Source organism: Rattus norvegicus, chromosome 19 (assembly GCF_036323735.1).
Source record: "Rattus norvegicus strain BN/NHsdMcwi chromosome 19, GRCr8, whole genome shotgun sequence".
Lineage (NCBI taxonomy): Eukaryota > Metazoa > Chordata > Mammalia > Rodentia > Muridae > Rattus > Rattus norvegicus.
In genome coordinates, this window is record NC_086037.1 from 9,171,407 (window position 1) to 9,455,351 (window position 283,945).

General features: G+C 46.4%; 6 protein-coding genes, 3 long non-coding RNA genes, 2 other non-coding genes and 1 pseudogene across 37 annotated transcripts in view; 8 read left to right on the forward strand and 4 right to left on the reverse strand.

Annotated features, from left to right (window-relative positions):
- Positions 1 to 3,515, reverse strand: part of LOC120098551 (uncharacterized) — a 6,519-nt gene extending 3,004 nt beyond the window's left edge. Inside the window, exons 1-2 of the long non-coding RNA XR_005496865.2 lie at positions 2,841 to 3,515; positions 1,281 to 1,407 (exon numbers count right to left, since the gene is read on the reverse strand). This is a non-coding gene — a long non-coding RNA (uncharacterized LOC120098551). The remainder of the gene's footprint in view (positions 1 to 1,280; positions 1,408 to 2,840) is intronic.
- A 5,506-nt stretch (positions 3,516 to 9,021) lies between these two features.
- Got2 (glutamic-oxaloacetic transaminase 2) lies at positions 9,022 to 34,707 on the forward strand. The gene is made up of 10 exons (NM_013177.2): positions 9,022 to 9,228; positions 19,655 to 19,811; positions 21,513 to 21,641; positions 22,763 to 22,822; positions 27,183 to 27,344; positions 27,524 to 27,628; positions 28,332 to 28,482; positions 29,722 to 29,887; positions 32,751 to 32,901; positions 33,639 to 34,707. Exons 1-10 carry the CDS (start codon positions 9,140 to 9,142, stop codon positions 33,759 to 33,761), a joined length of 1,293 nt encoding a protein of 430 aa, NP_037309.1. The 5' UTR covers positions 9,022 to 9,139; the 3' UTR covers positions 33,762 to 34,707.
- Positions 34,708 to 43,929: 9,222 nt separating this feature from the next.
- Slc38a7 (solute carrier family 38, member 7) lies at positions 43,930 to 60,186 on the forward strand. Of its 4 annotated transcripts, XM_006255067.4 has the most exons (12): positions 43,930 to 43,985; positions 44,546 to 44,650; positions 48,451 to 48,838; positions 50,696 to 50,894; positions 51,097 to 51,241; positions 52,052 to 52,150; positions 54,107 to 54,164; positions 54,385 to 54,499; positions 55,580 to 55,727; positions 56,179 to 56,378; positions 57,518 to 57,572; positions 58,512 to 60,186. In XM_006255067.4, the coding sequence occupies exons 3-12, from the start codon at positions 48,569 to 48,571 to the stop codon at positions 58,612 to 58,614; spliced, it is 1,392 nt and encodes a 463-aa protein (XP_006255129.1). In that variant the 5' UTR covers positions 43,930 to 43,985; positions 44,546 to 44,650; positions 48,451 to 48,568; the 3' UTR covers positions 58,615 to 60,186. The 4 variants fall into 4 exon arrangements, with proteins under 4 accessions (XP_006255129.1, NP_001003705.1, XP_063133911.1 ...); NM_001003705.2 differs by lacking the exon at positions 44,546 to 44,650 and having other exon boundaries at positions 43,972 to 43,985; positions 58,512 to 58,919; XM_063277841.1 differs by lacking the exons at positions 43,930 to 43,985; positions 44,546 to 44,650; positions 48,451 to 48,838 and adding an exon at positions 50,268 to 50,519.
- Positions 60,187 to 61,679: 1,493 nt separating this feature from the next.
- LOC102548468 (uncharacterized) lies at positions 61,680 to 67,599 on the forward strand. The gene is made up of 3 exons (XR_361616.3): positions 61,680 to 62,442; positions 65,708 to 65,849; positions 67,255 to 67,599. It is a non-coding gene; the product is annotated as an uncharacterized LOC102548468 (long non-coding RNA).
- A 22,284-nt stretch (positions 67,600 to 89,883) lies between these two features.
- Cnot1 (CCR4-NOT transcription complex, subunit 1) lies at positions 89,884 to 181,230 on the forward strand. Of its 11 annotated transcripts, XM_063277843.1 has the most exons (50): positions 90,463 to 91,206; positions 93,500 to 93,620; positions 105,556 to 105,830; positions 120,557 to 120,664; positions 121,192 to 121,290; positions 122,111 to 122,179; positions 122,269 to 122,323; positions 123,210 to 123,413; positions 124,400 to 124,568; positions 125,287 to 125,413; positions 125,570 to 125,680; positions 130,456 to 130,626; positions 130,989 to 131,116; positions 132,348 to 132,588; positions 134,159 to 134,278; positions 134,941 to 135,063; positions 135,495 to 135,646; positions 137,832 to 137,982; positions 139,027 to 139,228; positions 140,321 to 140,467; positions 142,109 to 142,233; positions 142,478 to 142,764; positions 143,615 to 143,693; positions 146,243 to 146,473; positions 146,924 to 147,064; positions 148,223 to 148,402; positions 149,624 to 149,740; positions 156,507 to 156,617; positions 156,906 to 156,983; positions 157,157 to 157,334; positions 158,516 to 158,646; positions 160,057 to 160,353; positions 161,376 to 161,516; positions 161,611 to 161,715; positions 162,585 to 162,704; positions 165,806 to 165,997; positions 166,421 to 166,563; positions 167,399 to 167,507; positions 167,599 to 167,768; positions 168,420 to 168,672; positions 171,168 to 171,416; positions 172,473 to 172,636; positions 172,979 to 173,096; positions 174,134 to 174,235; positions 175,384 to 175,557; positions 176,774 to 176,923; positions 177,786 to 177,966; positions 179,718 to 179,850; positions 180,590 to 180,724; positions 180,875 to 181,217. In XM_063277843.1, the coding sequence occupies exons 3-50, from the start codon at positions 105,729 to 105,731 to the stop codon at positions 180,951 to 180,953; spliced, it is 7,152 nt and encodes a 2,383-aa protein (XP_063133913.1). In that variant the 5' UTR covers positions 90,463 to 91,206; positions 93,500 to 93,620; positions 105,556 to 105,728; the 3' UTR covers positions 180,954 to 181,217. The 11 variants fall into 11 exon arrangements, with proteins under 11 accessions (XP_038953472.1, XP_063133917.1, XP_038953477.1 ...); XM_039097544.2 differs by lacking the exons at positions 90,463 to 91,206; positions 93,500 to 93,620 and adding an exon at positions 89,884 to 90,020; XM_063277847.1 differs by lacking the exons at positions 90,463 to 91,206; positions 93,500 to 93,620 and adding an exon at positions 89,884 to 90,020 and having other exon boundaries at positions 140,321 to 140,452.
- LOC120098682 (small nucleolar RNA SNORA50) lies at positions 138,246 to 138,366 on the forward strand. Its single transcript, XR_005497106.1, has one exon. It is a non-coding gene; the product is annotated as a small nucleolar RNA SNORA50 (small nucleolar RNA).
- On the forward strand, positions 149,121 to 149,255 carry Snora46 (small nucleolar RNA, H/ACA box 46). The gene has a single exon (XR_005497104.1). It is a non-coding gene; the product is annotated as a small nucleolar RNA SNORA46 (small nucleolar RNA).
- Positions 177,605 to 185,109, reverse strand: Setd6 (SET domain containing 6, protein lysine methyltransferase). Of its 4 annotated transcripts, none has more exons than XM_006255070.5 (8): positions 184,746 to 185,082; positions 184,527 to 184,668; positions 184,217 to 184,411; positions 183,973 to 184,093; positions 183,576 to 183,647; positions 183,030 to 183,210; positions 182,800 to 182,942; positions 177,605 to 178,697 (listed from the first exon to the last, which is right to left on the reverse strand). In XM_006255070.5, the coding sequence occupies exons 1-8, from the start codon at positions 185,080 to 185,082 to the stop codon at positions 178,557 to 178,559; spliced, it is 1,332 nt and encodes a 443-aa protein (XP_006255132.1). In that variant the 3' UTR covers positions 177,605 to 178,556. The 4 variants fall into 4 exon arrangements, with proteins under 4 accessions (XP_006255132.1, XP_038953478.1, XP_038953480.1 ...); XM_039097550.2 differs by lacking the exon at positions 177,605 to 178,697 and adding an exon at positions 182,108 to 182,650; NM_001106167.1 differs by lacking the exons at positions 177,605 to 178,697; positions 183,576 to 183,647 and adding an exon at positions 182,114 to 182,650 and having other exon boundaries at positions 184,746 to 185,109.
- Positions 185,110 to 186,063: 954 nt separating this feature from the next.
- On the reverse strand, positions 186,064 to 222,059 carry Ndrg4 (NDRG family member 4). 9 transcript variants are annotated; one of them, XM_006255123.5, is made up of 17 exons: positions 221,925 to 222,059; positions 203,124 to 203,218; positions 200,356 to 200,400; positions 193,914 to 194,019; positions 193,585 to 193,705; positions 193,440 to 193,502; positions 193,231 to 193,291; positions 191,739 to 191,825; positions 191,600 to 191,656; positions 191,352 to 191,455; positions 191,191 to 191,247; positions 191,058 to 191,109; positions 190,208 to 190,255; positions 190,022 to 190,057; positions 189,837 to 189,888; positions 188,567 to 188,605; positions 186,064 to 187,819 (listed from the first exon to the last, which is right to left on the reverse strand). In XM_006255123.5, exons 2-17 carry the CDS (start codon positions 203,193 to 203,195, stop codon positions 187,665 to 187,667), a joined length of 1,155 nt encoding a protein of 384 aa, XP_006255185.1. In that variant the 5' UTR covers positions 203,196 to 203,218; positions 221,925 to 222,059; the 3' UTR covers positions 186,064 to 187,664. The 9 variants fall into 9 exon arrangements, with proteins under 9 accessions (XP_006255185.1, XP_063134340.1, NP_001258020.1 ...); XM_063278270.1 differs by lacking the exon at positions 221,925 to 222,059 and adding an exon at positions 221,422 to 221,890 and having other exon boundaries at positions 186,064 to 187,841; NM_001271091.1 differs by lacking the exon at positions 221,925 to 222,059 and adding an exon at positions 221,422 to 221,566.
- Positions 197,273 to 203,364, forward strand: LOC120098501 (uncharacterized). Of its 2 annotated transcripts, none has more exons than XR_010060555.1 (3): positions 197,273 to 199,072; positions 200,553 to 202,116; positions 203,086 to 203,364. It is a non-coding gene; the product is annotated as an uncharacterized LOC120098501 (long non-coding RNA). The 2 variants fall into 2 exon arrangements; XR_005496751.2 differs by having other exon boundaries at positions 200,553 to 200,653.
- A 1,899-nt stretch (positions 222,060 to 223,958) lies between the features above and the next one.
- On the forward strand, positions 223,959 to 240,565 carry Gemin8-ps10 (gem (nuclear organelle) associated protein 8, pseudogene 10; annotated as a pseudogene).
- Positions 240,566 to 254,733: 14,168 nt separating this feature from the next.
- Positions 254,734 to 263,786, reverse strand: Gins3 (GINS complex subunit 3). 2 transcript variants are annotated; one of them, XM_063277977.1, is made up of 4 exons: positions 263,750 to 263,786; positions 263,046 to 263,558; positions 259,197 to 259,430; positions 254,734 to 256,584 (listed from the first exon to the last, which is right to left on the reverse strand). In XM_063277977.1, the coding sequence occupies exons 2-4, from the start codon at positions 263,229 to 263,231 to the stop codon at positions 256,354 to 256,356; spliced, it is 651 nt and encodes a 216-aa protein (XP_063134047.1). In that variant the 5' UTR covers positions 263,232 to 263,558; positions 263,750 to 263,786; the 3' UTR covers positions 254,734 to 256,353. The 2 variants fall into 2 exon arrangements, with proteins under 2 accessions (XP_063134047.1, NP_001100878.1); NM_001107408.1 differs by lacking the exon at positions 263,750 to 263,786 and having other exon boundaries at positions 254,737 to 256,584; positions 263,046 to 263,273.
- Positions 263,787 to 283,945: the final 20,159 nt, after the last annotated feature.

Below are 283,945 nucleotides of genomic sequence, written 5' to 3' on the forward strand. Positions count from 1 at the left end.
AGCCAGCAGGATGTTACAACCGGGTGGCCTCTGCACACATGCATAGGACAGAATCACCCTGCCCATCATCTCACAAGACCCTGCCTCCTCCTACCTTTCCTCTGTGAAAACCTGGAAGAGATTCTCTCTCTCTCTCTCTCTCTCTCTCTCTCTCTCTCTCTCTCTCACCTTATTCTTAGAACTGAAATGAGCTTAGAAAGAAAAAAAAAGACCTCCTCCTTAAAAAATGTCATCTGGGCAGGTAGAAATCAAGGAGATTTCTTGGAAGAAACCTCTCAAGGAAGAGGTCTTGTCGGGTGGTGGTTTGAATAGGTTTGGCTCCCACAGACTCGTGTGTTTGAATGCTTGGCCCACAGGGAGTGACACTATTAGGAGGCACGTCCTTGCTGGATTAGGTATGGCCTTGTTGGAGGGGCCAGGCTTTGAGTCCTCACATATATGCTCAACTCTGACCAGAGACAGTCTCTCCTGGTTGCCTTCAAAGATGGAGAACTCTTGGCTCCTTCTCCAACACCATGGCTGCCTTCATCCTGCCATGATGATAATGGACTGGTCCATGAACCAGTCAGCCAGCCCCAGTTAAATGCTGTCCCTTATAAGAGTTGCCTTGGTCATGTTGTCTCTTCACAGTCCTGAAACCCAAACTAAGATATGGCAGCTAGTGGGATAAGTGGCTCTCGTCTGTGTATCAGGGTCGTAGGGGCCTCCCGCTACTCTTGCAGGGGGCTGCCTCAAGGACTTCTTTCTAAAAGGACAGAGTCTCCCTTTGGGTCAGTTTCATATATGAATTTTGTGTAACACTCACAGTCCCTCAATCTGAGATTCCTTCTGATGAGATGAAGAGTTTCCCATGATAGAGAAAGTTTGGAAATGCCAAGGCCAGAGGTAAACATTCCCCAGGCCTTGAGGCAACACGAGGGATCCCCCAAAGTCCTAGATGCAACCCTGCCCATAAATTTCAGAGAAACCAGTGAGCACCCTAAGGACTTTTAACAGGTTGTTGTGTTACCAGAATTTTTTCAAGGAGAGAAAAAGATAGAGGGTTATGGCCAATGGCAAAGCAGGCTGTCAGAGTCCGGGCAGAAGGCTGGGGCCTTCTACTAATGCCAGGAAGTGGCCTAGGCTGGAAGGTGTCAGTTGCCCCTTCACCGTGCACAGTCCATCACAACGGTGTAAACCAAGAGTAAGAGAGAGAAAGAAGAAACAGATTGCTAGCCCTTGTCACTGGGAGGCAAGAATGCGGCAGGGGGTGGAAGTTCTCTGGAGGAGGAATCACTCACCTTCGTCTTGAGCATCCTGGTGGTCTCTGTGAGCCATGTTGTGACACAGATGCCCACAATCATGACCAGTGGCTCCTGAGAGGGGAAGTGAGGCAGAAGAGCCGAAAGTGGAAGAGACCTCAGGCAGCTGTGAACACACACAAGAACAGACTCGAGGAAGACAGCTCGTTTAATGGGGGCTACTTAGAGCTTTAGGGGCTTGGTAGAGAAGGGACTTTGGGATAAGTGTACATCATTGGCTGGGACTAGGGTGTTAAAATGGCTCATTTACATAAAGAGGAATTCCAGGAGTTGCTGGACACAACCTTACGAGAATGTTTAACCTAGCTGCTGGGGTTCGTGATATTTTCTGGGGGACAAAGATAGGGGCACAGGGTGTGTGGCAGAACATACAGGCCCAGGGTATCAGGGGAAGCAATCCTACTCCTGCCAATCTTAGGATGAGATCTCCAAGGTTTGGACACACTTTGAGCCCACTCTCACTCCATGCTGGCTCCCCCAGGCCTCACAGCTTTCCAGCCCCACAAAGTTCTGGCTAGATCAATAAAACAACAGAAAGAGATAGACAGGATTTAAAATGAAAATGAATAAGTCAAAGTATTGATATTCGCAGATGATATCATAGTATACATAAGTGACTCCAAAAATTCTTCCAGGGAACTCCAACAGCTGATAAACACCTTCAATGACGTGGCTGAATATAAGATTAGCTGGGGGGAAAAAAGCAGTAGTCCTCTTATATACAAATGACAAAGAGACTGAGTAAGAAATCAGAGAAACAGCATCCTTTACAATAGACACAAATAATATAAAGTATCTTGGATGACTCTAGCCAAGCAAGCAAAAGACCTATATGATTAAAAAAAAAAAGGTAAATCTTTAAAGAAAATTGAAGGGGCTGGAGAGATGGCTCAGTGGTTAAGAGCACAGACTGTTCTTCCAGAGGTCCTGAGTTCAAGTCCCAGCAACCACATGGTGGCTCATAACCATGTGTAATAAGATCTGGTGTGTCTGAAGACAGCTATAGTATATAATAAATAAATAAATCTTTAAAAAAAAGAACATCCAGAGGTATCATCTTCCCTGATTTCAAGCAATCATAATAAAAACCTCATTGTATTGTCATAAAAAGACAGGTGGATCGATGAAATTAAATCAAAGACCCAGATATAAATCCACATACCTACTGATTTCTGATTTTTGATAAAGAAGCCAAAAATATACAGGGGGTGGGGAAAGCATCTTTAACAAATGGATGATGGTCTAACTGGATGTCAGTACATACAAGAATGCAAATAGACCCATGTCTATCACCCTGCACAAAACTCAAGTTGAAGTGGATCAAAGAGCTCGACATAAAACCAGAAACATCGAATCTGATAGAAGAGACAGTGGCGAATAGCCTTGAACGCGTTGGCACGTTGACAACTTTCTCAACAGAGCACCAGAGTAAAAACAGTTTTGTTTTTACTGCTTCCAGTTGGCTACGTTTTTAAAAAGAGATAACCTGAAACCCGGAAGAATAGATTCCAATTCTGATGTGCCGATGCATAAACTCACCTGTCTCAAATCAAGTCACTTTCCAAATCAAACTGTATCTTTCCATGTAGAAAATGAAGCAAATGAGCTACGCCATCGCTGTGTCCTCAGCCAGCTGAAGAACAACATTGAGCTTCCTTTGAATTAAATGAAGGGCGGCCGAGTTTGAGTGCAGCAGCCCTGCGTTGTGCCATGGGCACCTGTCTCTGGTAAGCAATAGCAGGAGGCACGATCAGATCAAGAACTTCTGCAATGGTTTTGCTGTTATCCCTGGGGACGGAACCCAGAGCCTCGTGCATGTACCCTCCCATACAACACTATCAAATTATGAGTTCATCAATGGATTCATCCACACGTGAGGTCAGAGCCCTTGCGATCCAAAGACTTCCCACAAGCCTCATCCCTGATCACTGCTGCGTGTAGACCAGGCCTTCAACACAAGTGTAAAAGTATGGAGTTTTTCTATGCCTGCCCTTGCTCTAAAATAATGACCAAAAAAAAGCTTCGAGTAAATAAGCTGAGCGAGTTCTGGCCTATTCTAGCCTGAAGATGCTGGTCTGCCTAATTCCCAACCGCATGGCCCTTTCCCTGCCATCTTGGTCTCGCAGTGCCACTTCCTTCTTCACTCCTGTCTTGCTCCTCTCCTCGGCCCCTCTTTTTCCACCTCAGACCCCTCCCATCCTCCGAGCGTGGAAGTCCCGCCTTATCCTCTCCTGCGCAGCCGCAGACTGTTCGGTTCTTTAACCAATCAGGAGGCGCGAGAACAATGCTTTCTATAATACTGAGTCACGCCGAGGTCCGGACTGCAAACAGAGGCTCTGGGTATAGAAGTCAGTATGAATGCATTCAGGCCATTAAAATTATTCTACCCACTTCTTTCCACTGAAACACTGGGCTTGCCCTGGCAGTCCTCCAGAAAGATGCGGCAGGACACACTGCTTTTCTCCCTGTAGATATGGATCTGAAGAGCACTCAACAATTCGAGTCTGCAGAACACATCCAACTCAAGTTCCCCGATCTCCTCGCAACCTGAGGACTAGCTGACCTGAAGAACTGATCCCATACCCTGGACTGGAGTACAAGTGCCTAGCCGGTCCCCAGCTAGAACCCCAGGCTTGGGGCTGCGACAGAGGCTTCTTGAGGATGGCTATGTATTATACTTGGGGTCCAGTAGTCACCTCACAAACCACCGATCTCAGTCAAGCAGGGGTATTTATTGAGCATAAACCCCAGAACTGACCAATCAGGGCCGTGGTTCAGACTCAGAAGCTGAACCGTGATATTGAGTTAAGATCCCGCAGGGTTTTTAAGCCTAAAATCCACAAACATCTGTGCCACATTATTTCACCATGTCTTTCTTGTACATTTATCTTTTTCCCATTGGCTGCAATATTCAACTGTGGCAAGACACTGTCTAGCTCATGTCTTAACTTGTTAACCAGCATGGGGCTTGTCGTGTGACATTCCTGTCTTACCTTGCCAGCCAGGATGTCAGTTCCCAGGAAGGTCATGGGATTTTAAACTGTACTCACCCTCCTACTCAAAATGGAAGTCTTATTTCAAATAGTTTCTTATATCGGTGTAGGTCCATCCTAGGGGCATAAAAAGTTATACACAGGTACAGGAAGTGCCGCTGGGTGGTTGGTTCGGGTCCAAGCTTATTGTAGAGAGCTATACAAAGCAGTTCTACTGACTTCCACCATGATTGGTTTCCAAGACATAGAACAACACAGAATACGTAATCAACTTGGCCATGAGAAAGTTTCCTAGTAACAGCAGAAACAACATAAGAGACAGTTTCCTAATAATATTAGTAATAGCACAAAACGGCAGGCTAGACAGGACATTCTACCTAGGCCTTAACAATACTGAATCGGTTAATCCACCCTTCATTTATGTTTCATTTTAGCTTTACTACCATTGTGTGTGTGTGTGCGCGCGCACAAATGTGTGCACTCATGTGCCAGGCTTTCAAGGCAAACATCTTTACCCACTGAGCCGTCTCATTAGACCTCTTGGTTGTCTTAAACAATTGAATTCCTTTATTTTTGGTGCGAGGAACTGATCTCCAGTTCTCATGCATGACAGGCTAGGCCTCGACCACTGAACTACATCCCCAACCCCTTTTGTTGTTTTTAGGCCGTTTCGATGTTTTAGGTGATTTTAGGTTGTTTTGCTGTTTTATTTTGTTCTGAGTCCAGACTGACCTGAACTCATCCCAATCCTCCTGCCTCAGCCTCCTGAGTGTTAGGATTACAGGCATGAGCCATCTCACCAGGCTTTTCCAGCTGTGCTTTTGCCTCTGCTGCAAACCAGAGTCTGCCCCCACACGTCTTTATTTCCCTTCTTGTCTTCAGGTACAAGTGGAAAGTGTGGAGTTTGGAGCAGTTTCCTCTCCCTGGGCACAGCTGGGCCTCTATAAGTGGTTGGCAAGTGGTCTTGTTATGGTTCCATCATTGTGAAGAGACACCATGAGCACGGCAACCCTTATAAAGGAAAACATTTAATTGGGGTGGCTTCCATGGCGGGAAGCATGGCAGCATGCGGACAGGGCTGGATGGCTGAGAGTTCTATACTTGAATCAGCAGGCAGCAGGAAGAGAGACACTGGTCCTTGCAGGGGGCTAGCCCTGAACTTTTGGAGTTCAGAAGTGAGGTGGAACACAGAGTTGAACTAAAGTCAAATGGCTGAAGATCTCCAGCCTTGTAAATCTAAACTGCACTGGGGACTAGAAGCTGATGGTGTCTGAAAACTTAACACTCTTATTCTGTGGCTGAAAACTACTGGCTTCTTTTTGCTTCAACTCTGTGTTTGAATAAATGCTGGGGAAACGTAACTCTTTGTTGCTGTTCTGTGCTTAAATAAATGCAAAAAACTTAATTCTTTTATTACTATTTTGTGCTTTAATGAACAATGAGAACTTTACACACACACACACAACCACACAAACACACACACACACACACACACACACACACACACTAGGTGAAGCAGAAAACAGCTTCACTGCTAGCAGTCTTTTTATAGCTTTTTAGACAAAAAAAAAATTCTCTATGTAAGAAGTACCTCCGGGTTGGGGATTTAGCTCAGTGGTAGAGCACTTGCCTAGCAAGCATAAGGCTCTGGGTTCGGTCCTCAGCTCCGAAAAAAAGAAAAAAAAAAAAAAAGAAATACTTCACAAATAAAATGTTACAGAAAGGTGTCCATAACAAGTTCAAAGCGGTTTCCCTGTAAATTCAAAGCAAGAGAGAAGGAAGGAAGATGGAGGAAAAGTAATACAGTCCAGATTCCTCGTGGCTTTAAATAGTCACAGAGCTCTCGGGTGGGTGCAGAGTTGGGAGCTCAGAGAGGATTAACAGTTCACCGCTGCACATGATCAGTGTCTTTTTGAGTCATTATCAAAGAGGCTTCGTCTGGCATCAGATGGGAACATTTGCAGAGACCCACAGCCAGGTATTATGTGGAGGGTCTAAATTGGAGGTCTCCATCAATCCCTCCTCTCCGAGGTCAGAAAATCCTGTGAAAGAAAAGGTGGAATGATTGTAAAAGCCAGAGATTGGGGGACACCAAGGCCTACTGAACCAACTAAGGAAGTTCATATGAACTCACAGGAACTGAAGCCCAAGCCAAGGCCTACGTGGGCCTGTACCAGATTGTCTGCCTATGTTATACCTGTCAGTGTGGCATATTTATGGAACTCCTGTGGGTCTCTGGCTCTTGTGTCTGCTCTTGGGGCTCTGTTCCTCCCGTTGAGTTGCCTTGTCCACCTTTAATATGGTCTTTGCTTCCTCTTAGATTTCAGTGTTCGTTATTATCTCTTAGAAGCCTGTTCTTTTATAAGGAAACTAAAAGCAAGTGGTTTCTGAGTGAAGGGGAGATAGGGAGAAATGGGAGGAACAGAGGGAGGAAAAACTATGACCAGGGTATATTATATGAGAAAAGAATCTACGTTCAATTTAAAAAATATATAATAAATTCAAAGCAACAGATTTTACAGGGTCTTGCCATAGTGCACACCTGTGGTTTCATCCTTGGGTCAGAATCCTTCACCTTGATCACAGATTTGTCCCAAATCTATATCTCTTTTTAGTGTATGAAAGCACATTTTTTTAAAGATTTATTTTATGTATATAAATACACTGAGCTGTCTTCAGACACACCAGAAGAGGGCATCAGATCTCATTACAGATGGTTGTGAGTCACCATGTGGTTGCTGGGAATTGAACTCAGGACCTCTGGAAGAGCAGTCAGTGCTCTCGACCGCTGAGCCATCTCTCCAGCCTATTTTTATTTTTATTTTATGTGCACTAGCAGTTGCCTGCATGTCTGTCTGTGTGAGGGTGTTGTATCCCAGAAACTGGAGTTACAAACAATTGTAAGCTGCCATGTGGTTGCTGGGAATTGAACCCAGGTCCTCTGGAAGAGCAGCCAGTGCTCTTAATCATTGAGTCCTCTCTCCAGACCCATTTTATTATGCAGCCTTAGTACTTATGAGTGGGCACGTTCTATTTTTGATTCTAACTTTATTACATCTTTCTAGCAAAACAACCAAAACCATCTTACAACTTCCAACTTTCTTCCTCAATTTACTTTAATAAGAATTCTATGAAATCATTAATTCATCTAAACAGCATTAACTCATGAAAGTTCATCTTTCTGTTGATCTGCAGGAAATCTGCTCAATAGAGCGGAGCAATGCCCAGGAATCCTTAGGCTATGTAACGGTGACAGGAAAGGAAAATCAGCTGCAAGAAGCAATCCTGGTGGCCGGCTTACAGGTTCTGAGGTTCAGCCCATTATCATCATGGTGGGAGCATGGCAGCATCAAGGCAGGCATGGTGCTGGAGGAGCTGAGAGTTCTCCATCTTGTTCTGAAGGCAGACAGGAAAAGACTGTTCTCCAGGCAGTAAGGAGGAGGGTCTCAAAGGTTACCACAGTGACACTCTTCCTCCAACAAAGCCGCACCTCCTAAAAGTGCCTCTCCCTGGGCCAAGCATATGCAAAACATCACACACACTACAATAGTGAAGAAATCCAAAGTCACTGCCTATAGGAATACAGCCCAAGGTCAGTGAGACACCATCTGACTGAAATGGTAAGTTAGGGGAGGCCAGAATGTTACTTCATGTAACAGCCTGGCAGAAATGTAGACATCCTAAAGAGACACTGCTTCTCTCCATTTGACTGTTGAAACATTGGCACCCAAAGAAATGGGAATTTCTCCAGGAGAGATTCTACACAGATCTAGCAACTGGTCAAATCGCCTTACACGAGTCAATGGTGGTCAGGACCTAGACAGTGGTGGTCAATAGCAGGCAGGACCACACGTTGACTGGGAATGTTTACATTGGAACCGCTCATCAGAACCGGGAAGATACACCGGATGTTTCTGTCCAACTTCCCAGTGTGGCCACATTGTAAATCTTTTTTCCGCGTTCCACTATTGATTTTACTTTGAGGATTAGTGGCTGGGCCTGGTTTGGAGCACATACAGTGGCCCCCAGATGCGATAACAGTGTCATACAACTAGAGCGACCGAGCGTAAATTAGATTGGTAGGTGGTTTGACCCTATACAGATTTCTGAGAAGTGTGCCTGGGAAATAGCCCATATTGAGAGTGGACTTGGTCAACTTGTGGGCCTGTCTCAAATTCATTCACCTACCCTTTAAAATGTTATTCATTTCTCCCCAACATAACTATGAAGATTTGACAAGCAAAAGTTTGTCGTTGGCCATGGGTTACTTTGTATTTTCTCACCAGGCCCTGGTTTTTTAGGCATAATCTGCTAATCTCAGTTAATCCCCAAAACTGCCCCACAAAATGTCCCTGCTGTCCTCTAACCGCGACATGGAAGCAATCTGGACCTTGAGAGACATGCATTTAGGGAAACTCAAGCTGGTGGGTTGAAAGGAAAGCCACATTGTGTCTTAAAGGCTGTGGAGCATTGGGAAAAAAATACTTCCTCGGGCTCAGGCTGTCTTCCCACCTTTCAGACTGGCACCCTAGCAGCTGCCTCTGGCATCCTGGATGGTTAACTGGAAGCACCGCGGACTGCGCATCCGCGCTCACAAGCTTCACAGGTTTCGTAGGCGTTGATTAGAAGTGTCCTTGCGAGTTTCCATGATCTCCGTGGAGGTGTCGTCGTTCTACCCCCGACCGCAAGGGGCCGCTGCGACATGGCTCGTTCCGGCGTGGGGCCGCTCTAGCCACGCCCAGGGAAGTCACTGTCTTCACCTTTTAGGAGCCCGCGCCTCGGTTTCAGCGGACGCTTCCCCTGATCTCCGTTCTACCACCATCCACTGCCGTCTTACCACCCACCATGGCCCTCCTGCACTCCGGTCGCGTCCTCTCCGGGATGGCTGCTGCCTTTCACCCAGGCCTTGCAGCCGCAGCCTCTGCCAGAGCCAGGTGAGCGGAGGGATACGGAGATGCAGCGGGACCGCGGGCCTGCCCCTGCCCAGCCGAACTGTGGACCCTGGGAAACCTGCACCCTACCCCGCGATCGGACACGCGCGCGCACCCTCACCCTCCCGTGTCCCCAAGGGTTGCCTGTCCCGGGTCTGAGAGTCCAGTGTCTGCGCCTCACGGTGACCCCAGGACCCCTCATCCCTTTCCTGCATCGCTGGACAGAGAGCCAGCGCAGTTCCGGGGGATGGAAATTGTGACTCTCGACTGCACCCGGACCCCCAATAATAGCGGGTGATGGGGGTCCAAGATGCGGACTCAGCACAGTGGGGTGCGGGGCGAGGGGTGAGCACGTGGGCGGTGGCGCTGGGCCATCCTCTCGCCGATTGGCTACGGTGCCGGAGCTGCCTGTCGCTGATTGGCTGTAGTGCTGGGGGGCGCGAGTGCCCTTGACCAGCTGCCCTGCGGGGCGGCGGGTCCACCTGTCCCGGTCCAGAGGGCTAAATCTGGCGGTGCTGTGTAGAAGCCGACCGCGGCAACGTACGTGGCCGAGGGAAATGTGACCACATGGAGGGAGGTTCTCGCGGCTCCCAGATCCGGCTTGCATCCGTGACCTTGGCGTGGTGCATCCTTCCCTCAGTGTCACCACACTAGTGCCTGATGATACCCCTCCCCTGGCGGATCAGTCTGGCCTTTGGATGGGAAAGGGTTGAAGTGTAATGCGCTTTCTTTGTTTTAAACCCTTGGGAGATTCGGCTGACTGGAAGCCATCGATCTTTCTTTGCATCTCAGTCAGCTCTTTCGTCCCTTAAATATTTCGTAACCCAGTGTCTCCGAGCCAGGCACTGGACCAGTTGCTGCTGGTGATGCAGCTGTGAGCAAGACAAGAGGACTGACTGGCTTTTTTTTTTTTTAATTTTAAAAAAAGACAAATGAGTCATCTTAAACAGAGGTGTACTGAGAAGAAAGTTCCAGGCCTATACGGGAACTAGTAACTCCTAATTCTTCTTCCGTGAGCCCCAGGAGAGCAGATTTGAGACAGTCTCCTGGAGTACTGCAGACACCTCCCCAGAGCACACGCTAACAGGAGCGAAGCCTACTTAACTTGTTATGGTTGCCTTCTTTTCTTTGAATGTGTTCAAGCAGTCTTCAGGCTAATAGAACAGTCTGTCCTTCCCAGAGTCCGCTTTTGGCTCCGTGCCAATGGGTGCCCTTTTAAGCCTGCCCACCTGAAGTGGAGAATGGGGGTTGGGGGGAGTTATGTATGCTGCAGTTTGGAGAATGAAAAAAAGGGCTACTTCTATGAGCAGAAGAAAAATCAGTTTTCCCGTTATTTTAACCCCGAACTATCCCTTGTTTTTAACGTATATACCTGAGAGACGTGACCTTTACTTAAACTACTTGGTGAGAGGGTGTGACTGCTTAGTGATTTCAGTCTGAGAGCCTGACTCTCGTCCCTTTTCTGTCATTTCCCTGTCAGATTTGAAGGGAGAGCAGAGACCTTGGCAACTTTGTCCTGAGTTGTATCTAAACACTTGCTTCAGTGCCAGGGTTACTATGTAGTCCTGACTAGCCTGAAACTTATACTATGTACACCAGGCCTGCCTGGGACCTGCTGTAGTCATCTTACGTGTACCTTCCTGGTGTTACTACAACCAGCTTCCTTTTCCCTTCCCCCACCCGGGATAGAACCCAGGGCCACGGTGCATACCAGGAAAGCACTGTGCCAGAGATATATGTCTGGCCCATGAAGTGCCTTTCACTTTGTATATTTTTATTTTAAGCCCGCGTTGTTTTTTTTGTTGTTGTTGTTGTTTGGTTGGTTGGTTGGTTGGTTGGTTGGGTTTTTTTTTGGTTGGTTGGTTGGTTTTTTTTTTTTTTTTTTTTGAACAAATGCAGCGTTTTAAATGTTTTTTTTTTTCATTTTTTAGATCAAAATCTACAAATCGTGCTGCAAAATATGTATCAAAAACAAAATGTTGGGGGGGGATTAGACAGGGGAATTGCCTTTGAGTTCAGGGCCGTTCTCCTGAGCCAACCTGTGCTAGAGTAGAGACTGTAAATAAGTAAGAAACGTTCCAGAAGCTGCTTCAGCCTCTGGGAAACACAAAGCGTTTGAAAGGCTTATCTCAATACTTTGTACCTGGCAGCTTTTGGTTGAGTGGTCACCGTTTGTTGCTCAATGTTTGTGGCCCTGCACCTCTGTCCAAAGGGCAGTGGTAGGAATAATTTTGTAGGCCACAGGTTATCAGTTTACCCCCTGGGAGCACTCTGGTTTTCATCTAATGCCATTTCTTCACAGATAGCAGAGCTCTCCCATGTCTGTAATCTTTAAGCTTTAAGGCTGTCCTTGACAGCCAAAGTATTCATTTCACTCTACGCTTCATGACAGTGATGTCGATAGGCAGGTGGCTGCATGGCTTCTGTCTGAACTGGGGGTGAGAAACCACCAAAGCCTATTTGAGTTGTTTCAAAGTCCGCGTTTCTCCCTCACAGCCTACAGTAACCCCTAAAAAGAGGAAAGGGAAGACTTTTTTTTTTTGGTTTTGATTAGTTTGGTTTTGGTTTCAGTTTTGTTTTTGAGGCCAGGGTTTCTCTGTGTAACAGAGCACTGGTTGTCCCGGAACTCGCTTTGTAGACTAGTCTGGCCTCAGAGATCCGCCTGTCTCTGCCTCCTGTGTAACTGGGATTGAAAGTGGGCTCCACCACTACCTAGCTAGGGAATCATTTTTTATTCCTTGCCTAGGGCTAAGAATGGGAAAAGATGAGGTCTCTTTTACTGAGAATGTAAAGTAATAACAGTAATTTTAAAGCCAGAAAAATAGGCGTTTGCCCATACGTTCCTGTGGCCATATGCTGTCTGATGGCACTACTTACTGGTCTCGCAGGGCTCTACACCAGTGGCTGAATGGTGACAAGTGAAACTGTAGTAATTAATGACTTAGAAACTAATGCAAGTTAACATCAGAAACTCTGTGCCTGGCCCCTCTGAGCATGTTTTCATTCTTAATACTGACCCTCTGAGGTAGACAACAGTTACGCCACATTTAACAGATGAGGATTCCTGAGATTGGGAGTCACCTCTCCTGCCTCTACTCACGAGGTTCATACGTGGGTAAGCTACTTAATTAAATCCCTGCACTTTGCCCAGGGCAGGCTGGTAGAAGACAGATGCCATTGAAAGAAGTAAAATCCTGAGAAATCCCAAGTCAGAAATAAAACCTGCTCTTAAAGAACAGAATCAACAGCCCACCAAGCATGGGTTCTGTTGGGAGCCCCAAGAGATGGGGCGGAGCCTGCCACCAGCATTACTCGTGAGAGTGAGGCTGGCTGGGGAGCACTAGCTGGCTGCCCTTTCCACAGGGCATGGCTGGCTAGGAAAACCTAGTGAGTAATTCACGGTGCCCCGCTGAAGCATTTGGCAGAGACTACATGGGTGAAAGAACTTGAACATTTCACCTACGTCGCTCGGAGCCTGATTTCTATACCTTCCGGGTTCTACTGCAGCAGCACAAAGCTTCCACACCCTCCACCTTTACTCTTAACCCTGTGTCTCACGCATTTTTTCTGCCTACCCCTCTCATCCTTAGCATTCAGCTCACAGGGCCCCTTTTCCCTGAAGACCCCCTAACTTTTTCTCCTTCGAGCACTTCGAGTGTCTTTTGGGGGGGGAGGTTCGCCAAAAACATACTCAGTTCCCTATCCCAAAGTCATCGCTGTGACTCACAGCCGGGCTGCACTGCTAATTGTCTCCCTACTGGTCACCCCACAGCTAGTCTCACAGGAAGTGGTTAATATTCTACTCTATAAAGCACATCAGCATGGCAAGTTTATAATCATCGCCTCAGGACACCTTAAAGCGGCTGTTCTTGAACTTTTTGCTGATTCTTGATGGGTTTCACATCACGCACCCCAATCCCACTCATCACCCTGTCTCTTCATATCTATCCTCTGCCCCTGCAACCTCCCCCACCACAAAAAAAAAAAAAAAAAGTATGGAAGCTCTAGTGTATCAATCAGTGTGACTCCCACAGTGCACCCTTATGCTCACGAATCTTGCAAATGTTCATTGCAATGAGTCATTAGTCTGTTTCGAGACCTCTGGCTTCTGTTACACTGTCAATACCGGATCCTTACTGGAACTCCTCTTGTATATCCCGGGGTGGGGGGGTTGCCCTATGTCTTAGAGAACCTGCAGGAACAGGCCTTTCACACACTCCAGCAGTGAGCAGGCCAATCAAAGCCCTGGATCTGGGCCTGGGTGGTAGCTTGAGTCGGTCAGCCCAGCAGCTGGGCACCACAAGGGTGAACTTCCCAGCACTGACCCTTGGCTAGCTCAACCACTACCACTGCCTGCAAGGGAAGATGCCTAACAGTAGCAAAATTACAGTTATGAAGTAGCAGTGAAATAATCTTATGGTTGGGGGTCACCATGACATGAAGAATCATATTAAAGGATCGCCAGCCCGTAGATCCCCCCACGCCCCCCACTCACACCCACACACAACAACTTTGTTTATGTAATATGTAATATGAAACTATAAAAAGCTTCTTGCTTGTTTCTCCTAAGAAAAGCAGTAAAATTATCTTTTCCTCAGAGGCGTAGTCAAGCATGAAGTGAAAGCCCGCGGTTTGATACGTTCGTGTACCCATTCTGCCAAGAGGGTGCATTAATTACAAGGGAAGCTAATCTTTTCCAGGAAATTCCAAACGCTGTTTTAAACGGAAGCCTGAGAATTCTTCTTGCCTATATTTCATATCTAGTTTCAGGAAGGCCACATAATAAGGAGCCGGCAGGTGAAATTTGATCATGTGACAAATAAGTTCATGACTACCTGGGAAACATGGGTTACCTGTTCGTCAAAAAAGACAGTAAAATATTAACATTAAATGTGCAATGTAGTTGTCTTAGCTTTGGGGACTAGGGAAATGGTTCAGCAGTTAAGAGCACTTGTTGCTCTCGTAAAGAACTCTGGTTTGGTTTCCAGCCCCGAAATGGAGTTCACACCCACCTATAACTCTGGTTCCAGAGGATCTGCTAGTTCCTTCTGACCTCTGCTAGCACCAGGCACGCACACGGTGCACATACATGCAGGCAAACACCTATACACAAAGCTAAGTCAGAAAATAATTCCTAGCCAGAAAATCTGGGTGAGGGGTTACCATTTAAAATCAGGGCCAAAACGGAGTTAGCATTAAGTTTAGGGAAATCTAGGAGAGCAACACAATACTGTCTGAGCTGACTGGGAAAGGTAAAAATGGTGTTTTATACGGTAGCAAGTAAAGCAGTCACTACACCAGGGAAACTAGGCCACCCAGATTGAACAAACTTCCAGACACGTTATAAATCAGAATTATAAGCCATACTTGCTTTCCATCCCGGACCTAAGCGAGTGTTAGGAAGGCCGCACCTGAGAACACACGGTCGACACTGACGAATGCACTCACCGTAGGAGACCTGGACACTTGCCATGAGGGAGACAGGAACTGCAGTACATAAGTAGATGCTGAGTTCTGCAAAGCTGTCTGCCAGGGCATATGAGGGTCCTGTACATAGCTCTCTGCTTGTTCTGAAGAGGCAATGAGGGCTCACCCCTCTAGTTGCCCAGGCTCCCATTACGACTCTCAAAAGGAGGGCAGGAGAGAGGAAGATTGGAACAGGATGTGCCGTCTGAATCTGTCCTCACACTCCCTTTCATACATCTGATACTGTCATAGGCCGAGGTTTCAGGCAGACACCACCACACCTGGAAGGTCAAAACTATTTCCATAGCATTGTAAGGTGTTATTTATGGTCACGCAAGCGGTTTTCTACAATTCCCGTTTTCAGGTGAGTAATAGCTAACAGATTTCTCAGGTTTACTTCCCAACACAGTAAATATTAATAGCTAAACCCCACACAAGTGGAAGCTTTGTAAGGAGCTGCGACCAGGCACTCAACTAGCCTACACCACCCACTGTGAGCTCTGAAACTGTGTTAATAGCCAGACACAGTAATCCCAGCGCTCAGGGGATCTGTGGGCAAGTGGCTTAACAGTTCCAGGCCAACCTTGGGCTACATAGAGGGAAGAAAGAGCACGTAGCCCTCGTGCCCAGTGGGCTTCTCCAGCCAGAGGCTGAAGCCACATCTGCACCTATGATCCCCAGTGCTCTAACAAATGCACCTCAGTAACTCCTGGTGCTGGTGGGAGTGAGAAATATGACCTGTTCAATTCTTCTAAGTCTAAACAAAATAAAATCCAGGGCTGGAGACATGGCTCGGTGGTTAAGAGCACTGTCTGCTCTTCCAGAGGTCCTGAGTTCAATTCCCAGCAACCACATGGTGGCTCACAACCATCTGTGATGGAATCCGGTGCCCTCTTCTGGTGCGTCTGAATTGACAGTGTATTCACGTACATAAATAAGTCTTTCAAAAAGAATAAAATCCAGACTGGGATTATGGCTCAACAGTAGAACCCTTCACTAGCAAATAATTAAAAAATGAAATATATTAATGAGAATAGGAACAAATAATTGTTCTTGAAATTAAAGCTTTTCCAAATAATTCATCCCATTTAATATAAATTTGACTTGTGCTAATTTGCAATATTGTTTTTCTTTAAATTTGAGAATTGCATACACGGATACCCTGAAATTGCATCACTTCTGACCTTCCCTCCCCCCACTCCCACTTCTTCCCATGACTTCACCACAGTTTTCCTTAAATGAACTTAGAAGCATTTTAGGAACTGGAGTTCCTGTAACTAAGTAAAAGTAATTTAGTTTTTACTCAGAACATCTGTCCCTTTCACCTGGGTTAAGTACTCCCCTAATACATGTTTTTCCTGCACATACACTGGTGCCGGGGAAGAATTGATTGCTGTAAGTACTGAGAACTATAGCAGAAGCCTGTTGTTTGAGGATTTTGTAATCCAGCCCGTCAGTTCTGTACAGAGGTAGAAAACATGTCAGTTAGGCACTTAGTCTTTCCACATTATTGACACACAGCGAGGGTGGGTTTTGTTATTTCAGCTGCAGAAATCCTAGCGTAAGCTCCAGTAGACAGAAGCACCTGAACTAGATTTAAAACCAAAGAGCTGGGCGTGTGGCTCAACTGGTAGAGTCACGCTTGTCTGCATGCATAAAGCCCTGGGTTTGAACCCCAGCCACGACACAAGCTAGACTAGTGTCGCACTTGTTCATTTGTTTTCTCTAGCTGTGTGTGTGTGTGTGTGTGTGTGTGTGTGTGTGTGTGTGTGTGTGTGTAGGGGGCAGGGAGAGACTTGTCAGCTCTTAATAGACTTCTGCCATTCTATAGAACTCTACAACATTCAGCATGAAAACATAAACTGTCATTGGTTGCTGCTGCTATCTTGTTGGCCACGGGCGAACTAAAAACAAAAACAAAAAAAAGAATATCAAGGAAAGCTAAGCATGGCTGTTGAACATTCTATTGCACCTTGGGATTTACCAAGAGCCGAGGCAAGACGACTACTCTGGCAGTACAGTCACCTGGCCCAGGTGACTTCAGTGGGTCAAGTCCTGGCTGTGCAGGCAGGCAGCACTGAGTCCAGATCACTAGCACCCCTAGACAGTGTCTAACTTTGGGGTGTTGCAGGATATTTGATCATACCATGAACCCCAAGATTGCGTTGTTTACTGTAAAATCCTGCTTCTAGTTGTGTTGTGGCTTGGCCTTAGCACGCACCTTTAATTCCAAACAATGAAGATAAAATTAGTTCGTAGAAGAAAGCAGCCATGTTTGAAAGTGATGTCTAGTTGAGTGTGGCAAGGCGACGAATCAGAGGAAGATTTGACACAGCAGAGCAGAGAGAAAAGGGAGAGTTTTTCAGAGACAGGTTGAAGACAGAACAAACTAGACAGGGGAAGACAGAATGAGACAGAGAAGGAGAAGGAGCCAAAATATCAGAACAGATCGCCAGAGTTAGTTTGAGGCTAAGCATAGCAAAAAGTCTGAGAGGGCAGTTTGAATCATTCGGCTTGGAGAGGAGTTCTCGCCAGAACAGCTGAGTTAAGCAGCCTGCCAGAGTTCAGAAAGAGCTACAAAAGGTGACTTTATTCAGCAGTAAGTCTTGGGGGCTAGCTTCCACGACTAGGCCTAGGTTTATATGGAGGGAGTAAGCCTCTGAGATCACATCAGGCAAAAAGTTACTTTTATGAGGTGAGTGCTTCTGCCTGTGGAACCTGGAGTTCAGTGGCCAGGCCGTCTAGCCAATGGCAAGCTCTAGTTCTAGCAAGAAACCCTGACTCCAAAATAAGGTGAAATTGGACTGAAGAGATAGTCCAGGGTTAAAAGGGCTTTCTGCACAGTCATTGGTAGTTCTGATCCCGACACCGGCCGTCTTGCACACACCTGTAAGCATAGTTCTCAGGAGGGTGGAGGCCTGTTAGAGCTTGCCAACTTCGAGCTTAATGAAGAAAACATAAGGCATTTCTGGGTCACGGATATCCAAAGCACAGTTAAGAAGGATGCTGATTTAGGGAAGTGATAGGAACTGGTGCTCCTGTAGGGTTCTTGATACAGGCAGTTGGCTGGTTTGTAATACCAGGCATCACTATGACAATTTTGGAATTTAGGTTTCTTTTTTTTTTTTTTTAAGTATATAAAAAGGGGTTGGGGATTTAGCTCAGTGGTAGAGCACTTGCCTAGCAAGCGCAAGGCCCTGGGTTCGGTCCCCAGCTCCGGAAAAAAAAGAAAAAAGGGAAAAAAAAGTATATAAAAACGTTTTCATTTTAATCCCAGGTGTGGCACATGGGGCTGCTTCAGGACTGTCCACAGTAGCTATGATTTGCCTCGTGCTCTGGTAGAGGCATGGTTTTGTCAGCCGCAGATACTTTCTGCCGTTGTGTGATGTTTGGAATTCTGGAGACTTCTCAGAGGGTATATAAAGGCTAGGGCTCCAAGAGGTAGGTCGTTGGTTGCTATTGGTTAAGGTTTGCTAAGCAGTCATGCAAAAAGAAGAAACAAGAAACTAGATATCCTGACCACGAAGAACAAACTTGCCCCTACGGAACGAGACACCCCCAAATCAGCAAGAAGTAGTCCAACAAGATAACTCGCCCCTTTCCAACCCTTGACTTTATTCAGCGATCTCTTTCCTTTCCTCTCTATCCTTTTTTTTTTTTTTTTCTTATCTAGTGTTAGGGGGTGGAAGGGTAGAAGGAAAAGGGGTGGAGAAAAGTGGAAGACAAAAAGCCCTACACAAAGTAACAGTCACCAACCACAAGGCATGAATTTCCTCTCAGAGAAACAACTGCACGGCTGGGGATCGTTGCAAGATACACAGTATCAGTCTTGCATGCTTGGAGCCATCTTGCCCTGGCTGGTCATTGTTGTGGTTTGTCCGTTTTAAGGCTGAGTAGGACTACTGGTGGCTCCTCCCCCTTGGCTGCTTGCAGAGCATTTTCCAGAGGATACAATGAAAGCTTCACAGGAGACGGCTTCCAGATCAGTTTCGCCAAGTCTTTCGGCTGGCATGTGTTATTTCAGCTGGGGCGCCTTACCTTTTATAGTTCCGGGGAGAACGGCAATGGTCACATGAGTTTGGGAGTCTCTGAGGCTCCCCTGATCAAAGGAACGTTTCCTGTGCCTGGCATTCTGTTAGATGGTCTAATGCACTTGGTGAACATGGTCATCCAAGTGGCATAGCATCATACAGTGTGTAAATGAAATGAAAAATGTTTCTCTGTGGCTTTTCAAACATTTTAGAGTTATTTACCACACACACACCCCTTATTAGCCCCCCTCTCCCTTTCTGCTTCCCAGTTAAATCCCCACCCTCATTTTTCCCATTTCCCACACTTTATAGCACCTGTGTCCTGTGCCCCTCCCTCTCATACCTTTGTCTCCTTGGTTCCTTTTATCTTCCTGATTTCTGTGATGACTCCAGGTTATATACTTGTATCTAAAGATTCTGAGGTAGGGAGAGAACATCTGACTCTGGGTCCAAGTTACCCCATTCATAACTTACTGGTTCTGTTCACTTACCTGAAAGTTTAATTTTTACTTTTCTTTATAGCTGGATAAAAAGTCACCACGTATATGAGTCACATCCATTAATAGCTGGAAAAAAAATGTTGGGTTTTTTTTGTTTTTTTTTTTTTTTTTTTTTTCGGAGCTGGGGATCGAACCCAGGGCCTTGCGCTTCCTAGGCAAGCGCTCAACCACTGAGCTAAATCCCCAACCCAAAAAAAAAAAAATGTTTTAATCCTGTGGTCGCACCCTATCCTACCCAAAATCACCTGGGTGCTGTCTTTCTGCATCTTGTCATATCTGTGTAGAAGATGCTGATCTCCAGTCTTCTGAAGGCTTTCATGCTATTGGATAGCTGGTGCCTGTTCTGCAGCACACATGCGCCAAAATGGCAGAGACATACCTGGCTGTAGGAATCTAGCTCATGTGGCTGAGGTAAAATATTTCTCATTTCAGCTCCTGGTGGACCCATGTTGAAATGGGACCTCCAGATCCCATCCTGGGAGTGACCGAAGCCTTCAAGAGAGATACCAACAGCAAGAAGATGAACCTGGGAGTTGGTGCCTACCGGGACGATAACGGAAAGCCTTACGTGCTCCCCAGTGTTCGGAAGGTGAGCTTGGCACTTGTCTCCTGCTGGCGTAGGGTGTGGAATCTGAAGGGAGCCAAAAGGAGTGCTGGACTTGGAGACCCCCAGGTCCTGGCACCGGCTTTGTGAATCCCCTGGGTTTTTCTAGACCATGATCTTCCTTAGCTGTGAAAGTGGATCAGAGCTACAAGGCCTGCTAGATTGTAAGTCAGGCATGGTCCCTAATCCTGAGAAGACACAAGAGGCTCTCTTAATGAGAGGAATGGCCAGCTGTGGGTGCAGCTACACTTATTTCCATTCCTCTCATCATGATTTCTGTGGCGAAATCCACAGACCCAGAGAGGCATGCCCTGTCCACCCTTCCTCAACTACAGGATAGCGTCTTTCATTCTCAGTTTTTGTTACATTTTCAAAAGTTATTGGAGGCTGGAGATATTGATGTGATAGTGTTTTCTGGCCTGCAAAAGGCCTGTGTTTGATGCCCAACATCACAAGAATTCTAAAAATGTATTCAGTGATTGATAAGCTATTATAGGCTGAGCCACAACCCTTACTGCCCATTGATAAGTCGTTGCTGCAGGCTGGACCACAGCCCTTACTGCCTACTCACTGATAAGCTATTGTTGTAGGCTGGACCACAACCAAGCATTATTGTCCATTATCTCCATAATTCACCACAACCCTGTAAGTTGGGAAGGGTGACAATCTTCCCCATTGTCACAGTGAAAGTTCCCGGACTGGCACGTACCCTGACATTCATTTCTTTTATACATTCAATTGGATTTTGTCATCTCACATGTACCTCACACATTGTTCATAAGTTCCGTTCTTACGCACTGCAAGAGAGCCCTCTTATGTTGAATGGTAAACAAGAAAGACTTACCTTTCCATATAAGAACCTTTAGCCAGGACGATGGCACATATGCCAGTAATTGTGCTGGACATGGTGGCACATTATCTTTAATCCCAGTTCTCAGGGGGCAAAGGAAGTCCAAGGTCTGCCTATTCCACTTAGCAGGTTCTAGGACAGCCTAGGCTACATAGAAAAACCCTGTCTCAAAACAAGTAAAAAAGAGAAATCTCAGCACTTGGGAGGCTGAAACAAGATGTTGGCGGGTCCAAGTCAGCCTGGATGTCTTAGCTACTTTTCAGGTGCTGTGGTAAAACAGAGCGACCAAGCAAGTCTTAGAGTGTTTAATTGAGCTACGACTTCAGAGTCCGTGACGGCAGAGTGACTCCATGGTGGAGAACACCGGAGAGCTCACATCTCCATCTGCAAGTAAGAGGCAGAGAGGCACACACACCTCCTCCAACAAGGCCACACCTCCTAACCCTTCCCGAACAGTTCCACCATGGCTATTTAAACAAATGAGCCTGTGGGACATTCTCATCCAAACCACCTGACTAGATCATATAAGGAAACCTTACCTCAAAATAAATAGAATTTATTTCACAGAAATGATATTAAAATATAAAGCAGCAAAAAGTATTTCCGTTCTGTAAAACAAAATGTCAAATATTCCACTTATCCTTCTGAAACAGTAACTTCATATGGCTTGCCAAGTACCCCGTCTCAGCTGAGCAGGAAGACCATGAGGGCCCTGGAGTTCATAGCCAGCCTAAATACCAGCGTTGCTTCTGACATTTACTTCCTAAACCATTTATTATCATCTTAGTAGGACAAAGTCAGAAGAAAAAAACTAAGACTTATGTTTTCTTGTCTAGGCAGAGGCCCAGATTGCTGGGAAAAATTTGGACAAAGAATACCTACCCATCGGGGGACTGGCTGATTTTTGTAAGGCTTCTGCAGAACTGGCCCTGGGCGAGAACAGCGAAGTGTTGAAAAGCGGCCGGGTAAGCCAGGAGGGCTCAAGCTTGGTACCTGCTGTGTTTACATACGTGGTGATTTATGTGTGTGTAATGGCCGAGGTGGCCATGCTTACTAATTCCTGTCTGTAGACAGAAAGTCTAACTGTATTGGTTATCATGAACACTTGACAGAATCTGACTGAAAACTTTGGCCGAGCTTGCTGTTGGTGATGAGTTTCACCTTTTTTACGTCGCGTGTGCGTTAGAAATGCCTCTCTGGGCCTTGTTTTAGGCCTATAATTAGTCCCACAGTCATGTGTTCAGCTTGGACAGGAGAAGCAGCCACGAGTAGACCGTGAGGGCGGGGCTGGGATGACTGTCCTCTGCTGCTCTGTCACAGGACATGGGCAGAGAGGCCATGAGCCTAAAATACAGACACGCGCACTGACTGTGGTTTACTTTCTTTTGTAAGAAAAAGGGGAAATGTGACTTAATGGATATACTTTCAAATGTATTTCTCTGCCTAAGAGAGACATAAGATGTGTATTAATAGCTCACTGGTGGAATACTAGCCTCCCACGTGTAAAAGCCCTAGGTTCAGTCCTCCGCACCACACAGAATAAAAGCAAAGTATACTAACATTGTCCTAATATATGTGTTGACTAGCTGTTTAAACATGGTATTTCTAAAATAACGTTTGGATACAGTGACTATTTTAGTGTTTTTATATTTCTGTGTGTAGAAATCACTCCTTTATCGTATTGAGAAAGAATTTTTATATCCTAAAATTTTGTCTTACACAGACCGCATGCACACCATGTGTAGACCTCATGCCCCTATACACATGGCATACACAGTACAAATAACGGAACAGGGGCAGGAAAGATGGCTCAGTGGTTTAGAGTACTTGTTGCTCTTCTAAAGAGCCTGGGTTTGATTCCCAGCACCCAGAAGGCAGCTCACGACCATCTGTAACTCCAGATTCCAGGTTCCAAAGGACCTGATGCCTCCTGACTTTCCAGGGCAAAGGGCATGAGAATGATGTACGAACAAACATGCAGACAAGATACTCACAAGTAACTATAACTACACACATAATCAACTATCTGAAAGAATGACCTTCTGAAGTGTAAGGGTAGCGAGACTGACTCTGTGTCTCCCTGCAGTTTGTAACTGTGCAGACCATTTCCGGGACTGGAGCCTTGAGGGTCGGAGCCAGCTTTCTGGTGAGTGGAACTCCTTCAAGAATTTCAGTAGAGGGCTGGAGAGATGGCTCAGCGGTTAAAAGCACTGACTGCTCTTCCAGAGGTCCTGAGTTCAAATCCCAGCAACCACACGGTGGCTCGGAATCATCTGTAATGAGATCTGATGCCCTCTTCTGGTGTGTCTGAAGACAGTGTACTTACATAAAACAAATAAATCATAAAAAAAAAACATTCAGTAGACGGTTAATAGGACTTCCTAGCCTGAGTGTGGCTACTCAGCCAGCACCAGGCTTCCTCGTTCCACGGAACTGGCAAGTTTCCTGTCTTCTGGTGAAGAAGGTGCCATGGGGAAATTATAAGGAGTAAAGTAATAATAAAGTCAGTGTGTTGAGCATATAGTAAGATTTGGGGGTGGGTGGGTGGGTTGGTTCTTGGTTTGGGGGTTTTTGTTTTGTTGTTTCAGAACAGAGTCTTACAGTCTATCCCTGCCTGTCCTGGAACTCAACTCTGTAGACCAGGCTGGCCTCAATCTCAGAGACCCACCCGCCCCTGCCCCCCAGCTGCTGGACTTAAAGGTGTGGGCCACTATTCACAGCATGCAGAATTAGCAGGGAGCATGTATTTTAACTTACTCAATTCACGTCTTAGTCAGGGTTTCTGTTGCTACATCAAAAACACTGTGATCAAAAACTAAGTTGGGGGCTGGAGAGATGGCTCAGCGGTTAAGAGCACTGGCTGCTCTTCCAGAGGTCCTGAGTTCAATTCTCAGCAACCACATGGTGGCTCACAACCATCTGTGATCCCTCTTCTGGTGTGTCTGAAGACAGCTAGTATACTCACATACATAAAATAAATAAATCTTTTATTAAGAAAAACAAACAAACCAAGGGAGGAAAGGATTTGGCTTACACTCCCTCCACATCACTATTCATCGATGAAGGATCCTGGAGACAGGAGTTGGTGCAGAGGCCATGGAGGCATCCTGCTTACAGACTTGTTTCCTTGGCTTGCTCAGCCCACTTTCTTATAGAACCCGGGATCACCAGCCCAGGGACGTCTCCACCCACAATGGGCTGGGCTTTCCCCCATCACTAATTAAGAAAATGCCTTTCAGTGAGATCTTATGGAGGCATCTTCTCAGTTGAGATTCTCTTTCAGATAACGCTAGTTTGTCAGGTTCACATAAGATTAGCCAGCACAGCTAACCCCTTGTCAACTTGATACACCTGTCACCTTTAAGCCACAACTTTCTTTTCATATTCAACGCCAGGATCTCACGATGAAGACATAAGTTACTTTAAAAATCCCACAGGCTTAACAAATTCAGACACATTAAAATTTCAGTCTCTTTAAAAATATCCAATCCCCTCTATAATCCAAAATCTCTTTTAAAAACAGCTTTTCAGCTGTGGGCTCCTGTGAAAATCAAAATTAAAGACCTTCAAGAAGGAAGAACCAGGGGCTGGGGATTTAGCTCAGTGGTAGAGCGCTTACCTAGGAAGCGCAAGGCCCTGGGTTCGATCCCCAGCTCCGAAAAAAAGAACCAAAAAAAAAAAAAAAAAAAAAAAAAAAGGAAGGAAGAACCGGAGTTGGAGAGGTGGCTCAGTGGTTAAGAGCACTGACTGCTCTTCCAGAGGTCCTGAGTTCAAATCCCAGCAACCACATGGTGGCTCACAACCATCTGTAATGAGATCTGATGCCCTCTTCTGGTGTGTCTGAAGACAGCTATAGTGTACTTATATACAATAAATAAATAAATCTTAAAAAAAAAAAAAGAGGGAAGGACCAAGGTACAGTCATAATCTGAACCAAGAAAAGCCAAACTCCAACAGTATAAAGAACTCAATAGGGCTGGAGAGATGGCTCAGCCATTAAAGGCTAGGCTCACAACCAAAAATATAAAGAACTCAATGTCCAGTTATCTGGGATTTACTCATAGTCTGTGCTCCTCCAAGGGCTTGTGTCACTCCAGCTCTGCTCTCTGCAGCACACACAGCTGGTCTTCGAGGCTCTGGCACTCACTGCTGCTGCTGTTCTTGGTGGCCATTCCATGGCACTGACATCTCCAAAATGCTGGGGTTCTTTCCTGCAACTGGGCTGCACTCTCACCAGTAGCCTGTCTTACTTAGGGTTTCACTCTCTGAACAGACACCATGACCAAGGCAACTCTGACGAGAACAAAGTTCAAAGTCTCTGAGATTCATCCAATCACTTAACTGTAATTCCCAAAGCAAAACAGGAAAGCAGCTGGGCAAACTCCAAACTCTGCATCTCCATGGCTGCCGTCAAAGCAGACTTCAGATCTCCAACTCCTTTTTCATTCTTGTTGTAACAAACTTCTGTCTCCCTGTCAACAGCTTTCCTCAGTAGATAGACCACTGTTCTGGCATCTTGAACATCTTGGAGTCTCCAAGACAACTTCATTGTTACAGCTTCTTGTTCCAATGTCTGGGATCCACACATGATCTTATGGGCTCCCACAAAGGACTAGCCTCACTTCTTCAGCTCTGCCCTCTGTACCATTCTCGGCTCAGGTTGATCTACTCCACTGCTGCTGCTGTTCTTGGAGATCATCCTATGGATCATCCTATGGCATCTCCAATACGCTGGGCTCTTCTGCTGCAGCTAGGCTTCATCCATAACCTCTCACAGGCTCTCTTCACGCTGCCAAGCCTCTATTCCTTTGCACGACCCCTTCAGTCCTGGGCTGTCAACTGCAACTGAGGCTGCACCTTCACCGGTGACCTTCCACGGCCTCTCACAGTGCCCAGCCTCAGGTGCTCTCCATGCCTTCAAAACCAGTACCACCTGGGTGACGCTCACACATTACCAAGTACAGCTACTGCACGAGGTACAACTTTGGCTGCCTCTGGAACACAGCTCCTTTGTCCTCTCAGAAAACACTTCCCAGAAGATTTTACCCCAGTGATGTTGATCTTTTCTTAATCGCCACTAATTTTTTGGCTCCAACTGACCGGCATCAGTTGTCCCAATAACGCTTTTTATTTGGACTCAAAAGCCAGAGCCACTTGGCCGAAGCTGCTGAGTTCTGCTGTTTGCTGGGGCTGGAACATGGCCCCCTCGTTCTATTACATTATCACCAGCTTCCTCTTTTCCAATTCCTTCACTGCTTAAACTAGGCTGTCCTGGATCTTGCTGTGTAGATTGACCTTGAACTCAGAGATCTGCAAGCCTCTCCTAGGGTTAAAAGTGTGTACCAGCATGCAAAATCTAAATTTAGCTGGGTAAGATCTTGACCCTTAATTTGTTATCTCCTTGAACACAAGATTTAGCTCCATTTCAATTCCTGGTGCCCCTTTAGTACTCGAACCATATGTTTTCTTTTTCCTTTCTTAGACCTGTTTAAAATGTTCTTCGAGACTTAACCAGAATGCAAATCTCTGCTGGGCGTTTCTGAGACTTCCTTTGTCAGTGCAATTAATCTGAGTCTCTTTACCTTAGCCTCAGACAGACTCTTCAGATAAGGGGGAAAGGTAGCCACATTCTTCATCAAAATACCACCAAAGCAGTCTCCAGGCCATATATTGAAATTCTCCACTGAAACCTCTTGGGCCAGGTCCGCACAATTCAAATTACTCCCAGCAACAAAGTCTTCCACATTCCTACTAGGATAGTCCATTAAGCCCCATTTAAAGCATTCCGCTGCTCTCCAAACCCAAAGTCCCGAAATCCACATTCTTCCGAACAAAAGTATGGTCAGGCCTATCACAGCAATACCCCAGCCCCTGGTACCAACTTCAGTCTCAATGTTTTATTGCTGTGAACAGACACCATGACCAAGGCAACTCTCATAAAAACAACATTTAATTGGGGCCGGCTCACAGGTTCAGAGGTTCAGTCCATTATCATCATGGTGGGAGCATGGGGGCATCCAGGCAGGCCTGGCACAGGAGGAGCTGAGAGTTCTACATCTTCCTCTGAAGCAGCCTTCATTCTAGCAGAAGACTGGCTTCCAGGCAGCTAGGATGAGGGTCTTAAAGCCCACACCCACAGTGATATGCCCATTCCAACAAGGCCACACAGACTCCAACAGGATCACACTTCCAGTAGTGCCACTCCCTAGGCCAAGCATATGCAAACCATCATAACCCACAAGATCCCACATTAAAGCATAATAAACAACATAAATAACTTTAAGTGCGTGTAAGGTGACATAAGACTAGCTAGCAGATTCCCCTGTAAGGAACTTTCAGTTGGCGGGGCCTGCACAGGTGTTTTACCTCATAGCCAGAATAACTCTCTGAGTCTGGCTTCCACCCAGGCCATCTTGCTACAGCCCATAGGGAAAAACATCTCGGGAAAACATTAGCATTTTGTTCTCTTTCTTCATTTCCTCACTCCCTTTTATTCCGTCTTCTAGCAAAGATTTTTTAAGTTCAGCCGAGATGTCTTTCTGCCCAAACCATCCTGGGGAAACCACACGCCCATCTTCAGGGATGCCGGCATGCAGCTGCAAGGTTATCGATACTATGACCCCAAGACTTGCGGCTTTGACTTCTCTGGAGCCTTAGAAGACATATCAGTAAGTGTGGCTTCCCAGGCCAGACGTTCGGTGTCTCCCAGCTGGTTTCATTATCTGACTTAGAGGAGGCCGGTTAGCTCCTAGATTCTTGTTCTCACTTCTCAGTTAACAGCGACCTGTAGGGTGTCGGCTGTTTCCTTTGAAGCTTCACAGCAAAAATCTCCATTGTTTCTCCTTAGAAAATCCCAGAGCAGAGTGTTCTCCTTCTGCACGCCTGCGCTCACAACCCCACGGGCGTGGACCCGCGTCCAGAGCAGTGGAAGGAAATGGCGGCGGTGGTGAAGGTGAGGAGGATTAAATCAGTCACTGCTTGCTTAACCCTAAACCTGCCCCCCAACCCCACACATGGATAACTGCCAGGAAGGGTTCTGAAATCGACAATATGGGAATAGTTTGAAAATCGTTTTCATCCTTCAGCCTGGATGTAGTGAATTCTGATAAAAATGTCGAGAACGTGTCTTTGGCCCAGCAGCGGTTGTAGCCTAGGAGGCCAGCTGGTGGCTCCTGTTTGTTCTCGTCAGTGGCTACATGGTAGTCCTGTGAGGCCCATCTCTGTGCCCCCTCCTTTGCTCGGCCCTTCGCCCAGCATTGCCTTTGCTTTGAGAGGAGCTGGCTGTGACCAAAGACACTAATTCCCAGAGAGAATTCCTCTGCCCCCATTCTTACTGCTTCTGTCAAAACCCTCAGCTTCAAACAGAGTAAGACCCAGAAGCAGCCAACAGGGAGAGCTCCATAAGGTCATCTCGTGAGCCCCAGGATCAGAAAGACTGATGCTAGTCCTGCCCAAAAGTCATATCCCGCACCACCGCGGGCCTGAGGAGCCATGGCCGTAAAGTACGGTGATAAATTAACTCTGGCATCAGCCACGTGTGGAGAAGCTGCTGATGTGTTCGGGGAAGTCAGCACGCCTGGTGCTGACAGCACATACAGTAGCCCGGCATCTGCAGGTGGCCTGCCTCAAACGCTGGTCTTCTTGTTCCTTCCCAGAAAAAGAATCTCTTCGCATTCTTTGACATGGCCTACCAAGGCTTTGCCAGCGGCGATGGTGATAAGGACGCCTGGGCCGTGCGGCACTTCATCGAGCAGGGCATCAATGTCTGCCTCTGCCAATCCTATGCCAAGAACATGGGCCTGTACGGTAAGCCAGAGGGCCCAAAGTAAGGCGTGTTCTCAAACGAGAGCTTGGGGAGAATGCCACAAAGCAGAGAATCTGCAGGGACAATTCACATGCTTGTGTGCGCACATTTGCAGGTCGCCAACGCACAGTATTCCTAAGATGGGGAGAGTACTGTAGATTTTCTCAGGCATATATATCTTCAACATCCTGAAATTCCTGTAGTGAAAAAAAAAAAGAAAGAAAGAGAAAAATTAGTTATATCCGCATGCAAAGTAAGTGATACAGGAGCCAAGGAGTTAAATACAGTAAGAAGCCATCCTGGGCCAGCAATAAGGCTCAGTAGGTACAGTGCTCACCACCAAGTCTGATGACTGAAGTTCACCCCACATGGTTGAAGGAGAGATTGTCCTCTGACCTTCACATACACACAGGGGTGCACCACAGCAGCCCCAGAAAAAAATAATTAATAAATAAATAGAAAAGGTAATGCCAAGCACAGTGGCACACACCTTTAATCCCAGCACTCTGGAGTCACATGCAGGGGAATGTCCGTGAACCAGCCTGGTTTACACAGTGAGTGCCAGGCCAGCCAGGGCCACACGACGACACCCTGAAATTATCAAAGAACTAATAAAAGAAAATTTTAAGTTGAACTATATTATCAGTCCAGAAAATTACAATTAAAAGTCACATACAAAGAAATCATAAAAATAAATAAAATTTTGAAAAGGGGCAGAGCCGTGTTTGTAATAGTGTGTGCCTTTAATCCCAGCACTTGGTAGGCAGAAGCAGGAGGATCTCTGAGTTCCGAGACAGCCTGGTCTACAGAGTGAGTTCCAGGACAGCCAGGGCTACACAGAGAAACCAGCTTTGTGGGGGGAAATTATTTTTAAAAGCCCCCGAATGCTTTCTGTTGTGGCTCAATTCAAATTCACCATTCTGACTGGTCAAACACTGTTTATTTCTTATATATTTGGTTGTGAGCCTAGCCTTTAACGGCTGTGCCATCTCTCCAGCCCACAGTTTATTTCTAATAAGGAACTGTTCGTCAGGTATGGTAGCTCACACCTGTGATGCAGTCTCTGGAGGCTGAGACAGGAGAACCACCTACCTCCATGCCAGTCTAGGCCACAGAGCGTTGATACTCTGTCTCAAAACAAACGGCTGTTGTGGTTCCTCTGACAGAAACAGATACCATGTAGCGAATGCCACCACCCTTCGTTTCAGCCTGCTAGAAGATCGTATCCTCTGCCTTTTCAGGTGAGCGTGTGGGAGCCTTCACTGTGGTCTGCAAAGATGCAGAAGAAGCCAAAAGGGTGGAGTCACAGCTGAAGATCCTGATCCGCCCCTTGTATTCCAACCCGCCTCTCAATGGAGCCCGGATCGCCGCAACCATCCTGACTTCTCCAGACTTGCGGAAGCAATGGTAATGATTGCTAGCTGTTCCGTGCCGCCTATAGTTCCATATGTGGAAGAAGGGGATGGAAGAGAAGGGTGTGTGCATCTTGTTGGCACAAATAGGTTTAGGTATCCCCCACCTTAAAAGAATGGCAGGTTCTTTTATTCTGTCATCTCTGCATTTAGTAAATAAAACCTGCCTTCCCTGGAATTCAAGCTCAGTTGAAGTACCTGGCACAGGGAACTCCCTCCAAACGATATTTCTGTATCGTGATGCTGGAGGTGAGACCCAGGGTCGCATGCAGGTAGGCCAGCACGCATTGTGCTATATCCCCAGCCCCTGTACTTTTCCTCGCTGACTAGCACTGAATCGACATTTCTGCATACTTACATTTTTTATTATCTATACTCAATCTCAATACCTATTTTCTCATATTAATCTGTTTTTTAATACCTTTTTGAAGCTTTATTTATTTTGGACTAGAGAGATGGCTCAGCAGTTAGGAGCACTTTCTGCCCTTGCAGAGGACCTAGGTTCGATTCCCAGCACCCATGCAGTGGTTCAAAACCATAACTCAAGCGCTTGCCTAGCAAGCACAAGGCCCTGGGTTCGGTCCCCAGCTCCGAAAAAAAAAAGAATAGAAAAACAAAACAAAACAAAACAAAACAAAAACCATAACTCAGCCCCAGGAAGACCAACCTTGGCTACAAAGTGAGTTTGAGGCTTCCTGGACTACATGCAAAGCTGACCAAAAACAACACCAAGTAGTGTTCAGGGCATCAGAGGAGACGGCCTGTCAGGACGCACTTGATGGACTTTTGTGAGAAGTCAGAACTTGATTCTCTGGAGGGTGGCAGGGTTTTGCTAAGTGAGTGATGCATGTGAGATACACAGGTCACATGCTCAGTCCCTATAGGACCCAGCTCTTCAGACTGAATTAAGTTGGGTGGCTCTCGTCACCAGAAGGTAAAATCCTGATCTCACTCGGGCCAGGAGCCACCCTGCCCTGACCAGGATTAATGATGTCGCTGAGGTGACGCCAGCTGCTGGCCACTGTGTCTCTGCTTGCTTGCTTGTTTTCCTTCTTTTGAGATAACGTTTCACACTGTAACCCAAGCTGTTCTCAAAATGCAGAAATCTACCTGCCTTTGCTTCTTAAGTGCTGGGTGTAGCTGGTCTTTGCTACTTTGTGGGTTCTTTTTCCCACCCTCTATCCTCTCAGCCTCCCTCCCCTTTCACCTCCTATCACTGGATAGGAGAGAAAGAAGGATAGAGATAGAGAGAGAGATCCCTGAGTCTTAATTCCTTTCTTGTCTCTTCTTTGAGCGTGACTACTAACAGCCCTGCAACCAACCCCTCTGAGTGACCGATAACCACCCGCTCTGCCGATTGGGGCGCTAGGATTTATATACCCTCTGGAAAGTTCCCAGAATCCCAAATGTCACACAATCTCAGAAACTATCTGCAGCTGGCAGAACCACGCCTCTGCTAGAGGCAAATAAGTCATAGTCGGCCGCTGTGGTCAGTCCGAAGCAGCCACACATCCCCCACATTCAGGTTAAAATGAAAACATATTCTAATATTTCCGTGTTCTTTAAAGAAACCAAAATTTCAGAATTCTCACTACACTGGGATTACAGGTGTTTATTTACCACCATTCCCAGCTCTCCGGCTCAAATAAAAACATTATTTGGGGCTGGAGAGATGGATCAGTGGTTAGAGCACTGGCTGCTCTTCCAGAGGCCCTGAGCTCAATTCCCAGCAACCACATGGTGGCTCACAACCATCTGTAATGGGATCTGATGCCCTCTTCTAGTGTGTCTAAAGACAGTGACATACATAAAATAAATAAATCTTTTTTTTTAATTATTTAGTCTCTCCTTGGCAGCCGTCACCTCCGATATAGCCGTGCATGATGTTGTCATAGAGAGATTATAGATGAAAGTGAGCATACATCCCCAAGAGATAAATTTTCGGTGTCGTCAGAGTGGTCCGGTTGGTAAAAGGTCAACAAGCAAACCCCTGCAGGGCCGTGGGAATGGATTGTAGCTGGTGGTTCTGAGAACAGGGAAGACTGTTGGGAAGCAAGCAAGTTAAACTGTCCCCTCCAGTCCCCTCTCGTCTGTGACCGTCCTGCAGCCCAGCACTGCTCCGCTGGCGCTGCCTTGTGCCACCGTGGCTTCTACACGTTTGGCTTTTGACATCTGTTGCAACCATTTTCGGGCTGTGACCACATCTCCAACCTCAGCACCTGCTGTACGGCGGAGGCCGTTGTCTCCATCATGAAGGCAGGGATGTTTATTTCACCACGTTTAAAATCGTGTCATGTTTTACTGTTTAACCAACAAATTAGTGTTCCCATTTTCTTTTTTTTTTTTTTTTTTTTCTTTCTATTTTTTGGAGCTGGGGACCGAACCCAGGGCCTTGCGCTTCCTAGGCAAGCGCTCTACCACTGAGCTAAATCCCCAGCCCCTTGTGTTCCCATTTTCAAATGATACGTCCCTGTGTACTCCAGTACGAGTTAACGATGATAGTTAAACTCTCTGGGGCTGGAGAGGTGGCTCAGGTATTGAGAGCCTTGGCTGCTCTGCCAGAGGACCTGGGTTCAAACCCCAACCTCTCCATGGTGGCTCACAACCATCTATAACTCTAGGTCTAAGAAATGCAACGCTCTCCTCTGGCCTCCAAGAACACCAAGCACCGACTTACCCCCGCCAATCAAAGCACTTAAAGCTTAAAAACATCTTTCTCTTCCTCGACCAGCACTGACTATGTTGAGACTCGAGGACTAAGGCATTCAGGAGAAGAGCTCAAGTGGAAGAGTGCGGGCCTCTCACTTAGGTGTGGGGCTTGGCCAGGGCATGACATCCCCCCTCTGCCTTCCTACCAGGTTGCAGGAGGTGAAAGGCATGGCTGACCGCATCATCAGCATGAGGACCCAGTTGGTCTCCAACCTGAAGAAAGAGGGCTCGTCCCACAACTGGCAGCACATCACCGACCAGATCGGCATGTTCTGCTTCACCGGCCTAAAGCCTGAGCAGGTGAGCGCTCCCCGTTCTCCACAGCCGCCCCGCCCTTTGCAAACCAGGATTTGTCCTCGGTCACCTACTAACTCAAGTGTCCTTAATTTAGAGCCCTCTTAGGTAAAGGGGGCATGAGGTAGTTCTGGGTGGTGATGGTTGGTTTTGTGGTGGGGCTGTGTTGAGAGGTAAGGTTTTAACATTGCCTCATCCTGGACTTGGGACTGCCTGGTTTCTAGCTCTGCCCTACCCCACCCCCATCTTTTTTTTTTTTTTTTTTTTTTTTTTGGAGCTGGGGACCGAACCCAGGGCCTTGCGCTTGCTAGGCAAGTGCTCTACCACTGAGCTAAATCCCCAACCCCAACTTTAAAGCTTTTATGTGTTTGTCTGGTTGTTTGTTTTTGGTTTGGTTTTGTTTTTGAGACAGGGTCTCACAGTGTAACTCTGGCTATCCTAGAATTCACAATGTGGACCAAGATGGCCTCCAACTCAGAGATCCACCTGCCTCTGCCTCCCGAGTACTGGGGTTAAAGGCATGTGCCACTATGCCTGGCTCCTACTTTTTTAACATATTTTTCTGTCCCGTGTGGTCAGAGAGTCCGTTTCAGGATCAGTTTTCTCCGTCTACCATATAAGTTCTGGGAATAAACCCAGGTCATCGGGCATGGTAGCAAGCACCTTAGCCTGCTGAGCCATCTCGCAGCCCCATCATCCTGCTTTAAAATCGCTTTGGTTGCCTAGCTCTTTTCCTTCTGCAGGTGGAGCGGCTGACCAAGGAGTTCTCAGTCTACATGACAAAGGATGGTCGAATCTCTGTGGCCGGGGTCACCTCTGGCAATGTGGGCTACCTGGCCCACGCCATTCACCAGGTCACCAAGTAATCACCAGGTGCAAGGAAACAGAGATCACTTTCCCTTCAGCCTTTGCTCTCATGAGAGTCACGTGCAGGGTGAGGGAGGGTGGATGGTGTTGAGTAGATCCTGTTTTCAACCACGGTGCATAACTCCTGTCGATTGAACGCGTTCCTCGGAAAAGAGGTAGGGCAGAGGCTCCCACGGCTGATATCTGGAACTTCGTCGGCTCTAAACCAAACTCTCCCTCATCCTTTTGTCTCCAGCTTTTCTGAAAGTTTACACATGCAAAAAAATCACAGCACCAAAAACCTGTCAGCATGGCATAGGCACAGGTCAGAAGCTTTACCTGAAGCCTCAGGTGGTGTCAGGGGTTCCCCTGTGGACCCCGGTAGAGCCTCTCATATTAGAGGCTGTAAGAGAAGAATAACTAGTTCTGTCATTAACAGTTGTCGAGTGTGTCCTCGTGGTGTGGAGCAACTGTGTCAGCAGACCACATTATGGAAATTATGCTTTACAAAAACCAACAGGGACAGTAGAAGATGTAATGTCTTGTCATGGCTGTTCTGTAGCCTGGAGTTTCATCCCATTCTACTGCTCGGTTGACCATCAACCTCATCCTTAGGAGTGATCTAAGAATAAAGAATGTAGTTTTTCTGTTCATGCCATAACCTTCTGTCTCAGCAAAGAGCCGGGGAGAGTGGGACCCTGCCCTTGATTTCAGAGTCCTCTTCAGTGATTGATTGGCTCCTACGGGGGTGGGGCCTCTGCCCAGCTGGACGTCCTCATTCATCCTGACTGCAGCCTGTCTTCACATGAGTCAGACATGCAGGGTAGGATCGGAAGGAGCTATTCTGGGGTTTGTATGCTACCAGCCCGGCTCAGACTCAGCCCTTGGGAAAGATAACCACCATCTGCTCTAACCGTGTAGACGTACCTGGTTTTCTCTGTTACAATAAAATTACTACAGACCCAGCCACTGTCTGCTTTTCCACTTAATGGGAGGAAGGGGTAAGAGTGGACATATATTCCAAAAATCCGAAGTCACGTTCAGCTGACTGTAAACCAAATAATGTATCAGCTTTCTAGTCCCAACCAGAAGTGCATCTTGCTCTTCATGCTGACTTTCAGCGAGTCTGGTCCAAAAGTGTGGTTCCTCAGAAGTCAGGAGATCTCCTAAGGAATCTTGCAGAAGGATTGAAGAGGGACAGAGGTGACTCCAGCTGTCTAAAGGAGTTGAGGTCATAGTTAAATAAATGGTGACATGAACTAGATCTAGGACAATCATGGGTTAACAGCCCCCGTCCTCAGTGAGGAAGATTAATATGGGAAGGGTCGGCACTATGGCATCAATACACTAGGCTGTAGCCATAAGTTTTAATATCTTAACTTGGAAGAGGTGAACAATGACTTCAGGGCTTTATCCCAAACCGTGAGGTTATCTCCATTGCCCACTCCTGTCTTTTACATTGTTATTGCTCTGAGATTCCCAGCACACTGCTCGGTGACCTCCATGTACATTTGTGCGTTCATTGGGGGGAGGAGGTATATATGGCACCCTTGTGAAGGTCTGAGGACAGTGTTGAATGTCAGTTCTGAAAGGCCTTCCACACCTTTGAGACAAGGTGTCTCACTGGTCTGGAATTTAACCATATAGGTCAACCTGGCCAACAAGTTTCCCCCGATCTTCCCACACAGGAGCACTCTGCTATGCCCAGCTTTTTACATCAGTTCTGGGGATCTGAACTCAGCTTCTGCTTGCAAGACGGTTCTGTGTTCTTAGTCCTGAGGGAAGGGTGGAGGGTGAGGCATCACAAAACAAAACAAAAAAAGGTAACAAAGTTCACAGGGGAACACAAAAGACAACACATAGGCCAAGAAATCCTAAAGAGGGGGAAGAAAAACCTGCCAGCTGAATCAATACCTGATCTCAAAGTGCTACAAAGCCATAGTAACAAAGCCAGCACCATACCAACACAAAGACAGACTAGTCGAACAAAACAGAAGACCAATAAATCCACACAGTTGTAGATCCACGCAACTGTAGACAGCTAGTGTTCTGGATTGGGGGGGGGGGTGATGTTTTGAGGTTTTAGCGGGGCAGTTTGAGCAGGGTCTCTCTGTGTAGCCCTGGCTATCCTGGAATTTACTATGTAGATCAGGCTGGTTTTGAACCCAGAGATCCTTAAGCAGTGAGCCACCACCTCCTAGGAGTTTTTTTTTGTTGTTGTTGTTTTGTTTTTTTAAACAAAGATATCAAAAACTGGGCCTGGCAAGGTGGCTCAGTAGGTGGTAAAGGTGCCTGCCACCAGGCTCTATGACTTAAATTCAATCCCCAGGACCCACATGATAGAAGCAGAGAACTGACTCATGTAAGTTATCCTCCGTTCTCTGTGTATGTGTAGTGGCACGTGTGCAGTCAACACACACACACACACACACACACACACACACACACACACACACACACACCCTGGGAAAAGACATTCACTAAACGATGCTGACAAAAACTAGATAGCCACCTGTAGAAGATTGAGATTGGGGCATGGAGAGATGACACAAGGGTTTAGAGTGCTTGGTTGATATTACCCAGAGCCCAGTTTGGGTTCCCAATACCCACACGGCGGCTCACAGTCATCTGTAGCTCCAGTTCCAGGGGATACGATATACTGATCTCCAAGGGCGCCATGCACACGCCTAGTTAACCTACATACAACACATACATAAAACAAATATGAAAAATTGACATCTATTCCACTGCACAAAAATCCGTTCATAAGCTTGGCATGGTGGCACAGCCTCAATCCCAGCGCTCAGGAGGCAGGGACTATTTGTGAGTTCAAGGCCAGCCTGGTCTACATAGGAAGGTGTAGGCCAGCCAGGGCTATATAGTGATACCCCCATCTCTCTCACACACATACATACACACCCTCAATTCATAATAAAACACAGACATTATTTTAAAACCTTTAACTGCCCAAAAAAGCATAGACTTTAATCTGTATTGTAATTTATTATGAGGATGGGATCCTGCAGGAAGTGGAGAATCCTGCTGTGATGTCAGGGCCCTCATTGGAAGAGATGGGAGTCAGCTTGCTTCCTCCCTGTGCTCCCTACATAGGACCAGAATGAAGCAGACAGGAGCCCACCGCAGAAGCTTCTCGAATGGCGCCCAATCCCAGGTTTTCCCAGCTCCGAGAGCAGCAAGCCCTCTTAACCTGTGAACCCTCTCCAGAGCCAGGCTCCAGATCTGAGATAAACCTTTCCAGGACAAAACCAAATCAACTTAGCAACGCCTCCATCGTTTAACACGCCCAGCTCACAGCACTCAGTTACAGCAGCCTGAATGGAGACGGTAGAATTTTAAGATTTATTTATTTTATACATATGAGTACACTAGCTGTCTTCAGACACGCCAGAAGAGGGCGTCAGATCTCATTTACAGATGCTCTGGAAGAGCAGACAGCACTCTTAACTGCTGAGCCATCTCTCCAGCCCCGATTTTTTTTTTAAAGACAGGATTTCACTGTGTAGCTCTGGCTGACCTGTAGACCAGGCTGGCATCAAATTCACAGAGTTCTGCGCTTCCCCTGCATCACCAAGCCCAACTTAACACCATTTAAAGGGAAAAGAAATAGAGAACGAGGGTCTGGGGGACGGCTCCATGGGTAAGAGCACTCACCGCGCATGCGTGGAGACCTGAGTTTGAATCCTCAGAACCCACGAGTAGAGACAGGCAGATCCTTGGAACTCGTTGAACAGCCAGTCTACTCAAAACGACTGGCTTCAGGTTTGGTGACAGGCCCCATCTTGAGATAATAAGGCCGAAAACAAGGGAGGAAGACACCCAGTGTCCTCTGGCCTCCACATTCCTGCCCACTGGCGCATCTACCCACATACATGTGCACACAGGCATCTACCACACACAACGCAGATATACATAAAGAAAGGGGACGAGGGGCTGGAGAGATGGCTCAGTGGTTAAGAACACCCGACTGTTCTTCCAGAGGTCATGAGTTCAATTCCCAGCAACCACATGGTGGCTCACAACCATCTGTAAAGAGATCCGATGCCCTCTTCTGGTGTATCTGAAGACAGCTACAGTGTACTTATATATAATAAATAAAATAAATCTTTAAAAAAAAAAAAAAGAAAGGGGACGAATTAGAGGTTCTGGGAGATGTCTGGTGGAAGGCCAGTGTACTGGCTGGTTTCGTGTGTCAACTTGACACAAGCTGGAGTTATCACAGAAAAGGAGCTTCCGTTGAGAAAATGCCTCCATGAGACCCAGCTGTAAGGCATTTTCTCAATTAATGATCAAGGTGGGAGGACCCGTTGTGGGTGGTGCCGTCCCTGGGCTGTTAGTCTTGGGTTCTATAAGAAAGCAAGCTGAGCAAGCCAGGGGAAGCAAGCCAGTAAGTAACATCCCTCCATGGCCTCTGCATCAGCTCCTGCTTCCTGCCCTGTGTGAGTTCCAGTCCTGACTTCCTTTGGTGATGAACAGCCATGTGGAAGTGTGAGCTTAATAAACCCTTTCCTCCCCAACTTGCTTCTTGGTCATGATGTTTGTGCAAGAATAGAGTCCCTGGGGCTGGGGATTTAGCTCAGTGGTAGAGCGCTTGCCTAGCAAGCGCAAGGCCCTGGGTTCGGTCCCCAGCTCCTAAAAAAAAAAAAAAAAAGAAAAAGAAAAAGAAAGAAAAAAAGACAGCCAGTGTGAGAATTGAAGGACTGCTCCAGCCAGGAAGCAGGTAGGAGGCTAAGAACATATCTGTCCCTCTGTTCCTCTATATTCAATGCCTTTCTTCCCACCCGTTTCCCTGGCCCTCATCTCCACTGGTCACAGATATTTCTCTCCTAACTTTACACACACACACACACACACACACACGCACTCATTGCTTTATCCCAGCTCCAAACTCTAGCAGGCAGGCACTCCCTGGAAGCCCACAGGCCACTCTGGCCAGGGAAGCAGGTAGGCTAACCGCAGATCTTCACTCTCCCTCCACTTTCCCAGTGTTATGGGGAGCCCACCGGAGATGCTCACTCAGATACAGTTTAGAGACAATTGAAAGTCTATCCAGCTGACTGGAACTACAATTAGGTATTCGGGATCCAAAAGTAGTGTGGAACATTTACAGCAGGGACTTTTAAAGGTAAAAACCTGGGGGAGGGGGAAGATGGCTCAGGGATTACGAGCACTAACTGCTCACAGAGGTCCTGAGTTCAAATCCCAGCAACATGGTGGCTCACAACCATCTGTAATGGGATCTGATGCCCTCCCTCTTCTGGCTTGTCTGAAGAAAGCAACAGTGTACTCATATACAATAAATAAATAAATAAGTCTTTAAAAGAGAAAGAAAAAAAAGTAAAAACCACATCCTCGTATCTCATTTAGCAGCTGCGGGGAGAGGCTTTGTGAAAGCAAGCAGTTTAACAGAAGCTAAGCGGACAGCTGGCAGGGAGGCTTGCCCAGACAGGCAGAAAGAAGATCGACTGAGCTGTGACATACTGACTTCAGGTTCCTAGAATGGAGTTGGGTAAATTTTCATGGGGTTCTCCAAGGAGATCGAATTCTAGTTAAACCTAAAATGGCCTCAGCAAGAATACAAGATAGAGGAACCGCTGCCCTGTCTCACTCTATCACACCAATCCCGACTCATCCCCAGCTCTGGAGACCATCTCCGTACATCCCACACACCCTGCTCCAATTTCCAGAGGACTAAGCAGATCCTGATTTCCTCCATTTCCCCCACTCCTGTGGACCCGCGCAGCTCCAACTCGTTCCAGACGCTAAGCGCCAACTCCCGATACCCAGAAACACATTTTACCTGGAACCCTCAGTAGCCACACCTGTAGGATCTCAGAAGAGTTTCCTGCAAGGCAGCATGCAGTCTCCATATTGTCCTAAAACCCAGAGAGGCCAACAGAGACCGAGAAACAAAACATCCAACCGAGAAAGACAAGGCCAGAATTTCAATCTTCCCAAGCAAGGATGTCTAGACGCTAGCATAAAAATACAATAACAGCCAGGATAAATTCTCTCTACTAGAGCTGGGACCCTTCCACAGCAGGCCCTGAGAACCACGACAGAGCACAAGCCAAACAAAAGCCGGGCTGGGGGCTGGAGAGATGGCTCAGTGGTTAAGAGCACTGACTGCTCTTCCAGAGGTCTCGAGTTCAAATCCCAATAACCACATGGTGGCTCACAGCCATCTGTAATGAGACCTGATGCCCTCTTCTAGTGTGTCTGAAGACAGCTACAGTGTACTTATATATAATGAATAAATAAATCTTTTTTTTAAGTCTGTGATAACAAAACCAAACAGGGTAGAAAATGGGGTGGGGGTAAAAAAACAATTCAAAACCTGAAAGCTGAAATAGAAGCAAAAAAGGAAATCCAAACTGAGGGAAATCCAGAAATGAAAAAGTTAGGAGCATGAACGGGATCCTCAGAGACAAGTCTCACCAACAAGGGAATACAAGAGATGAAAGAGAGAATCTCGGGCATTGAAGACAGGCTAGAACAAACGGATTACTTCTGCAAAAGAACATGTTAAAAAAAAAACTGACACAAAAGCATCAGCAGACCTGGGACACTATGAAGAGATGAGATGCATGAATAATATGAATGCAGGAAGAAATGGAACCCAGATGTGGGGAGCTGTAACAGGGGGGATAGAGTGGGAAAGAGAGGAAGGAGGGGATGAGGGAGGGGATAAGGGAGGGGATGTGGGAGCACAGCTAAAATTAAGGGCCATGTGAAACTTAGAACAGTAGAAGCTTCCTAAAATACATTCATATATGAAGGTGCTCTAAATGAAGTCACCAAAGCCTGGGGAGACAGAGACCCCAACTGGCCATTTCTTGTCACCAAATGAAGTTTCCAGAACTGGAATTGTTGGCCAAATGGGTCCAGTAGGAACCCCCCTCCCCAAACAACCAGGCTGCTGCCAAGACCACAGGTTGTTCTCCACACACTCAGCAAGGTCCCATTGCCGAAGACAACACCCACGCAAATCTCGAACCTGGAGAAGTCGAGCTGGTGCCTACATGGAGCCCTCGCCCTTCCTGCCCTTGGTACAGGAAATTACTCCGTGCTACCAGAGAAGAAATGTAAACACCGACCCACCCCTGAATCTCTTGATCTACAATGGCGTCCTGCCTACCAGATCTGCTAGGGCGGTGGTGGCACAAAGCTTGTGGGATTAGCCAGCCAATGTCTTACTTGACTGAAGGCCCACTTGATGAGATGAAGCCCATATCTGACACAGCTTGGGTGACCAAGAACCTGAGACCAGATAATCTAGGGACCTAGGGTAAAACCAAATACTACTGTTCTAAAAAAAGGGGGTGGGGCAGTAATATTGACATTCTCTGTACTCGTAGGTCAGTGCCTTGCTCAGCCATCATCACAGAAGCTCCCTCCTACAGCAAACAGGAACAGATACAGAGACCCAACACCAGATATCATGCAGAGTGGGAGACCCTGTGTGGGATGTCTCCATCAAATGCCTCCCCTTGAGTCTTAGGGAACCCCAAGGAAGAGCTGGAAAGAGTGTAACAGGTTGGAGGACACCAAGAAAACAAGGCCCTTTAAATCAATCTGATCAAAGCTCGTATGAATTCACAAAGACTGGTGCGTGTGCAGGGCCTGCACCAGGTCTTTTGCACACAGACATATTATAGCTTCTGGTTTAATGTTTTTATGGGATTCCTGAGTGTGTGAACGAGTGGGTCTCTGATTCTTGTGCCTTTTCTTTTCTTTTTTTTTTTAAAGATTTATTTATTTTGTGTATATGAGAACACTGTCTTCAGACACACCAGAAGAGGGCGTCAGATCCCATTACAGATGGTTGTGAGCCACCATGTGGTTGCTGGGATTTGAACTCAGGACCTCTGGAAGAGCGGACAGTGTTCTTAACCACTGAGCCATCTCTCCAGCCCCTCTTGTGCCCTTTCCTGGATTCTTTCCTGTTTGTTTTTGTTTGTTTTGACCAATTCATATGTAGTTTTTGTTTTTATCTAATTTTGTTTTATTTTCTTATTTTTAAAAAGGATAGAGACCTATGGTGATGGAAATGCTTGGTCTCTTTTATGTGATATGGATATGCAGCCTTACTCCTGTGATCAACATTTCTGTTTGTTTTTATTCATGTATGAGGGGGAGAGAGAGAGAGAGAGAGAGAGAGAGAGAGAGAGAGAGAGAGAGAAAGACAGAGACAGAGACAGAGACAGAGAGACAGAGAGACCTTGGAGCCCAGAAGAGGGTGTTAGATCCCCTGGAGCTAGAGATGCAGGTGTTGTGAGCACTGGGAACTGAACTCAGGTCCAATCTCATGTGAGGTAAAATCTTATAGAACAAATACAACCAAGCAAAGTGGGAGATTTAAAGAATATTAGCAGGGGGCTGGAGAGATGGCTCAGCAGTTAGGAGCACTGACTGCTCTTCCAAATTTTCTGAGTTCAATTCCTAGCAACCACATGGTGGCTCACAATCATCTGTAATGGGATCTGACGCCCTCTTCTGGTGTGTCTGAAGACAGCTACAGTGTACTCATATACATGAATAAATAAATCTTTTTTATTTTTTTTTTAAAGAAGAATGTTGGAGGGGTTGGGGATTTAGCTCAGTGGTAGAGCACTTGCCTAGCAAGCGCAAGGCCCTGGGTTCGGTCTCCAGCTCTGAAAAAAAAAAAGAAGAAGAAGAATGTTGGGCTGGAGAGAGAGTGTACTCACATACATGAAATAAATAAATAAATCTCTAAAAAAAAGTGAGTATCAGCAGAGGCTCAGGGGTTAAGAGCACTGGTTGGTCTTCCACAGGGGCCAGATTCAATTCCCAGCACCAACACAGCAGTTGACAACTGTCTGTAACTCCAGTTTCAGGGGATATGATGCATCAGCGGGGCATCTGATGCATCACAGACAGACAGACGGACCGACGGACGGACTGACGGACAAACGCACGCACAGACATACACACCCATATACATTAAAATAAGTAAATTTAAAAATAATAATGAAGGTTATCAACAGATTGTGTCAACGTCAACCTTCTGGCTGTACGACGCTGTACAAAAGCTCTGTGGCTATGCCCGCTGAAGCAAACCGGCACACAGATCTCTCCATATCATTTCTTACGTCTGCACTTGGCTGTGCTGATCTCAGCAACATCACCTCCCTTTTCATCTTGAGCCAGGATTGGGGGGGGGGGGCGGGGGAGGGCGGTGTTGCACTGTTCCCTGAGACAGGATTTTATTGTGGCACCCAGGAACCCAGGCTAGCTTCAAACTCACAACTCTCCTGCCTCCGCCTCTCGAATGCCGGGTTTACAGGCATGCGTCACGTACCCAAATTAGCATTTTCCGTATTTTTAAAATGAGACTTAGGCCCATTGAGAGGCTCAACGAGTAAAAGCACTTGTTACCAACCCTGAAGACCTGAATGCTATACCCAGGACCCACAGGATGTAAAGAGAGAAACAACTCGTGAGAGCTGCCCTGTTGGCTCCACATGAATGCTGTGACGACACAGACACACCAAAATACAATGAAACATTAATTAAACATTAATTAAACCAGCTGCGACTGTAACCGAAAGGTATAGCCCTTGCCTAGAGCCCAGATTCAAGCTCTAGACCCACAGAGAAAGAAGCAGAAAAGGATTTCCTTTGTAAGTGGCATACAGCCAAGTACAGAAGTCAAAGCTCTAGGCATTCACACCTCCATTCAGTAAGAAAGCTCTAGGCATTCACACCTTCATTCAGTAGGTCGAGAGCCTGAACCGCCTCAAACCCTTCTGAAATCTAGCCTTAAGGTTGTAGCCAGGGATTAACGCATGCTTACACTGGCTCTGGCTCTTGTTCAATGGTCCCTCACACTCCTCAGTCAAAGAAACTCTGGAGTCACTTGCTGCGGCAATGACTGCAGGAACAAACATAATGAGGCCAAATAGCTTTGGCCCATGGCTCCCGAGTACTAAGATGCCAAACCTCTTAACGCTCTTTCCAGGAGGAAGGAACAATGTTTAGTTTGGCCAAGGGACCGATTCTAAAAATAACCGGATAAATGGGTTGGCAGAGAACCAAGCTGGCTCAGAACTGGTGCTGGGTTGAGAAGCTGGTATGGTCCGAGAGAGTGACACTGGCTTAAAAAAACTACAATTCCCAGAGTGTCCTGCGGTCCGTGCTAGCTGGACGTCATGTGATTCAAACTCACGTGTTTCTAGAGTCGGCTCTGGAGCGACGCCTACAAGGTTTGTGAAAGGAGGTATGGGAGGTGTAAGGTGGGGTTGTAGGGTTCCTGGGTCCTCGGAGTCCCCTCTCACTGCTGAGACTAGATTCCTGCAAGGCTCCGCCAGCGACTTTCCCTGTTGCTCTCTGGTGCACGGTCCCGCCACGCCTTAGCCTTGGGCGGCTCTCCATTCAGTCCTAGGCCAGGATCGAGTCAGGTCCGGAGTTACACACGCAACCCACCGATTTTACGCCAGGCTTGGGACTCACCCCAACCCATCCTGGCTAGGTACTCGCTGTCCCACCTCCTAATGCAATCCAAATCTCGTGTTTCAGTGCTGGTCCCAGGCTGGACTGGGAAGCCTGTGAAGTCTGTTCCATCTCCGACCATTGTGCTTACAGCTCTGTCCCCGCCAACTGCTCACTGTGACCTTAATGTAATCCCTTTCCTTCATGGGCCTTTTACCTATCTGACTTGGCACTCTACTCCTTATCATTGGTTATTCAGAACTATTCAGTGTAAATCTCCCCCACCTCGGTAGCCAGCCGCAAAAGGCCAAACTCTTCCCTCTACTAACTGCAGATTTTAGGTAAAGCCTTGAGAAGAACTTGAGACCAAAAAGGGAGGTGAGGAGACTCTGAGCCCATACCTTTGGGCAGAGGAAACAGCCCTCTTCTAGATTAGCAGGTAAGTTGGGAGCAGTGGGACTGAATAATTGGGATAGGGGAAAAACTCTTAGACCAGTAAGAGTGGTCCAGGGGGTGGGCTTACTCGACCTGAGTTTTTGTGTGATTGCAAGAGAGGCTGGGCAGATGGCCCAGGGCTGGGTAAGGGTGCCAAAGAGAAACCTGCTTCCTAGACAGACTTAGGGTCACATGACTTTGAGGTCTGTTTCTGTGGTGTGAGCAATGTGGACTGTATGGCCTTAGACCTCTCTGGAGCTATGCCTGGACTAGGGGAGTCCTCAGACTGCCTCCGCTACTCACCACTGAGATTTTGCTGAGTTGCTGACTGGGAAGGGAGATTGCCCCATAAGAGGAAGAAGTCTGTGGCTAGACTGGTGTTTCTGATTCTGGTCCCAGCAGAGGACCACAGCCCTGGGACGGTGTCCCTTAGTTACTGGATGGCAGCTGTTCCAGAGCGCCTGCACCTTTTGATTCCTTCCTGGGTAGATGTCCCCAGCTTTGTCCCTCATCAGAAGGCACACCTGGGAAGCATCCCTGGGGGCCTCGATGACCTTTCTAGACCTCCTCCTTTGCAATGGGCTGACCTTATCAAGAGGGATGGACAGTAGCTGTGGCCTTTGTGGGGAGAAAAATGGGATTTAAACAAAAAAAAGGGGGGGGGGTTGGGGATTTAGCTCAGTGGTAGAGCGCTTGCCTAGGAAGCGCAAGGCCCGGGGTTCGGTCCCCAGCTCCGAAAAAAAGAACCAAAAAAAAAAAAAAGATTTATTTATTTTATGTATGTGAGTACACTGTTGCTGTCTTCAGACACACCAAAGGAGGCCATCGGGTCCCATTACAGATGGTTGTGGTTGCTGGGACTTGAACTCTGGACCTGTGGAAGAGCAGACAGTGCTTTTAACCACTGAGCCATCTCTCCAACCTGGGAAATTATTTTTTAATTAATTAATTAATTAATTAATTTATGCGTACACTATTGCCATCTTCAGACACACCAGAAGAGGGCACCAGATCCCCATTACAGATGGTTGTGAGCCACCATGTGGTTGCTGGGGTTTGAACTCAGGACCTCCGTTAGAGCAGTCAGTGCTCTTAACCACTGAGCCATCTCTCCAGGGCCTCCCCCACCCCACCCCACCCTTTTTTTTTTAACTACAGAGAATGAGGATGTGAATGAATGAACTTCCCATAGTTCCTACCTGGAGAGGTCAGAGAACAACCTGACCATTCTTTCTCTCCACTGTATGGGTCCCAGGGATCGAACTCAAGTCATCAATCTTGATTGCAAGCACTTTTACCCATTCAGCCATCTTACCAGCCCCAAAGTGGAGCTTGTTAGGGATCATCTCCCAAGCCTCATTTGTGGTAAACACGGACTGTACCGTGTGCCCACCCTGGTAATGCTTATTAATATAACATACTCTTCGTGAGAATTTATAACATGAAAAGGCTTAGACGGGGACTAAAGTGACTTACCCAGGGTCATGCAGGTAGGAAGAGGACAGGTTAGGCTAGCTTTTGTCCTCTGAGTCTCAGAGCACAGCCCCTCCCAACTCAGGGGTGTGTGTGTGTGTGTGTGTGTGTGTGTGTGTGTGTTTGTGTGTGTGTGTATGTATGTATGTATGTGTATGCGCATGTGCACACGCATGGCACATGTGTGTTAGTTGTTTTTTGAGACAGGATTATACTGTATTGCCCAGGACTAACTATTTGGTTCAAGCTGACCTTGAGCTCACTACAGTCCTCCTGCCTCAGCCTCTGAAGTACTGAGATTACAGGCATGAGCCTCCTTAGATCGTGTGGGCTTAGGTGTGGCTCTTTAAGAAACATTATTTCTCTTAGAGGTTCTGCATTGCAGTGAGAACGCTAAGGGTCGTTTTTCAGAGCTGGGCTCTTCAAAACAATTCAGGACTTAAAAAAAAGTGAACCTCCTGGCTGAAAGGCCAAAGGGAAGCCTGAAGTTAGGTTGTGTGTTCCCCAAGAGTGAGAACAGTCAGGTGAGAAGCCTGCTCTCCCAGTACAGAGGCCTGGGAAGGAGGCAGAGGCAAACAGGTGAATGCTCTGGGCCGTATAAGAATGTTCTAAGAATTTTGTTGTCTGGTCTCTGTTCATTCATTCATTCATACACTGATTCAGTGTGTCTGTCTGTCAGTCTGTGTGTGTATCGTCAGAGGAAACTTGTGAGAATTGTTTCTCTCCTTCCACCATGCGGGTCCCAGGAGTCAAGCCTTGTCATCAGGCTTGGTGACAGACACCTTCGCCTGCGTTTTGAATCCCAGCCACTGGTGATGCTGCCTGACCAAGGATGGCGTATGCAATGCCTGGGCTTCTGTACCTCTGGTTATAGCCGCCGTCCTGTCTATTCAGTTGTGGCTCATAGTAACAAACACCACATGTCTGGCCTCAGAGCCTTCTAGTCTAGCTTTGGGAAAGCAAGTCTAGAACCAGCACAGGGCTAGCACCAAACAAATGATGTAGGAAGTGGCACTGAGCAGTGTCAAGCCCTGTAATAGCTCTCAAAAGGACTCAGTGAGCAGCCAAGGAAATGGGGACAAGCTGGGACTTAGGACTGGGAATATTCCGAACACACAGTTAAGAATTAATTTCCTGGCCCAGCGTGATAGTTCAGTGGGTATAATGTATAGGCTGCTGGGCTGATGACATAAGGCCGTCCCCTAGACCCATGTCGTGAAGGAAGAACTGAGTCCCAAAAGTTATCTTCTGACTCCCACACAAGTGCAGGTGCAGACGTGAAACAAATAAATGTAATTTTAAAAATTAGTCTCACAGGGGCTGGCAAGATGGCTCACAGCAATTGAGAGCACCGACTGCTCTTCCAGAGGTCCTGAGTTCAAATCCCAGCAACCACATGGTGGCTCACAACCATCTGCAATGAGATCTGATGCCCTCTTCTGGTGTGTCTGAAGACAGCTACAGTGTATTTATGTGTAATAAATAAATAAGTCTCACACTGGGTTTGGTGGCACACTCCTTTAATCTTAGAATTCAGGCAGAGGCAGAAGGGTCACTGTGAGTTCAAGGACAGCCAGGATTGCAGGGAGACCCTGTCTTTTAAAAAATAAAATTTTCCTGAGGATTGATAGGACAGGGATCGCCATGTAGGAGAAAGGGAGTTAACCTGAATTTTGAAAGGCTTTAAAAGCCCCGCAGTTTTGATGTCTGGGTCGCAGGGAAGCATGCTGGGATGAAATGCAATGAAACATCCGGAGGTCTTGGTAGCAGCCCCAGTGCGGACAACCTGGGAAGCCTGGCGGGGCTAGATCCAGACTGTGTTGGTGCTCTTGCACCATCCTGCCTCTGCGCTTTGATTTCTCTGGGCCTTCTGATCCCAAGACTGTGGGATCAGACAATCTAAGACGTGCCTGTGTCACACCTCCCTTTGGGCCTCTCCAGGTGCTGGGATTTTAGTACTGCTCTCTTCTGCGTCTTTACTCTCTTTGCAGTGTTTGGCGTTGGTAGCCAAGTGCCCTATCGCTGAGTCATCTCCCCATCATCTCAGACTCTCTTATGTTTGGGTCTTATTAACCTCTCTGGCCTATAAGAATGAAACAAGTCAGATGCGCAGCTGACATGTTTCTCCGTCTGCCACCCACACCGTGACCTCAGGGCAGTCGTCTGCACAGAGCAGCGCTGCATCTTAGCCATGTGGTGCCTTGCCGTTCACTTGGTGAGGGCCCGGCACTGATGTCCTAGCCATGTGATCCTGGGAACGTTGTTTCACATTTTTGTGCCCCAGAGTCACTGTTTCGGGATAAACATAATCTCTGCCTTTGTCTTACCTAGGTTGACCAGCATTCCCTGAGATTAGAACCCCTGAAGGGGCAGGCATCCTCCCAGCAAGCCCAGAAATGTGGTCCTGAGGCAGAGCCCATAGCTTTCGGAAGGAAAGTAGTCTTGGGCCATGGCCCAGGTCAGCATCAACAGTGACTACAGCGAGTGGGGCTCCAGCACTGATGCTGGGGAGCGGGCCCGTTTGCTACAAAGTCCCTGTGTGGATGTGGTGCCCAAGAGAGAGGGGGAAGCGTCCCCTGGAGATCCAGACAGCGGCACCACTTCGACGCTTGGAGCAGTCTTCATCGTTGTCAATGCCTGCCTCGGCGCGGGTCTGCTCAACTTCCCAGCAGCCTTCAGCACTGCTGGGGGCGTGGCAGCCGGCATCGCCCTGCAGATGGTGAGTGCGCTGGCAGCGGAGGGCTCTTTGATTTGGAGGGGAGGCTTTGAATCAAGAGGTGAGCCATCGGGGACATAGGGTATCGTTCTTCCCTCCCTTATGAGTGATAGACATTACCAGTCTGTTGCAGAACTTTCTGTGTACAGACATTACCAGTCTATTGCAGAACTCTCTGTGTACAGACATTACCAGTCTATTGCAGAACTTGCTGTGTGGCCAAGGATGAACTTTAACTTCAGATCTTCCTGCTTCCCCATCCCGGGTGCTGGGATCACAAATAAGGCCACCACACTCAGTTTTATGCAGTACTGAAGGTCAAACCCAGGGCTTCATGCATGCTTGCACACTAGGCAAGCACTCTAAGCCACATCCCCAGCCCCTGCATATTTAAGTTTTTAGGTGTTCTATTGATTTTTGTGGTTATGTTTAAATAACCACTTTTAGAATTATTGAAGTATTTATTGATGAAATAAAAAGAATGTTTGTATTGGCTTCAAATACAATGGAAAGATAATAAAATGAGGGGGGAGAAAATCTCAGAACTTAAGAGATTGAGGCAGAAAAACCGTCATGAGTTCAAGGCCAGCATGTACCATATTCTATCATCCAGCCTGGGCTACCAAGTGAGACTTTATCTCAGTAGACAGCAACAAGATAAAATAAGAAAACAAAAAAAAAAAAAAAAAGGAAAGAAAGCAAAGAAAATCATAAATTATTTTTGAAACCGAGTTTGAATCTGTTTGGGGTCCACCCTGTTTGTTTGCATTCTTTTATAAATTTATTTTTTTTAAGATTTTATTTTATTGTATGAGTACACTGTAGCTGCCTTCAGACACACCAGAAGAGGGCATCAGATCTCATTACAGATGGTTGTGAGCCACCATGTGGTTGCTGGGATTTGAACTCAGGACCTCAGGAAGAGCAGTCGGTGCTCTTAACCACTGAGCCATCTCTCCAGCCCCCGTTTGCATTCTTTTAAAAGATCTATTTAGGGGCTGGGGATTTAGCTCAGTGGTAGAGCGCTTACCTAGGAAGCGCAAGGCCCTGGGTTCGGTCCCCAGCTCCGAAAAAAAGAATCAAAAAAAAAAAATCTATTTAATGTATGAGTACGCTGTGGCCGTCATCAGATACACAGAAGAGAGCGTCGGATCCCACTACAGATGGTTGTGAGCCACCATGTGGTTGCTGGGATTTGAACTCAGGACCTCTGGAAGAGCAGTCAGTGCTCTTAACCACTGAGCCATCTCTCCAGCCCCTTAATTGCATGTTTAAAAAAAATTTTTTTAAAGATTTATTATATATAAGTACACTGTACACACCAGAAGAGGGCATCAGATCCCATTACAGATGGTTGTGAGCCACCATGTGGTTGCTGGGATTTGAACTCAGGACCTCTGGAAGAGCAGTCAGTGCTCTTAACCACTGAGCCATCTCTCCAGCCCATGTTTAAAATTTTTAATGAAATTCATTTTCTTTACTTTGTTTTTTAAAATTGTTTTACATGTGAGCGTTTTGCCTGCAAGCACGTTTGTGCGCCACATGCATGCAGTACCAGTGAAGGCCAGAAGAGGGCACCACATTCCCCCTGCGGAACTGGAGTTAGCGATGTCTGTTGAGCCCCTGCATGGATGCTGGGAATTGACCCCAGGTCCTCTGAAAGAGCAGCCGGTACCTCTAACCAGTGAGCCATTTCTCTAGCACCTGAAACTCATTTTTAAAGAAAATTACAACTTGGCCACATCGAGTAATCTGTTAAAATTGTCCTGCGAGACCCAATTGTAAACGTGCTTTGGACATTGGAGCCAGTAAGGAGCTCACCGTGCCTTCCCCACACCCTCTCCCCTGTTCTGCCTGCAGGGCATGCTGGTTTTCATCATTAGTGGGCTGGTCATTCTGGCCTACTGCTCCCAAGCCAGCAATGAGAGGACCTACCAGGAGGTGGTATGGGCTGTGTGTGGCAAGCTGACCGGTGTGCTGTGTGAGATAGCCATTGCAGTCTACACCTTCGGGACCTGCATCGCCTTCCTCATCATTATTGGGGACCAGCAGGACAAGAGTGAGCCGCTCCCCGACCCCCAGTGCCCACCTCCTCTTTTTCCCCTTGGCCTGAGGGTCCTGAGGTAAAGGGGGAAGAGTGGTACAAATTAGATCTGCCCTCTCTGCAAGTCCTGCTTCTTAGAGAGGAGTCTTAGGACCTGTTGATGCGAGAGGCCACACCCCGAATGGCCTGGCTTGACATTCCTTCCTTCCCTATGCAGTTATAGCTGTCATGGCGAAGGAGCCTGATGGGGCCAGCGGCAGCCCCTGGTACACAGACCGCAAGTTCACCATCAGCCTCACTGCCTTCCTCTTCATCCTGCCCCTGTCCATCCCCAAGGAGATCGGCTTCCAGAAATATGCCAGGTTCGGAGGTCCCAACCCAGCCTGGGCCAGACAGAGGCTCTGATCAAAGGCAACTGGAGAGCCATTTCTGGTGGGGAACCCGTCTCCTCCATGGCATCTTGCTTAGGGAGCCAGAATAGGCAAGCCAGGGCAGACCAGAGCTGGCAGGAACCTAGAACTAGGACTTTCCTTTTCCTTTTATATCAAGGAAGAAAGTGGCCCTTTGCATCACTGAAAGGTTTTGACCTAAGTGTCCTTGTCAGAGAAGGCTTTGGTGATGGCTGGCAGTGTAACGGCAGATGCTGGCCTGGGCGTTGGTTTTCCTAGAAGCTGGGAGCTGGTGATCTTGATATTGCAAGCTTGGTGGGGTCTTCCCTGGAGCTCAGAGAGGGAGAGAAGACTGACTTCTTAGCCCTGTATCTGAAAATCCCTGAGGGTTGGGCTGTTTCCCACGACCATCTTGCAGGGTTTCCTTGATGTCAGTACCCCACTCTGCACTCTCCCACCTTGCCCTAGAGTCTTCAGTTCTCAGAGGCCAGGCCCATGGGATGGCCAGCTGTGAGCCCTTGCCACATCTGGCTGCTCAGACTGAGCTTGTGGCTGTGCTTTGGAGCCCAGTTCCTGGATGTGCTCTTTTGAGTCAGTGCTTGTGCCCGTGGCTGACGTGCTGACAAGCTCCCTCCTTCCCATGGCAGATCCCCCAAAGCTTATTTCTCCTGAGCTTTTTGGGTGGTTTGGTGGCTAGAGCGAGGGTGGACACTTCTGAGGATGGAGTTGGGCAAGGCAGGGCTGACGCTGGGGACTAGGAACTCAGTGTCTACTTCTTGGCAGCTCCCTGAGTGTCGTGGGCACCTGGTATGTCACCGCCATTGTAATTATCAAATACATCTGGCCAGATAAGGAGATGCGCCCGGGGGACATCTTGACCAGGTAGGTGAGGGTCCCTGGGAAGTACATGGGGTAGAAGCTGCTAATGGTCTGGCATCTAAATATCCCGAGACTCATTAGTTCATTCATACTAACTCACTAGGAAGGTGATGAGAGGGCCCCTTCTGGTTTGGGGTAGGGGGTTGTTTGTTTGTTTTTACATGGATGGAAGAATGACCGTCTGGGGCAGAGGGAATCTTTACCACCACCGTCCAGCAGATGCTACAGTGTTATGCACAGCCCCACGTTGAGGAGACTATCAGGGAAAATTTGCACGTTTTCTCAGTTACTCTTCCCAGATTTATCAGACTGGGTACCCTGTAGCCCGAGGTAGGCTTAAACTCACTGTGTAGCCTGTCCTAGAGCTCCTGATCCCCCTCCTGCCTCCACCTCCCAAGTATAGATACACACCACCATGCCTAGCTTTCCGGTTCATTGATCCGTTCACCCACCCATCCATCCACCCACCCACCCACCCACCCATCTACCCACCCATCCACCCATCTACCCACCCATCCATCCACTCACCAACCTATCCATCCACCCACCCACCCATCTACCCACCCATCCATCCATCTACCCACCCATCCATCCATCTACCCACCCATCCATCCACTCACCAACCTATCCATCCACCCACCCACCCACCCATCTACCCACCCATCCACCCATCTACCCACCCATCCATCCATCCACCTACCTATCTACCCACCCATCTACCCACCCATCCACCCATCTACCCACCCATCCATCCACTCACCAACCTATCCACCCACCCATCCATCCACCCATCTACCCACCCATCCACCCATCTACCCACCCATCCATCCACTCACCAACCTATCCACCCACCCATTTACCCACCCATCTACCCACCCATCCACCCATCTACCCACCCATCCACCCATCTACCCACCCATCCATCCATCCACCTACCTATCCACCCACCCATCCACCCACCCACCCATCTACCCACCCATCCATCCACTTACCAACCTATCCACCCACCCACCCATCTACCCATCCATCCACCCATCCATCCACCCATCCACCCACCCACCCATCCATCCATCTATCCACCCATCCATCCACCAACTCACCCATCCATCCACCCATCCACCCACCCATCCATCCATCTATCCACCCATCCATCCACCAACTCACCCATCCATCCATCTACCCATCCACCCACCCACCCATCCATCCACCCATCCACCAACTCACCCATCCATCCATCATCCATCCATCATCCATCCATCCATCAATCCACCCACCCACCCATCCATCTATCATCCATCCATCCATCCATCTACCCACCCATCCATCCACCCATCCATCCATCCATCCATCTACCCACCCATCCATCCACCCATCCATCCTTCCATCCTTCCACCCACCCACCCATCCACCCACCCACCCATCCACCCACCCATCCACCCACCCATCCATCCATCCATCATCCATCCATCCATCAATCATCCACCCACCCATCCATCCATCATCCATCCATCCATCTACCCACCCATCCATCCACCCATCCATCCATCCATCCTTCCACCCACCCACCCATCCACCCACCCATCCATCCATCCATCTACCCACCCATCCATCCACCCATCCATCCATCCTTCCACCCACCCACCCATCCACCCACCCATCCATCCATCCATCATCCATCCATCCATCCATCCATCAATCATCCACCCACCCATCCATCCACCTATCTTAAAGAAACAACTGAGAAGTAAAGTTCAGGGGCCAGGAAGTCTGGACTCTGGTCCTAGGATGGCTTCTCAGAGCCTGTCTCCGGAGTTTTAAGACAGATGTGTCCTCTGCCCGTGTATGTTTAGAGTGCAGAGTGCTAGTTGTTGGAGGTTGGTGGATGAATGAAGAGTGAGGGCGGTGGGGACGGTTGGTGGCTCTGTGGGATTCACAGGTTCACGTTATGTTTGCCCACAGACCAGCTTCCTGGATGGCTGTGTTCAACGCCATGCCCACCATCTGCTTTGGATTTCAGGTGCCAGCACCAGGGTCCCTTCTGTCCCATTAGCTCAGACACACGCACACACCCCCAGCACTGGGAATGGACCCAGATTATAGATATGATGGTTGGATTCCCGGGGAGATGAACCAAGGCTTGCCCCTTAGCCCTGGGACCTTTGCCCCCAAGGTGCCTCCCTTTGAGACTTGGGGATGAGGCCACTTCCCCACCATGACCATACCCTTCACCTGGACAGTGCCACGTGAGCAGCGTACCGGTCTTCAACAGCATGCGGCAGCCCCAAGTAAAGACCTGGGGCGGAGTGGTGACGGCTGCCATGGTCATAGCTCTGGCTGTCTACATGGGCACAGGTGAGTGCTCCCCTCCAGAGGCCAGGCTTGGGATGGTTTCCGGTCCAGCTTTCCTAGGGAAACTCTGCACTCTTAACTCAGCAAACACTTCTGTAGGCATTGACGTGAATTGAGCTGCCCAGGATGTTCAGAGGTGTTCCCATTGTGGGGTTGCTACAGGGACACATGGAACTGGCCCCAGCCCTGGTGGGATGACAGTCTTGGAGAAACAGTCATGCATAAATAATAATGAAATAATGCAGGAGTAGATGCCATCATGGCGCTGAAACCAGGAAGTAGGGAACAGGACTGAACGGAGGCGCTGGCATTCCCAGAAGACTCCTCTCTGAGTGCGTGGTACCTGGAGAGGCCCACAAGGGAAAAGACAGACTCTAAAGAGCTGGGTGGTGGGGAGCATTCCAGAGAGAAACTGTAAGTGCAGGCCTTCTGGGCAGACATGGGAGGGAGGTCTGTGCGGCTGGGGTGTAAGAAGCCGGTGCCTGGGAAGCTGGCATCCAAGGGGAAGAGGGTGGGTGCTGCCCGGAGCCTGGGAGGATGCATCTCTCGGGTGGGAAATGACTAGGCAAAGAAATCTCTGGCTGCTGCCTGGGTTTAGACAAGAGGTCAGAGGTGAACTGAGAGTTACCACCCCCCTGTGATAAGGGACGAGGACAGGAGCAGCCCGGGCTAGTGCAGTTTCAGCCTCTGAAGCAACGGCAAGAAGCACAAGAGGCAAAGTCCCTTCTGCCATGGGTCCCATCGTGTTCTGACTGGGACAATTTAGAGAGAGGTGGACGGGGACTACAATAGGGAGGTCAGCAAGTGTCCGGGGTGGGGTCGACTGTGCGTGGGTAAGTCTACACGCTCTGAGGAGGGGACATCTGAACTGAGACCTGACCGACGTGCAGAAAAGTGTGGGGGCTGGTGGGCCCACCATCAAAGGACATCTGAGAAGGCAGGCTTCCTTTCTGAGGCCCCGGCCTCACTCCCCAAGCTGCTGCAGCATTCTCTCTTGAGTGATGTTGCTCCTAGCAAGATTAGATGGTCTACCCCTTACTCTCCCATGGTTGTCCTCACCCCGCCCCTGGTCCTCATCCACAGGCATCTGCGGCTTCCTGACTTTTGGAGCTGCCGTGGATCCTGACGTGCTCCGGTCCTACCCCTCAGAGGACGTGGCTGTGGCTGTTGCCCGAGCCTTCATCATCCTGAGCGTCCTCACCTCCTATCCCATCCTACACTTCTGTGGGCGGTGAGCCCCTTCCCCACCCTGTCCAGAGCCCCCCGGGAGCTAGCACGATACATGGTCTTATGTGGAACCTATTTTGTGGCAAGGAAAACTGAAGCCCACAGAAAAGAATGTGTCCAGGATGCCCTCTCCCATACTCATTGCCAGACCTGTTGGTTCCAGCACATTCTGTAAGCCCTTGTAAGGATCTCCAGGCCAGATCCTTTTCTGAGCTTTTATATGAACCCAGACGGCCTTTTGGATACTCCACACTATTCCTTTTATAAGGGGAATAATGACATCCGTATTCACATGACGAGGCCAAGCCTTTCATAAACTTACCTGCAGCCCGTAGCAACCAAGGGCACTGCTGGTCACAGATGAGGACCCAGGCTCAGGGACCCCACACTGCCCACTCAGCATCTCGTCCCCGTGCACTGCCCAAAGCACCCTGAGCCCCTCCTCATGTGAGCAGGGCTGTGGTGGAAGGCCTGTGGCTGCGATACAAGGGGACGCCCGTGGAGGAGGACGTGGGCCGAGAGCGCCGGCGCCGGGTCCTGCAGACGCTGGTGTGGTTCCTACTCACCCTGCTACTAGCACTCTTTATCCCTGACATTGGCAAGGTCATCTCGGTCATCGGAGGCCTGGCAGCCTGCTTCATCTTCATTTTCCCAGGTACACACCCAGGCGCCCCCATCGCTACCACACAGCAGGAGCTACCTCACCTCAGCCAGGGGCTCAACCGGCTGACAGGATAAGCAGTAGTCTCTGTTGCTCACTGACAAGGCTCAGCTCCGTGCTGCCATCCCAGCTCTGGCTCCTAGAGAGAAGGTGTGATCTCTGATTTACTGAGGCGATGAGAGGCCAGGGCAGTGGTCCTCACCCCAGGAGTTGAACAACCCTTTCACAGGGTTAAATATCCTGCATATCAAATAAGTCACATTGTGACTTACAACAGTAGCAAAGTTACAGTTATGAAGGGACGAGAATGATTCTGTAATTGGCTAATTGGTAATACAAGGAACTGCATTAAAGGGTCACAGCATTAGGAAGGTTGAGAAGCACTAAGCTGAGAGTTCAAACCAGCAGATAAGAAGCTCGATGGCCCATTTGAAGCCCTGTAGGCCCAGGTCCAGGGTCTCTGTTTGAACCCTTCATTCAAATGTGTGCACTCTTGTTTTTTTGTTTGTTTGTTTTTTTTTTCCCGGGAGCTGGGGACCGAACCCAGGGCCTTGCGCTTGCTAGCCAAGTGCTCTACCGCTGAGCTAAATCCCCAACCCCAAATGTGTGCACTCTTGACTCAAGTTCTGACTAGCTTATTCCAGTCCAGAGGGAAGGAAGCCTGGCCGTGGCACCTTAAGGTTGGAGTCATGAGACCTAAGCTGACATAGGATCAGCTGCAGACCCCCTGAAACCCGCCTTGTGTGTGTGCCTATGAGTTCTGCTGGATCCAGTTTGTTTCTGTCCAGGAGCTTCCTCAAAGCCCATCCCACTGGACATGGAGCAAGGGAGCCATACCTGCTCTGAAGTAGGCCAGATGGTGTGAGGCACTACTGGGTCCCTACTCAGTGTTACTTTAGCTCTGAGTCCTGAATATAGCCTTAGGGGTACTTCTTAGCTACTGTGCTGGCCCATCAAGAGAGAGCAGAGGGCAGGCGGCCAGCTGGGCGAGGATTGAGGCAGAGGACAAGGATATCAGACTCATTAGAAACAGGCCTTTCTCCATCACCAACGCTGCCTCTTGGCTGGGAAGGCTGGGCCTCGGGAGGGAATCCCTGAGTCCCCCAAACTCAGGATTGCATCTTTCCTTCTAGGGCTGTGCCTCATCCAAGCCAAACTCTCAGAAATGGAAGAGGTCAAACCGGCCAGGTAAAGCAGGGCCGGCCCAGCGCCTTTCAAGGGGGCGAAGAGGGGCCTTCAAATAGAGAGCCGAACACTTGAACTTTCGGGGATTCTGGGGATTGACACATGCTGCTGTTGTCTCCACACTCAGAGGCTAAGGGGAGGTTGTTAGGGGTTCAGAGTCCCTGGTGCTGTGAAACAGCTTAAAAGTCAAAGTTTTCAACTCGTGCTTTGGGGGCACAGCCGGTCCCAGAGGCAGGGGTGGGAGGAGTGTGGACATGTGTCATAGGTTAGGGACCAGCGGCAGTGGCTCTCGGCCTTCCTTCTCCATCATTTCTTCTCAGTCAGTCCAGGACCTCAGCCCCTGAAGTAGTTCAGGCCCTGTTAGGGTGAGGCTCCCCTCCTCTGTTAAACCCCTCTGGAAACACTCTTATAGGCACATCCTAGGCAACTCCAAATTCAGTCAAACTGACAATGGCAGTAAGCCATTACATTACATAGTGAGAACCAGGCTAGCCAGAGAGCTACATAGTAAGAAACACACACACACACACACACACACACACACACACACACACACACACACACGAGATCCCCTAGAAGGGCACTATGTAGCCTTAACCACCAAGCCATCTCTCCAGCCCCTGCACTGTTTCTCTTTGAGGGAAACACCTCATTCCCTGCTTTTTCCCCCCCGAGTATCTTCCCACTGGGAGACTTGCATTCTACTGCCGTGGTCCCTTTCAGCATTAGCCCCTCTAGGAACCCCTCTAGGCCTCGGTCTCCTTGATGGTGAAGTAGGGTCACATCCCTTTATGTGGGAAATTCCTAGGGAAGCCCGAAGTGCCTTGCCCGCAGACGTGAGGTGACTGACTGTATTGGCTGTTACATATATGAGTCTGAAGAAATGTGAAAAAAAAAAAAAAACCAAACGACTGAAACATTCTCTTGTCCTCTGCCCTACAGCTGGTGGGCACTGGTCAGTTATGGAGTCCTTCTGGTCACCCTGGGAGCCTTCATCTTTGGCCAGACCACAGCCAATGCCGTCTTTGTGGACCTCTTAGCCTGAACACTGCTTCCCCAAACATGTGACCAGATGCAGCTCTCAGAGCTGTGGAGCTGCCCAAGTCCCACGTACTGTTCTGGCTAGTGAGATGACATGGGGACACCTTCCCCATGGACAGTCATAAGACAATCAGCCGCAAATCTGTGGACAGATCCTGCCCAGCTGCCTTGTTTCCTGATGGCGGTCCATAGCACAGGACTGTCCCCTTCACCCAGCTCTCAACTTCAAGCCTTTGGGACTTGGGAATGGAGAGAGTCAGTGGGTCTCAGAAGAGAGAGCCTATTCTGACTTCCCTCTGGAAAAAAAAAGAACAGAAAGCATATATGCACAGGGCTGGCCTCCACACAGAGTGTGTCAGGACTGTGCTCAGTACCTCGGGGCTTAGTGCCTGCCCATGTCTCTCAGAAGCCACTGGCAGCGTCTCCTGGGACCTGGCAACTTCCAAAGGAGATGCCAACATCATAGAAATGTCCCCTGAGTCTCTGGTAGCCTCCCAAGTCTTTAGGGTCCCTACCCTAACTTTGTCCAGTCCTAACGGTCCATGTTGTACTGGTATGCTTCTACTGTGTTCCCAGACATCACCGAGTCTAATGTTTACAAACGGTGCCAGCCTGGCTCTGAGGCTGGGGGCTGCCATGCCGTGGTGCTGTGAGCACTCCTCCGTTAGCTTTTGGCATGGGCAGACGGTCTGTTGTCTTTCAGATTCCAGATAGGCCCGTCTTTTCAGAAGTTCAGGGTAGGACCTTTTAGACCATCCTTCCAGGCTGGGCTTGCCAAGGTCCAGGCAAGGTTCCAGCTCCTCCACGCCTTGTCTTCTCTCTCTTCCCGCTAAACCCAGCCCCAGGACCCAGTTAGACTGGGGACCCTGGATGTCCTCCTTAACTCTCCATCTCCCCCAGTCCCACACTCCCATCCCTCTCCCCCAGCCCTACCTCTTCATGCATGGGTCTTGTTATTTGACGGGAGAGGGTGTGGCACCAGACCCTGTCACACCGGCTTGCCTGGCTCCACACATCTGTCAGGTTTGGCCTCTGTGCCTGGGAGTCCCGCTGAGTCACACCCACCTCAGGTGAGGCCAGCTTAGATACTTCTCTATTTTGACTGCCTTAGCCTCGAACCTACCCCTGCTCACTTTTGTAAGTCCCAGGTCCAGAATTGGTCTTTCTAAATCTATTCTGTGTAAAACACATCCTAGGAGCAAAAGGGACCCTTCCCAGAAGACGACCCCACCCCCATCCCCAACTCAGGTCAGTCCTGTGGAGGCAGGAGGCTCAGTGTCCAGTCCTGCTGGATTATTCCTTTCCCATCCATCCCCAGTACCCATTCTTTCTGGTCCCACTATACTGTTTTCCCCCAGCCTCCAAAGCTGCCTTTCATGGTGGCCAATCATAAAGCTAGACGTGGCACAGAGACTGGCTAGCTGGGACAGTTGGCTAGAACCCAGCTTCTGCTTGACCTCAGGACCCCCTTCCTCCCTCTCCTTTGCCCTCTGTTTCCAGTTTCTTGCTGGTTCTTTTCTACTCAAGCACACTTGGAGAAGTAAGGATGGTTAATAAAGGGGCTTACACTGCTGAACTGTCTCCTTTATCTTGTGTTTGGGACAGAGTCTAGGCCGTAAATGTGTAGGTGACACTTGACTGTCCATAACCAGGAATGGACACCAGCAGACTTTTGCCAAAGCTAGATCTTCAGGAGGCTCTGGACAACCCCTTTCAGGTCCCTCCACTGAATCTTTACACACTGACTGGAGAGAGTCTCTTCCAGGTGTTGCTTCTGTCCTAACTCAAGCTCTCCCTCTGTCCCCTGCACCTTTCCATCCTCAGCCACCCCCTCTGATGCTGATCCATGGCCATCAAAGTCCTCAGCATCCACTGGGTCTATAAGAGGCAGGCCAGACCCTGCTTAGCGGATACAGAGTCAGGCACCTCATTCAACATGCCAAGAAAAGGACAGGCAGACACTAGCTTTGTCCCACGGTAGCCGGGCAGACAGGCCGACAGTCATACAAATCTAGTTATAAGTCCCAAGAAGGGAAAATGGAATCATTGTGTCACTGGAACAAAAGAGCCAAGATCATCAACTTAAAGAGAGAAAGACAGTTTATCTTGGCTCACAGTTTTGGAGGACTTGGTTCGTGACCACTTGACCTTGCTGCTTTGGAAGAGGGATGGCAAAATAGGTCATGGCAGGCACATGAGGCTAAGAAGAAAATAAAGACAGGGAAGATGGTGGCACACTTGTAAGCCTAGCACCCAGGTGCTGAGGGCAGGGAAGTCTCCAATCTTAGTACATAGAGTAACTGCGTGAGAAACAGAAAAGGTCCAGAGTTCTGATAAGCCTTTCAAGGTGATCCTGTGACCAAACTTGCCTCCACTTAAAGAGGCAACCCAGAATGGAGCAGAAATGTTTAACCAAAGGGTCTTTGAGGGTAGGGATACATTTTGGCTTCAAATTACAGCAGAAGCTGTAGGATTCTGCCTAAGGAGTCCAGGAGGGCTTCCTGAAGAAGGTGGTCTGGCCCCTGGCCCTTGATAGAAATTAGCTAAATAGAGAGGTGGGGAGAACTTTCCAAGCAACGGGCACTGTATGCATGGAGGTTCTAAAGTAGGAGAACTACAGCGTAAAGAACTAAGAAATGGGCTGGGAGAGATGGCTCAGAGGTTAAGAGCACTGGCTGTTTTTCCAGAGGTCGAGTTCAATTCCCAGCAACCATATGGTGGCTCACAACCTGGTACCCTCTCCGGCCTGTAGGCACACAGGCAGACAGAATTCTATGCATAATAAGTGTATAAATAAATAAAAACTAAAAAAGGCTCGGTGTAGGTGAGCCTTGCCTGGGTGTGGGAGAGCAGCCACGGGGAAGCTAGAACACTGTGGATGTGTCTGTGGCTCTCCTTTAGGATTAGTCTAGAAGCCATTCTTCACGCGTCTCCCTTCGCTGCTCCAAAAACACTCAAGTGAGGGAGGAAACTCAGTCTCCAAGAGGAAGCACTTGAAATGGGCTAGTGAGGCAGAACTGCGTTGGGCCGTCACTCCCTCTTACCCGGGGAGCCATGTTCTTTTTTTTTTTTTTTTTTTTTTTTTTTTTTTTTTTTTGGTTCTTTTTTTTTTTTCCGGAGTTGGGGACCGAACCCAGGGCCTTGCGCTTCCTAGGCAAGCGCTCTACCACTGAGCTAAATCCCCAACCCGCGGGAGCCATGTTCTAAAGAATTAATTTTCTCCCCGTTAACAGAGGGCAGAATGGTAACTCTCATGCCTGCTTGCCCAACTCAACCACCCATGCCTCATAGGAGAATCGCTCCCGTCTTAATCAGTGTCTTCCCGCGAGACCGTAAGCTCCATGGCATCAGGGCAGTGTCTTCTCACGGATCGGGCATCAGCCTGGTGCCTGACCCCACGGGAGACAGGTGCCCAGCCTCCTTCGCGTTCTCACATTTTGCTAAAGCTTTGTTGCATCAACTGCATTTGTGTGCACAGCTCTGAAGGAGCCAGGGCTCGGCAAGAGAAGTTAAATAGTTAGCTGGGGTTACACAGGGCACGTCAGTGGAGCCAGACAGCATTCTTATCATGTATAAGTCAACAAGGAACCAGGGTGCACTCTCAGCCAGCTCCATGACCTCTGACCCCACAGAGCAAGCCGGGAACTCACAGACCCCATTCAGGCTCGGCATATCCGACCTCAGAACCTTCTTATCGTCTCCCAGCCAATCCACATCAAGGGGTCCGGTTCCTGCTGGACTAGGGGCCTGGGCAAGGTCTTCACCTCCCCAGCCTTGTTTATCTAAAAGGAACAGAGTCACTGACCTCATTTGCATAACTCTCTGGACAAAGGTGAGTCACCAGGACAATACTTGAGGGCTGGAGGTGTCCTGCATCCAAACAGAGCCCTTGTGAGTGGGAGGGACGGGAGACAACGGGGGTGGGGTGGGGGGCTGGGACTGACGAGAAACAGAATAGGAGTGGGGGTGGGGGATGGGACGGGGACGACCACGGGATGGGACAGATAAAAGGAAATGAGAAGGGTTTGGGGATTTAGCTCAGTGGTAGAACGCTTGCCTAGCAAGCGCAAGGCCCTGGGTTCGGTCCCCAGCTCCGAGAAAAAAAAAAAAGGAAATGAGAAAAAGTAGGCGACCTTTCTGTTTTGTCTCAGGAAGATACACGCTGGGTATCCATCCCCACCGCATGTTGGACTTAAGACTGTCCCTTGCACTCAAATATGCAAACAAGTCTTAAGTAAAAAGCCACCTGGGCTCAAGGCTATTTCCGATTCAGCTTGTCTGAAGGGAGGCGGGGCTTGAGGCAATGCTTCTGCTCTTAATTACACTGAGCAGCAGAAGGCCTGGTGGGGTTCAACAGTTTCCTGGGCCTCGGACAGAACAGACGTGGGTCGATTCCCAAAGATGCCTTTTTCCCAGGCATCTCAGGGACTCAGGGAATTGATTCACTTCTCTGAGCCTCCTTTTGCTGAGCTATGGCGGGGTTTGGGGACATTTAGGTAAAGACATTTGAAAAATGAGACACTAATTAATGTAGAATGCCTGGCAGACACTGTGTTCCTTCCGCATGAAGTGGGAAACTGCAGTTTCTCTTTCGGAAGATAGAGGTCGCCCTTGCGTAATTTCTGCTTATGGACTTGGCGTTCTCAGGAAGACTCCAGGTCTAAGTCAGTAGTCTGTGGTGATTTGTATGTTGTGTGGTACATCTGAGTGATGCCCTTATACTAGGGCAGGGCCACCTCAAAACCACAGATCCAGTCTGATGTGGAAATCAGACTAATCATACAATCCCAGAGACTAATTGTGGATGTGGTAACGCAGTTTCTCAATTTCAGAAGGACACAGGTACTCACTGACTTTGTATGTCTCAAGCGCCTCTGGGATCCTGTGATCGGGTGGGAACCGGACTCCAGCTGCGAACGGGCTTTTGTGGCTCGGTTTTGAACTTCTGAGACAGTCTTATGCTGCAGCCCAGGCTGACCCTGACATGGAGGTCCTGCTGGGCCAGTCTCAATCCTAGAGTGTTGGGATTGCAGGGGGACCACACCACACCTGGCTTAGAGTACAATTTGTGTCACTTTCCTCACTGCCTTGCCCCGCTCTCTCCACACTCCCACTAAGTCAGGTTCTCAAGAACCCCTATCTCAGGCCCTTCCTCTACTGAGTCCACCCAGCCCTAAATTCCTTCGTTCTTTTATTTTTCCTTTTCAAAAAATGTATTCTTCTTTTGGGTATTACATCCCAACTTCAGTTCTCCTCTCTCCCCCCCCCCCTAGTCTCCTCTTCCCCCTTTTCCCCAAAATTCACCCCCACCTTTGGAATTCACCCCCATTCCTTTTTGTTCCACACACGATCCAAGAAATCATGTGGCTTTTGAGGTTTGCAAAGGGTGGGAATAGGTAAGGAGCCCAAATCAGGATGGGAATGTGGAATTCTACCCCTGGACTTCTCTCTCCCTCCTTCGTTGTTTTGGAAAGGCCAGGTTTATAAACCCAGACAAGATTGGGAAGACAAACAACTCTAACCTTCGGAAATCATAAGCTCTCAAATTAAATACTTTTTTTAAAATAAGTTGTCCTGGCCATGGTGACTCCGTACAGAAGTAGAAAAGTAAGACACACATTGAAAGAAGCGTCATGGTGACCTAGGTGACTCATTGTGACACTGGCGGGCAGGATGACATTGTTGACAAAGGCAAACAAGACGTCCTCAGCTCGAAGATGAATTTATTTCTGGGTCAACGGAAGATTTTGGCTTTGATCAGATGGCTCAGGAGCAGCAGTCCTCAACCACAGGAAAACATATTTCCGACAGTCCTGGGGACCAAGCCACCGCTCAGTAGCAAACAACAGCTATGAAGTAGCAATGAAGATAAGTTTATGGTTGAGAGATTCCTAAGACCATCGGAAATATGTGTTTTCTGATGGTATTGACCCTCAGGTTGAGAACTGCTGGCTCAGTGGGTAAATCTACCATACAAACCTGGTGATCTGAGTCTAATCCCTGGAACCTGTGCAAAGGCAGAGGAAGAAAATAACTCCACAAGGTTATCCTTGCATGCACACGTCACCCTCCCTCCCTCCCTCAATACACACACACACACACACACACACACACACACACACACAGAGAGAGAGAGAGAGAGAGAGAGAGAGAGAGAGAGAGAGGGAGGGAGGGAGAGGGAGAGAGATTTTAAAAGTCAAATTGTTGGGGCTAGAGAGATGACTCAGTGGTTAAGAGCACTGACTGCTCTTCCAGAGGTCCTGAGTTCAAATCCCAGCAACCACATGGTGGCTCACAACCATCTGTAATGGGATCGGATGCCTTCTTCTGGTGTGTCTGAAGACAGCGACAATGTACTCCATGAAATAAATAAATAAATCTTAAAAACAAAAGTCAAATTGTGAGGTTGGAGACCAAGTCTCTTATGTGAGTGTTAGAAGCCTTTTCTAACGTCACAGAGACTTGGTCAGGAATTTCTTTCCCATCTTCTCATTTGTTCTTAGAGAGGTGCTTCTTAAATTTTTTTTTTTTTGTATTTTTAGTTTTATTTGATAGCGTTCCGGTTTAATTCACCATCCTTTCTGACATATATCAATATAAATTTGAGGTCCCTCTTCTTTTCTTTTCTTTTTTTTTCTTCATTTTTTTTTCTTTTTTCTTTTTTTCGGAGCTGGGGACTGAACCCAGGGCCTTGTGGTTGCTAGGCAAGCGCTCTACCACTGAGCTAAATCCCCAACCCCCCCTTTTCTGAAAATACACTAAAATCACTCATGCTTGCCTGTAACTTTGTAAAATGCTGATGAGAGAACATTTGCAAACGCACACCACTATTTTTTTTTTTTTTTTTTTTTTTTGGTTCTTTTTTTCAGAGCTGGGGACCGAACCCAGGGCCTTGCACTTCCTAGGCAAGCGCTCTACCACTGAGCTAAATCCCCAACCCCACGCACACCACTATTTAAGCACACTTTTTTTTTTTTTTTTAAGGAAGTGGCTCAAAGAAGAACAAAGGTCGAGAAACTAGACAAACCTGAGTAAGGTTAAAGGTGTTTACCAATCTGCTGCTCCTGCCTGTTAGTGTTTATTTGTCTTTCACACAGGTGTCACCATATAGTCCAGGATGGCTTGCTGGAGTTCCAGGCCCATTGTCACATCCGGCTTCTCCTCTTAAATACCCGAATCCCCTCGGTGTGTCCGGGTTTGAACTCTTGCAGTGTTAAAGAGAAGGCTGCCTGGACGGAGGTATTATCACAATAAGAGACTAGAATAGAGAGGTATAAGGCAAGCAAACAACACACTGGGTGCTGGCCATGCACACACTCTGGTTAGACCGAGCTCCTCAGGCTTGCTGGGCTCAGAGGCTGACCTGGACCTTGTAGGTCATTATTGGGTTTTCTTCTGTTCCATAGTTGCGTGTTTCACTCTTCCATTATTACAACAAGGTCAGAGATTTAGTTTGTCTAAAAATGCTTAGCCACACCTCAAATTGTCTGACTCAAATGTTTCTATCCTTCTGAATATATGCCTGGTTTCCACCTACAGCTATTTTTAAAGATATCCAGTATTAAGCTGAAAAGAGAGGTGGGGTCTGGGACTGAGGACGGCCAGCACCTTTGGGGACAGCACTGATGAGTGAGTCACTCAGTGGTGCTGGTTAGGACCAGTTAGTGAGTCTCCTCCAGGAAGGCCTTGCAGCATCTAAGGCGCTCCTGGCACACCACCTCGAAGTCAGAGTCGTTGCCCTGCGAGGACATGAAAAGAAAAACTAGCAATGGTTTATGATGGACAGTATCCTCATAAGACCCAAACCTGTCATGTAATACAACTGAATGCATCCTGCCCATCTTAACGGAGGCTCCAAACCTGAAATGTACTTACGTAATAGGAAACCTCAGCTGTGTCTGTGGACCATAGCTCCCAAGTAGCTCAAGGTTAGCTTTGCAGTTTTTTGTTTTTTGTTTTTTTTTTTTTTTTTTTTGGTTCTTTTTTTCGGAGCTGGGGACCGAACCCAGGGCCTTGTGCTTCCTAGGTAAGCGCTCTACCACTGAGCTAAATCCCCAGCCCCAGCTTTGCAGTTTTTAACTTGACTACTTTTTCTATTCAAATCTCTCAGACTGCTTTCATCCAGACACAGTATAGAACCTATGTGGCAAAGTCTTCTCTTGTAATCTGTCTTGCCTTATGGGCTGTGCTAACGCCATGATTCTTAGGCAGCTGACAGCTCTTGGGTCTGGGGGCCGGCCCACGTTCCAGTCGTTCCAGTCGGAAACAGCGCTGCTGTCTGTCGATGGCCCGATTATCTGCAATGGGTGACGGGCAAATGTTACCGAGACACGCGAACAGCACTGACTTGGACCCAACTTCTGCCATGTTTCGGTCTAGATAATTTTTTTAATACAGGGACTTCATTCTTTTTGGAACTGGAACCCGCTGGCCCTAAAGGGCTGAAGAACTGGAAGTTATGGGTGGAGGAAGTCTGGACACAGACAGACAAGTGGTCTCTTTTTTCCCCTTTGAGATAAGGGTGCTGGGAAATCCCAATACATGTACAGGCTGTATGAAGAAGGCTTCAGTCAAGCTAACCACTGCCATCTCCTCACACAGGCACCACCTCTTGTTTAGTTTGCTCTCCTCGTTTCTTTTGCAGGGATTGAGACCCAGGCAGAACACCTGAGGTGCATATTTAACATACCAAAAGTCTACCTGGCTTCCAGGTTCTCCCAGAAAACCTCAGTCCCTTCCTGCTATGGAGCACCAAGGATGGCATACCCCACCCTCTGCCCCGAACTTTCCAGCTGGGCTTCCCCTCCCCCACAAGCTCATCCCTACATAATCCAGACATTTTGGACCCTCCCACCCCACCCTTCTGCATTTTCTCTTTCCTAGTGTACATTCATATTCTTTCTCTCCCCCCTCTTCTCTGTCTCCCTCCCCTAGGTGACTTCTCTGGCTTTGGTCTTGTTCCCAATAAACCGGCCTTTATATACTTTAATCTGCCTTGAATTGGCTCACTTTACCCGTGGAGAATAACTTATCGCCTTTACCATTTCTTCTCACTCCTGGTGAAACCATTCCTGAGGCAGCCCAGCCTTCTTAGGGTGAAAGGCAACTGCAGATCACTTACCAGGACCCAGCAGTCACTGGCTGCCAGGCCTCCAGACCTGCGGTTCAAATTCTGATCTCAGTCAGCTCACTACTGACGTTGGTCTCCCCATATGAGTGTCCTCTTATGTCCCTAATAATCATTCCAGGGGGAGAGGGAGCCCTGGGACACATGCCCACCCCTCTGAAATAATAGAGGTTTGGCAGGGACCAAATGTCCAGAAAAAGCAGAGCCCAAGCTGCCTCTCCTAACTTTACCCCTCCACAACTCCCCAGCCTTCCCCTGCTTGAACTGCGTGCCTGGGGAAAAGACTCAAGGCAAAGACCACAGGGGGGTCTATGGTAGGACCCTCTGGGAGTTTGGCTCGCAGGCCTTCATGGCTAGAAGCAGGTCTCATCAAAGGGACTCTGCACTCACTGAGGATCACACAAATAATGAATTCCTATTGCTCAACTCTACCACTCAGCAGGGGGAAAGGCACTTCACTCTGACTCCTGCCAGACTCTCCTGTCCTGAGAGCTCTCTCTGCACAACTAGGGGCTGAGATTCCTTCTAAAGAAGGAAAGGGGGGTTGGGGATTTAGCTCAGTGGTAGAGTGCTTGCCTAGGAAGCGCAAGGCCCTGGGTTCGGTCCCCAGCTCCGAAAAAAAGAACCAAAAAAAAAAAAAAAAAAAAAAAAAAGAAGGGAAGGGAGGGGATGGAGAGATGACTCAGTGTGTAAGAGGACTTGCTGTTGGTCATACAGGCTTGGTTCCTAGCACCTACGTGGTGGCTCACAAGCATCTGTAACTCCAGTTCCAGGGGACCTGATGCCCTCTACTGGCTTCCCTAGGCATCAGGCACACATGTGGTGTGCTGACATATGTGCAGGCAAAACACCCATACACATAGAATAAAATGTAATATATAGAGAGAGGTGAGAAGGGAGGGGACTGAGAATAAGCACACGCGCACACACACACACACACACACACACACACACAGAGAGAGAGAGAGAGAGAGACAGAGACAGAGAGAGACAGAGAGAGACAGAGAGACAGAGAGACAGAGAGAGATAGACAGACAGCAGACAGACACAGAAAGACGAGAGAGGGGGTTGGGGATAGCAAGCGCAAGGCCCTGGGTTCAGTCCTCAGCTCAAAAAAAAGAAAGAAAGAAAGAAAGAAAGAAAGAAAGAAAGAAAGAAAGAAGGAAAGAAAGAAAGAGAAAGACAGAGAGAGAGAGAGAGAGAGAGAGAGAGAGAGAGAGCACACAAACCAGATTCCCCAAATCAAATTCCTATAGTGTCCTGAGATGACCCCTAGGAACTGGGTCAGTGCCATACAGAGCAGGCAGGTGAGACTTCTCAGGGAGTGGAATGGTGTTTTCATGAAGGGAGGCTACAGGCAAGCAGTTCCACAGCTCTACTGCCTCGGGACTTTCATAAAAGGACCTCCAGTCTTTGCAGCAAATCTTCCTCCAATTTGGCCGCTAGAACCAAAGTTCTTTGTGGACAGAGCCCTAGCTCCCAGCTCCCAGCGTGACTCCAGCATTACACTGACCTCCATGACCCTGAGAGTATTCTTCCTCATCAGTGAGGCAAGATGGTGCGAGTCTGGTTCCTTCTGAAAATACACAAAAACCTCCTGTCCCTCCCAAGACCCAGTTTTCAGAAATTTCTTCTTGAGCGTGCTCTCTCTCTCTCTCTCTCTCTCTCTCTCTCTCTCTCAGATTAGCTGCCTTTTGAAGTCTATCTTTTAGAGATTGACTGCCCACTGAAGAAGTCAGCTAGGAAAACCTCCCTTCCTGAACACTCCCTAGTCCCAAGTTACAGGACAAGGTTGCACCTGGAAGGGTGTCAGCCAGAAATGCTGACCAAAACAAAAACCAGACTCAAGCCCTGTTAATCATCATGGATACTTTTGATGTCTGTGTCTCCTTTAGAGCCACTGGGCTGCAAGTCTTGCCGGCCTACACCAAGTAGATAAGCTGCACACATCCCACATTCCAGAAGCAGCTGCTTTTCAAGACACTAGACAGCTGAGGTGCCCGTGGGACCTGACAGACTTCCCTCGGAGAATTGTAAGAAAGATATAATTAGGGAACTGGGAAAGGCAGCCATTGAAAAGCAAGAGCCTATGGTCTTCTGACGCTCTAACATGCTACAAAAGCAGTTACCGCGTCCTTTGGCCTCTGCAGTCAGTGACTCCATCGGAACTTGTGTTGTCCCCCAGTTCTGACAGATTCTATTGTCCTTGGTGTCCTCTCCCAGTTCTTTGATGCAGGACTTGTAAGTAGAAGTCCTTCTGCACTTGCATTTTGAAAAGAACAACTGAGAAGAAAGAAGTAGGGAGGGGTGGATAAAGACATTGAAAGTAAGAAGGCATTGCCTAGGTCTTCAGGAGCCCGAGGCAGAAGGGCCTCCAGAGTCCAAGTGTTTGAGGTCAGCCTGGCCTAAGAGTGAGACCTGAGTGAAGAAAAAACAAAACAACCCCCCACCAAAAGGCAATTAAAAAGCAGAGAAGGGGGCTGGAGAGACGGCTCAGTGGTTAAGAGCACTGACTGCTCTTCTAGATGTCCTGAGTTCAAATCCCAGCAACCACATGGTGGCTCACAACCATCTGTAATGAGATCTGATGCCCTCTTCTGGTGTGTCTGAAGACAGCTGCAGTGTACTCATATATAATAAATAAATCTTTAAAAACAAAAAGCAGGGAAGAGTGACACATACCATTCCTCCCAGCACATTGGAGGCCAAGGCAAGAGGATCATGAGTTCAAAACCAGCCTGGTCTTTATAGCATGACCTTGTCTAAGCCAAAAAAAAAAAAAAAAGGAAAGAAAGGAAGGAAGGAAGAAAGAAAGAAAAGAAAATCCAAGTCAGGTATGGTGACACACGCCCTTAATTTCAGCACTAAGGACTGTCTCTATGAGGCAGGCACATCTCTGTGAGTTTGAGGCCAGCCCGGGCAGTCTACATAGTGAGTTCAAAGATAGCCAGGGCAACATAGTAAGACCCTGTCTCTAAAACAAAACAACAACAACAACTAAAAATAAAGACAGATACAAACAAAAATAACCAAGCGCCCCCCCCCCCAAAAAAAACAACAGAATTATTATTTAGAAATCTAGAAGCCTGGCTTGAAAACTGTGGATATCTGTAGCTGGTTCTCATTCCTTTTGGACGTCACTATCAAGAGTTGCATGGACTCTGACTCTTCAGGTCACTGCAGCTCCAACTCCAACCCAGAAGCATTCCCCAGGCTCTGTGCCCTGTCTGGTCCCTGAGATCCTCTGTCCAGAGGTCAGACCAAGAAAGGAAATGGGACTGACCAGAAGCATAGCCCAAGGCTGTGAGACAGAGAGGCCTCTCAGCCACACCAGGAACTTCGGTAGTCATGGCTTCCCAACATCTCACACTCTTTCCTGGCTTCTCAGGGCTAACAGAGGCCCAAAGATAAGCTGCTCTGACTTTTTGTGCCAAGCCCCTGGGGCACGGATGTTCAGCAGGAGATAATCTTCTGGCTGTTCTGTTGATGGTTAATGCTAGGTTCTGGACCTCATATAACCGTAATCAAGTGACTGGTCTGCTTAACTGAATATCCAACTAATGTGAATTAATCTCCTAACCTGTCCTGAGACTGTGGGGAACAGGTTCTTCCTTTTCTACTCTCACAACAGGCTGACACCAGATGTGTGGGAGTTTCATCACCCATACTGATTTCAAGCAATCCGATTCAGTTCTGACCTTTAGTAACATCCAGTACCAGAGGGTGAGGCTCCAACCCATCAGACTGGCCCTCCACTTCCAGGCCCATGTTGTCTATCTGCACTTTTGAATGGACCAGCTGTTAACTAGAGCTCCCTTAGTTAATTTGCTACAGTATTGCTAAGATAACTGCAACATTTTACTTACATCCACTGGTTACTTTATTTAAAACTTTTTTTTAAAGATTTATCTACTCATTATATATAAGTGCATTGTAACTGTCTCAGACACACTAGATGAGGGCATCAGATCTCTTTATAGATGGCTGTGAGCTACCATGTGGTTGCTGGGAATTGAACTCAGGACCTCTGGAAGAGCAGTCAGTGCTCTTAACCGCTGAGTCATCTCTCCAGCCCTATTTAAAACTTTTAAATTGACTCTTTGTGAGTTTCATATCATGCACCCCAGTACTGCTCCTATCCCTGTCCCCTCAACCTTGTAACCCTCCCCCACCCCATAAAACACACATACACAAACAATAACCAAAGCATAGAAAACATCTATCTCATCGTGGAAGCTGTAGTGTGTCACAGTGTGTCCCACAGTATATCCCTCTGTCCACACATCTTCACTTGCAAATAGTCATTGCAAGGAGTCATTGGTCTGGTTCAAGATCTCTGGCTTCTGTGACACCATCAATCTTGGATCCTCATCAGGACTGCTGTTGCCCGGTGTCATAGAGATCCTGCAACTTTGGAACAGCGGAACTGGCCCTTTTATGTGTCTAAAACCCTTTGCAGATTACATAGATTCTTGGGTCAATTCAGAGCCCTGGATCTGGGCTGAGGCTGGCTCTCCCTTATCTACACCACCAAAGCAGGCTCTCTAGCACTGCTCAGAGAAGGCCACCCAGTACAGCCATCAGCAGGAGGCTGGGTCAGTTCTCATGCCCTCCTGGCTCATCCAAACCCACTCCTCCAGCGCTAGTTCAACTGTGCTGCCCAGTTAAGGTGTGGGACCCACTCTCCCAAGTGCTGCAGCCTGTGAGGGGCTGGCTTAACAGTGCCTTCACCATCAGGGCCAGCTCCACTGTGTAGCCTAGGACAGATGTAGGACTCAGAATAGATGTAGGACCTGTCATAGTGGGGGCGGGGCTAGCTTTCCTGCTCTCCCCCCCAAAGGGCCAGCTCTCCCAGCTAGAGCAGGCTGTGAGGGAGGAGGGGGAGGTAGCCGGAGGGTCTCCAGTAGCTCTCACACTCCTGGTATGGCTCACCTATGCCCCTCCACCAAGGCCAGCTCTACTGTGCTGCCCAGGTGCAAAGCCGCTCTCTCTCTGCTCTCTCCAGAGCTTCAGCCAGCCAGGGGTAGGGCCAGCTCACCCATTCTCATGACCTAGGTCCAGCTCCCTGGACTGTCTCACATGGCAAGGGATGGAGGGGATCCCCTCCTCCCCAGGACACACCCTGGCAGAGGAGTGTTGTGTGGACATGAACATTAGTATTTTAAATAAATCACAAGAGCATTAACCCAAGAGCAGAGACCACCTAAGCACTAGGCTTTTGTGACCGCATAGGTCTTCTGCCCATGAAGTGGAGTCAACAGTGCTGGTAAGTTATTTTGTCAACTTCATACACGCTAGGGTCATGAACGAGGAAGCCTCCACTGAGAAAACGTCTCCATAATGTTGGCCTATAGGCTGGATGTGGTAGCACATGCCTTTAATCCCAGCACTTCAGGAGAAGCCGGCAGGTCTTCGTGAGTTCAAGGCCAACCTAGTCTAACATAGGGAGATCCAAGACAGCCACAGCCTAGGATACATTTAAAAATTTTTTGGCCTGTAATCAAGCCTGTAGGGGTATTTTCTTGATTAGTGATGGATGTGGGAAGGCCCAGCCCACTGTGAGTGGTGCCACTGTTGGGCAGAAAGGTTTAGGATTTATTAAAAAACCCAGGCTGAGCTCCATAGGATCAAGCCAATAAGCAGCGCCCCTCCTTGGTTTCTGCTTCTGTTCCTGCATCTTGGTTCCTGCCCTGTTTGCTTCCCTCAGTGATAGACTGTGGTGAGGACTTTCTCACAGTATCTTGATGCTGTGGTATCTCATGGGTCTCTATTCCTGCACATAACATCACGACCAAGAAGCAAGTTGGGGAGGAAAGGGTTTATTCAGCTTACACTTCCACATTGCTGTTCATCACCAAAGGAAGTCAGTGCAGAAACTCACACAGGACAGGAACTCAGAGGCAGGAGCTGATGCAAAGGCCCCAGAGACATGCTTACTGGCTTGCTTCCCCTGGCTTGCTTAGCTTGCTTTCTTATAGAACCCAAGACCACCAGTCCAGGGTGGTACCCTGCCTAATGGCACAATGGGCCCTCCCCACTTGATCATTAATTGAGAAAATGCCTTACAGCTGGATCTTGTGGAGGCATTTCCTCAACGGAGACTCCTTTCTCTGTGATAACTCCAGCTTGTGTCAAGTTCACACAAAACCAGCCATAGCATGGTGCTCTATGGCCGAATGGAAGGGCTGGCTGATGCCCGTGGAAGGGATTTAGATAGGACTTTCCGGGTGTAAGCGTTGTTGGGTGGGACAGCAAGGACTGATGCCATCGGATTTATTGCCTTGATAACCCAAGCCATAGTTACGGTGAGGGTCTGAAGAGTTCTGCTTACCCTAGTGCTATAAGTTGAGCTAGGATCAAGGCAGACTGAGACTTCCAGAAACAGCTGGATGCAGATTTCAGTACTGGGACTGAGTTAATGTCATTCTAGGTAGATATCAGCTCCTCACATCCCAGTGATTTTTTTTTTCTGATCACTTTCCTTATGGACCTATTAGAACTAAGAGAAATAAACCCAACCGAACTGTTTTTTCTCCTATCAGTGTCAATGCAAAAACAAAACAAAACAAAACTAAACTAAACAAAATAAAATAAAACCACATCTGAGGCCGGAAAGAGAACTTGACAGTTAGCTATGAGCACTTATTATTTTTCTAGAAGATTCTAATTCAGTTCCCAGCTGATTCTGCAGCTCACGAACACCTATAACTTCAGCAACAAAGAGTCAAACACTCACCTTTTGGACTGGACTCTGGGACACCTGCATTCGCATTCACAAGCACAAGTGTTTGGCGAGTGCACACACACACACACAACATCTCTCACCTTCGAGGGAAAAAGAAATCCTTTATTCTGGATCCAAATATGAATGCTGACGTCTAAGAAATGGATTCAGGTTATCTCAAACACCATGATCCAAGGTAACAGTTTCGTGAAAACTATACATTAAGGGACCTTCCAAATGCATCGGTGGGAGCATCAGGTAGAGAGATTCCAACAAACCCGGGGAGCCTCTGCTGTAGGCCTCAGATGTTATCTTTGAACTGGTGGGATGTAGAGGTCTGTTTTTCCACTCCAGGGGAACCTAACAATAGTCACGAGGACATCAGGTCACATCAGAGGCTGGAGATAAATGGCTACAGAAGGTCAACATTGCCCAAGGCAACCTTGGCTCCCAGCATTCAAGATCTCCACTGTTGGCCTCACAAAGTGTTTAGCAAGTGTATACCTTCCTTTCCCCCACCCCAACTAAACTCCAGGGAACCTTCAGTTCCCTGGTTGGACAAGCAACCCATTTTGTGCCTTGAGAGGTCAAATATCAGCCTGGGGTGGTGGCCCACTACTTTTATCAGGAGGGGTAGGCAGAGGCAGGTGGATTTTCTGAGCTCAAGGCCAGACTGGTCAACACAGAGAAACTCTGTCTTGAAAAACAAAACACACACACACACACACACACACACACACACACACACACACACACACACACATATATATGTACCAGAGTTCCAGGCAGTTGTGAGTCATCTGATATGGGTGCTGGGAGCAGAACTCAGGTCCTCTGGAAGAACACTCAGTCTCCTTGTAAGCTCCGAGCCATCCTTCTAGTCTCTACTTTATTATTGTGTGCATCTGATGTGTGTGTGTGGGGGTGCACATGCCACAGCATGCATGTGGCCATCAGAGGACAGCTTCTGTCCTTTACAGAGGTTCCAGGGTTCAAATCCAGGCCACGAGGCTTGGACAACAAGCACCTTTTTTTTTTTTTTTTTTTTTCCGGAGTCAGCTCGAAGCACTCCACTCCGTATCCCTTGATTAGTATTTATGATGTCCCATAGTACAGTTCTCTGGCATTTACAACATTGGACAACAGTCATGTTTTGTCAATGAACATTAGATGTGTAATATTACAAAGAGACGCCTATTGGAGTTCATTTCCCTTTTAATTATAAAATAAGGAATAGGGCAGGTGAGGACCTCGAGGGGCGAGTGCTTGCCACCAAGCCTGATGATGCCGAGTTTGATCCCAGGACCTGAGGTGAAGAGGAGAACCAACCACGTCAAGTTGTCTTCTGACCTCCACATGTGCACAGCAGCACACACCGCTTCCCCACCTCCCCTCACACACAGGCTAACTAGGGGGAGAAGACCTAACAAAGACGTAATGAGTGTTTAAAGCAGTTTCCATCTCCGCAAAACCTAGAGATGCTCAGTTTCTCACAGGTCTGACATTTTATTCTACCCTCACTTATATCTGACACATGAAAGACAGTTTTGTTAAGGGGAAACACTATAGTATAGTAACATTTCTTTTTTTTTTTTTTTTTTTTCCGGAGCTGGGGACCGAACCCAGGGCCTTGCGCTTGCTAGGCAAGCGCTCTATCACTGAGCTAAATCCCCAACCCGTAACATTTCTTTTATAATATAACTTTGCATTTATCTCCCCAACCTAAAATCTTGTATAATATTATAAGGATAAAAAAGATCAAATTATTATCTACAGATGAGTCATATTAATTTAGACATTAAAAAAAAACAATGTTTCTTAAAATTAGAAGTGGCTGCTCCTGCGGTGATAGCTATAGAAACAAATTATTCGGAAGAAAGGTACAACAAACGGTTAAAAAATCATCTCAACGGGGCTGGGGATTTAGCTCAGTAGTAGAGTGCTTGCCTAGGAAGTGCAAGACCCTGGGTTCAGTCCCCAGCTCCGAAAAAAAAGAACCAAAAAAAAAAAATCATCTCAAGTCCTCTAAACATAAACTAGGGCCCTTCTTAGTGTCAGACATGAACATGGCACACAGACATACATGCAGGCAACATGTCCATATACATCTCATACACACACACTTTTATTTTTATTATTTTTTAAATCATTCTTTTCTTAAAGATTTATTTATTTTATTTATATGAGTACAATGTAGCTCTCTTCAGACACACCAGAAGAGGGCATCTGATCCCATTACAGATGGTTGTGAGCTACCATGTGGTTGCTGAGAACTGAACTCAGGACCTCTGGAAGAGCAGTCAGTGCTCTAACCACTGAGACATCTCTCCAGTCGTTTATTTATATTATTTATATAATTTTATTTTATTTACTTGATATAAATTTTGAAGTGACTGACACATGGACATTTGCTTTACTCTGTTTCTTTTTCTTTTTTTTTTTTTTTGGTTCTTTTTTTTCCGGAGCTGGGAACCGAACCCAGGGCCTTGCGCTTCCTAGGCAAGCGCTCTACCACTGAGCTAAATCCCCAACCCCTTTATTCTGTTTCTTAAAAGTGATAAAATGATTATTCTCACAAATAAGTCGTAGAAACACATTAACCTATTTGAGAAAAACAATACCATTCACTACAAAACTTAACTGTAAGGATCAAGCAGTGGTTACTGATCAAACCAATCTACTTTGATAGTTTTAAAGTATGTAAGTGCTAATTTTTAAGTGGAGGTGACAAACCTCAACTCAGTTTTCCTGGCAGTGTTTGGGATCTACACAAACTTGCTGCAGTGCAGACATCAACAATCAATCCAGAGGCATCGTCTCCCAAACTTTTACGAACAAATCCTAACTTTTTAAACACCTGAAACCACACAGAACTTAGGGCCATCTAGTCTTCTATTTGAGACAAGAACAAACTTCCCTCTCCCAGTCTAACATAATTTCCTGGTGTTGAGGTAAATCTGCATTCACGTGATACAGTCTGTCAAACTTTCCACTAACATCTTCACCCATTTAAATTGTTTCACATACATGTACTTGGATATTTTTAAAGACCAATGATGCATTTATGGGGATAAAAGGCTTACGCTAGGACCATGATACTTCCCATTCCATAAAGTTAAGTTCTCGTCCATAGTGTGCATGTGTTCCACAAGCAACATGGAATCATTCCAGAATCTACACACATACACAAATTGCACGTGTTTACAAGTTAAACCCCATTTAAGGAAACCCGCAGTCGCCTTCTCTTTGGAGGGGAAGCTTCAGAACAACATCAAGTAGAACAAAAACACCGTGTGTGTGTGTGTGTGTGTGTGTGTGTGTGTGTGTGAGAGAGAGAGAGAGAGAGAGAGAGAGAGAGAGAGAGAGAGAGAGAGATATGGCTTTTTACTGCTCAACTTCATTTCTGGATCTTTCCCACAAAACCAAAACCTAGACCCAAACCAACCAACCAGCTAAAAGCTACTACGTACACGGCTGCCTCCTTCATGGTTGCCGTTAGCAATGCTTCCAAATCTTGAATGTAAAAGAAGCAAAGTGGAGTGGATGAAGAGACTCTGTTGTGTTTGATGAATGAAGAAGCAGCCTAAGAGTGTGATCTATTCCTCACACTGTAAGGAAGCCTGCACAGGAAAAAAAGAAATGTGTGTGTGTGTGGGGGGGGGGGGGTGTTGGTCTTTCTTTCATAGTCTCTCCCAATCCAAGGGCATAGGTCTACACTTTCAAACTCTGAACGGGGAATGACTTGACCGCTCCTGGATGGATCCTGACCTGTGCTTGTACTAATGAAAAGCTCTCAGGGAGAACTTTCCCTCGGGATGGAGACCCTCCAACTCCAAAGACCAGACCGAGACACCACAGGATGTAATCAGCAAGAGGATTTGGTTTATTGTCGGGATACACAGGCACAGGCACCTGCGGGCGCTTCAGTCACTCGGGGGACTGGCGCGCCCCACGGAACCAAGGATGGGCTTTTATAGGATTTTGGGGAGCAGAAGCAAGCATACAGAAGCAGATGCATGGTTACAGGGATATAATTGGTGGATTTTAATATGGCAAGGGTTTAGCCCGGGGGCAAGTTTCCTAGCTACCTTCCAGAAACATAACGGCTGACTCGGCCCCCCAAGGGTTCAGCCCGGGGGCAAGTTTCTTAGTTACCTTCGTTGAAACATAACGGCTGACTCGGCCCCCCAAGAGTTTAGCCCGGGGGCAAGTTTCTTAGCTACCTTCTTGGAACATAACGGCTGACTCGGGCCCCCCACCAGGGTGTGGGACCTCTCCCGGGGCTTTTCTCATTGTCAGGTGCTCAACGGCAGTCCTCCTGTTGCCAGGCCTTCAACCAAACACATCTTGTTTGGCAGCCGCTGTGTACTCAGTGTTCTAACCTTTCTCTGAACCAGTCATCTTAAATATAGCCTTGCAAAATGGCGTTACTGCTGCTAAGCTGGGGTCTTTCACTAAATAAACATTTTTTTTAACCATGGGTTCTTATAAGAACATAAGCACATAAACAAAACATAAAACACCACGAATGTTGTTGACTGATTTTTTTTTCCTTGTGCAATCTAGCTGAGAAGAATTGACCCAAATCTCTGGTTGTTCCTAAGAAGGTGTCGATGGAGTTGAAGTTCCTTTACGGCAGCTGGAAGTCTGAGTGTGCTGTAGAGCTTTGTGTGTGTGCACACTCACGAGGAGCACATGTTCAAGTGGAAGGCAGGGACCACTGGTAGGCATGCTCTCTCACTCTCAAGGATATTATTTCAGACAGCCTTCCCACTGAACCCAGGCTCCACCCATCAGTCAGACTGGCCGGCTGGAAAACTCCAGGCATTCTTGGGGACATTCCTGTCTCCTCTCCGCCCCCTCAACACTGAAGTGACAGATGCAGAGCTGTGCCTCTCCTTGATGTGAGTATGGAGGATCCAAATTTAGGTCTTCATACTTGTGCAGCCGACACGTCACCTCCCCAAGCCCTCGTGGGGCTTTTAGTTGTATCTTAGCAATTTTTAATATCAATAGAAATATAGTAATACAATTGGTTGGAGCCAGTTTTAGTAGTTACACACACACACACACACACACACACACACACACACACACACTTTTTTTTCTTTTTTTCGGAGCTGGGGACCGAACCCAGGGCCTTGCACTTGAAGTGCTCTACCACTGAGCTAAATCCCCACCCCCCCCCCTTTTTTTTTGTAGGAGGAGAAGGGGAAGTAGAGGCACTAATTAATCTCGGCGATAGATATACATTACCTGGGGCCTCAGGAAGGGAAACACAGGGGAGGTGTAGCCTCCCCCACTCTAGGCACCTCCCACTGTGCTTCTTCAGTCAAAGAAAGACCTTGGTCCAACAGGGAGGGTACCAGCTTTGCTTCATATCAGAAGGAACATTTACTCTGCCAGGAGAGATAGGATGTCCCCAACTCCTCCATGTATCTTGGCGCTCCTCTTTCCTATCCCAAAACTGTCCCTATCTGAACACTAGTGACCAGGAATCTGTCTGGAAGTTCACTGACTTGACTTTGATCTCATCACAAAAGGGATTCCAGGGCTAAGGGTGCAGCTCAGTCGGTAGAGTGAGCCCTGGGAAAGCCCTTGGCTCTGCAACCAGTATAGCGTAAACCAAGTGTGGGTGTGTCACCAAATCCCTGTGTGCCTACACTGGAGGTTGACACAGTAGGATCAAAGACTCAAGGTCATCCTCAGCTACAGATTCTCACCCAAGCGCATGCGCGCCTGGCCTGTTTTCCAGCCACATGTCCCATGACCTGACATCTTGGTCATGTCCAGGCTTCCTTCTTCACCCGTGTCCTCAAGGGTGACCCTCTCCTGGCTCCTCTCCACCTAGGACCCCCTCATTGGGATCAGAAGTCCTGCTTTAACTCTCCTCCCCAGCTATTGGCTGATCGCTCTTTGTTAGCCAATCAGGGGTGATGGAGAACAATTCTTACACAGCGTTGAGACGGGAGGTGCGGTAATAATGATAGCACTAACATCAGGACTGTAATCAGATCTCCGCGCACAGTGATCAGCATCTGAATACACAGTGCACAAAACCACCCAGTCTCAGAAAACAAATAGACAAAGGTAGAATACGGAGACCTAGGTCTCAAAACAAAATCATGAAATCACAGGTCTTGGCTCTCCTGCCTGGCCTCAGTGTCCGCAGGCTTCCCTTTTCACTGCACTTAGATTTCTTTAAATCCTCATCAGAGAGAAATCTCATCAAACAACAAAAGCCCTGATCATCTACTTTCCAGCCTTCTCGCCTCTTTTGACACACCCAGCACCTAGTTTTCCTTCGTTGGTTACAGTATTATTTACTGGGTTTTGTTTATTTCAGCCCCCAAATTGACCACAAGAGACATGAATGCAGCCTTTAGGAGCTCAGTCTCTAAGGTCTAGCAGCACCTCAGGGGCACTCTGTGCCTCCGGGCTGAGTGGCGGGATCCTCGTTCCTGCATGGCTGGCACCCAGTAGTTCACTACCTCGAGAGGAGGTTAGTGAAGTGTAGTAAGATACAGTGAGATGAATACTACTGTCCCCATTCACAGATGGCGGAATGAAGCTCAGAGAGTGGGGTCCTAGTGAGAATGAATGAAGGTAGAACATGAAGTTTAGAGTTCTGATGCAGAGCCTAGGTTCTAGAGCCCAAGGACCCTTGCCCTGATCACCCTGAAAACAAGCTAGGAGTATGTGTGGTTTATTTTTGTGGTGGTGGGAGGGTATGGAGCCTGGGGCCTCGCACACAATAGGTGAGCACTCTACCATTGAGCTAGACTCCCAGCTATCTGCTATCCCAGCTAACCCACCTAGCGGGGGGCTTTCTATGCCAGGGCACTGTAAGGGACCGGGGATAGGATGACCTGAGCCTGAAGATCAAGACAGTGGGGTGCCTAGGGTAATGGTCATATGAAACAGGCTATATTTTTCTCCTGGTTCCATCCAAAATGGGTATCTCTTGGGATGACTGACAGAGGAAAGCATTAGAACGGCTGTATTGCCTCTGGTCTCCCAACCTGCTTTATGTGTTGCTTTCCCCGGGGGTGCAGTGTAGATCATGTGGAACTCAGAATAGCTCCAGAATGAAAGGGTTTAGAGATGTCCAGTGTGGCCGGTTCTCTCTTACAGAAGGGAATGTTGAGCAAAGGGGAGTCTCTCGGATTTCATGAGGAAGAGACCACATACGAAGAGTAACCTATATTTTCCTTGATATGGTCTCATCCCTGGAGTTCTTGAACACAGCATAAATGGTTCTGACAAAGGATGGGGGGGACAGGCTGTCTGCATACCCGAATTCCCTCTGCCTGGGAACTGAATGTGTGAGTCAAAGATCTGAGTAGCCTCCGATAGAGCTACGACAGCCAGGTTGCATCCTTGGGTTTCTTTTTTTTTTTTTTTAAGATTTATTCATTTATTATATACAAGTACACTGTAGCTGTCTTCAGACACACCAGAAGAGGGCACCGGATCTCTTTACAGATGGTTGTGAGCCACCATGAGGTTGCTGGGAATTGAACTCGGGACCTCTGGAAGAGTAGAGTCTTAACCACTGAGCCATCTCTCCAGCCCCATCCTTGGGTTTCTATAGGAACTCTCCATATGCTCAAATGGAGAGGAGATGGAGGGACACTCATGGAAGAGACTAGGGCACAGACACCAGGTACTGAGGTGCAAAATACACCAGGAAGCTTGCTCCTGGTGAGAGTCCCTGTAACGGAACAGTGCCTAAACATAGTAGACACTCAGATGTTTGTTAGATCAAAAAAAAAAAAAAAAAAAAAAAAGGGAAGCAAGTCCTCTGGTGCAGAGCTGTAATCACTTACTCCAGGAGCTAAGGCGAGACAGTCCAAGTCTGAAAGCTGCCTGGGCAAACTTGATGCATCCTCTACCTCAAGAGAAAATGTGTGGTGGGGGAGTGGAGCAGGTGCAAGTGGCTTAGCTTGCAAAAGTTCTTGCCAAGCAAGCAAGGCAACGTGAGTTTAACCCTTGGAACCCACAAAAAAACCTGAGTGAAGTGGCTCCCATTTCTGATGTAAGAAAACGAAGATAGGAGAATCACCTGGAAACTCCAAGGCCAGATAGGCTGCGGCATGCAGGGTAGCAGAAATGGGAGTTCCTCCCTCAACAAAGTGTAAAGAGAGAGAGATCCAACTATAGAAAGTTGTCCCCAGACCTTGACATGCATGTATGCAAACCAGATAAAAATGTAAAATAACTTACAAAGAGGAACCAGGTGGGTGGCACAGGTTACACAGGGAGAGCTTGTTTCAAGCAAAGAGTTTAAGAAGAGAGACCGCCCCCCCCAAAAAAGAAAAAGAAAAAGAAAAAAAAGAAGAGAATGATCCATGCTCCGATGCAGAGAAGATGGAGGTGAGGGTTCAGATCCAGGGTGAGCATTGAGCAGTTGTGACCCTGAGTGTGGGACAGGCTCGGCCAAGGAGCCACTTTTGGCTGATTTGAAGGCAGGATTGAAAAAGTGACCCCAGGGCTACCAGTTTCCCAGAGTGGACTGGACAATACAGAGGCTGCTGCAGCATAACCTCTGGGCTTTTGTTTGCAGTTAGATGCTGACCTGGCTTGCAATTTCTTGGAGGAGACAGGTATTTCGATTCCCTATACCCGCAGAGAAGGGGGAAGGTAAGTTCTAGGGAAGTTTTGCTGGGGAGCGAGGCTGAGGGTGTGTTGTTCTAGTTTCCTTTCTGTGTTTGCGATAAAATGCTGGGACCGAAAAGCAACTTAGGAAAGGATGTATCTAGCCCATACTTCAGGTCAGAGTCATAATTGAGGGCAGTCAGGGCAAGAACCCAAGCAGGAACCTGAAGACAGGGCTGTTTGCTATTTCATCTGGCGTTACCTTTATCCAAGGTACTCACAGCCTACGAATTACAGCAGGCGCCTCAGGGAAGCTGCTTGGTAGCTGGCTCCCAAGCCCATGCTTAGGTTTTCTCAAACAGGCCAGAACCACATGCCCCAGGAATGGTGCCACACAGTGACATGGGCCCTCCATTGACAATGAAGCAACCCCCCCCCCCCCACACACACACACAGACGTGTCTACAGGCCAATCTGATGTGGGCAATCCATCAACTGAGACTCCCTTCTCAGGTGACTCTCAACTGTCAGTTGACAGTTAATGCTAACAGGGTGGGATGCCACAGTCTTTCATTCTTACAGAGGTTATCAGCTGGGATTTGGGATGCTAGAAGTGGATAATCTCCCCAAAGCATTCCACACCAGGAAAGAAATGTCAAGAGGAGGAGCACCTCTGAGATGATCAAAGAACCAGGAGGAATGCATTGTTTCTCCAGCTATCCAAGGCTGAGCTCCTCCCAGCACCTACAGATGGGTGAGGGGAACTCCCTGGACCTCATGCCAATCCCAGTCAACAGATAAGCTCTCTCCAAAAGTTAAGAGCGTTTAAACACACGTGGGTCTCTCTGGAGTTACTCTTGCTATCTTCCCCTTTCCTACACTCACTTAGCTCTGTCTGTTGGCCCCTCATACCACAGAAACAGCTTTCTCCCAGGTCATTGTGATAGCCAGAGGCCTTGTCCATTTCCCCCTTGCTTGACTGCTCACAAAGACCGCAACCCTCCAAATGCTCAGCTTTCAGATGTCCCTGCCCTGAGGTTTGGCTGCTCCTCTCCTAGCTGTAGCCTAGAGTTCAGGGGCAGCCTTTTCTGGTTCTGGTTCAGCTCTTTGCCACCTCCCCCAAGGCAGCAGCTCCCTTAGCCGTTGGTAATGCTGTCCCCTGTTTCCAAAGTCCCTTGGAGTTTCAGGTTAATGGGGAGTACTGGACATCTTTATTTGGAGGAATCATTCGTAAATTCCACAGTCAAGTAGAACTTACTATTTCTATTAGTCAGGGTTCTCCAGAGGAATGAACTGTTGGAATGGATATATACGTATATGCACATATATATTCATACACATACACATTCGCTAGGCTAGATTGGTGAAGACGTAGGCTCTAATGCCAGTGAAGGACTGGACTTGTCAGCAGGGGTGAGAGAAAGCGGGCAGAGAGAGCGAGCTTCCATCTTCCCTGTCCTTTATACAGCTGCCAGCAGGTGTGGCCCCGATTAAGGGCAGATCTCCCCACCTCAAGCCATATAGGTTAAAAGTGGCTCTTCCCACTTTAAAGGACATAATTTAAAAAATCCCTCACAGGTGTGTGCAATCCCTAATTCCAGACATAGTTAACACTGACATCCAAGAATAGCCACCACACCACTCAGTCTGCCCCCAGACTCATTCATTGGTAGAAAGGCAGCAGGAAGATCCTTCCCCTCGGTGGGGCATGCTGGCGTGTGCTGCGATCTTAGCGCTTGAGAGGCTGAGGCAGGAAGAAGACTGCTCATTCAAGGCCAGCCTGGGCTACACAGAGAGTCCTAGGCTAGAGGGCACTGCACAGAAAGGCCTGAACCTCTTGTCTCTCTCGTCCCTCAATGGCTGTCCATCCACTGCTGAATTCTGATGATTTTTCTCCCCCCATTCCGTGTCTCCAGCTTGCTCTGTCTCTACCCCACGGCGCCTCTGGTGGGGTACCAATGCTTTTTCCACATCACAGCCGAGTCTGAGAATTTGGATATAAAGTCTACCAGAAAAAGTACAGAATAGTGGTTTCTTCCTCCATATGTATATACATTTGGACCCAGGGTCTTACTACATAGCCCAGGTTAAGTCTAGCTTCCAACTCTTCCATCCTCCTGCCTCAGTGCTGGGATCATAGGTGTATATCACCAAGACAGCTTCAGAGCAATCTTTTCAAATGTCCTTCATCCCCGCCCCGCCCCCGCCCCGCCCCCGCCACCATTTGCATGTGCGTGTTGAGAGTTACACTCAAGCTTCACATAGACAAATGGAGTGGGGGATACCACCTGGGTTCATGCCCCGCCCCTCACTTGTTCAGTTACAGGCCATGGACCATTGCACATTACAGTCTGTCCCGCATAGATTACCAGGTCAGCGCTGCTTCCAAACCATGACTTGGGGCTAGGGTTGCAGCCCAGCGGAAACAGGCTTCTGTAAATCTGAAACAAAACTAAAGCAAGCCACACAAAACGTGTGCTTCAATTCTTTGCCATTGATCAAGTATTGGGTTTTGGACAAGAGGTTAACTTCTTTACCTTTCAGTTTATTGCTGGATGTGGTGGCATTGCCTGTAACTAAAGCATTTGGGAGGAAGAGAAAGGAGTATCGGGACTTCATGGCCAGCCTCAGTTACAGAGTATGGCCGCCCTGGACTACATTCGACTGTATTAACTCATATACATTAACTTAATTGATCAATCGATCAATCAATCAAGCAATAAAATCTTTGGGCTGGAGAGATGGCTCAACGGTTAAGAGCACTGACTACTCTTCCAGAGGTCCTGAGTTCAAATCCCAGCAACCACATGGTGGCTCACAACCATCTGTAATGAGATCTGATGCCCTCTTCTGGTGTGTCTGAAAAACAGCTACAGTGCACTTATATATATAATAAATAAATAAATCTTAAAAAACAAAAATCAAACAAAAAACAAGATCCAGGGCTGTGGTGGAACTCAGTGCTACAGATCTTGGCTAGCATTATACCTTCTATCTTTGTGCCTAGATTCCCGGCACTTGGGAAGCCGAAGCAGAAATGAGAATTTGAGTTCCACCTGGGCGACACGGCCGAGCAATGCATGGAGGCAAACACAACAAAAAGGTGGGCTAGGGCACTTGACTGGCCCATGAGGCTGAGCTGAATCCCCTCTGGGGAGGGGAAGTAACTCACCCAGTGTAACTCAGGAAGTTAGTGGTGTAGTCCAGGTAGGAAGTGGGTTTCTGCATGTTTCGGAGGGCTAAACAACAACCAACACAACATTGCAGTTACTCCTTTGAGAACATTATACATATATTTAATGTATTTTTATCATATTAATCCCCACCTACTAGGCCCCTGCTCGGCTTTGTTGTCCTGTGTGTGTTGTCGCTGTCATTGTCTTAGCCCCCATCCCCACCCCCACCACACACAAACCTTGGAGACAGGGTCTCTGCCTAAATTCCAGTGCTGAGCTCAGGGCATGAGGTCATGAGCCACTACGCCTGCTATTTTGTTTGTTTGTTTGTTTGTTGGCTTGCTGGAGTCCAGTTTGATCTCTGCGTGCTCACAGATGGGGGCAGACACTGGAGTCTGGGAACCTGTGGCGCCCTACACTCCAGCAGCCACCGACGGGTGTAAGCTCGAGAGCCGCCTCCTCTTCTCTCAGTGGGATTTCTGCCGTGTGTCTCTTGGACATCCTTTGGCCTAGGGAAGTCACAGCTTTGGATAGGAAGAAGTTCCAAAGGAGTCAAAACTGCTGAAAACTGAAGTCACTCAGTTATCTGGAAAATGAAGGGGGAGGAGGCGAGGGGCTGAAAATACCATCGTTGAGAAGTAAGGCCATTGGTTTCTGCTCTGCTCTCTTCAAAGTATCTTTCTCCACCTCCCCACATATATTCTTTTAAGCAGTCTGCACAGATCTCAGGACTTCTTTGTCATTTAGCTGTGTTTTGTTCTCCGGTCTTCCAAGACCATAAAACAACACAAGTTTGCTGATTTTTCTCTTCAGTTTTTAAAATAGTTCTTACCATGGTAAAATTGCCATATTAAAAGTTATTTCTTACATCTAAATCCTCCATTCCAAAATTACTATTTAAATTTTTTTTAATTTGGGGCTGGAGAGATGGCTCAGCAGTTAAGCGAGCACTGACTGCTTTTCCATAGTTCCTGAGTTCAATTCCCAGCAACCACATGATGGCTCACAACAATCTGTAAAGGGATCGTCCGATGCACCTGTTCTGGTGTGTCTGAAGAGAGCTATCTTTAAAAATTGTAATTTTTTTTTTTACTTTTAACATAAAGTTTTTCTGTTTTATTTTACTTTATCACCAGGATATTTTGTGAAAGTGGGGTAGGGAGGGTGGGAAGAAGGCTGAGAATTGGCCAGGTGAGTTTGCCTGCTGGTTAGGATGTCCTGCTCGTAAGAGTATTTGAAAGCAAACATTCATAATTGCTGAGTTAGAAGGTGACCCCTGGTAGATCCTTTATGTAGGTCTTCTCAGCGTTCCTAGAAAAGACAAGAACCACCCAGCCTAAACACATAGTCAAAGGACTTTGACCTCCAGGGTATTGTGAAAATCGTGGTTCAGTTTGTATGGCTGTCAAATTTTAGCAGTGATGTTGGTATAGCCTCAGAGGAGAGATGGGCAGTGGGCTTAAGAATCTCCTCTAGGAGGCCCTGTTTGCTTCTGAAAACTGTCAGCTTGGCAACGACAGGCTGAAGCAGGGAAAAGCAAGTCAGCTTTATTTCAGCTTACCTTCAATTTGGGGGAAATTGAAGCTTGAAACTAAAACTAGTTGTAGAATTACAGAATTGATCTTAGGTAGTTGACTTGTATTCCCCTCTCCTCCAGAACAGTCCCTTAGTATTAAATTCAGGACGGCTTGGAACAGGCTCTGGAGTGCCGGAACAACAGACTGTGTTCAGCTTTCTCTCCAACTACAACAACAACACAACAAACAGCAAATAACAAACAAAAGAAAACAAAACCTACAAAACAAAACAACCCCAAAATTCCTAAATTGCACAAATAAAACATTGATAAAAGGGCTGGAGAGATGTCTCAGTGGTTAAGAGCACTGACTGCTCTTCCGGAGGTCCTGAGTTCAATTTCCAGCAACCACATGGTGGCTCACAACCATCTGTAATGGGATCTGATGCCCTCTTGTGGTGTGTCTGAGTACAGTGTAATCATATACATGAAATAAAAACATCGATAAGAAGTTCAAGATGGGGGTTGGGGATTTAGCTCAGTGGTAGAGCGCTTGCCTAGGAAGCGCAAGGCCCTGGGTTCGGTCCCCAGCTCCGAAAAAAAAGAACCAAAAAAAAAAAAAAAAAAGTTCAAGATGGGGCTGGAGAGGAGCAGTTTTGCTGCTTTTGTGGAGGAGCAGGGGTGCATTTCCAGCACTCACAAGGCAGCTTACGACTTTACAGCTGTGACTCTCATCTCAGTCCCAGGGGATCCAATGCCTGGCTGGATACCCGGCACACACCCGAATGGTGAACACAGATGTAGGCAAAAACTCAGACGCTTTTTTGCTTTTTTTTTTTTTTTTAAATCTAGGGGCTAGAAAGATGACTCAGAGATTACAAGTGCTGGGTGCTTTTCCAGAGGATCCACATGGTGGCTCACGACCACCTCGCCTATAACTCCACTTTCAGAGGAACGGACGGACACCTTCTTCTGACCTCTGAGGACACTGTACTCACGTTGTGCATAGATTTACATGCAAGCAAACACCCGTACACATAAAATAAAGTCTTTACCACATCTCTTTAAAGTTTAAATAGACATGGTGTGAGAGGTTTCGACTATTATCATCTCAGTAGTTTGGAAGATTTCAATGAGTTTTATAGTGTGTTTCAGGCCAACCTGGACTATCGTTAGGTTAACTGAATGAGACCTTGTTTCAAAACTCAAACAAACAAAAATCCTGCAACACAGGACACAGCGGATAACATAGTCTTTTATCCAAGAAGCAAATGGCATTGGCATCCTTGAGAATGTGGAAGAGCAGGAGAATTTCAGTTTCTATATCTCTGCAAAGCTTTCCTGCTTCAAAAGACAGAAATGGAAAACAAACTTTAAAAGAGCTAGGGCTAGGTGGGCCTCTGGGAGACTACATTCTCCAGTATGCATTGCTCCCCCAGGGCGCAGACAGTGATGGAAGATACCACGTTACTTTTGCGACAGGAATAGGCGGGGCGTGCGACTACTTAACCCAGGATGCAAAGAATCTCAACTTTGCCCCACGTCTGACGCTTTCTGATGGCTGGTGTTCCTTGCTAAGGAGATGTGAGGAGTGGACAATGCTTCCTCTAGGAACTGCACGGCCTCTCGGACCGTGACATTTCGAAAGGAAAGTAGGCGAGGGCTGCATCGCCCTGTCTCTAAGTTAGAGTAGTTTGTGCGCAGGGTGGCAATGCATTACGGGCTCCCTTCCGTATTTTTTGTTTCTCGGAGGCAATGACCAGCCAGTCTTAATGGGTCGAACACCTCGAAGGCAGATGGATGTCTTCGAGTCCCAAATCGAAGTTCCCAACGTCTACCCATTGGCTCGCACCCGGATGCGCAGGCGCCGGGACTCGGACCCGGTCCCTTAGGGCTGATGAGCGGCAATTGGCTTGAGCCCGCAAAATAGGAGTCTGGATTGGTAGTTGCTAGCAGGAGCCCTGGTTTCTTCCTCGACTTCTGCGAGTGATTAGTGTGTGATTGGTTTAAATCCGCGGGTATCCGTCAGCGATTGGACGGCAGTTGCGGACAGCGTGCGGCCATTGGCTGGCGCTAGGGCCATCCCTCCACCAGCGGGCAGCGAATGGTGAAATGGGAACTGGGAGGGGAAAGGCCGCGACGTGAGCGCGCGACCTCGGGCGCCATTTTGTCGAGAAACAAGCGGAGTTAACCGAAGAGGGGGGTCGAGGAGAGCCGGAGTCGAGGACCCAGGAGTTTCCTGTGTCCAGCGCTGCCGGAGCCGCCTGAGGTGAGGCGGGCTGGGGTTGGGGGTGGCGGAGGCTGGGAGTGTCAAGCTTGGGACGCGGGTCCGGGTGGGAGCGGTACCGGGGGTGGACCAGGGATCACTGGAAGCCTTTCCCAGAGCGTCGGGACTCAGGGGCAGCCGAGACGGAGACGTGGAGCCTGGCGGGAGGGGACGGACTCGGCCGGCTCGCGGCAGCTTTGCTCTCTGGAGAGGGGAGCCCGGAGCGCAGGTCCCTGGGTTCGAAGCGCCTGGCGCGGGTGAGCCCCGGAGCGGCTCGGCCTGGGGCCTGGAGGCTTCGAGGATGGCGGCGGAGGTGGCAGTTCGGATCCTAGGGCCTCGGCTCGCGGCGCGCGCAGTCTGCACCCTCTTCTGAGCGCACGAGCTCCTCAACTGCCCCTTTTCTCCCGGGCTCCCGGATGGGGGGCGATGGGCACGGGCGCCCGCGGCCTAGGTCCTCGGCGGGCGGGGGACGGGTTTGGAGTTGCAGCCGACTCGTAGCGCTTTCCGGGGACTCACTCCCCTCTTTCGCCCCCAGCACGTTGTCAAGTCCCCCGCTTTCTGGTGGTTGGCGGTGGGAGGGGCGGGCGGGAGCGAGCACTTCCGTGTTACTTCTCGCCACAGGTTTTTTGTTTCACTCGCGCGCCCCGGCGCTCGCACTTTCTAACAAGTCGGTTCCCCACTTTAGTCACATAGGTCCCTGTGTCTGTGTGGTCGTTAGTGTTGTTTCTGCCTGTCATCCCCACAGGCAACTCCGTGAAGATGCCCACCAGTGAGCTCTATACTTCTAGATCTTGAAGTTGGTGCAGGTCTTGGAGAGGTTTAAAGCCATGCCACCAGGTCTGGGAGTTCACCCACCTGTGCTCACAGATACTACTTTTAGGAGGAGTGTACTTTGTAGGTTTTTCAAAGTGTTGTATGTAAAAATCAAACTTTATGGGAGGTAAACGTCCCCCTGAAGTCATCTCGACAAATATTACACTCCCTCCTTCCGTGGACATTTAATCCAGGCAGGCCTTGTATCAGCGAGCTTTAGCCCCAGATGTCCAGTGTCTTTGGGGCCTACTTTTCTTTCTCTCTATTAAAAACCGAGTAACAGTACCTGAGTTTCCCTACCAGTTTTGTTGCAGTTCGATCCCTTGTGATTACAGTGGAGATTAAAAAAAAAAAAAATCAGCCAGCCAGTAAATGAGTAAGTGTACCCCTTATTAGAGAAAATGCCAGCGTTTCCCTCATGACCTCCCTCTTTGGAAAAGGAGTAGGGATACATGTGTGAAAATGGTGAGGGTATGAATGGGATCTGTTTTCAGGGATGTGTGAGGACATTACAGACTGTTGTCCCATTACAGGAAACTGGGCTTCCAGGAGCAAGCAGTGCCTTTGCCTGAGTAGTAGTATGCTAGTCAGTCAGGGAGTATTGCTATTAATGGTTCATTTTGCAGGCAGAGGGAGGGGCTGACTTGGAAATTTGGTTCTTTTTCGACTGGTCCTGGCGGTTAGTGGAAGTCTAGAAGAGAGGCATAAAAACCCTGACCTTTAACTGGGTGTGGTGACACTGACTGCTTTTAATCCCAGCAGTACAGAATGGGGCATGAAGCTCTTTGTCATTTGTTTAAGGCCTAGGCCACATACTAAAACCTTGTCTCAAAAAACAGAGGCAGGGTGAGGGGGATCCTAATACCTGAAAGTATTTTTTTAACCCAAGATTAAAATTTGTTGAATCTGTCTGTGTCTGTCTGTCTGTCTGTCTGTCTCTCTCTCTCTCTCTCTCACACACACACACACACACACACAAAGTGACTTTGTGCCACAGCCCAATTTTGAGAATGGATTTCAGGTCCTCATGCTTGGTGGCAAATGCTTTTACCTTCTGAGCCATCTCGAGACCCTTACAATTATAGTCTTAAAAGTTGGCTTTTTTTGCTTTTTATTTTATTTTATTTTTGTGTGTGCGTGTTTGTGTGTGCGTGTTTGTGCGTGCGTGTTTGTGCGTGCGTGTTTGTTCATATCTATGTGCATGATGTGCATGCTTGGTACCTGAAGAATTCAGAAGAGGGCATTGAATCCCTTGGAACTGGGGTTATGGGTGGTTTGGAACCACTCTGTGGGTCTTGGTAACTTGGGGCAGCAAAGGGCTCTCTTGACTGCTGAGCCATCTCTCTCTGCAGCACTTTGAGACAAGGTATTGCTCTTGTAGTTGAGGGTAGCCTCGAACTCAGAGTCCTGCTGTTTGAGTTTACTGGGTGACAGTGTTACAGCATGGTTGGATTACATGTTGGGTAGAGTCATCACCACATAATCGTGTTCTGTCTCTAAAACACATTTGTCGTGTGAGTGGATTCATGTTGGTATGGTGAGTACACGTCACAGTACTCATATCAAGGTTAGAGGACAACTTTCAAGAGCAGTTTCTCTTCGACTGTTTGGGTCCCAAGCATACAATACCGGTTGTCAGGCTTTGTGGCAAGTGCCTCTACCCACTGGTGTAACTGCACTTGTCCCCATTTGATGCTTCTTAGAATTAACAAAAACAATATCTGCTTTTTTGAAATGGCGTGTTTGCTGACACTCTGTATGCGTTGTTGGGGCTTGAACACAAGACTTTAACGCTAGGCAAATGTTCTACCCCTGAGTTAGATGTTCTGCCCTTTGTCCTTCACCCTCATCCCCAAGGACTCATTATGAAACGTAGGCTAATCTTGGACTTGTCATCCTACTTCCCAAATGCTGAAGTTACAGGTGTGTGCCATCACTTCTGTTTGGGGTTTATGTCTCTTATGTGCTTGTTTTATTTATTTAGAGACAGAATTTCTCTGTATCCTTGGCTGTCCTGGAACTAAACTCAGTTTGTAGACCAGGCAGGCCTCAAACTCAGAGATCCTCCTGCTTCTTCCTCCCAAGCCCTGGGGTTAAAGGTGTTTGCCACTATCTGGCATGTTTTGATATATTTTTAATAAAAGGTATATGTGTATGTAAGTATGCCTTCTTGTCTTAACCACTAAGCCTCAAGAACAAAAGTTTTCACTTATAAAGGATTAGCTGAAATGATGGGCTTGGTGAGTTCAGCACTGAGGCTTAGGCAGGAAGGTCAGGATGCCAAGGCCAGCTTCAGCTCTGTGAGTACACTGTCGCTGTCTTCAGACACACCAGAAGAGGCCATCAGATCTCATTACAGATGGTTGTGAGCCACCATATAGTTGCTGGGATTTGAACTCAGGACATCTACTAGAAGAGTAGTCAGTGCTCTTAGCCTGGCTGAAACACTTAAATGACACTGAATAAGCGTTCCTGTTTCAAAGTGAAATCCCAATGAGGTTTTTGTTTTGTGGTTCTAGGTGTGGTATCTTGGGATCTGGCATATACTAGGGAATCTTCTGTTGTTAAACTATAGTCCTAGCTCCCAGTGAATATTAAGTTTAATTAAGATTCCACATATAGGAAGTGCAATGCTTTTCTGTTGGTTCATAGTTTTATTATATTTGCAGGTTTGGAAGCCAGAAGACAACTTGGTAAGAGTCAGTTCTCACCTGGCCGGTCCTGAGAATTGAACTCAAGTTAACAGGCTTTTCCCATCGAGGGACCTCATTGTTTTGTTTTTATATTGAGGTGGGGGTCTCACTATGTATTGCACTAGCAGTAGACCATACTGGCCTTGATCTCACAGTGACCCAGCTCTCAGGTGTTGAGGTTAAGGGTGCTAGCCACCAGACTGGGCTGACTCATGTTTCTGAAGCATGTTTCAAAGGCCAGAATGATCTTCACTGTGCTTGGTTTTTTATGTTAATATTTATGTATTTGTAAGAATATAGCAAAGGAGATAAAAGTCATTCATTGAAAAGTGTTTCTTGAGAAGGTAGTAATTAATCTGAGATGCTGTTATGATTTCTTGAAGCAGCCTCTGGAAGGGTAGTTTCAAGTGGTGTAGGTGGTTTAAGAAGTTCATTTCCAGGGCTTGGAGATGGTTCACTGGGTAAAGTTGGGAGGAGAGAACTAACTCCACAAAGTAGTCCATTGATCTTCACGTTTGCTCTAGCATGGGTTCTACACATATACGACAATTAAATTTCAAGCCAAGGCAGGAGAAGTCATAGTAAGATTCTATCTTGGAAAACCAGATTTCCATAGTAAGATGAGACTCTCTTACTATAGGATCTCCATACTAAGATCCTATTTTTGAAAATCAAAAAACATTTTGGTCTTGTATTGTGGAAAACTCAACTTCTAGAATGTGGCTTACTTTTGTTATACTTGTTAAAATGCAATTCCTGAACATAGAATTAATGAGATAATAAACCGCAGGGGAAACTTGATTTGATGGTGTGGCTGTAATCCACCAACGACGCTGAGACAGCAATATCTTGAGTTGTACACCAACTTAGTGTGCAGAATGAGAGCCTGTCTCAAACGTGTGTGTGTGTGCGTGTTTGGTGATCACCTAATTACATGAGATGTTGAGTGATAGATTTGTACTTTGAAGAACACAACGTAGATTATGTGTAAATGCAGGCACAAATGGCCTTGGCTTTAGTGAGGCTGACAGAGGACAACCTCAGGTGTTAGTCTTCACTTTCCTCTTTAACAGTCTTTGTTTTTCTACTGCATATGCTGGCCAGTTGGCCCACAAGTTCTGGGATTCTCTCTTCTTCACCAGGATTATGACGGGCACATAGTTCCTGGCTTTTCTGTGAGTTCTGGAGATCTGAATTCGAATTTAAGTTCTCATGCGTAGGTAGGAGGCACTTTTAATCAGCTGACCATGTAAATTTTCTTTGTGGAAATAGCCCCACCTTGTATAGCTTGACTAATTTGGATTTTGTGATGTGAACAGGCTGACTTCAGAGTTGGAATGCTTTTCCCACATGCTGGGATTATAGACGTGTACCACAACACCGTCTTCCTTTTTGTTTTTAAGATTATATATGAAGTCTGTGTATGTATGTGCATGACCAGAAGAGAAGAGTGGATTGCCTGGAGCTAGAGTTATAGGTGACTGCTAGATGTGGGCGTTGGGAACCGTGTTTTGAGTCCTGTTAGAGCAGCCCGCACACACTCTTACCCATAACTGCTGAAGACGACTACAGTCTCAGCTTTCCTTCTCCCACCTTGTCTTTGTTTGAGATGGTCTTGCTGTGGTTTAGTCTTTCCTGGCCCAGAACTGGAACCTTGATGCATAGGGGTGCAACTCTGCTCTACCATGTTTCTCTCCGTCTTTGGGGTGAGGGGAATGAAGACTTAACTTGTACCCCTGGCTGACTTGGGATTCATTATGTTCGCTTGCCTTTTTTGATTAAAGGTATGTTCCACTGTGCCTAGTTTGCAAGGCCCTGGGTTCGGTCCCCAGCTCCAAAAAAAAAAAAAAAAAAAAAAGAACCAAGAAATCTTGATGGTGGAAGAGGCTGCAAGAGGTTTCTTTAAAAACCTTGGGTTTGTTTTTAAATTGTGTATGTTTTGGGGAGTTAACCATAGTCCTTTCAGAATTTACAGAATTACTCTTTTTTTTTTTTTTTTTAATTACTTTTTTCCTCCTGCAATGGGGTTTCTCTGCCTTGGCTGAAACTTAACTTGTAGACCGGGCTGGCCTCGAACTCAGATATCCTCTTGCCTCTCTTTCAGTTCTGGGATTAAAGGTGTGTGCGTCATGCTGTGCACCTGTATACAGTTGCTTCTTAATGCTAGAAACCTTGGTGATCTTGAATAGGTTGAAATGCATTGTCTTGTTCAGAGGTCTACACTCACCCACAGTGACGTCTGAATGGTCTTTAACAACAACAACAAAAAGCAAACAATGTAGTTTGGGTTGTTTTTTTAAATTTGTTAATGGGTGTTTTGCCTGCGTGCATGTCTGTTCATGTGTGTCTGGTGCTATTAAAGACCAGAAGGGGACATCATATGCCCAAAACTGGAATCAGTTGTGAAGCCACCACATGGGTGCTGTGAATAAAACCCAGGCTTATTAGTCATTGCTCTTACCCACCACCCCTTATCTACATGTCCTGAGGCAAGCAGACAGGTGCAAGGTCATGTTCTTTTTTTTTTTTTTTTTTTTTTTCGGAGCTGGGGACCGAACCCAGGGCCTTGCGCTTGCTAGGCAAGCGCTCTACCACTGAGCCAAATCCCCAACCCGGCAAGGACGTGTTCTTGTGGCACTTCCTGAGCTGTGTCTTTAGATGTAGTTGAGATAATTCTGGTGGGTGGTGGTGGTTCTCTGCATTTTTATTCATGTTGGTCACCACACTCAACAGGCTTGTTACTCAGATGGAGACTTAGCAGTGTGAGGGCATCTTGAAGGGTAGATCAGTATTTTTACTGAATTGTATTTTCTCCCAGGAAGGTCCTCTTGTTTTGAAAGTACATGGGCTGCTTTTGATAAGCACTTGTTCTGAACATCTGCCATCTTCTCAACAACAGCCTGAGAAGTGTGGCACCCCAAGTCCAGGTTTCCTTTCCAGAGGTGCGGTGGGAGAGAGGGAGGGAGGGAGACTGAGATTGAGACTCACTGTCTGTCTTTGTACATGAGAGGGTGCTTGAAAGGTAATGTAGGTCAGGAAGAACTGTGGGTGTCAGTGTTTTCCTCTAACTTTGAGCCGGCTGTCTTTGTTCGCTGTTACACTGTGCTAGGCTAGTTTGTCTAGGAGCTTCAGGTGTCTTTGTTCGCTGTTACACTGTGCTAGGCTAGTTTGTCTAGGAGCTTCAGGGCTTTCCCACCTCTGCTACCTTCTTGTAGGGCACTGGGATTCCAGACATTACAGGTGGTTGTAACATGGAAACCAAATTTGGATCCTCAGAGAAGCAAATGCTTTCAACCATTGAGCCATTGTCCCAGCCTTCCTAAAAAATATTTCTGACACTGGGCATTTCTAAGTCTAAGAATAGAATTTTTTAACATTCAAAATGTTTTATTATTTTTATTGGGGTTTTTGCGAGCTCCAGTGTCCTTGTGGAGATCATGCTTTGTGGCAAGTCATCTTACAGGCTCAAGAACACATTATTAAAGTTAGTATGCACGTGTCGTGGCATACATAGTGGAAGTCAGAGGACTGCTTACAAGAGACTTCTCTCATTGCACTGCCAAAGCGCTTACTTCTGAGGCATCCTGTCTGACAAGAACACTTAAATTTTGAAGCTGAGTATGGTACATGGTTGTAACCCATCTACCTGAGAGAGAGGCTGAGGTGTACTTGGCTTACATGCTGGAGATGAGCCTGGGATATGCGAGTTGAAGGCCAGTGCTACATCTACTGTCTCATAAGGCCAACGTTGGGATTCATATCGTTTATACTTTTTCACATTTGTGTAATTGTGCTTTTTAGCTGGGCTAGCAGAGGTATGGCTGCAGTGCACACATTCATCATTCTGCCTGTGGTATTTGAGAATTCACCCCCCTTTTTCAAGAAGATACACATCATAGTTACTTAAAAGTATTGAATATTAAAGTTACCTGTAGTTGTGTATCATTGTGGATCTGTGCATGTGAGTGCTGGTACCTGTGGAGCCAGAGGAGTTTTATTCCGGTGGATCTAGACTTTAGAAGGCCTATGTGGGTGCTGAGAATAGAACTCTGATCCTCTAGAAAAGCAGTGTGGGCTTCTGACTTCTGAGCCATCTCTTCAGTACAAGTGAAGTTTTAGTTTCTCTCTGGAAATCAAAGTAATTGGCATTAACTTGTTTAAATATACTAATAGTTTTGAAATATTTGTATGTAGCCTTTTTGAGTCCTTACCTGTCTTTGGTTTTAGTGACTAATTTCTACCCTCCAAAACACACACACACACACACACACACACACACACACACACACACACACACACACTTTTTTTTTCTTTCAGAGCAAGGGTCTTACTCTCTATCCCTGTATGGCTTGTATGTGGTTTCACAGAATGGGCTGGGTTCTAGCTCACAGAACTCCCATCCTCCACATCTGCCTTTGGAGTGCTGGGGTTAAAGGTGTGTGCCACCACATCTGGCCAAGATGCTTACATATTATAAACTGATCTTCTGCTTTCTGTGTCCTGGCTCTAAACCTAAGCCTCCCTCCATCCCCACCCCTGAGCCTTCTAGTAACCTGGATTGCAGATACGCCTCATAACATTTTAACCTCAGTAATTTCCCTTAAGTTTTTTTTATAAAGTTTTTTAATTGATTATATTTTATGAGTGTGAATGTTTTATGTGTGCCATATCATGCCTGGTACGCATTAGAGGTAAGGATGGTTGTAAACCACCATGTGGGTGCTGAGAATTATTAGATCCAGGTCCTCTGCAAGAGCAGCAAGTGGTTTTTAACCTCCTGGTCCCTCCATCCTCTTTGCCTCATGGTTTCTTTAAGATTACTGCTGGGACTCTGTCTGTAGTTACGTACCTTTTGATTTGTTTTTTGCCTTTTTTTTTTTTTTTTTTTTCTTTTTTTTCGGAGCTGGGGACCGAACCCAGGGCCTTGCACTTGCTAGGCAAGCGCTCTACCACTGAGCTAAATTCCCAACCCCTTGCCTTTTTTTTAAAAAAAAAAAGATTTGTTTATTTATTTTTATGTATGTGAGTACACTGTTGCTGGCTTCAGACACACCAGAAAGAGGGTATTGGATCCCATTACAGATGGTTGTGAGCCACCATGTGGTTGCTGGGAATTGAACTCAGAACCTCTGGAAGAACAGTCAGTGCTCTTAAACGCTGAGCCATCTCTCCAGCCCTGTGATTTGCTTTTTGAGATAGGGTCTCACTATGTAGTCCAGGCTGTTTAGAACTGTGTAGATCAAAATAGCCTTGAATTCAGATCCTCCTGCCTCTTTCCAGAGAGCTGGGATTAAAGGTATGTGCGGTAACACTTGGCCCTTGTGGCAAGTTACCAATACCTTATTGATACATGAACGTGTAATTAAAGGCATCTCCTGAATGGGCTTCAGAGACAAACATTTTCAGACTTTGACTACATTGTTTTCTTTCTTTTTTTAGATGTATTTACTTTGTATGAATGTTTTACCTGCAAGTATGTATCTTTTCCGTGAGTACCAGGTGCCCTTAGCTGAGAATGTTGGATCCTCTGAAACTGAAGTTTATGGGTGGTCCTGAGCCACCACCATTTGAGTGTTGGGAATGTTTCCCTTTTTTAAAAAACCCTCATCTTTCATTGGGGCATGGTGATGCACACATGTAATTTTGTTGCCTTCCAGTATGAAGTGGGAAGAAAAATTGCCTGTCAATCTAAGCTACTAGTGATGTGTATCTTGATACACAGAAAGAGAGAGACCATACCAGGTTGTGTTTTACCAACCTAGAAGTTGAATATATTTACTGGGTACAGGAAGGAGGTCCGCAAATCCTCCAGAGTTAGTATTTCAGGTGTGTGCCTGTGCCCGCCCAGCTTGTGTTTAGTTAGCGTGTTTTTTTTTTTTTTTTGGTTCTTTTTTTCGGAGCTGGGGACCGAACCCAGGGCCTTGCACTTCCTAGGCAAGCGCTCTACCACTGAGCTAAATCCCCAACCCCAGTTAGCGTGTTTCTGATTTAACCTCTTTTATGCCTTTCTTAGCCATTTGTTTTATACTCTTTAGTTTGTGGTTTATCTAGCTTTTTGCAAATGTGTACTTTGTGTATAGAAAGAGTGGTATATACTTCAAATGCTTAGGCAAAATGCAAACTAATATATGGATTGCGTGCATGTATATTGCCCAGACTGTGACTGCATCAGTCACCTCCTCATGGGTACTCTTTGTGTAGATTTATTTTATGAGTGCTTGGTACAACTGTGGGCCAGAAGAAGGCATTAGATCCCTTTATAGATAGCAGTGAGCCACCATGTGGGTGCTGGGAATTGAACTCAGGACCTCTGGAAGAGCAGTCAGTGCTCTTAACTGCTAAGCCATCTCTCCAGCCCATGGGTTTTCTTTTGCTGACCAGTATTGCAGTTGACAATATTTTGTGTGTTACTGGAAACTTTGAAATGGAAGTATGTAGATTATTAGAAAGATTGCCTTTCTAAGAGGATTTTAAGTGAAAGTCTCTGTGTGATCACTGTTAATCAAGACCATATTTTTCTTTAGTTGTGCTTGGTAGCTGTTTTCATTTACCATTAAAAAAAAAAGCACAACAAAACAACAAAAGTGGGATCCTGCTATTCAGAGTTTTGCAGCTTTCCCAGGACAACATGGATGGCTTACGTTAAATTATACCTGACGTTCAAGAGACTCTTCTTTTGAATGGTGTTCTCTAGTGAAAATATGAATGTCCTTTCCTAAGCTTTTCTTTCTACAGGATACAAAGTGGGTGTTTCAGAAAGCTATATTAAGTTGTTATTTTGCTTGTTGGACAGAGTTCTGTGGACTGTGATAACCTTTATGCCAGTGGAATTTTCAGTTATTCCTGCTGTTTTGGAGGATTCCTCAAAATGTCTTTGTCCCCTGAGATTGCTATTTTGCTTTTTATTATCTTTTTTTTAAGGATTAGGGGAGGGAAGTTGCTAGGAACCAAACCCAGAGCCTTTTGTGGGCTAGACCAGCCCTCTGTCACTAAGCAATATCTCCAGTCCATTGAATAGTATTATTTTTCATTTACTTCAAAATATTAACTGTTCAGGTAATAGTTGGCTTGTGTTATATTGCTGTGACATATTAGTGCTGTTTCTTGTCATGGGTGTGTTTATTTTGAGACAGTCTTTTGTAGCCTCTGTACCCTTAAATTCTGTGCTTAAAGTTATTCAACGGTCTTAATGATGGGGCCATTTAATATCCTTCCTCATGTTGTGCTGACCCCTAACCATAGAGTTGTTTTTGTTGCTACTTCATAACTATAATTCTGGTACTGTTATTAATAGTAATGTAAATATTTTTGGAGATAGGGATTTACCAAAGGGGACACAATCCACACAAGTTGAGAACCACCGCTTTAGAATATTGATATTACAGAAGTGTGCCATCACGGTTAGTGGTCAGTGCCCCACCATTTGCCCTGTACAGCACCATCAAGTTAAGAAGGGAAGGACAATGGTATGGCCATGGGATGGTTTAATGGTTGAGGCTTAGTGTGGTTGTTTCCAATAGGTAGTTATTTTCAGTGTAACTGTCCTAGTGGCACACTCAACAAATCCTGTGAGCTTTAGAAGGATGCATAAGTGTGTTTCTAAGGGAGAGGGGGAGACTTGTTAAAATAGTAACTTTTTTGAGTTTTTGTTTTTTAAGTGTGCATTTTGTATGTGTGTGTTTATGTGCAGATGCCGGGGGGGGGGGGGAGAGTTGTCAGCTACCTGGTGTGGATGCTGGTCCTTGAAGGAAGGTCCTCCTGAAGAGCTATGCATGTCCTTCTTTGTTTGTTTTGTTTTTTTCAAGACCGGGTTTCTCAGTGCTCTTATTTTTATTTTAGGTCGGGTGTGTTGGTGTTTTTGCCAGCATGTATGTCTGTGTGAGGGTGTCAGATCCTACCGCTATGTGGGTGTTAGGAGTTGAACCCTGGTCCTCTGGAAGAGCAACCAGCACCTACTGCTGATCTCTCCAGCCTTGCTCTATATGCTCTTAGTTGCTACTAGGTCATCTCTCTAGCCTCCTTTGAGTGTTCTCTTTCAAGGTTTTGGTTTCGCTTAATTTTTAAATGTTGGTTTGTGCCGTGGCCTGTTTGTGGGAGCCAGGGCAACCCTCAGGAGCTGGTTTCTTCCATCCTCTTGCAGGGAGTGAATTCAGATTGTCAAGTATTTCACCAGCCCAGCAGCCCAGCCAAGAGATGGCTCAGTGATTAAGAGTTTACAACCCCCCTGTAACTCTAGTTTCAGGGAATCTGACACCGTTTGGCCTCCAAGGGTATTATTGCAGACCTGTGGTGCCCAGACTTACAAGCAGACAAAACACCCATGCAAAAAAAAAAAAAAAAAAAGTTAAAAAAATTATGCGGTGGTGTGATAGCACGCACTTTTAGTCCCAGCCCTTGGAAGACAGAGGCAGGCAGATTTCTGAGTTTGAGGGCAGAAGGGTCTACAGAATGAATTCTAGGACAGCCAGGGCTACAGAGAAGACCTGTCTCAAAAACTTACTAATTAAATAGATTCTAAAAAGTTAAAAATTGCAACAAAGCAAAAAAAGAAAAAAAAAGCCAAAGCCAAAACAACCAAAAAGCCCTCAAAAACTATGCAATTGCCCTACCCCAAACAAACAGAAGAGCTGAAGAAAATGTTTAGCAGGAAGCGTGTTAGCAGTGTTTCTGTAGCCTGTGTTACTTTGTATTACAGTATTTAGTACAGATACAGTATAACAAAATATTGTGATCTAAATTATGGATGCATTTATGGGACTAGAGCTGAACTGGAAGTTAGTGTATGCTATAGAAGCTGGTAAATTAAAATTTACATTAAAATTCATGGGCCAGTGAGATGACTTAGCATCTAAAGGTAATTACTGCCAAGTGTGATATGATTTTGCTCCTGAGATCCACCTAAGACCCATGTTAAAGACAAAGCTGGGGGCTGGGGATTTAGCTCAGTGGTAGAGCGCTTACCTAGGAAGCGCAAGGCCCAAGGCCCTGGGTTCGGTCCCCAGCTCCGAAAAAAAGAACCTCCCCCCCCCCAAAAAAAAAAGACAAAGCTGACTCCCACCAGCTGGACTTGAACTCACAGATTCACTTGACTGTGTCTCTGAGTTCTGAGATTAAAGGTGTGTGCCCCATACCTGGCACAGGGTGACTGAGTCCTTCATGTCCATGGTTTTTCAGGTTTTTAGGGCTTAGAGGATGACTTGGTAGGTAAAGTGCTGCCGTGCAGCCATGATGGCCTGAGTGTGGTTCTCCAACTTGGCATTCTGCAGCCCCACGAGGGCTTGCTGGCCCAGAAGTTTAGCATAATTCGAGCTGTAGGTTCAGTTGAAAGAGCCTAGTGCCCTCCAAAGGGGAAAATAGATAATCCTGACTTCACCTCTGACTTGTACACATCCACACCGTACATTTCTCTCTGCCTTATTGGTGTTAGACTACAGAGAAGAACAGAAGATAGGGCCCGAGAAATAGGTACAAGGTATATCTGAGTGATTCAGGTGAACAAAGATGGTAGGAGGATAGTAGTGAGCAAAGGGAGTTTAAGATCTTGTTATGAATAATTTGAGAGATAATAGTATCAGTTGAAATTGGGAAGACTGCAAACACAGAAATAAAACACTGAGAGGGAGGATCAGGGCTTTTTGATTTTAAACATATTGTGTGTTAGCTATTGGAATTATGTAATAGCTGGACACCATTTTTGGGGCTTGAGCTGGAGGAAGAATTGGAGAATTAATGCTGTAGATAGATTTTAAAATCATAAACTGAAGTAGATTACAAAAAAATTGAGTAACAGAGAAGAAAAGGCTGAGGTCTCTTAATGTGAAAACAAAGGCTAGTAAAGGACCCCAGAGAGAAATTCTTGGAATCAACAGAATAAAGTAAGGTTAATTTGGAGGGAGGGGAGTGGTCAGTTTTGTCGTAGGTGACATAGATTCCATTTCTTGGATCACACCAGGATCTGTGTAGGCAATGGGAGATAGTGGGAGTTGTGACTGGTAATGTTTTATGTTGGGTTCAATTCCAAGCACCCACCTGCTTTGGTTTCTCAAACTGTAGACCAGGCAAAGCGCTCCCAGAGATATGCCTACTTCACACCTACCTGGTCCTCATCTTTAAAAAGGTGTGTGAGGGGGGTGCTGGGGAGGGGATGTCCAAGCTCCTGCTCATGTCTGTCCCTGTAGAGGCTAGAAGAGGGCAGCAGTGGCCAATTCTGAAGTTGGAGTTACAGGTAGTTGTGACCAGCCCAATTGTGGGGATACTAGGAGCGAAACACTAGTCCGCTGGTAAGCAGCAACTACCCTTGGCTCCTGAGCCGTCTTTGCAGCCCCTTCATTCATTTAAATAGCTGTCTTATTTGGCTGTAGTTAGTGTGTGCATTAAGTCCTGCAGGTTCAACCTTGGGCCTTGTGTTACACAAGGCAAGCATTCCTCCACTAAGGTGCTTTTAAAAAATTTTTTTTTCTGATGAAAATTACTAACTTATAAAAAAATTTAAGGGGGAAAATGCATCTGACAAAATAGCCTTTTTTGCATTTTTTGAGACAAGGTTTCATGTAAGCCACATTTGCCTTGAACTGGTTATGCAGCCAAGGATAATCCGGATTTTCCTGCCTTGGGATTTATGGCTTATGGATCCCACTTAGTAGGAAATGAATGCACTGTAGTTCTGCCTGTGTGTGTATCTGTGAGGCTGTAAGATCTTGGAGATAAGATGGTTGTCAGCAGCCACGTGGGCACTGGGAACCAAACCCAGTCCTCTGGAAGGACAGTCAGTGCCTTTAACCTGAGCTATCCCTCCAGCCCCAGGAATATAGTCTTAATCAATTTCAAGGTTCAAGATTAGTAGGATGATAAATGTTCCATTACTGTTAAGACATTTAAAGACAAAGAGATGGCCCAGTGGTTAAGAGCTCATGTTGCTCTTGGAGAGGACTGGAGTTTGGTCTCCAGTCTGCATGAGGCTACTTTAATAGTAAATTAACTCCAGCTAAAGGGGTTCTAGGACCTCTTCTGGCCTCCACAGAAACAGATACAGACTTTCAGATATATATGAAATAAATCTGTCAAAAACAACAAAATCTTTAATTTATGCCTGAGGTGTGAATTTGCAGTGAAAAAGGTTTGTGTTTTGGTTTGGTTTTGTTAGCAACTTCTTAGGGTGCTGGCTGGGGATAAACTAGTGAACAATCTGCCATTTTAGCTTTATTACAGTTTGGGGTTTTCCTTTCCAAAACAAATTTTTTTTTAATTAATTTAAGAATAACTTTGTTTTTTGAGACGGGGATTCTTTGTATCCCTGGCTGCCCTGGAACTCACTGTGTAGCTCAAGCTGGCCTCAAACTCTGCCTTCCATGTGCTGTGATTAAAGGCATGAGCCACCTTTACTTAGAAGCAGGCATGCCTGGCTCTATAAAAATTTTTTTTTCCCTTTTGGAAACAGAGTCTCACTTTGTAGCTTTTGCTGGCCTAGCAGATATATAGATAAGGCCGGCCTTGAATCCTGAGATCCTCCTGCTGCCCTGGGCTCTGAGGGTCTAAATTATTCTTAGGAGCACTTTCAACTTTAGCTTCTGGAGTTCACTTTCCAGCTAGCCATTTAAATCCCTACAAGATGTATCCTGAAGTACAACTTTAAGATTCTGCTGTAGTGTGGGAGTCAGGTGGGCCAGTGGAGTCTTAGGAACCAGTGTATCCTGTGGGAGGGGCACTAAGGTGAGGTAAGTCTTCACACACCTAACTTCACACCTGCTCTCAACCTAAGGCTGAGTGAGAAGCAGTCTCAGACACAATCCTAACTCGTGTGCTCCTCCTGTTGGTTCTGAAGTTATTAAATGAAATTGATAAAATAGAGATCTCAGAAGGTGCAGATTGTCTTATTAAATTTAAAGTCTTGGACACTACTGTCTTTCAATTTAGAGCATGGCATTTTACCCTTCCTGGTTGAGACAGTGTCCTTAGTAACATTTTAAATGAGAGGAACAAAAGTTATCTAACCCTCCCTCACAACTGAATTCTGGAATTTTGTTTTTAAACAGGTGCCATGTTTCAGAACAGAGTAAGACACTTGGTAAAGAAGAACTGAAGACATTTATAGATACCAGAGATAGCCTGATTACAAAGAAAGCATTAACCTGCCTCTGAGGTGACTAAAGGGGAATAATGGTGATTTTGCGCCGGGCTCGGCCGCCTGCTTCCGCCCCAACCAGCAATGAATCTTGACTCGCTCTCGCTGGCCTTGTCTCAAATCAGCTACCTGGTGGACAATTTAACCAAGAAAAACTACCGAGCCAGCCAGCAGGAAATACAGCATGTAAGTACTCTATTGAGAATATATCAGCATCGAAGCAAACAAATAACCAATTGGTAATAAGCTTGCAATTTACGTTACGGGTGATAACGCCTGCTGCTTTGTGTTGGTTTGCTTTAGAACATAGGGACCTGATACAGTCTGGGTATATTCACAGGTTCCTATTCTGTGGAACAAATGCGAAGCCAGGCAGAGTCACACGTGCACTTAATCCTAGTACTTGGAAGGCGAGGCAGGTGAATCTGTGCTTTGATGCCAGTCAGTCTGCATAGAGTTCTTGACTAGCCGCCATGGCTCCATAAGGAAACTTTATCTGAGAAACAGACATTAATGCCAAAAACCAAGGAAAAACACATGATCTGACTGGGTTCGGTCTAGTTCTACTTTTTTCTCCTCTTGCGTATTAAGAGGGAATGGCTCAGTGGATAAAGTGGTTGCTGTGTTTAGTGTGAAGATGAACATTAGGATCCCTTACGCCCACAAGAAAGCTGGGAAACTCTGGCACCTGCCTGTTATCTCAGTTCTCTGGAGGCAGAGACAAGCTTCCAGGACAATGTGATCAGCTAGACTAGCCATAATTGGTGAATTCTGGGTTCAACCACAGACTGTCAATCAGTAAAGTATGGTGGAGGAAGACATCTGATTTCCACTTTGGGCCCCTATAGGCTCTCTCACATTCATGCAGCTGCTTCCTTGTGCTAACAAATCCACACGAAACTGCACCGGCGGAAGTAGGAGGTACTCAGTGGTGGGTGGTTGTTTAGTACGGGTTCAGTGACAGTTGTCTGTGACTGTCCTCCTCCTGGGTGTGAAGCTCTCATTCCCAAGTGATGATGCTGAGCTAACGCTGAGCTCCACTTACCAGGAGTTGCGTCCTTGTAGAAGAACCTGTTGGGGTTCCCACTGGAGCTGGAGAGATGGCTTTGCAGAGAGGAGCGCCTGCTGCTCTCAGAGAACTGGAGTTTGGTTCTAGCCACACACACTGGGTGACTTACTACTTCCATAACTTCAGTTCCAGGATAGCTGATGTCCTGTTTTGTTCACACACACAAACGAAAAGATTCAGTCTTTATGTACATAAAGTAACCGAGTGTGATTTGCTCCCACTTGGAGAATGAAACAGAATTGCTAAAGATGGAAGCTAAAGATGGACTGTTAGGAGTTGGAGGCCAGCTGGGCGGCCTGTAACCTTGTTTCAAAAAATACCTAATTCTCTGCTTTCTGCAAAAGATACTGTAGTTGATTCATAGATCAGGAACATAAGTCGAATATGTATCTGTCTCAACCAAATCTAAGAAAGTATTTTTTTATAAAGATTTATTCATTTATTATGTACAGTACACTGTAGCTGTCTTCAGACACCCCAAAAGAGGGCATCGGATCGCATTACAGACGGTCGTGAGCCACCATGTGGTTGCTGGGAATTGAACTCAGGACCTCTGGAAGAGCAGTCAGTGCTCTTAACCTCTGAGCCCTCTCTCCAGCCCCTAAGAAAGTATTTATGCAGCAGTATTTGATTTTGATTCTTTTATTTTGTGGTATGGTTGCAGCAATTGTGGTAGGTTTTTTTAAATTTTTAAATAATATGTGTGTTATTTGGCCTGCCTATCCATTTCTACTAACAGGCAATGGGTATTAAGTTTTTTCCCCTAAGTATCTTTTCAAAGTCAGTATGTTTGGATAAATAGGAGATGAAAATGTGTATGTTAACCTTTTTAAATAGAATGATTTTTTTTTTTTAATGGTTCAACTTGGCTATCTCTGGAACACAGATTCTTTGTGCTCTCAGAAAACACTTGCCAGATTTCAACCTAGTGATCCTTGTCTCTTCTCAGTCACTGCTAATTTCTTAGCTCCAGCTGACCAGCATCAACTGTCCCAGCAGTCCCTTCTATTCTTGATTCTAATGCCAGAGCCAAATGGCTGAAACTGCCAAGTTCTGCTGCTTGCTGGGACTGAAACATGGTCCCCCTTGTTCTGTTATATTATCACTTTCTATTTTCCAACTTCTTCACTTTTTTTTTTTTTTAAAGATTTATTCATTTATTATATATAAGTACACTGTAGCTGTCTTCAGATACACCAGAAGAGAGAATCGGATCTCTTTACAGATGGTTGTGAGCCACCATGTGGTTGCTGGGAATTGAGCTCATGACCTCTGGAAGAGCAGTCAGGTGCTCTTAACCGCTGAGCCATCTCTCCAGCCCGACTTCTTCACTTCTTAAATGGGGCTCTGCTGGAATTTTTGTCTCCTGAATGCTGGGATTAACGGTGTGGTCAGTCTACCAAGCCTGTTTTTCTTCACCTAGAACTTGCTTTGTTCTAGGCTGGCCTTGAACTTAAAGATCTGCTTGTTGCTTCCTGGGATTAGAGGGTTGTACTACTATGCATAGATCTAAATGTAGCTGGGTGGAATCTTGCCTCAAGTTCATTACTCCCTTAATTTAATATCCTTAAACACAGCTCCATTTCACTTCCTGGTTCCCCTTTAATACTCTGACCATATATTTTATATTTTTTCTTTCTTGGCTTGCTATGCTTGTTTAAAATGCTCTTCATGAGACTTAACCATAAAACAAAGTTGTTTCTTGAGACAGTGCAATTTGAATTTCTTGATTTTAGCCTCAGGCATACCCTTCAGACCAGGGCAAAAAGTAGCCACATTCTTGATGAAAACAGTCTCTAGGCCACATACTGAAATTCTCCACTGAAACCTCCTGGGCCAGGTGACACATCACTCTCAATAACAAGGTCTTCCATATGTTTAACTAGGATAGCCCATTAAGCCCCATTTAAAGCATTCCACTGCTTTCTAAAACCAAAGTCTCAAAGTCCACATTCTTCCAAAGAAATGCATGGTCAGGCCTATCACAGCAATACCCCAGTCCTTGGTACAAACTTCTGTCTTAGGGGTTAAGTGCTGTGAACAGAAACCACGACCAAGGCAACTCCTATAAGGACAACATTTAATTGTGGCTGGCTTACAGTTTCAGTTTATTATCAAGGCAGGAACATGGTGGCATGCAGGCAGGCATGACTCAGGAGAGGCTGAGTTCTACATCCTCACCTCTTAATAGTGCCACTCCCTGGGCACATCTACGAACCATCAAACTCTAGGCATCCAAACTCAGGTTCTCATGGTTTGAGTGATCTTCTCTAACCAATTAAGATAGGTTCTTACCCCAGGCTGGTCTTAAGCTTGTCATCCTTCTGCCACAGCTTCCTAAGTGCTGGAGTTATGAGTGTCCCATCATACTTGATGTGTTTAATAAGATGTGGTAATATTGTGCAACAGCAGGTCCTTGCAGTAGACCTAATACAGAGGTTTTTGGTGGGATGAGAAAGGGACCTGGAAAAGGAGTAGAAGCAGAGAAAGGCTGGGGATAGAGAAAAACAAAAGAGAGGAGAGAGGAAGGGAGAAAAGGGAAGAGGCTGGCCAGGAACACCTGGGGCATGGGCGGAGGGAGCGATAAATAAGGATCCGTCTTAAATGCTTGGCTCTGGGATCATACCCATTGTTGGGTAACTATTGGGCAGGGCCTAGAAGAATTGCTAACATTCCTCCATATTTTGTTTTTAAAAAATGAAGAACTAGAGAGAGGTGATGATGAGGAGAAGTGGTGTCGCTGTGTTCTTTAACTACTTCCTGCTGACTTTAGACTGAAGGTTGTCTGGAGCGCCTGTGGGTTGCTTCTCTGACTGCTCTGGATGTAGATATTGAGTAAATGCCTGAACTTGGCAAGATGCTGAAACACATATACATATTAGAGTAAAAAATAAAAGTTCAGTAGGTTCAGAAGAAACCTCGTAGGTGTGCATTTGAAACCCTTAGGCCCATGGTCTTGGTGGTTTGTGGTGGGAGTTCCAAAACCAGGGAACGCGGGAGGAGTCCCACGTGGGAATGGGCAGCAGGTGGGGACATGCTATTGATTGGCATGGAGTCCACCTGCTCCAGCAGGGGTAGATCTGCAGGTTTCCTGAGGCTTACAGGAATTTTAAGTTTATAAAAGAGATAAATTTGTTAACAGCATGAACTGAACATTCTTTTTTTTTTTTTTTTTTTCTATTTTTTCGGAGCTGGGGACCGAACCCAGGGCCTTGCGCTTGGTAGGCAAGCGCTCTGCCACTGAGCTAAATCCCCAACCCCTGAACTGAACATTCTTAAAGGTGAGCTCAGGGAAGACAAAATCCTTTCGTGGTTATAAGGAGCATATGGGTTGTAAGAGAGTTTTTCCCTCTACCCAGAGGACTGAATTAAATAAATTTAGCATAATGAGAAACATCTTTGGAACTATATTTAAAAGATAATCAGAGGAAACTAGAATCTTGAACTTGTGGCTGTGATGGTTGATAATATAGATTTGCAGGAGAAACATCTTAAGTCTGTAGTTAAAAGAAAACTAAGGGAAAGTTGAATTTGTGGCTATGATAGGTGATCATATTTAGCATGAGAAACAATTTAAGTCTATAGTTGGATGACTTGTGATTATGAAAATGGATCACAGAGTGGAATGCTTCGTCAGCATTAGGCTGATGATCTATCAGAACTCCATTGATCAGTGTTAGAACTCTGAACTGTTGAGTTCCTTATATAATAATAGGCTAGTGGGAAGAAAGTCAAAAGGGTTTTTGTACCTTAAATTATTTTTCTATCACCATCCATGTGTTTTGTTTTCTAATCTTCATATCTTAGAATTACTAGCCTCCAAACTCCTTCCTAGACCCTCACATATCTTCTTTATACTGAGCTTTTATATCCTCACACCTTGTATAAAGTTTACATTTTTTCCCTATCCAATTTATCATGAGACACAGGTGGTTGATCATTAGGGAGCAGTCACGAAAACTTGAGTTTTTAACTATTGGAGTAGCAAAAGCTTACACCTGAAGCCTTCGTAGCTTTTATCATGAAGCCTGTGAGCAAGGCAAACCTGGTTGTCTGAATTAACTAACGGACCACCTATTGAACTAATACATACAGTAGAGGGTTACGCTGGGGTACGGAGCCAGTTGCCTGTTCTCTAGCTGGTCAAGCTATAGTTAGCTTAGCTTGCAATGTAATCAGAGACCTAAGAAGGTTAAATTATAATCTAGATGTTATAAATTGGCTAACATGACTGTAGTCCACTACGTAAACAGTTCTCCCAAGTTCCTTGGTCTCCATTACAGCTGGGGGAAAGGTTGTCTGTCCATCAGGCCCAGATGAGGACGCTATTTTCTGTGGAGGTGGAACATGGGAGAGATGACCTTACCTTATCTTCAGGTGTCATCTGCCTACAGTTTAGGCCAAGCCCTGGCACCAGGCATGGCATTGAGGCAGTGTTGCCCAGTGGCTGGCACACCACAATCCAAGTAGAGCACTTTCTTGCTGTGCCCTTATCTTTTCCTTGGGGTGGATTACTGTTAGCATTTGGGAGTCTCCATCATGGCAAACTTAAACAGTGCCACCATATTCAGCAGATCTGATAGGATTGAGAGGTAGTGTCTGTTGAATTAGATAATCTGAGTCTGATTTTAGTTATCTACTCTAGCTATAAAACACAAGGCTAAAACTTAATATTGTAATTAAGTTTTTGCATTGGTTTTTAGCATGGCTTTAGATAGACACCTGAACACATTAAAGGATGGTGTCTGTAAGTTTACTGACCATTAGCTTGCATTTAACTATAGTAGCTTTCATGAGATTAGAACTGTTATACTGGTTTTTGAGACTAAAGCCTGTTAGATTTGAGCCTTAAAAATCACGGTTTTCGGGGTTGGGGATTTAGCTCAGCGGTAGAGTGCTTACCTAGCAAGCACAAGGTCCTGGGTTCGATCCCCAGCTCCGAAAAAAAGAAAAGAAAAAAAAAAATCATGGTTTTGAGTTGAAGTTCTTTTATCAAAACAATTTAAGTCTATAAACACAGTCCAAAAAGAGATTGTGAGCCTTTGATCCTTATATGGTGTGTCATTTAGAAATTTGTAATAACATTAGCAAAAACAAGGCTAAATGTATCTTTAAGGCAGTGACTTTTAACTTTTTAAGTGTAACCCTTTAAAGTAATATTAAAATAAACCATCTTTCAAAAACTGAAAACAGAGTAACATAAGTTTACTGAGACAGGATGGGAACGGTATAAATCTTACCCCAATTCAAAAGTCTTTGGAGACCTGCTCCTTTTTTTTTTTTTTTTGTCTGCTCAGGTTACATGTTGCTGCTCTTAAACAAGATGGCGGTGAAGCCAAGACTTTCCACAACAAAGATGGCTAGCAGTCATGTGATTGCCCTTAATCAAGATGATGCTGAAGCTATAGCTCTGCCTTTTCTAGCCCATAGCAAAGATGGCCACAAGTCATGTGTTGTTCCATGGAGCAGCGTTCATTTCCACAAGCACATGTAGTAGCAGTGCATTAGACACACACTTTAGCTGGCAGGTGTGGCAGGTTGGGGCATGCACTGCACTTGAGTATCCTGCCCCTACTGCTGCGGCTGCCAGAGGTTCCCTTCTGAGGCACAGGTACCTGCAGTTCTCAGTCTGCCTGGGATCTCAGTTCTCTTTGCTGACTCAAACTGTTTAATTAAAACTGGGGATGGAGGGATGAGGGGAGCACACAAGCTCGAAAGCATGCACACAGGTGCACAGGATGGAAAGAAATTTGAGATAAAATACTTTTAGGAAGTAGAAATTAAGAGAAGGGCAAGAGTGAGTTAAGACAGAAATAAAATCTGGCGAGTGTTCCTACAGCTGCAGGAGCGGAAAGCAAGTGATGAGACACAGAGATGTGACCAGACACCTGTGGTACAAATCCTTCTTTCAGGCTGTCAGAGAGCAAATGGAGGACTAGGACAGGAAGAGCCCAGTTACCATTCTAGCTTTAGCCTAATAGATTCCATTTTGTACCCAGACCTTTTAGGTCTAGTTTGCCCCTAGTTTGAACTTACTGGAAAAACTATAGCTTGTTCCAGGAAGTACTCTTAGTACACTTAGTCACCCCCTAGCAGTAGCCATTCTACTCTAGCAACAACCAATCAGTATCAAGCAGGATCTGTATCTTTACTTTTTTAAAAACCTATTTTTAATGATGGTTTTTAAATGCTTTAACCTCCCTTTTAGTTCACTATTCACCAGAGGTAGTAGAAAAAAAGAGTATAGAGGAAGTGGACTGACCTGTTTAGAAATGCTTCTTTAGAACAATTCCCATCTATGTTGTCTGGCGACAGTTCAGTTTACAGAAGTTACCAGTGACACTTTGATCCACTCACACACACTCGCAGAAATTCAGTAGTCTAGTTCAGTAGTGTGGGTCTGGCAACTGCGGTGACATACTGTAGTAGCAACAGCCAGGCCTCAGCCTCCACAGGAGTCAACAGGAGGGACCAACAGGAGCATGCAGAGCAGCTCTGGGCTGTGCCTTTCTTAGGGAAATGAAGATCAACACAGACAAAGACCAACAAGCATTACATAGCCAGCTCTATAAGTAAATCTAGCTTACTCTGACCCATCAAGTCCTAATTATGCCCCTCAGAACACTACATGTCTTCCCATGGGTCTTGCCGCCTCCACTTGTCTTGTCTCAGCGGACATCACCCAGCCACCGAGTCCCAGGAAGGGACAAGAAGCTACAATGCACCATCAGAAATTTTTTTGGTATGTTTTTTCTCTATGGAGTCCCAACAAATGGAGCTCAACTATATAGTGTAAGGCCGACCAGTACATGTGTGTTCTTAGTGAAGAACCCTTCATCATGTGGCCTTCTACTCGCTTGCTTTCACCTCTGTCTGCTTCAGGGGAATGTTCCTTCATGAGTCTTCCTTAGCCTTTTACCTGTGTCCATTTCAAGAAAACATTCCTTCACGTGTTTGCCCAAGTAAAACACCATCCAACACAACTTTTTCCCCCCCAAAGAACCCTTAAGTTTCTACTTCAGTATCCAACATTCCAAATAAAATTATTTAAGCTGACCCCCCATTGTAGCCACTTGAAGTCATTACTAGCCAATAGAATTGAGCCAGGCACATAACCTTTAAATATCAACCAGTCATGTAGTCGCCAAGTTGGAAAGCCCTTCACCATGATAAAAAGGCACGGCCGTACCAGCTCCAGGCCTTCCACACCCATCCACTGTGCTGGAGAGGTCTGCAGGTCTGAGCTCGAGCTTAAAGACCTTGCTTTTTGCATAGGATCTCATGATCTGGGCATAGCAGGGAGGATGCCTGGTTTATACCTGGTGCCAGTTCTTTTGAGACAGAGAGAAAGAAATGGGTCTGGTGCAAGAGAACACCCAGAGGGAGCACAAACTCACCAATTGGTTGTTTGGTGTGTGGAGAAGTGCAACAGCCAGTCAGTCTAGAAGGAGAGAAATCCTGTCGTAGGCAGGCAGATAGGGTTCCAAGATCTCAACTCCCAGTGCATGCAGGTATGAGTGCCTGGAGAGCCTGTCAGTTGTGGCACGGATGTGTTTCATAAAACACAGTAGTACAATGCAGTGGGAGGGAGCACCTCACTGGGCCCTGCTAAGGTGTTCTCTTGAGCAGTCAGCCATGCGACAGACCTAATAATAAAGAAGGTTTGTTGCTGGGATGGGAAGAAGATCTGGAAAAGGGGTAGAGGCAGAGAAACACGGGATAGAGAAGAACAGAAAGAGAGCGGAAAGGGGAAAAGGGAGGCTCTCTGGGAACACATGGGAGGGAGGGGGTAAAGAGTAGCCTTATATGCCTGAATACTGGCTTGTATCTGCAGGCAGAGACACACGCCGGTGCTAGGTGATGGTTGGATAGAGCCTAGAGGAATTGCTAACACTTGGCAGTTTACAAAAAAATCATTAAATAATGTGAGCATGTAGGCCTGCACATGCCATCACAGATGCCAGGCCGGGGCAACTTGCAAGAGTCAGTTCTTTTTGATCTTGTAGATTCTGGGGGTTGGACTCAGGGTCTTAGGCTTCATAGCATTCATCCTTACCCCCCTGAGCCATCAATTTTTTGGGGGATGGCAGTTCAGGACAGGGTTTCTCTGTATAACCCTGATTGACTTGGAACTTACTCTGTAGACCGGATTGGCCTGCCCCTGCCTCACAAGTGCTAGGATTAAAGGTGCCACCACTGCTTGGCTACCACACCATCTTGCCACTTTAACTTTTAAAGATTTTTACTTGAATAAGTATTTTTCTTGGTTGTATTTTGGTACTATGAGCATGCCTGAAGACTTTGGAAGCTAGAAGAGGTCATAGGAACCCTTGGAATTTGATGACTGTGGGACCTGGGCATTGAACCTGCATCCAGTGCTCTTTGCTGTTGAGCTGTCTGTCCAGCCCCACTTGGTTTTTTTGAGATAAGTCTGACTGTATTCTCAAATTGGTTATGCGTGTGCACTCACTTGCATGGTCCTCTTCCTGCTTAGCTCGTTTGCCTGGGCCTGTGACATGGGTTGAGGTTGTAGTCCCTGGAGTCTGGAAAGTAGGCTATAACCTACATGTCAATTGTGCAGGTTAGGGTGGAATGAAAACAAGAGGGGATGCGACTACTGTGGTAGACAGTTTTGCTGAGGAACTGTAGTTCACTCCCAGTTAAACCTAGGTCAACACTGTATGGTCATTTCTAAGTCATATACCAAAGGTACCACAGTGGGCTCAAAGGACCCTGCTGGTAAAGGCTGCCACAAGAGGGTATCTATTTAGGTACTGAATTTCTGCAGCTGAGGCAAATCCTGGAGAAGCTGATTGTTGACTACAGGAATTCTTTAAAGGTGAGAGGCTAGTGACACTAGCAGTGCCCTACATGATCTGGTTGTACTGTAATTGGTTTATTCATTTTTTTTCTTATGAGTCCTTATCAGATATTCTTGAGGTCTAAGAATATCTGTCTTATGCCTGACATGGTCAAATCTGTGATGAAAGAAGAAATAAGTTATTTTAAGATTTTTTTTTTTATGTATATGTTTGTCTGCTTGAGTAACGTGAGCTGATGAGACGTGAAGAGGGTTATCATATGTGTGCGCTGGAAACTGAACCCATGTTCTCTGCAGAATCAGAAGCACTAGAGACTACCGATCATTTCCCTGGTCATCTACGTTACATGGTTCTGTTTCATGTTTTGTCTAGATAAAGTTTTTCTGTATGTTCTAAGATGGCCTTGAACTGGCATTACTTGCATGTGTTACCATGTCTGGGTTTATTTGATGGCTAACACTTCACAGTGTGCACAGTTATTAAGATACATAAATTTTGTGTCTTCATTAGTACCCTTGTATGTGACTTCTTCTTCTTTTTTTTTTTTTTTTTTTTTTTCCCTTTTTTTTTCGGAGCTGGGGACCGAACCCAGGGCCTTGCGCTTGCTAGGCAAGCGCTCTACCACTGAGCTAAATCCCCAACCCCGTATGTGACTTCTTTTAACACCTAAAGATTAGGAATTTAGACCTGGAATGGTAGCAAAGCTCTCTTTCTTGGCACCTTGCTGATTCCTTTGGTGAAGAACGTTAAGTAAAGCGTCTTGCAAATCCAGAGACACACCATTTTATCAAACTGATTCAGGCGAGGATGTTTTTCCTCTGTAGTTTTACCTACTGACAAGTGCAAAGGGGGGGTTTACTGAATCTATTAGATGCATGGACTAATCATGTCAACTAGTTGGTAGTTCACCATCTTACAGGTGAGAAAAGAAGTTTGCCTGATAGGTGTGATTTCTGTGACATTCTTCAAAGGTTAACATTGTAATCCTTTTAAAATTGTTTGGGGGCCTGGCATAACACTTTTAGTAGTTAAGAGCACTTGATACTTGGAAAGGACCTGGGGTTGGGTTCCTGATACCACATAGTGCTTCACAACCATCTGTAGTCCCATCACATTCCAGAGGATCTCACATCCTCTCTGATCTGTCAGCATGCATGCGGTGCATATATGTTCATCCAGGGAAATCACTCATAAAATAATTAACTCTAAAAAAACATTGGGGGTGGGGCATGTGATGGCTTGGTGGGTAAAGGGGCTTGGAAAAAACGAGCAATCCCTAGAAGGAGAGAACCAACTCCAAAGCCATCTTCTGACCTCCACATGTGTTCTTCTGCATGCCCGCCCACCCCCAATGACGTGGGCACGACATAAAACAATAATATCTTTTTTAGAATTGGGACTAAGGGTATAGCTCAGTGACAAGTTCTTTTTAGCTAGCATAGTTTGAGGCCCTGTATTTCATCTCCCTTTACAAGTATAAGTAACACCCCCCCCCCCCTTTTCTCAGTACTCAGGATTTTAAGTCTGCAGCCTGCTGTTTGCTAGACAAGCAAAGCACACTGCCGTTGAGTTGTAGTCTCAGTAAGCGTTTATGGTTTTCGCTTTTCTTTCTCTGGGCTTCAGCTTCATAGGTGCTAGGATTCATGATAGGTGTTTCCATCGAACCTGACTGGTTTCATCTTTTATTCTTCCTCAAGCTACAGCCCAGTTTTATTTCCACTTATTGCAAAGAATGGCTTAAGGTCAAATAAGAGGTGTCAGATGACAGGTTGAAGGTCATGGAGATTGTAGAGGTAGAGGACTAGACTAGGGCTGGGGAAGATAAGGGAAGGTGATGTTGATGGACAGGACTGTCTTCCACTGTCCCCTGGGCTCCCAGGTGCCCCAGGACAGAGAAGGGTGAGGCTGACTTCAGGATTTCAGCTTGAAGACAGCTAGTCTGCTAATTTCTGACTAGCCTCAATAAACCCAGGTTCTGCCACCAATGATACAAACCCGCCTACTAGTCCATTTTTTCTTCATGGCCTTTACAGTGAGGCATTTCTCACTTCACATGGCTGTTCTGAGACTCAGTCTGCAGCAGTCTTTACACTTACTATAGAACAGTGGTTCTCAACCTTCCTAAAGCCATGACTCTTTAATACAGTTCTTGTTGTGATGACCCCCAACCATAAAATTTTTTGTTGCTATTGTATAGCTGTAATTTTGCTACTGTTTTGAATCATTGTAAATATCTTATGTGACCTCAAAGGGTCATGGTGACCCACACAGGTTGAGAACCTTTGCACATTTGCCCTATTTTTTTAATGCAGATTTGACATGTAAGTTCACCTGTTTGTAGTAATGTAAACTTAACCGTTCCAGTATATTCTCGTCCTTGCTCTCAGTCTCTCTCTTATAATTTTTTGTTTGAGACAGTTTCTCTGTATAGTCTTGGCTGTCTTGGATATATTCTGTAGACCAGGCTGGCCTGAAATCCAGAGATCTGCTTGCTTCTGCTTCCTGAGTGCTGGGATTCATTGTGTATGCCAACAAGACTGACTTGTTTTAAATTTTATAATAAAAAACTTTTTTTGTCTTGTGTTTTTAGACAACACCTCATCACATAATCTTGGCTGGCCTGGAACAAACTACCTTTCTGCCTTGTCTTCCAAGTATTGGGATATAAGTCCTGGAACACATTTATTTTTTCTAACTTATTTCTTCCTTTCTTCCCTCCCCCTTGTCTCTCCCTTCCCTCTTTCCATATTTCCCCTTTCATGGTATGGATTGAACACAGGGCACAGCTAATTTTTTTTTTTTAAATTAGAATAGTGCATATCTTTAGGCTGCTCTTGAATTAATGGTCTCAAGGAATCTTCTTTAGCCTCTTAAATATCTGGGAATACGGGGCTGGAGAGATGGCTCAGTGGTTAAGGACTGTTCTTCCAGAGGTCCAGAGTTCAGTTCCCAGCAACCACATGGTGGCTCACAACCATCTGTAATGAGATCTGATGCCTGCTTCTGGTGTGTCTGAAGACAGCTACAGTGTACTCATATACATAAAATAAACAAATCTTTAAAAAATATCTGGGGGGTTGGGGATTTAGCTCAGTGGTAGAGCGCTTGCCTAGCAACCGCAAGGCCCTGGGTTCGGTCCCCAGCTCCCCCCCAAAAAAAATCTGGGAATACAGAAATATAGTACTGTACTTGTCTGCTGTTTTAAACGTGGAAAAAATTAAATTGTATTTATTCAGCCAGCATAGTGGCTTATGCTTTTAATCAACCACTGAAGTGGCACATGCCTTTAATCCTGGCATTGGGGAAGTGGCAGAGGTAGGCTGATCTCTTGAGTTCCAGGACTGTCAGAGATAGTGAGACACTGTCTCAAAAAACTGTAAGTTCGAATTAATCATACCATTTCACATTAATTCTCTATAGGAGCAAGTTAGGTTGTATGTGTCACAGAGTGACTATGGTAGTCAGAGGACACCTTGTAGGAGTTGGTTTTCTCTTTGTACCCACCCAGTGGACCCAGGCATTGAACTTGCATTGTCAGGGTTGGTGACAAGCATCTTACCTGCTGAGCTATCTTGCCAACCCAAAATAACGATATTTATTCATTATTCCATTTCACATTCATATTTCTCCTGTTTGCAAAACATTGGTGATGAGGGGTTTGGGTTAGTGCTTCCAGGTAGATTGTAGGAGTTTGTGATTGCTAGACAAGTTTGCTGCCATTGTGTCATTCCTAGCCGCCTTGTCTGCTTGTGCACGTGTTTTGAGATGGGAGTGGAACTCTCAAGACATTTGCCCACCTTTGCTTCATTTTTACCAGTTGTTTTTCTTGTTGTTTTGTAATTATTGTTGCTAGTTATTCTTCAGCAGTATGAATGCCCGTATCAGTGCTGGTGGAGTAAGTGCTCTTTGCACAGTCTGAGTAAGGAGGATGCTCTGGTGGAGTAAGTGCTCTTTGCACAGTCTGAGTAAGGAGGATGCTCTGGTGGTGTGGGTTGCACTTTGTGTTTGTATAACCCCGGCACTGAAGGGCTGCAGACAGGTGGATGCTGCAGACCTCATTGCAGTCGGCAGTCTGTAGAGGGTACCTGATGATGTCTGTCTCCCTCACAGACGACATGCACTGGTGTGCACACATTCTACATATGTGCGTATTTACACATACACAAAGAGAAGAGAGCCAGCACAGTGGCTCAGTCAGTGAACTGCTGCCAAACCCGATAACCTGAATTGGGTCTCCAGAATCTTACATGGTAGAGAGAGAGAATCAACTGTCTTGACTCTGGAGACATTGATCTGATTCCCAAAGTCTATGCTATAATTCTATCCTACGCATGCATGCTGTGGTTCACCCACACTCACTCAGTCCCTCCCAAAAGAAAAAAAAAGTACAAGTAAATGCATGCGTGTGTGTTTTTAAAAGTTCCTAAAGCCCACCTGTACTAAATTCATCTTAAGTGGCTCCTTGAGCTATTTTGCTGCCTGAGGTTCCCTGTGTGTGTGTGACCCCCCCCCCCCCAACCCCATTTTAAAGCAGGGTCTATTTGGCCCTGTAAAATTTTATTAAATCAGCTGTTACTTATTTTTGGTATAAATGTTAACCATCACACCAAGTTATATTATTGGTAGGTTTGTGTTCTTTTAGCCAGTTCAGAAAGAATACATTTAAGTAATTGTTGTATATAGGTATTTGTACTTAAGTGATTCCTATAATTCTGTTTTTGAGAACAGGGTCTTTTATCCTTTAGGCTGTCTCAAACTTGATCTGTAGCTTAAGGGTGGCCTTGAAATCATGACCATTTTTTGAATCCCAAGAGCTAGGATTAGAGGCTTGTGCCGCTATGCTCAGTACTTTGAATAATTCCCCAGAGGCTGATTTTCCTAGAACTATATTTAATTTTGCCATGGATAATGAGATCAGAGTATCGTGCGCACTAGCCAAGTTCCACCGTATCACCATCTATGTCCCCGGTGCTTACTTTTGTCTGAAACCCTCCTTTAAACTTAACATTTTTGTGTTTCAGATTGTAAATCGGCACGGTCCTGAGGCAGACAGGCATTTATTACGCTGCCTATTTTCACATGTGGATTTCAGTGGCGATGGTAAAAGCAGTGGCAAAGATTTCCATCAGGTACGCAGAGATTATGGGATTTATAAGAATCATCCTCATTTACTGTGTAAATTTGCATAATATATGAACACGAGGGAGAATAACATCTAGAACATAACCTTACATGTGTAGCTGAGACAGCACTGGGGATTCATCTGTCCTTTTCTTCTGCTTGGCTATATGCTGGTGACAGTCTAATGTAGGATTAGGGAGCTGCTGCTGGGTCTGCCTGGTGAAGGAAGCAGGAATGAGGGGATGGCCTGCTTGAAAAGCAGATTGGATATCTCATGTTCTGCATTAAATCTCTGGCTTGAGTTTTCAGTCTTGTCAGGGTTAATTATGTTGTTTTATGACTTAGTAGTGAACTGTGATGTGGACATTTGCTGCTGTTAAGTTTTATATATCCAAATGGGATTTCAAAGAGCTCGTTTTGATAGTAAAACTTGATAGCATCTAATATTCATAAGTTCTACTTTTGTTCATGTGAGGTGATGCTTAATGCTAATAGAAGTTTTTTTTTTTAATTTATTTATTTATTTTTTTTGAAGACACAGTTTCTGATTCAGGAGTGTGCCTCGCTGATTACAAAGCCAAATTTTATCTCGACATTGTCATATGCCATTGATAATCCTTTGCACTACCAGAAGGTCAGTATACTTTTATCTTTAGTAAGATTGTGATATATCTATTTCTCCCTGTCATTTTTGAGGGAAGGTCTTTCTGTTTAATCTAGGCTATTCTTTCTTCTCATTAGTCTCAGTGCTGGGCTGGTGTAGACATGTAACACCGTACTCAATTTGAGTGTGCCCTATGATACTAGGTTGTTTAAAAGGACTCTGAACTTTGGATTTGAGGTTTTTAATTTTTATTTTGTCCTCCCCCCCCCCCCCCCCCCCCCCAAGAGCTGAGGACCGAACCCAGGGCCTTGCGCTTGCTAGGCTAGCGCTCTACCACTGAGCTAAATCCCCAACCCCTTTTCTTTTCTTTTTTAAAGACCTGGTCTCTGTGCAGCCCTGGTGGTTCTGGAGCTCACAGTATAGACCAGACTGCTTTAGACTCAAGAGAATTACCTGTGTCTCAGGAGTGGTGGGGTTAAAGTGTGTACTACCACATCTGCACCTTTTTTTCTTCTTTTTGAAAAAAACAAAACAAAACATGTCCTATCTTAAAATTTGAAGGATTAACTTTCTTTTGTACCTTTCCGAGAGAATCAGGGCAGTTGCTTGTTGGTAAATGGGAACTTACTAAAACCAGATTGGGTCAAGTATTAAGTTTGTCAGTCTACAGTTGTAGATGATAGTGTATTGCTTGCAGTGACCCAGAGTCATGCTGTGTGTATATTGTCCCATTAGTACATTATTATAGTGCACATTAGTTCATCACTATTTGATGAACTAAAACTTTATAAAACATTTGCATCCTTAACAAATAAAAGTTAAATCTTTTTGTAAAATTGTTTTGTTTCAGAGTTTAAAACCTGCACCCCACTTATTTGCCCAGCTGAGTAAAGTTCTCAAGTTAAGTAAAGTACAAGAGGTAAGTGTTTTGAGAAAGTGTCTTAAGCAAAAACTATATAGTTAAAGTAAACACCTGACTCTTGTTAATGTAACTCCTTCTTGTTTCAGGTAATTTTTGGTCTTGCCCTTTTGAATTCTTCTAGCCCAGATCTCAGGGGATTTGGTAAGTTATTTTATCCAAAGTTTAAGATCCTTTCTTCCTTCCCTTTTTTTGGGGGGGCGGGGTTGTGTTAGGGATCAAATCTAGGGCCTTGGACAAGCTGTACAAGACTCACCTCTGAGCTACATCCCTGGGTGGGTCCTTAGCTAGTTTTGTTATTGTTATTATTTATGCACATTTGAGTGTTTTGCTTCTGTGTGTGTGCATCACTTGTATACTTGGAACCTGAGGAGGCCATAAAAGTGTGTCAGGCCCTCTGGAACTGGTTATGAAATGCCACATGCATGCTGGGAACAGAACCTGGGTCCTCTGCAAGAGTAACAAGTGCTCTTAACAGCTGAAATATCTCTCCAGCCCTTGTTTTTGTTTTTAAGACAAAGTCTTGTTTATGTAGCCTAGGCAGTCTCAAATTCACTAGCCTCCTAAGTGCTGAAATTATAGTCATGTGCTGCTGTGCCTGACCCAGCCCTTGTGCTGCTGCTCCTCCTTTTTGTAAAATAAAGTCTGGGTGTCTCTCTGTTTTTTTTTTTTTTTTTTTTAATGTATCCCAGGGATATCCTATAGCTCCTGTGTAGACCAGGCTGGCCTCAAGACTGCCTCACAAGTGTTGAGGTTAAAGGCATGTCCTACCATAACTGGCTCCAACTGTGTTTTAACATGTAATTGTGTTTTGTTATGCTCACATTGCTGTACAACTGATTTCAGAACCCTTTCATCTTGTAAGCTTTCTCTTTGTTCATCAGTCACTGTCTGGTTGCTCTCAGCTAGAGTTCTGTGAACGTATTGGAGAGGCAAAATGCATGTTGGTGCATACAAAAGGCGATTATTTGGACATTTGATATTTTACTTACTATGGTGTAAAAAATAACTTGGTTTATTTTACTTTTAGCTGCCCAGTTTATTAAGCAGAAGCTTCCAGATCTTCTGCGTTCTTACATTGACGCAGACGTCAGTGGAAATCAAGAAGGTGGCTTCCAAGATATAGCAATAGAGGTCCTGCACCTCCTGCTCTCCCACCTCCTCTTTGGGCAGAAGGGGGCCTTTGGAGTCGGGCAGGAGCAGATAGACGCCTTTCTCAAGACGCTGCGCAGAGGTAAGGGTGAGCATCAGCTGCCGTTAAAGAGTACAGGGTCGCATGTAAGTAGAGATAAAGATCTCCTATTTCTTTGTTTTGGTCTTATAATGACTAATTTTTTTTTCTTTTTCTTTTCTTTTCTTTTTTTTTTTTTTTTTTTTGGAGCTGGGGACCGAACCCAGAGCCTTGCGCTCGCTAGGCAAGCGCTAGTCTACCGCTGAGCTAAATCCCCAACCCCGACTAATTTTTAATATAAAAGTACTAGTAGAACTTTGTTAAAGAATAAGTATAAGTAACTTTATTCCATCGTGATGTTTTTGTGTATAAGTTCACTCAGTGAACTGTTGTATAAGAGTGGGCAAAATTTTCTGCTGCCTTTCCTCCCCTTTAGGATGACCACATTACAGTAACAGGCTATTTTTAATTAGAAAGATCAATAAATCCCCGACCTCCAATCCTTCCAGAAGATAACTCTGACCGTGGTTTACTTCCTGTTGTTGGTGCAGTTTAAGCTGCATAAACCTCAGACACAGGCTTTAGACTTATAACAGACTCTGCTCCTCATAATGGGAATCATCTTCTTGTGAAAGTTTAATATATGGTAATGAATTGATAACCAGCCACTGGAATCTGCACAGTAAGCAGTTCCTCTGAGATACCCAGAGTTTCAATTCTAGGATTGGCTTGAGGTCATAATGTGGAGTAGATTGGGAAAATTTAATAAAGTGTTTTTAAGGCATGGTCTTTTTATGTAGTCCTTGAACTCACAAAGATCTGCCTCCTGAGTGTATTTCCACACCCAGCCCTAAGCTGCTTGGTTTTGAAAATAAACATGCAGAATTGGGCTTGAAGGGATTTTAGAGGAATAGCAGGAGAGATGTCCAGTTTGTGTTGCTAGGCATTGAGCCCAGGGCTTTGGGCACCACACAGATTCTTATGTTATTTGAGCCTCTAGACTTTTTTTTTTTTTTTTTTTAATTGCTTAATACTCTTTCTTTCTTCAGATTTTCCCCAAGAGCGTTGTCCTGTGGTGCTTGCACCACTCCTATACCCTGAAAAACGGGACATTCTAATGGACAGGATTCTGCCTGACTCTGGAGGGGTAGCTAAGACCATGATGGAGAGCTCTCTGGCTGATTTCATGCAAGAAGTGGGCTATGGCTTTTGTGCAAGGTTGGTAGGAAGACATGTCAGAATTGTGGTTTATCTTAATCCTGGTTATTGGAAACAAGCACACAATTGTTTAATTATCGTGTGCTCAGAACTTTAATCTTCCACACTCGTCTAATGCTGATATCAGCTGTACTCTTGAACTTGTGGCTTCTTATCCTTACCAGTTTTTAAAATTTAGGAACCATGTTCTTTGTTTAGTCACCAGGATAGCCATATTTTACTGTTATGCATCCACGTTACTGTTTTAAACTTCTAGAAGCAACATGAAAAGGACAGGCACATTTTCAAGGGTTTTCAAGTATTGAGTAAAGATTGACCTTTATATGTGCTATTCACTATTTTGGAGTTGGTAAGAGAACTCAGCTGAGAAAGGTGTTGTGTTTAGTCTCTGGAACTTATCTGATGGGAGGAGAAAATAGATTTCAGCCAAAGTCTCAGATGTCTGCACAAATGATACGCATTCTTGTGTGTACACTCCACAGCGAGCGGGCACACATACGCTGTAATTTTAAAAATGAAGTTAATTCATTCTAAAAAATTGAAGTTACTATTTTAAGCTAATGATTCATGTTTCTAGTTGCATAAAATAACATAAAACGTTAATAAATTTCCCTATGTTAAGGGCTTCATACCACTCATTTATTAGTAGCCCTTGTTAGTCGTGCGTGGTGTATGAGGTGGTAGATAGCATACTGCTAAAGTTGTATTGTTGTTTCAGTATTGAAGAATGTCGCAATATAATCATGCAGTTTGGTGTTCGGGAGGTGACAGCTGCCCAGGTTGCCAGGGTCTTGGGAATGATGGCTCGGACTCACTCAGGATTAACAGATGGTATTCCATTACAGGTTTGTTGAATTCAGCTGTTATACCAAAAGACTTATTATCCTGCCCTCTTTATTTTATTTTATTTTATTTTGTTTATTAAAGTGCAATACGATTGATCTAAAGAGATAAAAACATTTATTAGTTGGATTTACCTAATTAGAGTTTCACTTTTACAGAGCATCTCTGCTCCCGGCAGTGGGATCTGGAGTGATGGGAAAGATAAAAGCGAGGGGGCACAGGCACACACGTGGAATGTAGAGGTTTTGATCGATGTTCTTAAAGAACTGGTGAGTACGTTCGCTCAGGGCTTTAGATTCATATCAGCATTATGTACCTCAAGGTGTATTTTTGTTTGTTCTCTAAGTTCTATGACAGCTAAATAAGAGCAAGTGTTCTGTAATATTTCAGCTTTCCAGCAACAAAAGCATTTACAATGATTATACATTAAGCAGTGCATAATCACATTTAAGCCCTCCTTTTGTAAGAGTATCTCACTGAATTTAGAGTAATTGCTTTAGTTAGGTAGGTTTTCTGGCCAGTGACCTCCATAGGTCTACCTCTTGTGTTGTCCCCACCCCACCCATCCGTTGATGACAGATATGTGGCCATGCCTTTAGACTCGGGTTTTTTTTTGTTTTGTTTTGTTTTTGAGACTGGCATAAGTAAGCTATTTGTGTAGACTCTACTTTTACAGTTCTGAATTAAATTATTGTTTAAATCTATTCTTCAGACAGGTTCTGAGATAGGCTAACTCATTACAAGTAATCATTAAAGAATTATTGAGAAGACAGGCACGGATTCTTTTTATAAATGCAACAAAAATTTTTTTGATATACATTAATTGATCATATTCTATTTCTGATTATTCATAAGCTAATTGGCTTTCCATGCAAAGGAAACAGATAAAAATGTGGACGTGCTTACATAAAACATAAAGGACAAATTAGATACCATGAGTATGAGGGTCCATGACATTTATGTAGCTGAAGAACACTGGATTCGGATGTAACATCTTACTGATAAACTAACAAAGAACAAAATATGAGAACTACAAATTCTAGTTTGGAGCGGCGATAAATGCCTGTATGGCAGAGGCAGGAATAGTGTACAAGCAGAGACCAGCCTGATCTTCCTACATCATTCATGTAAGATTGTCTTGAGACAAACTGAGCAGATAGTCATACGTTTGTTAGTTGACATTGTGTTGGGAATTTGGCTCAGTGGTAGAGTGCTTACTTAGCGTGCCGAAACCTGTGTGCAGTCTCACTCAGCAGGAAAGACGAGCCTAAACCTTCTAGTCTGAAGCTGGGTAGAACAGTGTAGAGCGGGATGCCCCTGAGCTCCTTGATTTTACCTCCTGAGCGCTGGGACAAGAGACAGGCATCCCCAAGCCTAGCAGATCCGAATAGACTTGGTGTGTTAGTAGGAATCGAGTCTAAGACTTCATACATGTTATTCTTGCCAGGTGTCAAGGTATCTGGCCTATTTCTCATTTTTAGTTTTCCATGTTTGTAACTTTGAAGACCTAGTTACAGAGAATCATGGTTTCCTCATAATTCGCTATTTAACAGAATTAGTGGTTTTTACTCCAGTTACTTAATTTTTCATAGCATTAGGAATCAAAAGCCAATGCCTTGGGTTTTATGTGTTGATAGGCGTGTGTGTGTGTGTGTGTGTGTGTGTGTGTGTGTCTGTGTGTCTGTGTGTCTGTGTGTCTGTGTTTGTAAATGCAGACTTGCAAATGACAGTCATAAGACAACCTTATGTTAGTCATTCTGCATAGTCTGAGTACTGCCTTCTCCAATCTGGGCAGCTTAGACTTTGAAGGATTCTTTCTTTCTCTCTCTTTTTTTTGGGAGGGGGGGGCGGGCAGAGCTGAGGACCGAACCCAGGGCCTTGCACTTCCTAGGCAAGTGCCCTACCACTGAGCTAAATCCCCAACCTGAGGGATTCTTTTAAGAGTTGTGTTTCCCGTTTTGCTGAAGGAGCACTGGGATTACAGGAGTAATTATATTGTAAAATCATTGGTTTTGGGGATTCAGATGCAGGTTGCTAACACAATGCAAGCACCTTAACCTGTTGAACCATTTCCCTATCCTTTCATCCTGTTTTTTTTTTTTTTTTTTTTGGTTCTTTTTTTTCAGAGTTGGGGACTGAACCCAGGGCCTTGCGCTTCCTAGGCAAGCGCTCTACCACTGAGCTAAATCCCCAACCTCATCCTGTTTTTTGACACAAGGTTTCTTGTTCTGCCTAGAGCTTATCACTTTGACTAGGGTTCCTGGCCAATGAGCTCTAGGCACTGTTTGCTCAGCACTGAGGTTATAGACATGTGGGGTTTTGTTTTGAGAGAGGGCTTACCTGCCTCCCAGTGCTGAGATTAAAGGTGCCCATCATCCTGCCCAGTTTTGCTGCTTTAAGTTTGGGTTTTGGGGATAGGAACTCAAGGACTTAGCCTTTGAACTGAGATATCTCCTTAGTCTAGTTGCTCTCAACCTCCTTAATATTTTGTCCCATTAACACAGTTCCTCGTGTCATGGTGACCCTTCCCAACCCCTCACCCCATAAAATTATTTTTGTTGTTATTACTGTAGTTTTGCTGCTGTTAAAATTGTAATGTAAGTATTTCTGTTTCCAGTGGTCTTCGGCAACCCCTGTGAGAAGGTTATTCCACCCCCAGAAGGTGGTCACCCAGTTTGAGAACTGCTACTGTAGTCCCTTATGGCCTTTTCTTTTTCTTTAATGTATTTTTTGTTAATTTTGTTTCCTGCTTTGTTTTTTGATATAGTATCTGATATGGCTTAGGTATTTTGTCCTTGCTTCTTTATGTTTACTTTTGAAAACTTTTATTTTGGTGGAGTTTTAAGTTGCCCATGATGGCTTGGAACTTGAAGTCCTCCTACCTATGCCTCTGTCACATTTCCTAGTAGTACTTCTCTGTTTAACACGGAGTGACATTCTGAAAATTGTTTATGAATACACTGTAGCTGTCTTCAGACACACCAGAAGAGGGATGGTTGTGAGCCACCATGTGGTTGCTGGGAATTGAACTCAGGACCTCTGGAAGAGCAGTCAGTGTTCTTAACCACTGAGCCATCTCTCCAGCCCTGAAAATTGTTTTTGTTTTGTTTTTTTTTTTTTCCTTTCTTTTTTTCGGAGCTGGGGGACCGAACCCAGGGCCTTGCGCTTGCTAGGCAAGCACTCTACCACTGAGCTAAATCCCCAACCCCCTGAAAACTGTTTTATTAGGTAAGTTTGTCACCTCAGTCAGAATAGTGTGCACTAACAAATATAAGTCTAGGAGGAATGAGTCCTTGTCTTCTTGCTCCACCTAATCCATATAGTTTATTACCATACTGTAGATACCGTAACACAATGGCATGTAGTTGTCTACCTAAACATAGTAAAATTACAGTGTGAAGACATAAGTATGCCTGTGGATATAGGTTAGCAGTAGAGCACTTGTCTAAGTGAGGCAGGGCCCTTTGTCGGATCCCTAGCATTGTAAATAGTGGAACAGCACTCAAGGGACTGGGAATTGGAGGTGAAGGCTCAGGTTATAAGTATACTTCATTGTTAGACTTCTGTTTTTTTCTTCATATTTTCTATATTTATTAAATGATGAGAATCTCATATGTAGCTCTGGCTGTCCTTTGGTTTTTTTCTTTTTTTTTTCTTTTTTTTTTTTTTTTCTGGCGCTGGAGACCGAACCCAGGGCCTTGCACTTGCTGGGCAAGCGCTCTACCACTGAGCTAAATCCCCAACCCCAGCTCTGGCTGTCCTTAACTTCCTGTAAAGACCAGGCTGCCCTGAACTTAGAGATGCCTCACTTCACCTCTGGCATGTTGGTTATACAGATGAGCACCACTGTGCCTGGCCTGAAAGACTTCCAAAGGGCACACATGTAAGCTATTCTGTTTGGAAAATGAGCTGGAGAGGGAGGGCTTAGAGATTTAGAGCACTTGCTACTCTTTGAGAAGACCTGCATTTGTTTCCCAGCACTCCCATGATATCTCATAACTGTCTGTAAGAGTATCAGGTACCCACTTCTGACCTTGATGGGAACTACATGTACATGGTGCAATACATCGTGCAAGGAAAATACACAGGAAATAAAAGTACATCTTAAGAAAATCTATTTAATAGAAAATTATTTTTTAATAGGACTGGTGGTAGAGTAAATGCCTGGCATGAATGAGGCCCTGGGTTAAAACTTCAGCTCCACTAATATGAATACATTTTAATGTATTAAAACTTCACGGGGTTGGGGATTTAGCTCAGTGGTAGAGCACTTGCTACAAGCGCAAGGCCCCGAGTTTGGTCCCCAGCTCCGAAAAAAAGAAAAGTGAAAAAAAAAAAGTCACACTATGAACTCTCAATCTTTTCCTGTAAGTCTACTAAGTGTTGAAATTATAATTGTGCTGTCCTGCCCATCTAATTTTTTATATCTTGCTTGTCTGTATTCATGCAGACTTGTAGACTTGTTATACTAAATGTATAACACATGCATAGTGCAGTGGTGCATAGCATCAGAAATACTGAGAAATCGACAACCTTCCCGGGACCTTGCCTGGCACCTTACTGTTTCCATTGTGTTCCAGTTTGGAAGCAGATAACCCATCAGTATGTTATGCAGACTAAAGCCTGTTCTCTGAAGTACACGCATCCAGACTCTATAAGGAACAGTTGGTAGTGTTGAACACCTTTAAGCCCAGCACTTGGGGGGGAGGGAACAGACAATCAGGCTAATTTCTGAGTTCAAGACCAGCCTGATCAAATAGTGAGTTCTAGACCGGGGCTTAATATTTATTTATTTATTTATTTATTTAAATTTTTAATTTATTTATTTTTATTATTATTTGTTTTTATGTAATATGAGATCCAGTCTGGGAAAAAGCCAAAACAAAATGAAAAACCTTAAAAAGAAGATTGTTAAAATCCGTTAAACATCTTTGATACTGGTGGTTATTTTAAATAGAATACTCAGTATTATTTTCACTTGGCCAAAGCACCAATATTTGACTGTATTTGTTCTTTTAACTTTGAAATGTGTTCATTTTTTTAGAACCCGAGTTTGAATTTCAAGGAAGTAACTTATGAACTGGACCATCCTGGATTTCAAATTCGTGATAGCAAAGGGCTTCACAATGTGGTGTATGGCATTCAGAGGGGTCTGGGCATGGAAGTGTTCCCAGTGGACTTTATATATAGGCCCTGGAAACATGCGGAAGGCCAGGTAAGAATGATCCTTAGCTGTAGAATGAGGAGATAATAATCCTCAGGCAGTTTACCCATTGATAGCAAAGGTCAAGGAAGTGTTGCTTGCCTTCTGGTTTATATTTGTATTTTCACAGTTTCAGAATTGATGAGAGTTCTGTAAGGTGTAGCAGTCAAACTCTAATTGATGTTCATCTCCCAAGACCGTCTCCTGGTCATTTTCCGTCTCTTGAGTTACCTGCTGTTCAAAGGGCAGATGTTCCCTGCTCCCTCCCACCTCGTTTTTGAAGAGCCATTATCTAACAACCCCAAGATTAGGCTCGTGGTTTTCAGCATGCCTGGTTCTCTGTGGCACTTAAGGACTTTGTCTTCTTTTTCCAGCTCTCCTTCATCCAGCATTCCCTGATAAACCCAGAAGTCTTCTGCTTTGCCGACTACCCCTGTCACACTGTTGCCACTGATATTTTGAAAGCACCACCAGAGGATGACAATCGAGAAATTGCCACATGGTAAACTTTCCAAAAGCTCATATTGAGCAAGGCACAGAAAATTAACTTATTTTTAAGATTTATTATATATGCAGTCGGTGTTCTGCCCCCATGTCTGCCTGCACACCAGAAGAGGGCACCAGGTCTCAGTACAGATGACTGTGAGCCACCATGTGGGTGCTGGGATTAAACTCAGAGTCTCTGAAGAGCAGCCAGAGGTTCAGTGGTCCTAGCCTCTGAGTCATCTCTCCAGCTTGGAAATTTTATTGCTAATGAAGTGACTTAGTAAAGTTTTTTTTAAATAAAGGATGTTGAATAAAAGTTCTTTTTTAGTTACATTGTTGCTAGTTCAGTTTTTGTCTTTATGAGTCTGATATTTAGGTATTTTCCTCATTTTAATCTAGTTGACTCAAAAGGCATTTTTTGGTTGGCATTTCAGGGACAGAATGCAGACATAAGCCACACACACTTTTTTTTTTCTTTTTCTTTTCTTTTTTTCGGAGCTGGGGACCGAACCCAGGGCCTTGCGCTTGCTAGGCAAGTGCTCTACCACTGAGCTAAATCCCCAACCCCGCCACACACTCTTTAGTGTAAGTTCTTTCAGGTCATTTTTTGCCATTGCTGCATCATTTGTCGGCTAGCACAGTCCATGTTAAGGCCTGATCATTTCCCTCGTGGACTGAATGTAGAGTTAGGTTTTTAGATATGATTTAAACCAACCAGACTCTAATTAGTTTGTGCTGTGGACTTGACCGTTACACCATACTAAAACCTTTGCATTACTATCTAAGTGTTAAGGCTGTAACTTTGGTAGAAATCTTACTATATAAATTGTGTGTTATTTATGTGTCTATTTAGGACTTTTAACTATTATGAAATATCATTGTTTTTTCACACCAGTCCTAAACGTCTTGGTAATGAAGATCCATGATTATGCAAATCACTTACTGGTTGTTTATTTGATTTCTTTTAAAATTAATCTATAGGCATAGCATCATGGCCCCTTCCCAACACATACATGCATTTATGAAACCAAGGACTTTACACATTTTATAAGCAGGTGTTTTCCTGCCTGTCTAGAACCCCTGAAGCATGCAGTTTTTAAAATCCACAGCAACCACTTAAGAGTATTCCCTAATACCAGTGCATGGTAGAAATGTGATGTATGTCGTTTTATTCTGTAGTTGATGTCACTTTTAAAAAGTAGAGTTAGTATCTCAAGTGATCAAGCCTTTCTCTTCATTCTTGTTAGGAAAAGCTTGGATTTGATTGAATCTCTGCTGAGGCTTGCAGAGGTTGGGCAGTATGAGCAAGTGAAACAACTCTTCAGCTTCCCTATCAAACACTGTCCAGACATGTTGGTATTGGCCTTACTTCAAATCAACACCTCCTGGCACACCCTACGCCATGAACTCATTTCTACTTTGATGCCAATTTTCCTTGGAAACCATCCTAACTCTGCCATTATTTTGCACTATGCATGGCATGGGCAGGTAAGACAAGTCATGAGTTCTTCATTTCAGTAGTGACGTGCTGTGAAATCTCAGACTGTCAGCTTAGAGGGTGGTGCAGTAGTCACAGAGTGCTTGCTGCTCTTGCAGAGGACCTGAATTCAGTTCCCAGAATCCACACAGCAGCCAACAACTGTCTATAACACAAGTTCTAGGGCAGCCAGCATCCTCTTCTGATCTCCAGTGGTATCAGGCGTACACATTATGCACAATACATCTGATAGTCACATAAGATAAATTTAAAAGCAAAACATCTCAGTGTTATCACCAGACAGGCTTTTATTTGTTTTTTTTTCTATTTTCCGGAGCTGGGGACTGAACCCAGGGCCTTGCGCTTGCTAGGCAAGCGCTCTACCACTGAGCTAAATCCCCAACCCCAAACAGGCTTTTCATCTTTTAGGATCTTCCTGTTATTTCTATAAAAGTCCCAAGGGGCGAGGATGCAGATATTAAAACTCGCTCCCTGGTGTGACAGCACTCTGATGTCCATGAAGAGGTCACATATTTACTGTGACCACACAGGGACATAGGGTCCTGCTGTTACCTTCAGCAGTAATTGAGAGTCACTTGTATCGCAGACTGGACTGAAATTCCTATGTAGAAAGACTTTGAATTGCTCAATTTCGGATCCCCAGATTGTGGCACAGGTCTTTGAGTGTGTTAAGAAAGCAAGCACTCTGATAGGTTAGCTCTAACCCCCAGCCCAGAGATAACTTCAAATGCCATTTTTTTCATCTTTCCTAATTACATAAATAACGACAAGTAACAGATTAAAAATAAAAAAATGTGTTTTTATCACTTTGTTTCTGAGACCTTTTCTCTAGGTTTTGTTGTGGTTGTGATATCTGTGTGCTTACACACTGTATGAGCATTCAGAGGGTCAGGCTCTTCTTAACCTGGAGCCAGCCTGGCAGCCAGCAAGCCCAGTGAGCTTCCTGCTTCCACTAATGTTGCAGGGACTTAGCCTCATGTTTTCAAAGCAAGCACTTTTACTTGTTGAATGGTTTCTCTATCCCTACACCCCTAATTTTATAGACTAAACTTAACAAGTAAATGTCTCCTTTGCCCTCACACTCCATAAAGGGGGAAAAACAGGAAAGAAAAACAAGCGTCTCTGCCCATCCTGGGACTCTGGAGTTAGAGTGTGCCACTGTGCCAAGTGCACCTGCCTTAACTCCCCCTTTGTCTCATGTTTAAGTCTTTTCAGTCAGGGTCTCATGATGCTGAAAATAGAAGCACTGGGCTCAGTAGTTATGAGCGCACGTCTCACATGCCGAAATGACAGGCACACAGCAGTCCACTTGGCTTCTTAGGGCTTGCTTCTGTGTTTGAAAATGAATAAGCAGACTTCCACACGCATAGAAAGAAAACATGGTTTTTAAGTGGTTGACCAGGTTTGGCAGGGTGTGAAGAGCGTCACCGGGTCACTCGGCACCTGAGCCTGGCTGAGTCTTTGTGCTGATACATTTGTCTTTCATGAGTAGAACGTGGGAAGTTACCTGGGCATTTGTAGTAATGCCTTCCAGATGTTTAACCTTCCCTCTTTTCCTAGGGACAGTCTCCATCAATTCGCCAACTTATAATGCATGCAATGGCAGAATGGTACATGAGAGGGGAGCAGTATGACCAGGCCAAATTGTCTCGAATACTTGATGTGGCCCAGGACTTGAAGGTGACTTCAGAGGAACAGCGCTTTACTAAACTGTTAAGAATATTTACATGTAACTAGCTCATTTGAATTAAGATTTAGAAGCTTAAACATTGAACAGTAACGAGATTAATTTCAGATCGGTACATCTGTCTCAAGGGCTGATTTGTTTGCTTGTTTTGGAGGTATTAATTAGAATTGAACATCAGGGACTTAGACATGGTAGGGAAACATTCCACCCCTGAGCTGTACAACCAGCCTTTGGTCATGAGTAAACTATAAGGTAGGATTTTGTAGAAAGTAGGTTAATTTCAACTCTGTTGCAAACTCGTTAGAATATCCTGATAGTTAATCTAGAATATTTATCACTGTTGATCCTATGTTATAAAGTTGTGTTTAGGTACATGAAGCTTGGATGCAGATGCTGAAATTGGGGGAGGTTATTATTTGTGCCCTCGCTTTGTTCTTCATAGTAATCGAAAAAGAGCCAAGTAGTTAACTTACGAAGGTAGGCATGAGATGACCTTTTAAATGGGTCTTTAATTTTAAATAGAGTATTCCCTTAAGAAAAACTGTGTGACCAAGCAAGTAGTAGATATTTTATTTAGTAGACATGTCTGTTAAAGAAGGAAAGTAGAAAGTAGTACAGAGAAACGGCTATTACTTGACTTGGCGTTTCACCTCAGGCCCTGTCGATGCTGCTGAACGGCACTCCATTTGCCTTTGTTATTGACCTTGCTGCACTCGCTTCTCGGCGTGAATACCTCAAACTTGACAAGTGGCTAACAGATAAGATAAGAGAGCATGGGGTAAGCAGTGTCCAAGAAATGCTCGTTTTTCAAAATTTTTTAAAAAGATGTTTTGGGGTGACTGGAGAGATGGCTCAGTGGTTAAGAGCACTGACTGCTCTTCCTCAGGTCCTGAGTTCAATTCCCAGCAACCACATGGTGGCTCACAATCATCTTTAATGAGATCTGATGCCCTCTTCTGGTGTGTCTGAAGACAACTACAGTGTACTTATATATAATGAATAAATCTTTAAAAAAGAATGCTATGGGATTGAACTCATGACCTGTTAGGCAATTGCTTTAACCTCTGAGCCATATCCCTGTCCCAAGAGGTACCCTTTTAAGATGACATCTAAAATGTTGTTTATTGTAGATGGTAGTTAATTGTATTTAGTTCTTCAACTAAAAGTCAAGATAAATGTAAAATACACTGAAGAATTTTCTTTTTTTAGGAGCCTTTTATACAAGCATGTATGACTTTTTTAAAAAGAAGGTGCCCTTCTATTTTGGGTGGACTTGCCCCAGAGAAAGATCAGCCCAAAAGTGCTCAACTTCCTGCTGAAACACTAGCGACAATGTTGGCCTGTCTACAGGCTTGTGCAGGGTAAGGAGAATGTGCTTGGGAATACTTTGAGATGACTGTATTGGACCAGGCTTGGTGTGGTTCTTAACAATCACCGAGACACTCAGGAGATAGGGACTGGTGCTCATTGTGAGTTTTGAGGCCAGTTTGGTCTTGATTGAATTCATGACCTGCCAGGGCTATGTGGAAAGACACTCTTAATCAAGACAATCAATTCAAAAAGTATGTCTAACCGTAATTTATTTGGAGAAAGTGAGGTTTGGGAAAATGATATTGTGGAACGAAGGGCAGGTGAATCTCTTTGAGTTCCTGACCACCTAGGGAGAATAGTGGGACCTAGTCTTGAAAGTAAGAAAAAATCTGTTGGTTTTTAGTTCTAAGATACTACAATGTTAACAGTGTGTTACAACAATGAAATGAATGAAAATGTTGTCTTTTTTTGATTTCTTAAAAATGCCATGTTGTGTGGGTTTATTCATGTTCTTAATTCTTCCATGAAATACTTAGGACTTCTTACTGCTCTACCATATTGTCTTAATTAAACATCCCTTTAGTAAACACTTATGTTGAAGCTAATTAGGTGCCTTCCAACTCTTCCAAATTCCTTGAATTTTTATGTGATTTTCAAAGTCAGTTGGTACGTCCCTGCAGAATTGCAAAGCTGCTCTGGAAGTCACAGTTGATGCTTTTCATCTGTAGCTCATAATAGGGCCTTGAAGAACTATTTTGAAACAAATGATTGAGATATGACTAGGAGTGATATATGAGATAAAGGTTTGTAGAAAATAGGTTAAGAGGTAAATTGCTGTCCTGATAAAATTAGGGCCTCCAGTCCATGAATCTGGGGTGTCTTTGTATTTTAGTTCTTGGACTTTTTTTTTTTTTTTTTATGATTTATTTATTTTATGTACAGCATTCTGCCTGCATATGTGACTGCAGGCCAGAAGAGGGCATCAGATCCCATTACAGATGGTTGTGAGCCACCATGCGGTTGCTTAGGAAGAGCAGTCAGTGCTCTAACCGCTGAGCCATCTCCAGTTCCTTCTTACTCTTTTTTTCTTAAATGGTAGGAACGAAGCATTCTTGTTCTGTTCCTGATTTTGGGGAAAGTGTTAAGTGATTTATTTACATGTATTGATACCTGTGGGGGTTTCATAGGTTTCCTTGTTCAGGATGAATTCCCTCTGCCTTTTACGCTGGCTGGCTTGCCTGCCTGCCTGCCTGCCCTCCCGCCCGCCCACCCGCCCTCCCTCCCTCCCTCCCTCCTTCCTTCCTTCCTTCCCTCCCTCCCTCCCTCCTTCCTTCCCTCCTTCCTTCCCTCCCTCCCTCCCTCCTTCCTTCCTTCCTTCCTTCCTTCCTTCCCTCCCTCCCTCCCTCCTTCCTTCCCTCCCTCCCTCCCTCCCTCCCTCCCTCCCTCCTTCCTTCCTTCGGCATTTACATAAAGTCTCAGCTGTATTGCACTGACTGACTTCTAACTACTAAAGTATTCTTTTTGCCTTAACTTCCTGAGTCTTAGGATTACAGTTCTAGTTAGTCTGTCGTTATTATGAAAGCATTTTCTCAAAGATCTTTTGATACTGTTTGATAAGATTGTCAGATTATTTTTTTTAATTCTTGTAGTTTGTGATCTCTTATGTTAGTAAGATTGTAGAGGTTAGATTTTTGTATCTTAAATTTCACATGGTAGTTGTGTGTGTGTGTGTGTGTTTGTGTGTGTGTGTGTGTACACACAGTGTGCTATAGAATTACATTTGCTTGTATTTTATTGAGGGATTTTATTGTTTATTCCTGTTTTGTAGTTTTTGTTAAATTTGTCTACTTACATTGTTGATGTTACAGAATTCCTAAGTTTTGAGTGTACTGGTTCATTACTGTTACCATTTTAGCTGTGTCAGCTGGTCTAGTCTTAAACACCTGGATTTAAGCAGTATATTGGCTTAAGACTCCTGCCTGCTAGAGATGTTGCTCCCATTCTCTAGTAAACATCTTTATTCAGTAGCTGAAATGTCTTTGTCAAGTACAGTTATTGCCAGAAGTTTTAAGATAACCTAGTGTTCAGAAAATCCTGTTGGTAAGTGGCAGGTGCAAGGGGGTGACAGACAGTTGTAGCCGTGTGCTTCAGAGCATGGTAATTGGTGATCGGATTGGTGTCTTTAGGCATTCTGGGAAATAGCAAGCGTATATCTCATTTTTCTTCTCCCTGTAGGAGTGTTTCTCAGGAGTTATCCGAGACTATCCTCACCATGGTAGCCAATTGCAGTAATGTAATGAATAAGGCCAGACAGCCACCACCTGGAGTTATGCCCAAAGGCCGCCCTCCTAGTGCTAGCAGCTTAGATGCCATTTCTCCTGTTCAGGTAACAGATTCTTCTTTTTTTGGTTGATACATTCAGAATAGACCAAACACCTGCATCTTTAGTAGCAGCTTGAGTTTTATTTCAGTTACCTGCATGTGTAACATATTTTAAAGGAGATCCTTCTTCCATAGGCAGTGAAACTGAGAATAGACTTTAATAACCAAGTAGAATATGACTGAGAGGAAAGATAAAAACAAAACACTTATTTAGGTAAATGAAGAGGGTTTTTTTTTTTTTAATTAGAGTTACACTCTTGAGAAAATGAGCGCTGCCTTTGAATCTGATGTCTTACTTGTAGCTCAAGGGCCAGGCAACAGTGCTAGAGGAAAGAACTGGGCTCTTCAGCGCTCAGCTGAGCTGCTCTTTTACAAACAAGGTCCATTTAAGTCACTCCCCGACATCGTCCACCCATTCTCTTTGGGAGCAACATATTCCACTTTGGTTTAAGATGCACTGAATGGCAGATTGGGGTTTAAGGAAGGAAAAGCACTTAGATTCTTGAGTGTCTACTTTATAAGACATTTGCTTGTCATTTCCCATACTCATAAAGGTGTGCAGTAGTCTCGTACATAGCTACAGCACTTAGAGTACAGTTGGTAGGGTTTTCCTTAATCTCTGCAAATACCATATTTTGTTGTTGTTCCCTTTTGAACTCTGAAAATTATAAAATTTGATGATGTGTCTTAAATGAAAGATTCTTTTAATGTGTTTTAAGTAAAATAAGAGGCTGAATTTCATTTGATTTATAATGTAATATTTGCCCAATGTTACTACTAAAAGTTTAGTAATCAAACAACAGTGAGGGCATTTATCTTGTTAGTTTTGTAGTCTTCCTATGACTCTGGTTCTTTATGGGGGACTTAGCTCTTTAACCTACTCTGTATCTAGTATGAAAAATGGACAAGCAGACTTGGTATTGTTATCATTGTTATGATTGTGTGGGTGTTAAAGTGTTTAGAATACAGAGGTATTACTGTGACTTACTATACTCCTGCTACATTTCCTTTTCCTCAAAACATGCAATACGTGTTTGTTTTTCTTCAGATTGACCCTCTTGCTGGAATGGCATCTCTTAGTATAGGTGGTTCAGCTGCCCCTCACACCCAGAGCATGCAGGGTTTTCCTCCAAATTTGGGTTCTGCGTTCAGTACACCTCAGTCACCAGCAAAAGCATTTCCACCACTTTCAACCCCAAATCAAACAACGGCATTCAGTGGTATTGGGGGACTTTCATCACAGCTTCCAGGTGAGGGGAATTGGGTAAGGTTGGAATTATTTGTAAATTTTATTGTGCCGTAGTTAGTGTATGATAAAGAATTTGGAATGATTTATAAAAGAAAGGAAATTAGGGAAAATGTGAAAGGTACACACACGCACACACACATACACACACACACACACACACACACACACACACACACACACACCCTCCCTTCCCCTCTAACCCAAGTTGGGGAGAAGGGAAATATACGGTTTAATTTTGTTCCTTTTAATGGCAATAAATGATTGGGGTTTTATGGTAATAAAGTTAGCCGAGTTAGTATGAGGATTCACGTTCACCAAATGATATATGCGTAGCATGTAGGCCATATACTTGTTTGTTGCATTTTGTGTTATTTCTTTTGATGCATTTAATACTGGGCCAGTCACATGCTAATTGTATGAATTCAGCCTTCAGAAAAGACTGCATATCAAATTCAAGCTTTTGTTTTACATGACTTATATGATACATAGAAAATACTGTTGTATCTTTAAAACCTTTTGAATTCCTTCTCAATATTGTTGATTTGTAATTTTACAGTGAAATGAAGATTATATTTTTTTCTCTTTCTACATACTTCTTTTGTAGAGGCTCTAGGTTAGCACACTAAAAGCCAAGAGTAAGGCCTCAGGATGAAGCGACTTAGTTACTGTTGCATGTGGTTCTAGACCTGATGAGTACTTCACTCAAACCGAATCCAGGGGTCTATCTCAGCCTTCTTAGCACAGATGTCACTTTAGGCTTTTGGTTTTCACTGTTGGTGTTTGTTGGATTTGGGGTTAGAGTTGTGACTGGTGATGATTATGAAGTGATTGCATGAGGTACCTTACTAGTGTGGTCCTGTCAGTGATGGTCCAGTGCAGTGGCTCAGTGGAGAAGGCTCTCGGACCTCAGGGCCTGGAGATGGGAGTTTGCTCCTTTGAGCCCGTGTGAAGGGGAAGAAGAGCAGTTCATGGTTTGTCTTCTCAGCCTCACATTTATGTGTGGTGGACCTGTCCTCACACATGCATCATGTTTAATTGTTCTTCGAAGTGGAGAAGTATCAACTAAACTTCTGGCTGCCTTTATTCTCTCTAGTAGGTGGTCTTGGCACAGGAAGCCTGACTGGCATAGGAACTGGGGCCCTTGGACTTCCTGCAGTGAACAGTGATCCTTTTGTACAGAGGAAACTGGGCACCTCTGGACTCAACCAGCCTACATTCCAGCAGAGTAAGATGAAACCTTGTAAGTGGTAGTGTTGTCTGTGACTGTGACGTGTGACTGACACATGTAAACACTTCATTTTTCTGTTGTCCTTAGAATTATGTAGATACAAATTGATTTATATGTTGATAATAGGTCATTATTCCATTAGCTATGTCCTTAGACTTGTGGGAATACACAAATTTGAATTAGTAAAACTAAAGCTCCAGCTGTACTCTGGGTTGCCAAAACAAAACGATAGTAAAAGGCATCCTCACCATGTCACCGTGCCACCCTGAGAGTAAGAGTAGGCATAGGAAAGGGAAATTTGGAACGTGCCAGTTTTTCATACAAAATTTTACAGATCACACAAAAATCTATTAATGTGGCTTTCAAGAAGTCGGAGCCCCAGGTATGGTGTTACATGCCTTTAATCCCAGGATTTGAAGAAGGTGGATTTATTGAGTTTTAGGCCAGCTTTGTCTAGGCAGTGGATTCAAGGCCATTCAGAGCTGTAGTGACAGACCCTTCCTCACGTGGCAGAAGGAAGGAAGGAGCAGGACGAGTGAAGCAGCCAAGATTTCAGATTTCCGCTTCAGTCAAATTTTTGCAGTAAATTACATATTAATTACCTAGCGTATGCAGCTTTGTTTACCTCATAAATATCACTGTGTAATAAGACCAATTTTTATACTCACTTTTGTAGTAATATTGCCCAAAAGAAAACAGAAAACATTCTTACACATCTAGCAACATAGTTGATTTCCTGTCTGCTTTATTACTGAGGCTAACTGAATACCGATGTTGGAAGAATTGAAATAGCACAGTGGTTATGCACGCAATCCCTGCACCACCTGAGAGGCAGAGGCAAGCTGTAGCTAGCCTGGGCTAACTTTATACACACTACTATTTTTTCCTTAAAAAGTAAAGGTGGTTGAGAGCACTTGAGTACTCTTCAGAGAGCCTAGGATCCGTTCCCAGAACCCAGATGGCAGATCACAACTGTCTGGAACTCTGGGGTTCTGACAGCCTCTTCTGGTCTGCAAGGGCCCCAGGCGTACCAGGCATGTACACAGTATACTTGCAGGCAAAACACCAGCCAGTCCACATCAAAGTAATCTTTATGGAATTGGGGAGCAGGACAGGTGTTTGTGGTGTAGGCCATTAATTCCAATAGAGGCAGATGGATCTTGAGTTCAAGGCCAGCCAGAGATATTGCCTCCAATCATCATCATCATATATATTAAATACCACCCACTGACTTGAAAATGTTAGAGTGAAAGGCTTGTCTGAATGTTAATGTTTTTAGCATGCTTTGTGTCTGTGTGTGTCATGTTTTTATGTTGAATTGTTTGTTTATTACAAAGCAGTGAAGACTTGCTCATCATGAGTCATGAGTGGGTTTGTTAATGGTTAGGGGTTCTGGCCTTTTGAGCTTTCTTTTTACTGCAGTAGGATTTACAAAATACTGTACAACCAAGTAAAGCAATTTATTTAGAAGTCTTTTTTGTCTGCCTGTACAGCTCTGTTGGTAAAATCCATCATTTGATCCTTGAACCTTCAGTTTTTTTTTATATGTCCCCTCTTCCCCACTTCAAGTTAGAACCATGTTAGTCTCTCTGGCTTTCTGGGGGAATTGAAAGATTTAAATATGTATACTGATAGCCTTTTCCTCCCCAATAGCCGACTTGTCTCAGGTGTGGCCAGAGGCAAATCAGCACTTTAGTAAAGAAATAGATGACGAAGCAAACAGCTATTTCCAGCGAATATATAATCACCCCCCACATCCAACCATGTCTGTTGATGAGGTGAGTGTCTAGGCTTCCTGATTCTCATGTTCATAAACTCGAAATGAGGGCACTTTGAAGGTTTTTAGAAATTCACTTAAAATGTAGTATTTCTGTGTATCTTTTGAAATTTTAATGTTTGTGTCAGCTCTGTTTTTTGGCACTGGTAAATGCTTTTCTCAGGAAGTCTGCTATTCAGGTATATGAGGATGATTCTTGGTAAAGTTTCTTGTATGCATGCATTGTGTTTATCTTGCTTTTCCAGGTACTAGAAATGCTACAGAGATTTAAAGACTCTACAATAAAAAGGGAGCGAGAAGTATTTAACTGTATGCTAAGGAACTTATTTGAAGAATACCGGTTTTTTCCCCAGTACCCTGATAAAGAATTACATATAACAGCCTGCTTGTTTGGTGGCATAATTGAAAAAGGACTGGTCACTTACATGGCATTGGGTCTGGCCCTGCGATATGTTCTTGAAGCCTTACGGAAGCCTTTTGGGTCCAAAATGTATTATTTTGGTATTGCTGCACTAGATAGATTTAAAAATAGGTGAGTACTGAGACTGACACTTCTTCCTTCTTCCCCAGGCCTTCTCAGCCTTCTTCGTTCTGGGTGTATCTTTTTTTTTTTTTTTTTTTTTAAAGATTTATTCATTTATTATATATAAGTACACTGTAGCTGTCTTCAGATACACCAGAAGAGGGCACCGGATCTCTTTACAGATGGTTGTGAGCCACCATGTGTTTGCTGGGAATTGAACTCAGGACCTCTGGAAGAGCAGTCAGTGCTCTAACCACTGAGCCATCTCTCCAGCCCTGGGTGTATCTTTTTATTATGTGGAGCAGCAACTAGTGTATATATATCACACACAATGCGTACACTTCCATATTAGGTATATACTAACCTGTACAGCTAAGTCCATTGTGTGCCCAATGTACAGAGTGAATTTTTTTTTAAAGCAGAGATAATGACTCTGTTTATTTTGTATTACACAATTTTCAGTTACTTTTAAATTTTGATTGGATCTCTTCCAGTCTGGCCTGGAAATCTTAATTCTCTGTTCTTCAGTGTCCCGAGTGCTGAGACTGTAGGCCTGTGTGAGCATACCTGGATGATGGTGTGTCTCTGGGTGGAGTGAGGGTCATCCCTGTTGGTGGTCATCCCAGTGTTTCCCCTGAGATGTAGCCAGGCTGACCTTGAGCTTATGCCGCTGTTGTTATTGTTAGGTCCTGGGGTCGTGTGTGCACCATTCCTGGCTGGCAGTCGTCTTCCGTTTGACGTTGTCTTCACAATAACAGTGGTGGAATGATTCTCAATAGTAGTGGCTGGAAAAAACAAAACAAAACCCTTTTTCCTGTACTTACATGAAATGATGAATGAACAATTTATTTTTTGGCAGATTGAAGGACTATCCTCAGTATTGTCAACACCTGGCTTCTATCAGTCACTTTATGCAGTTCCCACACCATTTGCAGGAGGTAAGTGTCCTGATCTGTATGCCTGTCAGGTGGGCAGAGGCTGGATTGACTCTTGGTTTGTTTGGGGATTCAGTGAGAGACGCTAGTAAGGTTAAGGTGGGTTTTGTTTTGCTTTACTCTGTTGTAGGATTACTGCGTAGTAAGTGTAAGGACACACACTGTTCATGGCCTGTATGGAGGGTAGAGGATCCTTGTGGATTGCAGGCCATGTTCTTGGAATTCCGCTGCTGTTCTTGGGCGTCCTAGACAAGTGCTCTCCTTAGGCTTGCCCTTTGTGGGTTTGTTTGTTTGTTTGACACATTGTCTCACTATGCCCCTCTAGCTGCCAAGAATCCAATAGGTATCCTTGGCTGTCTCAAAATTCAGAAATTCCCCTGCCTCTGCGTCTAAAGTGCTGGAATTAAAGGCGTGAGTCACAATGGCTAGGTAAAGATTCTTGAATGATCTCAGTCTATGAGGTCGTTCCTTGCTCAGTTTTGGACTTAATAATAAGCCAAATTAAAATGTCATTCATGGTGTAATGGTTTTGAGCTGTAGTTTTTATTGTTGAATTAAAAGGCTTTTACCGGTTCTTGTGACCTGGTGATACTTTTGAACAGTAGGTATATTTCACTCAGTGAATCTTTACATATATGCAAACTTTCCTGATTCTAGAAAATAGTGGAGTTCAGAGGTTGGTGGCACCCACCTTTAATCCCAGCAACTGCATCTCAGATGAAGGCTAGCCTAGTCTATAAAGTGAAATCTGGTCTGTGTGCCAATGCTAGACCGTCTGATCCTATCTCACAAAAAATAAACAACCCCCACGACAAAATTACACAATCCAAAGTTGGTCTACAAATTGTTACTTAAAAAAAAATCTTTTAAGTTACCTGCTTAGATTCTGTGGAGGAACTCAGCAGGAGTCAGCTTCTACAGAAGTAGACCTAGGAAATAATGCATATTATTCTTGGTGTTCCATTAAAATTTGAGGACCCTTTTTAGTGGTTCATTTGGAATGATAGCCATTAATTATGCACACTTTTGACTTGAATTTTGGATATTCAGTTTGAAATGAAACTTGTTTAATTTCTTAGGATTCTAATTGTTAAAATTTACATACAGAAGATATTTCATAAGGAGTAAGAATGATCACATTTAAAGTCTTAGCCTGCCAACAATGATGACAGTGTGGGAAATTCTCATGTAGCCCTACAGGCATTATTGATTGGTGAGAGCAAGGATTAGCCTTTCCCAAGGGAGGAGCTCCCCAGTCAGTTAGTTACTCAGTGTCAAATAATCAATCAACATAACACAGTACTGAAGAGACTGAGCAGATCGTGTGTGTTTGTGTGTGTGGGGGTGGCAGGGATAATATCATTAGAGGCCATGAATTTAAGATTGCATGGGTGGTACATGGGAAGATGATAATTTAATAAATTGCAAACATTTTTTAAAGGTCCTGCCTTCCTGTTGATGCTTCTAGGGAACAAATTAGACATTTATATTCCCCATCCATCCATCCATCCATCCATCCATCCATCCATCCATCCTATAAGACAAGCACCTTTTTAAAAAAACACCAAGGTGTCACTGTCTTTACTTGAACTCAGAGCTCCTATTACTGTTCGCTCTGTCTGTTGTGGTTAAAGCTGTGCACCCCTGTACCTGAGTCCTCAAACGCCTTGAACAAATCACTTAAGCTGCACATGGTTGCTTCACACCTTAATCCCATCACTGGGAGGACAGGGGTAAGCAAATCTCTTGAAATCAAGTCAGATTAGGGCTACATAGGGATAGTTTGCTCCACCACCCCCCCCCCACACACACACACACTCCCACCCTCCCAGAAGGAAGACAGACAGACAGACAGACAGTATTTTAGTTATTAAGAGATTACATGTTGTGGTTTTACTGTTTAGGTAGGGATGATTGATGTAACATTAGGTGAACCCCATGCCAGTCTTCCGACTGAGCTCTGAAAGTAAAGTGTCAGTCACTGTTGTTGGTTCTGCTTAAATTTGCTTGCAGTTATAGTTCTTCTGTTTTATATTAAGAGTCTTACTGATATACAAAACACAGTGTAGTATGTTTATGCTGAGGTTCAATCAAATGTAGCTTGACATAAATTTAGAAATTTTTAAAGGGTTTAAGGAATTTTATTTACAGATATCTGAGACTGCTTTTTTCCCCCAAAGATTTACTTACTTAATGTGTGTGAGTACACATTTGTTGTCTTCAGACACACCAGGGCATCAGATCCATTACAGATGATTGTGAGCCGCCATATGGAAGAGCAGTCAGTGCTCTTAACCGCTGGGCCATTTCTCCAGCTCACCCTGAGACTGCACTGGCCTTTTTCTTTTCTTTTCTTTTCTTTTCTTTTTGCAGGCTAGTTTAAAGGACTTTAACATACTAGTTTATCTTTATTGGTCTTCAGTATCCTCTTAAGTATTGCCCATGTCAGGGAAGGATTAATAGAAAACTAAAATTATTCTTACCCTTTCATAAAACAGAATTCTTGATTTCTATTAAGATGCCTTTGTATGTTTCCCTCTGTGCCCATGTAGTACATCGAATATGGACAACAGTCTCGAGATCCTCCTGTGAAAATGCAGGGCTCTATCACTACCCCTGGAAGTATTGCACTGGCTCAGGCCCAGGCCCAGGCCCAGGTTCCAGCAAAAGCCCCTCTTGCGGGTCAGGTTAACACAATGGTGACCACCTCAACAACCACCACTGTTGCTAAAACGGTTACAGTCACCAAGCCAACAGGAGTCAGCTTTAAGAAAGATGTGCCAGTAAGTAGCAGGTCCTTTTGCTTTCCCAGGATCTGTTGGTGTGAATAGGTAGTAGGGAATTTGTGTGTTATTTTACTGGAAGCATAAAGGTCAGCATTGTCCCAGAGAGCACTATGTAATGTAATAATTCAGGGATGGATTTAATGATCTTACCAGTGTAGTTATATACCCTGTTCATTTTTCATGCTAATGGAATCTCTGTAATCTTTTTTAAATGTTTTATTACCTTTCTATCTTGTTTATTTTGTGTGCATGTGTCCTATGATGCGTATCTGGAGGTCAGAGGTCTTAGGAGTTAGTCCTCTCCTTCTGGCATCTGGGTGCCAGGAATTGAACACAAGCTGGGCTTGGAGTCCAGTGCTCTCCTCTTCTGAGCACTTGCAGCACTTCTGTCTTCTAGGATTTCCCAGTCACACCTCAGCTGCTCTAACAGTGCATTATTACTTCCAGCCTTCCATAAACACAACGAATATCGATACACTGCTTGTGGCCACAGATCAAACTGAGAGGATTGTGGAGCCCCCAGAGAATATTCAAGAGAAAATTGCTTTTATTTTCAACAATCTCTCACAGTCAAATATGACACAAAAGGTAAGCATGATGTAATAGCTTATGAAATGCTCTCTTCTTTTCCTTGATGGATGGAGGGATTGGTTTTTGTTTTGTTTTGAATTCAGTTAAGTCAGTTGGTTTGTTCTGTCTATAGTCCAAGCTCCTGAGGAGGCTGAAGTAAGCATAAGGAGCTGGTGGCTTTTCTATCACGTAGCTATCACTGCAGAGCCTGTCTAGAAACTAAAGCCAATAAACTCAGGTTAAAAGGTATGATTTTAGCTGGGTGTGGTGGCACATGACTTTAAAAACATTTTTTAAGGTTTTTTTTTTTTTTTTGTAGGAATTAAACAGTATCCTTTGTTGTAGTATTGTTTTGCAGTGACTTGTAACCTTTTGAAATAATGTCATGCTCTCCTGAGAAGGGAAGTGTTATTTTTTTCCTTCCTTCCTTTCTTTGAAACAAGGTCTCATTAACTAGCCTTGGCCAACCTGGAACTCACTATGTTAACTTGGATGGCCTCTAGATTCTGTCTGCCTCCCAAGTGCTGGGATTTAAAGGTATGCACCACCATGCCTAACTTTGGTAGAAAGTTTTGTTTATGTTCTTCCAGAATCTACTATAATTGCTTATTAGGCCCTGTGAGCACATGAAGTAGAGGTTTAGAAAGCATAAGGAATGATGCTTCCCTGCTAAGGTACTGCTTTGACATGACAGTGGGTTTCAGGCTGAGCTTGCTGACACAGGGAAATAGAGGCAAGAGGATTTCTGTGAGTTTGAGGCTAGCCTGGTCTATATTGTGAGTTCCAAGCCACCTAGGGCTACATAGACAAACCCTGCCTCAAACAAAAAAAAGGTAAGTAGGTTTGATCTGTAACGTTAACCTGCTGGGCTTTGGTGTAAGTTTGTAATAGCAGCACTTGTGAGGCTGAGGGAAAGTTTTGAAGAGTTTGGGCGAGGTCAGCCTGTGCTATTGCATAGGAAACCTTGCCTTTAAAAGAAGAGCCCACACCCACTGTTAAATCTGACGGTTGTTTGTTGTTGAAGTGTCATGGGAAAGGCCAAGCCTAACAGTTTAATACCATGTTTTGTAAGAAGCCAGATGCTGTGTGCTATGAGAACCCAGACCTCATTTTATCTGTTGTTTACATTTTTTTTTAATACTAATTCTCTACTACTTTGTCGTGTTTATTGGCTAGGTTGAAGAGCTTAAAGAAACTGTGAAGGAAGAATTTATGCCTTGGGTTTCCCAGTATCTAGTTATGAAAAGAGTCAGTATTGAGCCAAACTTTCATAGCTTGTATTCAAACTTTCTTGATACATTGAAGAATCCTGAATTTAACAAGATGGTTCTGAATGAAACCTACAGAAACATTAAAGTAAGAGTTCTTATATTTCCTTTAGTAATTAGCTTTAAAGTTGATCTTGTAGGAAGATTTGATGTTTCTCTTTATGTCTATGTTCGATGTGTCCATGAAAAGTGCCTTAGATTTTTGTTTGCAATGTTAACTACTGGGTTCCATAAACATTTTAAAATTATATTTGTGTGAGTGTCTGCACACTCATACATGTGTGTGCGCTCAGAGGACAGTTTTTTAAAGTCACTTTTCAATCTTCATGTATAGCTTCAGAGTTTTACTGTTACATATAACAATGTTCAGTATTTTTGTGGCATGCCATCTTGTTGACTTGTCATGTCTGTGTGCGTGTATGCGTGGGTATGTCCAGGTGCAATAAGTTCTCGGGTCTCTATCCTGGTTTTTTTGTTTGTTTGTTTGTTTGTTTGTTGTTTTTTTTTTAAGGGTCTTACAGAAAACTCAGGTCTCTATCCTGGTTTTTAAGAAAATGGTCTTACAGAAAACTCATTCTGATGGTTGGATGTCAAGATACCTTGATTTCAGACGTATTTGAAATATGTTTTTTCTGGGATTCTATGTAGTATAAGGTTAAACTCTTACTATACTCGTTCCATACAGTTCAATTATTTTATTTCTAAACTACCATTTATTTTTAAATATGAAACTTTGTAAAGAAACAGTGTAAACCAAATGGAGATGGGATCCTTCATTTCTGAGTAACTTGGCTGGCTTAGGAACTAGCACTATATTTAAACCTATGGATGGGAAATGTCCCCATTCTAGGTTACGCTGTAGTGCGAGAAGAATTCCTGGCGCCTCATTGCACAGCTGACTCGCGCCGTTTGGCTGTTGCTCTGTGAGCTAAGGGACATGACCGTTCAGCTTTATTTTCTTCTATAGCAAGGATGATTGCAGTCTTTGGAGTTTCCCATGCACTCTGAGGCAAATTTTATAATAACCACTTGTTTGCTTTCTTTGTCGTGCTGGGATTCCGATTCAGGGTCTCGTACATGATAGCTAAGTATTCTACCTAGCAAGCTCCTAAGACGTTTTCAAAGGTAATGTCAACAGTTTGCTAATGAACAAGTAAGATAATACCAATATGATACATGGGAGAGATCTGCTTTAGGTATATTCTCAGAACTGAATTCTTTTAGAAAGGGCATTGAAACTCTGAAGTACAAAATTGAGAATTTCTTTTATAAGCTTATTCTCTTATTTATAAATTGTATACTATTGCAGGTGCTGCTGACTTCTGATAAAGCTGCGGCCAATTTCTCAGATCGTTCTTTGCTGAAGAACTTGGGACATTGGTTAGGAATGATCACATTAGCTAAAAATAAACCCATCTTACACACGGTAAGTTTTATATGGTTCAAATTTGGCTGGAAGGAATGTTTCAGTTGTCACTGGGTTTTGTAAGACTTTAACCATGTTTGAATTCTTTTTTTTTTTTTTTTTTTTTTTTTTTTTTTTTAAATTAACTTGAGTATTTCTTATATACATTTCGAGTGTTATTCCCTTTCCCGGTTTCCGGGCAAACATCCCCCTCCCCCCTCCCCTTCCTTATGGGTGTTCCCCTCCCAACCCTCCCCCCATTGCCGCCCTCCCCCCATAGACTAGTTCACTGGGGGTTCAGTCTTAGCAGGACCCAGGGCTTCCCCTTCCACTGGTGCTCTTACTACGATATTCATTGCTACCTATGGGGTCAGAGTCCAGGGTCAGTCCATGTATAGTCTTTAGGTAGTGGCTTAGTCCCTGGAAGCTCTGGTTGCTTGGCATTGTTGTACTTTTGGGGTCTCGAGCCCCTTCAAGCTCTTCCAGTTCTTTCTCTGATTCCTTCAATAGGGGACCTATTCTCAGTTCAGTGGTTTGCTGCTGGCATTCGCCTCTGTATTTGCTGTATTCTGGCTGTGTCTCTCAGGAGCGATCTACATCCGGCTCCTGTCGGTCTGCACTTCTTTGCTTCATCCATCTTGTCTAATTGGGTGGCTGTATATGTATGGGCCACATGTGGGGCAGGCTCTGAATGGGTGTTCCTTCAGTCTCTGTTTTAATCTTTGCCTCTCCCTTCCCTGCCAAGGGTATTCTTTTTCCTCATTTAAAGAAGGAGTGAAGCATTCACATTTTGATCATCCGTCTTGAGTTTCGTTTGTTCTAGGGATCTAGGGTAATTCAAGCATTTGGGCTAATAGCCACTTATCAATGAGTGCATACCATGTATGTCTTTCTGGGATTGGGTTAGCTCACTCAGGATGATATTTTCCAGTTCCAACCATTTGCCTACGAATTTCATAAACTCGTTGTTTTTGATAGCTGAGTAATATTCCATTGTGTAGATGTACCACATTTTCTGTATCCATTCCTCTGTTGAAGGGCATCTGGGTTCTTTCCAGTTTCTGGCTATTATAAATAAGGCTGCGATGAACATAGTGGAGCACGTGTCTCTTTTATATGTTGAGGCATCTTTTGGGTATATGCCCAAGAGAGGTATAGCTGGATCCTCAGGCAGTTCAATGTCCAATTTTCTGAGGAACCTCCAGACTGATTTCCAGAATGGTTTTACCAGTCTGCAATCCCACCAACAATGGAGGAGTGTTCCTCTTTCTCCACATCCTCGCCAGCATCTGCTGTCACCTGAGTTTTTGATCTTAGCCAATCGCACTGGTGTGAGGTGAAATCTCAGGGTTGTTTTGATTTGCATTTCCCTTATGACTAAAGATGTTGAACATTTCTTTAGGTGTTTCTCAGCCATTCGGCATTCCTCAGCTGTGAATTCTTTGTTTAGCTCTGAACCCCATTTTTTAATAGGGTTATTTGTTTCCCTGCGGTCTAACTTCTTGAGTTCTTTGTATATTTTGGATATAAGGCCTCTATCTGTTGTAGGATTGGTAAAGATCTTTTCCCAATCTGTTGGTTGCCGTTTTGTCCTAACCACAGTGTCCTTTGCCTTACAGAAGCTTTGCAGTTTTATGAGATCCCATTTGTCGATTCTTGATCTTAGAGCATAAGCCATTGGTGTTTTGTTCAGGAAATTTTTTCCAGTGCCCATGTGTTCCAGATGTTTCCCTAGTTTTTCTTCTATTAGTTTGAGTGTGTCTGGTTTGATGTGGAGGTCCTTGATCCACTTGGACTTAAGCTTTGTACAGGGTGATAAGCATGGATCGATCTGCATTCTTCTACATGTTGCCCTCCAGTTGAACCAGCACCATTTGCTGAAAATGCTATCTTTTTTCCATTGGATGGTTTTGGCTCCTTTGTCAAAAATCAAGTGACCATAGGTGTGTGGGTTCATTTCTGCATCTTCAATTCTATTCCATTGGTCTATCTCTCTGTCCATGTACCAATACCATGCAGTTTTTATCACTATTGCTCTGTAATACTGCTTGAGTTCAGGGATAGTGATTCCCCCTGAAGTCCTTTTATTGTTGAGGATAGCTTTAGCTATCCTGGGTTTTTTGTTATTCCAGATGAATTTGCAAATTGTTCTGTCTAACTCTTTGAAGAATTGGATTGGTATTTTGATGGGGATTGCATTGAATCTGTAGATTGCTTTTGGTAAAATGGCCATTTTTACTATATTAATCCTGCCAATCCATGAGCATGGGAGATCTTTCCATCTTCTGAGGTCTTCTTCAATTTCTTTCCTCAGTGTCTTGAAGTTCTTATTGTACAGATCTTTTACTTGCTTGGTTAAAGTCACACCGAGGTACTTTATATTATTTGGGTCTATTATGAAGGGTGTCGTTTCCCTAATTTCTTTCTCGGCTTGTTTCTCTTTTGTATAGAGGAAGGCAACTGATTTATTTGAGTTAATTTTATACCCAGCCACTTTGCTGAAGTTGTTTATCAGCTTTAGTAGTTCTCTGGTGGAACTTTTGGGATCACTTAAATATACTATCATGTCATCTGCAAATAGTGATATTTTGACCTCTTCTTTTCCGATCTGTATCCCTTTGATCTCCTTTTGTTGTCTGATTGCTCTGGCTAGAACTTCAAGAACTATATTGAATAAGTAGGGAGAGAGTGGGCAGCCTTGTCTAGTCCCTGATTTTAGTGGGATTGCTTCAAGTTTCTCTCCATTTAGTTTAATGTTAGCAACTGGTTTGCTGTATATGGCTTTTACTATGTTTAGGTATGGGCCTTGAATTCCTATTCTTTCCAGGACTTTTATCATGAAGGGGTGTTGAATTTTGTCAAATGCTTTCTCAGCATCTAATGAAATGATCATGTGGTTCTGTTCTTTCAGTTTGTTTATATAATGGATCACGTTGATGGTTTTCCGTATATTAAACCATCCCTGCATGCCTGGGATGAAGCCTACTTGATCATGGTGGATGATTGTTTTGATGTGCTCTTGAATTCGGTTTGCCAGAATTTTATTGAGTATTTTTGCGTCGATATTCATAAGGGAAATTGGTCTGAAGTTCTCTTTCTTTGTTGTGTCTTTGTGTGGTTTAGGTATAAGAGTAATTGTGGCTTCGTAGAAGGAATTCGGTAGGGCTCCATCTGTTTCAATTTTGTGGAATAGTTTGGATAATATTGGTATGAGGTCTTCTATGAAGGTTTGATAGAATTCTGCACTAAACCCGTCTGGACCTGGGCTCTTTTTGGTTGGGAGACCTTTAATGACTGCTTCTATTTCCTTAGGAGTTATGGGGTTGTTTAACTGGTTTATCTGTTCCTGATTTAACTTCGATACCTGGTATCTGTCTAGGAAATTGTCCATTTCCTGAAGATTTTCAAATTTTGTTGAATATAGGTTTTTATAGTAAGATCTGATGATTTTTTGAATTTCCTCTGAATCTGTAGTTATGTCTCCCTTTTCATTTCTGATTTTGTTAATTTGGACGCACTCTCTGTGTCCTCTCGTTAGTCTGGCTAAGGGTTTATCTATCTTGTTGATTTTCTCAAAGAACCAACTTTTGGTTCTGTTGATTCTTTCTATGGTCCTTTTTGTTTCTACTTGGTTGATTTCAGCTCTGAGTTTGATTATTTCCTGCCTTCTACTCCTCCTGGGTGTATTTGCTTCTTTTTGTTCTAGAGCTTTTAGGTGTGCTGTCAAGCTGCTGACATATGCTCCTTCCTGTTTCTTTCTGCAGGCACTCAGCGCTATGAGTTTTCCTCTTAGCACAGCTTTCATTGTGTCCCATAAGTTTGGGTATGTTGTATCTTCATTTTCATTAAATTCTAAAAAGTTTTTAATTTCTTTCTTTATTTCTTCCTTGACCAGGTTATCATTGAGTAGAGCATTGTTCAATTTCCACGTATATGTGGGCATTCTTCCCTTATTGTTATTGAAGACCAGTTTTAGGCCGTGGTGGTCCGATAGCACGCATGGGATTATTTCTATCTTTCTGTACCTGTTGAGGCCCGTTTTTTGACCAATTATATGGTCAATTTTGGAGAAAGTGCCATGAGGAGCTGAGAAGAAGGTATATCCTTTTGCTTTAGGATAGAATGTTCTATAAATATCTGTTAAGTCCATTTGGCTCATGACTTCTCTTAGTCTGTCGACATCACTGTTTAATTTCTGTTTCCATGATCTGTCCATTGATGAGAGTGGGGTGTTGAAATCTCCCACTATTATTGTGTGAGGTGCAATGTGTGTTTTGAGCTTTAGTAAGGTTTCTTTTATGTATGTAGGTGCCCTTGTATTTGGGGCATAGATATTTAGGATTGAGAGTTCATCTTGGTGGATTTTTCCTTTGATGAATATGAAGTGTCCTTCCTTATCTTTTTTGATGACTTTTAGTTGGAAATTGATTTTATTTGATATTAGAATGGCTACTCCAGCTTGCTTCTTCTGACCATTTGCTTGGAAAGTTGTTTTCCAGCCTTTCACTCTGAGGTAGTGTCTGTCTTTGTCTCTGAGGTGTGTTTCCTGTAGGCAGCAGAATGCAGGGTCCTCGTTGCGTATCCAGTTTGTTAATCTATGTCTTTTTATTGGGGAGTTGAGGCCATTGATATTGAGAGATATTAAGGAATAGTGATTATTGTTTCCCTTTATATTCATATTTGGATGTGAGGTTATGTTTGTGTGCTTTCATTCTCTTTGTTTTGTTGCCAAGACGATTAGTTTCTTGCTTCTTCTAGGGTATAGCTTGCCTCCTTATGTTGGGCTTTACCCTTTATTATCCTTTGTAGTGCTGGATTTGTAGAAAGATATTGTGTAAATTTGGTTTTGTCATGGAATATCTTGGTTTCTCCATCTATGTTAATTGAGAGTTTTGCTGGATACAGTAACCTGGGCTGGCATTTGTGTTCTCTTAGGGTCTGTATGACATCAGTCCAGGATCTTCTGGCCTTCATAGTTTCTGGCGAGAAGTCTGGTGTGATTCTGATAGGTCTCCCTTTATATGTTACTTGACCTTTTTCCCTTACTGCTTTTAATATTCTTTCTTTATTTTGTGCGTTTGGTGTTTTGACAATTATGTGACGGGAGGTGTTTCTTTTCTGGTCCAATCTATTTGGAGTTCTGTAGGCTTCTTGTATGTCTATGGGTATCTCTTTTTTTAGGTTAGGGAAGTTTTCTTCTATGATTTTGTTGAAGATATTTACTGGTCCTTTGAGCTGGGAGTCTTCACTCTCTTCTATACCTATTATCCTTAGGTTTGATCTTCTCATTGAGTCCTGGATTTCCTGTATGTTTTGGACCAGTAGCTTTTTCCGCTTTACATTATCTTTGACAGTTGAGTCAATGATTTCTATGGAATCTTCTGCTCCTGAGATTCTCTCTTCCATCTCTTGTATTCTGTTGGTGAAGCTTGTATCTACAGCTCCTTGTCTCTTCTTTTGGTTTTCTATATCCAGGGTTGTTTCCATGTGTTCTTTCTTAATTGCTTCTATTTCCATTTTTAATTCCTTCAACTGTTTGATTGTGTTTTCCTGGAATTCTTTCAGGGATTTTTGCGATTCCTCTCTGTAGGCTTCTACTTGTTTATTAATGTTTTCCTGTGTTTCCCTAAGTGTGTTCATGTCTTTCTTGAAGTCCTCCAGCATCATGATCAAATATGATTTTGAAACTAGATCTTGCTTTTCTGGTGTGTTTGAATATTCCATGTTTGTTTTGGTGGGAGAATTGGGCTCCGATGATGGCATGTAGTCTTGGTTTCTGTTGCTTGGGTTCCTGCGCTTGCCTCTCGCCATCAGATTATCTCTAGTGTTACTTTGTTCTGCTATTTCTGACAGTGGCTAGACTGTCCTATAAGCCTGTGTGTCAGGAGTGCTGTAGACCTGTTTTCCTCTCTTTCAGCCAGTTATGGGGACAGAGTGTTCTGCTTTCGGGCGTGTAGTTTTTCCTCTCTACAGGTCTTCAGCTGTTCCTGTGGGCCTGTGTCTTGAGTTCACCAGGCAGCTTTCTTGCAGCAGAAAATTTGGTCTTACCTGTGGTCCCGAGGCTCAGGTTCGCTCGTGGGGTGCTGCCCAGGGGCTCTCTGCAGCGGCAGCAACCAGGAAGACCCGTGCCGCCCCTTCCGGGAGCTTCAGTGCACCAGGGTTCCAGATGGTCTTTGGCTTTTTCCTCTGGCGTCCGAGATGTGTGTGCAGGGAGCAGTCTCTTCTGGTTTCCCAGGCTTGTCTGCCTCTCTGAAGGTTTAGCTCTCCCTCCCACGGGATTTGGGTGCAGAGAACTGTTTATCCGGTCTGTTTCTTTCAGGTTCCGGCGGTGTCTCAGGCTGGTGTCCTGCCGCTCCTGGGCCCTCCCCCACGGGAGCCCAGAGGCCTTATACAGTTTCCTCCTGGGCCAGGGATGTGGGCAGGGGTGAGCAGTGTTGTTGGTCTCTTCCGCTCTGCAGCCTCAGGAGTGCCCACCTGACCAGGCGGTTGGGTTTCTCTCTCACCGGGTCTGGGAGCAGAGAGCTGCTGCGGGCCGGGATCCGAGGGTGTGGGACTTCCGGTGAATTCTTAATTCTATGCCCATGGTCTCTTATGCTCTTTTAGGATACAGAAAAGTCAGTGGGGTGTGCTTTTTGTCAGGCAAGGGTCAAATAATGTATTGATTATATCTTGGGAGATGAGCTTTAGCAACATACCATTCTTCCGTTCTTATTTGATTTTACTTTTCCCTGAGGCTTCTGGAACAGAAGAATATCCACTTCTCAAAATTTTTGTTTTAAACTTGTAGGACTTGGATGTGAAATCCCTTCTGTTAGAGGCTTACGTTAAAGGACAACAGGAGCTGCTTTATGTAGTGCCCTTTGTTGCCAAAGTTCTAGAGTCCAGCATTCGTAGTCTGGTGAGTAAATGTTATTTGTGGTTAATTTGTGAGCGATTGCTAGCACAATTCCCAAGAGATGATAGCTTTGTTCTTATGCACATAGAGTTAGTTCAGTACGTCCTAGTTAGTTGATCCTAGATCATTTGTAAAGTTAGGTGAAGTTATGTGACCATCAGCTTTCAGCTTTGGTGTTTTTCTGGAATGGGTTTTATCTAAGAATGGGGGTTTCGTCTTGGTCATGTTTACTTAATTGTTTAAATGTTGGAATAATACAAAGTAAAGGTTTGATTTAGAGCTCTTCTCTAGGTTTTTAGACCACCCAATCCCTGGACGATGGCCATTATGAATGTCTTGGCAGAGCTGCACCAGGAGCATGACCTGAAGGTAAGACAGTTGCTTCTTTCTCAGAATCCTATGTCTTAAGACGACTGAACCGTGCAGTAAGGATAGACCAGGACAGGGGCAGGCAGCGGGCATTGCACTGTGGGGATGAAGATGGGATGCGTTATGGACAAAGCTCAAATTTTCTCTTCTAACTCAATGCTGAAATTATGCAGTTAAACTTGAAGTTTGAGATTGAGGTGCTCTGTAAGAACCTCGCATTAGACATCAACGAGCTCAAACCTGGAAACCTGCTGAAAGACAAAGATCGCCTGAAGAATTTAGATGAACAGCTCTCTGCTCCAAAGAAAGATGTCAAACAGCCAGAAGAGCTTCCTGCCATCACAACAACAAGTAAGTGCAGAGGTCACCAGAACCTTCTCTGCAGAGGTCACCAGAACCTTCTCAGATGACATCACTCCACAAAAGCTGACTAGGAACTGTCCTACACTGTGTGCCTTCTAACTATCACTTAGATCATCTTAGGCAAATATGAGTACATGAATTATCCCTATATCATAACCTGACTAATTTATCTCCCTCCCCCCCCCCCCCCCCCCCCCGGAGCTGGGGCCCAAACCCAGGGCCTTGCGCTTGCTAGGCAAGCACTCCACCACTGAGCTAAATCCCCAACCCCTAATTTATCTCTTAAAACATTGAAGTATCACAAGTTCTTGAATGACATAATAGTCTGCATTATTTCTTAAAATCCAAGCCAGATCAGTCATGCCTACATGGAAAATGTTACTTGTATCAAGATAACCAGGACAGGGTTTAGGGGAGCTGGGGAACAGTCTTGAGAAGCTAAAGCCAGGATTGTGTGTTTGAGGCCAACATAAGCTACATGAATTTGAACCAACCTGGAACCCTGTTCAAAAACGATTCAGAGGGCTGGAGAGATGGCTCAGTGGTTACGAGCACTGACTGCTCTTCCAGAGGTCCTGAGTTCAAATCCCAGCAACCACATGGTGGCTGGTTTTAAAAAAACCAGTTAGAGACAGTCAGACACACATGCATACACACAGACACACTTTCTCTCACTGGTGATAGACACAGATTAACAGTGCACACAGAGACATATGCCCACTCTCACTGGTGAAGCACACAGGCATACATGCTCCCTGTGATGGGGTGGCTTTGGGAATCGGACGAGGTTATACTAAACGGTAGGAATTGGTAGAGTATGCCAACCAGCGCCCTAACCTCTCTTTTGCCTGCTCTTCTTTTGGCATCTGACAAATTCCAAAGTGAGCCTACCTAGTAAAGGCTAGGCTGAGGACATGCACCCGTAACACTGCCAGATACTTAAAGCTTGGCCTGCCTGTACAGGATTGTCCTGCAAATGTCCCCGTGCTGAGACACTGCCACGAACAGACATAGACCTGGCTCATACTCCATGTAATAGCAGAATTTCTTGGTCAGAATGGAAAACACGTCAGCTGCTGCTTCTCAAGAGTTGAGGCCTAGTTTACACTTACTATCCAGCCAACTTTTGTGTACAGTCGATAAATGTGCTCTTATCTCTTTGCATGCAGCGACTTCTACAACACCAGCTACCAGCACTACGTGCACAGCCACCGTTCCGCCACAGCCGCAGTACAGCTACCATGACATTAATGTCTATTCTCTAGCAGGCCTGGCACCTCACATTACTCTAAACCCTACAGTGAGTAAAAATGGATCCTTCTCTGTGTGTGTTACCTGAATGCATGCCTGTGACTACATTCTTTTTTTTTTTTTTTTTTTTTTTTTTGGTTCTTTTTTTTCGGAGCTGGGGACCGAACCCAGGGCCTTGCGCTTCCTAGGTAAGCGCTCTACCACTGAGCTAAATCCCCAGCCCCTCTGTGACTACGTTCTTGTTAGGTACCCAAGGTGGTCAGAAAAAGACATTAGATCTCCTTATATTGGAGTTACAGATGGTTGTGAGTGAACTACCATATTGATTCTGGGTCCTGATCCCTCTGTAAGAGCAGCAAGTTTTTAAACACTGGGCCGTCTCGCCAGCCCCAATTCTTTGAATTCTAGTTTGTGGCAAAGTGAACTGTTGGTTACTTTACTGTTCATCAGCTTTCCCCTGGGGCTTTTTTTTTTTTTTTTTTTTAAAAGAAGTAGGGGATCTATAATGTAAATAGGGAAAGATTTTGAGTGATAAAGATTCCTATTTGTTCCTCTATTTGTACCATGCATAGGTCAAAAGGTTCTTAATGTATACTGCAGTATTTTCCTTTTGCCTTCATTATCATGCCACTTTGGCCTGTTATTAAGCTATTCCTTGGGCTGGAGAGATGGCTCAGTGGTTAAGAGTACTGGCTGCTACTCCAGACCTCTTCTGGTGTGTCTGAAGACAGTTTAACTTACATAAAACACATTTTAACAAACCATTTTTTTTGGGGGGAGGGGGCAGATTGCAGTTTGTACATACAATTTTTTTTTTTTAAGATTCATTTTATATGAGTACACTGTAGCTGTTTTCAGATGCACCAGAAGAGGGCATCGGATCTCATTACAGATGGTTGTGAGCCACCATGTGGTTGCCGGGAATTGAACTCAGAACCTCTGGAAGAACAGTTGGTGCATACAATTTCTGATCTAAATTCTTTATATTTATTTTTATTTTATGCATATTAATGTTTTGACTACATATATGTATAAGCCACATATGTGTGTGAGGAGGTCAGAAGGGGTCACCAGATCTCCTGGAAATGGAGTTACAGACCATTGTGAGGCCACCATGTGAGTAATGGGAACCATATCCCAGAGACTCTACAAGAACAGCAAGTGCTTTTCACCACCAAGCCATCTTCTGAAGTCCTCTTTCTAATGATTAATTTAGCTATAACTTTAACTTACAAAGTCATATGTGTATAAGCTTAAGTGCCGTGTGTTCAATAAGCAGTTTGCCTGTTAAAATTGAAGGGGATAAAAAAGATAAAAATGGATCACAGGTTATATTGAATTCTTTTTTTCCTAGCTTCTTTTCCTGGGGTCTTATTAGTTTTATATGAACTCTGGTTTCTGTAGCATTGAAGGAATACCAGAGTCAGACGTGATTTTGTGCTTCTTTTCCTCCTTCCAGATCCCTTTATTTCAGGCTCATCCACAGTTGAAGCAGTGTGTGCGACAAGCAATTGAACGAGCTGTCCAGGAGCTAGTCCACCCCGTGGTGGATCGGTCCATTAAGATTGCTATGACTACATGTGAACAGATAGTTAGAAAGGACTTTGCTCTGGATTCTGAAGAATCTAGAATGAGAATAGCAGCTCATCACATGATGCGGAACTTGACAGCTGGAATGGCTATGATTACTTGCAGGGAACCTTTACTGATGAGCATATCTACCAACCTCAAAAACAGCTTCGCTTCAGCTCTCCGTGTAAGTAGACTGTTGTGTACTATAAAATGTATTCCTGGTCTGTAAGAGTTTGGGCCTGTGCAACTGAATATTACTACTTGATCCTAAAACAATGTGTGTGTGTGTGTGTGTGTGTGTGTGTGTGTGTGTGTATGTATGTATGTATGTCTGTATGTCTGTCTCTCTGTCTGTCTCTGTCTCTCTCTGTTTGTGTGTGTGTGTCTGTCTCTGTGTGTGTATGTGTTAGGGCAAGCACTGAAGGACACTTCAGCTCCTAGCGTCCTTCAGATTCTTGAGTTGTGTTAAGGCAGAGCATCTCATCTCATTTGTTTCTTTTGTATGTGTTTTGTGCTTAGTGCTCATCCGTAACCAATTATTTTCTTAGAGAAGTGAAGATTTTTTAGTTTTAGCCATGGTCTCACATAGATTGCAACAGTTGGAATAGTTCATAATAAAAGTGATTTAGGGGTTGGGGATTTAGCTCAGTGGTAGAGCGTTTGCCTAGCAAGCGCAAGGCCCTGGGTTCGGTCTCCAGCTCCGAAAAAGAGGGGAAAAAAAAAGTGATTTAAAGTGACTTCGTGTGTGTGTGTGTGTGTGTGTGTGTGTGTGTGTGTGTGTGTGTGTGTGTGTATTTATATACACACACATATGTACTGTATATTATATACAGTATATACACATACTATATATTATAAACTCATATACTATTTTATATATACATATATATATATATAGAGAGAGAGAGAGTGTGTGTGTGTGTGTGTGAATGAGTCATTTCATATTGTCTCTTCAAGTAACTTCTTTTTTAAGTCTTGGGTATCAGATTTAGGAGTTCTTGCTTCCTAACAGGTAACATTGTTCACTATGTTCACCACAAACCAGTGAATGCTTAAAAATATTTTCATCTCATATGTGATCAAATTATGGGTATTTGCAGATATCGGCTGATACATAAGCAGTACCATAAAATGGAATAACCTGCTGACTGTACTGTTTCCTAGTATACATTGTAAAATGGCTCTTTTCTTTTGTGTTCTCAATAGACTGCGTCCCCACAACAAAGGGAGATGATGGACCAGGCCGCCGCTCAGTTAGCTCAGGACAATTGTGAATTAGCTTGCTGCTTTATTCAGAAAACTGCAGTGGAGAAAGCAGGCCCTGAGATGGACAAGAGATTGGCAACTGTAAGTGTTTAGCATGTATCTTTAACACTGTGGTTTCTTTGAATCTGAGGAAGTGTCTCATAACAAGAGCCTCAGTGACTTCTTTTATTTGTAGGAATTTGAGCTGAGGAAACACGCTCGGCAAGAAGGCCGTCGGTACTGTGATCCTGTTGTGCTTACATACCAAGCCGAACGGATGCCCGAGCAGATCAGGCTGAAAGTGAGGATGGAGGCTCTGCCTCCTTGCTTTCCCTTGGCTCTCTCTCTCTCTCTCTCTCTCTCTGTGTTACTGTTGCACGAAGCTGTGAGGAGTGTGGGAGTGCAGCTGCTGCTGCTGCAGGAAACACCCCTAGAGGCTCCACTTAACACTTCCTGAGCTTCCTGAGCAGGGGTAGAAATTCTCGTCCCTACAGGAGCTCAGTTTTGATAAAAGTTCATGTACTCTTTTCCCAACTTGAACTCATGTTTTCTGGTATTTATCTTTTTGTTGATAGCTTCTTATTGGTCCCACCAAGATGGTGAGATTTGATACTGTTTACCAGCATCAAGGGAGAATCCCATGGCAGTCTCATCTGAGGCATTTCCTAGTGGTTCTTGTTGACAGGGCTTCCAAACAGACCAGACTGCCACAAACTCTTCATCATCTGGTCTCTCCTTCCCAAGTGCTGGTCAGGATTGCAGATAGTGCTAATATAGGGATTCGGGTACAGAATTATTATAACTAAGTGACACTGAGTATAACAAGAAAGTGAGAAAGCCTCTTCTGTGTTCTGTTGACATGCATGCTTGCATATGTTGTATTTAACTGTTTTATTAGAATCCTGTACAAGTTTATCAGTTGAAAAAAAAGTTTTAGCTTGGCATTGTAAAGGGGGGGGGGGGGGGGACGGCGCAAGGATCTCTTGAGTTTGAGGCCAGCCTGGTGTACATGGTGAGTTCTAGTACCACAGAGGGGGTGGGTGACAATGACAACGACAACTGAGACTCTTATTCCTCCACCTCAAAATAATAATAACAACAATAATAATAATAAAGTTTCTTTTGATTGTGAAGTGAATTCTACCCAAAAAAAGACTTTCTTCTTCTAAGGTTGGTGGTGTGGACCCAAAGCAGCTAGCCGTCTATGAAGAGTTTGCGCGAAATGTGCCTGGCTTCTTACCTACAAATGACTTAAGTCAGCCTACAGGGTTTTTAGCACAGCCCATGAAGGTAAATGCCTCACTTGGATTAAATTGTTTGTGTTATGAGATATAATTTAACAATGCATTGCTGTCTGTTTGGGAGCTCGTTACTGGGTAGGGAATGGAAGCCACCGAGTTACTGATAATTTTTGTTAGATCAGCGTAGCAGGCAATGTAAGTCCTGGCATTAGCTTGACTACTGTTTACCTCAAGGTAACTTGACTCTTGTCTTCCCTTACCTTTTTTTTTTTTTAATTTGTTTTTTTTAATTTAATACTTAAATTTAACCAAAGGGAGAGTTTCTAAGATTGTGCAAGACATTTAACTGAAGTTGACAGTACAAGAAAAACACCACAAACCACTTGACGCTATTGAGCTGCTGTCTGTCTGCTTTGCTTCTGTTGGTCTTTCTTTCAGAAAGAAATGATATAAAGTGCCTTCATTGACTATGTATTTTCTGAAGGTTCTCATCTCTTTAAAAAAAAATTAAAGATTTTTATTAATTTCATATATTTATATATTTTGAGCATAATACATCTTCATTATGCCCTCATTTCTCCTCCAGTTTCTCTGGAGTCCCAGGAAAGAGAAAAAGATTCCTATAAATTGTTCTGAGTTCCACATGTACATATACGTACATATATATCCATACTCTCACAAAATAGTAACCCGCTGAATTTAATCACGACAGCCTGTATCTGCGTGGGTATAGGTGGGGTTTTTACTGGATCCTAGAACAGCTTAACATCAGATACACCCCAAAGAGCAATGATTCCCTCTCCACAGAGCCATTGAGCAGGGGTGGGCCCCCGAGTACCTCTCTCATTTCTAGTGGAATGTTGATGGTTCAACTTGTCCCTGAGACCAGAGCTGCTGGGAATTCCAGATCATATACACAGGACTGCTTTTTGTAGCACATCTCCTTGTTATCTACCTCCCCCCCCCCCCCCCAAGCTGGGGACCGAACCCAGGGCCTTGTGCTTGCTAGGCAAGCGCTGTACCACTGAGCTAAATCCCCCCAACCCCTGTTATCTACCTCTTAAATTATTTGTTCCCTTGTTTAAATTCTCCCTGAGCCTTGGAGGAGGTGATAGAAATGCCCTGTTCAGGGCTGAGTTCAAACAGTTACTCATTCTTAGCCCCTTGACTGGTCTTCACTGTTACCATTGTAAAACAAGCTTTTGTGATGTAGGTTGAGTGGAGTATTAATCATAAGAGAATAAGATGAATGTTTAGAAGACAGTTTGACAACATGTCCACTTAGCAAAACAAAAGTAGTAATTCCCTTCTCTTCCCACCAGAGTCTATGACCTTCCCAGCCATGGGCTTTTAGCTAGTTTCTAGTCAGGCTTGAGTTCCCTCGAGTGGGGCTCATATTCAGCCATAGGTGGCAGATCATCCTTCATTCATGCCACTATTGCACCAGGAGGAATATCTTGCCTGGTAGATTGGCATCATAGCTTGCATGGCTCATGGCTGAGTAGGACCATATATAACTAACTCCGAACTCCCCGGCAGTCTACATAATAACTTCCTGTGCTAAGAAAGCAACCTAGCAGAGAGGAAGCTCTGTGTGTGTGTGTGTGTGTGTGTGTGTGTGTGTGTGTGTGTGTGTGTGTGTGTGTGTGTGTGTTTCTTGCCCCCCTCCCATGTTAGAATTACAGTTGTATACACTGCACTTGATTTATGAGTCCTCCCGATGGAACCATGTGTTTGCTAGATAAGCTCACTACCCACCAAACTACACCCCCAGCTCTTTTGTTTTTTTAATTTCTAATTTACAAAGTAGTTAACACCACCCCTCACCCCGTGAAACCTGAAACAAGATAGCTCTGACTGTCCCGGAACTCTCAGAGCTGCCTCCAAGTGCTAGGATTAAGGCCTGTGCCACAATGCCTAGCCAAAGTAGACAGAGTTTAGAGGTCTTTGAATCCTTTTAGCTAAGCACTGCCTCGCCACAAGTTTTGGAGCCACAGGTTCGGTTATATTAAGGCTTGCCTTAAGCTAGCATTTATCATGTCTCTATATAGACCTTACACTTGATGCATGTACTGATGCTCCAGCGGCTTATAGTTCTTATAACTGTAGTATACAAATGTTAAAATCACGAAATTAAACGTTAATATCTTCATCTAATTCTTTAAACTTCAAGTAATGTATAGTAAAAGACCTATTTTAGAATCAGGTATTTCATGTAGTGGTCCTTTCAAATGCCCCTCTGAATGTCTTCATTTATTGTGCTGGGACTCACCCGGACCTTGGGTATTGTAACTAAACTCTTTGCTGCTGAGCTTCACCTCGACTTTTATGGTACTTCCGCTTACCCAGAATATGGATATGATTTTGTGTGTCTGTATGCGTGGTAGACAAAGGACTGTGATGGTCCTCACCTTTCACCTCTTTTTTTGAAACCAGTCTCTTCATTTCTCACTCTTATGTACCCCAGGTACCTGTCCTGTATGCTTCCATGAATACCCCTTCATTTTCCAGCTTACTATTAGAGCAATAGGATTACAGGCACATGCTACCACACCCGTCTTTACGGTGTTCTAGAGATGTGAGCTCAGGTCTTCATGGTTGCAGTAAGCTCATGACCCACTGAGCTGTCTTTCCAGGACAGTAGCGGGTATTTGACAGGAAAGGCACATGGCCATGTATGGCAGCGCATGCCTTAATCTACTTAGTACTCAGGGGGCAGAAGCAGGCAGATCTCTGCACTACACGCTAGTCTGGTCTACAGAGCTGGATCCAGAACAACCAGGGCTTCACAGAGAAACCCTGTTTCAAAAGAGAAAAAAGTGAGGAAGCACAGAAGTGATGTTGTGTTTATTTGCTCAGTCATGCAAGTTGGCCTTTGGATGGAAGTGTAGTTGCAGAAGGCTTACTGGATGGCTTGTGTGCAGCACTCAGGCAGGCTTTCACCTTGTTCATATCATGCTCTCTGATCACTCAATTGTGTGGGTGGTAGCCAGTCCTCTTAAATGTCTCTGTCGTGTTACAATTGTGGACAGAAGAGAGTAAGCTAAAGCAATCTGCCAAGGGCTGACTTCTGTTCTATTGGTGTGTTATACCAGGGAACAACCTTAAATGTTTGCTATCTCTTGCTTGCTCTTTCTTTTTCTAAAACAGCAAGCTTGGGCAACAGATGACGTCGCTCAGATTTATGATAAGTGTATTACAGAACTGGAGCAGCACCTGCATGCCATCCCACCAACTTTGGCCATGAATCCCCAAGCCCAGGCTCTACGAAGTCTCTTAGAGGTTGTAGTATTGTCTCGGAATTCTCGGGATGCTATAGCTGCTCTTGGATTACTACAGAAGGTTGGTTCTTACGTACGCTATTGCTTGTAGAAGGAGCCTGGTTATAGACCGGTCTGTTATCTGGGTCTGTATATTTAGAATTGATGCAAACCAAGTATTGATTCCCACCTCCACCCCTTTCTGTAGAATGTACTTATAGCAGTCAGAAGTTAGTAAGGTGGATGGGACATCTTTTCCATATGGTAATATTTTCTTGGAGCTATGATGAATGGAAAAACTATAGATTTAATAATGACAAATACTAAAAAATAGGCTTAAACGAGGTAGAAGTTGAGAGTGGAGATAGGAATTAGGAACCTTCAGAAATTATGTAGTAGTGCATTTGGTTTCAAGCTCTGACAGTTGGGTTGGGTTAGGGTTAGGGTTAGGGTTAGGGTTAGGGTTGGGTCTCACACACTTGTGAACCCTTCCTTGTGTTCTCAGGCTGTGGAGGGCCTATTGGATGCCACAAGTGGTGCTGACGCTGACCTGCTGCTGCGCTACAGGGAGTGCCACCTGCTGGTGCTGAAAGGGCTGCAGGACGGCAGGGCGTACGGGTCTCCATGGTGCAACAAGCAGATCACAAGGTGGGCCTAGGACGCTGGCCATCACGTCAGCTCCCTGAAGCTTGTGTGCATACATGGTGTGCTTGCAGGGCTGTGGTTTTCATTGCATGTGTGCTGTGTGTCTGCTGCCTGCAGAGGAGAGAAAAGGACATGTGAGCCTCTGAAATTGGAGTTAGGGTGATTGTGAACTACCATGTGGGTGCTGGAAAGGTCTTTTGCAAAAACAAAAAGTGTGCTTTAAGCCACTGAGCCATCTCCAGCCCCATGGACTAGATTTTGTCATGTTTAATCTATTTATTTCTAGATGTTTTTCTTTTGCCTACAAGATAAATGGGATTTGAAATCCCTGATTCTCGGGTGAGAATTGTTGAGTGGTTCTGACACGTGCATTTGAGACGCAAGCTTCAGGTCATTTGTTTTCACAATTTCACATTCATAATAGCATTGTCTTGAATGAAATCCCTCCCATTCCCAAAATGTGAAAGCAAAGCTTAGGCTTTTTTAACATTTGGCCATCTCTTCTACTGGCTCAGACTGTTTTGATACCATATTTATATTGTTTATAAGGGTGTCGTGGGCCTCATACATGCTGTGCCTAGGAGGTACTTGATATCCCTGGCCTGCCTATTTTTTTTTAAACTTAATACTGTTTTGTTGTTTGTTGACTGCTCTTCCAGAGATCCTGAGTTCAATTCCCAGTACCCACATGGCAGCTCACAACTGTCTGTAACTCCCAAGATCTGACACTCTCACACAGACATACATGCAGACAAACAGCAATGCACATAAAATAAAGATAAATACATTAAAAAAGAGAGATTTAAAAAAAAAAAAAAAACCAATGCTTTCTCTTGAGGTGCCTAATCGAATGCCGAGATGAATACAAGTATAATGTGGAGGCCGTGGAGTTGTTAATCCGAAACCATCTGGTCAACATGCAGCAGTATGACCTTCATCTTGCTCAGGTATGGGAGACATTAACCTGGATGGGTTAAAGGGTTCTGGAAGTGCTTTTGGTTTTTAATTGTTACTCTCTTGAATTTGCTGTGTTGCCAGTCGATGGAGAATGGCTTAAACTACATGGCCGTGGCATTTGCTATGCAACTGGTAAAAATTCTGCTGGTGGACGAAAGGAGTGTTGCCCATATTACTGAGGCAGATCTGTTCCACACCATTGAAACCCTCATGAGAATTAATGCTCATTCCAGAGGCAATGCTCCAGAAGGGTAAGAATGAAGTGCTCTGCTCTCCTGTGCACTCAGCAGTCTCTGAGCTTCCAAATGAGATACACACTAGCATAACTTATGACTTTATGACTTTTTTAAACCTATAACATAATTTTAGGTAGGTCCAATATTGTCCTGAAAGTGTGAACTCTTAATCCGCTGCCTTCTTGATGGAGAAGTGTGCATACGGTGGCTGCTGAGTGGGTAGCAGAGGTCTGGCTTTGAGTCTGGCTGGAGATAAATCTGAGTCCCAGCCACCGGTGCACTGACACAGACTTGTAATGCCAGTGCTGAGTTAGGCACCGGTGGCATAGCCTAGTCAGCAAGCTCTAGTCCTGGTGAGAGACTCCTCAGAAAACAGAGTGGGTGAATCCTGCTGAGATAATAATACCCAGGGCTGTACTCTGGCTTCCATAAGCGTGGGCAAGATACTCGTGTGTGCACAACAGGAAAGCACACGACATAAAAACTGTGTGTAGTTGTGTATAGTGGTAATCTCAGCACTGGGGAGGCAGAAACAAGCAGATCTTAGGGCTCATTGACCAGCCAGCCTGTCTATCCTGCCTGAGTCTCTCCAGTTCTGATAAATGTCTATCTGTGAAGTAAACAACTGTGGGGTAACTGATGTTCACTCTGGATTTATCATACTAGATTGCCCCAGCTGATGGAAGTGGTGAGATCTAACTATGAAGCAATGATTGATCGTGCTCATGGAGGCCCTAACTTTATGATGCATTCTGGGATCTCTCAAGCCTCAGAATATGATGACCCTCCAGGCCTGAGGGAGAAGGCAGAGTATCTTCTGAGGGAATGGGTGAATCTGTACCATTCAGCAGCAGCTGGCCGTGACAGTACCAAAGCATTCTCTGCGTTTGTTGGACAGGTAGAGCTTTTGGAAAGAAAGGTGCTTTTTATTCAACATAAGTAGGGTGTGATTACTCTGATGTTAAAGTTTAGTATTCTATGCCTGTGGTCAGAATTGCCTCCATACTCATGCAAACCAAAAACACCACCACCACGCTTTGTTCAACCAACCTGGCCTGTTTTCCTCACTGTTGATGACAGCTACTGTTGATTTCAGCATTCCTACTCCTTAGTCCTACTCAGCCAATTCCAGTTGTGCTGTAGTGGGTCAGAAAATGATAATGAAGCCACAACATACAGTTTCACTAAGATAGTCACTAGTGATGGATTATAAGCTAATATATCACGATTTTAGGATATCACACTTTAAAAACACTAGTATACAGTAAGTCCCTAGTTAGTAGTAAGTATTTTTTATTGTCTCATATACATGAATCTGACTCATTGCAGTTTGAATGTTTTGGAAATTGAGTTGCTTGTTAACAGTCGGGCTTACCAAAGTGTGCTGGTCACTCTTCCATGCTCTGAGGGGACGCCACGACCGAGGCAGCTCTTATAGAGGGAAGCATTGACCCCGGGCCTTGTTTTCAGAGCATGGTGACATGCCTGCCACTGGAGCAGTAGCTGAGAGCTACATCCTGATTCATTCACAAGCACAGACAGACAGACTGGCGCTGGGATACGCTTGTCCACCTCCTATGACACAGTTTCAAAACAAGGTCACACCTCCTAATTTTTCTCAAATAGTGACACTCCCTAATGACTAAGCACTTACTATATATAGACTATATAAGTCTGTAGGAAGCAGGTTTTTTTTTTTTTTTTTTTTTTTTTTGGTTCTTTTTTTCGGAGCTGGGGACCGAACCCAGGGCCTTGCGCTTCCTAGGTAAGCGCTCTACCACTGAGCTAAATCCCCAGCCCCTGTAGGAAACAGTTTTAATCAAACCCCCATACCAAGAATAGTTTTAGTGGACCGGAGAGATGACTCACCAGTTGACTGCACATGCTTTGTACGGTTTTTGCCGAGGACTGTGGTTTGGTTCCCAGTGCCCACATTGGGCAGTTCACTAACCCACGCTTCGGGGATATCCCGCACCTCTGGTCTTGGCAGATACCTGCTCTCATGTGCATATATGTGCACCATTGAACACAATTACACACTAGCAAGTATGCATGAGCATTCACATAGTTGTAATTAAAAATAGGCCTTTTAAAAAATAAGCAGTTACATACAGAATAAACTGGAAAAAGTAGTCACAGTCCATTTTGTCTTTTATCATCACTGGCTGTTTTCAGTGACGTGAGGAAGAAAGAGGAAAAATTAGTTATAACTGTAATAAAACTTGTCAAAAACAGTACTGTCTTAAACTGGCCTTCATTCTTTTACTAAAACGGTTACAGTGCTTGTTCAGTAAGCTATAAAGCTTGACTGTCCTAATTTTTCACTTCCTCAAATTGACACCAAAAGATGATTGTTTTTCCAAAGAAAGACTAATGAGATGTGTTTTTAATACCTGACAATTGAGTGTGGGTGGATTTGCTTTTCAACTTGAATGACAACTAGTAAACTATGCTATGTAAATTTCTCTGCTAAAAGAGCCCAGGAAGTCATAAAGCATGACTCAAGTTGAAAAGCTATCATTCGTGTTTATTCTGACTCCTTATTCCATTGGCAGAAATGCAAATGTGTGTGTTCCGTGGCATTGCCTGCCGTGGGTATGGATGTGCCTGCCCAGCTCCTCTGTTTGCTCTCACGCATTTCTCTGGGGAGAAGGTGCAGTAGACTTCACTGCTCCCTTTTGGGGGATTCCTTTCTTTCTTTTAGTGCTTTGTCACAGCACATACATTCCTCTGCCTCTCCGGCTTTCACATTTCAGTGTGGGAGAAGATTCTTTGCTGGCCTTCTGCCTCGGCTTGGGTGCATTGTTTGTGTAATTCAAACCTCTAGCTGTTTTATTGTTTATCAAATAGTTAAATTGTTTAAAGTTTTTCAAGATGACTTTATGTTTTCCCCCTTGGGTCTTAAGACGGTTAGTAAATGCTGACCCCTTGTTCTGCTGCTTTAATGTTTTAATGTCTGTTTTTGAGACAGTGTTGCTATGTTGACCTGAAACTAGACTTTTCTACTAATTTTAACAGTATAAAAGATTATTACATTTAAGTCACATACTCTTGGGTATTTATTAAATTAATGATTTCTCTGCGGATTGCTGGAGTTCAAAAAACATTGCTACAGGTTAAATAAGAGGAAGGCATCTGTGGAGAGAACTTAAGTTACCTTCATTTATATAATTTCCCAAATTGTAGATGCCCTCTTATTTAATGTTAGTCTCTTTGTCAACCTTCTCCATGCATTAAACCTGAGAGGAACTCTGCCACAGCTCCTTAATAACAGGGAGACCCTTTTCCTAATGCATCCTTTCAGAGTAAGGATTAGAAATGGTGTAAACTAGAGCTTTGCTGAATGAAAGCTAACTGTATAAAGTTGAGTTTTGAGAATGGTCTCACCATGTTGATTGATTATTTCCACTGTAGATGCACCAACAAGGAATACTTAAAACTGATGACCTCATAACAAGGTTTTTTCGACTTTGCACTGAAATGTGTGTTGAAATCAGTTACCGTGCTCAGGCAGAGCAGCAGCACAATCCTGCTGCCAACCCCACCATGATCCGGGCCAAGTGTTACCACAACCTGGATGCCTTTGTCCGCCTCATTGCACTGTTAGTGAAGCACTCTGGGGAGGCCACCAACACTGTCACAAAGATCAACCTGCTTAATAAGGTCTGGAATCCTTTCTTGACTTGTAGATTTTTGTGTTCTCTGACCCATTGTAGTGTCCCTCTCATTCCTGTGTCCAGTGTCTCATCACCACCCCACTCCACCTCTCCACCTAGCTCTCCACCAGGCATTGTTTGAGACAAGGCCTCACTGTAGCCCCGGATAGCCTGCAACTCACTTTGTGGACAAGACTGTCCTCAGAGTCAGAAGTGCCGTGATTGAAGGGCACACTTGGATGATGATCCAAACAAGAGGCGGTGGAAGCTGCTGCACTCCTGCTCCACTTGTGTCTGAATGGGCAGACCTGTACCGGGGGTGACATTTAATTATCGACCTGATTTAGACAGAGGGAATCGTGGAATGTGAATATTAAACTAGTGCAAGACTGTGAATCTTGACTGTAGCTTTGCCTGTAGAGAAATACAAGTGGGACCTACTGTCCCCGCAGTGATCATTGAGCAGAGAAGAATGCGGACATACTTCAAGCCAGGAGAAATAGGAATCGTTTGTCCCTTGTAGACTTCAGGTCACATTAGACATTTCAACATTGTTGAATTTCAGCATGACATCCAGGTTTCTATAGCTTTAAAAAAAACAGTGGCCTTTATTGAAAATACAGAAGTTTGGTTTAGTAACAGTGAAATTTAAAACAAACAAACAAACAAACAGAAAAGAAAACGGAGTCAATCCCTTTGGCTGCGGGCACAGAAATTTGTGTCTAAACAGCACGTGTGTATCCTTTTCTTTATTGTTTCTTGCTTAAGAGTACAGGGTAAGCCAGTGCTGGAAGTGAGTTCCTGAGTGAGGAGGCAGGGACATCACAGTGGAACCTGTAAGTTCAAAGCCAGCTTTTGGGCAGCCTAGCAAGACCTCGTGCAGAGTTTTAAAAACACAACAGAACAAGCTCAAAGATGGCACTCACATGCCACGTCCCAAGCATTGGGGAGGGCCTAGGTTCTTTCCGAGAACACAAGGTCTTCAAGGACTTAGGGCTTGGAAGTGGCGGTGGCTGGGCTCACCTGTGTGGCTGATGGGGTATGGTCTCTGTGTTCCGTCTAGGTTCTCGGTATAGTAGTGGGAGTTCTCCTGCAGGACCACGATGTCCGGCAGAGCGAGTTTCAGCAGCTTCCCTACCATAGGATTTTCATCATGCTGCTGCTGGAGCTCAATGCACCTGAGCACGTGTTGGAGACCATCAATTTCCAGACCCTTACAGCTTTCTGGTGAGCGTTTCACACAGTAGAAATTTCTATTTGCTGCCGTCATTTGATACAGGGTCTCATAGCTCAGGCTGATCTCAAAAGTTCCTGTGTTGCTGAAGCTGGCCTTAAACTCCTGATTCTAGCTTTCAAGAGCTGGAATTACAGTCATGCACCCCAAACACCCAACTTGATAGTTGATCTTTGTGTAGGTATCAAAGGCTGTGCTGGCTTTGCTGAAATTTAAGGACTGTTGGTTTAGTGAGGTAAAAGTCAGGCACAACTTTGGTGTGTTTTGATGTGTGTTTCTTTGTAAAGTCTTCGTTTACTATATTTAAATTTGTGCTTCTGAAATTTTTCTTTCAGCAATACATTCCACATCTTGAGGCCTACCAAAGCTCCTGGCTTTGTATATGCTTGGCTTGAATTGATCTCGCATCGGATCTTTATTGCAAGAATGCTGGCACACACGCCACAGCAGAAGGTGTGGCTGCAGTTTATCTCCTACAGATGAAGCCTGTAACTACCCGGGACTTTCTAGCATTATTTATGTCAGGTTCTATTAATACCCAGTAGCAGGTTACTTTTCCCACGCATGTTATTTGGTCACATTATTTATGTCACATCATTTAAAGGGGCTTATCAAGTACTTCACTACATCTAAAGGCTTTGCTGGGTGACAGATACTGCTTTTCTAGCTTTGTTATCGGCCATCTTCATGCTGGAGTTGTTAACAGTATTTAATAGAAGTTTGTCATTGTGCAGCTAAATGGCAAAGGAGTACTATATAGTAAGTACCTTCATCTGGTCCTTCAGACCAGAAGAAAATGGAACACTTATGTGTTGAAATAAACTGGGCAAGAAAGTGAAATAACCTCTTAATGAATTTGTCCTCTGGTTTCCATATGCAATCCACGGCGCAAGCGCGTGCACACACGCACGCATTTTGTGCACACAAAGAATGAAATAGAATTGGTATGACTGGGGATATTACAGTAACTAGGCCACTTGGGGGCTGAAAGTACAGAATTGAGGCTATAAATTCAGCAAGGTTATGTAGTAGGAGTTGGGAGTAAGAAAAGAAATAGTTGAAAGAAGGAGTCACGGCAAACAGCCTGCCTGTCGTTAGTTTGATATTATATCTGAAATTCTCTCAAGCTGGTCTCCTTTCTCTTTAGTTTCCTTAGAGGCACAAAGTTAAATATTTCCCCAAATCTCTGGAGTCCTGTTGTTTCAGATAGCATTTCCACTACCATAATACTTAGTCTTTTTGTTTTGTTGATGTCTGTTTTCCTGGCTGACTTGGAACTTAGTTTCCCTCCTCAGCCTCCTGTGCTAGGGTTTTAGACACATCCCTCCACACTGAGCTGACACTTCACTTTGTTTGCTAGGATCCAGTCTGAAGAGGCCCCCATGTCAGGTTATTACAGATAAGATACAATATGGGGGCTTGGGCAAGTTTCTGGTAGCCGATCAGCTTCTAAATATTAGTACAACTCATGTACATTTCTCTCTTTTTAGGGGTGGCCTATGTATGCACAGCTGTTGATTGATTTATTCAAATATTTAGCACCTTTCCTTAGAAATGTGGAACTCACTAAACCTATGCAAATCCTCTACAAGGTAATTCTTATTTACAAATACCTGAAAAAAGAACGTTTTTCTGCAGGAACTATTACTATGCTTTTACAGTACCATTTGATACTCAGCCCTACTTAAGAATACACTAGTGGTGCAAGTGCCTCTCCCACTGTAGGTTTTCTTTCTCCATCTTTTCTATGTCTCCTGCATTGCACTCCCATCTCCCAACCACCACAGTCCTAGCCTTTGCTACAATCTCACTGGGAATTTAACATCTGCTTCTGTGATGATGTCCTGTTTGATTTGTTTTATGTGTATGACTTTTGCTTGCATGTGTGCATTTATGTGCACCACATGTATGCCTGGTGCTCAGGGAATACAGAAGGAGGGTGTTGGCTCCCCAGGAAACTGGATACAGATAGTTGAGAGCCACTATGTGGGTGCTGGAAGCAAACCCCAGTCCTCTGCAAGGGCAGCGAGTGCTCTAGCGGCTGAGCCTCTGCAGAGCTTCACTATTTAGCCTGGGTTTGCCAGAAGAATTCGAGTTCCTCCCGACTCTGTCTCCCTCTTGCTGGAGTTAACAGAATGCAGCAGCATGCATTACCCAACCTCCTTATGAGATTTTCATGTATAGATGTATCTGTCCATCATCTTCCTTCTCGTAGTTTGCTCATGTTCCCCTGTGACTTTGTCTCCCCCCCCCCCCCCCCCCATGGCACTAGGGATGAAACCTAGGGCCTTCTTAGACACGCATACATACTAGGCTACCGCAGGGTGCTAAGGTTGTTCTTCCTACCTACACATCAAAATTTGTTGTATTTACTATACTTGTTAGGAACTAGAAAAGGTTAGCTTTGAGCCCACCACCATTTTCAGTAATTTTCTGCAGTCAGTTTGCCTGTTTTACTTTGTTCGTCCTCTTTTAGTTCCCCTAGACAGATGTGGCAACATTGTTTCTGGCAGAATGTTTGTACTTTATTTAAGGCTCAGCTCCTAGTTTTTTATGATTTCTGCATATAATTATTTCTATAATCTTAACTGTATGTATTAATTAAAGCCTATAGGTTTTGTTGTTGTTTTTAATGTTACTAAAATATACTTTTGACTTTTTTTTTTTTACCAAGTTAAAGTTTATAATGGAGAAAAAAATACTGCTTTCTTAGTATGGAACTTTTTCCCTTTGTATGTAGGGTACTCTGAGAGTGCTGCTAGTTCTTTTGCATGATTTCCCAGAGTTCCTTTGTGATTACCATTATGGGTTCTGTGATGTGATCCCTCCTAATTGTATCCAGTTAAGAAATTTGATCCTGAGTGCCTTCCCAAGAAATATGAGGCTCCCAGACCCATTCACGCCTAATCTGAAGGTAAAGTTTTGTGTTTGTTACAGTCTTGCTGGTGATTTAACTTTTATTTCCTTAATGTTTCCTTGATTTTTTTTTCCCCTTAGATTCATTTTATGTGTATGGTTTGAGTTTATGTGCAGCAGAGGCCTAAATAAGGTAGTGGGTCATGGAACAATTGGACGGAGATGACCGTGAGCTGCTGTGCGGGTGCTGGGTACCGGACTCTCTTAAGAGCAGCCAGCATTCTTGACCACTAGGCCATCTTTGCAGCTCCTGAAGGGAAAGTTTTTATCTTAACATTTCAGTCTTCTTTCTAATAATCAGTGTATTTAGTCCCCCTCAAACACGTACACATTATAGGTATTGATACTTTTAGGGGAACTAATTCTGTTATTAATTTTGCTGAGTATGATACTGTTGTTGAATATTAGTTTACTATTTTCCTGGTTACTGCTTTTCATATTTTTGACATGTTATAATTATTGAACCCCATACTGAAAGTTGGGCGGTTGCTGATTCCACACTGAGTAATTCAACAAAGTGGTCTTCGCAATGTCTACACTTCACAAGTTTTCATGTGTGTGTGTTGAAATTATTTAAGGAAAAGGAACCACTTAAAATCATGTTAACGGCGGTAGCCTTAACATAAGAGTATCCTATTAAATCTCCTGAGCGGGTTGCGGATTTAGCTCAGTGGTAGAGCGCTTGGCCCAGCAAGCGCAAGGCCCTGGGTTCGGTCCCCAGCTCTGAAAAAAAGAAAAGGAAAAAAAAAAACTCCTGAGCTCTCCTTCTTTAAGGTCCTTTTTTAAATACATTTTATTTATTTATTTATTTATTTATTTTATTTATTTATTTTTTTTTTTTTGCCCCCTCTCGGGGCTGGGGACCGAACCCAGGGCCTTGCGCTTGCTAGGCAAGCGCTCTACCACTGAGCTAAATCCCCAACCCCTTAATACATTTTAAAGCATGTATTTGTCTGGGGCTTCTTTCAGTGGTTGGAACTCTTGATAGTAAGTATGGAATCTCCTGTACTGATTTGAAATCTAAGATTAGAAAAAAAAAAGGTTAACAGTGCAAATTAGATTGGCACAAAAATATTCTTTTGCTAACACTGCATGACAAGAAAATGTTGATTTGTCATAATCACAGTCTGTGCACATGTTTAGTTCTAGAAAGCCATCCTGAGAGGTATGGTTTGTTAACTTGTGGCTGATGTGACTCTTGATGTTTGTGACAGGTGGACATGCTGAGCGAAATTAACATTGCACCTCGGATCCTCACCAACTTCACTGGAGTGATGCCACCTCAGTTCAAAAAAGATTTGGATTCTTATCTTAAAACTCGATCACCGGTCACTTTTCTGTCTGATCTGCGTAGTAACCTACAGGTTAGCTGGTTTGTTTGCCCTAAGTTCTCTGCCGTGTCTTCTGCACAGGCAGTTCATGTGCACCGTCCAACCTGAGTCCCATCCAGACGAGTCTTCAACCCGACTTTAGAGTGTTAGAAACATTGAAGTTGGAAGCGGTAGCACGAACCTGTCACCTTAACACGGAGAAGACTGGGGCAGACCGGCTGACAAGCTTATGGCCAACTTGAGGGCAAGACCTCATTCCTGGAAATACACACATCCTTAAATTCATGTACTCCTGTAATTGTGAGCTTCACTGGGTTATATGCTTTGCTAACAGTTCATCTTTGACCCAGTTATCGATGAGGCCACTTTCCTGTGAGACCTGACCAGCATTTCTAGAGTGACTGTAGTGAAATTCCCTTTATGGAATGACTTGAAGTGGATTTGGCTTTCCAGTGTTAGCATAGTTAGTGTGCACATTGTTTCTCTAAATTTATATGATTGAGGTTGTGCTTGAAATTTGTTTTTATAGCTGTATCACCCAACTGTAAAAGTATTTGGGTTTTCCAAAGGAACACAAGTCTTCTCGTAGAGTACTTCCTAGGGCAGCTGTACATTTGTAGAGCTCACAATCTTGAGCAGGTTCCTTATATTCAAATCACAAAGGATCTCAACAGCTATAGCCCTTTTAAGAAAGAAGGCTTGAGAAACAGCAGTGCTGCCAAGCATAGTGGCACATACCTTCCTTTAATCCCAGCACTGGGGAAGCAGAGGCAGGTGGATCTCTGTGTTTGAATCTAGCCAGAGCTACACTGTGAGATCCTGTCTCTGGAAAAAAAAATTAATGAAATATTAAGTATTTTTCATAGCTGTATGGTAAATTTCTTTTCCCATTTAGGTATCTAATGAACCTGGGAATCGCTACAACCTCCAGCTTATCAATGCATTGGTGCTCTATGTAGGGACTCAGGCCATCGCGCACATCCACAACAAGGGCAGCACGCCTTCAATGAGCACCATCACCCACTCAGCACACATGGACATCTTCCAGAATCTGGCTGTGGACCTAGATACCGAGGGTGAGTGAAGCTGGCCATTTGCACCATCACATTCTCTGGACTTTGCCATAGATAGAATTGCAAGAATCTAGAAATTTTCTTTAAGCTACAATAAGGAATGCTTAATTATAAAATGTGAAGAAAATGGCCTCCAATCTTGCCCTGTAAGTAAAGATTTTGGTATGCCTGACTAATAAAATGTGTCAAATAAGTACTTTTTGATAGCCCACATCTGAGGGTCATACTGCATTGTTTCATAAGTTTGTCTTTACCATTGTTCATCAAGGTCTACTTGACAGGGAACGGAACACGTTACTAAATGTGAGGTATAAGACGAGGGACTAGAGCTTGCTATGACTGTAGTATGTGTACAGTGTCAACCGCTGTGGTCCGTCTCCTGGTTGAGCTGTTTCTCCCGGTGGTCAGTATTTAGAATCCCCCGCTTAGGTGCCAAATAAGCTCTGCTCGCTAAAAATCCATGGCCTGATGTCTTTGTTACTCCATGCCTATTTGTATATATATGGGGGAGGGGGTCCTGCTTTATCAACCAGATGTGTACGCAGTTTTATCCCCAGAACGTGAGGGTGATTTCAGTCTGTCGTAACACGTCTTCATTCACCTTGAAGACTCAGCAGGTCATGCTTCAGTCCTGATCCACTACTATTCACAGTCACAGTGTTTATGCTGCTGGCAGTTTTGGTGTTTGCTTTGAACTTGGTCTTCGGGGCATCTCTCACTGCTTTGGCACTGATCTAGGAGAATCAGATGTAACCATGGTGTTAGGAGTGGGGCATGTCAGGCGGAACTGCTAGGTCATCACTTCAGACCACTTAGGTATTTTTAATATAACCTGCTCAGTCTGTGTAATTGTTACCTGTGTGTGTTTTCAGGACTGACCATTTGGTATTGGATAACCACTGTTCTCTTCTTTGGGAAGACAGGACTGATTTTTCTACTCTCAGCATTCCTTGATTGCCTGTAGCTCTCTATGTAGAATTGAATCAAATTTTACATCCTTTAGATAACAGTTTAAGGGTCCTGGTGATAAATGGTAAACAAGAGAGTCACCAGATAGAGCTCTGTTGACACCTGAGCATGCGCAGATTCTGGATTTGATGCCCTCTCCCATTATTCTCCCACAAACCACTCCTTTTCACAGTATGAGGATCTTTAGGGACAAGGCTCTTGAAGTAAGGGCTCTGAGGTCAGGACTGTTTCTGTCAGGAAGACATTGCTTTTGTTTATTTCATGTGTACACAGCAATTTTTCAAGTACAAATGAAATAAAATGCTTTAAGTAGCTAGGTGTCGACAGTGCAGAACTGGCTTTCCGCTGCTGTGACGTGACAGGAAGTCTATAGAATGTAAAACAGTGACCCTCAAGAGTTTTTTTAAAAGAATGTAAGAAGGTTGGGGATTTGGCTCAGTGGTAGAGCTCTTGGGCAAGGCCCTGGGTTCGATCCCCAGCTCCGAAAAAAAGAATAGGGGGAAAAAAAAAAAGAATGTAAGAATTTTGCTGATTCATAGTATGGATTGCAAATAAAATCTACAGAAGCCAAAAAAAAAAAAAAAAAAAAAAAAAGTTGGTATCCAGAAAAGCACTAGTAAATCACAGAATTGGACTAACGTTCAGTTTGTATCCATCCTGGCCCAAGGCCCACCGTGCTAATGGTGTCTGCCTGATGGTATCAGTCTCCTTTAGAAACCAAAGCCTAAACTGACTCATTCTGGCCCGCAAGGGTAAGTCCTAAATCTAGTTTCCTTGACTTCCAGGCCGGTATCTCTTTTTAAACGCAATTGCAAACCAGCTGCGGTACCCAAACAGCCACACGCACTACTTCAGCTGCACCATGCTGTACCTTTTTGCCGAGGCGAACACTGAGGCAATCCAGGAACAGATCACAAGGTGAGAAAGATTTAGTGTATGGTGCCCTACAGGGGCTCTTCCCTCCTGCATTGTTTGTAGCCCTGGCTGTCTTGAAATTACTTTGCTCTGTAGACCAGGCTGGCTCAGACATTGCCTCCCTGTCTGCATTCTGAGTGGAGTCGTGTGCAGTCCCAGTTTTGCTGTCTTATTCTGAATCATGTCTGAGGAATTATAAACAAGCTGATGTTGACAGTAGTTGGCTTTGAAATGCTGGGTCTAGTTTACCATAAAAGCAACATTAGTTTCTTGGTGGTAGCAGTGACAATAACATTTTTTATCCAGAATCTTGTTGACATTTTGTGTACTTCTTTTTTTTCTAAGGTTTTAAGGGGAAACAGTAGGGTCATACTCTGTTTTGTTTAAACCATATAGGATTGGAGATGAGTGCACAATCTAATGGGGTGGGACTTCCTATTCTCCCAACGGAGTGCTCGTGGCCACGGTTCTTCCCTACACTGAGCTGTGCTTCTTGTGTGCTTGGGTGGCAATGTGCCGCTGGTTTGTAATTATGTCTGAAGCTTCAGCAGCAAATCTTTGCCACCAGGAAACAAGTATGAGAACAAAGAATTGATTCTAGCCAGCACTTGTCATGTAGGAAGGATCTCACCGATTCCTGTATGCTAAATTCTAAGTGGGTTCAGGGAAAGGGGCAAAGGAGGCACAGTTGTGAGGCATTTGCTTTTTATGTGTTAACTGACTCTTCTCTACCCCTTTTTAGGGTTCTCTTGGAACGGTTGATTGTAAATAGGCCGCATCCTTGGGGTCTTCTCATCACCTTCATTGAGCTGATTAAAAACCCAGCATTTAAGTTCTGGAACCATGAATTTGTACACTGTGCCCCAGAGATCGAAAAGTGAGTTAAAATGTTAATTACCAAGCAGGGAAACAGAAAAGAATGCTTCTAATTTGGGTCTGAGTTAGAGGGCAGTTGTAGCTGTCACATTGGAATCTCCAGGCCTGAAGCTTGTCGTGCCGTTAACACATGCTTGTCTCCCCTTCTCAGGCTGTTCCAGTCTGTTGCGCAGTGCTGCATGGGACAGAAGCAGGCTCAGCAAGTGATGGAGGGGACCGGTGCCAGTTAGATGAACTGTGTATATCCCTTGCAGAGGCATCAACCTTGGTCCCACTGAACCAAGTTCATAAACTGAAGAATCCTTTCAGCTCCTCCTGACTTTCCTAGCCCTTTGGTTCTCAGGCGTCTGCCCCAACAACTGCTGGGGTTGGTTCTCCTGTCTATGTGGGCAAGTTCCAAAGTTTAAATGCATTTTTTTTTTTGACTCTTGGCCAAAATTTAGAAGATGCTGTGAATATCATTTTGAACTTGTGTAAATATATGAAAGAGAAAACTTTTGTCTGGAACTTCTTGAGTTTGTGCAAAGTGTGTCTTAGATATGTGTGTAAAGGTAGTTGACGGCATGCTCTGGTCTTGGGGCACAGCAGCTTGTCTTCCCACTTCTGTGACATTCCAAAGAATAGCAAAACATTGAATTCATGCAGCTTTCTAAGTGTAGACTAGATAGGCTCTTTGATAGCCTGGGAACACAGGAAGACTCACAGTTGAGACCCAGGGAGCTCTGCTTGCCTTTGGAAAGGGTCCTAAGGGAGAGCATACCCGGAGAGGAAATCACCTCTGGTCTGGGGTTCTGCATCACCATGCCTAGGCTGGCGGTACAGCCTGGTAAATAACAGGTCATGTTGTCATGGATGACTGCTACGGCTGCTGCCTTTTGTAAGGATCAGGATTGAAAATGCTCCATGAACAGCTAGGCCCCTGTTAACATTTTGTAGCCTTTGTAGCTTCTGGGCCTTAATCAGCTTTCTTGTAAAGTCATGACATGCATAGGAGTCCACTGTGCCTTTCTCAGTAGCAGCAGCAGCCAGTGCTGGCGACAGAAGTGGACAGCCCAGTCAATAGGAAAGTAGTGACCAGATTTTCCGATTACTTGATCCTTTTGGACTTCTGCTACTATATAGTCCAGATTATCCATCTCTTGCCTCACTGGCAATATTACAGCCACCCCTAGCAAGGAAACTTTATATACCATTTCTGTGTCAACTGGAGGAAACAAGAAAATCTGTGTGGTTAAACTATATTTAAAAACTTCAGGTGTGGAGGTTTTGTTTTCTACTTTTAATTTAATGTCCTTGAAAGGTGAGTGACCCTGAGAATCAATTTTAGGCAACTGATAAGACATCTGTCATACTTTACAAGAAATGTGCTTAAGAAAGACTGAACTTTCAAAGTTGAACTCAGTCCATATTTATTTATTTATTGAGTTCTAAAAAAATCTGATGGCATCAGTAAAAATAGCATGTTCTTAAAAGTCTACTGATCTCAATCCAAAAAGATCAGCATGGTAACTCTTGGATCAATCTTCAGCCTCTTTTCCTTTGATTCTGACTACAAAAGCCCCAAATTTCTCTCCTTTCCAAGCAATAGAACAGGAACTTAAAGGGTTCTCAGGATACCTGCTTAACTTGTGAGTTCTAGCAACCGATGCAAGATCATCTTCTGACCATAGCGGACCTGCAAGGCTTGCTGCTCCCGCCAGCTCAGCTTGGCATAGACCTCCTTGTTACTGAGTAAATCCTGCTCAGTTTTTAAGTCTGTGGCATAGGTCTGTAGGGTCAACAGAACACTGTCTCGAAGAAGCCGTTTCCACGATTCTTGGAGCTTGGGGATATTTGTGATTGCCAGACTGCCATCTTCAGTCTCTTCCTCTCCCCATCCAGCCCGCTCTTTGTAGTCTCTGAACTCCTCAGCAGGCATGCACAGTACCTAGAGGGAACACGGGCCCTTGAGATGGGATGTGCTCCCATCTGTGACTTCCATACCACTGTAGGGAAGACAGCCAGACCACTGTAGGGAAATTAGGTCCCCTTTGTGTTAGTCTAAATGCCAGCACCCACACCCTGTTAGCCCTGTACCTTAAGTGTGGTGGCTAGCTCCTCTTCAGTCAGCACCTCCTCACGACCTATCACAAAGGCTCCCTCTTCCCCTACCAGCTCCTGTTTGCACAGGAAATCCCAGCGTTCACATAGGAGCAGCCTCTCGGTTTCATCCTCTGTTCCTGTAAAGTAATGGAAGTGAGCGGACATCAACTCCAGCAAGCTGGCTCGCCAGAGAGGCCCCCAGAACCTGGAGTGGGCACACGCACCCTGCAGTGCAGCTTCGCGGACTGCCACCATCTGAATGTCCGCTGTGTCATCTGTGTTGTTAGGGTAGGGCTCGGCGAAACCATACATGTGAATCAGCTGCCAGTTAGCCATTTGCCCATATGTGTTGAAGATTTCGTGACCTTTGAGAATGGGTTGAGTAGCCACCATTCGGAGATATTCCTGGGTTAAAATGATAAAGCTGGGACCACAGCTTCGGCCCCACCAGCCTATGAAGGCCCCTTTCCCCTTGGAAGAGACTGTTGAACTGTGGGCTGAGGCTAAGTTAAGCCCTGCATTACTGAAGCGGGGAGACCAACTTGAGAGGTTGGTATGTTGGGTTTAGGATTCCAGGTGTACCTGCCTAGTTACCTACACCAGCTTTAAACAAGCCTAGGCCGGGTGACTCACCTGGCGCTCAGGAGGCAACCTTAAGAGTCCTGCACTAGCCAGGGCTATATAGTAAGACCATGTCTCAAAAACGTAAGTTAAACTTAAAGTCACCGTAGAATGGAGGTGAAGAATAAGTGAAAGTCACATCTGCTTACACTGGAGAACAAAGTGGCGTGTATAGATTCCTGGGAGTTTGGGCCTGACATCTTCGGTCCTCCCTCAGCTTCCTAGGACACAGGTGTAAGCCATTAGGCTGACATTTGCCCATTTCTCCATCGCATGTGCCTGTACCTTCTCAATTTTCCATACAGAACCGATACTAAAGTGGGGCTTACTGTGCCTCTGGCCCATGAACATCCCACCTCTTGAACAGTACTGAAGTGCCTTTCCAGGACAGGGCCTGAGGTGATTTGGCAAAGCAGGCAGCTATTCTGGTGAACTTAGGGTGTGTCCGCACCGTCTCATACCAAAAGTACACAGGAGGAGGAAACTGGAGCCAAGTGATTTCACTTGTAATGCACACAACCTGACCAGGGATGGGGGTCCACTCACTGCAGAGTACTCTAGGTTGGCATTATGATTGGCTATGTGGTTTAGAATGTCTGCAGCGGGCACCATCAACGGGGAGTTGGGCTCCTTTTCATCCTCCTCCTCCTCCAGCGGTTCTTGAAAGCTGCCGCAGAGAGAACTCAGCTAAGGCCCAGTCTTGGGTGAGGGGCCTGGAGTTAACTGTTCTTTTCCACCTTCCCCCTCAAAGATGAGGGGCTGCTCCTCTAGGCTTTAATCACTGACCTACCTATAAGCCATGACAAGAGCCACGAGCTGGCGATAGAGCTCCAGGGAGCGAACAGTGGGGCTGAAGAGATCGGAGTGAGCCTCCATGAAGGGCAGGACGATGGAATAGTATTCGCTACGGATGTTCACCAAATCCTTCTCCACGGCCTCTGGGACACCTGTACCCTTTAGGAGGCGCAACCGCTCTTCCTCCGGCCTGCAAGAACAGCCCACCCAGGGCCCGTCACAGCCTGCAGCTCCCATGCAGCAGGTGCCCGGTGCCCAGAGCAAAGGAAACAGGTTCTTCCCGGCCCTTCACCTTCGACTCTCACCAAAACATGGGATGCTCCAATCGCCCCAGCTCTGGCCAGAGCGCGAAGTAGGGGCTCCAGGGTGAGGCGGGGGCCTGCAGCTCGTGGAGCAGCGCCAGCAGCAGCGGCACCCACCCGGACAGACTCTGCAGCGCGCCTCGCTCTAGGGAAGACAGCGGGTGAACGTCCAAGCGCGACTCCCTTGCCAGCCTCAGAGCCAGTCCCCTGCCCCTTACTCACCTCGCTCGAGCAGGTCGCTGATGGAACAGGTGTGGGGAGACAGGAGCGCGGACCGCGGCACTGCGAACAGCAGCTCCCCGGGCTGCACGCTCTCCCGCGCCACCATGCCGTAGCCGGCCACCGTGCCCTGCCGGCTCACCAGCACCTTGGGACTCAGCTCCAGCCCCACTCGCGTGCACCAGCGCAGGAAGCCGGCCACTGCGTCACTCTCGGGCTCGTGGCCGCTGGGCCCCGCCGGGAGCGGCAGGGGCACGCGGGCGGCAGCTCTTGGGACAGGGCAGGGCGCAGCGAGGGGGGATGCGTCGCTTACCCGCGCGCGCTTCGCCGGGGCAGCCATGCTGCGAGCAGCCGCGTCCTCACGGCGCTTCCGGCGCCGCGGAACGCGAGCGGACGGGGCGGAGCTCGGTGTCCCTTCTAAACGGCTCCAGCTTGGGAATCGCGCGTGCGCGACCTCACCGGCTGGTTCTGTGCTGTCTGCACCCGAGTTCTGGGCGCGACCCCGAGAGCAGGGTGCAAGGGCAAAATCCGGTTTCTTCCTCCATGGAGCTGGGCTAATGTGCCGTAGTGACCGACCACTGGTAATAACCGTCTATTTCCTTCGATTAGTCCATTTACACCTGGGTTTGAAGTGGTCTGAAGAGTTTCCACATCTGGCAGACACACACATTCACAGTTGCCAATTTACCCTTGTTTTTCATCTTCTGCATAAGATAGAATCTTACGTGTTTTTTTTTTTTAATTGCTGATACATCGGAAGTAGTCAGTGTTAAGTGAATGAATGGTGGTACAAATGGTAACATGGGGAACTTGGCAGTTTAATTCCAGTACTTGGGAGCCAGAAACAGGGAAATTATGGGGAGTTCCTTGAAAGCCTAGGCTACGGAGTGAGACCATGTCTCAAAGCAACTAAAGACAAGCAAACGAAAAGGGGCGTGCCCTTGCTTTGAAGAGGTCTCACTGGCTAAGCTTTCTGCCCAGCTGTAAAAGAGTTAGTGTCATGATTGATAAAACTATATCTCAGAGTATATAGCCTGTGCCATATACTTGGTAGAACCTTGCCCATTGTGTGTGAACGCCCTGATTCAATCTCTATCACCCCAAAAGGAAAAAAAACAAAAAACAAAGGACCCAGGACGCTGAAGTAGAACTGCTGAGTATTCAAGACCAGCTTTGTCTACAGAATGAGGCTACTCAGCCCTCCCCCACCACAAACGTGCAGACCAGGCACTGACGGTGTAGAGGTACACACAGATGTTTACTATCCTCCACCTGTCTGAATCTAAGGCAACCTCCCCTGTGATAGAAAGCACGGCACACATACGCTTAATTTCTTTATTAGTTTTTCTGCACAGATATCTTTCTATATCAATAAGGATTTTTGTTTTGCATTTTGTAATCTCAAAGTCTCTTATCAGCCACCAGAATACACAAAATTAGGCTCTTAACTTTGTACAGAGAGGGAAGTAATGAACTCCATTAAAAGTTCATCCTGACCAAAGAGAAGACAACCATCAATGGGAAACCACATACAGAAGGACCCGATATACATACATATATATATAATGTATAGGTATTTATAGATATCTTAAGAACACAGCAAAAAGATGTCCAATACTTGAAGTGCTATCTACAGTAAGGGATTAATTCTGCCAGCTTTAAACAGTCACACTCGGTATTCACGGAAGCACGTGAGTGAACAGAACCAGGGATAGGATACACTCCACTGGACTTCAGAGCAGTCTGGAAATGGCTTACAGTTACAGAAAGAAGGGGTGGCATATGCCACAGACACACGGATGTAGGTGTCCTCCTGCCTCAGAACACCCACACAACACCACATACATCACGCCCACCCCATATTCACACTTAAGTGCTCTCTCTCTTCTCTGGGGATGGCTGACACAATAGCTCTGGGCTGTGAGAGTCTACATGGTCAGGTGGCAGACATAGTTGCGGGCTGTAGGAGGTACGGAGCCTTTGTTCATCTGGAGAATAACCCATCTCCCACACAAGGAGCAGGCCATTTCCAGCCCCTTCAGCAAGCAGAGGTCATTGTATCTTTCTGTCTTGTATCTTCCTAATGCTCACTTCTCAAGTAATAATGTCTGTGACACGCCGGCCCAGGTCGACCAGGGCACTGTGACAAACACTCGCTGTTTGAAACCTGGGATAGGAGGGACCTACAGTACCTGCCAGCTCCCAAAGGGGCAACCATGAAGTTCTCAGGGGCTGTACACAGCATACAAAGCCATCAACATTTCACCTCTACCAACGGGGACAAGAGAGACCAGGTGACCTTTGCCTCAGGGTGGGACATGGCCCTGTGGTGGCAGAGTATGGGGTTCCTGCCCCCATGTCAGGGTTCTCCATATTCTGTCTTCAGCCTGGCTAGCCTTCTATCATGTCCTGCCCAGAGAGCACCAGGAAAATGGCTGACTGCTCAGAGCGCTCTCTTGTGGCTACTGTCCTCATGACTGTCACCTCTACTGTTAGGTGTGCTTGGTACAAGGGTTACAGAAAAGGGACGGCTCCCCACTGGTCTGACTCCCACTCACAACAGAGCCTTGGCTCAGCACCTGCCATCTTCAAACTCCCTATCTGCCAGCTCCAGGGGGTGGGCTGTGCTTTCTTTCGTACTATGTCCTACATCCTGGCCACACCCCAGACGGGCAGACGAAGGGGGCCGTATCAACCAGTGGCCGGTGAGATGCGAGTGTATAAGGTGAGCCCTTCACATCCTCTAAGACTGTTGTTCTGCGCCGTCCTAAGGTGGATCCCTTCGTTTTAAGTAAAAGAGAAGTAACCCCATTTCCTCCCCTTCACTCTCACAAAAATAAACCAGAGGGAAGATGAGCCGGTGCGAAGATGGCAGTGGGACCTGGGGGCAGGTAAGCGGGTGTCTTGGGCAGGACGAGGACTTCAGCAGGACACCTCCATGGTGTGGTTGACCTGGCCCATCCCCTCACTGCTGTCTGAGTGGGTGCAGGGCTGAGGGCGGCTACCATCCACAGAACTGGCGCTGGTGAGGGACGCGGTACGAGAGCGCGCAAGGCGGGTCATGCTGGCTGAGGGCACTGTGGACAGAGACAGAGGGTCCTGAGGACAGGCAGGGTGGGGTACCGGCAGGTGGGAAAAAGACAACACAAGCAGAGCGGCCAGTGAGACCCAATCTTGCCACATACAGAGGCCCATCCCAAGCCAGGGTGCTGGCACTGGCTATACTAGGCCAAGGCATGCAGGGTCAGCCAGCAGGATCCTAGGTCCCAGCAGCTACCCAAAGCCATGACCAGAGCAGGGCAGGTGCCCGTTAGGCACCCTGAGCTGGGATAGGGAGACACTGTGTGGCCAACTAGACCTGCATCCAAAGAGTGATGGGGGAGAAGAGGGTGACAGGACTGTTTCTGTGAAAGACACAAATAGCCAAAGGCTGCCTTGAATCCTGCTTCTAACTATTGTAGGTAGGTAAGGCCAGGCCACCTAGAGGCTGGGCAGGGGGCAGATGTCATGTCTGCAAGGCAAACCTAGTACTGTGTTCGAGGTTCTGCTTCTAACTCCCAAAGCTCTGGAAGCCCCACAGCCCCCAACAACCTAGAAACAAGAGGACTGCTCTGAGACCAGTCGGCGTCAGGCCCCACACGAGACAGGGCCCTCAGCAGACCAGGGTCTGTGGAAGAGCAGGGATTTCTCTGGGGCTTTGAGCTGAGCAGAACAGGGGAAGATTCCAAACCACGGCAAGACACAGTGTGGCTGCAGCACTGCATAGGAGCGGGGGAGGGGCTGGGCGGGTCACATGCATCGGCAGCGGGGCCACGATAGGCTACCTGCTCCTCCACTGAGCCTTCGGTCCTTCAAGTGTGCAACTGAGAGAGAAGACAGCCAGAGAGGGCAAGGGGAGGGGAGACACAGAACATGGTGAACAGGCTGAGGGTGCCAAGTTGGGCTGAGATGGGCCGAGATGAGACAGACAAGAGAGGGCCAAGGGCAGGGCTGACCTGGGAAAGCCCTCTCGCTGCTGCAGCCCATCCGAGTGGCAACCCACGGAGGCCACGCCGCAGGCCTGGCTGCAGTCTCGGGATTCTCACTCTCTTCTCCTACCCAGGCTGTGGCTTAAGGCCCACCGAGGACACATCCTAGGCTAGGCTAGGCTGGTGCTCTCACCACTCGCTCTCCCACTCGCTCGCCTGTCCTGGGATGCCTGGAGTGGTTCTCTCGAAGCCCAAGGGCACACTCTAGTGCCCACGACTGCTGCTCCTTCCTGGCCTCATAGATGTCTGCCAAGCTCCAAGACCTCATGGGGCCCAGCATGGCATTCTGGCTGGTCCTCCCTGCCTGCTTGTGCTTCTCTTTGCTCCACTTCTCCCTGAGAGGCTGGCAGGGTGGAAGGATATCCCGTTTGCTGTCCCGAGGAGGTGCAAGCTCCAGGGGCACCACAGTGAGTGAGGGAGAGCGGTCTGCCTCCTGGCAGGTCTACATCGGAAAGAGGGAACCTGGAGGGTCAGGAGGCACACGGGAGCCATTGGGAGCGAGCGAGCGAGCGAGCGAGCGTGCCTGTGTACGTGCTCGTCGAGTACTCACGGGCACAGGCTGTGTCTCATTGCTGTTACCTGAGGGAATGCTCCAAGAAGGATGGGGAACTGAAAGCTGGTTCAGCCCCTGTTCCTGGAGGATCCCCAGGTTCCCTTCTGCAAGTCTGGATGTACTAATATGCAGATGCCCCCCCCCCCACTTCCTTTCTCTAGTCCCAGACTCCATGGGCTTGAGTGCTAACCTACTGTGACAAAGGGCCTTTGAGGTACTTTCAGCCCAATAAGGTATGGGTGACTCATCTGAAACAGGCTTCCCTACAGGACTTGGACTAGGTACTGGACCCTCAAGGGCTGGAGGAAGAGTTCTCTCCCAAACAGGCCCTTGCATTGGGCTCAGGTTAGTGCCTAAGGCAGAGAAACCGGCTGGGCCTGGGACTCACAGCTTACAGTGTGTGTAGAGGCTGGGGAGAAAACCTGGTGACAAAGAAGACCCTCACCCATGGGTGCCCCAGCGCACGGGTAATGTGCTCCAGTCCCTTGCCCGGGGTGGTGGGGGTGTACTTACTGTAGCCCATGCCCTGCAGGAAGTATTTGAAGGCCTCAGTCAGCTTCCCTGGCTGCAGTCGGAAGGAGAACATGCTTTGACCGGTTCCCTAACTTGTGGGAAGGATGGGGAGCCCCATCCCCTCACTCCGGGCCCCCACCAACAGGCTGCGTGACAAGGGCAGGAAGGAGGCCCAGGAGTCTTACCTGGGTCACCTGAGGAAGACCACCAGAGTCTGCCATCTGAAAGGAACAGAGCAGGGTGAGCTGAGGAGCCCCTGCCTGACACCTCAACAGATGAGCTGTTCAAACACCTTCTCCAGATCCCTTGTTGCCCCGCAGACCCCTCCCTGTGGCTGAGCATGGCCTGGGGGTTGGGGGAGGATATCTCACCTTCAGGAAGGTTGTAGTGGTTGGGTCCAGTTTGGAGTTACACTCAACCTGGGGACAAGGAGGCAGCTTCAAGCCAATACCCCGGCTCCATTGCTTAGACAAGTTCTGTGCCCAGAGCAGGGGACAGAAGCACAGGGAAGAGGAGGGGGAGAGGAGGGCGGGAAGTACAGGCCCAAGGCCTCCCCTCCCCAGGCTTTTTCCTGCTAGGGCTTCCTAAGTCCCTGGAGGCCTGTTGGCCTGAGGGGCCTGGAACTGCAGTCATGACCGCAAGTTTATCCCAGAAGACCAGGTACACTCCAGCAGGAGGGACCAGAGGATCCAGACAGTGGGGTCCAGAGGTGCTAAAGGACAGGAGACAATGCCAGGGACCCTGCCTGGGCCAAGTGTAATGCGACCCACATCCACCCTCACAGCCTCCCTCTTTTGAGCACCCCTTGGCTGCACAGCCCTGGGCACCTGTGCTCATATGCACCCACCCCGAGGCTGGCTGCCTACTGCCAGGGCTCAGTGGAAGCAGTGACACGCACTGCCCCATATTGAATGCCTGGGTGGCTCCAAGGTGAGTACCCATGTCCAGGAGTTATGAGTCCACTTTCAGAAGAAGCTGTAAAGCTGAAAGTGCAGGGGAGAGAGGAGAGAGCACTAGGCAGTCTGGCCCAGCCTTAGCTCCATCTCCCTGGGCCCCTTCACCTGGATGATGGGAGCAGTCAGGCCCCAGCGCACGGACAGATGCCAGAAGAGGATCTGGGAAACCCATCCCTCAGCGCTTGCCCTGGCTCTAGCCTTCCTCCCCGTCAGACAGACAGACAGACAGACAGACAGACAGACAGACAGACAGACAGACACTCACCACCCCGTCCTCAGCAGGTGCATTGTCACCGACCACCAGCATCACTGGGCAGCTAGGAGACAGAGGACAAGGGTCTGGCCTGGGTCTGGGGCAAAGGCAGGGAGGGACTGGCCGGAGGGCAGGAGTCACTCACCGGAGTGTCTTGGCATTGGGCACTGTCCCAGGCCGGTTAATGTCAAGATCTCTGCGGCTGTAGGGGAGGGGCGAAGGTAAAGAGGGTATCCCAGGGGCGGATCCCAACACTGTCGACTGGTAAACCATCGTGTCCTGAACCCGCTCTGTTCATACCCATACCTATTGTACATGTTCCAGAAGAGCTGAAGGTTGGCCTGGTTCACCACGCTCGAGATCTGCTGCCGGTAGCTCTGCACCAGCTCCGTGTTGTTCACCAGCTCCTCCTGGGCACCAGAGGGTGGGAGGGGCGCTATGACCCGGCCCTGCTGGATCTGCAGCAGTCGCCCGCCCAGGCTGGCTGAGTCCCGCCTGTAGCCCCTGCCCCTGCTCCTGAAGACACCCCACGTGCAGTCTGAGCCACCCCTTACCTGGCTGAAGAGATGGGAGAGTACAGTATCTGGCAAAGTGCTGGTCAAGCCGGAGAGCTGCGTGAGGGAGGGAAAGCCAGAGTGAGACCTGTCTCGGCTCACCAACAGCAGGACCAGACCACGTGGCCTTGGTGCTCACCTTCGTGGCAGCCCAATCAATCCAGCCTTTGCCATTGGGGTCAATGTTCATCAACACCAGCCCCTCCACCAAATCAGGGAAGATGAGCTGCAGGGTGGGGAGAAGGCAAATTAGGCCGGGTAACTCCTGCTTGGTAAGGTCTTCAAGATACCACCTTTGGGGCGGGGGAGGGGCTGGAGGGATGGCTCAGTGGTTAGAGCACCGACTGCTCTTCCAGAGGTCCCGAGTTCAAATCCCAGCAACTACACGGTAGTTCACAACTATCTGTAATGAGAGCTGGTGTGTCTGAAGACAGCTACAGTATATGTATATAAAAACACATGTGTATATAAATATATGTATACAGATATGTATATATATAAATATATATAAACAGAATATCACTCACTGGCTGTGTAGCTTGGTCTATATACAAAGTCAAATGCCAAGAGTCGTGTGGGTCCTCTCTGCCCACCCTAAAACTTCTCCGATTTAGGTGGAATCCATGATCACAGCAGCTTTTTACCCTAATACATCTTAAAACAGCTGTTTCCTTCCTCGCTTCTTATGGCTGTAGAAACTCCTGTGGTAGAAGAAAGTGGCCAGCCTGTGCTGACCGGGACACAGACCTGTGCGTTCTGTTCAACTGTCAGCCTGTGTGTAGAACAGGAGACATACACACACTTCAAGCCCTACAACCCGTCTGCAGAGTCTGGAGTAGTCCACAGCTAACAAAATGACTGCCTCGGGACAGAAGCTGTGGGGATTCTTCTTGTTCAACAATAACATACACGTTTGGACCCTGAAACAGTTTCTGGTTTTAGAGACAGATGAGGGCTTCCCTGCCTAGCCTGTTATTTCTTCAAACCTCAGACCCAGAATGTAAGTGTTATGCGTGGTTAGAAGACCATGTGTGTTCACGAAGCACTGCGTCCATCAGAGACAACCGCTGCTGGTGGACAGGGTGACCAGTGACAGTTCGTCCCTAACAGGAATACTAGCTTTGGAGAATGGCGAAGCGGGCAGTAGCTGGCGGTCTTCTGAAGGAACGCACAGGGAACGAACTACCTTTTCTGTTTTATTCTAGCGTTTACGATTAGTGTGTCAGGCATGTCCTAACTCATGCAGAGGTCAGAGGACAGCTCTGTGGAGTCCCTCTCCTTCTCTGTGTGGGCTCCGGGGACCGAGTTCAGATCGCCCGCCAGCCTCACTCGGTTTACCTGTTGAACCATCTTGCCGGTCCATCTATTTTAAATGCTTGTGTAGTGTTAGGGATGGAACCCAGAGCCTCACGGATGCAAGGCAAAGCCTGTCACGGAGCCACATCCCTGACATCTCCCCTCCCCCACACCTCATTTCTAAGTTAATTTCCTTGGAGGGAAAAGGGGGGGGGGAAGGGCTTCTCTCAGCAAAAGGGAACAGAGAAGATGGGGAGGAAGGGCAGGGGAAGTCCTAGTGGCCCAGGTGTCAGCCTCTGGGCCTGGCCTGGGGTTCTGAGGGTGGGGACACTCACTGCAAACTTGGCGAGCACATACGCTCCGGCCCCCACTCCGATGCCAATCACGTACTTGAATCTGTGGTAGAGCAGGGCTGGTCACTCTACGGCTGCAATGTCATTTCCCACGAAGCTCAGCTACAGTACATTCCCCGCCCCCCACTCTACCCTCAGCTGTGCACACCCCCTACCCCGCAGCCCAGACTTGGGAGCTAGGAGGGACTTACCCAAAGTGCTGTACCACACTCGGGAGCATGGTCGCCAGCTGCTCCATGGAGGGGAACTGGTATCTGTCGGCAGAGGGGGGAGTTCAGGACCTGGGTACTGTGAGGGCGCAGGGCTGGCGCGAAGGAAGAGACTGGGGACACCTACCCCTGAGGGAACTGTGACGCTCCCACCTGCTGCCCAGGGGCATCCACATGGCACACCACGAAGTGTTTGGTGATCTCCTGCATGTCCTCCAAGTTGAACAGGGTGTTGAAGCACAGCTTGTCTGCAGAGACACCTCTTAGCGGTTAAAAACAGAGGACAGGCACCAGCGACGCCAGGGGCCCTAAGGGCTGGGAGCCAGGTAAGGCAGGCCAGAGGCTAAGTGACAGAGGGAACTGAGATCTTCAGGACCATGCAGAGGGGAGGAGACCTTGATGCTACAGTAATTCAAAGCAGGAACAGGCAGTGGATCAAGACACAGCTGCACTTACGATTGAGACCCACATCGTGGTAGGTAAGGATGGCTGGGCGGTTCCCTTTGGGAGAGCCCCGGATCACCACATGCAGGAGGCCATAAGGCGTCTCAATGTCATGTTCCTGGAGGAGACAGATGGCACTGGACACTCTGGTTCTTGGAGAATGAGGTAACAGAGCCCCTCACCAAGGTTTATCACCTCGGGTCGCCCCCACAGAGGACAAGTTAATGGAGTCTCCCTCTCAGAGGTGTTCAGTACAGGGACAAAGTCCTGGTTCTCTCTACAAACCCACCTGGAGCTGCCTACCTCCTGCTCTGCCTCCAGTCTGCCGCAGGGTCCCAGGGGGCCGGTTTCCTCCATTTCACAGAGCCCTCCCAAGAGGACTCTGCCGCCACAGCCCGGCCCCACCCCCACTGCCAACTTACAAGGTGTGCTCCCTTCCTGCAGAATGGCCTCTGCCGTGCCACCTAGAAACCACAGCAAACGCTTTCGTGTCAGCCATATCCTGTTCCTAAACTCACACACCAGTCCTCACCTCTACTCTCCCAAATTCCCTGCCATCTGGTACAGATCTCCATTGCCCTCCAGGTTCATTCTTCAGGGGCACCTGGTTCTGTGCGACTCTGAGCAGGGCAGGCAGCTTCTCAAACCCTCATAGGGGTTTTGTGGGAGCTGCTGTATGCACACAAGGTACAGAGGAGGTGCCATGGCACCTGGCACCCCAGAACCTCGAGGGGACACCCCGTTGACTGGCTTCTTTGCAAACAGGTCATTCCTGGGCAGTCAATCAGGAAACTCCAACAGCTTGGTCAGAGTTGAACGTACCCCTCCCTCTACCACAGGGGTCCTGGTGTCATTGCCGGCGGCCCAGAGCTGGGGTCGCAATTGCCAACAGGATCGAGAAACGGGAAGTGATTGAGTATTGACTGTGCACCAAGCTTCCTATCTGCCATTCAAGACAGAGGGAACCCAGACTCCATTTTGCAGACAGGGGCAATAGCTTCAGAAAAGCCAGCTTCCCACAAACTGGCTTTCTGGGTGCGGTGCGACAGGTCCAGCGTTCACACTGTGCTTTCAGAAGGAAATGATAAAGTGGCAATGATCCCATGATGGTGGGGCCACACTCTGGGGTTCACGTTCTGCTGGGAGGCCTGAGATCTTTCTACAGCCTTCAGTTAGGTCCGGGCCCAATGCTTCCTCCCAGGCCTGTCCTCTCTCAGGATCCATCCGACCAAGAAAATCTTCCTCTTCACTGGCGTCTGACACACACCACCTCATTTACTCTTAAAAGGACCCAGTCTTCTACAGCTGGCTCCACAGGAAGACTCAGGCCCACAAAGAGGCTAAGAGGCTCGCCCAAGGTCAAGCCCAGGTTGATGAGGTGCCCGCTCCAGGCCTCGGCTCTGCACAGATGTAAGCATTTTCTGAGGGGGAGCCTCAGGTCCAACCAAAGGACCTACCTCCTAAGCAGGCTGCCCCTACCCCAGCCAGCTGCTTTCTCCTCTGGGGTCCCTGCTATGGTCTCTTTCCTGTCCTCTTAGCTCAGAGAAAAGGATGGCGCGTGAGGTGCACAGTATAAAAGCACCACATTGCCAGCAAAGAGGCATTCAGAGCGTTCGCTCTTGCTCTTGTTCTACAAGGACACGGGGACCTAGGGACTCTCCAAAATCAGGTCTGTACCTCTGGGTGTGTGAGGAGTGTCTGCTCTCTGCTGTCCCTTCCCAACCCTGACACGGACGCCCAAGTCCTTATCCCTAAGTCACAGCACTGGCCAAGTATGGTTCACTTCCCCGGTAGAGAAGCCCTGGCTTTGGTAAGCGATGGAGAAGCCAAGGGAGGGATGACAACCAAATTTCTTGTCCTGAGGCCTAGTGACCTTGACTGAATGTTCCCAGGATCTTCTCTAACACCTCATCCTCCCCAACTGTGGCCCGAGATCGCTGACCTAAGCTTGCCTGACAGAAGCTGAGCATCCCTACCCCTGAGGGTGCTGACTACAGAGAGGGAACAGCTTCAAGGGCCACAGCCCAGCAGACCATCGGCCCCTCAACTGCCAGGGTAAAGTGCTCCCATTGGCTCCTGGTGACGTCAGAGCCCCGCCCCCAGGTGGGCGCTGGAGGGATGCATTGCGGCAGGCAGCAAGGGAGGGGGGCTTTGACATCCCCTTTCCGTCTCTCTCCTCACCAGTGACCTTGAGGGCTGGGTGGAAGAGGGTCAGGATGAGGCTCTGACACATCAGGGTGATGGCTGTGGTATGATTTGTACTGAGCAGCTTCCTGGGTCATCCAGGAGACAAGGTCTGCATGGGAGGGGAAGGGGCAGACTAGGACCAGGTAAGAAAAGGAGGGATGAGTGATGTGGGCCTGGGATGCAGGCAGGGTAGATCTGCCCTCGCATCTATCTCCCTCCTCCAAGAAGAGCACAGGGCTTGGGTAGCGGCTGCTCCTCCCCCACGGCGAGAGGAGTTATCCCAGGGCCCCACGCCCTGCCAGCTTAGTGCTCCAGCCTCGTCTTCCCCGCCCTGTAAAAGGCGCCAGCACGGCCTTTCCTTGACTCTTCTGCAAGACTCCTTGACTCCTACCTGAAGACAGAGACTCCCACCCGTCAGCCCGGCACTGTAGCGCACTGGGGACACACAAGCAGCTCCTTACGATGACATGACACCCCGCTGCAGTTATCCAGCATCGAGACAATCTCCCACGGCCAGACCCCGCGGGCGCAACCCTGACAGATGCTAAGGACACGCCAGGGGCTCACAGAGGACACACCAAGCTGAAGTGACCCCAAGCAGGCAGGCAGACACCAGCGTTCCCTTGCGAGGCCGAGAACGCAACCCGGCAAAGAGGTCAGAACGCTCACTCACTGCTTTTCCCAGACACCAACCATCTTATCCTGCCCTCCACCCAGGGCCTGAATAGACCAGAAAGGCAGCATCCCGGCAGACCTGTCACCACACAGAGCAGGACACCCTGTCCTCTGTAGGTCACAAGGATGCCTCGAACTCCCCGCCCATCCCGCGGCGTCCCCCAGACCCAAACTCACCCCATCCCAGCACTCCGGCATCTTGCCGAGAAGGGAATTTGCTGAACCAGAAGGGGCAAACAAAAGCCTGAGTCACTCGGTCTGGAGGGAGAGGGCAGCTTGGGTGGGAGACTTCAGCTCTGTGGTGGGGCAGAGCTCGGGTGATTTTATACACGGATCCTGGCCCTGCCCAGGCTGGTCCCTCCTCCCTGGAAGGTTTCTGAGCCGCTATTTGGTCACTCTGCGCCCTCGTTCCCACATTGGCTGGTAGGAGATGAACCTGGCTTCCAATTGGCTTCTGCGGTCCTTCACCCCGCCTCACTTCAGCCCCTCCCATCCTAGCCGCACAGCATCCTGATGGCTCCCTTCCCCTGCAGCTCAAGGGTACTTAGCACCCTGGCAGGTACAGCCCTAAGGGTACCCTTGCATCAAGCACACAGAGGCTCCTCTCTCACTCTCACCGGTACATATACCAATGCAGGGCTGGACCTGAGAAGCTGGACATGCAGACCTGCACCAGCACCTGCCTCCATCCCCTGGAAGCACCCAGGTCTCGGGAGGGCCCTAGCCCCAGTGTCTGGAGGACCGGACTCCCGAGCCTACCCAGCATGCCAGCAAGATGACAGCCTAAGTCACTTAACTGTCTCTCCTCTTGGGTATCACCCACCCTGCTTATATGGATGCCCAAGGTTGACACACAGCCCTGAATGTGGAGTTTATGGGTCTGGAGGGCAGGAGCACAGGAGCAGAACAACAGGAGGGCAGGACCCTCCCTGACCTCACACTCCTGTGCGACGGAATGAGGGAGGCTCACATGCTTGCATCCCCCACACGCACTCCAACCAGCCCCGTGTCCTGAAGCCAGGCAGTATGGAGTCTCCAAAGACTCTGGAGAAGATCCCCAAGACTGCATGATGACGCCTGGGCAGTGAGGCTCAGGGTGATCAGCTGGTCTGAGGCACACGGAGGAGGAGCAGAAGCCAAAGGGAGCGGAGGAAAGGAAGTAGGCCAGGGAGGTGACAGAGGAGGTGGCCCCAGGGCTGAGAGTGGCAGGGATCACGGTGGGAGCTGGGTGTCTGTGTCCCCATTGTCTTCTTGGAGGAGGACTGTACTGCTGGTCTTTACCACCCTGCACCCTGCTGGGTCCCATGGGAAGGTGGCCGGCTCCCCACCCTGACCTGCTTTGCAACAGTCCCGTGACCTGATCTGCAGTACTCATGTGCACTAGTCCTAGTAGCAGCCTGTCTCGGGTACCCACAGCTCTTCAATGCCATGCCTGACCAGACTACTTCCAAACAGAGTCATTGAACAGTGTGTCCCTGCCCCTCCCATCCTGCGCTGTCCCCAAAGACTTCCCATGAGTCTCTCAAGGGAACAGAAAGGTCCTGCTACTGACACCTAGTCCCTGTCTGACCAATCCACGCCCACTCCCTGACTATCTGAGGGGTTTCCCCCTCCCTGGCTCCAAAGGAAGACTGTGACCCAACACTGGCCTCCTCCACACTACCTGTTCCTGCTCAGCTCACTGGCTACAAACCCTCAGACCCGAGCCCAGGCCTCTGTCTGCAGAGTCCTGGTGTAAGGTTTTTAATCTCTACGTCTGAGACCCAGAAGCCTGTGAGAGCCCCAGAAGTGAGAGTGTTTTCTCACTCAGGTGGGAGCAGTGAGGCTTACACCCAACCCGGCGTTCCAGACACACGGCATGACCACGAAGGCAGCAGACACGTGTGTCAGGATGCCTGCATGCTAGGCCCTACCTGACTGTATCATCTCACTGGGCTCCCCGACCTTTCAGTCACGCGGTAGGCTGCCCTGCCTCACAGCTAGAAGCCACAGTACCAGGATCCACACCAGACAGTCTACTACGTCTGGCTGTGTCTTGTCACGGTCACCGGGGGGTGTCTGAGCACTGGACCCCTGGACGCTGTCCCCTCACTAACACTCTGAGACACTTGCTTCACTGTACAAGATGAGCAGGAAGGGAGCAGCGTGACGGGGGTGGGGTGGACACCGACGGACCTAGACTGTGGTCTCTTGTATTGTCTAGTTCCTCTGTCTTGCTTCCTTCTCCTGCAGTTGACCCCGTAAGGGACAGTGACGCTGCCTGCCGCTGTGAAGCCAGGGATGGCGGTAGCTTCCCAACTGTGGCCCAGGTAACGACTATCTTTTGTGGCTGCTTTTCTGTAAAGAGGAAAACTGAACAAACCCAGCTTCTACGTAGTGGTCCCAGGGTGACAGGACGATTCCTTGAGAACAAGCAAGAGGTCTTGGGAACCAGGGTCCCACCATCCACGGCTGCTCCAGTTGCCCTAGACTTACCCCACCTTACTCCCAACCCCAATCTCACTTGGAACACAGAGCACAGACTCCCAGGATTCCTAGCTGTGCCTTCTGAATAGGGTGCTCTGCCTCCCAGCCACAGACCTCCAATCCTTCTCAGGGCCTCCGATTAACCCCCCTACTGCTGAATCCTACCCTTTCCTTTTGGCTGCAGCCTGTGATCCCAGGGGATGTGGGCGTGGGCATATGGTCTGCCTATAGCCTCCTTGTCCTTGAAGAGTCACATGACCAAGACAGCAACACAGAGGCCCAGATCCTCATTCTTGCTGTCTAACGGCTTTGCGGGGAGGAGCCATCACCTCCTGCATCCAGACCACAAGACTGTTCCGTGGAGACTGATCCAAATAGAGGTCAAGTGGAGAAAAGGATGTGGCCTGAGGGGTGACCTCAATCCAACAGGGGGGATTTGTCATATCTGGATGGCCAGTGGAATCGGGGAACCCAATAACCCTGTTTTCCTTCTCCCTCCTATGCTTGCTGTTAGCCATATTCTGGTACCAGGAAATAAACTGTTCCTAGGGGACTCGGAGGGAGAAATAGCTGGCCACCAAGCGAGCAAAATCATCATGTGAAGGAATAAAAACAAAAAGCGAGTTCCATTTTCATGGTACCTTTGGCATCAAACTAATCGGGGCATGGTTGTCCAGGCAACAGTTGCTATGGAAACAAGAGTTATTTCACAGTCAACCTTGCTTTCGCTGGAGGAAAATGCTGACTCAGATGACAGCATCCCTCATGCCCTTCTGCACACTCATTGCTGGAGGCCTTTGCTTCCTTCCCAACTGTCTTGTTCACAGAGGGTTCAACCCCTTCACTGTGCAGGGGGCAGCTTCTGTGAGCCATGGGGGGTGGTCATTAAGCCATGAGGTAGCCTGCCCTCGTCACCAGAGACTGGGACACACAGACTGGCTATTATTCTCCTCTAGGACAGTGGGAGAGAGGTCCAGACAGTTATGGGTCCCCTATTTAAGAGGCAGAATCCCGGGGTTGGGGATTTAGCTCAGTGGTAGAGTGCTTGCCTAGCAAGCGCAAGGCCCTGGGTTCAGTCCCCAGCTCCGAAAAAAAAAAAAAAAGAGGCAGAACCCCAAAAACCTACCTTCCAGTCCGTGTCCACAACTGAGAGGAAGGCATCGGGGTTATCCTAAGGAAAGCAAACAAAGGGGGACAAGTTAGCCCAGCTCCCAGGGCTCTGCATGGAACAGATGGGTCTTCGGATCCCCAATCTACGTTCATGCTAACAGAAGCTACTCGCAGATTACCCAGTGCAAGGATTTCTATCTTCTGGGTTCACAGGGAGACTCAGGGCTGCACCACAGGCATCTGGATCATTCCATACAAGGAAAGAGGATGATGTAGGAGCCAAGAAGCACCACGACTGTCAAGCCCAGGAAAGGGTGGGTAAGCTGAGGCCTGTTCAGTGTCCTGGCCTACGCATAGTAGGTGTTGTCAAGGCCACTGCCCACTTTCCTTTCTCAAACCTCTGGTCAATGTGAATGTCAGTGGCATCTTTGATTATGCCTGTCCTGCCTCTGGACTGACTCTAGGAACCATGATGGGGGGGGGACCATATCTGGTGTGTAAAGGCTGGACTAGAGTGGGCTCCCAAGCACAGGCCGATCGGATAAACAGTCTGATCATAAATGAGAGGCATACAGCTCAGAACACACCCACAGTAGCATTCGGGAGGGTGGGACAGGAAGATCTCAAGTCCTAGGCCAACCTCAGCTCTGTGGTCAGATCCACTGATTCTTCCAAGGCCTGTGGGGGGACAACAGGGGCCAAGGGAGGGAGGGCAGCCACCTGGGGAATCCCGTAGGAAGGGGCTACTGACAGAAGGGGGTGGGCTGTTCACTGAAGAGGGACCCCTTCACCAGGCTCCTTCAGGGAGAGGGCTGGAAACCAAGTGGGAAGGTAATTACATTAGGGAAGGAGGGAGGCGGTTCTGTTAAAAACAAAATTTGACGGGAAGGATGGGGCAGATAATGGTAGGGTGTGCTGTGTGCTCTCGGGATGTTGGGGGCTCAGGAGATAAAAGTGTGGGAAGGATGGGGCCCTAGAGACAGCAGAAACAAGAGCCGACATGAATCTCTGAGCACCCAGGAGGTACGTGAGATCAGAGCAAAGGGCAGGAGAGGGTCGGGAGGGTAGGAAAGCCCAGGAGGGTGAGGAGACCAGCGAGGTACAGAGGGGGAGCCACCAGCATCTCACAGAACCCAGGACTCTGTAGGAAAAGCTAGTCTAAAGTGGCTCACGGAGGTCAGGAGGTATGGAGAATATAGTCACCCTCCCACCTCTGCACTGGTTACAGAGCCTCTTGTAGGTACAAGGGCCCACTTGTCTAAGAACCCACGATTCTCCTCTCACACGGTTTCAGTCATCTCTGGATTGGCCGTAACACACCTTCTGGAAGACGTGTGTCACAGAAATAGTCACTAGGCTCTGCCGTGAAGGGAACAAGGACAAGAAAAGAATCATCTGTATGATTCCCCTGGCTTCTTCTGTCTCTCTCACTGAAGCCCGGGCTTTGGACACCGTGGATATCAGGGAGGGGTGTGTATCTCTGTGTACCCGGGAAACTACAGCCATTCAGAACATAAAGGGGTCAGACAGGCACCGCGCTCAGGGTGCTAAGAGACTGCCGGCATCTCAGGACGAGACACAGCAGCTCCCAAAAACAGCGAACGGGGCAGCCAGCCGACACCTCAAGGACTTTGCTGGGAGTCACGAGGAGGCTGCACTGGATGTGTCGCCCCTTTGGAAAAAACCAGAGGCCACTGGGTACCCAGCAAGAGCCTTGTGCTGACTCAAGGACTGAGGCCTTGGCAGGAGACTCAAACACAGATCAGGCTCCGGAGAGGTAAACTATGGCCCTGGTGGCATAGAAGTGAGAGGCTGGGTAGAGCAGAAGGAAGAGGTGGGCTCCCACGAAGGGGAAGGAAAGGACCGTGAGTCGGGACAAAGGGACAGCAATGTGCTGCGGGAGGCTGGAGAGACCTGGGCACAGGCCAGGCCAACCTGGGCTTCAGGATTAGGCCTGATAGCCTGTTCTATGCATGTCTTTCAGCAGAGTAAGCAGCTGGGAACACGGCAGAGACACTCAAGGTTCAAGGAGGCAGGGAGGAGGGAGGCAGGGGAAAGAGAAGACAATACCCCAGCCCCAGGAATGAACACTGCAGTCTCAGGGCAAGATAGTAGCCCCTGGAGTATCAGATCAGGGTGGTTCTGAGCTCGCAGGGAGGCTCTCCCCATTACAACAGGCAAGACTGCATAGGGCTATTTTGTTTGTTTTAAAGGGTTGTACTGCACAAGGAGAAGTGGGGACACAGGGAGGCGGCTGCTGCAGGTAACCTAGCAGGGGGATCGGCTCTGGACCAGGAGTAATGGAACCTGGGTTGAAGAGCTTGCCAAATACGTAGTTCGCTTCTGGCCCCACAGGCTACCCTCAAATAAGCTGGGAGTTATATGTTAAAGGAAGGACCAACCCTGCTCTGTTCAGGGGCAGGGCTATGGCCTCATGTGGTTGGATTCCTGGCTAAGCCTCCTGATCTCAATCCTTGCTGCTTCTTTGGGAAGGAAACTAGAAGGTAGGTGGAAAAGAAACACAGAGTGAAAGGTGGAAGGCACTGGGTTCCTACCTTTCCGAGCTGCAAAGCAAGGTGAGCAGGGTGCATACCCAGAGACTGGGCACCCCACAGTTTTTCAAGGCTGGTCCTGCCACAATTCTCAAGGAATGAACCTCAGTTCTGAGTGGTTCTGAGCTCACAGGGAGGTTCTCCCCACAACAGCAGAGACTACTGGAAAACACGATTTCCATTTTCACCACCAGGTGGCGCTCAACACCAGGACCTGGAAGGGGCAACTCACCAGCTCGGTGGCATCCTGGCCCCGGAGAAGGGGCTTCTCCTCAGGAAATCGCAGCTCCTGCAGCCCCGCCATGGTCACGTCGTGGAGCAGAAGCCCTAGGAAGAAGGGAATACGAGGTTGGGTCTTGTTCTGAAGCTGCCCGGTGAGAACATCACATGGTAGGGCTCCTGCCCTCAAGGGACCACTTAAACCAAGGAGTATTTGTTCTTTTCAAAATAAAATCATGTTTTGCAAAACTAAACAACACAAGACGATCCCTTAAGTTTCCAAACAAAGTCCCACTTTCACTGAGGCAAAAGGGATCTGTGGAGGGGCCAGAAAGAGGTGGGCTCAGACTGAAGCTGAAGAAGATGGCGGGAGGTAAAAGCTTTCTTTTCTGGGATCTGAACAGGGCTTGGCTTAGGACAGAAAACACACATGACCTCAGCCAGCAGCTACCAGAGGGTCCCAGACCCTGATTCTGGCAGATGCAGAAACTTCTGACCTTTTATGAAGAAAGGGCCACACTTACACAGTGTATACACATTTGAGAGTGCGCTCTCTCTCTCTCTGTGTGTGTGTGTGTGTGTGGGGGGGGTTGAGACAATATCAGACAGGGACAATCCAGGAGGAGGTGCGTGCCGGAGAGGCAGTACTGTCTTTCACTTGGGCATAACGGCAGAGGCCAGAAGATAGATACCCAGGAGGGAAATGAGTCAAGGAATTCCGTTAAACATTCATTTAAGACACAGAGATACAGTCAAAGAAATTCAGATTAGATGGCTTAGAGGTTAGGAACACCATCTGCTCTTCCTGAGGACCTGGGTTCAATTCCCAGCACCCACATGGCTGCTCACAACTGCCTGTAACTCCAGTTCCAGGGGACTGACATCCTCACAGACCCATGTGCAGGCAAAACACCAATGCACATAAAATAAAAAATTAATTAAAATACTTATGTCATCTTTGACACCTTTGTTCCCTTGGAGGTCAGATTTGCAAAAATGAATGGATAAAAACTGTGGACTGGGGATACAGCTGGGCTATAGCCAATATGAATTACCAAAAAGAAAAAAAAAGGGTGTCCTAAAGGTTCACATCTCCAGGTTCAGCACATCCTGTCACTGGGGGAGACTTTGTAAGGAACCCAGGGGGTGACCAACGGGTCCCTTAGCTTTAGGAATGCTCAACAGTGCTGCCATCAACCAATCCACACATTACTTCACTAATTTGACGAAGATTATTTTAAATCCTGGGGAAAAGCTGTATATAGCAATTAATTAAACATGGTAAACAGGGCTGGTGCAGTAGGAAGAGTCACTTGCTGCCAAGTATGACAACTGGAGTTCAGTTCCCAGAACCAAGAGGCAAAGGACTGTCTGAATCCCAGGAGGCAAGGTGTGCACCACTCATGTACAACACAGGTGATAAATTGTTTCCAAAGCAGCTACAAAGCATCCAGTATAAGAGATACAAAAAGAGCCTGGAAGGCTGTATTTTGCAATCCCAGGAGGGAGAGTAGCGGAGGGAAGGTCAGAGTAAGGGGTAGTAAGTTCAAGGCCACCCTGAGACTCACTGTGTAACCCTTACACAATGTCCATAACTAGTTTCAGGCGTTGCTCCTGTAACAGAGGATGAGACCTGAGAATAGGGTGCCCAGTCTGAAGTGTGCTGGGATCAAAGGCGAGCGCCACCGCAGCTGTATCCATCCTAAAAGGCATCTCACAGCCTATAAGTGCTTACTCTGCTATCTCATTTGACAGTGATGGGAAGGGAGGTGAGGCTAGACCACCTGACTGGAGGCCTACCGCTCAGTGCTAGGATGCCACACCAGAGAACGCAGGGAGCCATTCCTGGAGACCTGGCTTCCTTTCTCCCTCCCTTTTTAGCTCTGTCTCCTGCTGTTCTTAGCCATGAAGGCCAGACTCACCCTCCTGCAATGGGTCTCCAGCAGCTGGCTGCTTAAAGGTGCCCTTCCCTAACTCTGTCCTGATTTCCTCTCCTATGGAAGGCCAGTGACTGAAGTCAAACGGCCCAGGCCTGGATGGCACCCTCAGTGCAGGAGGAGGATCTGCCACCCTAAGCCCCAGGTCCCCACATGATCACACCCTAAGCCCTGCTGGGCTTTGTTTCCAGAGGTTTCCCAGGAAACTAGCTAATAGATGCAGATGGCTGTATTTTTAGAACGGTGTCCTCTCTCCTCCCTCTGCCTTTTCTTCCCTTCCTTTCTGCTGTGTGCACACTCATCCATCCACCCCAGCAGGAGCTTAGCCATCTCAGAAACCTCCTTCATTAGGGCTCTCCTGGCCACCTGCCTCCCCAACGCCCACCTCAATTCAAGGCACCGGGGTGTCCTGTCCTCCCCCACCTGCTGTGAAACCACCTGGAGACGGTCTCTCTAGGGACAATCTATTAAAAGGGCTGAGGGTGGGCAGTGTGAGGACAGATGGTCTCTACCGGGGAATAGAGGGGAAGGGGTAGGGAGAGACTGAGAGAGCCCAGTGAGCTTCCATGACTGGGAAATGGGCAGTGCAGCCTGTTCAGGGGCTTCTGGGCAGAGGCTAGAGCGACATTCCCCTCAGGGCAGCAAAGGACATTCTTCCTTCAGCCAGTTACATTTCTCCTCAGGCAGCAGCCAGGGTTGGGGGTGGGGGACTGGGGGCTGGGGTGGAGTGGAGGAGATGGCTGCTTTTCTTCCCAGTGGCTGCAGGTGGATGACAGGCAGCTGGAGCCTGAAATGCCGCCATGCTTTCCTCCAGACCGCTCTGCTCGCTATTCCTTAGAGCGCTCCTAGAGCCTTAAGTCCAAACAGGCCTGGGCAATCCTTGATCTTCATACTTACTGTGCCTAGGCCACAGTCCTGGTCCCCACAGTACTGGGCTATATTTAGCATCACTGCCCAGCTCCGTGGGGGCAAATCACAAGGACACTGGCTGCCATGCAGGGGGACTGTGGCCCCTGTGCTCTCCCTGGAAAACCCCGGGGGGATGGCAGAGACAACAGCAATATATAAAGGCCACACTAGGCTGGGCCGCAGCCCTCTGGTGCAGTGCCTAACCCGGGGTAATCTTTACTTCCGAGTCTCTCAAGCGTCACAAAGGAGAAAGGAAAACTCTGTCATGGATGGCTTTTCTTTCCTGCCCAAGTACTAACCAGGCTGGACCCTGCTTAGCTTCAGAAATTTAATCAGACTAGATGTGTTAAAGTTCTATACCCCAAAATGAGGCAAGAATACTTTTTTAACTAGCTAAGCGGAGCCCTCCTCACCCTCTGTCCAATCAGATGCTTGCTTCCTTCCTGATTCTGTCTCAGGGAAAAGTCAAACCCATCGCAGGGTGAAAGGCTGAGCCGGGCTCGAGCGTCGTTAAATGTGGCTCTATGATGGGACTGAGCCAATAGAACCCTCAGAACGTCGAGGGTTAAAAATACAGCAATTAGGGCCAGCAAGATGACTCAGCACACAAAGGCATCTGCCGCCAAGCCTGACGACCTGAGATCAAACCCTGGACCCCATGTGGTAGGAGTGAACAGATTACTACAAGTTGTCCTCTGATCTACACACACACACACACATACACCAGGACAGTATATGTATGTGTGCATGCACACATAAAAATGTAACAATGCATATATTAAAAAATATATGCATTGCCTCTAACCCATGGGGAAGTGGCAGAGGCCACCTGCGGTGGTGAGGCTCACAGGGAAGATGGCAAAGCCAGCCCTGGTCCTGTGTGAATGTTGATAGTGTGTGTAGAAGATGTCCGCCACGGCTTCCTCTCTCCTCCCTTCCCCAGGATGTTTAGGGCCTGATGATTGCTGCCCCATAGATTCCTTCACAGATCAGCCAGCCTGTCTGTGTACCCAGCTGTACCCCATTTACCTTCCTGTCCAGCTCTATGCAATAACTCTGCCTCCGGCTTCAACTGCATATAGCAAGCACACCGAGGCTTCTCCCTCAGGGAGCCAATCCACCTCATGCCAGATTTTCTGCCTGTGTCTTTTCCCCACTGAGCCTCTATGCAAGGTGACGGTGATGTTAAGGTCCTTTGCCAGTCTGTTTTTTTGTTTTTTTGTTTTTTTTTTTAAACTGGGTAAGCAACTGTCAAATGAGAGGACCCAGTCAGCTGTTGGTAGGACAGGTCGTGGGTGTTTGCGATACATATGGAGTGTTTCCACCGTGGAACTCCTACAACATTTAGTGTCCAAGATACCCCACCCAGAAACACTAGCAGTGTCAGGGCCACAGACTCAGGAGCTCCAGGTGAACCAGGTATGGGTGAGGGGAGGCCAAGGAGAAGAGAGGACTGAAGAATGGCTTCTGTTTCCCACCAGTGAAGGCCCCTGGCCAGCCCCTACCACTCAGCTGTGTTGTATCCCTGAGGCTACAAGACCCATCATCACAAAATAGCCAGACATTTGAAAACCAACCACCCTGGGGTTCCACTAAAGAGGAGGACATCATAAGGACAGTCACAAGTCAGCACACCCCAACACCCTTCCAGATGCGGCTGGGAAGTGCCTCTCACTGCTCCCTCACACCTGACCCTGAACTCCAAGACCCTCTGGAGTCATTCTCTGTGGATGCCACCCCTTTCCCTCTCCTGACCACAAGGGTGCAGTCTTCTTCACTGTCTTCACCTCAGGAGTGGGAAGAGGAGGACACAGGATGTTTCTTCTCTGGCCTGCTCTCCATTTTCTGCTCCAGCTGCCGGCCCCTGCTTTGCTCTAGACCTAAGAGAGACCCACTTTCCTGCTTTCTCACCCAATTCCTGTGAATGTCTACTCCCCTCCCATAACCGTCATCTCTTCGATACTAAGATCCTGTCAGTGAGGCCTGGGGATGGGGGAGGAGACACCACAGGTATAGCAAGAGAAGCATCTGAGGCCCCCAAAGCTCTTCCAGGAGGAGTAAAAATGCTCCCTCAAGCAATGAATAGAAGGCATGTAAATAGGAGTATCATGCAATCACGAAAAAGACAGCACCATTCGGAAACACAGAGCTAGGGACAAGGACCACCACACCGAAGTAGGGAAAAAAAAATCCTATTTATGTAAGAAATTTCCACCAAACGAGTGCCTGTGTCAGCAAATTCAAAACAAAGCCCTCCTGTGACTCTGGGTAAAATATCAGGTCACTTGGCAGGAAGCGTGCTGGTCTGCAAGTGGGCAGATTTCTATTCCGTACCGAATTTCCTCTCCTCTCAGACAGAAAGACACCACGCACACTTTACACGTCGACGAGGGCAGGAGCCACTTGCAATAATAAATCATAGCCCCCGTTCTGTCTTACAGATATATCATCACAGACACAAACGACAAACTTCCCCGAGTGAAGGAGGCACAGACACAGTGGGAGAGGAAGGAATACACAGGAGCAACACTGTTAGCAAGCGGGCCGGACGCTGGGCGGCTGGGGCTTCAGGAGGGCCCCAAATGGCATCAGCATTGAGCTCTTCTCTCTCCTGCTGGCACAGGACCTCAGTCCTTGGCTTTTCATAGCCATGACACCGTGAAGCACACCTGGGCAGTGAGTCTGTGCTTGCTCAGCGTTAGGCATTTGGAGCCTGGACTGGGGTGGGGGGGGGGGGGAGGCGGATGGGGCACCACGACAACCATGTGCTCTCCTCAGAGCTGCCTAGCACAGTGGGTTGGTGCTGCTGCTGTGTCCCGCCATGCTGCTGCTGGGGTTACCTGCCAGGCTTCTCTGCAGGGAGAACTGCCTTTCTTCGTAAGCTGGTTATCACACGGGAAGGTACTCTTGACGATGCCCTGTTTTTTCTCATACTTCCCCAGGCTAATTTTAGCAGCCCTTGACGACTCATGTCCACTGTTCTTACTGTGGTGTTTGTCCAACGATAGTGCTCTATTTCTGTCATCCTGTCCGGTCGGTCACTAGTTGGGAGTCTGAGAGAAAGTGCTATCCTTTTTCACCTCCCATGAAGCTATCTGGCCCACCATTTTCTCATACCACAGCAGTCTTGTAGAGATTTATTCTATGGGCTAAATTCTGTTGTGGCTATCCCGTTCTTCAGAGTGGGCCATGTTTGGGCACCCTGCGTCCCTTTCAGTTGGCACTTCATCCTTCTGATGTGACTCCATCAGTTTTTGAGCAGCCACTAACTGGCTGGCCGTATTTGGCACTGCACGTGCTCTCTGCGTGTGCCGTGGCGTTCTCTTCTCCAGGGTCCCTGGCCACCGTTCACAAAGCAGGATGTGGGAGCAGGTGAGCTCAATAATTCCAGGGTAACTGCTCTAGGTCCTTATCTGTAGGCAGAGCCAGGGGATGTAAGTACCAACACTCAGGTTTGTTCTAAATCTATCCTACTGTGTGCTTACCAGGAACCCAGAACTAGACTTTAACTCCTTTAAGTGCACTCGGACAGCACAGACTTTATCGAGTGGTGAGAAATCTGGCTTACGAGATCCTTTTCCTTTCCCATGCTGACGAGCCAACTTGGCACTTGTGAAGGCCAGAAGATCTGCAGTGTTTTATTTTTAATCATTCCTCGAGCAGGTATAAGAGGATTTAGAATTGACACCCACAAGATGAAGGACTTCTGTGTGTGTGTGTGTGTGTGTGTGTGTGTGTGCGTGCGCGCGCGTTACGTGCATGCATTCATGCATATAGGACCAAGGTTGACACCAGGTGTTTTCCTGATGTCACCTGACGTCACCACCTCATACATCAAGGCAGGGTCTCCCGTAAACCTGGAGCTTCCATTTCAGTTAGGTAGCTTACTCTGTGAACCTCTTCGTCTTTAATCTTTTGGACTATGGATAGAGGCATTTCCATGGGTTCTGGGGAGCTGAACTCTGACCCTCACTTGGGGTCTGTCCCTCAGCCCATTGTGACTTCTTACCACTTACGGCTTTGTCTCTGAGATCACAAAAGACTGTTTGGATCTCATTAAAACGAACAAAACTCCCTCAGCTGGGCGTGGTGGTGCCTGCATTTAATCCCAGCATTCAGAGGCAAGGGCAGAGGCGGGAGGATCTCTGTAAGTTTAAAGCCAACCAGGTCTACACAGTGAGCTCCAAGACAGCAGGAGCTATAAGGGAGACCTGGTCTTACACACAAAACAAACAAACAGAACCCCAGCTCCCTCACAGGTTCCGAAGAAAATGGGAAATAAATGGTTTCAACTCCCCAGCACTTCAACTCTGCCTCTGGCCCTCTCCTTGCTGCTGGTGCCCACAGGCCTCGTGCCACCCCTGTCTCTGCAGCACCATTTCTCCAGGGCACACTGTGCTGTGACACCTGCTCTTCAGTCTCAAGGCTGCTGGGACAGCAATGACAGCACAAGATGCCACCATGTCGGCCAAGCTGAGCTGCCCACCTGCCGTGAGCTGTCAGAGGCTCCCAGCTTTAGAGGCCAACAGAGATTCAAGGCTTGTACGCAGAAGTACAACGACCAGTGGCTCTCTCTGAAGCTGGAAGTTGACAGGCACAGCACCAGTGTGTGAGCTCTGTTCCTCCACACGACCCAGCTCCAGGCGGAAAACTTCTAATCCCCAGAGCGAGGGCAGAGGGAGCTAGAATTCTAACCACACATCCAGGCGGCAACTGTGTGGAGCTAGAGCAGGCTCCTGCCTGAGGTAAAGATGGGGCCTGCTCCCTCCACTTCCTAATTGAGAGAACACATATGCACACACATGTGCACACACACGCACACATGTGCACACACACGCACACATATGCACACACATGTGCGCACACACGCAGACACACACACGCATGCACATGCACACACATGCACACAGACACACACGCATGCACATGCACACACACATGCACACATATGCACACACGCACACGATATGACTGCTTGTGAAGGTCAGAGGACAGTGTGTGGGAGGCTGGTCCTCTCCCACCACACGGGTGTCTGTGGATGGAACTCAGGTTGCCCAGCTCAGCTACAAGTGCCTTTATCCACTGAACCACCTCACTGGCCCAAGATATACTGTTCTTTGGCTCTTTCCCTGCTAGATTTTTGGCTAGAATACAGGTGTGATGGCAGGAACTTGAGCAGCTACTTTGGATTCTGAGGTCGGAGACTAGGACCAGCAGTGTTGAAAGGCAGCACCTGAGCCATGACTATGAATCCAGGCACTGAGTGGAAGAGGGGACCACAGCCGACTTAGCCTGTGGCTGCCGTCAGCTTTCTGTCACATATGATTGGCACGGATGTAGGTTTGAGACATTTTCCCCTGGGAAACCAGAGACCTACCACCCGCCCTAATACTCGAAAAATATGTTAAAGGGGAGAGAAGGGGCAGGTTTTTCTCCACAGGCAAACAAGCAGTGTGCATGCTCGTGACCCTGCAGGACTGTCAAAGCTTGTGTGGTCCTACCCCTGACCCTCCCTGGGCGGCACAGCCCCAGATAACATCCTCTCTGGGGTCTCACGCAGCACCTCTGACCACAGTTCTCAGGGCTGCCCCGGCTGGCAGCTACATGTGTAACCGTGACCCACACGAGTTAAAAGCTTCCTCTGCCACTTTCGTCACAAATTCTCAGTTACCCAGCACAGGCATCCCACTCGGCTCAGCTGTGTCTGCCCAACCTGGCGGGTTTCCCAGAATCGAGGAAGCGCTTGTCCCGGATCCCGGGGTAAGATTCGAAAAGGTAACGAACTGAGGGCATACCTCCCCCCACCCAGATTCTGTAACACGGTCTCAGGACAGAGGGCTGGCACACACATTCCCCAAGCTGTTTTCCTCCCCAAAGCCTCTCTCCAAACCACCTGTTTAATTAGCACTTTAGAAATCAATGTCGCCACAGAAAAGGACTTCACAGCACCAACCACCTGCCAGCCTTCTCCATCCAAGGGACCACCAGTCTGTAGGAGGCTGCCACCTGCCGTACTCTCCTCATGCAACGGCACCCGTGCCTGCCTCTGAGGGTCCTCAATCCTTAATCTATGTGCTTTAAGCAGGAATGATGGTGCCCCAGAAGTGACCCAGGGACCCAAGCCCTTCATCAGTCAGATACGATCTGGGCACACATCACTGGTGCACATCACAAATGTGAAGGCCTGCAATGCTCTGTCCTTCTCCTCTCCATCCCGCCTCAGCTGCCCACAGTCATGGTCCCAGGTGTGTCTCACCCCATCCAGCTCCATTGTTTGCTGGGCATCATTGGAGAGCTGAAGCTTTCTGAACATCGACATGACGCTCACGGTCTTGTTTTTTTGTTTTTTTTGTTTTTTTTTTTTTAAGTTTTCTTAAGACGAGGTTTCTCTGTGTAACCCTTCTGTCCTGGAACTCAGTCTGTAGGTCAGGCTGGTCTCAAAATCACAGACCCACCTGCCTCTGACTCTCACGTGCTGGGGTTAAAAGGTGAGCCACCACCGCCCGGCTTGACACTCCAAGTTTTAATATGAGCATTTTAGACCTGAGCTTTCTCCATGAATACAGTCAAATATCCCCAATTCTAAAAATTCTGAAATCAGAACCATTTTTTTCAAATCATGTAAGAGACCCTCAGGCTTCAGGCTGTTTCAGGAACTAGGGAGAAACCATTGACAAAAACAGATTCCTGCTTGGGGCTGGTGCAGAGCAAACAACAGGTCTGTGTGCCTTTGTGGATGGATGCCTCAAAAGGGACAGAGCCGGTCAGGTGCAGCATTTTAATTCAGGTGGTTAGAGGTGTCACCTCGCTGAAGAGATACCAACAGAGGCATGAGAAAGGCAGGACAGAGGCTCGATAGTCTCGGAAGAACCCCAGCGCTTGCCTTCTCTGTGGGAAAGTCCGAGCGGGGCAGTCCTTGTAGGCCTATGGAGAAACTGGCAGAGCCCTGAGGTAGAGGCAGGAAAATTAGAAATTCAAGGTCATCCCCAGCGCCATAGAACGTATGGGACCAGAATGGGATTAAAGAGCCCCCCCGGCCTGGTACTCCAAGCACACACAGTAGTAATACCCAGGGTGTATTTGGGGTCCTGGGAACCCTAACACTTCCAACATCAACATGGAGATTACATGAGGGCCACAGTGAGTATAGCGACAGAGGCTTTACAGAAGCCACACTGCTAAGTGTTAGAGACGGCTCTGGGTAAGGCAGAGCCTTGAAGACCCAGCTTTTGTTAGAATTCTTAGGGAAGAGCTCTTTGCTGGGTGTATCAGGAGGATGACCCGTCATCAAGAGAAATCTACCGATCCACACAACCAAACTAACAAGAGTGGAGCAGCCAGACAGTGGCGGCTCACACCTTAAATCCCAGCACTTAGGAGGCAGTGGTAGGGGGATTTCTGTGAGTTCGAGGCAGCCTGGTCTACAGAATGAGTTTCAGGACAGCCAGGGCTACACAGAGAAACCCTGTCTTGAAAATAAAAGAGTGGAGGAGACCAAATAGCAGCCCACGCCCACTGTGGCTGCCATGGGGTCCAACACTGCACCCTTAGTGTGGGTCTAAGCCTGCACTCGTACCAAGAAATCTACCATCTTTAACTTCTACGTCCTCCCTGTTCTGAGCTCAAAGGACCACGTGAACCCCAGTATCTGTCCTTACGGAAATCATGGACACAGTCATGTTGTGCTGTGCCCTGGGGCAGTGGGGGTGGGGTGGGCGTAGGGAGCGCGTTTCACTGGCATAGAGACAGGCTATCCTCCCTGCATTAGAATGGCCACACCACCATCTACTCTAGTAGAAACCACCAAAGATAGATTACCCCTCCCCATGTGTCAGGGAGCATGGAAGGCCTAGGCATCAACACTGCTCTACGGGGTGGGGAACAAGCTTTGACACTATCTACAAAGACCCCCTCACCATGGCAAGGGTCCACCCTGCCTGCTCCCACTCCTATCCTAGACCCGCCCCTTGGGTACCTTGCGCTGGTGCAAGCCATTTCTGCTGCTCAAGGTCTGGGCTCTGGAGCTGGCAGGGAACAATTCTGGATTCGGGGTATGGCCTAAGGGCTACGAACCCTGGACTCAGCTATGGGACCACCCCCTACTCTGGAGAAAGGCATCCCACAAGTACTTCCTGTGACCTCCAAGGTGACTGAGATCCCTGTCCCTGCCCCTGCCCCTGCCCCTGCACAGGGCACACCCACAGTCACTCACTCACTCTGCCACCTGCCAGAAGTGAGCGGAGAAGCTGGCATGTTCCAAAGGTATGTGCTCTATCAGTCACTCTGGAGCAGACACTTCATCCACAGACTGGACTGTGTGTGTGTGTGTGTGTATAGATACACAATCTTCTGTACCCAGGGGGATCAGGGTGTGGCAGGCAGGGTCGAAGCACACGGCCAATTCTAGCTTCTGTGAAGCTTTCTCAGCTGAGCCCAGGATTACACTGGGGCACAGCCAAGCTCAGCTCCAGGTCATACAGCCAGGGCTGACGGGAAGCGTCCACGCAGATCCCAAGCCTCAGGGGCCTGCCCACCTTCTCTGCGGGTCACTTTCCCGGGTGCCGTCTAACGAATCTACATTACCTGGACATAATGTCCTTACAGTTCTGAAGGTCGGAAGCCCATAGTCAGCAGGTCGAGTCTGGAGGCAGGGGGACACTACAGACTTGCTCCCTAACCAGGCAGTGTTCCCCATATCCTTATCAAGGTGGCCCTCCCCACGACATGGTCAACAGCAAAGCAGCTTGCTCTGGGCCTCTATAGATCTGTCTTACAGAGCGCAAATCTAGGGACGCATAGCCGTTCTGAAGGCTCGTGGGAGTCGGCCTTCCAAGACCCTGAGGGGAAAAAGTACAGCCAAGTGAACAGCGTGGGCAGGCTGCTCTGCTGCTGTTTCTATAACAGGATACTTTCGGCCTCCCTCAGTGGGGAAAAGGAGGTACGCAAAGGTCCCCACCTCCTGATCTAGGAATTTTCTCCAGATGAAATCTTTTATCTGTAAAGTCCCTTTGGTATGGATGCTGATATTCCTAGGTCCTAGGGACTAAGGTCAGGGCACCTGCTTGGGGCTGCCCTTCTGCTATTGCACTCTAAACACATAAAGGGGAAACCGAGGTAGGTACTTATGCAGTGAGGCTGGAAGTAGGAGCCCGTATACTGTGCCCCCATGTTCTTCCTCTGCCAGGGGCACCGTTCGCTAGGCTGCACCATCTTCTCCTCCCTCGGGGCCTTGGAAGAACAACTGTTCATCTCTTGAATTCCCCCCTCGGCAAGGTAAATCTAGCGCTCTCTGAGCTCGCAGGGCTGGCTTCATTGGAACCACAGTCCTTACAGTGTTTTTCTGCTAGGCGTCTGCAGGCTTTCAGTTCCATTTGTTTATACTTTAATGGTTTCAGAGACAGTCTCCCCTTGTAACCCGTGCTAGCCCAAACCCACACCCTTCTTCCCTTGGCCTCCTAAGTGGGAGGACCGCAGGCCTAGCTGTTTTTTCAATTTGAGGTCGCAGAACTTAAGTGTTATGGCTGTCGGCTGGTTGGTACAGTGCTTGCCCAGAGGGAATGAAGTCCCGGGTTCAATCTCAGCACCGTATCAGTTGGATAGGGTGGCACATTCTCGTAACCCCAGCACTGGGGAAGCGGAGGCAGGAGGATCAGAACTTCAAGGTCGTCCTCAGTTTATAGAAAATTCAAGGCCAACCTGAGCTGCAAAAGAGCCTGGTTGTTTGTCTTTTTGCTTTTGTTTGTTTGTCGTGATGCCAGGGCAGTGATGGTTCAGGCCTTTAATCCCAGCTTTTGGGAGGCAGAGGCAGGAGGGTCTCTGAGTTCGAAGCCAGCCTGGTTTATAGACCAAGTTCCAGGACAGACAGCCAGGGCTACAGAGAGAAACCCTGTTTCAAAAAAACCAAACCAAACAGAAGGTAAACTTGATATTCATGCAAACGAGGAAATAAAAGGTAAAAATCGCATATACTCTGCAGTGTCCTGCCATCTATCTGCCATGGCCTTTTGCTTTAATTTCTTCTTCTTTTTTTTTTTTTTTTTCGGAGCTGGGGACCGAACCCAGGGCCTTGTGCTTGCTAGGCAAGCGCTCTACCACTGAGCTAAATCCCCAACCCTGCCATGGCCTTTTCAATGCCCATCCATACCCCAGCAAAGCTTTATTCGGGGGCACCAGAGATAAAACCTAGGGCCCGGGGCTTTCTGCAGGCTAAACAAATGCCCCGCCACTGAGTCTCCGCCCCAGCCGTGAAGATGTCGCTTTTTTAATGCAGGAAACATAGTTCTAAGGAAACTTCTCAGACTCCAGAGCCAGCTCTTCTGGTTCAAACTCCAGACAGTCACTGGCCACCAATGTGACCTTGGGCGAGTGATTTGCTGCTCTTTGTCTGTTTCCTTAATAGGAGAAGTACGCTGATCATGAGACTTTACCGTGGCAAGAGAAATAATATAGAGATGGCACCTGGGGCCGTCGGACAAGGGGAGAGTGCCACACAGTGCCGAGCTGTCACCGTCATCAGCATTACTTATTTTTAAGGGGACATCTGAGTGGTGGGTAAATGACCTCTGGCAGTGAGATCTGCAGCTGCCCGTGCATTTGTGCATGTGTGCGTGTGTGTTTGTGTGTGTGTGTTTGTGTACGCGTGTCCTAAATGAACTCTAGTGTTTTGCAACTGGCTGCTGTCACTCTCTCGGATAAACAGTGACAGGATACCTCTGTACTCACCTTTACCTGCTCTTAGAGCTTCAACCTCAGAGTCACAGATCACACGTTGCTAAGACCCGATACACCACTACCAGCCTGCCTTCCATGAGCGTGGTACCTGCTCTCTCCCATACAGTGGGAGTCTCCCCATATCTGAGGATCTAGAAATCCCATGGCTACAGCCCAGCGCCCCAGGCAAACAGTGGTGTGTACTGAGATGAATAGTCTGGAGAGGAAGATTCAAGGGTTCAGATTCTAGTCCCCAAAGGCAAGTTTTATGCCTTAGTTTCCCTCAACAGGCCCGACGATAATCAGGCACTCTTTAAATGTGTCCTGTAAAACTGTGGGAGACACTCCATGACCACCACGGTGGTTTGAATGAGAACTTGGTCCCCAGCTGGCGGCTGTCTGGAAGGATAGGAGGCGTGTGTCACTGGGATGGGTTTAAGGTCTATTTACTACACTACACTCTTCCAGTTTCCAGTTTCTGGATGGAGATGTGAGCTCTCAGCTGTTGCTTGAGCACCCTGCCTGCCTGCCTGCCTGCCTGCCTGCCGCCATGATGTAATGGACTCCTTCCAAACTATAAGTCCCAAACACACTCTTCCTTCTCCTAGTTGCCTTGGTCACGGTGTCTTATCACGGCGTCAAAAAAGTAACTCCAACAATGACTTAAACCCAAATTTCTATACACGGAACTGAAGGACCTTTGCTTCTTTTTTTTTTTTTTTTTTTTTTTTTTTTTGATTCTTTTTTTCGGAGCTGGGGACCGAACCCAGGGCCTTGCGCTTGGACCTTTGCTTCTTTAATTATACGAGTTGGTTTTTTTTTAAAAATAATACAAAACTATACAAGTTAGGTTTTTGTATTGTTGTTTTTTTAAAGATATAGTCTTACTGTAAATCTATAGGCTGATCTGGAACTCACTTTATAGACCAGGCTGGTCTCAAACTCACATAGATTCGCCGGCCAAATGCTGGGATTAAAGGCCTGCAGCCCTGCATCCATTCCACAAGAACCATGAGGAGAAGGTTGCCAAGAGACACGGGCTGCTCTGGGGATGCCACTCGGTTGGTCAAGCGCTTGCCGAGCACACACAATCAGCCTTGAGCCTGAGTCCCAGCATCGCATAAAGCTGGGTGTAATGGCACACACCTGCAAGCTCAGGGGAGTCAGGAGCTAGGGTCCTCACGTGTACAGTGAGGGGCTGGAGAGATGGCTCAGCCATTAAGAGCACTGACTGCTCTTCCAAAGGGCCTGAGTTCAACTCCCAACAACCACGTGGTGGCTCACAGCCATCTGTAATGGGATCCGATGACCTCTTCCGGTGTGTCTGAAGACACATGGTGTACTTATATACATAAAGTAAATCTTTAAATCTAGAGCCCTGTAATGGCATCAGAAATTCCTGGGGTTTTTGTTTTTTGTTTTTTTTTTTTTTAAGTACAGTAAGAACACAGTCAGCCTGGGCTACAGAGACACGCTGACTTGTACACAACTCAAATACAGACATACATAGACACACACAGACAGACATACATACACACACACACACACACACACACACACACACACACACACACACACCAGTCCTCCAGAGACAGAGGCAGGCAAATCTCTGTGAGTTTTCGGTCAGCCTAGTCTACACAGACTAGATGGAGCTATGGGGTGAAGCCTTGTCTCAAGGGACAGGAAAAAGAAAAAAGAAAAAGCCAAGATCCTCAGACTTCAAAGGACCCTGGTCAAAGCTCCAGTCTGCCATGTGAGAGCTCTCTGAAACCATCTTGGAAACGTACTGTTGGAGTAGAAATACATGAGAACAGCTGCTGTACAGTCTGCAGACAGACAGACATCCCACCGCCACACAGAACACGCAAAAGAAAAACCACCGACTGCACCAACCTCCATGCCCACCTCTGAGGGCTGGGAGACCAAGCTGCCATGCCTGCCCCTGAGGGCTGGGAGGGACCCGTGTGTGAACTGACATTGGTCCGGGCTTTTTCATACTTCTGAGGTCTGACTCGACATCCCAAACTGCTGACAAGTCTGGAGCTCAGGGCTCAGCACTGCCCAAAGAGCAGAGATGCAGAGAGGACCCCTGAAGCTCACATCCTCTGGGGTCAAAACTGCCTGCTGCCTCTCTTCATTTGTGGCAAGAACCCCCCCACCCCACGCCTCAGGGAGCCACCTGGAACCTCTGGTTGTCCTCTGTTCTCTTTAGGACACTGGGTCCAGGCATTCTCTGGTCCCCACAGGAGGGGCACCTGCTGTGGGCATCAGGACATCAGGGTCCAACCTCGTATGATGGAAACTGAGGCCAAACCAAGCTCCCCAGAAATAGATCTCAAAGAGGTCTACTGTACAAAGAACCCAGTAAGAGAGCTAGGATACCCTGAAGGGGACAGGAACCCTCAGGGCACTGAGGGATGAACTCAGAGGCCAAGGGAGGTCACCACCAGATGCGGCAACATTTGACAAGCATGCTCCCACGAAGCGTGGAATGGTTTAGTCTGGCCCACAGTTGAGCAGGTAGGACACACGTCACCCACTCTCAGCCATGCAAGTGTGGGAGAGTGGCCAACCCCGTTGTCAAATAGGTATGATGGTAAGATGGAAACTATAAAAACTACTGGAAACAACCTCGAAGGGGTGGATGAGGGCAAGGATCCAGAGGCCTCTGCAAGATCGTCCAGGGGACACAGTCAAGGAGCAGGATGCATGAGCTTAGACCAAGCCAAGAGGTGTGAGCACTTGTACAATACCACAGTAATCACCCCGCTACCTGCACAGCACTCCACGGAGATGAGTAAAAAAAAAAACCTCACTGCTGCCTGTCAGCGGGGGTAACGCGGAGTGTCTGCGGCAGATCCCAAGTCCTTACTAGCCAATGAGCCAAGGCAGGTAGAATCCTTCATTACCAGGGAAAGCAGCCAGAGGGGAGATAGGCCTCTGAGGTTCTAATCAAATGAGTCACTTGCTCTGTCTCAAAAGGCCCCATAACATCTCTTAGGCGTCTGTTTAACCTCCATCTTATGAAGGAGACGGACGTTAAACGACCTGTTTGAAATCACAACCAGCTGTGGCTGGAGTGTGACTCCACATCTATGAGGCAGGAAGAGGACATAAGGAGTTGGGGGTGGTGAGGAGGAGGGGTCGTGAAGGAGACAAGAAGGGGTGTGAACTCATCACACAGCCCAGGCTGGCCCTAAATTCACCATGCTTATGCCACAGCTGAGCCTGGTACACTGGGAGCTTCTGACAGTGACAGAGTCCTGAGGAAGTCCTCGGAAGCCTGCCACGGAGCATCGAGGGCCTGAGGGCACACTACACACGGACCTCAATTTCCAGACCCTCACCGGCTATCTCCATTCCCTCTGAGGGCCAGATGGGGACGAGAGGACCTGGTTCTGCCCTCTAGGCGTTAGGGTCTGAGTGTTGGGAGTGAACCTGCTGCAAGCTCTGTTTCAGGTGCCGGTCATGAGGAAAAGCGGAAGGGCAGGTGTCAACAACACCCAGCCAGGGCTTCCAAGGCCCCAGGAATCTCCGCCTGCCCTTCTCCATGAGCCCAGCGTGACCCACTGTGGTTTAGCATACAGCCCAAACCCTCATCTGGCCTACTTTCCTCCTCTAACATCCCAGCACACGCACGCACACACACTCACACACATACATGCTAGTACACACAACCCAAACCTTCACCTGGCCTACTTCCCGCCTATAACTCCACCCACCGCCATTCCCAACACACACACACACACACACACACACACACACACACACACACACACACACCCTACAGGGTCATGCCACTCACACTCAGGGCACATGCAGAACACCCTTGGCTCCTTCAGCTTGAAGTGTGACCTCCTCCCTTTCCATGAACAGAAAGTTCTACTCTCAGTGTCCGTCTTCAAACGCAGCTCTGATCTCTGCGTCCCTTCAGATCCCTAACCCAGATCCCATTTCCTGGGTACACACACAGCGGGGCGGCCCCTTCCTCGCCTTACAGCAGCAGGACCCCAAGTGCCAAGAGGCATCTCTTGGAATATGTTCATCAACTTTACATGGTGTGCACCTAACAGAGGCTCGGTCAGCTTGGTCCAGTGGGATCTGGACCGGGGCTGTCCCCTCCAGCCCAGTGGGAACGGAAGCCTCCACTGATGCTGGACTTCATGTGTCAGGAGCAGCTTACCCTTCTGACACCCGGCCTCTGTCCTTGCTCCCTTTCCCATCTGCTCTACGCATCCAGCCTGGCCAAGGCATTCCAGGCACTGGCCCCAGGATGCCCTCAGCGGGACATCTAATTTCTTCTCTAGAGTGGCCCCAAGGTGGATGGCCCCAGCCATTACGGTTCAGTCTAGCTTCCCATCTTCCCAGGCCACTTGACTCTACTTCCAGCAATAAACTTTCTCCAGAGAGAAAGGTGGCTCTGACCATGACAGAAAACCCTTACACAGGTTCTCCCCACTTCCCTAGGAGGCCCAGGACTGCTTTCTCAGGGGACGTGCGATACTTGAAGACTGAGATTCCTGGGCTCCCCTTAGGGTTGCTAATCGGAGCTCCACTAGCGGGATACCGCAGGGGGCCTCCCTGGCGCTCCACCCTCCCAGACGCCGGCGCTCGCGGCTCAGTAGAGCCGGGCGTGCCTCAGGTTTCGCTCATCTGGGAACGCGCACCCGAGAGCGCCCCTTCCAACCCGGGCCACCGCGCCCGGAGCCCGCTCCAAATTGGAGAGCGGCAGTGGCAAGCGGCAAGCCACGGTACCTGTCAGCAGTTGGAGCCTGTGTCCCAGCACCTTCATCTCGGCGTCGGAGGAGCGCGCTGGGCCGCCCGGGGCGAGGCGCGCAGTAGCCGCAGAGAGGAGCGGCGGGAGAGCGGGAGCGGCGGGAGCAGCAGCCGGTAGTGCGGTGCGCTCGCCGCCCCCTCCAGCAGGGTTTAAAAAAATCCACCAATGGCACAGCCGCGCACCCCAAAAGGCACCCGCCGCCACCTGGCCGTGGTGAGCGCCGATGGGGGGGGGAGAGTGTGACACCACGCGGGAGGGGCCCCTCGTGAACAAAGACGCCTGCCGCCCCCAGCCCTCGCGGGCGGACGGGCGACAGCCGTGGTCTCCGGGGGTCCGAGCCAAGAAGGCGAGGGGTGGCTGGGAGACAGGGCGTCGCCCTCGCGTGGGCGGAAGGTGGCCGGGGGGCGGGGAAGAGAAGGTGCGGGACTGCTGTGTGGCTGCGCCTAGAGGAGATCCCAAGGGTGAGGGAGCGGCGACTCACCCAGGCTGCCGAGCTACACGGTCGCGGAGGCGTGAGCCTGGCCTGGACGCCGCCGCCCACGAGCCGTGCAGGTTCCCCGCACGAGCGAGCCCGGGAGCTGGGGGCGGGGCGGGGCGCCGCGGGGGGCGTGCCAACGTGGGTGGGTGGGCGTGGGCCGCGCTGCGCGTCCCGCTTGTTGGCTGGACGCTAGCTGTTGCGGGCTGTGGGAGTGGGCGGGAGGCTCTGCTGGAAGACCCACAGGCCTGGCCCAGACGCAATCTGCAGCACCCGGCCCGGCTCCCAGAGGTTCCCATCTCTTTGCACTGCGTTCCTTGCGGAGCGCCAGAGACGCAGACTTCGGGCTTTGTTTGGGCTCCCACGGGGAAACTAGGCCCACTCCCGCCACCTGTGACCTCTCCTCCCTTGCAGTCCGACCTCACCCACCGGTCTGGGGAGACGCCGTGGGAGGTTGGGGAGAACCAGGAGTTCAGTGGTCCAGGAGCCAACGCTCCTCTGCTTGCAAAGCCTGAAGGTTTCTGAGGAACTCAGGCCACTTCCTGGCTAAAGATGTTCTTTCTGGGCACCCCTGACGGTTTCACTCACACTGTGACTTCAATCTCCTCTCTGCTGTTCACTCTCCGTTATCAGGAGCCGGAGAAGGAACAGGACTTTACTTTCCCTGAACTCCCTCTACTGGGGTCTAGTCCTGGTTCCTCGGAAGGAGGGTCAAAGGCCCTGAAGCATCATAAACCCTGAAACTGGGACGAGATAAAGATTCCTGGAGACTCTGTTCAGGCTCTAAAGATGACTATGGGCCCCTTCCTTACCTTTTCTCTGGGTTCCTGTCTTTATGACCCACAGAGAAAGTACTAGACCAGGAAATCTCTGAGGCCCTGGCTGTGAGGGAGGAGAGTGTCAAGAGAAGCCAGCCCACCTCTTCTGACTTCTGAAACCTCTCGGTAGGAGGTGCTTTGCCATTAGGCCTGGGCTCCAGGTGGCCAGCACCTGAAGTAAATTAACCCCACGGCCAGCTGAGGAAGCAGCTGAGATTTTGAGGCTGCAGGTGGTGCACACCTGCTTATGGTTACTTACTGCTTGTGGTTGAAGGGATTCTAACATGGTTCTGCCAGGCCTTGCCCTTCTCCCGCATTCCCCGTGCCTTGCTTAAAAAACAAAACAAGGCAAAAAAAAAAAAACCCCAAACAAACAAAAACAAAAACAAAAAAACAAAACAAAACAAAAAACCCACTAGATTACATTCTTAAAGCTAGCCGCCAAGCTTTTCCCTTATTTGACTACTTCCTCCTCCGGAAGCTGAGGTCCAACTATCAAAGTATTGAAGTCTAGTAACCAAATGCCCTCTTTGGCTGCCATAATTAACATGCCCTATTAAAATTAAACAGCTCAACCTAACACAGGGTTTCCCCCTTTCCCTTTATAAACTGCCATTTTCCTATGGGCCACGTCTGTCTCCTGTCTATCCAGAGGCAGTCCTGTGTCCCATGTTGTCACCCCCCAATACCCCCTCCACATCTTTTTCTCTTCCCCTCCTCCCTCATCCTCTATCTGCTGTCTTTGTCCTTTGTGCTGAGAGCTGGGTCGTAGGGGTCTCCTGGGCTGATACGGATCCCTTCAGTGACTTGGATTTGAACTCAGGTTCTTATGTTAAGATCGAAGCAGCAAGTTTTAGTCCCTGCACCTTTGGGAAACCCCTCCCTCTTAGTGTCTTCCTTTATTAAGGGAGCCGGGGTAGGGCAGTCTGTGGTGACAGAATGAGCTTTCTCTGAAATGTCTTTCTTCCCTGGGCTAATGGTTCTGTGGGTAGAAGTTAAGACCAGCGCTTTATTTGTTCCGCTCGCGTGACTTCTAGCATGTTGCGCTCTCCCAGTCTCCTCATACTCTGTGAGGCTGGGACGGTGCTGACTCCGAAGACTCGTGTAAGAATTAAAGGGTGGGGGTGGGGTGTGTGTGCTGGGGAGATAGTTCGGGATAAAGCACTTGCCCTGCAAACGGAATTAAGAGTCCCCAGGACCCACAGAAAGCCCAGCAGGTATGATGACCACCTGCAGTCCCACACCCGGGAGTCAGAGGCGGCAGCCTTGGGACATGCTGGCTGTCTGGACTGGCTGGATGATAAAGTGGAGATACTGTGTCAACTTTGAGGCAAGCACAGGCCTGCACATACATGGGCACTCCCATGAGTGCACACATGCATACACATGTACCAATGCACATGCATCCTTCCCCCTAAATAAATGGTAGACTGTGAAGAACACAGTTAGTGTGGTGGCTGAATCCATGGCTTTAGTGTTTAATAGGTGGTTGATATTATTGATGATGATGGTGATAAAGTTGTCATTACCGCCTCGGAGGCATTTTAAATTACCCTTCTCAATAATTTCAGCATGCGTCTCAGGACCCCACTGCCTGACAGACATCCTGTCACCTGACATTTGTAAGCTTTGTGCCCACGAGCATCTAGTTGGACTTTCCACTCAGAGATAGCAGTAACAGCATCGGAGATGGAGATGTCACCCAGTCCTGGTATTCTCACCTAGTATGTGCACAGTACTGGCGACATTATTATCACGCTATGGCTTGGATGCACAGCCACTAGAGCACCTGTAGAAAGCCCAGAACTCCCGGTTCACTTTCCCATGGTTCTCTCCGCATGCCGTTCTTCCCTGGAGCGCTCCTGCTTATGAAGTCGGGTGTCCTTCAGCCTTCCAAGCCCAGCACACGGCCTGGCAGGAGTCACCCTACCTTCCTTTCCATTTTCAAAGCTCTGGGCAGCCTCTGCATGACTGAAGGAGGACCTGGGCACGCACGAAAGAAGATGAAGCACTGTGTGAAGAGGAAGAGAAGGGGTCAGAGTCAAATGACGGAGTAGAGTGCGACCTGAGCAACATGGAAATCACGGAGGAGCTGTGCCAGTACTAAGCAGAGACTGAGAGGCACCGAGAAGGGCGAAGGCAACAGCAGCAGCTGGCTGAGGAACGCCTGGGTGGCTGTGTGAATGCCGACCACGGCCTGTACTACAACCACCACCAGTCAGTACAGCCCCCGTCGGAGAGGCCCAGTGCGCAGCGCCGGGCTGAGGTGAAGTGTTTGTATGGAGACAGTGCTGCCAAGATCCCGGCCATGGAGGCTGCCATACGGCTGGGTTTTGACAAGAAATGACAGAAACCAGCCCAAGTACTGGCCTGTCATCCCCTGAAGTTCTGAGCCCTGAGCACAGCGCCCCTAGGGGCTGCCTCTGGAACACAGCCCTCCTTTGTTTTGGGGTGCAGTCTCTTCATCTATTCCTCTGGACATTTCTCAGAGACAGACGTCCATGGACTGATAGAAACATGTTCAGCAAGTCCCAGTGGGCCCTTCATGCTGGACGCAATTGAACAGCCACTGAGAAGAGTTCTCTCCACAGGAGGGATACTGTCGTCAACATGAGAAAGACTTCCCTGACATAAAGCAATATTTGTGTATTGCGCTGCCTCCTGAATTGCTAGGAATGTCTACTTCGTTAGAGTTCTTGCCTAGAGATGGAGGAAAACAGGACCTAGGGGTTGGAGGAGGCTTCCTGGCAAGAGCTCTGGTATGTCTGTCTGTCTGAGGCACAGCGTTTGTAGTGGCCTTGAACTTGATCTGTTTGGCTCAGATGACCCATTGACTTCGGGAGAGCACTCTGCGGGATCAGGGTTTGCATGTCAACCCCTGAATGTGGTGACCTGCTAGGTAGTGAAGAGGGTGATTGTAGGCGCCCCCAGGGGACTGTGGAGTCAAGCCCAGGTGCTGTGGGAGCAGGCTGTTCTGGACGAGTCATGCGAGATTGTCACTGCTGAGCCAGTAAAAGAAGTGTGCAGTGTCAGTCCCCTGTGCTATGGTCCCCGTGGAGGCTGCCTTCTCCTCCTCCTCCTTCTTCTTTTTATATATAAGTACACTGTAGCTGTCTTCAGACACACCAGAAGAGGGCATCAGATCTCTTTACAGATAGTTGCGAGCCACCATGTGGTTGCTGGGATTTGAACTCAGGACCTCTGGAAGAGTCGTCAGTGCTCTTAACCACTGAACCATCTCTCCAGCCCAGCTGCCTGCTTCTTGAAGGCAAGCTGGATGTGTGGGTTTTAACAGAGGAGAGCAGAGCATAGCAGAGGGCCTAGCTTGTGCAGGGACAGGGTGCTGTGCTGAATAAAAGACTGGCTATGCCACGCCTAGGCGGGAGGAGAAAGCTTCCATTCCTCTTTTGAAAGCAGTCAGAAATGCCAGGCAGGTTGTGTGTTGCAAGAAACAACCTATTCTGGCCAAGTGGGGACAAGGGGACTTAGTTAAGAGACCTATCAGGGTGACGGAGTCAGGCTTGGTAAGCAGGCAGCCTTCATCTGGTGCTAAGACTTCAGTGCCATCCCTGGACCTGGGTGTTGCAACCAGCAGTAGCAGTGGACACAGACACTGGACACTGCCATCTGGGCCACAGCTGCCTCTGAAGCAGAGTGAAGGCTGAAGCCACTGCTGCCGTCCTCACTCGGGGGACGGATGCTGTATCAGCTTCTAATTCACAGCCTGGAGTACACATCTGCTTGTCGGAACCCAGATCCAGGCCTGATAAATAACCCAGGTAAAGCTGCAAGGGAAGCCAGCAAGAGGTGTTTTTCTGTTCTACAGTGGGAATTGGGCTCTGCTGCCCAGGACGACCTTGGATGCTTGGCTGCCTTGGAGTCAACTGAGTGCCCAGAGGCACTTCAGAGAACAGAGGGCTTGAGGTACTGTTAGGAGCTGGCACACATGGACCCTTAACTTGAATCCTAGTACTGAGTAACATGCTGTCCTGATCTCTGAGATATGCACTGTGCAGTGAGCCCCGAGTGTCAGCCATTGGTACTCTCTTCACCTTCTTATCTTGACTCTTTTTTTTTTTTTTGTTTCCCCAGTAGGTGAAAGACAAAAGGACCTTCAAGGCAGTGTGGCTTGCTGCCCTTCCAGATGCAGAGGCAGCCCTGCCTGCTGCCAGGAGGGCAGGTGACTGGGTTTTTCCATTGTGGTGATGAATTAGGCTGAGTCACCGTCCCTCTCTGGTCCCCTCGTGACCATGACTGGAAGCAAGTGGAAGGACTAAGTGATGGGGTTGGGAGGGGGCACAGATGAGCCCGAGGCCACAGAAACTTCATCTCTTAGCTGGGGGAGAGAACGCAGGTGCTCCCTCCCCTCCTGACTCAGTGGTCATGAGCCAGACAGCTAGCTGTCTAGAAGGAGAGCCATTCTCACGTTCTGTGACATTGACTTCCCACCCCTTGGTACTGAGCACTGTGCTGGAGAGTCCATTAGAAAGGAGTTGACCTGGCATTGACCTCTTCTTTAAACTTCATGCACCAATGGAAGAACCAGTAGATAGCCCACCGTCTGGGCACTAGGGAGGCATAGTCAAGACGTATAATTGAGGTCATTGTGGAGGGCATTGAGGGACTGGGGCACTCAGGGAGGTCTTCCTGGAGGAAGAGACAGCTGAGCCTGCAGATAAATGTAAGGTCAGTACATGGGGTGACTGGGAAGAGCTCTGTCCACTCATTTATCTGTCCATCTCCACACACACATATACATGTATGTGTATGCATATCCCATATTTAGAGGTATAAAGACCTTGTCTAAAACAAGTTTTAAAAGCCAGCAGTAACATTTTAGGGTATAACTATTACCATTTTATGTTTATCTCAATACAAACTGTTGATTTGGAAAGCTGAGACAGAATTCTGTTCAAAGCCAGCCTGGACTATGGAGTGAGAGCCTATCTCAATGACAGACAAAAATTCTCCTCTGTGTAATCATAATAGCTACACTGTTTTTTTTCCCTCTGAGTCTACCCGATTTTCTTAGCCAACCCCACATTACTTGAGCATTATTAGGACATGTTCACTTTCCATAATTGGAAGCAATATTACAGGTAGCTCCCGCCACCCCAGTCTTTGCACACGCGCCTGCCTGGCAAACCGCTTGGCAGCCTCCCTTGTCTGGTTACGTGTTCTTTGACCACCTGTCAGTGCAAACCTATCCCCATCTGGAAGCCAACGTGTGCTTCCAGTGTGACTGTCTCCACACCTGTATGGGTTGTGGGGAGAATCCAAAGGAAAGAAAGGTATGTCTGTCGCCAGCCTCTACCCTCCCAAGCGTGCCAAGCTGGCGTTACAGGGGGGGGGGGGAGCTTTGATCTCATTCTCTAGTGATGTAAAGTGTTACCATTGAAGAGACTGGGTGAGGGGTGAGCCCGCCAGCTGTCTCTCCTATCATTGCAACTTCTTGTTCATCATTTCAGATAAATATAGAAGGCAAACTGACGTGGACCTGCAGGTGCGCTCTTTAGGGCAAACAAGCTGATGTGGTGAGTAAATACTTTGTTACAGGAACAGAGCAAAGGTGTTGACCATGCCTTGCATAGTCAAAGAGAAGCACTGCTCCTGACTGGTGGCCATGGCACTTCCCTGCACCATCATGTCCACTGGCTAGAGCATAATCTGGCAGGACTGACCAGCAGCACAGCTTCATGGCCTCCCAGAAGAAGGCAAACATGCCCACAGACGGGAACCTGGCAGAAAGAAGAAAGGTGTGAGCTACTCTGGGGAAGAACAGAGCTATTTTCCTTCCCAGGGAGAAAACACCCACCCATCAGAATCACAGTCTTGAGGCACTGGGATTTCCAACCCCCTCCCGAGCTTCTCGGGCTGTCACTGTTACAACCCCACCCTGGTCTGAGCTTAGGCCAAACGCCACTTCCTTGACTTGGAATTCATTCGGTCCTGTGGCTGGATCAGCCGAGGATAACTATTCTCAGTGCTACAGTGATCTCCAATGTTCTCAGCACCATGGTAGCCGATGTGGGTGGAACCAGAGGTCTCTATCCAGCCCTCTACTTGGGAGAGTGATAGGCATTTTTTTTCTTAAGTGTTGAGAGTTTATGTTTAGTAGATGGTGCACTCTGGATTTTGTATTTTTCCCAGCAGGCTGCCGACAGTTTAAGGCTCTCTCGAAGTGCTGGTAGCTACTCCATGCTGGCCTCATGATTGCACAGGAAACGCAGATGTGCCTCTGTGTGCAGCCTCTGTGTTCAGAGGGTCGGCGAGTCAATGATTTTCGGCTCTCCGGTCTCCACAGACCCACCATAAGTTTAGGAAGCCTCTTCTAGCCAAACCATCCTTTCTTTGCTTAGACCTTTCATTGCTGTAGACTGTCCACCCGGTGCCCTGGCTCCTGCATAAGCCTTGCTCCAAGTCTTAGGTCCCCCGAAGCTGACTTTAGGGTAGACTAAGGCCCCGCCCATCTCATTCAATTTTCCCGATTGCCCAGCGTGCATCCAAGAGGCCAATCCATCCATGGCCAGTTCAGGGTTCACGGCCTGGGGCTTTACAGAAAGCAAATGCAAGTCCTACCACCAGGAAGACTTTCACCAGTGTTTGTTGGACAAGTCACTGAATGACTAAGGAAAGAAAGAACCACGCAGGCTCAGCATCTGCTGCAGTCAACCTGTGTTAGGCCGTGCTCTCAAAACCGCAGGCCCTCATCCCTGCAATTGTGGCTCTGTGTGTTAGTTGACATCAGGGGATGAAGGTGCTAGAAGAAAGATGCCAATCGGCCAGTTTATTTATTTGTGAGACAGGGTCTCTTGTACTCTAGGCTAGCTGTAAAGTTGCTGTGTAACCAAGGATGACTGGATTTCTGACTCTCCTGCCTGTACCTCCTCCCAGGGGCTGGGGTTTCAGCAGTGTGCTGTCATATACAGTTCATACGGTGCTGGGAGATCAAGCTCAGGACATCTTTCCTATATTCCACCCACTGAGCTATATCCTGGCTCAGCTGACTTTCAGATAGGGAGCTTGGGAGCTGGAGTGATGACTCAGCCGAGAAATGCAGTTGTCACTCAAGTCTAAAAGCCGAGTCCAATCCCCAGGGTACACATGGTAGGAGGGTAAAACCAACCCCAACAAGCTGTCCCTCTGACCTCCACACCTGCACACCGGCACCTCCTCCCAATAAATGAATAGATTTGTAAAAATGGAAAATGTGGCTATCCCGGATTCTCTGGGTGGCCCATGTATTCACAGGGGTCCTGGAAGCAGAAGGGAGAGGCAGAGTGGGATAAGAGAGGGAAGCTTGAAGACAGGTTTTATATCCTTCCCCCCTTTTATATCAAGGGCCACTGGAGGATTTTGCATTGACACCAACCCATTGGCCCAGTGGGTTGGGTTGGACCAGGCCACATGGATCACAGAGGACATGGAGTGTAAGCCTTCAGGGGAAGCGCATTGCAAGCTGGAAAGGGGAAAGGTAAGGCCCAGCAAGTGGAAACCAGCATGTTGTCCCTGCCTGGCCTCGGGTCTGTGTGTCTTCTCTGAGTGTCACGCCTGCTGCCTTCACAGTCACAGCCAACATGCATTGAGTCTCCATTTCTTCCAGTCAGGGTTCTTAGCCCCTCCATAGAACCAGCACAACAGGCCATCATGTAACGACAGTCAGCTAGGGGTGCCACAGTAACGGTGAACATGTCCCCCAACATTCACTCTAACATGTTGTGTAGTTTGAACTGATGATTGAGAAGAAAACCAAATACACAGAAAGCTTTCTTGCTCCCACTGTTTGCCTAAAGCAGGGCATACATTTGTGAGCTCTGTCTGTCTGTCTGTCTGTCTGTCTGCCTGCCTGCCTTTGTTCTTTCGGGGTCTGAGTACAGAGAGGCAGGTTGGCCTGGAACTTAGATTCTTTTGCTTCAGTCTTTGGAGTGCTAGGATCAGAGTTGTGTACCACCACAGCCAGTAAAGACACGCGTTGCATTTGTAAAGGTCCCTTTCATGGACCCTCTAACTACGAAGACAGCTGGAGCACGGTGGAGCCACCAAGGCATCATGGTCAGATCTAACTTGCCCTATCTCATAGTGTTTCCGTACACCCGCCTTCCCACCGTGTCTCCCAGAATCCTCTCCCTTTGCCTCATCACTTTTCTAAAAAAATGCGTCAGATGCTCTGAGAGCCTAAGTGCTCCCCTGATGCACTCTAATCTGTCCTCTGTCGTTGGTAAGTATAAAAGTAATTTTCTTTCTCCACTGCAATACTACCTCATTTCTGGCTAGGCCTTCTTGTTAACAACAGTTTCCTGTGTTTGGCCATCTTCACAGTGGCTAGGATGAGTGCCCCAGTTGTCATTTGGGGAGGAGACACTCTGCCTCCCAGGCAAAAGTGGGAATCCCTTCAGGGGTCTCCAGCACCCAAGTCTTAGCTGCCTCTTGTTCCACTGGCCTCCCCCGCTTACCCCATACATTATTTATGGTCAATTATTCGCCTCCTGCTGGCACCAGATGCTGCCTGCCAAACGCTGTAACCTCTCTGTGTCCTCTGGAGAGGACCAGGGGCAGCTTCTTCCTTACCAGCCTCCCCTGCTCTCCATGCCCCTTCCTGTCCTGGTATATGGTACAACCTGCCCCTCTTCCTACACACAAGATACACCTTTTAATCACTGTTCCTCCTTCGCCAAGCCAGCTGGCACCGTGGGCGAGCTTCCTGCTTTCCTTTAAAGCCATGGCCATAGAAAGTCCTCTCACCCCAGCGTGTGGAGGGTGGGGTATATTCCAGTGGTGTGTGTGTGTGTGTGTGTGTGTGTGTGTGTGTGTGCGCGCGCGCGCGCACACGCGTGTGCAGTGTGCATACCATCTGTCCATCTGTGTGGAGGTGAGTTTGAACATTCAAGGTTAAACGTGTTCCCTCTTCTGGTCTGGTGGCTGAGAGTGTAATGGGGATCATTTTCTCTTCCCAAATGAGAGGGGAACAATGCTCAGATCTGGTTGCTCCAGGGAAGCTGTTTCTGTGAGGCTTTTAAGGGAAGCTTTGTTTGCTTCGTCTCTTTGTCTCAGTCTTGTTCTGAGGTCGCAAATCACTTCAGTGATCTGGGCAGAGCTCAAGGCCACCTTGTTCTAAAATCCAGGTGTGCTACCACAAACACGCCCACCCACCTTCCACTCTACTCGTTAATATTTTCATTACATTTAATTAATTTATTAATCTATGTATGCATGTGGGCACGTGTGGGCCATGGTCTGCATGTGGTCAGAGGACAAGTTGCAGGAATTAGCTCTCTTCTCCCACCATGTGGGTCCCATGAGTCAAACCCAGGCACCTTTTACCAGCTGAGCCATCTTGCCAACGCCCTCCTCCCCATTCTTCATAGAACCACAGTAATTAGTGTCACTCGGATGCTAATCGGCTGAAATGTTTTATACATTTGTTGCCTTTACGTTTATGAAACAGGTATTTAGCTTGTCCCCATTTGAATAACTAATAATCATGTCTCAGATAGACCTTACTGGCTACTCCCCCCCCCCCCCCCGTGCTGAGCTGCTATCCCCATTTTACGGATGAGAAACCCAAGGCATGGGGAAAGTTAAGGAAGGTGTTTCGGGTCTGCGATGGAGCAAAGCGGATAAACGCCTACATCCGCACACTCTTGGCCACTTCACTTTTTCTGCCATTGCTTCTTCCTCTGGCTCCTCCTCCTCTTCTTTGGACTGGAAATCAATCAATAGGGCCGTGCAAGCATTCTGCCACTGGGCTAACCCCCAGCGTTTTCTCTTTGGACCAGAGCCCTGCCGTATGGTTCAGGTTGGCTTTGGGTTTATGATCCTTTCTCTGCCTCCTATACGCTGGCATTGCAGGTGTGTGCCGTCACACCTAGCTTCCCAGCCCTTTCTCTGCCCGCCCGAGGGCACTCCGGTTTGCAGCCCTGTACCACTTCCTGCTGGTGAATGCACGTGTCGCTGCTGTCCGAGTTAATTATTTCAAGAAGCCATTTGGAACTCACTCTGCTGGATCTGATGTGTTCCCTTTGGCTAATTTAATAGCTTTGTTTTAAAAACGTATGTGCTCTGGGAACTTGTTTGCAGACCGATTGCCTCGAGGAGTTCTCCATCCTCATTGTCTTCTTTGTACTCGGGCTCACACAAGCCCATGTGTGGAGCAGGGGAGTGAGAGAGGAGACCCTGCTGAGCAGGGGAAAGGCCTTGGCTGACTATGTGTCTGGGCTCAGCAGCCATGTGGAGCATGGAAGCCAGCCTCAAACCCTGGGAAACTGCATCAGATCCCCGTAAGAAGAGGCAGCTTGGGCAGCTGGAGAGAGGGCTCAGTCACCACCAGCAGCTCTTGTTACTGTTCCAGAGAACTCAAGTTCAGTTCCCAGCACTCTGTCAGGCAACAGCCTGTAACTCCAGTTCCTTCCTGACACCCTTTTCTGGCCTCTGCCCTCATACACAATTGGTTGGTTCAAATGGATACACACACACACACACACACACACACACACACACACACACACACACACACACACCTCAAAAAATGAAGAGAAGAATTGGAGAACACACCCCACAGAATCAAGTAAGCAGGACTCAGGAGGCCTAGCAGAACCTGAAGTGGCAATCAGAGCCCGTGTGGGTCAGCACTGGGCCCTCTGCATCCATGCTGTGGCTGTTTAGCCTTGAGTTTTTATGGGACTCCTGACGGGGGAGAGTGGGAGAGTCTCTGACTCTTTTACCTGATCTCGGGACGCTTGTCCAGTTTTGAAATGAGGGTTTATGCCTAGTCCTACTGCATTTTGTCATGCCGTGTTCAGTTGATATCACCGTGAGGCCTGCTCATTTCTGAAGGGAAGCAGAGGAGCAGTGGATCTGGGGGAGAGGGGAAGTGGAGGGGGGCTGGGAGGAGTGGAGAGGGGAGGCTGCGGTTGGAATATATTGTCTGACAAAAGAATAAATAGAAAAAAAGAACTGAAGAGGCAGCAGGCTTTAAGCAGGGAGCCTTGTCCCCGGAGGCTGAGAGCATCTCTACCTGGGTGTCAGACTTGGGAGAGATTAGTTTCTTCCTTGTACTTTCTCTTATAGTTGTTTTTGCCAGTGTTTTAAATGTATAATGATATACAGAGGGCTGAGGATGTAGCTCACTGAGGGTCTACTCGACTCTGGGTCCACACCCCCCCCCAACAGGGAGAGGGGTTGTATAACTTTAATGGTAAGACAAAAGTTACTGCAATGTGTAATTAAAAGAAAACTAATTCATAAAGGGAAATCTAGCCTCAGGCAAGTCTCGTTTTATGAACCTGGTGGATGAACATTTATAAACTTAACACCGTGCCAGAAAGGCTCCCCTGAAAGTGAAATAGAACTCAATGGGAAGAGACAACAAAATCCGGGTTAACAACTGTAATCAAGTAATTTATATTTGTGTGTGTGTGTGTGTGTGTGTGTGTGTGTGTGTGTGCGTGTGTATGAAATAGTGAGGTTTTTAAAGATTTATTTTATATAAATATGTATATGTATACACACACACATACACACACACACTATCGCTGTCTTCAGACACACCAGAAGAGGACATCAGGTCCCATTACAGATGGTTGTGAACCACCATGTGGTTGCTGGGAATTGAACTCAAAGCTCTGGAAGAGCAGTCAGTGCTCTTAACCGCTGAGCCATCTCTCATCCCTAGGATGTGAGTTTTAAAACGAATGGCTTGTGGTCTGGTGATACTTTCCAATGGACTGCAGGCAGAAAGGGTTTGCATGCTTCCCACGGAGCAGATACGGACCACGTTCTGGCCAACGCTGCCTGTGTGCTAAGCTCATGGGATTCAGAAAGGAAGGCCAATGGAGCCCCGGGGTTGAGGAGTGTTACACGCTCTGTGCTGTGCAGAGTTACACACTCGGACATATGGCACTCCATAGGATGGCAATGGTCCTCTCTAACAAAGATGGCAGATCTCACCGCATAACTACAGGATATGGTGAGTTCGGGGCTTGGTGGGGCTTTAAATTACTAGGAAGGGAATGCAGACCTGCACAGGGTCCAAAGCTCTAAGGCAGATGTGACTAACCCCTGGTTTATCATATATTCTCAACCTTATTCTTTTGGGGTGCCTCAGTTTCCACTGTCCTTTAATTTCAAGTTCATCTGCAAAGGACTCGTCTGTCTTTTCTCCTAAGTGGTTGAGCCATTTTCCACTCCTACAAACAAGTTAGGAGTATACTAGTAAATTTAGTCTCCTCCCCCTCTTGCCTTCCCCCCTTTCTCTCCCTCCTTACTTTGAGTCGCACTCAACAGGATCTTACTCTATAGCGGGCTGGCCTAGAGCTCACTAGGTAGCCATGGGATCTCAAATTTAAGATCCTCCTGCCTCAACCTCCCGAATGTGAGGATTATAGATATGAGCCTGTCTTTTTCAGCTATTATTATTAGACAGTGTTTTACTGTGTAGCCCAAGCTTAACTTGCAATTCTCCTGTTGTCCCAGCCTGTTCCAGCCTGTCCCGGCCTGTTCCAGGGATTTACAGCATTTGTTACCACACTTGGTCCTTCTCAGTGTTCTAGGTTCAGCCTGTCTGGTGAGCTATGGTAGCTTCTTATTGTCATTTCGATGCTGATAGCACCCGTTCATACTGGCTGTTACAGGTTTTTTATCAATGGACCTTCTGTCTCCTTGTTACTGAAGATTTAACCTGGGGTTCCCGTGAATATGGCTTTAGTTGAAAACAGGATGTTTGCAGATGTAGTGAAGCCCAGCTGAGGGTGGGCTCTAGTTCAGCACATCTGGGGTTCTTCTAAGAGGGGACTGAGGTGTGAGACTGGAGTTGCACAGCAAGAAGATGGTAGAGAAAGGAGGAGAGGACCCTGTGAGCACAAAGGCAGAGATTAGAGTGCTGTGTCTAGAAGCTGAGGACCGCCAAGGCCAACCATGGACCCCAGAAGCCGCAAGGCGCTAGGGAGGCTTTCCCTCTGGCACCTCCAGTGGAAGTGTGGCCCTCCTGACTGAATGAAGACAGGGCTGCAGGGGCCTTGGCTCCCTTTCTGAAAAGGAGGGGCCAGATGAATTAATTCTTTCCAAGCCCTACCTTGCCCTACCTTTGTAGAGCGAGAAATAGCTGAGGAATCGTTGACCCTTGAGAGCTTGTTCTCAGAGTGTCCAATGGGCTCATATACCAACTCCCTCAAGACCCGAGCTGACCCTTCAGTGGCTTGATCATCCCAGCACCAATGACAAAGGAAAATCCATTATAAATAAAGTCCTTGAGCTGAGCCAGCTCTTTCGTGCATAGGTCATAAGTGCCCTACAGAGGCACTAAAGCCCTGATGTCAACCATTTCTGATTCGGAGGCTTCCTCCTCTGCATTATTTATCACGCTGTCTCTATCAGCCTCTTTTCTAACAGCTGTGAGAGCTCAGAACTGCCCTCTTTTTCTGTCTTCTAAGAGTGCAGAGGTGAGCTGGGGATGGAGACTGGGTGGGGCTTGTTCGGATACCCCAGCCTTTCACACTTACTCAGAGAGTGTGAGCGAGCTTCGGGAGGAAAAGTCAAGTCCAGCCACAGTAGCAAATCTGTGCCCGACAACATGAGAACAGACTGAAGGTGTAGAAGTTCTGGTTATTTCCAGCTGAGCTAGCACAGAAAACCTAAGGGCCTAGATTTACAGATCAATCAGATGCTCCCTTTGCCAGGATCACAGGGGCTGGAGGGGCAGGTCACAGTGGGATTGACATGTGAGGTGGTCATGGGCCCTTAGAAAGCATCTGGAGGGAAGGGACCGGTATGGATACTGTCTGTAGGAGGCAGTCACTGAAAAACCAGTTACTGACGTCAGTGCTGGAACCTGTGGTCTGTACTCTGCCCTATGCATGTTGACACCTACTCACCTCATGATCAGGACTAACACCCTTATAAAGAGATTTATTCGTTACTGTCATTTTTGCTGTAACCAAACATCTGAGCTGCCTTATGGGGGCTGGAGAGATGGCTCAGCGGTTAAGAGCACTGACTACTCTTCCAGAGGTCCTGAGTTCAATTCCCAGCAACCACATGGTGGCTCACAACCATCTGTAATGGGATCTGATACTCTCTTCTGGTGTGTCTGACAACAGCTACAGTGTACTCATGTACATTAAATAAATAAAAAAATAACAAAGTAGTATGTCCCTTCTTTAAAAAAAAAAAGATTTGAGCTTACAGTGCAAAGGGCTTTTCCTTTGGGGAAAGCATGGTAAGAGGAGAGTGTTATGTAGCATCAGCAGTCAGGAAGCAGCAGACAGGAAGTGGAGCAAGGCTACTGAACCTCAAGACCTATCCCCAGTGACTTACTTCCTTACTGAGATGCTACCCCTTGTTCCACAGTATTCCACAGCGCTGCTAACTAAGGACCTAGTATTCAAACACATGAGCCTGTGGGGACATTTCAAATTCCTAACCCCTTCCGCTGTGTGAGGCGCTATCATGGAGGCTCCACTATGAACTAGGAAATGGGCCCTCTCCAGACACCGTATCTGCCAGCATCTTGACCTTGGGAGTCTCAGGGTCCAGAACTGAAAGAAATAAATTCTTGTGGTTTGTAAGTTTTATTTATATTGGGGTTTTGTTCGTTTCAGTTCTTTGAGACAGTCTTACATTGTAGCTCTGGCTATCTTGTAATTCATTCTGTAGACCAGGCTGGCCTTGAACTCAGAGTTCTGCTTGCCTTGCCTCCTGAGTGCCAGGATTAAAGGCTCATGCCATCACACCTAGCAGGTTATAGCTTTTCAACTACGTTTTATTCATCCCTTTATGTGGATAGATATGCCACAACTCTTGTATGGAGGGCAGAGGACAACTTGCAGGAGTCAGTTCTCTTCTTCACTATCTGGAGCCTGGAGTAGTTGGGCTCAGCAGAAAGCTACTTGGACCTACCTAACCTTATCTTGCTGGCTGGAATGTGTTTATAAGCCACCAGTCTGTAATGTTTTACTATTGCAGCCTGAACAAACTAAGACAACCCCCAATTTCATCTCTCTCTCCCTCTCTGCATTCACTTCCTGTTGCAGCTGTAACGAGTTACCACAAATTAGGTAGATAAAACAAAAGCGTCAGGTTCCTGGAGGTCAGAAGTCCTAATCCTCAAGAAGCCAGAGGCTGTGAGCACTTAGCCAGGTCCCTGTGATCCAGAATGTTCCTCCTCCTCCACAGGGCAGGCAGTCCCTCTTGGTATTTCTGTCCATCCTCCCTTTGGGCTCCCACACCCACACTCAGTGGGTGATCAGGTACACGTCACCAATGGAGGCCACACGGGAGACTGAGCAAGATGCAGAAGAGCTTTGTCGTTCTAGGGCTGGGCTTTGGCCCCTCTGCCAACAGGTACATCCACCTGCCTCAACTCTACCCATGCCACCTCCACTCATTTTAACCATTTTAGTTCCACCTCTCATTGTTCACGGTCCTCTGGCAAATGCTAGCTTACTCAAGGCGCAGGCTCTATATCCAGGACATGAGTCGAGACTCCAGGCTACTTAGCCATGAGGTGCATGAGTGCAATGGCTTGTTGCTGCCGGTGGTTAGTCCACACGACGGCCCCTGAGCTGCCTCTCTAACTCACACATCTCTGGGGGTGTGAAAGCACGGAAAGAAGATGCACTTTCAGGAACCTTCCTTACCTCAGACCCAAGTGCTTGAGACTTACTGTCTCATGCTCTCTGGAAAGACCGCCCAGGGACTAACAACACAAGCTGTGTCTTCTCGTTTTACTCCTGCCCTTTTACGGTCCTAAGAAAAAGAAGGATGGGCATGATGAGGATCTGAATAGTTTCATTTTCCCGAGAAGACAGGAATGCCAGGTTTTCTGGAGGACAGTGACAGCTTCCCCTTCTTTTTATGGCTCCTAAACAGATTAAACCCAGGAGGACAGGACTTCAGGTTGTTCTGTGTCCTTGAGTGCCTACAGCATCTTTCCTAGAACTGAAGTCAGAAAACTGCAAACAGCTCTGTGGCAGGTTGGTTCAGTCATCCAGGCTCAGTGGCCTGGCTTTACCCCAGGACTGTTCTGTCTTCCTGTCCTCTCAGGGTTCACCCCCACAGGCCGGCACTGTCCCAGACCCTTTGGACATGTACCCCTGACCCCCACCTGGAGCACTTCTCCCCCAAGTGAGTTCATATTCTTTGCCCTCCTTGATGGCTTTGCTCTAATGGCATCTTTCCAGGAGGGGCCCTGACTCTTGTAACTGCAGCCACCACCCTGTCCCAGCCACCTCACCTAATCTTGCCTTAGTTTTCTCTCTGGAACTGGCCACCTCATGGGTCACTTACTGACTTTACTGTCTTCCCTTTCCAGTGAAAGCTTTGAGGGAACTGAGGCTCCGGCTGGGCGGTAGTAGCCCTCGCCTAGCACTGCGGGGCTGGCTTTCATCCTTAGCACTGAGAGAATTAAAGTAGCCTGAGACTCCACAAGGCCAGCTTTACCCATTCTGTTACCGAGGGAACCCAGACCTGGGATACTACTGAACCTGAATCTTCAGGGAGAAATTTTATAATATATGTCCAAAATCATAGAAGTATGCTAATAATTTACTCTTGCTATTTCTGCCTGGAGGAATTTATCCCTCAGAAGCAGTGAGTGTTAGAAATGTTACAAAGGCAAAAGGCTGGCAATGAGAGCTGACGTTTAATTACCACTTGTCCCATGCCAGCCTCCCCTCCACGCGTTTTATGCATATGAACACATTTAACTTTACAACAACCCTGAAACCTCTTATTAACGTCTTTTTTTCCCAAATGCAGAAGCGGGCAAAGGGATCAGAGTCGGGACTGAAGCCCTGGGTCTGATCAACAGTGTAGACTTGCTCAGCACAGCAGCTCACGCCTGTAATCACGGCATCCGTGGATTGCTGTGAGCTTGAAGTCATCGTGGACAGCATAGGAAGGTTCTGTCTTAAACAAACACCCCACCCGGTCCAAGTTCACAAGTTCTGTGGGTCAAATATGCTGTGTGTCATCTCTGCAATCTTCAGTACCACTGTTTGAAGAAATGATATAGAAAAGGGAATATGTCCCTATATATTTTGTGTGTGTATTCTGAAATTATATCCCCAAAATTACATTTACCATGTTGATGGATATTGCTGGGAAGAAGTCAGCATCGTCAAAGTCCAGAGACAACCAGGAACCAGGGTTGCAGAATATTCCAGACAAAAGAACATGAGTTCTCAGTGCTGCCCTCTGTTGGTTTTGATAAGCCAAGAAAGGATTCAAGGCTGCCTTCCGTAGTCTTTAAAAATAATTAAAAAGCTATCTTTAGCGTTTTATTAATTTGATGTGTGTTTGACCTGCATGTATGTTTGCACACCATGGAGGTGGTGAGCCTGGTGCTCTCAGAGGCCGGAAGAGTTCATCAGGTCCCCTGGAACTGGAGTCGGAGACATTTGTGAGCCTCTATGTGCGTGCTAGGAATAGAATCTAGATCTTCTGGAAGAACAGCCAGTGTTCTGAATTGGGCCATCTCTCCTGTCCCGTTAAAAATAATTTTTAAAAGCTTCTTTCCACATAAGCTTCCTCTTTTTGTTCCAAATTATGTTGGGAGCCTAGACTGTCAGGATGGAAGAAATGTTAATGTCAAAAACTCTTTGTGATGCGTTAACTACAGAAGGTCAGTCACTAAAGAGAATTACCTTTCATTTGGTTCCATTTAAGGACTCAGTACACAACTCGTTAGCAGTTGTTATTTCAAGATGATGAAAGTCTCAAACTGGCTGTACAGCTGAGGATGACCTTGTGAACTCCTGAGCCTCCTGACTCTACCTGTTCGTATTATAGCTTTGTACCACTGCACTGGCTTTCAATTTTACATGTTTAAAAACTTCTGGTCTTTGTGTTCTCTACACGGCTGTAAGAGGATGAATTACTTTTGTGATTAAAGGGACTCGTTGGAGCAGGAACAGCTCGCCCTTTGGGGAGCTCCTTTGTAGCAGCCATCCAAATGTTATCTGAGCATTGTTTGAGCATCAGTTCTATTTCCAAAGGTGTGTTCTACAGAAAGCCTTGCATCTGCTCTAGTCCAGCAACAGTTACTGTAGCGTTGTGAAAATTTATGCAGAGTCCAAACCCTTCACAGAAGCTAAGGGTGTACAGTAAGGTGACCTCACCATAACAAACCCTGCAGCTATTTTAATCAAATCCAGACAAGGTAGCGAGATCTCTGAGTAGACATATCCAGGCTCCGAAACAGGCAAGAGGCTTGTATGCCAGTGCAAAGGCATTGGAAGGAAGTGACAATCGCCCCAGGGAAGGCACTAAGAGCCTAGTGTGGGGTGTAGGAGGCGGTGACAGAGGGGCCTCTATTTGCTCTGGATTTTTGAGATACGTATTAAGTGAGTCTGTATTTGAAGAAACAAATATTACTCATATAATCAATTTAAGGTATGCAATACAAGTATGATATAGTTTTAAAGTAAGAAAGCCACCCTCGGGGTTGGGGTGGTGCTCAGTAAGAGAGCTCTTGTTTAGCGTGCGTAAGATGACTCACAGGGGGTTGGGGAGTTAGCTCAGTGGTAGAGCACTTGCCTAGGAAGCGCAAGGCCCTGGGTTCAGTCCCCAGCTCCGAAAAAAAGAACCAAAAAAAAAAAAAAAAAAAGATGACTCACAGGACCCCGAAGCCAGCCCCAAATTCCAAAATGTCCCCTCATTGGGCTGCAAATGGGTTGCATTTATCTGGGTCACAGGCTCGGTCCCTTGTGAGAGGACATGTGGTGTGTAAACACTGGTGAGACTTCATGGCACACTGCATTAATGAATGCAAACAACAGTAACTGTGAGGAGAGCGGTAAGTGACAAAAATCGAGTGAGACATGCTTTGATCCTGGTCCTCAGGGAAGCCGAGGCAGGACTGTGAGTTCCAGGTCTGCCTAGGTGACAAAAGAAGACCCTATCCCTTAGCATCTCTTCTAGACCTCACCCCACAGTTACCTGGCAACAGCCAGGTGTCCCTAACTCAGTATAAAAGGGGCTCCTTGCCCCCTCCCCTTGCTTTTGCTCCTCTTCCTCTCTTCTCTGGCTCTCTTTCCCCTCTGTTCCTTCTCTCCTCCCTCCCCCTCCCCCATGTGGTCATGGCTGGCCTTTACTCCCCAGCCCCCTGCCTTTCTCTGTCTCTACTACCCCCTCAACTCCCCTCCCCATGCCCTAAATAAACTCTATTTTATACCATACCATGTGTGGCTGGTCCCTCAGGGGAAGGGATGCCTCATCATGGGCCCACAGAGGCACCCTCTTCCCCCACACCATGCCAAACATATCCCTGGCTTCTTTTTCTTTTTTATAAAACACAACACTATCAATCAATCATTCGAGAAAAAAAGTCAGGTTGCTTCTAGACTGCCTGGCAGACAATTAAAAGTTTGCCCAAGATAAGGAAGCAGGAGGGTAGGTAGGGTCGGGAGTAACTTTGCCAGACAAATAGATGGTCTGACCCTGGCCTAGACCAGTTTCTCCTTGGGGATTTATTGTTCATTTTGAAGTTACAGATCTCCTCAGAGCACGTTTCAAACAGTGCAGCTATGGTCTCCATTTTACCAGTGTGGAAAATGAGGAACAGTGGCTCACCCCCGAATCATGCACCTCTAAAAGGGCAAATCTGGGATTTGGTCCTGGGTGCTCTCAGCCTGGACACTGGTCCCTACTTGGGAAAGGATCCATCTGAAACCGTGAAGGAGACTAAAGCTGACACACTGGTCATCTTTTGACGAGTCAAGCTGGCTTGAAGGGCAGCAGAGTCCACACCATACAGTGCAGAGGCGACCACCCAGGGGTTTTCACTGTGACTGGGAGCCCAGCTGGAGGTGCTTCCCAGTGACTCTGTGACAGGCCTTGCTGCACCTCAAATCCGGAACCTTCACCCATACTCCTGTATATATGAAACTTCCAACCATGCCGCTGTGGAGATGAACCTCAAGCCAGTATCTCTGGCTGCAGAAAAACATGAGACTTGAAGCCTATTTGAGTTCTATTTTTACTAAAACCCCATTAACGGGTTTCTATTAGAACAATTAAAGTGTCAAGGCCTGTTGTTCTGCAGACTGTGAAGGAGGGAGGGCTACATTGCGAGCTATTGAAGGCACAGAACTGTTTTCAAAGACTCCTCCCTCCCTCGCCCCTCACGGGTGTAAGTTTAAGCCCCAAGGTAGGTTTTCTTAGCAGCTAATTTGATAACACCCTCTGCAGCTGGTCTAGATATAACTCTGGTTGAAATAACCTTATTTCCCTTCTTCTTCTTTTTCTTCCTCCTTTGTTTCTCTTCTTCCTCCTCCTCCTGATTTGCTCAAAATTGGTTGGAAGGCTTCAACCTGCTTCAGGGAATGAATGTAAATTCCTCTCACACCTTGCTAGGCACACAGAAGCCAAGTATGAAATTTCCAGAGCTGTGGCGACCCAGTCCTGTCTCTACTTTTTACACCTTAAGATCAGCTCAACCCACATGAGCCAGGCCCTGCCCTTATTTAGTGGTGATTGCTCCATGAATACATGTGTCTTGACTGCAGGCACATTTGCGGTGCAGGATCTTGCAATTCTGACTTTGTGGAGCACTGTCTGGTAGGAGGCCGTGTGCTCCAGGCAGCAGGTGGTGTGGGTCAAAGCGCTAGGCTGTGTAGTTCCACTGTATATAAAACGACCGAGGGTCCTGTCTTTCCTACCCCTCAGGGATCTACTCTGTGGCCCTTCCACCACCTCATCTACACTCCAGCTACTTAGGCTTGCTTTTGCTCCTTCTCAACAACAGGCCATACCACAACTCTCCATTTTCTTGTTCCAGAACCAGACGCTGGCTGCTCTTTCTGTTTGGAATATCTCCCGTTGGACTTTGCACACAGTCAGATCTGTGTCTTCCCTTGAGGGATGCTTCCTTGAATCCATCACGTTAAAAAGAAATGTCTCCAGCTGTTTGCCTTCACACATTTAATTCACTTCCTGTATCTTACTGCAGTCTGGGTTACCCTCTTTCTCACCCCACAGAACGCCAAGTGCACAAGGGCAGGAGGGATGGCCAGCTACCCATTCCCTACCTGTGGAGCCCACACACCACTGGAATAAGGCAGAAAGAAGGCCCTTCCTGGAGGGATGCTAGATGGATGAGTGACTGAATAGGACCCGCTTCTGCTCCCAGTAGGAACCATACAAGATGCCAGGAACCAGTGAGCCCCATCTGCCTGGCAGGAAGCCAGCAGAGTCTGGGCTCTCCTTTCTCTGCACATCGGCCCTCACAGCAGAGAGCCTTTCTCACTGTGTTGGGACTAGGATGTGAACATGGAGGCAGAGGTAGGCGGGGGAGTTGTAGTAACAGCCAGTAACCGGAGCCAGTAACAGTAACTGGAGACTAGACATATACAATCAAACCCAGAGGCTCCTCAGTGTTCTTCTGCCAACTGAGATATTCAGGTTGAATAGGCCATAGACCCCAGAGGTAAAAATGCCATGCAGAATAACATTTCAAAAATGGCAATGTGCAATCTAAGGAATAAGCTTGAGTTGTCAATAGTACGAGCAGTGTTTTGAGACAGAAAGTAGACTCCTTTTTATATTTCAGATAATGTGACAGGTGTAGTTTGGGACAGGATTTTCATTCTTAAGAATGACAGTGTGGGGCTGGAGAGATGGCTCAGTGGTTAAGAGCACCGACTGCTCTTCCAGAGGTCCTGAGTTCAATTCCCAGCAACCACATGGTGGCTCACAACCATCTGTAATGGGATCTGATGTCCTCTTCTGGTGTGTCTGAAGATAGCGACAGTGCACTCACATACATAAATAAATCTTAAAAAAAAAAAAAAGAATAACAGTGTGGTGTTCCCTGTAGAAGGAACCAAGTGGGAAGGACCAAGAATTCTGCAAGAGATGCTTGGTGGTGTCATGAGAAAGGGCTGCCCTGGCCTGGATCTACTGGGAAGATACCCAGTACATAGGTCCATCGAGCTGTCAGCTAAGTCTAGCCCTAGTTACTGTGAAACCTCTGACATCCGATTAGTTAATTTAGAAATAGAGTCTTGTAGCCTGGGCTGGCCACTAACTTACTATGTAATAGAATACGATGTTGAACTTCTGGTCTTTCTACCTCTGCCTTCCAAATTCTGGGATTACAAGTATTTATCACCATGCCTGGTTTTATGCAGTGCTGGGATTCAAATCCAGGGCTTTGAGCATGCCAAGCAAGAGGTCTCCAAATGGGGTAAACATCTTTCGATGTTTTGAATGAGCAAAGCTCTCTCTTGCAGAGCAGAACCATTAGGAACTTTACCTTCTCTCTAAGAGACCTGATAGACCCTGCCTTTACGTCTGCTGATCTGAAGGGAACTGTCAGCTAAGCAGCCCCTTTGACAAAATGGTCACTCCACTCTCACTCAGAGGAAACACCACTCCTGCTGCTAACGCCCCAACTGCTTCAGGAGGCCTTGCAGCACTCACAACTACTTCAGGTAACGTGCACCAGCTTTGGAAGGCTCTACTCCAGGTAGACTAAGCCTTGATGAGCTTCCCATAACCCTGTTCACCCTGTGCTGACAGGAAGGGGAACACCTCCCCAGTGACCCAAGCCTTTGACTGGTGAAATGTAAGGTTTGTAATTGGCCCTAGTGGGAGCTGAGTGACCGTGGGACTGGAAAACACACACGAGCAAGGCGGTAGCTGGCAGCTTCTTCTGTCTACATAAACAAGACTTGTTGCTTGTTATGTTAGACAGAAAATGTCCGCACATGCTCCTGTGCTTAAAGACTAGGGCCCCAGTTGGTGGTGCAGCTTTGGGAAGTTGTGGTCCCTTCAGCGTGTAGGGACTAGTAGGTGGGTGAGCCCTGAACATTATACCCCAACTCTACTTGTAATCTTCCTCTCTGCTTCTTGATCAACCAAGAAGCAAGGAAGATCTGCTGGACACTCCCACTGCCAAAAATTCCACGGTGCCTTCTTCACCATAACGAAACGGTAAGCCCACGTAAGTCTTTCCTCCTGCAACTTCCTTCTATCGGGGCTGGAGAGATGGCTCTGCTGTTAAAAGTACTTCTTTGGGTCTATGGAGTATGCATGGTACCTGTATTTTATGGCTAACATCCACTTATAAGTGACTACATACCATGACTTTTGGAACTGGCTTACCTCGCTCAGGATGATATTTTCTTTTTTTCTTTTTTTTAGATTTATTTATTTATTATATATAAGTACACTGTAGCTGTCTTCAGATACACCAGAAGAGGGCATCAGATCTCTTTACAGATGGTTGTGAGCCACCATGTGGTTGCTGGGAATTGAACTCATGACCTCTGGAAGAGCGGTCGGGCGCTCTTAACCGCTGAGCCATCTCTCCAGCCCCAGGATGATATTTTCAAGATCAATCCATTTGCCTGCAAAATTCATGATGCCTTTGTTTTTCATAGCTAAATAGTATTCCATTGTGTAGATGTACCACATATTCTTTATCCATGAGGGACATCTAGGTTTTTCAGTCTCTGGCTTGGAAGGGGGAATAAAATAGTCATGAGGCAGATGGAATGAGGGAACTGGGTGGGAGAGGGGATGTGGGGGATGGTGGGTTCAGGATCAGGTGTGGGGAAGGACAGGAGAGATGGCCATATGGTCATAAGAATGAATGGAAATCTGCAACTGATGGGGCTGGGGAGATTGGGGGCATCTCCAGGAAGAGACAGAGACTGGGGATAAGGGAAGTGCCAAAGAATCACTGGGGGTGACCCTAGCTGTGACACACAGCACTGGGGATGTGGAACCTGAAGAGGCCACCTCCTGTATCCAGGCAGGAACCCAGTGGAACTGTAGAGAAACCAACCTGCCCACAAAACTTTTGACCCAAAATTTATTCTGTCTACAAGAAACGTAGGCTTGGGGGAGGGAGCAGAGACTGAGGAATGGCCAACCAATAACCGCCCAACTTGAAACCCACTCCATGGGCAAGCACTAATCCCTGACACAATTATGCTTGCAGACAGGAGTCAGGCATGGCTGTCCTCTGAGAGGCTCCACCCAGCAGTTGACTCAGACAGATACAGACATCCACAGTCAAACTGTGGATGGAGTGTGGGGACTCATGGAAAAATAGGAAGAAGGATTGAGGGCCCCGAAGGGGATAGGAACTTCACAGGAAGACTAACAGAGTCAACTAACCTGGACCCTTGAGGCTCTCAGAGACTGAACCACCAACCAAAGAACGAACACCGGCTGGACCTAGGCTGCCCTGCACATATGGAGCCGATGTGCAGCTTGGTCTTCATGTCGGTCCCGAACAACTGGAGTGGGGCCCATCCCAAAAGCTGCTACCTGTACGTAGGTATGTTCTAGCTGGGCTGCCTTCTCTGCCCTCAGTGGGAAAGGATGCCCCTAGCCTCACAGAGACGAGCTCCACCTATCAGAGGAGAATGGGGAAAGGATTGTGGGATGGGGTGACCAGGTGGTGGGCAGCGAGCAGGATGTAAAATGAGCAAGTAAAATAATAATAAAAAAAAATAATAAGGGGTTGGGGATTTAGCTTAGTGGTAGAGCACTTGCCTAGTAAGCGCAAGGCCCTGGTTTCGGTCCCCAGCTCCGAAAAAAAAGAAAAAAAATAATAATAAATAAAAAAATTTAAAAGTACTTGTTGCTCTTGCAGAATACCTGGGTTCGTTTCTAAGCACCCAAACCAGTGACACAACCATCTATAATTCCTGTTCCAGGGGATCTGATGCCATCTTCTGACCTCCAGATATGTGGTGCACATATACATACAGGCAAAGCTCATACACATAAAATTTAAAAATACTTTAAAATGTAAAAACTAAATTGCTTCTGTTGGGGAGTATCATGACAATGAAGAAGTCTTTTTGTTAATCTGAGGGGCTTCTTTCCTGTGCTCTGCCCCCAGTGTGCCAAGTCTAGGCTCCAATAAGAAGCTTCCTCTAAGTCGTCTTCCTGCTGATGGTCCTTACTATGCATAGAAATGGCAGAGCAGATTGCACGACGACCAGACAAAACCCTGGACTTGCCAGCCCCGATAGCAGCGGAGAGGAGATAGCTGAGACGTTCTGAAGGATCAGTAGGAACTGAGGGCCCCAACCCAAAGCTAGGGACGGTTACCAGCAAGAGGCACCGGGAAGACAGAAGTGCATGGAGAGCTAAAAGGCCCGGTACTTCATACTGACACTGAACTGGTTCAAGAGTTGAACTAAGACACCAGGGAGGCAGCTCAGAAGTTCCAGAGAGTGAACAAGGGTGAGTCTACAAGAAGCAGAGACTGGGAAAGAGGCTGGAAAGAGCCACAGGTTGGAGATTAGGACAGCAGGCCCTTTGCTGAATTGAGAGCTGCCAAGGTTTAAAGGGCTGTAGTTCCCAACACACAAAAGCTCGTGAGTGGGAGCTCCAGTCTCAGGATGTTGATACTCTTAAGTGCAAACAAGCTTCTGCCTTGGGCTCCAAGAGCAATACACCTCCAGCTTCCAAAATCTGGCAATATAAGCCGTAAGCCTAGAGCTGTCAAAACCCAGCCCCGAGCCTCTGGAACTTGGCTAGTAACTTATGTAGCTTTTATTCCTATCTAGACAGAGCAAAAGAGGCCCCAGCCCAGCATCTGGGACACACCTGGGAGTATATTATTTTCATAGACTTTAACACCAAACTAAACGATCCATCAGATATAAAAATCAGGCAAAAACATAAAATCCAGAAGAATGCTTCCCTGGAGGTAACAGGCAATTGCAGGAGGAGCGATTATTTTAGAAAGGAGTGGACATTTATGGGGATCCATGGTATTATGTCAAAGCAGACAAATGAGCTATCCATATTCTTTTGTATGTATCAAACACAAGCAAAAACCTACTATTCTCTTCTTTGATACAGTGTAGCCCAATTTGGCTTTGAATTTAGAAACCTCCAGCTTCAGTTTCTGAAAGCTGGGATTAGAGACATGCATCATCCCACCCAGCTGACAAGAAGTGTTTTCCTCAGTCCGGACTCATTCATCCCCGGAACCATTCAGCTCTCAGAAGGGTTAAACCCTCCCCAGCTTCCATCATCTTGTCTCCCCCACATTAGTTCTTTCAAGTGTTAAGACCCTCTTGATGGCCTGAAGACAGAACCCTCTCAGGAGATTGACATGGTAGTGTGAGACCTCGAGGGGCATTGCCATGCCACTTGGATGACTGGGAGGTTGGTATGTGTGAGCCGTCACGGTGATACATTCTTCCCCATCTAGCTCAGCAGAACACTTTGTCTCCTCTACAGATATGCATACTATAACCCAAGGCAAGTGATTTTTATATGGTTTGTTTTATTTCAAGTTGGCGGAAAAGCCTTTTAAAAATCACAGTCTATGGAAATAGCAGCGTCTCAATGAAACATGGTTTTAATGTTTTATTGGCTTTTTTAGAAGTCTTAAAAAAATCAGAGGTCTTGTCATGGAAGGCTATACACCAACACAATTTGTCATTGGCATTTGGCTCTTTTCCCCACTAAAAACCTCTGGAATGATTTGAGGAGTGTAGCTGGTGGGACACACTGAAAAAAAATCAATCAAAGCCTGTGTTAGCTTCAAACCTGAGAAAATATCTCCTGGACTGGCCCATCACTTGAGAAGAAGCATATTATTTAAATGCTTCTGGATTCAAAAAGAACTAATGTATAGAGGACGTGACCGGCATCAGAGAGGGTTTAACTCCTCCCAAACTGTGAGCTAGTATCTTGGATTGAAAAACACAAATGGAGGATCTGGGGTCACAGCTCAGGAGAGAGCATTTGCTTAGCGTTTATGAGGCTCTGGGTTCAGTCCTCAGCGTGAGAAGATGACAGTGTTCTTTGAACATTTAAAAACTGTTCTGCTTATACAGAGATCAGTCTCCAACCTTCAAAACAATTCCCCACATTTTTCCTTCACATTTTCATTACCCTTGGACCTGTTTCTTAGCTACTCATTTATTCTTTTGTGTCCAAAGAAAATGTCCCCAAGCTAGTTTTAGTCCTTCATGCAATTCCTGTGACAATGAAGCCAGCTTTTTTTTTTCCCTCAAGGATGAAACTAGGGCTGAAGTTGTCATGTGGGTTTGGAACTCTTTTTTTTTTTCTTTCTTTTTTTTTTTTTGTAATTAGCCATGGGTGGGAGGTAGCAGGAGCTGGATGTCTGTTCTGAGTTCTGAAACAAGTGGCTCCCAGGCACTATTTTCAGAGCTGTGCAGACACTTGTTAATAACCCTGGTATATACAATCGTGCTCGTTCTAAACTCATTTAGACACAAGGACAATTATTGAGGAGTCAGAAGAGAAAGGGAGAGGCAATTAAGTTACTGGTTGCTGGAGAGAGAATGCTAGAAATTTTTAATAGAATCAAAGATAGGCTTTTCTGTCAGATGTGTGTACTAGGGGTTAAAGTAAAAAGTACTTTTCACCTTCACAATGAATTAACTAGCTAGTTCAATAAGCTAATAGTTAGCTGGCCTGGAAACCCTCCCTTCCCTACTTCATACAATGAAACTACTCTAGTAAGGTGAACTTCCAAAATATAGATAGAATGTTTTTGCTATTTTACCTAGCGAAATAGGATTTTTGGATTAGATTCTGAAACAGAAAAGGTTATTAGTGGAATATTTGGTGAAGTGTGCATAAAGTCTGTGGTTTAACATGCTATAGCAATGTTAACATCTTTGTTTGAAAATGTACCATGATAAAAGATGTTGGGGAACGAATATAGGAAGACTCTCCTGTCCTATGTTTATGATTGTTCTATAAATCCGAAATTATTTCCAAATACTGAAATAACGACATCTAGCTGTTTTGATGCTGATTTTGGGAAGGCAGGAAGGAGATTTCTGGGGCCAGAACCTTTCTCCAGATGAGAAGACAAACCATCACCCAAATGAAGCTGAGTCCTTGACTGGGCACAGGAAAGAATTTCAGGATGAGTCAGAGTGAAGCAAAGCCACTGAGTTTACTAAGAGGAGACAAGGAACAACAGTGCATGCCTAGTGAGTATGGGCATTTTAGAGAGTGATGCCTAAAAAAATGACATAGTATGTATCCTAGACACAGAGCAGACCCCCTGAGACTGGGAAGGGCAGTATATACCTAATACATGGGTAAACTTCCAAGATAGTCAGGTTTAGGTGTCTATAAGTTGCTCAAAGGACATAGGATAATTTAAACAAGATTTGAAGATTAAGCAGTATTCTAAAAACAAATACAATACAACCTGGTTTATTTATTTTTTCTTCAAGCATTTTCTTTTTGTGTAAGAAACTGTAAGGTAGTATTGAGGTGGTTTTTTTCTTTTTGTTTTTGTTTTTTTTGGGGGGGGGATTGCTATTTTATTTACTGTTTTAAATACCCTTGTCTGAGGTTTTTAGAAAAGGGAATTATTATCTCTGTAGGCAATCTTCAAAGCAAATTTGCTGGCTGTACCTTAGTTCTTAAATCTCAGTGGACAAATTACTTCAACCAAACTCCAAGATTAGTAATGCTATTCTCTTGCATCCTGCATTCTTCTCTTCCTATTCTGCCTTCTGGGCTGGGCAGAGGATGCTGCTACTTGCCAAGCAAACTGTTTGGTTTGCACTGTCTGCTTCATTAACTATGCAGACAAGCAGAAAGCTAGAAAAATCCATGAAATGCTCAAACCAGAGAAGGCCCAGCCCACAGCCCTGTTGTCATTTGCTGTCAGTAAGATGCCGTTGCTTCAGCGTGACATGCCCCCACATCTTTGCACTCTCGGTCCCCATCTGATGGCATTGTTTTTGAGACATTATGAAATCTTCAGGCCATAGAGACTCACTGGAGAAAGCAGGTCAATGAGGGCTGCTCTTGAGCTTTAATGCCAGGCTTTACTTCCTGTCCTGGCTTTGTTTCTGTCCTGCTGCTATGAAGAGGTAATTTCCATCTGCATGTCTCCATGACCACAGAGCAGCCTACTGCCATGTCTGCACCCACTCCCCTCAAAGTGTGAGTCAAAGTAAACCCTTCACAGCAATGAGAAATCAGTACAGTGACTCTGCCGAGGGGCCCTTCTCATGGTACATTTTATTCACTTCTACTGATAGGAGCAGATCACTCAAGAGGGCAGTGCCAACAATTAGCAATGGAACTCCAACTTTTAGAGACTCTAGCGGTTTGAAAGAAAATGGCTCCCACAGGTTCATAGGAGTGGTACTCTTAGAAGGTGTGGCCTTGTTGGAAGAAGAATGTCACTGGGGACAGGCTTTGAGGTTTCAAAAGCTCAAGAGGGCTCCAATGTCATCTTCCTGCTGCCTGTGCATCCAGATGTTCAACCCTCAGCCCCTTCTCTGGCACTGTCTGCCTACAAGCCACCATGTTTCCTGCTATGACAATGTACTAAACCTTTGAACTAAGCCTTTATAAGAGTTGCTGTGGTCACAGTGTCTCTTCACCACAGCAATAAAAACCCTAAGACAAAGACCTTTCTTTAGAATTGGAGCAGTGGTTCTCAATCTTTCTAAAGCTGTCACCCTTTAATATAGTTCTTTATGTTGTAGTGACCCACATCCATAAAATTATTTCATTACTACTTTCAGAACTGTAATTTTGGTAGTTATGAATTATAATGTAAATATCTTATATGCAGGATATCGAATGTGACCCCTGTGAAAGGGTCATTTGACCCCCAAGGCGTTGTGATCTATAGGTTGAGAACTGCTAGTTTAAAGAAATTCATTATTTTTCTATGCATGTTTGTGTGTTTATATGTATATTCGATATTAAGTATGAAAACCAGAGAATAAATTCTAGTATCATTCCTCAGGTACCGTCTACTACCCCACCCCCTCTTTCTTTGAGACTGCCTCTGTCTTCTAGCTTGCTAATTAGGAAAGGCTGTCTGCTGGATCTCTCCAGGACTAAGTGCACAGCCATTATGCCTGGTATTTGCACATGGCTTCTGGAGATCAAACTCAGGTCCTCCTATTTGCAAGCTTACCTTTACTAGATAACAAATGCTGACATGATGGTGCATAATTTTTAGTTCCTTAAGATATATTTTTTATGTATGCACATGCATGTGCTTTGGTGCATAAGGTCAGAGGGCAATCTAAGGGAACGTGTTCTCTCCACCCACCGTGGGGATCCCGGGGATTGGACTCAAGCTGTCAGGCTGGGCAGCAAGTACCTTTATCCAGTCATTTATAACCATAGCCTACATTTTGCTGTAGAAGATCCTAGATGTACACAGTTTCCTCAACACAAAAATACCTACTTTCAGAAACACACATAAGGTTCCACACTGGTTTTTCTCCCCCCAAAGGTCAATCTTGGCACGACACACTATTGTTTCATGAATACAGATAAAACACTCTCTTGAGGCTCCTTGAAGGATGGTGATGGAACAAGAAATTACATGTTTAATAGCTCTAAGGATGGAACCCAGGCCTCCTGACTGCTAAGCACAAGCTACATTTCTACAGCCCTGGAACCAATTCTTAACTGAGCTTTTGAAGAAGCTTAATATTTCACCTTCCTGTGTGATGACACAGTGGTCCACTGATTGGTGATGCCGAGGGTGAAATGAGTAGCTTTGCAAGAGCCTCAGCATTCTTATGGAGAAAGTGAGATCTTCATATAAAACAAAAAACAGATTAGACCTGCTTTAGTGGCAGTAAGAAAGGTGATTATTGAGTCAGTGGGCTAAAGGCACACATACTCCCCTTGTTTTAAACAAGAGTAGTAGGATGGCCTTTCCCACTCAGATAGGAAGATGCTGACTAGGTCTGATGTTTGATCCAGACCATCAGGGAATGATAAGAAGTCTGAAAGTGGAGGGTGAACACAGAGAGGTAGTTAGGTGACACCACTGGAGGTAGGACAGGCAGTCAGTTACTTAAAGGTGGGCCTACAAGAGCTGGAGCATGAGAGGAAAGGCCAAAGACACCAACATTTTTGGGGTTTTTTCCTGAGCAGTAAGGAAAGATAAGCTGTCATCAATAAAGATGAAAAGGGCCACAAGAGTAGACTGGGGCTAAGACTGATCAGATCTGATCTGTCACATGCTCCAGTGGAGTCACCAAGCAGGTAGCTGGATATATATATCTAGGACTGGAGGGCAAGAGCTGAGCTGGAGCCCTGAACTTGGGGCGGGGGAGGGTCATCAACAGGTAGGTTAAGATCCATAGCCTGAGACTGGAGCTGACCAAAATGTAGAGGTCTGGGAGAGTCAGAGACAGCCAGAGACAGCCTTGTTTATCCCACTCCTCGTACAGCCCAATGTATCCCTGGGAAAACTTCAGAGTGAAGTCTTTTGTCTGGAGTTATGGACAGATACCTAAAAAGAGAGCCCTTAAGGGGGGAAAGGCATATATCTAGTCATTGAATTTTAGAAGCTTTTTAATGTTTGAGACAATTTTGTTTTTGAAAAAAAAAACAAAAAACCAACTTTTCAAATGAACTAAACAGTTACTTTAAAACCTGAACTGGGGAGGGCGGTTTCCAGGAAGAGGAATGGTCTGAAAGACTTGTAGGGCATATGTGTAACTAAAAATGGACTTAAAAAGACACATGGGTTGGGGATTTAGCTCAGCGGTAGAGCGCTTGCCTAGGAAGCGCAAGGCCCTGGGTTTGGTCCCCAGCACCAGAAAAAAAGAACCAAAAATAAATAAATGAATAAATGAATAAATAAATAAATAAATAAATAAGACACATGATATAATTTGTTTAAAAATTTCAAATAAATTCTGTAATATCCAGCCCCTGAGAAAATTTGTTTTTTAAAGAAAATACACCAGCAGTCTAGTATTAAACATAGCCACCCGTGAAGGCAGAGCTGCCAAAAGTTAAGCTAATAGACTCTTTGCACCCTGGTTTCTGGGCCCTGAGTGTGCATGAAAAGCTGTGTAAGAAACAGACGTGTCATCTTCCTAGGGCACAGCGCACTCCCAGAGAATGTCCCTGTTGTTTATGCATATTGGACAGACAGAAGTGTAGTTGCTAAAACACAGAGTTGAGCATTCGTCAAGTATGATCAAAGAACGAGCCATTGGTTTGCTGACTTCTGGCGGCCAGCCAATTAGAGACAACACATGTACAAAACCCATCATTTATTTAGGATGAAAGTCGAATGATAAAAAGCAATTTCATGCTAAGACAGGCATTTTAATGCAAGTCTGTTAAATTTCCATTACATGTTTTTACAATGAGGATATTTTCCAGTAGCCATAGGGTACCAGGGGTGGCCAGTGTGGAGAAACTGCCCACCAGACAATCCAAAGGGCTCCAGGAAATGAGACTTTTTATTCAGCTTATGGTCTGGAGAATTTGTCCCTCTCAGTTTGGTGCTGATTTAAAGAGACTCCCAGTAAGCGGTCAGGGGTCCTCTTTGCATTCATGTAGCAGTACTTCCTGGAGAGGAAAAATAATGTAAAGGAGTCTTCCTAACACTTGCCAGGCTGTTTTCAGCTAGGGCTCTTCACAGCCTGCAAGCCCCTGATGCAATTATTACCAAGGCTGGTAAACACCCTTTAATAACTACTTTGCAATTCCTAACACCTTCCTGATAGCTTTTCTTTCTTTAAAGAACACTTGCAGTCCAGATCCTGTACTTCTTTCTGTACATTAGGCTATGAATTCATGTGGAACGCGCTCCAGCAGCTCTGGCTCCTTCCCGTTAGTCCTCACAAAGCAGGCTGACACTTCAGCCGAACCCAGGTGCCCTTCTCTTTGGGTTCCTTTTTCTTCTGATCATTCTCCTTCACCTGCTTCAGGAAGCCGTCTCTGCTCTTCGAGTGTTTGATGTGCTCAATCCACACAATGATCCTCTTGGCCAGAATCTTGCCCCAACTTGCTTGCTTCTGTTGTTCTTGCTGTGGTAACACGTATGGGGCATTCCTTTTGAACAGTGCCCATTCCCTTCATGTCTACAGTATCCTCCTCCTTGTAGATTCGCATATATGTGGCCAAAGGAACAACTCCGTGTTTCCAAAAAGGCCTAGAGAACATACAGCAAGTGCCCCTCCTCCTTCTCTTTGTGTTGGTCATTTTGGCAAGATACTAGAAGATGGCTGCCCTAACAGCTTTTCTAGACAGGAAATGGAATGAGTATGCCAGCGCTCTAAAGATCACTGACAAGCACAAGTACATGGCCCCTCTGGGTAGACCAAAGGGATGTGATTCTAGTTCAAAAGCCCTGATTGAAGGGCACAAAAGCTCAATGTCTTCTCCTTTATGCTCTGCCATTCCTCTGACTTTCTGCTTTTCTCCCAATTTCCTGTTTTAGAAATTGGGGTAAGTCCCAGCAGGTAAGCAGCATGGTGGGGATGCTGTCCTTTGTCCAACCATGAAGTTGTGAACAGGCAGAGATGACCCACTTTGCAGCCAACGAGACCAAACACCTAAGGAGTCTGAGTTTCAACTTGACTATGTATGTAATGTGCCTGTGCTCCTTGTTTAAGATGGACTCTGCTTCTCCTCTGCTGCATTCCTGGGCCAAGGCCTATGCTGTGAGGACAGCGGTGACAGCGGTAGCTAGTCCAGAAGACCAACAGAGTCAAGGGCATCCACATCTGCCCCAAGCAGACAGTTCTAGGTTTTGAGACTGCTGAAGGTTCAAAGTCCTGAAGCAGTACACGAACGGGTCTGCCATCAAGTTAACTGGTCTCATCAAGGGGCACAGGGATAAACCTACAAGTTGCAGTTCTGTTCCGCTTTTAGTCTTCCAAATTTGTGAATTTTCTTTTCTTGTAATTCTGAACGAGGCTGGAAGCTGTAATCTGAGAAGCTTGACCTTTTTCCCAACTCTGAAAGTCATTCAGACCTTTCTGCCCAATTTGAAATAAGCCCCTCTCTGTCTCATCTAACCTGGCAACCAGTGCTGAAGTATCTTCATTGTAAGAATTCTGGGAGGAGTCCATGATGCGGCGGAACCGTCCAATAAAAGTCTGAAGAAGAGTGAGAGAATCAGGTGCAACATCATATCCCATGAAGTAGACACATCGAAAACCTTTGTTAACTTACTTTATAGGGGAGACAGAGGGAGCATATGTGACACCATGTATGTGTGTAGAGGTTGGAGGACAACTTGTGGGAGACACAGGTCCTGAGGCTCAGCTGTAAGTGTCTGTGCCTTTTGAAGCCATCTTACTAACCCTTAGATGTATTTTTTACTGGAACATTTGAGGATTTATCTATCTACTTACTTATGGTCTCACTATGTAGCCACAGTAGGCCTGGAACTCAAGAGAACCACCTGTCTCTGCCACAGCCGTCTGTGCCCTCGTGTTGCTGGAGTTACACTTGTGAGCCTCCAGAAGTGAGTGCTGGGAACTGAACGTAGGTTCTGCGTGAGCAGCGTGTACTCTTCACCACTGAGACTTTCGTCTAACCCTATACTGGAACACTTAGCTAGCTGCCAAGAATTTGGTCTCAGGACTCACTTGTCTTCTAGTACTTAAGAGAGCCTTTTTTTCCTCTTACAGTAAAATAGGTTGTTAAGGAAATCCAATCGGTGAGGTAACATGTGTGAAGCCCATAGCGAGAGGCTGGCATATTATAAACCTCTGAAAAAGCATTGCCTGTTGTTATTGGTAACAAAGCCTGCGGGAATTATAACCAACAGTTTTCAACTGGATGGGATTTTGGATTTAACCGAATTCAGTTTGTTTTTCTCAGTCTCAGAGCAGGACAGAGATGTAGAAGATCGAAGGGTATCATTTTATCACTAGGCTCTGAACAAAAACCACAAGCCCCCACTCCAGTGTTCCCATCTGTCTCGCAGCTAAATATTTAATCTAGAAGCAACTACAAAACACCTGAAAGCAGTGATGGAAATAGAAAACACACAGTTCATTTTTTTTTTAATTAAGAAAAAGGAAACTTTAATTTAAGAACAGGTCCTGGGAGTTGGACTTACTGGCCCAGAATGGGATCCCAGATATTTAGGAGGCCGAGCATCCCAGGTAGAGGCCAACTTAAAATACTGACCAAGTTAGAGGCCCTCCTGAGGAACTGAGAAAACTGCCTCAAACAAACAGAAATAAAAGTCCACGTCGTAGTAGACAAACATGCTTTCCTCTCTTGTGGCTTTCTAGTCCAGTGTTTCATGAACTTGAGTTCAACTTTCTGGTCTACAGTTTGTGCATGAGCTTTTTTTACTGAATGGATAGCAATCCCCTCTCCCACCCCCCTAATTTTGTGATATCAGGCAGCTGCAGAATAAGTAAGGTTCAAAACATTTTCCTTTGTTTTATGTGTATAAGTGGCAGGTATGTCTGTGTACCACGGATATGTAGTCCCTGTGGAGGCCACAAAAGGGCACTGGATCCCTCTGAACCAGAATTACAGAAGGCTGTGAGTCACTATATGGGTGTTGGGAATTAAACTAGGTCCTCTGGAAGAGTAGTCAGTACTTTTAACTGATGAGCCATTCTCCCAGACCCATAGTTTTGTTGTTATTTTTAAGACAGGATCTCACTTGGACCACGCTGGCCTTGAACTCATACAGAGATCCGCCTGCCTCTGCTGCCTGACTACTGAGGTTATACCCACTAGCCCAAGTGTTTATTTCTTGAGACAGGTTCTCATTGTACTGCCTAAGCGCCCATGAAAGACAGAGGAAGACATTGGGTCCCCTGGAGCTGGAGTTACAGGCCATTGAGATCTACCCAACATGGCTGCTGGGAGCCTAATTGAAGTCCTCTGTAAGGGTAAGCTCTCTTAGTCTATAGGCCATCTCTCCAGCCCTTGAGCTAACAGTTCTTATAAAACTAAAATGGAAGAATTAAAGTCTTCCGACCGCTCATTGTTCAAGAGACATAAAGGATCATTTTTTTCTGATATTAAAAGAATAAATAATTAAGTTAAATTAGGATATACCATAAATGATGATAATATCTTAACATTGTTTTGTCCATAAAGAAAAATATGTATTTAGTTACAGCTGAATGGAATGTCTCCTAAGGGCTAATGTATTTGAACACTTAGGACTCAGTTGGCCTACTGTTTGGGGGAAGTCTAGAAGGTACGACCTTGCTGGAGGAAGTGCATGACTGGGAGGGGGCTTGGAAATTTCAAAGCCTGGTGCCATTCCCAGTGCTCTCTCTGCTTTGTGTTTATTGTAATGATGTGGGTTTCTAGTTTTCCGATCCAGTTACCACGCTGGCTGCTGGCTGCCATGATGGACTCAACCCTCTGGAACAGTAAGCGCAAAAGAAACTCTTTCTTCTATAAGCTGCCTCGGTCATGGCGTTTCATCACAGCAGAAAAGCAACCACTGTAGTGTTTATTAACTATTACCTGACATGACACTACATCTTTTTTTTACCGTAACTGTGACTCTGATGTTCTTGTTACATGGAAGAGCGGTATGTACTCTTAACCACTGAGCTAACTTTCCAGCTCCAAGTCCTCATGTACACAGCAACACACACACACACACACACACACACACACACACACACACACACTCCTTTAGAGAACCCTGACTAATACAAGGGATAAAAATGCCATCGCCGGTTCCCAAGCAATGCACAGGTAAATACTACACACCACGTACCTGCAGCAGTGACTGGGAGATATCTGAATTCTCTGGACTGTCAAAATGCAGGAGCTGTGAGCCAAACCCATAGAAATGGGGCCCCATTTTGTGGAGGTCCACGACGTTAGCATCCGCACTGAATACAGTCCTCCATCCCTCTTGGTACATCTTGGGAAGCTCCACAGAAAGGATACGACGCTTGTTGTCAAAGAGTCCTTTAGCCAGCCACAAGGGAAGCTCAAGTTTTGTACCCTGTGTCAGACAAGAACATAGAATTGAAAAAACAAAAGGTGCAGTCAGTGTATGTGGGGAAAAAAATGGAAATGCATATTGTTTGACAAAGACTGCCTCCTCTACTAGGGAAGTGACTGTGACGTGATCTGAAGAAATGAGCCATAAAGTGTTATTTACATTTTTTTAGCAGGGACACACGCTGTCTACCTGGTGAACACGGCATGTGAAGACAGGCCAGAGGCTGATGTCACAGTATCTTCCTCGATCACTTCTTTTTTTTTTTTTTTTTCTTTTTTTTTTCCGGAGCTGGGGACCGAACCCAGGGCCTTGCGCTTCCTAGGCAAGCGCTCTACCACTGAGCTAAATCCCCAACCCCCCCTCGATCACTTCTTAATTTGGAGAGTGCTCTTTTTGCTGATCTGGTGTTAGTTGTTTCAGCCAAACTAATCTAGCTGGTCAGTAGGTGCTAGGGACAAACCAGTCAACTCAGCCCTGCCACTCCTGGAGTTAGAGACATGGTCATGCCTGGCTTTACATGTGGGTGCTGGGGATCCAAACTCAGGTCCTCGTACTAATGCAGCAAGAGTGTCATCCACTCAGCCACATTTCCAGACCCTTATTTACTTATTCTTTCTCTGGTTGTTTTGTTTTTCAAGATGGGGTTTCTCTGTGTATGGTTTACTTTTTCTTAACTGGTATGTTACTCAGCAGCACACCAAAACTCATTAATTCTCATTACAAGGTAATCCTGCTAATTAAGTTCCTGCCCCACCTCCCCAGCCTCTGATATCACTATCCTACTCTCAATTTCTATGAGATCAGCCCAGGCTGAGGATTTATGTTATAATTTAATAAAGATAGAAGACAGATCATAACAACAGCAAAAACATGACGAAGAACAAAAATAGAACAGAGTGGAGGTTCTCTAAAGTAACTGAATATAATTTTTTACTTTCTTTGACTATTCTCTATCTATGGTTTATAAGCTCTTGCTGGGTGTAGTAGCACTAAGTACCAGTCTGGATGCTAGTAGAATTGAATAAATTGGAGTCAGTCTTAAGTCGCCGGCAGTCTCTTTCCCAATCTACATCACGGCTTTGGAGTTGGCAGAAAGGGTCAATGTCTATGTTTTCAAAGCCTTAAAAGAAATGAGGAACACGATAAGGTGAGATGAAGACATGATGAACCAGAAATCTACAAGAAGGTGCGACAGTGGGAGGGGAAGGTGGCTCAGCACATACTGCTCTTACAGAGATGGAGAGGTCAGTTTCTGGCCTCCATATCAGGCAGCTCACAACTGCCTCTAACTACGGCTCCAGGGGGATGCAACCCCTCTGGCTTCTATTAGCACCTGCAGTGATATACACACATCCGTACATAGACACACATTGACACACCCAACTAAAATAAATATTTTATATGCAAAAATAACTGGATTAAAGGAAGCCATGAAAACTTTCATCTCACAAGGGAGAACTGTTGTAGAGGGAGGGACAAGTTTTAGGGGTAGAGAGGTAGAGCAGTCCACAAACATCCCAGGGCTGGAAACAAACAGCCAGTCCATGAGTCCAGGATTTGAGTGGCCATTGTATGAGAAGGTAGGAAGCCCAGTATTTAAAACTAAGGAGCAGAGCAATTAGGCACCGACTTTAATGTAAATTAAAAATATCAAATGGAAAATTCCAGAACTAAACTCAAGAAACAGGTGGTGTAGGGCTGTTGTGAGGTTTGTATGTAGCACTGGAGACCAGCACTCTACCACTGAGCTAACCATATCCCTAAGCCCTCACTTTTTATTTTGAGACACTGTTAACTTACTCTAAAGCCCAAACGGGCTTTGGACTTGCAGTTTCTGCCTCAGTCTCTCAATTAGCTAGTATCACAGCACTAGAGCATCAGGCCCAGCTCACTCTGTCTATAAAGAAAGACTAAGGCAGGTATGGGGACATTTAGTAGTGGCAGGAGAATGGAGTTCTTAAGGCACATATCAAAATCAACATAAGAAACAGAAATTACGAAGTCTTCTATCTATGAGTGAAACTAGACATCATTAAAAAAAAGTCCTCAAACCTAATTCTTCGCTTCAGAGGAATTCCAAATACTTTGTGTAGACACTTCATCTCTCAAACTGGAGCAAGACAGCCTACCCCTTCAGAGTGACTATAGATAATGACTTCCACAGAGTATGGAGCCTGACAAACACTACCTCAGCCTGGTGATCAGAATCTCCAACAGGATCGACAACACTAGGTTGATACAATGTAGTAAAAATGGAACTTGACCATGAGTAAAATACCAAGCAAACCTCATCTGAGGAGCCTATAATATCCAGAAAACTGTCATTAGAAACAACCACAACAAAAAGCATGATGATATTTCCAGAGAAATAGGACAGCTAATTATTTTTTAATTCTTTTTTTTTTTAAGATGTTAGACTTGAAAAAGAACATTAGGTAAATTAAGAAAATAAGACCCAATTCTGGGCAGGGTATCTTGTTCAGCAGTGTGTAAGAGCTAACCTAAATCCTAGCCAGGTCGTGGTGACACACACATTTAAGCCCAGCACCAGGGAGGCAGAGGCAGGCGGACTGCTGAGTGTGAGACCAGCTTGGTCTACAGAGCCAGTTCTAGGACAGCCAGAGCCACAGAGAAACCCTGTCTCAAGAAAGTTAAAAAACTAAACAAAACCAAAAAAAAAAAAAAACACCTAAATCCTTCTCTATGATAACGAGGAACCAATAAAATCGACACTTTAAAATCACGAAGCCTGGTGCTGGCGTAGAGCTCAGAGGTAACCTGCTTGCTTAGCATGTGCAAAACACCAGGATCCATCCCAGTCCTGGAATAGTCTTCAAAAACCATGGCGGCCGATTTTGAAGACTCTACTTACAAAGTGCACTGGTCTGTGACGTTGAGAAGCGACCCACTAGGAAGCAAAAATGAGCCTACTGTTTTGTTGTTGAAAAATTCTTTTGGTACTCTTTTTCAAAAAATTGGTGTTTCACTTTGAGAAAAATAACCCAGAAACAAAGACAAAACTGATACCCTTCTAAACAACAATTAAAAGAGCTAACAGGAAATGAAAGTAACCATTACAAGTTATGGTCTTGGGAAAAACTCCTATTTGAAGCCATAGAGCCTGAGGTTCGAATCCCCGTTCACTCTTCATTCCGACACTGAAAATTGTTATGAGCAACCTTGTAGGGAGGACTGACTTGGTTAAACTAGCATGGACTTCTGTGGAACCCTGGCTGAGGTACTCAATCTTTGTAAAGTTGCTTAAGTGAGAAGAAGACAATTTATCCCCCACCACAGCCCCCATAGTCGGTCCTCGGAAACAGGCTGCAGATGCTGTCACAACTGTGCAGAGTGCACACGACAATTTGCAGACTTAGAAACCTCAGATAAGTTTTATGGACAACATGATCAGAACCAGACCCTAAGAGGATCAGCGGGAGCCAACCCTTCAGCGTTCGCGAAGCCAATGACTTTGGAAAGTTTTAATATAAAATCGGTGACGGGAGACCACTCCGAGTGCTGTGCATCTTCCCGGGACCTCCGCGGCCTCCCCATATCCCCCTCGGACTCCCTCAGGCTCCAGAACTTCGGAGCCTCTCCCCGGGCTCGCCTCACCTGTGGGAGCGGATGGTCCGCCTCGGCGCCCGCACCCCGCTCCAGGAAGAAGGCTCCCAGGCGCGGCATGGGCGTCTCGACGCGCACCGGCAGCTTCTCCTGTGACATTACGATGTCGTCCAAAGACAGGAAGTTCTCCTCAGGTCCCAGAGCGCCGGACTCCACCGGGAAATACGCCTCCGACATGGCAGCTCGCGGCACGGTCAGGGATGAGGAGGGCTGGCCACCTCAGCGAACCCGCTGGCTTCAAACTCGTTTTCCCGCGCCTCACTCACCAGACCGGAGCAGTCGATCCTGGCGAGGCTGCGGCTCATCAGGCAAAAGCAATCAATAAGGTCACAGATTTGGCCCAGAGTCCCCGCCCAATGCGGAAGTCCTGGGTGAGTCGGCCGGAAGTCTTCCTGCTGCGTGTGGGCTAGGCTGGGAAAGGTTGAACTTCCTTGAAATGACAAGCGTGTGTTTGTACTAACTGTGTTCTTGTGGCCCTTTAAATACGTATATAAAAATTAAGGGCTGGAGAGATGGCTCAGTGGTTGGGAGCACTGTCTGCTCTTCCAGAGGTCCTGAGTTCAAATCCCAGCAACCATATGGTGGCTCACAACCATCTGTAATGAGACCTGATGCCCTCTTCTGGTGTGTCTGAAGACAGCTACAGTGTACTTTTATAATATAATAAATAAATAAATGTTTAAAAAAATTAAAACCGTCTTTGGGGCTTCAAATAAAACCACTTGTACACTGTGTACTTAAATCCTCGTTAATCCCGCTTTTATTACAGCATTTTCACTGAAAGGTTAATTTTTGTCTTTGAAAACAACAGTAGAAACTAAACCGCAAGCACTAGCCCCGAATGTTCACTGTGTGCTAAGTTACAAACTATTTGTGGTATTTGGCAGGGTGTCGGTTCAGGTGGGGAGAGAGTTTGGTTGGGGTGGTAGATTTACATTATGTCTGGCAAAGTCTTTAATTTCAGGGCCAACCAGCTTGCCCTATAGTCAGCTGGCTAAGTCCGCGTGTGGCGTTCCTGAAGGAAGAAATAAGACTACCCTAGAATTTTGACAGCCACTCTACAAGTGGGAGTTCCTATATTAAACGTTATCAAGGGTAGAGTACCCCGAGAACAAGGAAAGAACATGGTGGCTTGGTGCTAGATTGGGTGGCCCAACTCACACACGAATACGAGTTGAGGCAGATTGTTGCGAGATTTTGCTACAGAATTTACCTCAGGGCATTCCTGAAGTAGTGGAGTTTGTGAGCCACACAGGAAAGGGGGCGAGCATGGCTTTCATCTTCCGTGTTCTTTTTTAGTTTTGAATGAAATAATTTGTTAATGTATTTACATAATTCACTACATTTAAGCAATAGCCTTCTAAATATGGACCAGAAATTTACATATGCTAAGCAACAGCCACTTGCTTTTCCTTGCCAAAAACACTCGCATTAAGTGAATGCTTGAAGTATTTACACCCCTTTCTTTACTTCTTTCCCTCTTCTTTTTTAACAACTATTGCTAGTCAGTTTAAGACATTTCATTCTGGGGCTGGGGATTTAGCTCAGTGGTAGAGTGCTTACCTAGGAAGCGCAAGGCCCTGGGTTCGGTTCCCAGCTCCGAAAAAAAAGAACCAAAAAAAAAAAAAAAGACATTTCATTCTAGACATTTACTTTAAAGACTCCCAACAATGGTGGCACATACCTAGAATCCCCAGAACTGGGGAAGCTGAGGCAACAGGCTCTCAGGTTTGAAGCAAGACTGGGTTATATGAAAAGGCCTCATCCTTAAAGCAATTCTGATTCATATGCTTGTTGACATGAAAGGGGTCAGACACAAACCCAGAATGTGAGCTAGGCATGTGCTGAAACTGTTGGCAACTACCCATTCACACTGGTTCCACTCCCAACCTTTTACTTTACAATGCTATGAAAGCCGATTCGTATGACCATCCTGTTATTTTCAATGCAGTATTTAATAAATAACATGAGATGTTTAATATTTTATTATAAAAATAGGCCTTCTGTTAGATGATTTCCCCAACCATACGATAATGTGTTGTAAAGGACATTTGAGGCAGACTGGGCTAAGTTCTGATATTTCGTAGAGTAAGGGATCAAATGTATTATTACTTACTGCTTTCAGTTTATGCTGGGCTTATTGAGAAGTCACCCTGCTATAGGTCAAGGGATATCTGTGATTAATGAAAAGCACATTAGAGATGGCAGGGATAGAATTGTTTCCTTCAGTCCTATAAAGGACTATAAAGTAGTACTTGTCCACCCTCCACTTATAATATCCTACCATGTTTTTTGAAACAATATCTTGTTATGCAGACTAGGCTGGCACTAAACTCAGGAGTCTTCTGCCTCAGGCTTCCAAGTACTAAGATTAAAGGTATACATCATTGTGCCCACCATATTGAAAATAGTACAATTCTCATTAGTAGTGGTAATAAAAACCAGGGAAATTTACATTCATCCCCCACACCCCCATTTTTTTTTCTGTGCTGGTCTCCATAAACATTGTATGAATGTAATTGCCATCCTTGGCATCCCTCCATGTGTCTTGTACACAACAAGATCACCGTTATTTCCTTCAGTAGCTGCTACACATTCCAACCGTTGTCAGGTCTGCTGGGTGGGCTTCATCAGCTTGGGACGCTGCTGCCATCTTGCCGGTATCTTGGCCCTTGGAGACATGGAGACAAATCCACCTCACTTCCCCAGTTAGCTAATTTCTAGAGATAGAGAGCAAACAAGGTACCTGTGAGCATACCTATAAATAACTGAAACCAGTCATTCCACCACTATGTCTCAAACCAGTTCCTTTATCTAATGTGTACACAGAGCCAATGTTTTCCTGCACACAAACCTCACCGTGGTATTGGAAGCACAGGGCTCCTTGTACTCACAGAGAAGCACTAAGGGAACCAGGAATGTTCATCAGGCAGGGGAGTATCCTCAATGGAGGAGACAACAATCAACACCTGCATTCAGTCCAGAAAGCTGAGAGTGGATTTTGTTAATGAACTGGTGACCTTTATGCTGTCTGTGGAGGCAGACCTCCCCCACCTCTGGCTATGGAGGCAGACTTTACCCAAACTCCCCAGAATGATTATCCCAGACTCTTCCCTCCCTAGAGCATTACCCATCCTTAAGCGAGATGTCACATGTCCATCATGACCTGCTGACCTCTATGATATCTATCACCAGAGACCACACTAGCGTCTAAGCCTTTCAGCTATAGAACTCACCCTCACGGTCACGTGTTCTGTGTAAAGGAGTTTCTGTGTGGTCATACCTTAAATTTATTGTGCACCTGGATTGGGATTGACTGGAGACCTTTTCCCAACGTATACTATGTTTAAAATATACTGACAATGAACTGTCTACATTAGATTCCCCAGAGTTTGATCCAGGCTGATGAAGTCAATCTGCACCATATTTTCATTCTTATCTTTTTGTGGTTCAATTCCCTGTCACCATGCAGAGGAGACTCTGCATGGGACTTATGTACACACATGCATGTACAAATGTGTACACACACACACGCTGCACACAAACAACGAATGTAACTTTAAAAATTAACTAAACATAACCAATTGTGATAATATATGCTTTTCTGCTGAAACGGATACATGATAGAAGATATAGTTCAAGATAGAAATATGAGGGTTTGGGGATTTAGCTCGGTGGTAGAGCACTTGCCTAGCAAGCGCAAGGCCCTGGGTTTGGTCCCCAGCTCCGAAAAAAAAAGAAAAAGAAAAAGAAAAAGAAAAAGAAAAAAAAGATAGAAATATTAATTCAGCTGAGAGATCATTCACTGATGAGGACAGTAAGCTACTTTTGCATAGGAATAATTAAAAGTCTTAATGAGTTAACATGACATAAAAAAAAAGTATGTTTTGTGCAGGGATCAGAATATTGGTTCCAAATGCAAACACCACATCAATACCAAAGAGCTCGAGAGGAAATCAGATGCTCTTGTTTTTCTGCGCTTAATATCTTGGCTGCCGCTGAAGCTCCCCGCTACTCGTGTACTGTTACTCCATTTAACCTTTCTTCTTCTTAAGCTACTAAACAAGGGGCTGGAGAGATGGCTCAGCAGTCGAGAGCACTGACTGCTCTTCCAGAGGTCCTGAGTTCAGTTCCCAGGAACCACATGGAGGCTCACAACCATCTGTAATGGGATCTGAGGCCCTCTTCTGGTGTGTCTGAAGACAGCGACAGTGTACTCTATATTTTAAATAAATAAATGAATAAGTAGATTCTACTAAACTCATGAATAAGCTAGAAAAGTGAAATGAGTACGAGTTTGAGTTTGATGCTAAAACAGCCAATCCTTTGTCAAAGTGGCACACGGCTTATTGAGTGTGTATCTGTCTATGGTTACATCCTAAGGGCCAAGAATGCTCTCAGACTAGCTAATCGATAGATAGGCTAGGACTGTGCTGAAAGAATTTCAGTCTACTTATAACACCCATGCTGTATCAGTGACACTGAATTTCAGAGTCGCCTTCTGACATGTGTCTGCTGGATCCCTGAAAATAGACTCATGTTTCCTGTGGAATCATTTTAGAATTGCAGAGTCTTGAGGAAGCAATGCTTAAGATCACAGTGAACGAGACAGGAGCTGCAGAGCCTGTCACGGCCTAACTGCAGAAGCCACAGCCTTTAGAGAGGCACTGTCACAGCGATTTTCAGGGTATCATATCTTCCTGGCGAGTGAGTGTGTGTGTGTGTGTGTGTGTGTGTGTGTGTGTGTGTGTGTCCCTTGCTGAGTATTGAACTCAGGACTTCATGTATGCTAGCAAGAACTCTTCCATTGAGCCACATCCCTGGCCTTAAATTTGCTTATTTGTGTCATGTTTCTATATTATTATTATTATTATTATTATTATTATTATTATTATTATTATCATTATTATTATTTTGAGACAGGTTTCTCTCTAGGTATCCAAAGCTGATGAACTCATGATCTTCCCGCCTCAGCCTTCAGAGTGCTGGGATTAGAGATGCTCATTTCCACACCCTGCTCAGCCAGATCTTTTGAATGCTAGAGCTTTCTTAATTCCTTGAGTGGGAGGTTGTAATGAAAGTGACAAAAATCTGAACCCAGGGAGTGTGGAGGATCTACGGGGTCAGGAAAGAAAGAGAAATGCTCTGGGCTCTGACGTTAGAGTCTGGCAGGGTCTCCATTGCCGACTCCCCCGCTCCTGCCTTTGATTCCCAGTCACTGGCCCATCCACAAAAGTTGCCCTTGCCCTCACAGGAGTTCTAGTGTCTGATCACGTCTGATCACTCCAGCAGGTGTGTTCAACCCGTGACACTGCAAAATGACATGGTTAGCTACACCATCGACACCCAAGAGCTTACAGTTTGAACCTCAAAAAATAACGCCAAAGAACCTCATAAAGTTTGAAATAAGTTTGTGAAGTCAGCTGGGGCCACATTTGTAGCTGTCGTTGTGACTGCGTGTGGGCTGCAGGTTGAGTGTCTGAGCACAAGCATAGTCCAAAGCCTGGATTAATTCTTGATGTGGTTTGAATATGCTTGGCCCAGGGAGTGGCACTATTTGGAGGTGTGGCCTTGTTGGGGTAGGCATGATCTTTAAGACCATCATCCTAGCAGCCTTCAGAAGAAGATGTAGAAGTCTTAGCTCCTCCTGCACCATGCCTGCCTGGATGCTGCCATGTTCCCACCTTGATAATAATGGACTGAACCTCTGAACCTGAAAGCAGGTCCCAGTTAAATGTTGCCCTTTATAAGACTTGCTTTGGTCATGGTGTCTCTTCACAGCAATGAAGCCCTAACTAAGACGGTTCTCAAGTGGATTTTCACCTTAGCTGCCTGTCTCATCTTCCTCTGCCCATAACCTCTGCTTCGTTCTTTGGAGATAGGGGGCACACTCACTTCTTAGGGCTTCGCCACTGTCATCTGTTTCCCTTTAAGGACTGCCTTTCTCTTGCATTCCCCCCAGATCGATTTCTTCTGCAGTTTTTTTTTCTCCAAAAGTCCCTGGCTCAACGAAGTCCCTGGCTCTATCTACAATTCTAATTCCTTTCTAATCATACTTGATATTCACCTGCTACAGTTTAAATGTGGCCCCGAAAGGCAAAGGTTGGAACTTAATCTCCAACGTAACAGTGTTGGGAGGTGTGTAGTCACAAGAGCCCTGTCCCCATGATTAGCTTCATGAGTGAATAAACACGACTGTGGGCATGGCTTCCTTCTCTTCTGCCTTCTTCGTGTGAGAACATAGCTAGAAGGCTCTCATCAGACCCTGGGAGCTTAATTAAACTGGATCCCCATGGGATCAGAGCTGTGAAAGAACACATTTCTGTTCTGTACAAATTTCCCAAGTCCGTGCTATTCTGGTACAACACACAAAATGGAATGATACCTTCTTCATTCCCTTCAGCCCCAGTCACTCTCAATATACTCTATATTGTCTATATTTATAGTACTTTTAATCCATCACTTTTCCCAGAGTGTCAGCTCCACAGGGGTAAGGACAGGGAGGCTTTTTAGTCTAAACCCACCCCCGTATTCCTACAGCCAAGTGTGTTTTAGGTGTTTAATAGTAGTAACTTTTACAGCAGGGAAACTCTGAAAATACTGAAATCAGGGGCTAAAAAATGTTTTCCTGCTGTCTCAAGTGTTTCTCTAGACCCAAGCTGAAGCCATAAAAAAAAGTCCACTGATTGAGCTTGGCTAATTTCTACCCAGTTGAAACTTAGATGTAACCATGCTGAATGTTGGTTAGAAGTAACCATAGCTGTGAGAACAGAGTACTTCAGCCACTGGTGACTACATGTGAGAATGCTCTCCCTCTCTCTCTCTCTCTGATGAGACATTTCCAGCATCCATTTCCACCCAACTGCTGTGCAGCTTCTGAATCCATCAGTGCCAGCCGGTGCCTAACCGCCACCACTTAAAACACCTTTGTGACCGCCAGGAAGCCAGGAAGCGGATACGCAGGGACATCCATCCATGTCTGTAAGACGGAATTAATGATGTAGCTCGGAGAACTGCGGTAAGGACAGAACAAATGAGCCAATTTGCACGGAGCTCTGCTCTCAGGATTAGGCCCATAGAAAGCGCTTAAAACCCAACTGTTAACTGTGTCTGTTCACCCTCGTCTCCTCAATGCCACCGAGTGCTTGTTAAATAGTTGCTATCATTTGTGACCGTCACTCCTCTGGACTCAGCCACTCTTCTCTCCAGCTCAGGTTTCCCAGCGTATCTGAAGGTGAGAAGTTACTATTCAACTTTTCCCCCTGCAAATTATCAGATAGGATTTACCACCTATAAGGACGAATTACTGTATTAAGGTTTTTTTTTTTTTTGTATCATGAAATTACAGTGCTATGTTTGAAATCCTATTATGTAAGGTTAATGGATTAAAATCAGCGGGGCTCATCTTTACATAATGTGAATGTTCTTTTAGTTGAGCTATTTCTTCAGCCCCGCTCTAAAACGCCTTCCACGAGATCAAAATAAATTGACGGGCATGATTCGAACTTTCATGTGGGTAGCGCTGATTTTAGATCCTTCCCACAGTCCTCAGCAGTACTAATGAAACTGGAAACCCGTCTTATTTATTCAGAGAGATTGTGTGTCACCCCCGTCTATTTGACAGAGGGAGTCGCTACACTAGAGGCACTCGTTAAGCCAACTTTTCCTTTCCTGTATTTGTAGTTTCACAGAAAAGAAAGAAAAAAAAAAAACACCTTTCTTAATCATTCGTATAACTCCATCTTCTTGTGTATTTCCACCTGTGGGATGGCCAGAACTTTCTTAAAGGATAAGCAGATTTGTTTGTTTGAAAAGAAGGTGGGGGAAGACTGCCTTTGCTCATCAAGATGTTCAGTTGCTTGTTAGCATGCCCCGGGGCTGCAAGTGTGGGCAGGAGGATGGGTGTGGCAGTTCTGGACTGTTAAGAAACTGTCAGTACCCGGAGTGATAAAGAGTAACTCTCCGTGGTCACGGCAATGACAGTCATGCCCAAAATGATGTGGAGGCTCGGAAGGGAACGTGAATTCTAACCTAGACAGCTGGTGAGATGGCTGAGCGGGTAAAGGCAGTCGTCATCACGGCTCACAAACCGAGTTCAGCCTTGGGATCCCACTTGGGAGAACCAACTCCTGCAAGGTGTTCTTAGACCTGCAGATGTGCATTATGGCCCATGTGTGTATGTGTGTGTACACTCATGCATACACACAACACACACACACATATGCATACACACACACACACGCGCGCATGCATGCACGCACGCACACGTGCACATATGCACGTGGGCAAAAGAAATAAACAACATTTAAAACATTTTAGCGAGGCCTAGTGGTAGCGGCACATGCTTTTAGTCCCAACATTCAGGAGGCAGAGGCATGTGAGTTTGAGGTCAACCTGGTCTAAAGAGTGAGTTCTAGGAGAGTCAAGGCTACACAAAGAGACCCTGTGTCTAAAAACCGAACCAACAATAACAACAACAACACATGTTTTAGAGAAAGACAACTAGAGGAGGGCATTATAATAAAAGTAGGATTTTTGTAGCAGGCCCCCAAATATGAGGAAGGGTCATTCTAGAGCCAAGGATCAACCTAGAGGAAAGACTGAGACTATGAAGGTTTGGGAGGAAGCACTTCTGTAGGCATACATTTTTTGCAACCTACTTTTAATAAGGGTTCAACCTTTTCTCTAGCCCACCATCAGCAGAGATAGTGAAGGAGAAAATATATTAGGATGTGGGGGAATTGGACCTGTTAGCAATAGTTCTTTGGGGTGAGCTCGATCTTCTTGGGCAGCAGTTCAGTCCCATAGCGAACACCAAATACAACTCAGCAGGTGCAGACCTTGTCTTCGAGGCAGGCAAACGGCAGGCACAAACCAGCAGCTGCAGTTCAATCCTGAAGGAACTGTCAGCTCACCACACAGCCTGAGGAGGCCACTGAAGAGGCAAAGTGCCACAGGAACCTAATGAGCAGTTCCTTGGCAAGTTTCTCTCAATGGTGCCATTAGCGCGAGGCGAGCTCAAACAAGCTATGTAAAGCAAACCAATACACGCATGTTGATAGCGAAGAATAGGGAGGTGGAGCAAGCCAATGCTCAGTGGCTGTCTCCCGCTGTCTGTGGGGTCACAATTATACTCCTTCAGTAAGCGTCCTTTCACGTTGGCCCTCATGAGTGCTCAGGGAGCTCATCACTGACTGAGCTGTTTCACTAGGTCTCCGAAGCTTTTACATAACAGGAGAATCCAATACCAACTGCCTTAGATAACTTGAGGACTACAGTTGCAGTTACAGTTGGGCTGAGGGCATGGTTGGCTGAGCCACAAAGATGCCCCTGAGGACCTATCTTCGCTTTGGTCTCTATGTGGTCCTCTCCCATCTGCGAGTCATTCCCCTAAGGACACAGGCTGGCTGCCAATTAAGTCAGTTCTATGCTTCCAGCCCTCCTGCCCCCAGTGTTCCAATCGAGACTTCTGAGAGAAGTCAGCACCCTTTTCTACCGCTGGTGCAGATTTGCAAAATCTGCAAGACCCCGAAGGATGTGGGAACGGTGGTGCATGTTTGTTCTTCCAGCGCCGGGAGGTGGAGGCAGAGGGATAACAAGTTCAAAGCCAGTTCGGGCTTTGCAGTAGGATCCTTCCTCATATCAAGGGCTAAGGCTATAACTCGGCAGTAGAGAGCTTGTCTACCACAAACCAACCAATAAACTCCATCCCTAGTAGGTGGGAGTAGGGGTGGGGCGATAATCCTAACTGATTAGCTGATATCTCTTCTGAGACTCCTGAGGGTGTGGTCACATGGCGGCTTCACAGGGATCCAGGAAAGAAAGGACTGTCCCAAAGCCTACGCTGGATACTGCCCGGGGACTTGGGTGTGAATCAACTTCCCGTTACTGTGTTTTAAGCGGCAGAGATAATCAGTTTACAGAGACAGAAGGTTTATTGTGGCTTACACTTTCGAGATTTGCCTACGGCAAATTGACTTGGCTACTTTGAGACATGGTAGCTTCCCGTCAGGGCAGCAGACCTTAGCGAGACAAGGGAGCTGCCTCCGTGGTCAAGCCACGGACAAGAGGGAGAGGAGGGGCTGTGGTCTCCCTCTCTCCTTGAGACATCATTAAGAAATCCATCAAAGGAAATTGTTGTCTGGGTTGGGCATACACCGGTAAACGAAAGAGGCCGTGATAGACCCTACCTCTTATAGGCTGCAGTAGCTCGCAGTAGTGCCACAGGCAGAGAGACTAAATGTTCAACGGATGGACCTTTGCAAGTCCCTTATCTAAAATACAGCAGGGAGCTGTGAAAGACGACGTGAATTTTCAAACGATTTCTTGATATTTTGTGTGTATGACTGCGTGTTTTGTATGCGTGCCACATGCATGCCTGGTACCGGAGAAGGTCAGAAGAAGGTTGTCCGAGGTCCCTTAGAACGAAAGACACATCGGTGTTAGATATTAAACCTGTGTCCTCTGCAAGAGCAGCAAATGCTCCTAACTGCTAATCCATCTCTTCAACTAGCAGGGTAGGAGTTTTGCTCAGGAGTGACAGACCCCCTGTGGCCAGCTGGCGAACACAGAGGTTTTAGAAACACAGCTGCTATCATTTGCACTGGGATGAGTTTGGGCCACCTTAGAACATGGATACTGTTGGAGGTGATGTGGATTCTCAGGCCAAGATAACTGTCCTATCCCCAACAGGTTCACCCCAGAGCTGGGAGCGAGCAGGTAAGACAGCACATGCCGGGGATGCCTGAGAGATATTCCAATGAGCAGAGCCAGCTGGTTCCACATGTCTTACCATCTCAACCCGGGGGTCAGGCAGGAGAGTGATGCCACTTCGCACCCTCCATACGCGCCCTCCTGACAATGCCCACCGATGACTTCCGACGTCATGGAAAAAGAAGAAGGGCTCACCTGGACCCTGCCGGAAGTTGTGATCCACAAATTATGAAGTGGATTATTAGTGGAGATAAGCGTTGGCGATTTTAAGCCACCAAAGTTCTAGAAGATATGTATTTTAAGATTCCAAAATCGGGGTTGGGGATTTAGCTCAGTGGTAGAGCGTTTGCCTAGGAAGCGCAGGGCCCTGGGTTCGGTCCCCAGCTCTGAAAAAAAGAACCAAAAAAAAAAAAAAAAGATTCCAAAATCAAGCTGGGTGGTACCGCAGATTAAGGCAGACAGATTGCAAGTCTGAGTTTGAGGATCGTCTGAACTACAGCATTAAGACATTGTCTCAAAATAAAAATCTTTTCTATAGACAACTGGGCAGGGGTTTGCCCTTCAGAAAGTCAGTGTTCTGAGGAGTGGCGATGGTGCAGTCTGCTTAAAGAGGGACAACAATCAAATACAATGAACCAGCCCTCTTTGCTTCTAGCTCAAGAAAAAAAAAATATCGGTTATCAACAATTTGCAGACATCGGGAGATTTGAACATGACATATTAAGGAATGTATTGCCGATTGTGTTAGATGTCTCCTCACGAATTTGTAGCTACGGAGAACAGTGCCTCTTTCTAGGAGAACCTCCTGGGTTAATTATGAATCAAGTGTCCTTATGATGGAAAGTTACTTTAAGAGTGGTCAACTGAACAATCATGGTGGGGAAAGAGAAGATATGAGAGGATACTGCAAAAGATTGTCAGTGGTTGGAATCTAGTTCTGGGCAGACGGAAGCTCACTGTATAATCCTCTCAACATTCGATATGTGAAAGTGTTCACAGTAAAAAGCATAGAATAAAAAAAATCAGGGAAAATAAAACCATCTTCAACATCATCACCATCGTGCAACTAAGGTCAGAATACTGGACTGGGGAAGTAGTCAGGGGTATGGTGCTTGCATTGTATGTGTGGGGATTGGGCTTGACTACCGTGCACTGAAAGGGGAAAGGGAGTTCTATCCACCAGGATGACTAAAGGATTAAGAGGAGGAGGGCAGACAGGCTGGCACAGCTGTGAAGCAAGTGGAACTCCTCCACAGGACTGGTACGAGCAGGTGGTGGTGAACCATTGTGGAAACCTACCAACAGAATCCCCCAAAGCCACCACACCCACCCTGGGACTCAACAGTTCACCCTCCCAAAGTGATCATCTATGCTCTCATCCATAGGCATTTTATAAGTGCTATTGAAGATAACTTCAGACAGACAGCTCCCTGAGTATACACGAGTAGGACGATGAATAGGTACATGCTTCTCACAAGGTGGATGAGTCATTATCAGGGTTGATATTCTGCCTGTGGTATCATATGAAGCTCTGTAAGCTGCTATATCACACCTGGTGGAGTAGGCATGCAAGCCTAGCTACTCAGGAGGCTGAGGCAGGAGGATGGAAAATTTAAAGTCTTTCAGAGAAACTTAGCGAGACCTGTTTCAAAAATAAGATTAAAAGGGGATAGATTTCAGGAGTAGAACAAAATCTGTGCTATTTCTTGTAACTGTATGTGAACCAAGAATGTTTTTCTCAAAGATTAATTAATTAGAAAGCAAAGGTACGAAACAATGAAAAACGGTGGCTGTATATCTATGACTATGCCTGTGTTTGTACAGGATCCTTCTGGAAAGATATTAGTAAAAAATGGAAGCGGTGGTTTCTTCTAGAGAGGATGGGCAGGAGTCCACTTGGAGTCTATGCTGGGTAGGAGAAGTCCGAGTGAGACTGAGCACAGCAGAGTTCAGGGCAGTGGAACCGCGTTGGATGATACTGTTAGAAACCACAGGTTGGGGTTGGGGATTTAGCTCAGTGGTAGAGCGCTTGCCTAGCAAGCTCAAGGCCCTGGGTTTGGTCTTCAGCTCCAAGAAAAAGAAAGAAAGAAAGAAAGAAAGAGAGAGAGAGAGAGAGAGAGAGAGAGAGAGAGAGAAAGAAAGAAAGAAAGAAAGAAAGAAAGAAAGAAAGAAAGAAAGAAAGAAACCACGGGTTGCACGGCATCCAAGTGGATCTTACTGACAAGAGTGGACACCAGGCAACAAGGATGTGTTAGTGTAGTATCATCATGGCCTGGAAGAAACAGGTTATTGAGCCTGGGATTTCAATAACCACTGTGTGTACGTGAGGTTGGGAGTACATGGGAATTCCATTCAGTTTTGTCATAGAAAAGAAATGTTCTAATGAGATAAATTATCTTTTGTTAGAACAATTCAGCAAAATAATATTATGGTTGACTGTTGGATATTGTTTCAGGAATATGTCAAACAGGCAAAAAAAAAAAAAAAACCCAAAGTAAACAGCAACTTTATAGATGAAAAAAAAAAAAGAGAAATCTTTCAACTTTGGCTTTTTAACCCATCTTATACAAACCAGCTTCTTCTAGTAAAGCAAAGTAAAGCAGACAGACAGACAGAGACAGACAGACACGGACACAGACACAGACACAGACACAGACACAGATATAGACACAGGCACCACATAAATGCTTAAGTGCACCATTTCTAGGAGCTGGAGTAGGGCTCAGTAGTTAAGAGGATATGCCGCTCTTTCTGAGGACCTGAGTTGAGTTTCCTGCACCCACATCAGGAGGCTCCCAACCTGTAAGCTCCAGTTCCAGGGAATCCTACACCTTTGACCTAGGCAGGCATCTGTGCACATACCTACATGTATGTGTGCATGGATGCACACACATAATTACAAATAAAATTTTTACTAAGAAGTTATTAGAATAAGTACAATAAGACTTGGCTTGTTGGTTTTCCTTTTTAAAAAAACATGACTTTTTTTCTCCCTTGAAATTATACTGAGCATGGTCATATGACCCTGTAAATCAACATTATCAGAGAACACTCTGAGGGCTAGCTTGGTCACTGTTACTGTAAAGATGGCCCAACTCTAACAATATTACAACAATATAAAATATGAATCAAAAATTTAACTTCCTCTTTTAAGTGCTTTAGAGAAGAAATGTAGGACCTTCTGGGTTTGGGCTCTTTTCCCCTCTCCTGCTCAAAATCCACATTGTGGTTTTGGTGCAGTGGTGGAATGTGTGTGTGTGTGTGTGTGTGTGTGTGTATGTGTGTGTGTGTGTCTGTGTGTGTGTATGCGTGTATGTATATATGTGTATATGTGTCTGTATGCATATGTATGTGTGTGTACATGTGTCTGTATGAATGTGTATGTGTATGTGTCTGTATGAATGTGTATGTGTATGTGTGTATGTGTGTATGTGTGTATGTATATATGTGTATGTGTGCATATGCATGTATATCTGTGTATGTGTGTATATGTGTATATGTATGTGTGTGTTTGTATGTGTGCATATGTATGTATAACTGTATGTGTGTATACATGTGTATATATATATGTGTGTGTGTATATAGGGTGTGTGTAGTGTGTGTATGTGTGTGTATATATGTGTATGTGTATGTGTCCATATGTATGTATGTATGTGTGTATAGGTATGTATGTATGTGTGTATAGGATGTGTGTGTATGTGTATGTGTGTGTGTGCATATGTATGTATAACTGTATATGTGTATATACGTGTATGTGTGTGTATATATATGTGTATGTGTGCATATGTATGTATATCTGTGTATGTGTGTATAGGTATGTATGTATGTGTGTGTATAGGGTGTGTGTGTATGTGTGTGTGTGCATATGTATGTATAACTGTATATGTGTATATACGTGTATATGTGTGTGTGTATATATGTGTATGTGTGCATATGTATGTATATCTGTGTATGTGTGTATAGGTATGTATGTATGTGTGTGTATAGGGTGTGTGTGTATGTGTATGTGTGTGTGTGCATATGTTTGTATAACTGTGTATGTGTGTGTGTGTGTGTCCTGTGGGACTGCCCCTGTAGGCAGCCTCTCTACCCACAGGTGAATGTACTGAGATGCTGAGCTGGGAAGTGGAGGTGAAGAGGCCATGGCAGCCTCTTAGGTTTAACCTTTTCTTTGCTGTTTAGTCGTCCTCATCCATCTCCAGTTTCCCAGTGTCAGCATGATCATCCTCACCATCTTCAGCTGCCTGCTGGCCTGTGGCTACCTCAGCCTCATCCTCCTCTCTATCCTCTTCCTCATCTGCCTCACCCCAGCCTCCTGATCCCCATTTCCCTCATGCCCATTGTCAAGGGCATCTCTTCTGTTCTCTGCCCCCTCCACAACATCTTCTTCAAGTCCTTGGTGGTCTCGGAGCTGGTGTCTGTGTCTTCGTCTGACAAGGCTCTGGAGAGAAAGCCACCAGAGCCGGGGGCAGGGGCACGAAGACAGCCAGAGCTATTGGGAAGCCACACCCAGGAACAAATGGCTTTTTGGTGGGGGAGGGGCTTAATCTGTAAAATGCCTTTATGCCTCTTAGGTCACTGTCCAGCACCTCCCCCACCTCCACATACTGACAGGGGTTCTGCTCCCATTCCGCCTTCTCCGTGGTGCTCCTTTGATCTTTACCAGTAAGCTGCACACTTTTAAATCCTCCCAGGAAAAGTGGTGATCAATGTTCTTCTACGATGTCGCTGCTTCCAGCCCTCCGGTGTCCACAGGAAAGACAACGCTTTTCAAGTCCTCTCAAATCTTGCTCTGCCCCATCTAATACTTTCTTGAAATAAAACAAAACTTATTTTTACTTGAATGAGCCTTCCGCGGCACCACATGCAAACCATCTAAAGCTTTCTTTAGTCTATGGCCATTTTTCCATGCCCTTCGGATCTTTGCTTTCCAACCTCCTTGTCACTGTATAGAACTGTAGAACTCAATGTTTCTCTAGCTCATAGTGTCCTCACAGAGACAAGGACTTACTTTCTCCCATATGTGTCCCTGAAGCGGCCAACGCAGTGGCTATAGCATAGCACCGATGTCTTAGGGATAAGAACCTTTTTCATGGGTTCAAGCAACCTTATAACTTCCACATCTGCTGATTCCTCAAGAGAGCTTACTGGCCCTGGTCATGCACGGGCAGTAGCCATAGGCGGCCCCTTTCTGCACCATAAGATCTCGCCCTAGGTCTGCTGGTGCCTAAATTATGAGGAAGAACTGAGTAGAGATCAGCCCTCCCGCGGAGGATCAGAAGGCTGAGAAGGAACCACTGAAGACGCCCCCTGTAGCAGGGTGGATCAGGAAGCCCCGTCAGGGTCTCTTGGGAACGTAGCAGGAAAGTTCCAGGCCACCAATAGCAAAAGAGAAGCTTAAAGCCATCGGCCGCTGACTGCTCAAATAAACAGTAGCGAGAGGTAGAAAAAGACACGTGATGGAAAACAGGCTCGTAGGGAAGGTAGGGTGGGAGGCGACCGCAGCAAAGACAAGACAGAGAGGAGCCAGTAGCTCTGGGGAAGGAGAAAATCCACCACAGGAGACGACAGAATCTCTCACGTCAGGGACCAATTGCTTTCTTACTTCATCATGCTCAGCCATGGTTGTTTCTGTGCCATCTGGCAGCTGTAGGGGCCGGGCTGAGTCTGACTGTCCTACTTGGAGATGCCTTCATGAGAACCCTTATATTTAAAAAAAGAAAGAAAGAAAGAAAGAAAGAAAGAAAGAAAGAAAGAAAGAAAGAAAGAAAGAAAAAAGCAGGGTGTGGCTGGCAGTCTGGGCAGGGAGCTAGCTCAGTCAGTGGAGTACGTGCCCCCAAGAGGACCTGAGTTTAATCCCAGTATTCATGTAAAAAGCCACGTGTCGTGTCGGTGGCCTGCGTCGTAACCCCAGCGCTGGGGAGGTAAAGGCACAGTGATTCTCCCTGGCCAGGCAGCCTAGTCGGATCGACAAGTTCCAGGCCAAGTGGTAGACCCTGTATTTAAAACCAAGGTGGATGGCTCCTGAAAAACATACCTGGGGTGACCTGTGGCTACCACACGCACGCGCATGCGCCCAGGTCCAGGCACTCAAAAGGCTATAGTTGTATTGGTGCTCTCCTACAAAACCTAGTATTCAAGAGGCTGAGCAGGAGAATCGTGAGTTTGAGGCCATCCTAGGCCATATGATGAGACTCTGTCTCAAAAAAATGAGAGAGGGGAGGAGAGAGACAGACAGACAGACACACACACAGGCAGACAAAGAAAGGGGTGAGAGAGAGAGAGAGAGAGAGAGAGAGAGAGAACTTACCTATGGCTTTGTTCCTCTAACCAGCTACAGACGTTAAACTTGCCACCTTTGTTCATTTTCTCAAGGTGCTGGAGACTCTAGAGGTGCGACGGCTCTGTAAAATGGCCACGCTGTGCTGTGAACTCCGTCTGGCTCCTTAGTTGCCAAGCCCATGGGGGGTGTGACTCTGTCCGTGGCATTGTAATGTCTAACGCCGCCATCATTAACGGGGCGATGAGCAAAGCCTGAAGGTGCCAGCCCTGGCCCTTTCCCTGTTCGTGAAGTGCAGGCTCCTACTCAGAATCGGTTTGACTTTTCTCAATCGAGGGCTTGCCTTTGCAAGCCAGCAAGCTTCGTGATGACTGTGCATACGGCTTGCTAAGCCCTGGGTGGGCACAGCCAACTCCATTCCAACTTGGTGACAGCGATGACGAAGACAAGGTGCTGGGTTGCTGGGCTCCCACCATGGTTTTGTTTGCCTGACCCCGGTGCCAGTCCCTCTCCTCCATTTTTCTGGATTATGCTTCTCTGTCCGCACCTGTCAGGTAATTTGAACAAGAGCTGGCATTGTAGGGTCCATATCCCAATCAGATCAGATGTGTGGATTTGCCCTTTCCCACTCTCCCACAGCCTTTGAAAATCATGGTGCCTCCATCCTGGTCTCTTCTGAGTACTGTAAATAAGAAATGGGTGTAAAGCCAGGCCGGTCAGAGCCCTTCTCTGGGGTTATCAGCCTGGATGGATAAATATCTGGAACTGTTTGCCACACCCCACTACCAAAGGAGTGAACTTACTACGTCGTTTTAAGGAAGTGTGCAGAAATACATGTGCCACAAAACTTAGCATCTTAGCTATTTTAATTGTACAGCTCAGCCGTGTTCAGGACATTATACAGTTGTGAGAACAGCCCACCACACTTTCTATATTATGAAAAGACGCCCTATCCACTAATTAACAACCTCTCGGTTTCTGCCTGTAATTCCCAGCAGTGCCATTCTGCTTTCTGTCTATAGCAGTTTGACTTTTCAAGTGCAGTCCTGTGAGATTGTTTGACAGTTGTCATTTATACTGTCATACGGTTTGAAGAAAGCCTTTACTCAGCCGACACTGCTTACAGTCTGCAAAGCTCTGAATCTGTCGTAGTAGCATTAGGCCACCGAAGACTGATGAGCTTACAGCTCGATTTTTGAAATTCCCCAAATAAGCCATAGTAGACGCTTTATTCATCAATCTTGGTAATATCTATCCCAGATGGTGTCCCAAGTTCTGCTTCATGTAACCAGCTGCTTTGAGGGGTGCCAGGCCTACTTTGGTGGCTGAACAGGCACACAGCTGTTTCTCCATCCGGTCATGTAGCCCTCACAGAGGTCATGTAAAAACATGGGTAGACATTTCTGGGTGTCTCGACTGAGAAGCTGGTTGGTGCCCCTGTGGTCTAGGGGGAAGGGGATATGGGGTGTTGAGAAACTTTCTATCATCTGGATCCAGGTCTTCACAGCATCGGAGTTGAAAGGTCCTCATACACACAGGTGTAACCTTTCCCTGGTCTTCTCGAACCACAGTTTTCCAATCAAGGAATGAATGAACCGTTAGTAACACGTTGACTGGGACTGTCAAGAATATTGTCTCCCTGAAGAGAGACCTGGGGGTTCTAACTGCTTTCATTCACCACCCCCAAAATCACTTCCTAACCATCCCTTCCTGCTTGGTAATTACAAAACCCACCCTTCCGAGGTACTTCTAAAACCTTTTCCCTCTTTGTCATTTTTACAGCCCAAAGCACAGATCATAGTCTTTTAGCTTCCAGTTGTGACTCCTTTCAGTTAGCAAAGAGCCCTTTCAGCTTCCTGGCTCCTGGGTAGTTTGGAAAGTGGATGAAACCCACAAATTAGTTTTTCTATTTTTCTTGCAACAGCTATCTCCATATCAGGGTTACCATGTAACCGTTAATGAGAACTCTACAGTGCCAGGATAATTCTGTCTGCTTCGAAGCTAACAGTCTAGGTATAAACACTCAAAATTCCTGTTTCCTGAATGATTTGGGAGGTTTGGGGAATTTCTGAGACAGGGTCCCACTCTGAAGCCCAGGCTGGCCTTGAGCTTGCTATGTGGCTGAACTTGAATTTGTGTCCTCCCTGCCTCCATTTTTAAGTGTTGATATCGAGAACCACACTCAGACCACTTAAACTTTTTTTTTGTTTTTTTAAAGATTTATTTATTTATTATATATAAGTACACTGTAGCTGTCATCAGACACACCAGAAGAGGGCATCGGATCCCATTACAGATGGTTGTGAGCCACCATGTGGTTGCTGGGATTTGAACTCAGGACCTCTGGAAGAGCAGTCAGTGCTCTTAACCACTGAGCTATCTCTCCAGCCCCACTTAAACGTTTTTTAACTTCACAATTTTATGAGTGTTATATATTTACTGGGAACTGTGTTTTGAATTTAAATTTTTTTCCTGGGACAACGGCATTCTCTTGTAATGTTAGCCCTTGACAGAGAGGGACGGACAGCTCCCAGTCCACCAATATGCTGTGACACCACTTTACTGTGGTGTCCAGTGGGAGTGGCAAACTAAAAACATATTCAACTCACAATAGATTTGCAGGACGCAAACCCATTGGAAGGTAAGAGGCTGTCTAGATGAGGGGGTGAAGCAGGACTTTGAGACATCCTTTAAAAACCTCTAACTTTGAAGGAATTGAAAGCTATGAGCTAGTCAGTGACCGAATGAATCCCAGAGTTTGACTTGATGCCTAGCGATGTAATTGAGGATGCTAATTACTGTGTACCAAGGTACTGATGGGCTCCTTCAGTCACCTTCTATTCTTCCTAAAGACAAATGTGCCCTAGGGACAGAAAATAATGTAAGGTTCCTTTCTTGTTTTCTCTTTTCTGCTCTCTTCCTGTGTCTGGCTAAATTTCTCAGTCAGATAGTTGAAGAAAAAATCTACCTGGCTGCTTGAAAGTTCATGGTCTTTGCGGGGCCGATCAGGGCGCCGTGGTTGGCCACCATAGTACTTCCCACCTTGGGACAGTGACCAGGAACAGCTATGGCTTTTTGGATTGCCTGTGGAAACAAAGGCCACAGGAAAGCACAGAAAACGCCAACAACTCTAGAGACAGAATCGTCTTGCTCTTGACTTTCAGTGAGCTATCACTCGTGAGCAGCTCCTTCAGAAAGGTCCAGTCCTGCCTGCCCCCAGCAAGCAGTGACAGGTGAGGTACAGACAGACCCCCAGGGAGCTCGGGGAGCTCGGGGAGCTCACTGCACACTCTGAGAGTTAACGTCACCCTGAAAGGTGCTGGGTGAACCGAGCCTTTGTGAGTTGTTTTGGGGGGTGCTCTGAAAACTCGCCTCTGTTCCTAATTTTAGAGCCAGCAGCTGTCACGGCTTTGTTCTAACAAGTCAGTAATTTTCCACTCGCCTGGCTCGTTCCCGTTCTCTCTCTCTCTATCCAGTTGCTCGCTCTGCAGAAACTTCTAACCTGCTCTTCTTCCTTTAACCCCGAATGTGTGTCATTTCTGCAGTCATTTTTCATTCTGCCGAGTCTCCGGCTTAGCAATCACCTAAAGAAATCGAAGCGACACATTTTCTATGATCCGAGTATGCTCTCTCTATAAAAAAAAAAAAAAAACAAAAAACAAAAAACAAAAAACTCCAGGGTCACCAAATGAGTGTACAGAGTTTGGTGGCTTTCGTCTTCGTAGAGTGGTATTTGCTTTTTGTTTGCCTCTTATCTGTCCTTTTATTCGTCGGAGTCCCGTGAATGCCACCAGATTGTTTTAGGCACTTTACAGGTGATGTCATGACTGTTTCTGGTTTAGTCTGGTAGAAGTTGGAGGTTTGCTTCAAATAACCCAGATGAATGGAAGGGAAGGTA

Excerpts from the sequence above, each read along its gene's own strand:
- Got2 (NM_013177.2), top strand. The coding sequence starts at position 9,140 with ATGGCCCTCCTGCACTCCGGTCGCGTCCTCTCCGGGATGGCTGCTGCC. Across the intron at positions 21,642-22,762 it reads AAGTGTTGAAAAGCGGCCGG|TTTGTAACTGTGCAGACCAT; the intron begins GTAAGCCAGGAG and ends GTCTCCCTGCAG. Across the intron at positions 32,902-33,638 it reads CCGGCCTAAAGCCTGAGCAG|GTGGAGCGGCTGACCAAGGA; the intron begins GTGAGCGCTCCC and ends TTCCTTCTGCAG.
- Slc38a7 (XM_006255067.4), top strand. The coding sequence starts at position 48,569 with ATGGCCCAGGTCAGCATCAACAGTGACTACAGCGAGTGGGGCTCCAGC. Across the intron at positions 50,895-51,096 it reads TGGGGACCAGCAGGACAAGA|TTATAGCTGTCATGGCGAAG; the intron begins GTGAGCCGCTCC and ends TTCCCTATGCAG. Across the intron at positions 56,379-57,517 it reads CTTCATCTTCATTTTCCCAG|GGCTGTGCCTCATCCAAGCC; the intron begins GTACACACCCAG and ends CTTTCCTTCTAG.
- Cnot1 (XM_039097544.2), top strand. The coding sequence starts at position 105,729 with ATGAATCTTGACTCGCTCTCGCTGGCCTTGTCTCAAATCAGCTACCTG. Across the intron at positions 157,335-158,515 it reads TCCTGCCATCACAACAACAA|CGACTTCTACAACACCAGCT; the intron begins GTAAGTGCAGAG and ends CTTTGCATGCAG. Across the intron at positions 158,647-160,056 it reads ACATTACTCTAAACCCTACA|ATCCCTTTATTTCAGGCTCA; the intron begins GTGAGTAAAAAT and ends TCCTCCTTCCAG.
- Setd6 (XM_039097550.2), bottom strand. The coding sequence starts at position 185,082 with ATGGCTGCCCCGGCGAAGCGCGCGCGGGTAAGCGACGCATCCCCCCTC. Across the intron at positions 183,211-183,575 it reads ACGCCACTTTGTTCTCCAGT|GAATATCTCCGAATGGTGGC; the intron begins GTAAGCAGATGT and ends ATTTTAACCCAG. Across the intron at positions 182,943-183,029 it reads CCGCGAAGCTGCACTGCAGG|GAACAGAGGATGAAACCGAG; the intron begins GTGCGTGTGCCC and ends ATTACTTTACAG.
- Ndrg4 (NM_001271091.1), bottom strand. The coding sequence starts at position 221,458 with ATGAAGGTGCTGGGACACAGGCTCCAACTGCTGACAG. Across the intron at positions 193,292-193,439 it reads AGTGTGGTACAGCACTTTGG|ATTCAAGTACGTGATTGGCA; the intron begins GTAAGTCCCTCC and ends GCTCTACCACAG. Across the intron at positions 191,826-193,230 it reads ATGTGCTCGCCAAGTTTGCA|CTCATCTTCCCTGATTTGGT; the intron begins GTGAGTGTCCCC and ends CCCACCCTGCAG.
- Gins3 (XM_063277977.1), bottom strand. The coding sequence starts at position 263,231 with ATGTCGGAGGCGTATTTCCCGGTGGAGTCCGGCGCTCTGGGACCTGAG. Across the intron at positions 259,431-263,045 it reads CGGACCATCCGCTCCCACAG|GGTACAAAACTTGAGCTTCC; the intron begins GTGAGGCGAGCC and ends TGTCTGACACAG. Across the intron at positions 256,585-259,196 it reads TCTCCCAGTCACTGCTGCAG|ACTTTTATTGGACGGTTCCG; the intron begins GTACGTGGTGTG and ends ACTCTTCTTCAG.